We start from the raw sequence: 288,358 nt of genomic DNA on the forward strand, positions 1-288,358 counted from the left end.
ATGTTTCTTTCTTTCTATTTGATCTCTTTATGAATCCTCCCAAGGCAAGCAGCACGGTGCCCACACACTCACTGTATCAGTTAGGCTTACAACTTAGTAAAAACTAATAGCGCAATCTGAGCAATTGTAAAAAGAACCACTTAGAATGATCCCAAGCATAATAAAATCGAAGGGAAAGAAATCAGCCCCCAAAAGCAAAGGTAATGAGTCTTTAGTGAAGTTTGGCTCACGTGTGGATATTCCTGGAGAGCTGAATGTTTCCGGAGTCTTTCTCAGGGGGCGAATCAACATGCTACAGCTTTACAGCCTATGGGTGTGTTTAAAGGTCGTTTCTGTAAGTTACAGCTCCCTGTGTTTTCTTGCTGAACGAGATGAGAGATGTTCTTCCAGAGGAATGTGTTGCTAAGCAGATTTGTCGTTATCTTTGGTTGATTTGCTGTAGTTTATTGTGAGATACTACACAGCTGTTCTTATGAGAAATAAGAAGATATACAGCAGCGAGCACATTTTTTAGAACACCCCGTTGCTTATGTTGCTTTGATTTGTTGTGCTATGAAATCAAATGACTGGAACTGACAATCTTGGCAAATATTAGTGATTGTCTAGTTTAATTGATGACTTTACAGGCCACACCTGCAATTCATTTAAAATAGGAAGAGAAAAGAAACACAGAGCTACAAATAACCAAAAAATGCAATATGCAATCTGAAGCCTCAGTGGAATCTAATCTGAAGGTTGTCATGCCTGTCTTCCAGATAACATGTGTCTATAATAATGTAAAACAAAAGACACTGCCTAGCTAACCATAAACACAGAGTAGTACTCAAAGTTCAAAACAGGGCTGTGTGTTCCTTGTCCCATTTCAACCAATAACAGCTGCCAAACTTATCAGGAAGGTAACATATTTTGTGAGATAAAGCTGAACTGAGACACATTCCCTGTGAACTGAGCAGCAACATGACCAAGATATTCTCCAGCAGTTTGCGATGCCGGCTGCCAGTACTGGTGGCGATCTTTGAAGTTGTCCTCCTGGTGTTATATGCCGTGTTTGTGACTTATGATGACAGCACAAACGCTGCTCATCAAACCAACCAGACGGATCCTCTCCAGAACTCCGTGTACCACGTGTATCCTTTCTTTGTGGATGTGCAGGTCATGATTTTCATAGGATTCGGCTGCCTGCTTGCCTTCATGAAGCGATATGGCTTCGGAGGTATGGTCTTTAATTTCCTGACGGCCACGTTCGCCATCCAGTGGGCCATCGTCGTGCAAGGTTTCTTCCAATTCTATCACGATGGAAAGATCCACGTGGGTGTCTTCAACCTTCTCAATGCGGAATTTGCATGCGCCGTGGTTCTCATTTCATTTGGGGCCATCCTGGGTCGTACGAGTCCCATCCAGCTCCTGGTCATGGCTCTTCTAGAAGTTCCAATATTTGCAGTCACAGAATGGGCCATCCTGAAATACCTGAAGATCAATGATGCTGGTGGCACCATCATGATCCATATCTTCGCTTGCTACTTTGGGCTTGGGGTGAGCGCCGTCCTTTACCGACCATGTCTAAATGAAGGCCATTCCAAAGAAGGCACCACATATCAATCTGATATCTTGTCGGTCATGGGGACTCTCTTTCTGTGGGTCTTCTGGCCCTCCTTTAACTCTTCCTTGACCTTACCTGGAGATGACCAACACAGAGCCATCATCCACACCTTCATAGGACTCAGCTCTTCTACCCTGACAGCCTTCGCTCTTTCTGCACTGCTGAACAGAAAGGGCAAGCTAACCATGGCAGATATCCAGAATGTTACCCTAGCTGGTGGCGTCACAGTTGGAGCTTCTGTAGATATGATGATCAGTCCAGTAGGAGCTTTTGCATTAGGGATGATTGGATGTACAGCATGCATGCTGGGCTACAAATATCTGACACCCTTTATGGCCAAGAAGTTAAGAATCCAGGATCAATGCGGTATCCACAATCTGCATGGCTTGACTGGGTTAATTTCTACCACGGCTGGCATTATCTGCATCCTTATTGCAAGCGAAGATACTTACGGACCAAGTCTATACCAGACATTCGCTCACCGGGCGCCAGTGGAAGGGGATCCCAGACTGAAGGAGCTGCAGGAGCTCATTCCTGGTTTGAACCCTGGGGAAGGTCGCAGTGCGTCGGAGCAGGCCCTTTATCAAGTCGCAGCACTTGGGGTCTCGATTGGAGTGTCCATTGTGGGGGGGCTTCTGACCGGCCTGGTCCTGAGCTTGCCTGTCCTTGCCCAGCCGCCCGATGAGTTCTGCTTTGATGACACTCTTTACTTTGAGGTGCCAGAGGAGTTCGATAACAACATGCTGCCGACAAGGAATCGTGACATGGTGGCGATCAAAGACTGACGTGGAGACTTTAGGGGAGACAGCTGTATGACGAAGGTGTTATTTTAGTTTTTCTTACTTGTAATAAGTAACTTAGAAATGACGGTGTTGATTTGATAAACTTGTACCCCATCGGGATACAGCGTGGATTTTTTATAGCATTTTATAGCACTGGGGAAGCCACCCTGGATAACATCAACCAGCTATCCTGTTTTCCCTAAAAATAAGTGCGTGATGCAATCCAGGTGGATTCCCTGGTGCTGTAAAATGCTCTAATGAAACCCCACTGTGGCTTATTGTGTATACAGGTATGTGTTTATCATATTTAAGTATGGGTTTGTACCTTCAAGATTGATGTCTTGGTATAATGGTTAGAACTCTTTTGCACTTTGAATATTTTAAAATCTTTAATACTCCCTTTTATTAGTATTATTGATACTTTAAAGGAGTTGTAATCAATAAATCTATTTACTATATTAGCATAATTAATATTACATTAGTTCTATCAAATATTTTTGAATCGATATTAAGAAATGTAAAAAGAAACTTCATGAATTCAATGACAAACATCTATTTTAGTATTTCTAAATGTAGCACTATCAACTGTTTCATAGTTAAGGATGACTTACCTTTTATTTGCATTATTAATCGGAGTTCTAAACAATATTTTAAAATGTATTTTATTGCCTATTGGCATTATTGATATGCCGCACTGAGAATCATTCTGTTCTTAAAAGTATTATTGGGATATGCAGATATTTAAAAACACAGCTAGAGTAAGATTACAAGGATGTTGCAAATTCAATTTCAGTAATAAACTTAAAAAAGGAAAAAAAAATAAGGATGGCAAGTTTCACCATATTTTGACTGGTACTTTGCACCAAGTGTCATCAAAACTTTATTATACCAAGTTTATTGCTTTCATAGAATTGAATGACCCACACTCTGACTACCTTTGCTCCCTGAAATCGTAATATCATATACAAAGGTTGATTTACTAAAGTGTAGTAGGATCTTCACTCAGGCACCGCTTCAGTTGTTTTTAGCTTAGTTGTTTAAACAGTGTTGCTGCATTTTAAATTAAGACTACAGATTGTCCTTGCAGCCTTTTCAAACCCATTAGAAACTCTAAATGAATACTTTAAAAGAGCCATATTGTGGACGTCAATGAGCCATAAATGGGGCAAGAGCGATCTCTTAGACCATAACAGCAGAAGCAGCTGAAGTCATATCATGTTAAAAATGAGGATAATACTGTGGGCAGTTACAAGTTACTTTTAAAAAGTAATCCATTACAGTTACAAGTTACTAGAACAAAATTGTAACTAGCTACAGTTACAAATAGTTACTTCTCAGGCACAGTTTACATTGTACAGAGATATATTTATTTGGTGTGGACAGGCTGCAGCTTGAATTTTCTAGCTGTTGATCCAGCGCTTGAACCCCCTTGTTTCCTCTTCTGACTGCATTGTCTAGCAAGATGATATAAAAGGGTGATCCTGTAGGTTTGACTTGCACTGCTGAAACACTTTCTGCTTCTCATGTTATGCATTAGCCATAGTCCCTTGTGTATGTAACTAAAGTAACTATGAACCACTACAGTTACAGTTACAAATTCCTGCATAATGTAATTGGATTACAGTAATGGATTGCCTGCACTGCATTACTCCCCAACACCGATTGTGTATTACAAAGGGTCTTGTGAGTTACAATGCAATTGACACCTGCCTGTCAGATTAGTTTGGAATCGTCCTGATTTAGAGATTGATCATGTGATGTGACATGTGATCCCTGCAGCATATACATGTTGAATTACATATCGCTTTGCAGTTTTCCGTATACTTAACGAAAAACTGACAAAAATTCAAAAATGTGACATTTACAAACCTAACATGAAATCCTCTATTACTATTATGGCTTCCAGTAGACTTTTGCGATTTCATTTTGTAGTTTCATTGTTTACATGATGTTAAATAAAAGATCTAAATTTTATGTTCATATAGTTGGTATTTTTTTAATTATGTCTCAATCCTAAAATTCAAGGTGATGCTAAACCTTTGGCCAGAGCTGTAAAGATGCCTCAGCTTCCTTAAGCATTGCTGCGGATCAGACCCCCTTGTACCCTGGTGGAGAGGGCTGTTCCCATGATGATAGCGCACCCACCCACCTTGTCAGAGAGGCAGGCCAATGGGTTCAGGGTCCTGACAGAGACTTCAGACACAACCTCATCTCAAATAGTTAGCATGTTTGGGATGGACTTGAACTTGTCATCACAATCCTCTGCCTTCCTCTCTGCACCAGTGGTGTGTAACAGGAATGACTGAACGGATTAACACCCCTAAAGACTAGCACCTTGTGGAGTCTATGCCAAGTCAAGGCTTAAATTAGTGTTTTTATTGCATAATACTGACACCATGTGGTCAAATCTAGTTATGCAGTTTCTTGTACACTGGATACATTTATATTGCTAACAGGTTATGATCAGCACTCAGATATTATTTACTTGTTTTGAGGTGCACCAATCATATAGCAATATGAAGAGGTAAGAGGGTAAACACACCAGCTGCAGCAGAAACAGGCATGATATGATAGGAAACCGATTAGGTCTGTTTTTATGATATAAATCTGGACTCATATCTGATATTAGTTACTTATTACTGTGTTTGTACAAAATCAAATGAAAACACAAGTCTTCTGGCCAATGCAAACCTGATTATTTTGACCTTTCTTCAAACAGGTTGTTTTCCCTCCCAGCCCTACCTGATGGTCCCATATTCTAATATACCAGCAGCACATGGGTTGGTGTGTGTGTGTTTTATTTTTCACTTTATTCTTTCTAGTTTTACATTTATATACACATTATAACAGGAATCAGGATGTAGGATGCATCACAGTATAATGCTTTTACTGCTCTGTATCATCAAATATATAGTGTAATATACGAGACAATATAAAGAATTGTCACTTTTCATGTATTTATCAACATATTGAAATACATACTTTTGAAATATATTTTGCAACATACTATATATTGTTTCATACAGACGTGCTCAAATTTGTTGGTACCCCTCCACAAAAAACGAAGAATGCACAATTTTCTCTGAAATAACTTGAAACTGACAAAAGTAATTGGCATCCACCATTGTTTATTCCATATTTAATAGAAATCAGACTTTGCTTTTGATTTTTTATTCAACATAATATTGTAAATAATAAAACAAATGAAAATGGCATGGACAAAAATGATAATATTTTGTTGCACAACCTTCAGAGGCAATCACTGCAATCAAACGTTTTCTGTAGCTCTCAATGAGACTTCTGCACCTGTTAACAGGGAGTTTGGCCCACTCTTCCTGAGCAAACTGCTCCAGCTGTCTCAGATTTGATGGGTGCCTTCTCCAGACTGCAAGTTTCAGCTCTTTCCATAGATGTTCGATAGGATTCAGATCAGGACTCATAGAAGGCCACTTCAGAATAGTCCAATGTTTTGTTCTTATCCATTCTTGGGTGCTTTTAGCTGTGTGTTTTGGGTCATTATCCTGTTGGAGGACCCATGACCTGCGACTGAGACAGAGCTTTCTGACACTGGGCAGTACGTTTCGCTCCAGAATGCCTTGATAGTCTTGAGATTTCATTGTGCCCTGCACAGATTCAAGGCACCCTGTGCCAGGTGCAGCAAAGCAGCCCCAAAACATAACCGAGCCTCCTCCATGTTTCACTGTAGGTATGGTGTTCTTTTCTTTGAAAGCTTCATTTTTTTGTCTGTGAACATAGAGCTGATGTGACTTGCCAAAAAGCTCCAGTTTTGACTCATCTGTCCAAAGGACATTCTCCCAGAAGGATTGTGGCTTGTCAATATGCATTTTAGCAAATTCCAGTCTTTATGTTTTTCTTTCAAAAGTGGAGTCCTCCTGGGTCTTCTTCCATGGAGCCCACTTTCACTCAAAAAGCGACGGATGGTGCGATCAGATACTGACGTACCTTCACCTTGGAGTTCAGCTTGTTTCTCTTTGGCAGTTATCCTTGATTCTTTTTCTACCATTCGCACTATCCTTCTGTTCAATCTGGGGTCGATTTTCCTCTTGCGGCCGCGCCCAGGGAGGTTGGCTACAGTTCCATGGACCTTAAACTTCTTAATAATATTTGCAACTGTTGTCACAGGAACATCAAGCTGCTTGGAGATGGTCTTGTAGCCTTTACCTTTACCATGCTTGTCTATTATTTTCTTTCTGATCTCCTCAGACAACTCTCTCCTTTGCTTTCTCTGGTCCATGTTCAGTGTGGTGCACACAATGATACCAAACAGCACAGTGACTACTTTTCTCCATTTAAATAGGCTGAATGACTGATTACAAGATTTGAGACATGTGTGATACTAATTAAAGAAACTAATTAGTTTGAAATATCACTATAATCCAATTATTTATTATCTTTTCTAAGGGGTACCAACAAATGTGTCCAGGCCATTTTAGAATATCTTTGTAGAATAAGCAATAATTCATCTCTTTTCACAGCTTCTTTGCTTTATTCTATGACATACCAAAGGCATGCAAGTATACATGATAAAATAGCTTTTAATTTCATCACTTTTCAGGAGGAATGAAGCATTATTTCAATGAGCTGTAAGGGTACCAACAAATTTGAGCACGTCTGTATATCGTACAATATATCTGGCAATCTCTATATACCGGTATGGTGACATCATATCATTTTCAATCTACAGTATTCTTTTTTCCATATTAATTAATACTTCATTTTCTCAGGTTATAGTCAGATAACAGCTTTTCCTTTTTCACATTGAAATCAGGACGGGAGATTATGATTATCTGCTCTGTATGGTCCTCAATGTAAAATGAGCTGCAGTTTATTTGCTCAGGTAATATAAGACACCTCAGTCCCCCTCTGCAGTTGAAAGGGTTTTTAAATCAGTCCTGTTTGTTTCCATTCGCGGCAGACAGACCAAGATGAAATTGCTTTGAAGTCTGTCAGTCAGCTAGAAACTCATAACAGATAACTCTTCTCAGGTCAGTCAATATAAGAGTTGTGTGACTACAGTCAATCCAGCATATGTCTGGCTTCACCTCACATTCAGAGATTCATAATCATCATAGCCCCTCGTTCTAAGAAACAGCTTCACAGATTACAGTATATAATATAAAAGATGTATTGTGGCAGTTCATATCTACAGTATCAGCCCAGTTTAAAGAAATCCAGTTCAGGTATATAAACTGTGGTCTCAGACTACAAGATTGTAATATAAGGGAAGACTGGTTTAGTTCATATCTACAGTGTCTGAGTAGCTTTGATCCATATTCACCTGAGGTTGGTACAGTCCTCTTCTCAGACTCACTGATGAATGTAATCTAAGAGAAGACTGGCTGAGGTCAATATATACATTGTCTACCCTACTGTGGTCCATATTCAGGTGTATATGACCAGCTGTGGTCCATATTCAGATGTGTATGACCAGCTGTGATCCATATTCAGATGTGTATGACCAGCTGTGGTCCATATTCAGATGCGATTGGCGTAGTCCTTGTTCTCGGAGATGGCTTTGACCCTCTCGGACTCCACTGAGGCGTACAGGTCGGAGTGGAGGGAGGTAGTGTCTTCTGCTGGGTGGGCAGGCTCGTGGGTCTGGCTCCAGATGGACTCTGGGCCCAGTTTGACCCGTGGCAGAGTCACTACATCAGAGTACTGGATCTGAGGAGAGCTGCGGCCGGACTGCGGTTTTGGAGCCTTCAGCTGCAGGTTGGCATAACAGTCCTGTCTTTTTCTAGAGTCCACCTGAGCAGGGAGAGAAATACGCACATATTACAGTAAACTTGTTGTTAAAACTACACCTCTTGACAACCAAACGAAGAGTGTAGTCTGAGCTGGGAATTGAGTATAAAAGCTCTATAATAAATGAGAGGAGTGCTACAGGTGTCTAGTATTGGGGTTAAACAGCGTTCAGATGCTGAGGTCAGGCACAGGAAATTGAACAGTGCTGAGAGAGAGAGAGAGAGAGAGAGAGTTCTGAGAAACACACAACACCTGCAACGCTTCTTATTTCCGCAGCATGCCACAGACACACTTCAAATCCAGATCCTGAACAGCCCACAGGCACTCACGTCACACACACATATTTGTATCTAGGTCTTGAAACCCGCTTATCCAGTTGTGATTAAACTTTGTATGGGCCTCAGAATTTAATCTGGTCATTTTTTTTATACAAGAAAAATCAATTATTCAAAGCTCAAATAAATGTTTAAACCAGGTTTCCTAGCCAAGTTACAAGTGCAGTGTTAAAGAAAACAGATGTAGACACCCTTAGAAAAGCTAACAATTGTATAAGGGCAAAGTTTAATAAAGCATATTAAAAAGCATGGCAAACCAGAAATGAGTTTTCCAGAGATGTCATTATTCAAGGCATGGGGCAAAAAAATTAAAAAAAAACTGTAATGGGTGTGTATTCACTGTATATACAGACACCACCCCTCTCTCTCCCTCTCTGTCTCTCTCTCTCTTCCTCTCCCTCTCTGTCTCTCTCTCTCTGTGCACACCTCAAACCCCACCTCAAAGTCGTTTTATACTTTTTCAGCGCCGCCTGCTTCAAAAGGAAATGAGACCATTTCCTTCAGTGATACGAATTCAAACACAAACATCAGAAAGCCCTGAACATTCAAACGAAAACATCTTGTTGGAGAATGTGAATGAGACAGTCCTCACGTGTCTTCCCCGCACCTCCTCTAGCTCTGGGCTGCCTCTTAATTTACACCCCTGCTTCTCTCTTCTCGCTTTGAGAGGCCTCATTTATAATGGAAAAAAGATTTTACAAAGTTTTTGATATCTTCAGACTTTTAGTTGAAACATTTGTCAAAGATTTTTTTTAAAGATTATTTTAGTATTACATTTTCTCAGTGTCTTTCAATTGTAATGCAGTCCAGTGCTGCTGAATTATTAAGTTGTGTGTTACACTGTTTGAACTAGTGGTGTGTGTTTAGACACCAATGTAGAGGGAGGGAGTTAGAGAAAGAAGGCTGGCTTGAGGTAATATAACATCAACTCTTTCAACACGGTTTCATAACTCTTTCAGAAACCTTCTATAACTTGTATGGAAAATGTCTACAAAAATGATACAGGGACATGCCTGTCTGCTGTGTTGAGTGCAATTGCTTTTCCTAGACTACACTAACAGTTGAATTATTCCTAGACCTTGAAGCAGTTAGAGAGACAGGGGCAATGCTCTCACCTGTGGATTGGTTTTCTGCTGTTGTTGGCTATTAGTACTGGAGCTGTTCAGAGGGAATTCAGTCCCTGCAGATCAATAAGAAGCAGTTAATCAACACACACACACATTTGTTTATACAGATACCAGGACTGATGCAGTAGTGTACACATTTAAAAGAACACCTCAAGATGTGTCATTTCCATCCTTTATAAACCTACCGGCATGAAAACCTGTGTGAGAATTTCCATTTCGCTAAGTAATCAGTGATATAGAAACAGCACTCATGTGTGAAAATGTTAGACCACTTTGTGCTTTAATTAGGCATAATAAACCACTTCTAAAAAGTCTCTTGCATTTTACCATGTGAGGCTATGTGTTCATTTTATCTTACTATTTTAAATGAATTGCATGTGTGGCCTATAAAAGTCGTCAATTAAATCAGGCAATGACTCATTTGCCTATTTTGCCGATTTTCTAATATTTTCAGTTCCAGCGGTTTGATTTCATACACATAACAGAAGCAATGGGGTATTCTAATGCATTTGCACATGACTGTTCCTGAAAACTCAACACATCAGCAGTGTGGAGTAGTGGTTAGGGCTCTGGACTCTTGACCGGAGGGTTGTGGGTTCAATCCCTGGTAGGGGACACCGCTGCTGTACTCTTGAGCAAGGTACTTTACCTAGATTGCTCCAGTAAAAACCCAACTGTATAAATGGGTAACTGTATGTAAAAATAATGTGATATCTTGTAACAATTGTAAGTTGACCTGGATAAGGGCGTCTGCTAAGAAATAAATAATAATAACATATCTCTCTTTTTTCAACCCGGTTGGTTGCTAGCGATCTTACCTGCCTCAATCCACTGCCAGGCAGACATATCTCTAATGAGAGATCTACTGTTTAATAAACTATCCAAGCCTATTCAGGAATTGTCACCTTCCTGTATTTGAATGTAATCTTTCTGCAAACTTTTCAGTGTGCTGACTGAACCCAGGTGTAGATGTGACACGGTTATAGAGGTGTAAAGAGGAGCAGGCTGACACTCACGGCCCTGTGTGTAGTTGATGTTGCCGTAGATGGGGTTCTCTTCCATGTCCTTCAGCTTCAGACTGAAACTGCAACCACAGCAGCAACATTAAATAACAATTAGACAGGGTGGGTAATATTCGTTAACTTCACATGCCTCCACTACCGTACAGTTTCTTTTTTTTAAATATAGTCGTTGCCAATGATGTTACCCCATTTTTCTCCCCAATTTGGAATCACCAGTTGTGTTATTAATCCCGATTCACCATTGCAACCCTTTGGCGACCTGCCAAGCTGTCATTTTTCGCACTGCGGATCCACAGCGAAGCAATCAGACCTATAGTGCCAGAGGACAACACAGATCTGAATGGCTCCACTGCAGACCCGCAGGCGCCCTGTCAGCCACCGGGGTTGCTGGTGCGCGGTGAACCGTGGATTGCCCTGCCGACCTAAGCCCTCCCTACCCGGGCAGCGCTCGGCCAATTATGCGCCGCCCCCTGGGAACTCCCGGTCACGGCCGGAAATGACATAGCCTGGATTCAAACCTGCGATCTCCAGGCTATAGGGCGCATCCTGCACTCCACGCGGAACGCCTTTACTGGATGTGCCACTCGGGAGCCCCCAATCAGCAACCTTTTGATAGAGGCCAATACATCTGATACAATAACTCTGCACAGTCAGTTAGACTAAGAACAGTTGCTTAAAGAAGTTTTAGACAGTGACATGCTCTTCCTTAAAACAGTTAGTATTAGCATCTTCACAGAGCAGGGTCTCCAAATGACACAGCAATCGATTATTAGGTACTGACCTCCTACGAAACCGAGGTAGGAATGTGTTGCCGCCCCCTAAAATGACAGAGAAAGAGAAAGCAGGCTTTATCACAGTTTATTAGTAGTGCCGTGCAGTGGGAGGAATTCACAGTGCGTGGGTTCCTCAAATTGAGCAGTTTTAAAATAAACCCTGCTTTTTCTTTAAGAGATGTGAGCAGTCTGACAGCAAAATCTAGCTTACATGTGATTCCATATCTGACAATACTTTGTTATATGACTCCAATCACATTCTCTCTATCATGCAATGAATAGTCAAAGGCAGCACCATTACAATGAAAACAAGCAGCCCTGCTGCTTCCTGGTACCTCATCACTTCCTGTGCTATAAGGGCAGTAGAGCTCCTATGATAACAGCTGTAATAATGCCATTGGATCTCAGAGGATTAGGTACCAGGATGCAGCCGTTAATCTGCATGCATGTAGCGTTGTGTTTGAAAAATTTGAATAACCTGAATCAAAGTGGAAGTGCAAGAAATACCATATAGAACAGATAAACTGGTAGCAAATCAACCATGTATCTGATTATATAATGTTATCATTTGCCCCGAGTGTGACAGGCTGACAGTCAGGCATGATCAGTGCATAAGGGTCCACATCTTGAATGAGGATGCTAAAAAACAAGAAATGCAAGCTCTTCAGCACAAGGCCAGGGGGACTAGTGCTAATACTGCTAGTAATAGTGAAAACAGTGGGTTTTAAGCCTTCACTGTTCTTAAATACAAACACACTTGCTTGTGGATTCCTTTCGGTTGGATAATGAGATTGCTTTTCGTTACCTGTGGTGTACTGGGAGAGACAGCACAAGATGCTCAAACACAGAGACAGGATTAGAAGACAGCCAATCACAGCTACCACTACCCACAGCTGATAGGATCCCAGGAAAACTCCGTAACCTGGAGGACAAATCACAGAGAGTCAGGAATCGGAGAGAGAGCCAATCACATATTCGGGATCAGAAATGCAGGTTTGTATCTGGAGTAGCTCTGAATAGTCTACTAGAAAAGTGAGAATTGACCTCAGAAACTGGTAGTGGACTAATCACACATTTCCATTTCAAAGCAGCAGCAACTGCTTGAGTATTCTAACCTTGACTATTCGACTCGGTAAGATTTGTAGTGTGCTACCCCGAGTTTGTATGTTTTCTGTGTATTTGTTTCTGTGGTAACGGCTTACTACAACACTGTCATACATGAGGAGAGATCAAAGAAAGATAGACATGGCAAAGTGCCTTCATAGCACAGGCTTGTATTCAGAACCCTTTAAAGCAGTTATCTAATGAAATAATGTCCTAACTTCCATTCCCTATGGTGGTCTCACGTGTGCAGTTTTGAATAAAGCACATGTTATATCACACAGAGCTTCTGTAGAGATATATAAAAACGTACACACAGAGATACACCCCCACATTTGAATACTCTGAGTCATTTCTGCTATAGAATGTCTTTAGCAGGTTCCATCAGAATTTGACAAGGGGTTCTCAAGATAAATGTAAGTGTGATATTCAGTACAGACAGGGATTCAAACACAGACAGACAGACAGACCGACAGACAGACAGCTTCCACATACTCAGATGGTGATACCCTCACTAAAGCAAAAAGCAGGTTCTTGGCAAGTTCCATCGCAATTGGGCAAGCAGTTCTCTACACATATGCAAAACTTAAATGACACAGAATGGGAGTCAGACAGACTGGGTGACACACTGACACAATTATTACTATTGACAAAGAAGAACGTTCTAAAAGTACGCCAAACGGTGCACATTTTTCATGCAATTATTTTAATTGTATAATGGGGTCTGGTGATGAACACAGACTTTAGCGCAATCACAGTAGTCACACACTGTGCACACTCTCTGTCTGCAAGTCTTATGTGCACTGGAAAGACAAGGCATGTTAAAAACAAATATTTCTGGATAAGACAAAAAACCTGGACTTGTTGGCAGTACTTGAGGACCACAGCAATGCAAAACCAGAACTTCCCTAAAAGCAATCAAAACTAAATCTATGGAGTCCAAAACACTTTGAATAAATTAGAAACACCTCTGTTTAAAAGATGGAAGTATCATACTTCTATTTGCAGACCACTATATATTTTTGTATTATTCTTTTGTATGTATATGGTGATGTTAACAGCAATGGAATAGTCTGAGTTAAAGGAAGCTCCGTCCGCCACGACTGAAGCAGACAATGCGCTCCGTTCTGATCGGGTACTTTAGCATTTTAAATGTGCACGTTGTCATTGCAGCAAACCCTGTGTAGCTGCAGCAGTTTGGTGTTCTTGCGGCACAAACATCCGGCGTTCATTTGGTAAAACCCTGCTGCTTGCTTTTGTTTTTATTTAAAAACTTAAACAAAAACATGGTTATAAAACACCTCGCTGTAAAAGGAGCACAGGACGGGGCCCATACAAAACTATAGCAAACACTATACTGGGAAAATTCTCTATAAAGGCCAGTTGAGAGCCCAACCAAATGTGACCTCAATAGCTGGGTGACCTTCATACTGAAGGTACCGAGGATGTCTTGTAAAAAAAAACTTATACTACAATATTTTGATTATTTAAAAGCGTCTTAGTTTGACCATTTCTTGAACTGGTGAACACTTTCTTGCACTCCAGTGAAAATATTATACATTTGAGTTGGTCTGTAGGAAGTTTTTCCCTTGTTAAAATACATAAGCTTTTACAGGACTTTTTTGCTGATTCAGAATGGAATTTCCTCTGTTCTATGTATTGCATTTAAATTGCTTTGGTTAGCTCTTAACAGAAGCTGTTCTAATGTACTATTCCTATAGGGTCCTGCAGTACATACTCTACAATGGGTGGCTCTTGAACCTTATGTGTTGAACTGAGCTCCATGCAAGGCTCTCAATGGTTTGAAAAGACTATACGTGCAATCAGCACTCTGGTTAAAGCAAATACAGTGAAATACAGTGAAATACAGTACAAATACAGTGAAATACAGTACAAATACAGTGAAATACATTGAAATACAGTACAAATACAGTGAAATACAGTGAAATACAGTACAAATACAGTGAAATACAGCAAAACGGAAATGTTTAAGAATTACCTGTTTAATGAACACAAATGCACAGTCCTGAAGATGTGCAGCTGGGATAAAGATGATCTATTTTGTGTCTCTCTTTTTTAAATTGCTACTATCCAGTAAGCGATTGAGTTTTAGTGAATTTATTTTACGTTACAGTGAGTTTTTCCATATACGGTATGTTTGTATGGCTTTAAGAACTATCAGGTTACTAATATGGCAAGGTTGCTCTAGTATATTCAGAATGGGGGAAGTTACTTTCAAAAAGTAATCTCTTAATCTCATGTTACTTGAACAAAATTGTAACTAGTTCCAGCAACTTATTATTTTGAATGTTTTATTTCACTCGTTAGAGTAACAAATAGTTATTTCACAGGCACAGTTTTTAATTTACAGAGATGTTTATTTGACATCCTTCTCCAGCAGGATGATATGAAAAGAGCGTTCGTGTGACATGCAGGGTTTGACTTGAACTGTTGAGATGCTTTCTGGTTTTGTTATGCATTAGTCGCAGTCCTTCTTATAAAGGTGACTAAAAGTGACTACATCATTGTTTCACATAAAATGTAATCCGTTAGCACATGTTGTTTCCTGTCTGAAAAGGAACCACTACAGGTACAAGTTACTGAAAAATGTAATCAGATTACAGGTACAAATTACTGAAAAATGTAATCAGATTACAGGTACAAATTACTGAAAAATGTAATCAGATTACAGGTACAAGTTACTGAAAAATGTAATCAGATTACAGTAATGCGTTACTACCCGACAGTGAGTATATTTGAGGAAACAATAGTGTTTAATGTATTAAACCAGGGCCCTCCCTTTTACTGAAACAGACTCACTTAATGTTAGATGTTTGATTTGCAGAGCCCTGGTACACAAAGAACAGCCTACATTACAAGGATGGAAAGAAGACTCCTGTTGCATGTTAATATTGAAGGTGACTTTACTTTGCCATCAATAGGAGCAAATGTGGACTGTAAATATGCGGCCTCAATTGTGGTCTTATTACTTTGGTGGTCTTTGAGATTATATTCTATTTGATTTCTCTTTTATTGTTGTTGTTATATAATAGTTAGATTTGTTTTTGGTATCTGTTTATAATTTGCCTTACACGTTTCTTGTAAGGGATCAACCGCAGCAGATACAACACATACACAATACAGACTGTTTTAATAATCTACCTTTCAGTACCATAAGACTCCATGCTCCATTGCACACCCTTGTTGTATTTGGTGCTGAAAATGGTGTCAATATAAATCATCCATGGGGAGCAAACAAGCTGGATTCATCTAAAGTGCGACGGTACTTAGTTCTGCCACGGTTATGATTATTAAAATAGACCAACTTCGCCACAAGTAACGTTTTCATTAAATGTGTCCGCTGAAAGAAGATCGGTCGGTTGTTTGCGAACAGATTTCACGCATCACTTCCAGAAAACATTACATGAGCCCAGGATAAAATAGCAGAAGTTTCACACACTTACCTGAACAGCAAAACGTGCAGTTGTTATTGACACCAGTTGCCATTTCATATACTGGTCCCGAACGCTCTCCAAAAAGTTAGCCGTACCTTTTTGTATAGGAGGCTAGCCACTCATACCTTCCTTAATGAGTTGTTTTGAATATTTCAATACATATAGATATACATGTGTATATATAGATAGATATGTTATTTACTGGCTGAACCTCCGCTCTGCAGTGCTGAGACCCCAGAATGATGGTGTCTTGCAGGTGCACGTTTTTTTTTCTTGCTCGGTGCACAGATCTGCAGTTTGAAGACTGTGCAAAACCAACAAGCTGCAGCAAACCGCATCTCTTCCTGAGAGGGAGAGAGAGACAATGGGCTGCGGAAATGGATGGTTGTATTGTTTTTTTCTTTCATAATGCTGGTGAATATAGTTATCGTGACAGGGCAGCTATACTAGTTACAGACAGGCACACACCATGAGAACACCCCCTCACACTTCTGTGAGCACCTGACCTGAACAGCCCCTGCTAGCAACTCACTTCAGCCTACCTATCACGTGAGTCGGACTGTGTGATGTGGGTTTTGTAATGTCTGGTGGGCTAAGTTGAGACCACAACACTGTATAAGTTTCCAGAGGATCTCCGGAGTTAAAGGGTGTGCAAAATGAAATCATTCTGCTACCTACATTCATGTAATTAGTTTCCAGTTTTCCGTTTTTCACATCCTTGATAGTTTTGTTCATAAAGTTTCTGCTCAGCCTGGTTCATGATAATATTTTCTCTATTAAAGACCATCACAAGATGCTTCCAGTTAGTTCCCTACATGAGGCTTTTTGCATCATCACTGTGAGTCCCAAAGCACTGTTTAATAATCTAAGAGCATGTTTAGCAAACACGCTTTAAAAAAAAAAAAAAAAGTCCTTAAGAAAACATTCCTTAAATCAATCTTTAATGGTAGGGACCATCGTATATCTATCTACACAGGTAAAACTAAAGGGCTGATTTGTTCATCGTATAGCCTGATTCTATTGGAGCACTGTACAGCACTGGGGAATCCCCCCTGATTGCATCATCCACCTCTCTGTGGTGATTCCTTCGCTGATGTCCACGTGGTGAGTGTGTCAGTTATTCTGAACCAGCAGTTCTCAAAATTGGACTGTGCTGCTGGCGCAAGATGATCAGCATAAGCAATACATTTCAGGCTAGGCTCCTCGTGGTCAGATCCAGCTAACAATGATGTCACACAATAGCAGTGGAACTTCACTTGTCTGGTCTTGTTTGACCCCACGTAAACTACTCTAGCGTGAGAGGGGAAAGACCAATTACAAATACAAATCCCTAATTTTGTGTCCAGTCTCTGTGTCATAAAAAGTAGGACAATTAATTACGCATACATTTGTCCACCAGACCACACCTTTGACCAACACCGGCAAGTTTATAACTGAATTGAGTTAATTGAATCCAACCTCGCATTGCCAACCATACAGAAACAGTCAGCTCGCCAGGTGTGACAGAGTTGACCGATGGTGTGGTGCAAAATGACAGACTCCAGTCCTTTTCCAATTAAGCGCTTGGGTTTTATTTCCTTAAAAACCGGTTACCAAACGCACTCAAAAATAATAGGGACAAATAAACAATAGGGCCGCCGGGGTACACAACGATGTGTAACCCGACAACATAAAGAGAAACGGGGTTGCAGTCCCAAATAAACAAACAACAAAAACAGTCTGTCTTCCTTTTGTAATCCAGGAACGGGAAAACACGGGGGGTAACAAAACCAGCACTTCCGGGTAGTCGCTCCGCCGTCGTAATCCCGGAGCGTCCCGTTAGTGCTCTAAAATACAAAGAACAGATGGGTTAGCAAAAGTCCACACAGCAAAGACGACCCGTCTTCAAAAACCCTTCCTCTGTTTCCCTGCTCGTTTCTCTCTCTCTCTCTCTCTCTCTCTCTCTCTCTGTCTCACACGCACTGTACCTTGCCAGAAGGAACAGAACCCCGGGCCACGCCCCCTTTTGTACGCCCCGTCCCGTCCCCATTGGTCAGCGAGGGCAACCGCCGTCAGCCAATGCGTGATTGCCACTGCGCTTCCCGACCGGGTCTGTGACGTTGCGCACCGTGGCTCTGCCTGCTCCTCCTCCCCAGTGCCCTCACCGGTCGGAAGGGAGATCTAAAACAAGAATTCACTCTCTCTTTGTCACATATCCCACCGCTCAGAGTGGAGCCGAAGGAACACTCGGCCAAACCTACCAACCCCATTACTCCCCCCTCCCGGGAAAAATAATCCGCATTTTGGTGATCTTTCCCTGCACGATGTACCATACGATACATGTAAGGCTGCAATGCCAAATACCACCGAGTTATCCGGGCATTGCTATCCTTCATAGTGCTTAACCATCTGAGTGGGGCGTGGTCTGTGACTAGATCAAATGAATGTCCCAGTAAGTAATATCTGAGGGAGTGAGTCGCCCATTTAATGGCCAAGCACTCCTTCTCTACAACCGAGTAATTGCGCTCCCTAGGAAGCATTTTTTTGCTGATGTAAAGAATGGGATGCTCCACCCCGTTAACCCTCTGGGACAAGACCGCCCCCAAACCAACCTCTGACGCGTCAGTATGGAGGAGGAATCTCTTGCTAAAGTCTGGTAATATTAGCGCAGGAGCCTGGCACAGTTTGCGCTTAATGGTCTCAAACGCTCCCTGACACTCTTCTGACCACTTGACTAAATTTGGCGCACTTTTCTTAGTGAGGTTCACCAGAGGATCGACCACGGTGGCATACTCGGGGATAAAGCGGCGGTAATAACCGGCCAATCCTAACAGTGACCTCACCTGGGATTTAGTTTTGGGGACCGCCGCGTCCACCAAAGCCTGGACTTTGGTGGCTACGGGTTTCACCTGTCCGTTTCCCATGATAAATCCTAAGTACTGAGTTTCAGATTTCGCAAACGCACATTTTTTTAGGTTGGCTGTCAGCCGGGCAGCCCTCAGAGACTGAAGGACGGCTGTAAGTCGAATTACATGCTCTCTCCAGGTGGAGCTATATATCACCACATCGTCAATATAAGCTGCTGCATACTCACGATGGGGATGTAACACCTCGTCCATCAGTCTCTGAAAGGCGGCGGGCGCACCATGTAACCCAAACGGCATGGTTTTAAAATGGAACAGACCATCCGGAGTTGAAAATGCCGTTTTTTCACATGAATCGCGGGTTAAAGGGATCTGCCAATATCCCTTCGTCAGGTCCAAAGTTGAGATAAACCCGGCCGTCCCCAGTCGGTCGAGAAGTTCGTCGATCCGAGGCATGGGGTAGGCGTCGAACTTGGCGATAGCATTGACCTTTCGAAAATCGACACAGAAGCGATTAGTGCCGTCCTTCTTGGCCACTATAACAATAGGACTGCACCACTCGCTTCTGGAAGGCTCAATGACCCCAAGTTCAAGCATCGCCCTCACCTCGTTCTGGACGCCACTCCGCCGGCTTTCTGGGATCCGGTAGGGCCTCTCCCGAACAGTGACCCCTGGCGGAGTAATAACAGCATATTTGGTAAGGTTAGTTCTGCCGGGCACGTCAGAAAACACATCCCCAAATTTCCCAATCAACTTACGCAATTCTACTTGCTGATCTGGAAGTAACTGTTTCCCCATTGAAATCTGGCTGGGGCTAGGGGTCTCTATACAGGGTCCTAAGTCATCCTCCATCTCGCCTGGGGCTATGAATAAGACCTCCCTTGCCTTCCAGGGCTTTAACAAATTGACATGATAGATTTCTGTTTTATTTCGGCGATCGGGCTGTCTAATTTCATAATTCACTAATCCTATGGCCCGTATCACCTCATATGGCCCCTGCCATTTAGCACACAGTTTCGATTCCAATGATGGAAGAAGCAGCATTACTTTATCTCCTGGCCGAAAGGTTCGAATTCGTGCATTGGTATTGTAATGCCGCTGTTGCCGATGTTGAGCCGATCTGAGATTGTCCTGAGCCAGTCGACCAATTAAATCAAGGCGATCACGCAGTAGGAGCACATGCTGCACTACATTTTTAGAGGAGCCCTTGTGTTCTTCCCAACCTTCTCTCAACAGGTCGAGGATGCCCCGTGGCTGCCGGCCATATAATAGCTCGAAGGGGGAAAATCCCGTTGAGCTCTGAGGCACCTCTCTCACTGCGAAGAGCAGGTAAGGAAGAAGGGTAGCCCAATGTTTCTGCTCCCTCCTCCGTTCCTCAGCCTCCCTCCGGCTGTCCAACGCCTCCAGGATCGCCGACAAAGTGGTTGGGTCCATCCCACTTCTGACACCACGTGTGACAGAGTTGACCGATGGTGTGGTGCAAAATGACAGACTCCAGTCCTTTTCCAATTAAGCGCTTGGGTTTTATTTCCTTAAAAACCGGTTACCAAACGCACTCAAAAATAATAGGGACAAATAAACAATAGGGCCGCCGGGGTACACAACGATGTGTAACCCGACAACATAAAGAGAAACGGGGTTGCAGTCCCAAATAAACAAACAACAAAAACAGTCTGTCTTCCTTTTGTAATCCAGGAACGGGAAAACACGGGGGGTAACAAAACCAGCACTTCCGGGTAGTCGCTCCGCCGTCGTAATCCCGGAGCGTCCCGTTAGTGCTCTAAAATACAAAGAACAGATGGGTTAGCAAAAGTCCACACAGCAAAGACGACCCGTCTTCAAAAACCCTTCCTCTGTTTCCCTGCTCGTTTCTCTCTCTCTCTCTCTCTCTCTCTCTCTCTCTGTCTCACACGCACTGTACCTTGCCAGAAGGAACAGAACCCCGGGCCACGCCCCCTTTTGTACGCCCCGTCCCGTCCCCATTGGTCAGCGAGGGCAACCGCCGTCAGCCAATGCGTGATTGCCACTGCGCTTCCCGACCGGGTCTGTGACGTTGCGCACCGTGGCTCTGCCTGCTCCTCCTCCCCAGTGCCCTCACCGGTCGGAAGGGAGATCTAAAACAAGAATTCACTCTCTCTTTGTCACACCAGGTGAGAGACTTTTTTCAATTTCCTTTATTTTCAATTAATTATTAAAACAATACATTAATACATATACTGTATATATATATATATATATATATATATATATATATATATATATATATATATATATTTTTTTTTTTTTTTTTTTTTCAATGACAAAAAACAACCACAATTATTTTCCCCCCACCACCATGCAAAAATGAAAACACAGATCCTCTTTTCCATCCTTTATGTTAAAAATTAATATGTAAGTTTACTCCTTCTAATTCACACAGCACCTCATTTACACACCACAATTCCTCAAATTTTCCAAGATCTTTCAACACTTTATAAAACTCATAATCTACTTTCAGCCTACATTTCACCAGTATCTTAAACATGCTCAGCACATCATCACTCCCCTCCCGCTGCACTCTGTTCTTTCTAGTCTTATAAATAGCCAGCTTAGCCTGCCCCACCAGGGAATTCACAATCTGATCGATTCTTTTTGTTTTCTTCCTATACCCATTTCCAAAAATAAAAACTGTGATGTTAAAATTTAAATTGAAGGCAGTAAAAAACTGAGCTAAAAGACTAAAAATGGGTGCTAATCGGGAGCATGCGCTAAAACAATGAAACACGGTCTCTCTCTGAGCACAAAACGGACAGGAATCAGACACGCCGGGGTTAATAATGCTGATAAAAGCATTAACAGCAACAATCATGTGTAAAACCCTCCACTGCAGATCCCCAGCTCTCTTATTGAGGGGGGGTTTATACAAGCTGCTCCAGGCTGGCACTGTACTCTCCTCCTCTTCCAGCCTGGCTCTCCAGGGTGTGTCAGGGAGTGTGGTTAGCTGGGCCTGATGCTTAACAAGCACGCAAACTCTGTACAGGGCTTTGCCCTCCATGCTTGAGACAAGCCTCCCACTCAACCCCTCTGCTTCCAGTAGCGGCCCTGGAGGCCCCGCTTCTTCCATGAAAGCAGGAGACACTCGCAAGCCTGGGAACGGGGGCGGGATATCAGGGAGAGGGTGTCCCTGGAACAACTCTTTCAGAAGCAGCCGTCCCTCCGGAGACAAAGCGGATCTGAGCTGGCTCAAAAACCTCTCCACTCTTCGTACTGAGTGCACTCCCAGCTCAGCACTCAGCCTTTCCGCACTCAGCCAGCAGCCCTGCCGCAGGTCCAGCAGGTGGCGCAGCTTTGTGAGGCGAGCTCTGATTAGCTGGTGGTTCAATGCAGGGGCGTAAGTGCTTGGAGGAGCAAGGAGCGGGTTGTTTACAATTGACTCTTCCAGAAGCCAATGCAAAGTGGGGGCCTCCTCCCCTCTCTCAACCCTCAAAAGGCACCAGGCCCTCAGCATGCTCCTGTAGAAAATGGGGATCGATGACAGGTCCACCTGGCTGGAATCCACTAGGAACAGGTGCTTATCCAGCTGTAGCGCTCCTGCTCTCCTCAGCAGGGCGCAGGCCAGCAGTCTCCAGGACAGTGAGTCAGGTCCATATAGCAGCCGCTGGACTGACTGCAGTCGGAAAGCCGAGACCCGGCTGCTCACATCCATCACACCCTGACCTCCTTTCTCCCTTGGCAGGTACAGCACTCCTTTCCTTAGCCAGTGCAACCCGTCCCAGAAGAAATCCAGCATCACCTTCTGCACCTCTTCCAGCAGCCCCTGCGGTGGTTCCAAACACACCAGCCGGTGCCACAGTGTGGATGCCACCAGGTTGTTAATAATCAGAGCTCTGCCTCTGTAGGACAGCTGCGGGAGCAGCCAGCGCCACCTGCCCAGTCGCCCCTTCACTCCCTCCAGCACCCCCTCCCAGTTCTTTATCTCGCTGATGTCGTTCCCCAGGTGCACCCCCAAGTACTTGAATCCTCCCCTGCTCCATTGAAGCCCTCCAGGCAGCGCTGGGGGTCCGCAGTCCTCCCACTGCCCCAGCAGCAGTGCACAGCTTTTATTCCAGTTCACTTTGGCTGAGGACAATGTCTCAAAGTCTACAAGGGTGCTGTGCAGTATTTTGATGTCCTGCTCCCCCTTGACCATCACCACGAGGTCGTCAGCGTACGCTGACACTGTGACAGGGGGGCCGGGGCAGTGCGGTATAGACAGTCCACTGATCCCTCGACGCAGTTCTTGGAGTAGGGGTTCGATGGCCAGGGAGTACAACATGCCTGACAGTGCACAGCCCTGTCTAACCCCCCTCTGTACTCTGAAAGGAGCACTTAGCCCACCGTTTATCTTCAGTACACTGTGAATGTCACGATAGAGCACCTGAGTCATGGCTATGAAGACAGGGCCGAACCCGAAGGCCTGCATGGTCCTCCACAAATACTGGTGCTCAACCCGGTCAAAAGCCTTTTCCTGATCCAGTGAAATCAGACCAGTGTTTAAGCCAAATATCTTGGAGACTTCCAAAATGTCCCGAATCAAAAATATGTTGTCAAAGATTGACCTGCCGGGCACACAGTAGGTCTGGTCTGAGTGTATCACTGAGCCCAGGACATCCCTCAGCCGACTGGCCAGGGTCTTCGACAGCAACTTGTAGTCCACACATAACAGTGAGACAGGTCTCCATTTCTTTATCTCACACAGGTCCCCCTTTTTTGGCAGCAGCGTTACCACAGCCCTCCTGCAGCTAAGTGGCAGCTCTCCTTTGGCCAGGCTTTCATTGTAAACCGCCAGGAGGTCCTCCCCAAGTTCACTCCAGAACGTTTTATAGAACTCTGTGGGCAGGCCGTCTATGCCAGGGGCTTTCCCGTTGTTCAATCCACTGAGGGCAGCGGAGAGCTCCTGCAGAGAGAGTGCTCTCTCCAGCCCCTTCCTCTCCTCTTCAAGGACCTGTGGCAGACCTTGGTGGAAATTGTGTGTGTTAGCTGTGTCTTCTCCTCCTACCTGACTGGAGAACAGCTCTTTGTAAAACTGCACAGCTCTCCTGCGGATCTCTCCTGCGGATCTCTCCTGGCTCCTGCAGCTCCCTCCCATCCTCCGCACGTAGGCAGTGGATCAGCTTGCTCTGTCCCTGTTTTTTCTCCAGGCTGAAGAAATATTTGGTTGGGGCGTCCACCTGCGATACACTCTGGAACCTTGATCTTGTTAGCGCTCCCTGTGCTTTTGTGTCCAGCAGGTCAATGAGTAACACTTTTTTTCCTTTGAGATCCTCAACAAGCCTACTATTTGATGTGGACTCTAGAGCCTGCTGAAGCTCCAGAATGTCCTTCTCCAAAGATCTCATTGACTCATTGATGCCCCTTGTAACACTCACAGTGTACTGCTGACAGAGCTGGCGAATCTGCACCTTCCCCACATCCCACCACTGTGTCAGGGAACTAAAACTGGCCTTTTGCCTTCTCCACTGCTGCCAGAAAAAATTAAAACAGGTTTTAAAATGTGCATCATTGGTTGATAGGGTGTTAAAATGCCAGTAGGCGCTGCGCGTTCTAACTGCCGGAATTAAAACAGTTACTATTAAAACACAGTGATCGGACAAAGCAGTAGGGGTGATAAAACAAGACTTTACAGTGCTAAAATGGTGTTTAAAACAGTAAAAACGGTCTAATCTGGCCAGAGAGAGCTAATCTCCCCTCGCTTTTACCCAAGTGTACTGTCTTTTGTTAATATTCAAAGTTTTCCACAGATCTTTTAACTCACACTTTCCTGTTATACGGCGCATCTCTCTGGCTGATAATGTGTGGGGTTCTACGTGATTCCTGTCCTCTTTGTCATTTTCTGTACAATTAAAATCTCCACCCAGAAAAAGATACTCATCCGCTTCACATTTAAGAAAGGTTTCCTCTAAAACCTTTAAAAATAAAACTCTTTCTTTACCGTCCGTTGGTGCATAAATGTTAATAAAAACGAGTGAGGTCTTCACCATTACTGCACGCACTACAAGGAGACGTCCTTTAATAACCTCCTCAACATTAACAGAAATGGGTTTTACATTTCCAGCAAATAAAACAGCAACCCCGGCGCTCAGAGAGGACCCGTGACTTAAAACGATATCACCCTTCCATTCTTTCATCCATTCAGTACAATTTCACATTTAATGTGGTATTACGCTGTACTGATATAACAAACTATGGGTAATTACTTTATATAAATTATCATGTTATGCACGAATGTAAGAATTGGCTTTCTGTGGTGGTGTACTTTTTTCTTTCAAGTAGCATATATCTAAAATCGATTTGGTTTGCAGGTAACGTCCCAAATTCTGGGCCGCTTTGGTTTTTAGATAACGTCCCAAATTCTGGGCCGATTTGGTTTTTAGATAACGTCCCAAATTCTGGGCCGATTTGGTTTTTAGATAACGTGCCAAATTCTGGGCCGCTCTGATAACATCCCAATTTCTGGGCTGCTCTGGTTTTTAGATAACGTCCCGAATTCTGCATTTTCGAATTCAGGCCAGTTTTTGAGATATTCTGCTCAGATGACAGCCGAGTTTCTAAGTCATGGATGCACAGTTTACCATGAACTGGACCGTTAATTCATTTAAGAGTAACCCTTAGTACATGAATCATGTATTTTTACTCTCCCCAGAAAACATTTAGGAACATGGTATAGCAAAAAAAAAAAGACATCTCATTTGCTTATGTAATGTCCATCAATATATAGTGAGGCGTAGGGGTTTATCAGAACTTCGGGGTTTAAGAGACCAGTGCCCTTCAACAACTTCAAATAAATCCTATTGTATTGTATTAGTCAACATTTCCCTTATCTATTCCTGATAGTTTATACTGTAGGTCAGGGGTTTTCAACCTTTTTTGAAACTGTACCCCTTCTATCTGGAGGTTTCAGCTCGAGTACCCCTTTACAATTTTCGCTCAACTGAACGGTACCTCAGTTACAATAAAATGGAGAATAATCTGATGACCCCCCCCCCCCCCACCCTGTTTATTTAATAAATCTGGGTGACAAACTGCTGGTTTAGGACAGAACAACAAACAGTAATCTTAATTCTTAAAACTTTTAACTACAAGTATTTGGATGCACAGAATTAAAAAGACAAGTGTTGGGTTAGGAGCACACCTATTTTTTTGTAACTTTGACAGCCTTTTTTAAATTGACAGCCTTTTGTGAAAGTGAAGGCCTTTTGATACCCAGCATACACTGCAATACCCAGCAAAGTTATACACTGATATTCTGATAGCACAGCAATTCAAATGAAGTTTGTAATTGGTGTGTTCCTCAAATACACAATAAAAAGTGATATTTATAGGTTATACAGTTATACAGCGATACAGTGGTTTCGGACATCTAAGAACAGGTACTACTAGCATCTGGATTCATACCCAGAGGTACTCTGTAGCCTCCTTGGACATTCACAGCTTGTTTGACACACTCTTGTAGTTGCCCGTTTCTGCATATAAAGCAAAATGCTTTTTGTCAATCTCTGTTTTTTCTTATAAATCAGTCTTTGCAGGAATCATTCCAAAAACACTTGAATCAGTTAGGGACTACCAGTCTGACACTACAGGCCTTTAAATTGCAGTACCAATTTGCAAGTTGCTAAGTGGTTGCGTTCCTCAAATTTGCACTGCAAAGAGATATTTTAAAGAATAGGGTATATAGTGCTTTGTTTCGCCTCTGCTCGCTTTTGGTGCAAAACTATGCTCCGATACACTCAAGCTGATACTGTGATCACAAAACACTTGGAATGGACTTAAATTGGTGCTTCTGTTGCATAAATACACTACAAAATGTGCACACTTCAGGTCTTATATATAATGGACATTTTTTGTATGTATTTTGCTATAGGAAATCGCGGTCGGGGGGGAGGGGGGGGGGGGTACTCCTGTCGTACCCCATGAGTCCACAAATCCTGGGCCAACAAACTCGCTAGTACTCTCTTTAGATGCACAACAGTCTTAGCTAAAGAAAATTGGTTCCTTCGAGTTCGTGCGACCCACGACCGCCATTGGCCGAGCCTTACCCCGATGGTGTTTTTATAATGGGATTTGCCATAGGGAAGGGGGTGGTCTCTTATCGTACCCGTATCTCCACGACCCCTGGGCCAACAAACTCAGAAGGGCACTCTTTGTGTGCACAAGAGTCTTAGCTAAAGAAAAACATCGGCCACGGGTTCATACGCCACCCCACCGCCAGATGGTGGGCGTTGCCCCAAAGGGGTTTTATAATGGGATTTCCCATAGACATTTTTCAGGGTGCTATATCTCGGGTTCCGGGGGTCCCCGAGACTTGAAAATCGGTACGGAGGTCCACCTCGGGGCCCCTGTCGATCCCTCCAAGCGACGTGTCCCCAGCTAGAAAGGACACCAGTTTAGACTTTTTTTGCCAACCTGGAGCTCAAAAGCTATTGGAAATGCAACCTTGACATTCCATCATGCTGAAAATGTGTAAATTTGTTGAAAATGTAGCATTTGAAAACGGGTGGCTCCCTGTGAAAGAGGGCCCCCAGACATGACCCTAGGAAGTTCAACCCGGTTTCTAGGCCCCAGGGTCATGGAGATATGACCCCGAAAAGGGTAGTTTTTGGACATTTTTGACAGGGCGTATCTCGGGTTCTGTGGGGGTTAGGAACTTGATTTTTTTTTGTGGCGGGGCGCCATGGGGCCCCACACAAGGAGTCACCATTTTCATGGTTCAGATGCCAGGACGGCTTGGCAAAGTTAATTTTTTCGTCATGACATGAGTTTTTGGGTGAACCACCACACTGTTTTAGGGGGTGGTTTGGGGTGCTCCCCTGAGTCTATATCACTTTGAATGGTGGTTCTACGTGCTCGGGTTCGAGAGATATGCCTGAAATATGTTTTTCAACCCTGCTATAGACATGAATGAGGCTGAACACCCTGAACGCCCTGAAAGTATTTTCTGCAAAGAATTGCTACGAAACTGAGCATATTACATTCAGGCTGTTCTAGAACCCTTCGAACGGTGGTTATAGCTGCTCTGGTTCGAGAGATATGAATGAAAATGTGTTTTTTAACACTGGCATAGACATGAATGGGGCTGAATACCCGAAAATATATTTTGCAATGGTGGTGGTACACGTGTGTGGAGGGGAATTTGAGTGCAGGTTTTGCGCAAAAGAGGGGCGGGGAAAAGACTGGGAAGGGTAGGGTAAAAGAAAAATTACTACAATCATTTATTTTCACTATTTGTGTTTAATAAAGGAAAACGACTGCTTTAATTAATTTTCACGTATCTATTTCAGTGCAATGTAGTTTCTTCATGTAATAAGAAATACGTTTTTTTTAACATTTACATTTTATTTCTGTTTTTTCATAAAAAAAAAAAAAAAAGATTTCTGGAGAGAGTAAGAAATACGTTAACTTTGATTCATGTACTATGGGTTACTCTCAAATGAATTCACGATCCAGTTTATGGTAAACTCGGCTGTCAGCTGAGTCCCCAAAACTGAGCTGAATTCGAAAATGCAAAGCGGCCCAGAATTTGGGACGCTATCTAAAAACCAAGGCGGCCCAGAATTTGGGACATTATCTGAAAAGCAAAGCAGCCCAGAATTTGCGACGTAAATGAAAACAGGGGCAGTCTATATGTAAAACTGTGATTACATTAGAGATAAACTAATGTATCCTCTAACAAAACTGCAATAGAGTATACATTTTATATTAAAATATATCGCAAAAACGATTATAGATATATGCTACTTGAAAGAAAAAAGTACACCACCACAGAAAGCCAATTCTTACATTCGTGCATAACATGATAATTTATATAAAGTAATTACCCATAGTTTGTTATATCAGTACAGCGTAATACCACATTACATTTTAATAGTAAGGTTGTGGAAAGCAGATCGATCTCTCTCTCTCTCTCTCTCTCTCTCTCTGATCACAATGTTAAAAATGCCGGCAAGCTTTTCCACTCGTGTGACGACATATTCATGTGACAGACATGGACCAATCAAAACGCGAGACTGTTATGCGGTTACATCCCAAGAAACTGGCCTGTGTCATACTTCCGCCAGGTCTTCTAACCCCTTCGGGGGCGTGGCCTACAACTTTCCTCTTTAACTCGTCATCTAAACGCCTCCCTTCCTTCTTCAGCGGCAGAGTACGGTGTGAGTTGAATTTATTGCTCCACACAGCTGGGAAAATGTTTCAAATGGGCCCAAAAATCATCTTATTGCTTCTCCTTGCTTTCCCGGCTGCCCTCATCGGCTCAGTAGGTAAGACTATATAGATTTCTATTTCAGTGTGTTCATATTTGCAATACGTTGTTACTGTAACTTGTTGGAAGTTGATTGTAGATTTCTGTCTGAGATCTAAGTTACATAGACGTGGCACTAAAAGAGTTCAACATTCTTTAACATCAGGTACAGAAGACTTTAGAAATGTCAGTGGATGTTCTGAGGAGTTGCATTCACGAAGTGGTGCTTTGTTACTGAACGTTTTCTTTTCTTTTCTTTTTTTTTAAAGATAATGTTCGGTTACTACAAATCACTTGATCTCTAAAGGGTTACGTGGCGTTAAAAAAAAATGTACGTTCAATTCTGTTTAACACTGCAAAGCAAAAGAGATTGGACATACTTCTTTAAACGAGCATTGATCCCTATAAAATTCACGACATGTGGTTGTAGAATGTAAAAAAATAAATCTGCGCAAAAACCAATGTATTCTGTACGCGAGACAGACAGAACGCCATAGTGAGCTACTCACTGTACCCCTTTGTGCTTATAACTAATATCATAATAGTCAGATATATAGTACCTTTCTACTGCAACTATAAAACATTCATTATAATACATAAAAAATAACCTGTTCTAGACAGTTTTTTAAAAAGTCGCCTGTACCAGTATGATATCTAATCATGTGCAAATACTGTTTAGTATCAGAACACCCTACGTTAGTATACGTGGCATTAAAACAATCTCTTATTAATCATTCGTGCTAAGGTCTCTAAAAAAGAAAAAAAAAATTACATTACAAATACCGTGCGAGTTATGTATGAAAAACGTTTGGAAACTGTAATTAATAGAACCATTTGTTTGGAATTGGAATAGCACCCCAAAACCAATTTAGACTACATTAAGCGTTTTAGGTAAGTCCTGCATACATTTTTATTTTAAAATACTGTGTATGTTCATCCCGCTCTGTTCTCATTGAAATGCGTTGTAGACTCTCACAAAATCTGAGAGCAGTTTGGTGACGTGTCCTATCTGCTGCTTAATACTGCACTACTGACAGACAGAAGCAGCATATGAGTTTTTAATCACTATTGCAGCGCTTCAGCTAAACTTTTAAACAGTTGGAAGGGATTTTGGTGCATCAATTATAAATTGGCTACATACCACAGTTATGTTTTTAATTGCGTACATTTAAATCCGTGCTGTACACCCACATTTGAAATCCTTGATTTGTAAAAAAAAATGTAAATGTATTTCTAGTCCAATTAACACCGCTTGAATTGTTCAGCAAGGTCTGATCCCTACTTGGTGATTATCAGCTCGTGGTCATTTCAATCAGATCATTGGAAGTGGGTGACATTTACTGCAGTAATGTTTAGCAAAAGAAATACAGGTTCATTTTATTATGCTGTTTTATAGTATTTACATTCATGTTTGTATAGTGTATATTTACTAACTAATAAACACAAAATTAACATTTGTTAACATGACCCTATAGTTTTATAAGCACAAGCACAGTACGTTTTATATAGGTATTTTTATTACTATTGGTGTACAGTTGTATTGGAAACTACAGGGAGTTAGGAGAGTTTCTCAACTTTTTGGAGGTACAAGTTACCATCCCTCAACTACAGCCCAATTTCCACAGTGTATTTGATTCAGTGGAGCATGCAAACAGCTGACAGAGAATCCAGAGTTAAGAACTAATAATACAAAAAAAGTTTACAACCACATTTTAACCTTCCGTGTTACTGGATATCAAGTTGTAAAATGATTGAACATTTCTGTGTTTCTTTCAAAACTCCACATGTGAGGCCTGTGTAGCTAATGGAAGTGCGAGCCGATTTATGCAATCATGTTGTTAGCTGCAATCTCTTAAGTGTCTGACCTTAGCCTGACTGTGTGTGTGTCTGTGTTTCAGGGACAGTATCTGCTCAGGAGCAAGACGAGGATGTGGCCCCAGACTCTACTGTGGAGGAAGAAGATGAGGAGGAGGAGGATGAGGAGGCAGTGACTGATGAAGCCAGCGTCACAGAAACAGTAAGTGAAGCCAGTAGCACAGTAATGCTTTTAGAGATCATCTCCATCAGATAAATCAGTCCATATCCGTTCTCACATCAGTCGCTTTATACCTGGCAATGGACAGATAGTGGAAGCGGCCCAAAAATATCTATTTAAAAAGACAATTAGCTTAAATAGTTTTGGAGTAAAAGATTGATTTAAAAGTCAGCCCGGTTTGGACCCCTTGACCCGATCAGACTGAAAGTTTAAATTTTAGTTTTTTTTTTCACACAATCGTGAGCACGGAGTTTGGTATAAATCGGAGGGGGTCGGCTGCTACCGGTTCTGTGATTTGTCACAGAATGACCCTGCTCTGACTTGCAGTAAGTACCACAAATAAGGGTTTGTAAAGGGTTAAACATTTAAACTGTAGACGACAACTAAAAATACTAATCGATATCGAGTTTTACTTGCGCAGATCTGTCCTGATCTTGCATTGGTTTCACATTGTGTCAAGAAATTATTTCTCGTATATTGATGCATTGCAAACTATATTTGAAGACTATGTGTAAAACTGCAATATATACAAAACGCTTTAGAGGATTATTGTATTAAACGTAGAAGGTATAATCAGCGTGCCTGTGGTCTCATGCTATGTTCTACAGGAGAATGAGGACCTACAAGATGACTCGGCCGCAGCAGAAGCTACCTCCCATCCTGATGCTGACACAACCATCGTCTTTGTGACTGGGGAAGGTGAGCGGCTGGAGACCTCGTATGACTCTTAGTTTTCACAAGAGGACATTTCTGTCCTTGTAGCTTGTTATGATCTCTGCTCTCATTCGCTGCGGTTCCTGCAGTATTTTTTGATGTAATCTGTATTGAAGTGTTTGTCCCCGTTCAGGCGCTTCTCTTCACTTCTTGTTGCCTGCCATAGATATGTTAGGTCGACCAAAGCGTCTTTATATTAGTGTGCTGCAGCGCCTTCTAGTGCTGGGGTGTGTACTGCCAGCAAGACCATAGTAAACTGGATCTTCCTCCTACAAATACACTGGCTGATCTACCCTGTTATACTGAAGTCGGGTTAAAGCACTTTAACATAGACTTCATGAGAAAAAAAAGGACTTGGAATGATTGTAAACAGCATAAAGAGTGAGAAGATAATAATAAAAATAAGCAACTGTTAGGACTAGCAATATTTTCTACTATTTAAGATGCTTTGATACTCTGCTTGTATTTCGTTCGTCAATGTGGAATATCCATATATTTCAAAGAGCACGCTATAGATAAGATGCTGCTGCTGCTTCCTGGTATCTAATCGCTTCCTGGTATCTAATCACTTCCTGTGCTGCAGCCCTTTATTTGCAAGCCCCCTTAGCATATCTTGAGTTAACGGGAAGCATTTCATCTTGTGTGTGTCTGTTACTCGTGAACTTCCTGTTTTTTTTTTTTTTTTTTTTTTTTTAATATAACACTTAACTCCTTGTTTGTGTGACAGAGTTCCCAGCCAATCAGATTGTGAAGTTCCTGGTGGGCCTCACCAATAAGGGCAGCGAGGACTTCACTGTGCAGTCACTGGAAGCTTCCTTCCGCTACCCCCAGGATTTCCAGTTCTACATCCAGAATGTGAGTAACAACTCTTTCTGCACTGCATGTTTCAATCCATGTTTCTTTAGTGAATGTAATGCTCATGAAAGATGAGGGACAGTGGCACTGACTAGAGTCAGGCATCTTGAGATCTTCTCCTCACAGCTCTGAGACAGAGCGAGAAAGACCTCAATCCTGACCTGAACACCCCCTCCCACCAATCGGTCCTGAGCCTGTCTCAAATAGAGTGACAATTGTGCAGTGAGATGTCGATTACCCTAAGATTACCGAACTGAAACGCTAACAATTATAAATCGGCCAGTAATTCGGATCTTGTCCAAAACTGAACAAGATGACATCTCTTATATAAGAACAGATATTCTAAACACGGCTTATTAACTAATGTGGGTCATGCGTGTTCTAGTGTGATGCATTGGGGAGTTCAATTTATTTGTTATTTCATTAAATGTACAGGTAGTAGACAAAAAATGGAAACACCTGGGTAAATGAGGGACACCAAGTATATTGAAAACAAGGGCATCCACACAGGTGTGGCTCATGCTTTAATTAAGCAACTAACATCCCAGCATGCTTAGGGTCATGTATAAAAATGCTGGACAGGTCTGGTTGCCTATAATTATGGCTAGCATGGCTGCAAGAGGAGACCTCAGTGACTTTGAAAGAGGGGTGATTGTTGGGGCGCGTTTGGCAGGAGCTTCAGTGACCAAGACAGCTCAACTTGCTGATGTTTCACGAGCAACAGTGTCTAAAGTGATGTCGGCATGGAACTCCGAGAGCAAAGGGCAACAGTGGGCGGAAGCGCATACTCCAGGATTGTGATATCCGTGCATTAATTCGAAGTGCAAGGCAAAACAGACGAGCAACTGCAGATCAATTGACTGCAAATTTCAACCTGGGGCGCGAGCAGCCAGTTTCATCAAAAACGGTCCGCCGAGAACTTCACAGAGCAGGATACCATAGTGGCCCAACACCCTATTAAGTGACTTTACATTGGTGTTTCCATTTTTTTGTCCACTACCTGTACATTTGTAAATCTATAAAGTGCTCCTCTTTATAAGGCTGTAGTCTGAAGCTGTCGTAAGAAGACAATGCTGTTTGTGTTCTCTTTACAGCAAGAATGAAAGTGCTAGTCAAATGGCATTATGGGGCAAATGGGAGCCACGACCATGTAGGCTTATAACTGGTTCAGCAATATAGAGGGTCGTCTTTATAAAGGGGGGGGTGTTGTATTAATCTGGTGATAATGGGGTTGATTTCCAGTTGGCGGTAACAGATCGTGTCATTATCTCAACACTATTGAACTGACCGCAGTGGAAGTGTCTCTCCGGCCAGTATCCCAGCACCTTGTCCTCAGATCTTGTTGTGTGTAGCGTGTGTTCTGTGGTAGAATGAGCCGTGTTTGTGTGCTTCAGTTCACAGCCCTGCCTCTGAGCACCGTGGTGCAGCCAGAGAAACAAGCCACCTTTGAGTATTCCTTCATCCCTGCCGAGCCCATGGCTGGACGCCCCTTCGGACTGGTCATTGAGCTCCACTACCAGGACAGCAATGTGAGTGCTCGCTCCGAGCTCCGAGGCACCAGCCACATTCACAAAGCACAATGCTATTGAGGCGGTTTGCCACAACGCTGTATGTTTGATTTGAAGTGCTTGGTTTTTTTTCCGGTTCCAAAAATGTGCTTTTCTGAAACAAATGGTCTTTATCTCAATTCCAGGTCCAGTTCCTTGTACAGGACCATTTTGTTCACTTTGATGTTTCAGAAAAGCAGGTTTCTGGAACCGTTTCTTTATCCTGCCTAAATATGCGTCGTACACAAGCTATGCTGTGATTTATATAGCGCGTCTGCAGGGAATGAGCTACATCAGTATATAGAGGATACCCCGTGACCCTTTCTAGAGCTCTGTAGTATCCAGCGTGTAACATGCCTCCTGATCTGCTCCTCAGGGAAATGTGTACCAAGATGCCGTCTTCAATCAGACTGTCACTATCGTCGAGCTGGACCAGGGGCTGGACGGAGAAACGTAAGCATTATATACTTTTACATCCTGATTTAACCATTCATTATAACCGTGGTGAACCCGGATTTGAATGGGGTGCCATTGCCATGCTTGGGCTGTAGAGAACAATCCCTTTTTAAAGGTTTATCTGGGGCTGTCTGTCCATCTGTATGTCTGGAGAACGGCTTCTCCAGTTGCCATGGTATTTGATAGTAACAATATTAGAGTATGATTCTGGTTATGATTGAATGGAGCCTTTTCAAGAAAGCTTGATTCGGAGCAGACTCCCGCTGTGGTTGGATGCAGAAGGAGAAATGGAATGTGCGTTTGTGTAATCAGACTTCTCTTTGACAGCGTGTTCCTGTACGTGTTCCTCACTGGACTTGTGATGCTGGTTCTCGTTGGAATTTACCAGGTTCTGGAGTCACGAACGGTAAGACGTCTGGGTGTCTGAGGCTGCGGTGGGGGAGAGGGGGTGGGCTGACCTACCAAAAAGCTCTGTGGTTACAGAAAGAAAGGAATTGGTGGGCTGCAGTGTGAAAGATAGTGGGTGTTAGTGGTTAAAGAGTGCTGGGCTGCAGTGTGAAAGGTAGTGGGTGTTAGTGGTTAAAGAGTGCTGGGCTGCAGTGTGAAAGGTAGTGGGTGTTAGTGGTTTGACTGCTGGGCTGCAGTGTGAAAGGTAGTGGGTTTTAGTGGTTTGACTGCTGGGCTGCAGTGTGCTTGAGTAGCTCAGTGGTTAGTTAGAGGAGGTTCAGGTTGGAGTAGCTCATGAGAGAGGACCTGATTGTACACACATTGAAAGGAGGTGAGCGCAGTACAGGCTCTGTGTTCCGGGGCTGTAACCCTCTCTCGTCCCTCGCTGTGCAGAGGAAGAGGTCAGCGGTGAAGGTGGAGACGGGTACAGGGACCATGAATGACGTGGATATCAGCTGGATCCCACAGGAGACTCTCAATGTCATGAGTAAGTTGGCTTAGACCTTGATAACCTTTCCTTTTTCTTTCATTCACGTTGAGTGGTAAAGGAGCTGGGATGGTACAATACAAGACCGCAGTGCACGGCAGAAACTTGCCCACCTGTTTCTTTGTGTGGCCATTCTGGGCAACAAGACAACTTTGTGTACCCCAGTTTAAAATATTGATATGTATTGCTGGCAATCAAAGATGAGGATGATCTAAAAAAAAGTATTTGATTGTCCATAATGATAAATTAAAGGTTTCCAACTGTAAGATGTTCTATAGAAGTTGAAATACACCACCAAAGTGTTTACAAGGGGATCTATAGAAAATTTGTAGCCGCATATTGATATAAAATTAATTTAACTTAAAGTGGAGTTTGAGCAGTAAGTGCAGTCCAGAATATAGGAAGGATTAATCAAGCTGGTTGGATCATCCATTGCCATCACTGTTGTGGCTGCATGATTTTGAATTAAGATTTCATGCCACTATTTTGTGGAGCAGATTTCTGCTTTTAAGATATCTGAATTCTTGTATCCCGGTTTTGCAGAGTATCCCTCTTTCAACGCATCCGTTTTTGTCTGCAAGGATAAGAAATGTTTTTTGTGCTCGTCACTCATTTCTACACTGCATGGAAATGGCATTGATGCGTGAGCGCTATGGCAGCTCGGAATGCATCAGAGTCCCGAAACCGCACTAAACATTTTTCAAGTAATTCACACAAATTAGTTTACGTTAATTCGTATCATAAGAAGTAATTTACAATAAGCGATTGATACATTTTTCCGTCTCAGGATATTAGTTTCATCAGAGTTTGTCTTCATGAGAATTGACTGTGTCTGAAATGCGCGCTTGCCTTCACTCATTGTGACTGCTGCATGTACCCTGTGTGTTGTACCATTGAGCTCTCTCGTTGCATAGAAAAGTCCATGTTTTTACTGACATTCCTTGTTTTGTGTTGTGCAGACAGGGCGTCCCCGAAAGCTTCTCCCAGGAAACGCACCAAGAGAGCAGTCGGCACCGACCAGTAATCCCCCCTCCACCCCCTCCGCGGGACCCTGGATGTGGAGGCAGACGCCCCTGAAACCAGAGTCTATCCACACCCCCTCATGGGACTTCACCTCCAGAACTCTCTGGACAGAGTTGCAGCCCGCACAGCCCCAGCAGCTCTCTCGTGTTCTTATATTCAATTGAGACGCACAGTCTGTGCATACAAGGAGTATTGATTGATAGCTGGCAAACCCCTTGAGCTGTACTAAACAGGCACATACATTTAAAACTCTCATAACAATCCAAGAAACTAGAGACAAAGGTATTGTAAAACTCGTTGGTGGAAGCTGACAAGTTTATTCAAGTTTTTCCACTTTTTTTTTTGACTGGTATGAAACAACTTTGCTGCATTCAGAAACCATAAAATTAACATTGAGGTTTCTACTGTGAAACTAAAAGATTCACAAACAGAAGCACTGAAAACCAGTTTAGTAAATCTGGCCCATCTTGCTAAAGATCTGCTCTGGATTGAGATTGCCATGTGGTTGGTCCCTTTCAATTCTGACCTGAACATTTCACTGTACAATATGGACATTTGTGTATCTACATAAAATACACCTGCAGTGTATACACACACACACACACACACACACACACACACAGAGTTACACAACAATACAATGTGTCCCTTGTATTGGAAACCATTTGTACCCATCATTGTCCTGTGGGTTTGTTCTTTTCTTTTGGTTTGATATTTTAATTTTAGATCTGCAACAGCAGTTTTAAAAAAAGACTAAACCTGTATTGTATTAGACCTTTAGTCTATCTGTAGCACTGTTACAGAGGAGGCAGCTATACACACTGTAAATACTGCTGTTACACTAGGCTATAGAGTCCTGACCTTCACATTACAGCTGGCCTGGACTGGTCAGTCTAATTGACAGACTTGCCCAACAAAACCGAGTGAGATCTGTGTTTTATAAAGCACCTGAATCTGAAGCGAGTCTGGATCAATAAAGCTGTGATTTCACTGCCTGATTGTTAAGATCTTAATCTCCCGACCCCTCGGTGTGATGGTGTTAGCTGAGCAATGCAGTTCAGTTCATCACTATGTACAGTCCCATGCTGGAGTGTTGGTGCTCACTTGAGTGAATGTTTGCTTGTTAAGTGAGCACCAGTGCTCAAGGTTGTCTCTGAATATGGTTGTAAATGAATTCCAATTTAATGCAAGATAGAGTTTTTTTTTTGTCTGGTACGGTAATGGACACAATAAAATTTTATATAAAAAAAAATTGTGTTAATATTTTTTTTACAAAACAATAAACTCAGTATGTTTAGAACATATTGGGCCATATAAAAAAATATGAAGAGATTTTCACATAATAAACAGTAACTATCTAACTGCACATGCTGTGATGTCAACACAGTGATGTCATTTGACATCTTGATGGCTGCTGATGACATCATAATAACCATGTCCAGATACACACATGCTGTAATTGTATCATCCTTAACAATCAAACATGCATTAGTGCTGAAGTCTTTATAGATGTCATTGAATGTCTGTTTCTTTTAGCATTTCTATGCTCTACTTTTTCATTTGTATTCTATAATGGGTGCTATGACTTTTAATCATAAATTGTGTGCATGGGTATTTTTTCCTTTGTTCTGAAGATATTAAAAGTCTATCACTTTCTAATAAAACACTTTTAGTTGTGTAAATATTTTAAAAGAATCAAACCTGATAAACTAATTCATTAATTACCTTGAAATGCAGTTTTTCTATTTGCTATTCTCAAATTATTAGCTACGGCAGAACCTAGGTTGTTCTGTCACCTGTATTTGATTTTTGAAAGAACACACATGTACTGTTTTTAGCTTGTACTGTAAGATTTAATAGTAATTTCCTGATTGCTGGAGTCATTGACTCACAAGGGATAGATAAATGGTATAAAAAAGCTTTTGGAAGTCCATTCCAATTGCTGGGTCTCCCATCAGTCTCGTGATGACGTTAACGAATTAGAATGATGAACTACAATTACCCATAACTGCTTTAAATATCAAATCTAGGTTTCCATGAAGAAAGTTGTGATTTTATAAACAAAGAATTTGAAAATAGAATTGTAAAAAGTCCTGCATTTCAGGATAAGATTGATAAATCTAAGTATAATCTGAATCCTGGTATTTTCCTTTGCAAGGATGCTGTCTGTACATATTTAAAGTGTTTCCTGCCCCTCTGCTAATATGGTAAGTGGCAGTGATGACATTTAGCTGTTGTCACGTGTCGGTGTCTGTGACATCCTTATTACAGCGCTCATACTCCTATAGGGGGCGACGGGGAGTCAAAATTACTCAATCCCACAAAATCCTTCTCCCGTTCAGTCACGTTGTATAATGATAACCCGAAACAAAAGAAGTCTTAGAGTTAGGAGATCCATTAGGCAAAGAACTCAGTGGAAAGGTCATTTGGTAAGAGAAGGACATCATTTTATTTTTTTTATCTTTGAAAATGATGTGTACTAAGGTAGTTTTGGGTTTGTAGTTCTCATTTCCTGGCATTCATGTCAGTGATAGGAGACATAGTGATTGGAATGGATTTGCAAAGGCTGCTGGGAGATGGGAGTTCTTTGAAGCTGTCTCTTTTCTCACTTTGTTAAAATATGTAGCAAGGTCTTAAAATCTATTTACCGAAGCTTTATAGTTTACCATTGTCACTGCTCCCCTCATTATTGTGCAGCTGAAGTCTCATTTTATTTTGGTCTTCAGTGTATGCTTTCTGTGTGGTTTCCCAGTTAGAACTCAGCTTAACCTGTGATAAAATGTTGCTATGGTGTTTCATGGTAAAATGTTAAAACAAAATGGAGTTAAGAAATAAAGCATGGGGGTAAAAAACAACAGAATGATGATGAAATTTCAGAAGCTGCTGAACGGGGACAGGGGTTTGATACAGACTTAAAGAGTAAGTAGCGGTACACGTCCCCACATGTTGCTACAACTGTTTAAATAATGTACCTGGCATTTCTTTTCATTAACATCCTGACAACTTTTTACAATTATAACTTTAAAGTCTGTTTCAAAGCTCTTTGAATTATTGCCCACATTGTCAAACAGGTAACACAGCAATAACGATCTATGATGTGGTACGGAACCAGAGCACTTTGTTATGTTTTTTTAAATCGCTCTTCCTGCATTGATTTAGGGGACAGATCTCAAACCCCAGTGCACTGGAGCAGACATTTTGAAAAGAGCTTTGAAACAGACTTGAAAGTTATAAGTGTAAAGAGTTGTCGGGATGTTAGCAATGAAAAGAAAAATGACAGGTACGTTATTTAAACAGTAACACTTGGGGACGTATACTGCTATATTATTTGAACCCTTGCTACTTACTCTTTAAATATCGCTATCAAAGATGCACATTGTGTTCTGAGTGGTCCGATATTGAATTTGAATCAATATTCTGTATCAGAATCCACCTCGAATCACTTTCTGTTCCAGTCACCACTCCTGTTGACTTTTTAACACTCAAAAGTACCCCTGTGGCCTCAATAGAGCTCCAATACAGCCATTGCTCTGTCCCCCTGCAAACCCTCCCCCTAGTGGATATAAGAAGTATCACATGGAACAAATGGCACGGAACGCAAGCACCACCTAGCTCTCAGCCTTGTTGTTTTTTAAAATGGGTGCTTGATTCTCTCTGCAGACAAGAAGATTGTCTCTAATGAAAAATAATGAGAAACAGTATTCAGCATTTGTAAGTATCACAGTATCTAAGACGTCTCTGTTTCAGTCGTCACTAGTACTAGTACTACTAGTACACCAGCATGCAGCATTGGGAAAGTTACAGTACTTTAAAATGTAATCTGTTAGTTACAAGTTACAGTAACTCATTACTCTCAAAATGATTCCTTACAGTTACAAATAGTTACTTCTCAGCTCAAAGTATTCTTTGAAGATCCATCTATCGAACCAATGCTCTCCCTCTTCTGATGTCGTTTTCTAGCAAGATGCTATTAAAAGCTTGGTCATGTGACATGTAAAGTTTAACTTGCACTGTTGAAGCGCTTTCTGATTTCCGCATTAGGCATTAGCCATAGTCCTGTTCTGAAACGCAACGTTATTTTTTCACATAAAATGTAATCCGTCGCTGAACTCTTTTTAAAATGAGATTGCAGTAATGCGTTAAATAAAAACACAGTTAAGAAAAGCGTATTCCTTTGTATTCTTTCTAAAGACTAAGAATGAAGAAGTTTTTAAGGTAACCATCCCAAAGAAGACTGAGGAGAGTTTAATAGCGGTAAGTATTGATGTACAACACTGGACGCCATGAAATAACTGTACAGTTCAACACCAATTCCCTGTTTCAACCATAGGGGGCAGGACTCTTTCCAGCTCATCTCAGCCCATTGAATTGAACGGAAAAGCAAGGGCTGGACGTGAACAACAAACTGTAGAGTGTTATTAAACTATTATAGTGTTGTCACAGTGTTATTACCATGTTATTATCATGTAATTAACTCTTCCTATCCTGTAAACTAAAGGGCTGGCTAGTTCGTAAGACCTGCTATGATAATATTATTGATATCAGTGCCAGCTGTAAAGCCTAGGGTTCATTATCACAGTTTTGCTTCTGGTTGTTTCAAAAAGACTGTAGATGTTGAAGGAGCGAGGCGAAGGATTTCTGCCAGCACTCTTCATGCTGAACAGCTCTTAGCTGTAAGTACTGCTGATATCAATTCACTGGCTTCCTTCATCTTGTTATCTCTGGAGTACTGGGTTTGAATTCAGTACAAGCAGTAAATGTGCCAGGCAGCACTGCTCAGTTCCAGTATGCTCCCTTAGCTTTGTGCATCATTCAGTAGTATTTTCTTTCAATTATCCATTACAAGAGTAAGGGTCGACTAGTGTTAAGTATATTTTCTTTACATTTTTTAATGTTACGTGTGATTGTGAATGTAACAATGAAGACAACAATGACCCTAAATCTCAGGTTCTTTGGCAGTAGAAATAGAAAATAAGCTATAAATCCAACAACTATGTTTGTAATTTTTTCATTAAGTATATGGAAAACTACAAAGCGGTATGTAATTCAATATGTTAACGTATGAAGGAAAATGTGTTAATTCTATAGGCTGATGCAAAACGTTTGGCCATAGGTGTACAGGGCTCTAAAACAAGCCAAGCCACTGCTGGAGAGTGAAGTATGGAAACTCTATTGGAGTTAATATAGAGATGTAGGATATTGTGTGTTAGTTGTGTGTAAATCTCAGATGACCAATAGGGGAGCACTAGCTAACCTGACATGGAATTCCTTGGTATATTCATACAGTATATTCAACCATGCATGTCTTCAGAGACACCGATTCCATCCCTGTCTTTATTATGTCTTAAGGAAAAGGAGAATAAAGCCATGAAAACCATTTCCACAAAAACCCTTGAGGAGGAGCGCCATCATTTGAGAAGTGTAAGTATCACTGAAATGTGTCGTTCTCTTACACTTTGTAAATGACTTGAATGGAACGTGGGTGAGTATCGCTTTCATAGCAACAAGCATTTCTACTGAAGATAGAAATACTGAAAGAAACTTCAATTCAATGACACTCCATTTCAACTCACCTTGATCCTACGAGGGCTGTCTGCAGCATATCTGAACCTCTTGGATTGTATTTGTGTATATGAATTGAAGGAATATTTGAAATGCATCTTGTCACAACGTCATTGTCAGCAGGGAAGCTGAGACGAATGACACGCGGTTTAGAGAGGAATCCGTTATAAAACACTTTACTGGCTACCTTTGAAGGTGTTCTTTATGCAATGTACATTTTAAATATATTGTATTACCTGTTTAACATCCAGTGATGTGTGTTCTTACCATTCTGTATTATTCATTCTGCTTAGAACATGATTGATCGTGTGTACTAACAGTGACCTTAAAGGTGTTCTTTATTCTCTGTCTGTCTGTCTCTCTTTCTTTGTCTCTCTCTGTCTGTCTGTCTGTCTGTCTGTGTCTCTTGGTCTGTCTCTCTGTCTTTCTCTCTCTCTCTGCCTGTCTCTGTCTGCCTGTCTATCTTGCTCTCTTTCTGTCTCTGTCTCTCTGTGTCTGTCTGTCTCTGTCTGTCTCTCTCTCTTTCTGTCTCTCACTTTCTGTCTGTCTGTCTCTGTTTCTCTGTCTCTCTGTCTGTCTCTGTCTCTCTCTCTATCTCTGTTTCTCTCTCTCTCTCTCTCTCTCTCTCTCTCTCTCTCTCTCTCTCTCTCTCTCTCTCTCTCTCTCTCTCTGTCCGTTTGTCTGGCAGATCATTCAGAGGCTGAATCTGCTGAAAGTGCTCAGGGGCACCACCCGGAGGATCATGAGTTTACTGAATCTGGCCAAATCGTGCTATCGGACTCCTCAGTTAGGGCTGACATACACTCAGAGATCTATGATCAGACACAGGTGAGGGGAATCTGAACAACAAGACATACATTAGTTAGGTTTCCAGTTTCTTAAACTCTTAAAGGGCATCTTTAGGTAGTGTACTAAAAGAAGCTTCTTACAATTCTTGGATAAATGTTGCATGTCAAAGTCAATGCGTTTAAGTGCAGTACTCTCAAGTTGTTTATTACATGCTTTGATAACATTTAAAAGGCGTTGCTCTGGTGTAATAAACGGCAGTGGATAGCCTCTCCGTGCTGGCTCCCTCTGCTGGCTGCTTGTCTAACAACACCTTTAATAATCTCTGCAGGAGAGCAGGAAGAAGCCTCCCAGAGAGAGCAAAGCAACCGTGGATCACCCTCTGTCGGCGGTAAGAAGGATTGCATTTACAGGACCGGCATAAGAGCTGTAACCTAAGCGTGAACTGTGACCTTCGATATCAAGGTCACCCATTTACTCAATAGTACAATATCAGCCTCCAAAATATATTGTTCCAGCATCCCAATGTAACTCATTTCCATAATTCATTTAGGGGGAAAAAACAACAAATTTATTTCGTAGCAGACGCCCTTATCCAGGGCGACTGACAATTGTTACAAGATATCACATTATTTTTTACATTTATTTATTTACACATTATTTTTACATACAATTACCCGTTTATACAGTTGGGTTTTTATTGAAGCGATCTAGGTAAAGTACCTTGCTCAAGGATACAGCATCAGTGTCCCCCACCTAGGTTTGAACCCACAACCCTCCGGTCACGAGTCCAGAGCCCTAACCACTATTCTAATTTGTGCTGCCCACAAATTAGAATAATTAAATAAAATAAATAGTATTAACAAAATTGGTTAATCTGTTTAATAAAGTGTTAACCGGTTAAACAAATTGACAACAAAATAAATAGGATAGTGTGAAGCTTGAAAGTATACCATCGTAATTCATAGCAAAGTGACAGCATGGTAAAGCACAGATATGGTACCATGCAAATTGCCTGCAGTAATACAAGTCAATGCATTTGAATGGCAGCCCGGTGGTATTTGCGTTTCACTGCAGGTCACAGCAGCGCGTTAAAGCTGCTTCAGTCGAGGACCCCACGGGCCCTCCCTTCCCGGAGTTTCTCTGTGGCCGGTGGATCAGCGCTCTGCCCCAGTCGATACACCTGCCAGGCAGACGCGTCATGTGCCGTCCCTCAGCCAAACGAAGAGAGACGCGGTGCTGTACGCGCTCCTGCCATCGCATGCTCAAGTACTGACCCAGGTACGCGCCGCCAGTTTGTATTTTAAAATGTTACACACGCTATGAGAAACTTCTTTGAGGTCTGTAACACTATTAGGGATGGTATATCTGCGCATGTTGCTACGTTTCATTAACGACTGTCTGACCAGTCTTTCTGCTATAAAGACCTGACGGGTACCGAGCACAGAGAATCACGTTTTAAAGGTTTTGGGACAGTGCTGGATGACTGTGTAACATGGACGCTGTTTCTGTACAGATGTGTGTGTACGTTTTATATTGCATGGATGCCCGGTTCGTTTTAGACAGCGGTTCTTCTGACCCTCTGCTTTGTGTTTCAGATGCTTTCTATGTCACGAAGAGGAGTGACCGGTGCTGCCATTGTATCAAAGCTAGCTGCTAATCGCATCCTTTCAAATTGCAATAAAAGACCCTTTGTGGAAAGGAACCGTGTCCGAGCTCTGCTTTCACCAAAGATCCTTATAAATGACCACGTTGTGTGTCGCTGACTACACCACGTGTTAACTTATTATCCTCCCCTGTTTCACACCTACAGGTGTCAGTCTGTTCCTTCGTGCACCCGCCTCTATATCACGCCTTATATTTTTGCATGTGGAGAGTTGCTTATCAAATTGGGATGAAACATTCCATTGCTTATTCACCACACACTGAGCCTCCCATTGTGAATGTACAGCCGTGGGATGTCTGTTACTAACATGCTGGTGACAAACACAACATTCAGGATTCTGTGACGTAACTTTCAGGTGAGGGGTACAGGTATAGTCGCATGTACTAGCAGTTACGTGTTTGACTGCTAATCAGTCCATTTATTAATTGCGCGTCAGGCACTTCAGGTCTAATTTATTTTCACACGCACAGTTAAAAGTATTTTTTTTTTACAGTCTCGGCTCCTGTCGCTCCCACTCGGCAATTGAATGGTTTTCTCGGCTTTTTCCGGAGAAAAAACGACTAGAAACCCGTTTTTTGCGTTGCTATAATGATGTCGGACTGGACCTGAGAGGAATAATAGCACTGTCGGACCCAGTCTGACAATGGACCGCAAAGGGTTAAACTCAACTTTAAGGGTGCAGTTCTCAAAAATGTACGCCAGATGGCACCAAATCCAAATACTGTACTGTACAGTTCTTTGCTCTTGTGTTTTATGCATTCTTTGATAGTTCAGGCTTCAGTCGTTTCAGGATGGCAAGCGATGTCACTTTGTGGGGATTAATGATCTTGATAGAATACCAAGAATAGAAAGAGCTAACAAGTGTTCCAACCTGCACACGAGCACAGCTTGTGATCATTCAGAACCACTGTGCCTGATTTACTGGAAAACCCATTCACTTTGCGATGGGCAGTGCCGCTTCATTAGTGCAGTAACACTAACACACGCCAGGGCGTACACATATAGTCCAATCCGCAGGCTTGCACAACAAACACTTGAGATTCGTTATTTTTAGATGTGAGTTGCACAAAATGCATGTTTCGCTTTTGCCTCCCAGTTCTTTCCACTTCTCCTGTTAAGTTGCAGCTCGTGATTCCTTAATTAGTGCTTGTTAATTGGATGCGTACATTGATTTATTCAGCGCTAAACCACGGCTTTATAATTAGAAGTTCTGACACTCGGTGTCTACACCTCCACAAGAAAGCGCTCAGGGGGAACACGAAGCGCGGTTCATATTTTATCTTGGTATCAGAAAATGGTTGTCTGATTCTGACACTACCAGCAATACGGCCTGGTTGATAAATTGGTATGTCACTGCTGGATCATTTTACCAACTGCACCTCATTGGTAGAGAAACCGTTGACCCTTAGCAGCCTATATTTTAAATCAAAAGAATATTATTGCGAATGTGGGCGAGGAATCTTTGCTAATCTATCATCAACTGGATAAATGAAACCAAATGCTGCACTGCACTGCACTGACGCATCTGATGATGGGACAATTACATATCGGGATACTAATTTATACAATGCGTAAGAAAGTGGTCTGAGGTGGGTAAAACAGACAACATAAACAGATATTTAATCCGTATGTCCAAAACAATATCATTTTACTTGAATAGAACCGAAAAGCGTTTTAGGCATTACGTAAGACATTTATTTTTCTCATGGGAGTTGCTACAATATTATCACGTGGTAGGCCTGTTGTTAATATTTTACATTACGTGCACTCTGGCGTAGCTGGCGCTAAGCACTACTGGAGAAAGAGGAATCCTTCTGCTGCAGTTTTAACAGTGTTGTGAGATTTGAACTTCAGCCCCCAGAAACAGAAGTGATTTGAGCTGACACACGGTTATCTGAAACAGCGCCGCCTCTATCCTCACACCGACACAGGTGTCGGCCGGACAGGTCACAACTGGTCGGCAGGAGAGCGGGCGGCATGCGCTCCTATACGCACCCTCACGCAAAACTTGTAGGCACATAAAAGGGTTACTGCACGCCCCCCCAACGCTCACACCGCCCCCCTTACTCGTGATATGAAGAATGTAGGTAGACTGACAGTGCTTCTGCTGCATCTGCACTGTCGAAAAGACGGAATTAATTATTAAAAGCTAAGGGATCAATCTAGAATAGTGCATCAGGGAGGGGGAAGAGAGAAAGGGAAAGTGCAGCCCTGAGTTTCTATACACGCCTAAAAAGCATGCGAATCCATGACATAAAAGGATAACGCGCCTCCCGTGTCTCATTTGTAGGTAAAATGAGCTACTCCGCCGTCGAGAAAAGAAAAGAAGCGGAACACGGAGACCCTGCTGCATCTATAATACAATATTAACCTTGAAGCAGCACGTTGGGTTGATATCTCTGCTGCACTATTAGGTTTCTTGAAAAAGAGATTACTTATTTATAAACATTTTTTACAGTTTATTTTAAATATATAGCCTATGGACATACATGTATGTATGTGTATATTTATTTTCCTAAGACTGTGATGACATTGCAATGTTGATTGGGTATAAGAGAAACGACGAGTGAATTGCAAAGGGTAAACTTATTTCAAGGTGCTGTCTATAGGCCCCTACATGAAGGATAGTCGCGCGCCCTGACATTGAAACTCAGGAGAGCACACAGACGAGTTCACACTGCAAGAAAAGCAGCATTTAAAGAATCCGCTGCACCGCCTTTTACAAAAGCGCACTCGGGGATGTAAGAATTGAACTGCGTCGAAGATTTGATATAAAATGGAGCAAATATTTCGTTTTACCAGTGAGTGATATCGCCAGATCCCTGCATTAAACAGCGGTTGATGGTGTAACCAGCGTCTTCTAGTGATCTGAACAAACATGTTTGATTTTGCTGAAATTCTGGCGATGGAGCCGTGCAGCCCGCGTTGGATTTAAGGAGAGGCGGATATGGGAAAGAGGGTACCGGAGACACCCATTCACATTGCAGGCATCGCACTGGGTAAGAGAAGAAGCGTACCTGTCGCTTAGGGTCTTCAGAATATACTTTGATGAATTACTAACTTAATGTATTTATGAATACGTTATTTTATACGTTCAATATATCTATCTATTTTATTATATTAAATAAATAAAATACAACGATCAGGTTATTTCCACAGAGTAGTCATATGAATAAATAATACATTTATTTTCTTGTAAATGATGTTATTAATTATTTATGAATAGCGTTTAAAAACTACTTTAATCAACCGCCACGGGAAAAAAGCCCCACACACCGTTTTAAACTCGGGCTTTTTCAGCATTGTGTTCTGAAAAAGAACGTCGACTTCCTATACCACGGGGAATGCTTTCTTTGTTAGAAAACTACATGCGTGTTTGATTCGTATTATCCCTAAAGATTTGAAAAGGCCGTACTTCAATAATTGTGATATCTAATCCTGGCGTGTGTAATTCGAGGTATCCGAATAACGATCACAGATTCGCTTCCTCAATACCACTGGACTTTATTGCATTGTGAATAAGACCCTCTGCTCCCATCAGTTGAATTCGTTCGTACTTCTTAACAATAACACCTCAGTCGAGTTGGATCTGCAGACTGTAGGACTCATTTTAATAAATCCTCCACAAGACATACTGTCTGCACGGGCACGAAATAACATCAATACATATTGAGCATGGTTCTTAGAAATATTAAATATGAAATCAAATGACAAACCTATGCAGACGATAGTAATAGTAACCCCTGTATACTGTATTTGAAATAGCCCCCCCCCCCCCAAAAAAAATAAAAAAAATAATTAAAAACACTATACCACTACTACTACTACTATAATAATAATAATAATAATAATAATAATAATAATAATAATAATAATAATAATAATAATGTGATTAATGTTGGTGTTATGAGAAATCACTCGTTAATAAGACCACCTTTGGACATTCCTATTATTAAAAGATGTATAGGTGTGATGGGAGGATACGGAACGTTGCTTGCATCATTCAAATATGAGGTTTAAAATATACATTTTACTGTGTCCAATACTTACGCTTCGCACAAGTCGTGCACGTTGTTCTAGTACATGTATTTGTGCACACTGTTCCATTAGCAGTCGTGAAGGTTGTAAATCTGTCTGTGAAAGAAATACAATTATTTAAGCTACAGCTATGAACTGTAAAGAAGATGGTTTGTCATCGCGAAACAGCTTTTGTGAAATGTTATGGGTTCATGGGCAGCACAAAATGATTTTGATATATATATATATATATAAATATATGTAAATATATACAGTATATATATATATATATATATATATATATATATATATATATATATATACACTGTATGTGTGTGTGTGTATATATATATATATATATACAGTATATATATATATATATATATATATATATATATATAATATATATATATATATTATAATTCTGTTCTTCTTTTACTGTAACCTTAGTACAACCCACAAAGAAAGTAGCATAAGGAAAATTAAATGGCACAACACGAGTATGTGGAGTTTCAATAGACTAATCGTTTAATAATAATAATCGTTACATACAACTAGATAGACCAAAGCTATAGGCAAAATATTGAGAATATTCACAAAAAATGTGCGCAGTTTGAGTGGACTTTGCGCCAAGTCAAGTTCATCCTTCACTCTTTAATTTGCCTACCCTTGCACCTCATGCTTTTACTACAGTAAATATGTGTATTTATTATTATTATTATTATTATTATTATTATTATTATTATTATTATTATTATTATTATTATTATTAAAAAACAATAATTACAGTATTTAAGCAGAGCATATAAGCAATGGAAAACGACATACCTGGGCGATGAAAATCTATTATAAACGCACTATTGTTAATTTTAAATAAACAGAATATGCGCCAAATGTAAGGCTGGGGGTCCCGTCATGTTTTGTGCCCTGTTCAGGCCTAAATGTTTCAGTCACATCGGGGGGTGTCTGAAAGGCGTGTGTCCGTTTTAATCCCCATGGTTTCTGATCTCTTCCAAAGGGTTATACCCCAGCCACCTGTCACTTTTATAAAACACTGGAGATTGGAATGGGTTCTGCGTGCGCGTGTATCTGCAGCGCTATACCCTTTCATAGTGTAGTGCTGTTAATGTACTGCCCTATAATCACGGGTGTAGATCTGCCGTTTTAAATAGTGTTTGGGGTTGGTGGCATTCCGTTGATATGCAGGATAGAGCTCGCAAGCAGGCCGACCGGGTCAGGATTTGTACAGCTCTAATTTGGAAGATTGGTCGGCGAGAGGATTTTGAACATATGGCGTGTTTTTGATCGCTACGGGTTTCTCCACGCTGACTGCCCACGGCCCCCAGAGGACGTTTCCGTGTCAAATTAGACCAACACGAGCTTGTCCACAGCTGCTTGTGCATTGCTTAATTCAATGCGCCGGGCGGGCCTTGAGAACAGCATGTCATTTATACTGCTCTGCAGTTCAATACTGCATGTAATACGTGTAGACTTTAGCAATGTCTTAACGGTATGAAGCTTCTTATTCAAAGCGTTTCTTTAATACAGTGTTTTTAAAATGTTCCATTGTGTGTTTAAATGTGTTTATTAGGAATAATATCATAGTGTGGGGATAATAATAATAATAATAATAATAATAATAATAATAATAATAATAATAATAATAATAATAATAATGTCATCTATCAATATGAAATAGTATTTTTTTAAATAATAATTATTCAATAAATCGAATAGGTTTATATTCTGTATGCTATATTATTGTTTAATATCATAATATAATTATTGTTTAGCAGTAATAGAGCAAAATAAATGTATTTATTATTTGGAATCAAAACCAAAGTCTGTTTTTTTATATTATTACATTTTTTTTCTTTACTTCTCTATCTTCTATTTGTCGATTTATGTGTTTTACAGCCCAGAACATTAAACGTAACATTTATAACATATAAATACATTCAGTTAAATCTGGATTCATATTTTTTTTATTGTCTGAAATTAGTTATACACACTAAAGAGGAACAACGACTAAAATATAAAAATGTTAAAGGGGTATACTGCAGGGCTATATATATCGTAGCTATATTGTTACAAAATATGCTAGATGCAGCATTTTAAAAAAACGATTTTTAAAAAAAGTAACTGTGTTGCAGTGCACTTATAATGCATCTATGGCTGCTGCAAAAATACTTTTCTGAATCGCCACTGCAATGAACAAGCCTGCTACTGTATTTCAGTTAGACGTTCTGTGTATTTGTGTAAGTTATTATAATACAGATTTGTGCTGAACAGTTAGAGACATGTACATATTTGTATACTCGGCTAAATGGCCGATAATTTTGAACACATATTTTTGTAGCCTATTGCATGCATATTCCAAGGTCCGATTTTAAATGAAATTCAAATATTCCTATTAAAAAGCGGGAGCGGTTGGCAGGTGGTGTCTAACTGTAGGTGTGTGTCCCCAATTGTAATATCGGTTTAAACGCTATAGAGGCTAGAACTTCAATGAAAAACACAAGAAAGCGTGTAGAATAGCGAGGCACGTTTATCTCATGTTGGGTGTAGTAGCTCGTATGCCGGCTCGTATGTGTGCTTTTCGCAGCGCTGTGTTCCCCGGCACTGGGGCTCTCTCTGTGAGCCCGTTTGAGTCCGCGGCTCCGCGCTGGGGTTTTGAGCGCGGCTCGTGTGCGGTCTCCGGGGAGCGCAGGGTCACGCCTCCGCTGGTACCAGCTGCTGTAGAACAGGACTGATTAAGCCCCTGTGTGTTCACGCTGACAGCCAAGTCACAAATCACAGGATGATTTATTCATATCAGACAGAAGAAGAGCCTCCATCGGAAATATGTCAGCTAGATAAATCTTCATCTCGCTAATTGGTAAACTAAGATACGTGGCTGTGTCATACCAATTATATTAATACAGAACACATTGTGTCGATAAACTATATAGTACACTTAGAAGTGTGTTTGCATGTAAGGGGTATTAACCTTTTATTAATTATTCCAATTTAAAACGAAAATAATTGTAAAAAAAATCGTTTGGTTCATGATGTGATTTATCTAGTACCACAAAAATAATGGCACAGCTGCTTCACGATTCCTAATGACTTCCTGTGCTGCAGGTCACGTTGTCGAACTGCAGCTAGACCACAGGAGTGAAGAGGCTGCAGTTTTAACCCGTGGCATTATATTTGTCCAAAAATGCCCAATTTAAATGATACAAAACCAAGCAAAGAACCAAAACATCTTCAGCGCAGGAAACGGGGGACCAGTGATAAAGAACTGGTTAGCACTCCTTTAATGAAATGTGAAGACTGTGGTTTGCATGCCTTTTTATGGCTCAATTCACTGTGTTTTGATGATGCTAAGTATTGTTAGTGGGTCTGTAAATTCACTGGAGGACAACACTGGCAGGATTAATACAGAGTTAAAGAGTGGTGCAATTAAGATCCATTACAGTGTAGATCATTAAAATAGCTCCCACTGTCCGTGTTGATATGTTATAGATCTAAAGACAGGTCTTAGTCTAGCAGACAAACACTTCAGCATGTGAGACATTGAAAAAGACATGACATGCTTATCCAATAGCAAACGTCGACAAACTGACATAGTGGAAGGCAATGGCTGCAGAGGACATTTGAAATGCAGCAATCTGTGCGCACAATCACACTGAGTGCAGGTAGAGTGAGCACGCTGTATTGAGCAGGAAATTACACAGAAAGAACCCTGTCGATAACGACTACAAAAAACTAGGGGTGCCCACCATTTCATTTTAACCACCCTGTATCAATACACGGCAACAATGGGGGCACAAAATATTCCCAAAGTAACAATACGACACGGTAAGTATTTCTCAGTACTGAACTGCTTCCTTAATTAGTGTGGTTTAATTGAGCTGCACGAGCCCAGAGGCTACAAGACAGAGAGTGAGAGAAATGAAATGCAGGTTATTATTCAGCAGATATTAATCATGACCAGCACAAGTGACTGCAGCTCAGAGTCCTGCACACTGATAGAGTTGGGGGCCAGGAGAAGGAGGCGGGGCTAGAGAGGAGGCGGGACCTGGGAGAGAGGCGGGCGACAGAGGAGATGGGCGGGGTTAGAGAGGAGGTGGGGCCGGGAGAGAGGTGGGGCTAGAGAGGAGGGTGGGCCGGGCTAGAGAGGAGGTGGGGCCGGGAGAGAGGTAGGGCTAGAGAGGAGGTGGGGCTAGAGAGGAGGCTGGTCCAAGGAGAGAGGCGGGGTCAGGAGGGAGGTGGGGCTAGGGAGGAGTCTGGACTGGGGAGAGAGTCGGGGCTAGAGAGGAGGAGGGGCCGGGAGGGAGGCGGGGTCGGGGGGGAGGCGGGGCTAGAGAGGAGGCTGGGCTGGGCAGAGAGTCAGGGCTAGAGAGGAGGCGGGGTTGGGAGGGAGGTGGGGCCAGGAGAGTTTTTTCCCTTTGGAGTCGATTTGGAGTAAAAAGCTTTGTAATTGCAATGTCGGGATTGTAGTTGCAGTTGTTGTTCTTGTCGTAATTTACTGATTCACTGCTCTCTCCCCGCAGTGCTCCTTGCAGTGGCCGTGTCGGCGGAGGTGAAATGCGGGAATATTTACAAGGGCTTCTCGGACTGCGTTCTGAAACTGGGGGAGGACATGGCGGCCTACCAAGAGGAGCAGGAGTCAGAGCAGGGGTTGCAGGTGGTGTGCAGGTGAGGAGGGGAGAGAGGAGGGTTGCAGGTGGTGTGCAGGTGAGGAGGGGAGAGAAGAGGGTTGCAGGTGGTGTGCAGGTGAGGAGGGGAGAGAGGAGGGTTGCAGGTGGTGTGCAGGTGAGGAGGAGAGAGAGGAGGGTTGCAGGTGCTGTGCAGGTGAGGAGGGGCGAGAGGAGGGTTGCAGGTGGTGTGCAGGTGAGGAGGGGAGAGAGGAGGGTTGCAGGTGGTGTGCAGGTGAGGAGGGGAGAGAGGAGGGTTGCAGGTGGTGTGCAGGTGAGGAGGGTTGCAGGTGGTGTGCAGGTGAGGAGGGGAGAGAGGAGGGTTGCAGGTGGTGTGCAGGTGAGGAGGGTTGCAGGTGGTGTGCAGGTGAGGAGGAGAGAGAGGAGGGTTGCAGGTGGTGTGCAGGTGAGGAGGGTTGCAGGTGGTGTGCAGGTGAGGAGGGGAGAGAGGAGGGTTGCAGGTGGTGTGCAGGTGAGGAGGGGAGAGAGGAGGGTTGCAGGTGGTGTGCAGGTGAGGAGGGGAGAGAGGAGGGTTGCAGGTGGTGTGCAGGTGAGGAGGAGAGAGAGGAGGGTTGCAGGTGGTGTGCAGGTGAGGAGGAGAGAGAGGAGGGTTGCAGGTGGTGTGCAGGTGAGGAGGGGAGAGAGGAGGGTTGCAGGTGGTGTGCAGGTGAGGAGGGGAGAGAGGAGGGTTGCAGGTGGTGTGCAGGTGAGGAGGGGAGAGAGGAGGGTTGCAGGTGGTGTGCAGGTGAGGAGGGGAGAGAGGAGGGTTGCAGGTGGTGTGCAGGTGAGGAGGGGAGAGAGGAGGGTTGCAGGTGGTGTGCAGGTGAGGAGGGGAGAGAGGAGGGTTGCAGGTGGTGTGCAGGTGAGGAGGGGAGAGAAGAGGGTTGCAGGTGGTGTGCAGGTGAGGAGGGGAGAGAGGAGGGTTGTGACTCCAGGTTAATCCAGGCAAGATAGAGACTGCAGGCACTTCAGTACTATAAATCACTGTGAGAAAAAAAACATTTGTCAAAATTCAAGTGCATCTTTTCTTGTGCATAAAACATACGGCATCGTTCTAACGCTGACAAAGCACTCTTTCTGCTTCTTGGTATTTCATGAGTATAGTCTTTGTTCTCTTGTTATCAGAGATGTCCTCTCGTGCAGATTGGGGAGAGGAAGAAGTAAAGTTGAGTGGTTGTGTCTGTTCAAACTGTGCACAATGATTTGTGTTATAATAATAGAAAACCTGCACAAGAAGGATTCATTTAGCAACATTGTCCTTCTGCGTCATTACTATAGCAATACACGCTCCTACCACAAGGGGGAAACAGGCAAAAAGGGTGACTAGTTGCCACTTTAAAAAATATGAACGCATCATATTATTAATTGTTATTCTAATAATTGATAATGTCTGGTGCTGTATTTGTGAATGTACCGTTTGCTAACACTTTACAATGATTTCACAATCAGGTGATGTGCAGTTAGTAGACTAGCAGTTTATGAGGTCCACTGTCACCTTTCTGTTTGACTAGTTGACTATTTGGTGGTACCCCTAATTGTGAATCCTCTATATTCGTACCAATATGGACCCAATCACAAAACCGATTAGTTTGGATATTATCTCTATAACTAGTCAGTGTATAATTATTAATGCATGCTGTCTCTCTTATGGCAAAATAATGTCTTCTCATGAGCACTGCTTGCTTGTATTAATTCTAAATACCTGCTTAGTTTCCACTTTAGGATTCAATCAAATAAGTACAGCACATGCTCAATGCTATATTCTATAGTGAGATTCTAGCAATGTTTTCAGAGATAGACATGTTTTTTAAAGGAAGGGCTTATGGACTGTAAACTGGTTGTTTTGGAAATTTGACTGAAAAGCCCATTTACACAGAAAAGTGTGTGCTAGATATGTTTTGTTCAACTGTTGCTGCTTCACTCAGGTCAAGACCACTTCTGGAATGTACCAACTGTAAATAGAGGGGGGGGGGGTCACACAATACAGGCACACTGTATCAGTTCACAGGGCTGTACCAAGTCAGGGCGGGGGTGGCTCAAAGCCAGCCTCCGGCCATGTAGTGAGCAATAGCCTGGATATTTAATAGGTAATTACAGTGAGTGGGAATACTAAATAGGGTATTTGTGTAAGAGGCATGGCGAGGTTTGCTGCAGGGAGAGCAGGGGGAGCAGATTATGCTGAAATCCGAAGAGCTGCTGTAAATCCTAAGGGCAGGAACACAGGCACGGCAGAATAATTGATGTGTTTCTCGCTGCACGACGTAATGAAATTCATAGCATTCATACGTGTGTGCTTGTTCTTCATTGCAGTGGAATATTTCCCTGGAGTGCTGGAGAATAGCTCGTACCTGTAATTTAATCACAGATCGAATGGAGGCTGGCTTAGCATGTGTGTGTGAATAGAGTGAGTCGGGTGACTGCAAAATAATGGTCATGCAGCAAAGGACTTCACAAGAGGCACAGTGCACGTTACACCCAGACAGCCTCATGTGGAAAATCTCCGTGCTGCTAGCTCCTGTTAAATTAGGAGCTCTCAAACACATTCCACTAAATCTTACCTAATATGTATTGCCATGGCATGGGTTTCACAGATATACTAAATGTGTATTTCATTTTTTTAATGGTAATAAAAACAACAAAACATTCTAAAATGGTTTTTCCTCTTAACTACAACCCCCAGAAGCAACTCTGGTCTGTCAGTAACCAATCGCTGCTTTCCTTATTACTTTTCAATATTCACAGCATTCCCACATGATGGAAAGTTTGGCATTAGAAAATGTGTGTTGGCCACACATATAACTGCTAATATCTCAAACTATTTCAAGAAACTCCTGCAGACAAATCTAACGGCCCCCTTCACTTTGACCTCTGACCCAGGATGGAGTCATGTGACTTTTTGGTTTGCGGATGATAAAGACCTAACTCTTTAAGATACTGGCTTCATACTCTGCACACAGCTCACAGTCATGTTCAGTCTTGTGTTTCGCATAAGAAACACAAACCCCTTCTTGCTGATTATTTTATAAAGCTGCCCACGCCACAGTTACTGGTTTCAGAAACCCTTTCACTGCCACATGACCACATTAATGATGTACAGATCACACTGTTTGACATAGTGCCTTTATAGTTGATCCACAGCTGTATTTTATGATTCTCTCATTAATATCATTCTGTTTCAGGGATGGTGATATCATAATTTGAACCGCCAGTGTATAATTTACATAAGGGAAAGTCATGAGTTGATGCCGGTTGTTGCTGTTCTCTTTTCAGCCACTGGGAGGCGTTCCACGTATGTGCCACCACAGCCCTGTCGGAGTGCCAGGAGGAGGCGGGGCGTATCTGGGAGACCTTGAAGGAAGAGTCCAAGAAGATCCGCTTCCAAGGCAGCCTCTTCGACCTGTGCAGCCCTAACGGGGCTCCACAACTGGGGCCACTAACAAACTACCTGTCCCTCCCGCTGCTGGTGCTCCTCCCCACTGCAATCACCTGGCTCTCTCTATAGACACTGCAGCAGCCAGCCCACACCGACCTGGCCTTGAGAATGGAAGAACACCCCCAGATTCAAAGTGGAATCTTCCTTTCCCCCACAGGGGCTGGGCAGCACAGCTCACTCAACACAGCCCGGGAGGGGTCATTCGGATTCATTCCGCTGTAAACAGGTTCACTCCCAGACAATCAGTGTCCATTTGAGAAAATACTACTGTATACTATAGGACTGGTAAATACTGTAGCCCCACTCATTACAAAGATAAATATGCATTCTGTAGATGTTTGCTATTGCTGTAGCATACTCTAGTCTTTGACTGTTGGGGAATTTGGTTTAGAGAGGGTGGGGGGGGGGGGGGGGGGCGAGGGCATTTAGTCGCTCCCAAGTGTCATGAGCCTGCATGAGGTGGTGTTCTTAATGTGAGAGACTCAGAGATAGTGAGATTAACCCTTTGCCTGTGGTGGAATGGTTCGGATTAGTAGTTTAGGATGGAAAAAAAAATGTCTATATATTTATTTATAAATGTATTGCTGTGGAAATAATTGTTATATTTACATTGCCATTATAAGTCGCCAGAGCATATTTTTTATTTATTTTTTTATTTATGAAAAGCAAGCTGTGTTGCCTTTTTGGTCTCAAATGCTCTCCTTGTTGGCGTATGACCATGATAAAAAAACAAACAAACAAACAAAAAAAAAAACGCTTTGCTAAACATGATTACTATTGGTAAAAGTGACCTCTGTGAGAGTAGATGTATTTATGGAGCCCAGTCTTATGAGTTTTTCTATATTTAAAAAAGTGTGACTTGTCAAGTACTTGCACTTCCAGTGTGTTAGATGAGGAGGCTCATTGAGGCACATCATCATACACAATGTCACTGGCATTGAAGGGTTATGTTTGACAGAAAGGACATTTGAGTTCAGCTCGGAGTACAAAAAATAAATATTTCAGTCTTCGGCAGATTCAGACATCACACACTCTTCATTCTTCTAACACCAAACAAGACCATAATGTCAGCATTACGTTTTTGTAGCACTCCACACTAGGAATGCTGGGTCTTGTAGTCTCCATTGCACAAGACCATGCTTTATTAATTTGTAAATCAGCTGCTGCTACTTCAAAAGCTCATGTAGTTGCAGATAGGGACCTCCGACATATTTTCAGTGTTAAGGAAACTTAAAGCCGTACCCATCTCTTTGACCTGTGACCTCATTAGAGATGTAAGGATATGATACCTATCACGATGCATGCGATGGTCCTGATGGGTCACTTGTAAGATGCTTTAATAAGATCACATGATCATTCAATGACGGTTTTGTTAAAACACATCACTGGAGTGAGATGGGGAGAGTATGTATTCATATCACCTGTGAAACACACTCTTCATTCAAGAACCACGTGGTGAACTACAATGAGCTATGTTGTGCTTTTAGTCTTGTATCGTGATACAAGCGATACTGACCTCTATTACGATAAGATATATCATGTAAAGAAAGTAGTAGGATTCATCAATAAACGATAAATCTGTACACCTCTAGACCTAATATGGCTGCCATGTTGTCGTGACTTTTTGGTTTCCAGATTAAATACTGAATGAAAAAAGATGTGAGAGATTGGCTTTAGATTCTGTAAATAAGTGTACTACACGATTCTCCGAGTTCTATTAGGGGGGTTGTCCATTAAACATGACTGTCCGTAACGACATGGCATCACACAACACTTCACCTTTAACCTTTTCGATCCATGAGATTCGAGGCCCAATGTAAGAGGGTAGAGCTTGGGAGCAAACCCACGACCTCGCGTCTCAACCGCTATGCAAAACAGCCAGGCTGCTCTGCACTTGTGATCATAGAGCATTTAATCTCATCTCCCCAACAGGGGTCACAAACCTGAACCAGCTGTGCATCACACTACACTGCCCGTTACATAGGCACAGATGTGAATAGATGGAGCCCAGCAGCATGACGTTACTATGAGTGACTGCAGAGATCAAGATTACCTGCTAATCTCAATACCTGCCACTTCGTCAATGGAAAATTATTACAAGAACGTTACTGTTAACTTCTGTTTGCAGCACGTTAATAAAAAAACATGTCACAGATCTATGTATTCTCTGATCCTAGTGGCATCTCATTAGTGTTGTTAATTCACATAATCCATCGAATAAAGTGATCCGCTATGGCCACACTTGTATAACAAACTTTATAACAAATATCAAGTCTGAATCTCAAACCGTTTCTATGATATGTATTTTTATTAGACAGTGACGATTACGGTCAACATCATATTGGGATCCCATACAAATATCCTGAAGAAACCCTAGCAGAACCATTAGCAGACCACAGCATTACCAGCACGGCAACACCATGGATCTGGAGCCACTATACCAAGAGTCTTGATATGGTAGCACACTGTCTGGTATTGATGTGACCTGGAATGGGTTTGCAGTATTTATTTGTTCATACCATTGTCATGTCAAAATATGAAAATGTTACCACTGTGATACCACCCCTTAAAATGGAACCCATGCATTGCCATTGTAGTTTCACATTCATTGCTGTAAAAACACAGCCTGTTTCTTCATAGTCGCCCTGAATGTGATCAGAGAAGCAATCCACTGGACTCCCTCACCCTGATCCATTCTGTGGGGTGAAGATACACTTTGGGAGTCCATAATACTTCCATGATGCCAAGTACCCTGGTCTAATCCCATGCAGAATGTAAAAAAAAAAACAAAAAACAATAGAACCCAAAAATGTATTATTTCACTTTATTATTATTATTTGTTGAATCTGTGTTCCTTAAAAAACGTGGACTAATGCATGGATTGTCTTGAAAAGTATTAGATACATAGAGATCTTATGTTGTGGTATCCTTTCCAGAAATGCACTGGTATGGCAAACAGAGAAATCTGCAGACACTCTACAAGGACAGGTTTGTCCAGCCCGCCGAGACATCCAGTAAAGTACATTGATCCTGACTGTTTCAAACGTGCTGTAACACTGGCCTGACAAACTGAAAATTGAGCTGAACGCTCAGTCAGGATCCTAAGGTAAAAGTATAAGACACTAAGTGAAGTAGTGTGAGTGCACAAAGCCGAAACGTTTGTCTGTGTGCCTTTTACCTTCACATTACATTGTTGTCTGTTTTCTATCTTCACATTCAGCTTAGATAGGAAATGATGATGGCTGGGTCTATTTTAATGAGCTAAACCGGAGCTTGATACCGCCAATCTTGAACTCTATTTAACCTTCCAGAGCGGACATACAGTGTTAACACACTTTATAACATTGCTACATACAGTGCAGATACAGTGACGTCAAAGGGAAGGGGTTTCGATTCCGCCACTGTTTGGATTATTAAAATAGAACCACTGTGTCTCTGGAAAGGATGCGGCACCTTGCCAAGGAAAACAAACTTCTTCTGGTTACTATTGAAAAGAATATTACAAAACGAAATATTTATGGAAAAGTTCTAATGAATGTAATATAAAAGGTATATGTAATCCTAAACAAAATGTATTTATTAAATATTTCTATTACAAATGGGCTTGTGTATTTGTATTATTTGTATATAATCAATGACTTACTACCTGCTGGTTTTATAGTGAGGTTATTTCACATACCATAAACATTTTTTTTTTTTAATCAGGATACCATAAACACATTTTATTTGTCTGTGAAAAATAAAGTTATTAGAAAATGTAATATGAATCATTAAACTCAACTAGCAGGGAGGCAGTATGTTGTTGGTGTTTTTGTTTTTAATTATTTTTTTTGGGGGGGGGGGGGGGAGGGGGGGAGGCTGTAGCGGGTTTACACGTCCCCACGTGGTGCTACAACTGTTTAAAAAACGCACCTGTCATTTCTCTTTTCATAGTTAACATCCTGACAACTTTTTACACTTATAATTTGAAACTCGGTTTCAAAACTCTTTTCAAAGTGGCCGCTCTAGTGCACTGATAGTGTCAGGATTATCGCCCACATTGTCAAACAGGTAACACAGCAATAACAATCCATGATGTGGTACGGAACAGAAAAGCCAGAGCACATATTGTTATGTTTTTTTTTTTTTTAATCCTGCAGTAATTGAGGACAGATCTCAAACCCCAGTGGACTAGAGTGACCACTTTGAAAAGAGCTTTGAAAAAAACTCGATTTTTTTTTAACCATGCTCGATTTTTTTAACCCCGCTACTTACTTTTTAGTATAGTATTGAATCTCAATTCGTTCATATTAATCTGCACTATGTGGTTCAATATTTAAATACATAAAAAAAAAACAGAATCTTGTAAACGACGCATTTAACCTCGCTGTCTAACCCAGGGGTTTTCCAATCCCGGTCCTGGAGGTTCAATCCACGGCAGGTTTAACAGGTAAAATGAGATAATGAACGACTTCAGGGTCTGGATGGAGGTTTCATTGGTTCAATTGAACAAGCTAGACCAGGGTTGGAACCAGGACAGGTGTGCTGTGCACCTGCTGGTGCAATGATGAATCCTGCTAGATTCATGAATGTTATTAGGAGCGGTGTGTGTGCAGTGCAATGATGAATCCTGCTAGTTTGATGAATGTTATTAGGAGCTGTGTGTGTGCAGTGCAATGATGAATCCTGCTAGTTTGATGAATGTTATTAGGAGCTGTGTGTGTGCAGTGCAATGATGAATCCTGCTAGTCTGATGAATGTTATTAGGAGCTGTGTGTGTGCAGTGCAATGATGAATCCTGCTAGTCTGATGAATGTTATTAGGAGCTGTGTGTGTGCAGTGCAATGATGAATCCTGCTAGTCTGATGAATGTTATTAGGAGCTGTGTGTGTGCAGTGCAATGATGAATCCTGCTAGTTTCATGAATGTTATTAGGAGCTGTGTGTGTGCAGTGCAATGATGAATCCTGCTAGTCTGATGAATGTTATTAGGAGCTGTGTGTGTGCAGTGCACTGCATCCTTTTATAATAGACCGATCAGCACTGATTGTCACAACAGGGGCGGGATATTTTATAAATCGCATGGTTGCAATCTCACAAGAGTCGGTTAGCAGTGGGAACGCCTTCGAAGCTTGTATACAGCAGAACAGTTATTGAAAATGTCCCAAAAAAGAACATCAGATTTTTCTTGGTAAACTGTAACTGGGGTGCTGCTTTGTGGAGCAATGCTTCAAGCACATGACGTGACACGACACGACACACTGACATTCAGGACTCGCTAGAGGTCCATTCCCTCATGAAAATAATAATAATAATCAACATGACACGGGAGCGCAAGTCAATCTTTAGACCCTTCTGACTGTCCTTGTCAACGACGACTGTAAATACAGTACAACTGTTCAGCCTGTTCTTCCCAGTAAACATTTCTATACTGCAGTGTTTAAGTGGATCCTAACAGTATACGCTACTTTGCGATTTGTTTGCTACATCATATACAGGGGTTACAGTTTTTCTCAATGGCTTTCAGCGCCCTCACTATAAAAATTGTTCCAGCACCACTGGTTGGAACAAAGACCAGGAGCCAGTTTTGGACACCCCTCCTCTAACCTTTAACCTCGCATTGATGATGCAAAAAGCCCTTGTGGAAAACTGTACTAAAACTAGTTAAAAAGTTCTTCTGCAAATAGGCTTGTGGCTGTGAAGCTCGCTGAGATTAAACTTTCTATTCTGCCTCTGTGCCTACTGGAGTGGGACGAGATCAATGCTGTCCTGTTCTAAGGACTCGGTGAACCCCTCCGTTTCATAATGTTTCCGGCAATGCTTTGCTCTCCATTTCAATTTCACACGTCAACTTTTCAACAGGGATAGATTGCGCGACTCCTGGATTCATGCTTCAGGCAGCCCAACGGCAGCGTTTGATGTATGAATTTAGGGAATGGTCACAATCAGCAAGCTATTAATCTTCATTGCAGATCGAGCTTCAGCAAACAAACAGGTGCTGTCAGATAAATGTGTTGCTTGTCTGTGTGCAGCGATTATACAACTTTATACAACTTAGCCAGTCTCCCAAGGCCATATTCAGGGGTGGCTTGTTAACGGCGTTCACTTGCTCGCTGAACCCGCAGTCTCTTATTAATGAATTGCGCTTCCCTTCTGGGTGATGTGCAATTCAGTTCCCCCCTCTCGTGTGACACTGGCACATCAACAATGCCGTTCATCCCATCTGTTTAATGGGCTGAAGCCAGGCTGTGCTCGCTCAGAAATGAGAGCGTCCAAAACCGCCGTGCACATGCTGGGTAGCAGCCAGCCGTCAGCCAGGACTGGCTATGACTGGCATCAAAAAGTCTGGATGGAGCGCAGCTGGTTAATGCCAACAAAGACTGTAAATATGAGCAGCACAACTTCGGTTCTTCTCAGCAGTGCTGCCAGATCAGAGGTTTGCCCTCCAGATCTAGCGGCTCTATGTTTCTGCTTAGGGCAATCTGGAGGGATGAAATGGGTAGAGGTTTTTTAAAAAGGTACATTTTTAATTTTAGAGGATTTTCTAGAGGTTTTTTTTCCTGTCTGAAAGCATTTTGTTCCCTAAGATGTATTCATAATGTGCAAGTCCCTCCTTTACTAAGATGGCGGATGCACTGTGACATCATGCCGGTTGGCAGCTGCGAACACTGATTTCTATAGAATTTCTCCAGACGTTTGATGTACTTTGACTGCCCAGTATAAGATCACTTCATGTGCAGCAGGTATTAGGGCCCCTAGGCCCAGATAGAGTCTGTGCTGCATAGAATTTGAGTGCGAGACACAGGTGGGGTCCTGAAATTAATTTAGTTGTCAGAGCCGTGTTTAAGTGTTGTGCCAGTCAGTGAATATATGTTCTGGAAAATGATGGGAAAAAAATACATATATATACTTTAACAGATTTTTTTTTTACAATGTAGCCATGGTGTGCCAATATAATATTACTGGAGGTTTAAGAATTATACAAGGTCAGTGCATTCCAATGAATTGCATACATGATAAATTGTATAGTCCTGTTAACTTAAAAAAGTGAAGCACATTTCCTATGAAAATGCACATGCAGTAGATTCCTATGAATGCATATGCCATGTGCCTCACAGTTTTTGCATTTAACCAGAATAAGGAACATACATTTTCAAAATAAATGTACTTCACAATTGTATGCAATTATCAGGTAAATAATTAAGCATTACACTGTATATATGTTACTGATAATTGCATATGCTGGTGTAATTGCATAAAACTGTTAGTCAGCACCTGGGCTATGCAATTAACAAGAATCTACTGTAGTAGGACTTAATATGATGAGCTTCTGATATATTTCAAGTTGGATTTCAGTGCTACTTGCATTGTCTCTTCAGTGTAAATTGAACATTTCACCAGCCTAATTGTTTGTGTTGAGCCCTCATACTAAATTTTTTTTTTTCCTAGAGGTATTAGGGGCAAATCTAGAGTTTTTTTTGGGGAGGATCTGGCAACATTTCTCCTTACTCTTGCATGGTGTTACTTTGCAGAAAGACAAAAAATGTATAAGCTGTTTAAATATTAGTCAAATTATCTTTGTTTAACTTCGTCTAACTTTAAATTCATGTTTATGAATACTCTTTTTTGTTCAGCTTTGTTCTTTTCACAGTTTTAATCTGCTTTTATTCTGCGTCGTCTGTCCCTTTTTCTCCCGAGGCTGCTACTCTTCAGCAGTGCTTTAACCTAAGCTCAGTAATATCTTGCTGGTTTTTTTTGGTATTTTTTGTTAAATTTACCGACCACTACTGCCTGTTTGGGGTAATCAGTTGTTAAATATACTGTACAGTATATTAAAATAATAATAATAATAATCAACATGACACGGGAGCGCAAGTCAATCTTTAGACCCTTCTGACTGTCCTTGTCAACTACGACTGTAAATACAGTACAAATGTTCAGCCTGTTCTTCCCAGTAAACATTTCTATACTGCAGTGTTTAAGTGGATCCTAACAGTATACACTACTTTGTGATTTGTTTGCTACATCATATACAGGGGTTACAGTTATATAGTCCTGTTAACTTAAAAAAGTGAAGCACATTTCCTATGAAAATGCACTGTGGTCGTCACCATTGAGATGGGCCTTCAAGTGGTGGAACTGCGCGTGGGAGTAGTGCCCCGTCTTCCCCACCAAGTAATTCTCGGTAGAAACCTACCAGGTTTTTGGAACTTGGTACAATGTGACAGGCAATTAGTGAAGTCTGAGTCAAAATCTGAGGTAGAGATTGGACCTCCAGAGAGCCCTCATAGTATGTTTCCTTTTTCTGATCCGGACTTATTTATTGAAGCACAGTGTGTTAAAACCCGGAAAACACGCCGACAGCGACGCCTGGAACAGGAGACATTCAGGCAGGATTTACTAGGGTCTGTGGGAAAACGCAACCGTAAAGGCGTAGCTACGCAGTGTAGTCTGGAGGAGATATGTACCGACACAGGTGAAATTTCTATAGAGACAGGGGAAAGCCCTGAGGTCGGGACATGGAGTGAAAATATACAGGTTCCAAGTGAGGGTTTTGCCAGGGAACAAGAGCAAGATCCCACTTTAGTAAATATATGGGAAAGGGTGGTATCAGTAAATGGGACCAGAGTTGAGAATGCAGTATTAAATCCCTTTGAGTATTTTGTGGTTAAAAACGACTTGTTGTATCGGTGTACAAAGATTAATGAGGAACCCGTAGAGCAATTGTTAGTTCCCCGGTCTTATCAAAATCAAGTCCTGCATTTAGCCCACACACACTTGTTTGGGGGTCATTTGGGGTCGGAGAAGACATTACAGAGACAGTTTTATTGGGTAGGAGTTAGGAAAGCGGTTGAGCGCTATTGTCGGTCATGCCCAGATTGTCAATTAGCCAGTCCCAAGCCGGCCCTACGGGCCCCACTCCAGCCCTGCCAATCATAGAAATTCCCTTTGAGAGGATAGCAATGGACCTAGTAGGTCCCTTAAATAAATCAGCTCGAGGACATGAGTATATTTTAGTAGTCCTTGATTACGCCACGAGGTATCCTGAAGCTATTCCCCTACGTAACACGACTTCTAAAAGTATCATAAAGGAACTAATTCATCTGTTCTCTCGAGTAGGAATTCCGAAGGAGGTGTTGACGGATCAGGGAACGCCATTCGTAAGTCAATTAATGAAAGATTTCTGTGCAGAACGATTCAATAAGACCTTGAAGTCAATGTTAAGAAAGGTGGCTAGCAAAGATGGAAGAGATTGGGATCGTTTATTGCCCTATCTCTTGTTTGCTATCCGTGAGGTACCCCAATCGTCAACGGGATTTTCCCCGTTTGAATTATTATACGGGAGACAAACGCGGGGAATACTTGATATAGCCAAGGAGACCTGGGAGTCTCAAACATCGTCAGGACGAAACATAGTTGATTATACCGTACAACTCAGAGAGTGGATTGATAAATAGTGAAGGCCCATATGGCCCAGGCACAGGAACGTCAGGCAAGACAATACAATAAGACCGCTACGAGACGTAAATTTAGCCCAGGGGACAGGGTTATGGTTTTAGTGCCAACACCTGAGAGTAAACTGTTTACTAGATGGCAAGGGCCATATGAAATCATAGAGCCTGTGGGGGAGGTCAATTATAAAGTCCGACAGCCGGACAGATGAAAGAAGGAACAGATTTATCATATCAACCTTCTTAAACCGTGGGTAGAGCGAGAGGCATTGGTAGTGGTCGCTGCGCTCAGTAAAAAGGGAGCGGTGTCCCTAGAGATGCGATCTGTAAATATAGGGCCTACTCTTACACCCCAACAGCTTCAGGAAGTGAACCAATTAGTAATGAATAACAAGGACGTTTTCTCTCTAGTGCCTGGGAGAACCAATGCGATTCAACATCAGGTCCACACACCTCCAGGGGTGTGTGTCCGGGTAAGGACATATAGGATCCCGGAGGCCCAACGAGACGAAGTCGTCAACGAGGTCGAAGCAATGAAAAGGATGGACATAATCGAGGAGTCCTTGAGTCCCTGGAATAGTCCCATCGTGATGGTGGCCAAGCCCAATGGAACTTGGCGATTCTGTAATGACTTCCGTCACCTGAACCAGGTATCAAAGTTTGACTCATATCCAATGCCTCGGGTAGATGAGTTAATAGAAAGACTTGGTTCAGCTAATTACTTGACAACAATAGACCTCACGAAAGGGTATTGGCAAATCCCTCTTAGTCCAGTCACGGGAAAAGACGGCATTTGCCACACCTGTGGGATTGTTCCAGTACAAGGTGATGCCGTTTGGTCTGCATGGCGCTCCAGCCACTTTCCAATGACTCATGGATAAGATCCTAAGACCTCATACGCAATACGCCTCAGCGTATATTGACGACATTGTTGTCTTTACAGAGTCCTGGGAGGATCATCTCCAGAAGGTCATGGCGGTTCTACAATCCTTGAGAGAAGCGTCACTTACGGCAAACCCTGAAAAGTGTTTTATTGGTTTGCAAGAGGCGCAGTACCTCGGGTTCATGGTAGGGGGTGGTAGAGTGAAACCCCAGACTAGCAAAATAGAGGCCATTATGAACTGGCCCAGATTGAGAGATAAAAGGCAGGTTAGAGCCTTTTTAGGGCTAGCACGATACTATAGGAGGTTCGTGCCCGAGTTCTCTTCCATCGCCACCCCATTAACTGACTTAATAAAGAAATCAGCCCCAATACGAGTGAAGTGGACCTCAGAGACAGAGGAGGCGTTCAATACCATCAAGCAAGCTTTATGTGATAGTCCAGTTTTGAGAGTTCCTGACTTCTCACAACCATTTATTGTTCAAACTGACGCTTCAGAGGTAGGTTTGGGAGCGGTGCTCTCCCAAATTATCGATGCTGAGGAACATCCGATAAGTTATTTAAGTAGAAAGCTATTACCCCGAGAAAGAAAATACGCAGTGGTAGAAAAGGAATGTTTGGCCGTGAAATGGGCGGTTGAATCCCTCAAATACTATCTTTTAGGAAGAGAGTTTACCTTAGTAACGGACCATTCACCCTTGAAATTCATGAAAGAAAACAAAGAGAAAAATGCTCGGGTAACTCGGTGGTTTTTAGCTTTACAACCTTACAAGTTCACCATTGAAAATCGAAGCGGGATTAAAAACGCTAATGCAGATGGGCTTTCAAGGATGCATGAGGTTGCTTGGGTCGCTCAAACCGGTAGGTTAGAGCTGGGGGGGAGGATATGTGAAGATAGGGGTAGCGGCGCCTTTAAGGAATGGTGTCGCAGCGATAAAAACTACATGGCCCAGAGGGCCGAGGTTAAATTAGAAGGCGGGGTTAGAGGCCTTTAAAAAGAGTCCAGGCAGAACAATTAAGGTGATCGTGGGGAGCACCAGTTGAATTGTCCTGTTCGACCTTGGTGGATGCCGTTCGTATTTTCAACTGTGAGTTTAGTAAGTACGTGAAATTGATTGATTCGGTTTTGAAACTGGCTTGGAGTAGTAACCTGCTTGCAGGGCGATTTGTTTATTTTGTTGATAGAGTGTCGGGTGATCTGCTGTTATCTGGATGAGACGTTTTGTTTTTATTTCTCTTAGTTTGGATTTGTTATTTTTTTCTCCCCCATACGTGCTTCCTGAACTTTTAATGTGACTACGGGTGTATGTTTGGAACGATACTCTGAGTGCCGACAACAGCGCAAGAGAAAGATAATTTAAACGGTGTGCCAAACGGAATGTGAAACAAATGCGGATGCATGACTGACAGGGATTGGATGCACACCTGAACTGCAACATAGTGCAGGGCTTTTGGGACTAACAAAGGACACTGACACAGAATGCTGGACTTATAAAAAGTTTATGGGATTTATTCTGTTCAAACCTTGCTGTCTCAGGGTTTTAATATTGTGCTGCTTGGCAAAGGAGAGAGCTTCACTTTGCAGTCGTTCCTGGAATCTGCCAGGGGTGACAGTCCTTCCCTCACCATTTGTTCTCCTTATTATACCAGGACTAATCCAACAAGGAAGCTGTGGTTTTCTTGTGTGTGTTCCAGTTGTCCACAGCAGAGGGAACTCTTCAAATTACCTGCATTTCCAGTGTACTCCAGCGGAGGGAGTTTAAACGTGAAAGAAATAGTATAGTGAGGGCTGAAGAAGTGAGATAGCTAATGGCCCATACAGGGCATAAAAGTATTTACTGAAAATATATTGGTGATTATTGTAAATAAAGAGTATGCACCTGACTACAGAGTCTGTCCATTCACTGTGATTGAGAGGGAAACGCCAAAGACCGCAAGCACTACACTACCACTCGTTCACAATATATATTAGTGAGAGTGTAGTCCTAGGGGAAAAAAAAGGACTACATCTCCCAGAAGGTCACAGGCTGAAAAGCCTTCATTTTGTTTAATTGTTTTACTGTTTTGTTAATTGTTTTATGGTGATTATCCCCTGCACCTGGTGATTATTGTAAATCAGAGCCAGGTGCAGGGTATTTAAAGGAAGCAGCCAGTCTGTTCAGGGCTGCTGTGTGGTGTGTATAGGAGCCTGCTTGTTTGTATGCACAAGCGTAGCAAAAGAAACGGTAGAGTAAACCTGTTTTGTTTTATAGGTAAACAGCTTAGCTGTCCTGTTTATAGGTAGGTTCCAGTGTGGTGTTAGTGCTCAAAAAGAGCTAGGTGTTTGTTTTGTTTATTTTTGTTTTAGTTATTAAAAAAAATAGCGCAAAAGCGCTTAAAAACCTAAATTTCTGTGTCCTGGGTCTACTTTTAAAGGGGCAACGAACTGCGAGTGGTGAGGCTCATTTACAATAATATATATATATATATGACAACAGGGAGGGGGTTAATTTCCTCCCTGCAGGAAAACATGTGAAAATGCACTCCCAGGGCAATTGTTAATTGATTTATTGTTTAATTATCCCCTGCACCTGGGCAGCAATTGTAAATTAGTACCAGGTGCAGGGTATAAGAGAAGAACAGTTAGTTAGTTCGAGGCTGCTGAGCAGAAGGAGACAGAAGAGGTGCTCTGCTTCTGAGCAGTCGAGAAAAAAGGTGGATGCAGTTTAAACCGGTGAGGTTTTGTTTTGTGGTTCTGTGTTTGGTGGGGAAACGGCTTAGCCGTCCCACTTATAGTCGGGGTGTTCCGGAGAGTTTAATTAGTGTTCATAAAGAGCTAGGTGTTTGTTTTGTGTTTGTTTCATTTTTGTGAATTAAATAGTGCATCAGCGCATAAAAATCCATTCCTGTGTGTGTTGGGTCAGTTTTTAAAGGGGCAACGAACCCGAGTGGAAGCAGCTCTGTTACAATATATATATATATATATATAAATTTATTTCTTTAATTTTCTTGATCGCAGCATCAGGCTTTTTTTCTAGGTGGTTTTTAAATTACTTTTTTTTTTATTATTATTGATTTATTTATTTTCAACTGTGTTTGTAGCTGATCAGTCTTTTGTTTGGTCTATATAAATTATCTGCTGGTTCCTGAAAATAAAATAAAAATCTACTTCAATGTTAATGTTGTTTTAAGGTCTTATTTTTCCTGTTCTTGGTCTTTTGAACTTGGGATTGATTTAGATTCAGGGACAACTTCAATTTAAATAAATACACTTAAATGTCAGCGTACATTCAGTGTTTAATATATTTGTCTTATTTCAACATTTTATTTTTATTTTTTAATGTATGCAAACTGAATGATTAAATGCTTTAGCCATGTTATCAACTGAAAAAGACATGATGACTGATATTCCTGACTCTTTAATAATAAAGTAATCTCAAAATTAGCCATGATAAGACATCACAGAGCAAACTTTTTGTATCACTTCCAACAAGAAACAGATCCACTGGACAGTGCTTTTAACTCCGAGGTTAGCCCCCTGGACCCCCTCACCTGTATCTGAGGTGTGAACACTAGCCCGCACCGATAGTTATTGATGTATGGATAGATAGATAGATATATATCAAATGATATTCCTCGGGTTCCAAAGTGGCTCACCTGTAAAAGCATGATGATTGGTGTGCAGGGTGAGTCATACAGTCAGAGGAGTGCTGGTTCATGTCCTGGCTGTGCAAAGTTGCAGGTCTCCGCTGGGGATTCCAGCACTCCTGCAGGATACGAAGGCAAAGCTGGCATGGACTTTCTCCTTATCACGCTACAGTGAACTCTACAGGCCAGACGCCGAGTGAGCTCAGGTGGGCACCTGCAGGGCTGGCCTATGTCCTCCAGAGGCTGGTACCTGGCCGATATCTGCTTTGAGTTGCTGCAGTGCGGGGGGAAAAAATAATTGGACACCAAAAATGAAACAGCGGTCTAAAACCTCAAGTAAGACTTCTTTGTGATAAGTTCATGTGTAGAAACTCCGAGATAGATGTTCCCAGAACTTTTTCCACTGGGTGAACAGACAGCCTGCTTGTATTAATTGTTTCTTTTCTGTCTATACACAATCTGATTGATATCTGCTACTACACCTACAGAAGGGTGCAGGTAATTCATATAATAGAACCGGGGGCATTGCTATTATTTGAATAGACTTTCTTACCTGACAAATGTTTGAACTACACACACTGAATGATTCGGTAACATAATATTAATCAGCATATCCTAGATTTTCCTAAACACACAATCCCACCCCCCACACATAATGGAGAAGCCCTTGAAGTTCAGTAGCAATGCACGCAGAAAGACAGTCAGTGGCACTACAATTACAATGCGATGGTTAGTATAAACCTATACACCCTGCTAGTCAACCCTTACTGTGCCATTGTACTACCACAGACTGACCGTATCAGCAATGCACTGTACACTGGAATGTTATGTTGTTTAGGGCGATGCCTATTTATTTAGGGTGATACACTGGCCCTGGGATCTCTCAAACATTCCTCTCCCTTTCTCTCTTCCTGGCCCCCCACACCTGCCCCAGCATCTTCCAGTCCGCAGTAATTATCCCTGACCAGCGAGGCAGAAAACAAGATCCCTATCCCCTCACTAGGGGGTGGGAAATAACGAAAGACAACAGCTTAACAAGCCCCTGCCGGCTGGCTAACAAAGCGCGACTGTTTATGGGATGCGGGCGATTGCCTCCCTGTCTACTGGTCATCACTCCTCATTAGGGAGGCAGAGAGGAGAGGCAGGCACGGTGACTGCACTGAGAGCTTCCCAGGGAGGAAAGGCAGGTTGACTGCTCTGAGAGGTCCCAGGGAGGAGAGGCAGGTTGACTACACTGAGAGCTTCCCAGGGAGGAGAGGCAGGGTGACTGCACTGAGAGCTTCCCAGGGAGGAGAGGCAGGGTGACTGCACTGAGAGCTTCCCAGGGGGAGAGGCAGGCTCTGGTCTGCCAGCTTCCCAGAGAGGACTCTGCCCAGCATTGCTCCCACACCAGGACTGCAGCGGTTATTACAGTGATGACTTACCAGCGCTGCTATACCATTTGTGAAGTCTTTAAAATCATAAAAGGTAGAGGTAAAGTTAACCCAAGACACGACTTCAAATGTAGCACAGAGAGAAGAACAAGAGGATATACATGGAAGCTGAGTAAAAGTAAGTTTAGAACAGGAGGTAGGAAGCACTTTTTTATACAGGGAGTTATAAATGCATGGAATAGCCTGCCAGGTGAAGTAAATTACGTGCCTAGATTACTGAACTAGACAGATTTAACCTCCTTCCAGGTCTTAATAAGTAAACAATTTAATCAAAATCAATGAAAAGGAATGGATGGCTAAGGCAAGTGACGGAGGAAGTTAACATCAATGAAAATGAATGGATGGCTAAGGTAAGGAAACTGGACTGGGTTGGGTGTGGGATAGAGGGGAGTGGTGCTGGGGCACCAGCATCATTCTCAAGCCTTCCTGAGATGTTGTGGGCTAGTTAATGAAACACTGAAGACAGGAGGTCCCACCTGATGACCACTGCGAAGTGCCCCACCCAGCCATTCCACACGGCTGCCATGCTGAGGCGCTAGGGAGGCCACACTTTGGTTGATCCCTGGAGCCAGCATTACAGCCATCAACAATAGGAAATCCACATTACCTGGAGGAAAAGTGCTGAAGGCTCATATATTACAGCAAAGCTACATCTTGGGTCCCCACCACTGCTATCTAATTTTATCTGGGCAAAAGCCGAGTCCAATATTAGCATGAAGTAAATAACAGCTCCTCATGTAATGAAAATCATGATACCTATAAAACCTAGAGGACTCTGGACACAGAGCACACCCTTGTACTACGGTCTCTTCAAGGGGAGATTACAATAATTAATCCTGGAAAAAGGTCAAAATAGTTAAATCAGTGATTGCACAATTTAATTGAAGACACATGCAGTTAATTTAAAATAGTAAGAGAAAATGAACACATGGTAACATGCAAGACACTTTTTAGAAGTTGTTCAAGATGCCTAATTAAAGCACAAAGTGGTCTAACATTTCCACACGAGTGCCTATTGTTTCTATATCACTGATTAGAAATTGAAATTCTCACACCCTGAGATTTTAATGCAGGTAGGATATAAATGACAAATCTCAAGGTGTTCTCATAAATTTGAACACTACTGTATTTTGTGACCTTTTCTGTATGGGAGACTATATAAAGTCTGGTTTGCAATAATAATTCAGAGAGATGTGTTTTTACTGCTGCCTGCTAGCCAAGCGCACTGCAGCAGAGTGAAATCTAGTTAGAGAGCCATGAGTCGGGATTCTGGGAGATAAATAGCTTTATGAAATAAAGGAAATCTGGAAAGAAAAACCAATAAAAACTTGTGCAGCAAAATCACATTAGAGACAGACAGTAGCGAAGAGACCATGATATTCCACTCCTAACTGATTTAGCACGACTGTCTTTCTTTCTTTTCTTAATATCAAGCCTTCTTTCTTATTTCTTTCAAGGGAAACTTAGCCACATAGCCTAAAGCACCAGCCTCCACTCTGAACTCAAATAAAAGCTTCTCTCATCTTGTCATCCACTCTGCACCAATAGCACCCTCAACTATTACATCCATTACAATAGGCAAGCGATTGACAGGTGTCAATCATTCCTGACACTGTCCTATTGTTGACCTTGGATACCAGTATCTCCGCCCCTCTCAGTCACGGCATGACATCAGCTCAGCTGGTCTGACTCAAACTGAAAGTGTCTGATGTATAATTAACAGCTCTCATAGTGTTACAATGAAGAACCTCAGTCAAACATATAGTCTGAAAAGGCATTCATTACAGTATTTTATGAGCTGTGAAAATAAATACTGGAAAGGAGCAAGCCAATATATAAGACTAATTAAACAGTATAGTTCAGTTCAATGTGACGTCCTCTCCACCTGATACAAACTATATGACACAAAGACATCACAGATGGGTGTATCGCAAAACTGACCCTGTTTCAATCTCAAGCGTCCATCCTCAGCGTTTAACACATTGCACATTCCCAGGGATATTTATACCCAAACAATACAATTATTCCATTTTAACGACTAGAAGAATTCTTCAATGTCTAAGTAAAGAAACCGTGTAACCTATTAGCCATGCTCTCTGGTTACAATGATTTCACTGTGCATTTATTTTGCTTTTTAAGAGTAGGAATAAGCATGTTAATGTAGAAAGTGGATTAAACTGTTTGATGTAAAGAAAAAAAATTGTCATTATCAGCATATGATTGTACGTACACTCCATTCATGGCTAGGTTCTTCATTCAAGTTGCAAATTATATCATTTTAAATGAACCAATGTTGTTGTTTATATCTGTGATATCTGTGACCTTACGCTACGAATATATTCTGCACATTTCTTCAGACATGTTCAGGGTGATACTTTCAGGTCAGGTGGGAAATGGTTAACACATTCAAATGCTTGTGAAAAAAGAAGGGTCTATTTTATTAGGAGTAATGCAAAGCTGGAAGATGAATTGAAATCTCTCATAGCTCCCGGCAGGCTGCTAACAATCAGATTACAGAGGAGGGATTTATGAGAAGAGCTCAGGGCTGCTCCATTAAAGCAGGTCAGCCTGACAGCATGGCGAGCTCCCAGGCAGGGCAACACAAATATTACTTTCTTTTCTTGGAGTTTCGACAATTCAGAATCTGTTTGGTTTGTGTTTTGACCTCTGGAGACCTGAATTCAAACTCTGCCACACACACACACACACACACGCATGCACGCAACACACACACTCACACTAGCCATTCAGATCATAAATGCTTGTTCCTAGCTGATTGATCCTGAAATGTTATCAGGTTGGGTCTTAAAGAATCTCAATGATTCAATACCAACAACATGACTCAGTAACCCTTTCCATTCTCTCATCACTGTCTGTGTAAACAAGTGTCTCCTCAGTCTGTCTCATATTAATATCCAACCCTGTCCTATGCTCCTGGTTTCTTTGCTGAATTTAAACGTAGGATGAACAAAAATCTCAATTGAGGTTTAAAGAATTGAATTTATTTCTTTTAAAATAATCCTGAATTGTGCTGTATTTGCTGGTAGCTTTACCTTATGACTCAGAGATAATTCTAATCTTTTGTTTGTATAGCAATCTGAAATCATTGCGGTGACGCCTGCATCTAAAACAGAGGTAGGATGTTGTAATTAGCATAAATTTAAAGGGAAAGCACCACCTTCGTGAATAACCACGTATGCTCACACAAAAAAAGACACAACCAGCACTTGAAACCAGAATGAAATAGACAGAAGATAAGCTTTTGCACCTTTATGCAGACCACCCAAAGAACCTGCATTTCAGTTTTTCTACATCACTCAAACAGTGATCTTACATAGACGTTTTATTTTGCTGGTTGTCCAATGACTGTCGCAGGTCTGCAGGTTTGAATGTCAATTTGCAGGTTTGACCCACAAAATGTGGGTCACTTGGGTGGTAGATTTCCAGAACCTGTACTGACACATGCTAAAAATGACATCACAATGAAGAACAGCTTACAGAGTTATCAGAAACTTCCAATACTGATGGACAAAATACTTGGACTGTCACATAGCAATGGTATCATTTTCCAGCACAGAATACAGGTACCCATTAATGCTGGCGATTGTTGGTACCTGGTTCGAAACAAGCTTGTGTTTACATTGGAAATGGCTACAATGTTATTATGCATAGTTAGAATGCAGTGTGGAGTAGTGGTCAGGGCCCTGGACTCTTGACGGGAGGATCGTGGGTTCAATCCCAGGTAGGGGACACTGCTGCTGTACCCTTGAGCAAGGTACTTTACCTAGATTGCTCCAGTAAAAACCCAACTGTATAAATGGGTAATTGTATGTAAAAATAATGTGATATCTTGTAACAATTGTAAGTCGCCCTGGATAAGGGTGTCTGCTAAGAAATTAATAATAATAATAATAATAATAATAATAATAATAATAATAATAATAATAATAATAATAATAATAATACTTAATGTGTCCATTTCTTTGCAAAATAGAAGCCTAATCCTAACTCTAAAACTCTAAACCTAACCCTTTTCTGATACAATAATTTCTGTATAATCCCTGCATGTTGATTGGCCGATCTTTCATTATGATCAGAATTCATTTTATCCTGCGTCACAAATCTCAGCCCATTTCGCTTTGTGTCAGTGCTCATTGGTTGATCAACTACAGAAGACTTCGGCAGTGCGGCGTGAAAACAGCAGAATTGAGTAATATTATTTTCTTAAGTGCGGCGAAACTATCTGAAATATTCGAACGAACATTGCTGCACATGAATTTGAAGGCAAACATCCACGGCAGTGTCCGACATAAATTGTATAGTTGATAAATATTAAAAATAATGATCACAGCGCGTTTTGCCTTCCACGCAATTCACACTTACTTGAACTCTTGATTTAATATCGATTCATTTGTGGTTTTGAGGCGAGTTAAAAAAAACCTGACCTGTCTTAAAGTAGCCCAAATTTATCGGGCTAGCTGGCAACCCTAAGTGTAATAAGCGAAAAACAAAACCGAAACGGTGAGGTGTTTCTTCCTAAAATGCCTCCTTTTGTAATTTTTTTTCGAAGAGTTTATTTAAAGTTATTTTTGAGTTTCCACTTGTGTGTACATAGAAATAGGCAGAAGTAAACCACAATAATGCTATTACTTTATGAAAATGTGTCTTTTGCTACTTTGTTTATTGTGTAGGATCCACAATGCCAGGAATTTAACAAAAACAAAACAAAGCAAAGCAAATAACCGCAATGTCTATTTTTATACTTCTTATACTGGTGGAGGGTAATTATTTTGTACTATGAATTTTAGCGGTTTTCTTTTCGTTATTATAACTGTGTATTTGTTTTGACGGAATAAGTGCACTATGTTTGAAGAGATAACTTCAAGTTATTAAAACTGTCAAATGCAAATTGCTCCTTTCTGTAAATGTTACTTTATTTGTATGTTCTTTTCCTGTTTTTGTTTATTTATTTTCTTGCTTTCTCTACACCTGCCCATAGCTAAATCTGGGTGCAATACATCTTACCACATGTCAGAAATGTTAAAAAGTGTATGTTGTTGCTGTCAAATAAATACAGACATATATACTGTTTCTGCCTGAAATTGTTTGACTTGGACCCTTTTGTATTATTTTTCAAAGCACTTTTTTTTATACCATTTTTATTTATAACATCATCCCTTTTTTTAGGATAGCTTGAAACAAAACTCCCTCTCTACAGCATTTACTGCTAATATTTCTTAATACTTATTTAAGGTTTAACTTAAGTGTTAAAGCACATGTCTGAGTGATACATGCAGAGGGTACAAATCTATTCCTATTTTCAGATTCCTCGTTTATGGTGAATTGGTTATATTGTATCGGTTATCTTTCAAGGATTATTTTGTATTCATAAATGTTTTAAAAGTATGTATTCATTGTCACTCAAATTGTCTCCATTTTTGTTTCCGCCCGGCTGGGTTTGGGTCTGCCGTCACAGGTTTCTTAATACTACAAAGTTGGTGTTGAGCGCAGTGGTTAATATGTGGGGGCTTGACTGGGCTCAGCCCCGGCCACTCTGGGCTTGACGAGGCTTAGCCTTGGCACCTCTTCAGCTATGAAAGTTAAACATGTCATAAAATGTTTTGCTCTAAAATGCGTTTTCTTAAAATTCTCAGCACAGTTTTGAAACGACTGCGACTTTACTGTCGTATTTTTATACACATATAAGCTTGCCTGATTTGAAAAACGTACTGAACGATACATGCAAATTCCTACAATACTTGGATTGATTGAATGAGTAGCACACAACAAGCTTCAATATGCAAACTGAACATTAAATTAAACTAGGGATGCACCGAATCCAGGTTTTTGAGATTCGGCCGAATACCGAAACTACAAAAACTGTCAAGAAAAAGTGAAGGAAAGTGTTGAATCAAAAACAGACTGGCAGCTACTAACAAGGGTGGCGCACAATCTATTGTTTTGAGCCTTTTAGTTAATAGTATTTTTATTACCGAATGGAAATATATCCCTGAATAAGATTTTAGTTTGAAACTGACACAATTTACCGCTAGCCCCCTCCCCCTACAATAGAAAAGTCAGAATACAGAACCGTTTACTTTACCTTTCAGAAAGGCGAGCGGCAGCTTTGCCATAACCCACTATTTTCTTTATTGACGTTTAAACCTGTGTCACCTGATCTGAGAGTAGTGTTGCCAACAGGTTCCAGAATCTCGGGACACTTTAAGGCAGGTCAGGTTTTGTAACTCGCCTCTCTAAACTGCAATGTCTTTAGTAAAGTGAGTGTGAATTGTGCAAACTGACGCTAAATTAATTGAAGTGTTTTACTTAATTGTTACCAAAAGCACACACCTGCCTGCGAGAATCGTTTCCATCAATCAGACCTACACCGCAGCTGATTGGCTTTCTGAGTCTCTGACTGGGCGGGACTGTGAAGCAAGAAATATTAAACAAATATAAACTTTACCTGCTGCCACAAGGTTAAATGAAAGAGTGCAGGTGAGTGCAAAGGTATAATCATGGTGTTGCGCTATTCTGATAGATATTGTTTACCGTATAAAAAAATAAAGCAATACGGTTAATCGTTGTTACGAGGCTCTCCGGATAGAACCGCCACCACAATAACAATGAAATACATTTACTAAACTGCTGAAGCAATTCGCACTCACTTTACATGTTGAATACATTGCAGTTTAGACAGGCCAGTTAAAAAACCTGACCTGCCTTAAGTGTCCCAGATTGTGGAGCCTGTTGACAACCCTATGAGAGCTATGAGGAAAACATTACCGTGATGACTGACCTGAATCTCCCTGCGAAATAATTGATTTAATGTACCGTGTGTGTAACACATATCAAATAGGGTACGAAATAGTTTTTAAATTATTTAAATAAAACACAGCAGTTCTCAAATGGTTCAACTTGTATTGGCACATTACAGTAACGTAACATTTTATTTTAAAGCATATTGTTTTTTTTTTACTAAAGCATATTGTTATTTTGTTTTTTTTTCCTCAGTATGATCTTTAGAACACGTCTTAGACAAAGCAACAAAGCACACAACTCTGCAACAGTTTGCCACATACTTCATGAAAAGTGTGATGTGACTGTGCTGTTGTATACGGGGCTTATGTTTGCATTCAGCAGCTGCATGACGTGTTTAGTGCGTGCGCCACCAGTAGTAGGGAGTTGAGAGCTGCAATAGAGTTCATCAAACGTGTTCTTGTTATTAAATACAACAGTTACGTTCAATACCGGTTTAGTGTCTTTTATTTAAAGTAGAACCGCACACATTGGAGGGATATGTTAAAATGGATGTGCGTCTGGGCGGATATAGGATTTGGTTCACCGAATCCTAAGTATTTGGCCAAATCAGAGCCCTGTTCAAAAAGTAGGTGTTCAGGCCGAATCCGAAAGGTGCATCCCTAATTTCAATAAACACGTTTTTTTTAAAGAAAAAGTGAAAACTGGCTTCTGATATTTTTAAATACCGCTGCTTCTGATTATTACTACTGCTTAATAACAGGAAAAACATTTTATTTATGGGGGATGTTAAACTTCAACGCGTCCATGCCTGACTGTAGTCGTACCCCCACTCAGGAACATTACCCTGCTAACTTCCCCTGTTCAAAACATATATAAAACAATAATAACGGGCTGGTTCTCTTTTGCCTTTTTCAATAAATATAATGTAATTAATAGAGAATAAAAACAAACCAAGCTAACAACTATCTAGACTAAGTTGGGCATTACAGTATTTTTCAGTAGGCCTACTGGGGCAGGGTCATTTTAGTAAAAGTTAATACATGATATGTTTGAAGTAGACTTGAGGACTGGAGTGCTTTTGAAGTTGTGGATTCTATAAAATGATAGTCAAACAAACTGAAACAAGTATTCACAAACATTTTAATATCATTCATGTTATTTACAGATTCTTAATGTTAGTATGTGGTGCATATGATTACATGATGCACCTATGTGCTCACTTTAAGACGCGGTTGCTACTGTAGCATTCATTTGATGTTCTGGACCCCACACCTAATCATCATGGCCTAGGGCCCCACACAGCCTGAGGCCGGCCCTGCCCATGGTACAGCTAATCTTTTTTTAATATTTATAATCAGAAACTGCAGATATCTACACACTGCGCATACATACGTTGGTAGCAAAGCATTGGACCATGTTTTACCTATAAAATATAATTCATTTTCACTAAATCATAGTAATTTGATACAAAGCTGAGATTTTCCAGTGTAAATATTTGTGTCAAACCATTGCAGTCAGACTGTGAGGCCCCATATGCACAACAACTCCAGGATGTTCCAGTAATAAATGAAAAATAAAAACGAATTCTCTTTTTTTCTGGTGAATCTTTTGGAGTAAACCATTACTGCGCTGGCTTGCTGTCTCTACATCCCCAACCCCTTCACGCCCCGTGTTTACCAATCCTCTGGCTGTGCTCCGCACTGCACACAACACTCTAATTACATTAGTCCTCCCTGTCAGAGGCATTGCTTTGCTGGGCTGAGTAATTTGTGTTGTAATTTCTTCATTATTAACACATCCACCACATGCAATAGCAGCCTCGTCCCGAGAGGGTAGCTCTGCAGTAGCTGAGAGAGAAAGGCTATGATGGGAGAGGAGGGGAGGGGTTACCAGCCCTTAGGCTTAAAGGGATACATTTTGTCAGTTAAATTTCTATTATATTTCTTACCTGTTTAAGATACTATACGGTATTCGCGTTCTTTGTTATTCGGTACTGGTTTATCAGCGGAGAGCATCATGCAACATATTCCTTTAAAGTAGAATAAAAAGGGTGAAGAAAATTAAATAAATCTCTTGCCTAGGAATCCTCCCTGTTATTTTTCTTTTGTTTCGTTTGCAGTCATGCTTTTTAAGTTTGCGCATGGTGCAGGGGTGTCAAACTCCAGTCCTCGAGGGCCGCAGGGTCTTCTGGTTTTCATTCCAACTTAAGCTCTCAATTAACATAATTGATCTAATTATTTGTTCAATTTGACATATTTAATATTTTTCAAGGTCATTTACAGTTGATGGTTTTAAAAATGCACTTGATTCAAGGTACACTACCTGTGAAACATTCTGAGGCCTGAAGAGAAGTGTTAAATGTGTCCAGTTAATCAAATAATTAGACCAATTAAGTAATTGAGAGCTCGGGTGGAATGAAAGCCAGAAGACACTGCGGCCCTCCAGGAACTGAGTTTGACACCCCTGGTTTAGAGCAATGTGTTCTCTGCTAATTACGACATGCTTCTAGTTGGTTCCCCACAAGTGCTTTTTGCATTATCAATGTGAGACTAAAGGTAATTTTGATTATTCACTTTCAACACCTGTGCAAGACTCCCTGCAATAACAGAGATCACTCATTGCATCTCATCAGCAGCGGCAATTAACTTGCAATTAGCCCGACTCAATTAAAGCAGGGAAGCACACACAGGCTTATGAGGTGAGCCTAATAATCAAATTAGGCTCTCTCTCTTACCTTTAATCTCTCACGTTGAGGATGCAAAAAGCCCTTGTGGGGAAAACTAACTAGAAGAAAAACATATTGCTATAAACCTTGCTGAGCACAAACAAAAGTTTTAGGGATGTGATGGAAACGAATTGGATAATAGGTGGGTGAGAGAATGATTCAATCTTGTCCACCCTATTTGTTCTAACTTTAAGGCTGATTGATGGGCGTCAGTGCACAGCGCAACGCTAATACACTTCCCACCTCACTTCCCCCTGTATGGGGGCATGCAGAGGGCAGTGCTGGGGGGTGATTACTGAGCTGCGCAGAGCAGAGTGGGCCAGGCTTGATGAATCAAACCCTCTACTGCCTGGAGGGGAAGAGGTGAATTGATCACTGGCGTGCGTTTGCTTTGCTTCAGTGTGGGTGTAAAAGAGCACATGGAATTATAATAAATGTATTGCACACAAGTACAGAGCTTACTGTGGAATGTGCTATTGTAGTATTTAAAAGCGCAGAATCCTGTCGCTCTCTAAATGTTAAATGGTAGTAATTTCAAGAGAAAAAAGAATATAAAGCCGAGCTCTCTTTGCAGCCTGTGCCTGCTTGGAGTTTACCTCCACCTCATTTCAGCCTCACCAGATGGTGCTGCCGCTTGAAAATATATCGAAGCGTTGGCTGATCTAGCCTACACCACAGATGTCTGTGACTGGCTACTAGAACTGAAGAGCAGAGTGAACTCCCAGTCAAACACAGACTCGAGTCCAAACCATTAAGAACCATTTAGAAAAAAACAGAAGAAATATTAGCAGACCAAAGCAGAAAGAGAAATTGCAACACAATAGATTTGGAACAAATAGTGCACAGTGCAGTGGTCCAGACACTGCAACACACTGATAAGGTACCATGATACTGCAACACATTAAGTGTGTAATGCTTCCTTGTACCACTGTTATATCTATACTGTTCCCATTTTCCCAAAAGGAAATTGTGACATTTGTTAAAATGTTCTGTTTTTTTTTTTTTGGGGGGGGGGGGGGGGGGGTTGATCTCCCCCCCATTGAATTACCCCATGTTAGTGTCCCCTCCCCTGTGTCATTACAAACTGAATCCTGCTGCACTGAAGCACTGTCTGCAGCAGTCTCTCCCATGTTAGTGTCCCCTCCTGTGTCATTACAAACCGAATCCTGCTGCATTGAAGCACTGTCTGCAGCAGTCTCTCCCATGTTAGTGTCCCCACCCCTGTGTCATTATAAACCGAATCCTGCAGCATTGAAGCACTGTCTGCAGCAGTCTCTCCCATGTTAGTGTCCCCTCCCCTGTGTCATTACAAACCGAATCCTGCTGCATTGAAGCACTGTCTGCAGCAGTCTCTCCCATGTTAGTGTCCCCTCCCCTGTGTCATTACAAACTGAATCCTGCAGCATTGAAGCACTGTCTGCAGCAGTCTCTCCCATGTTAGTGTCCCCTCCCCTGTGTCATTACAAACCGAATCCTGCTGCATTGAAGCACTGTCTGCAGCAGTCTCTCGCTCCAGGGGTGGCGTGGTTTACACAGGTAGCCAGGAGGAGTATTCTCACTTTCTGACTGGAAAGTAAAACAGTGGTGCTCTCTAGTTGTTATGCTGGTGATATAGGGCCAGTCTGGGGGCTCTAAATTGATTCGCAGCAGATGACTCAAGTGCTGCTAACGCTCAATTACACCATGTCAAAACTTTATTGGGCCCTTTGGCCTATTTAGATACACTGTGAGTGCTACAGTGGCTGATTACAACTGTACACAGAACATATCTGATATTTGAGGCATTGAAATAGGGCTGCCACCTGGCTCCACAATCAAGAGAGGCCAGGTTTATTAACTCACCTCTAAACCACAAAGGAACAGATACACACAGTGCTTATAGTGACAGAGAGTAGGTAAGGTGGCAGAGTTCAAAGGTTACACTGCCATGTGATTTGAATGGAATGATTTTGGCATTTAGCTCAAAGCCAGCTAAAGGCAGATTTTGAGAAAGTAACACAGTGCCAGGGAAAGTAACAGAGGGTGTCAATTCTGTACCCACACTTGTTAATCACATCTTTGCTGCCTGGCACACGTTGCGCAGATTGGCACACACTCTTACGCACTGACTTGATTAACACATCATCATCACTGACAGCAGAAGACCTTGCATGTGCAGACGCACACAGGCCAGTGTGCTCACTCTCACACTTCATACCTCATGCCTGAGAGCTGCAGCACACAACAGACACAAGCTGAGGAACAGTCTAATATAGCCTGGCGCCAGCTGGGGCTTCTGTGGAGGAGTCCTCTTTCTGTCTCTCACCTCTGGGATACAGTCATCTTGTTTCAGATCAGTTAAAGGAGTTCTAAGATTATTGGCACATGCGATATTGCCACTGCTACACTTTAGTCTGTTGAAGATTATAGTTCAGTTTGGAGCACGCTGATATTCCATTGACATTGTCGTTTGCTACTTCCATGTGACATTACTTTTTTGCTTCTCTGTTTGATATAAACCCCAGACTTCTAAGGAGTGTCCGATAATTCAGTGGTTAAGTGACCCAATGCTTGTGTCCAGTGAACTTCCAAGTTCATTGGACGCCATCGTTAAATATGACTCGCCAAACTTATTACTGGACACTCCATAGAAGAGTCGGGTCTCAGTGAAGTGTTATTAGGAAAAGGAAAGAAAATGGATTGTATATCAAACAGAAGAAAAAGGCAATTGCAGATCCGATATAGTTTTAGTTCTGAAAAGCTGATCATTTTATCTTAGTTCACACTGCCAGAAGATGTTATCATATTATCATTGATTGTGTAGATTGCACATAATGGGAAAAGCATCATTTGTCACAGGTTTCTTTTTTTTATTAATACCTTTTGAGTTTAAATGGCAGTGGATTTGAAGTATTGTGCACTATAAGGTAGCAGTCTGGTACTGGTATGGTATCATGGTACTGCAATCCACCAGTATGTATGTAAAGTATGATACCAGTGTGGTACCATTCTCATACCACTATAGCTGAGCTAGCATTGCCTCTTAGTAAAGAACTATTGTGTTGTCATCGAAGATCATTTGGGAACAGGAATAAAGCATCACTCTTAAATAATTAAACAAAGTCTGTTCAATTTCTTTTTGCTCAAAGACTTAAAGACCTGGATTAGAGAAATGCTTCTGCTGATCAATTTCTTGTCTTCGCTTAATGAATTCGTCAGCGTTGAGTAAGCGCAATTATAGTGTTTATTCGAGCAGCGTTCACTCAAACCCAGAAGCTCCCAAGAGCCTTGCTACAGAGCTGTCCTTCACAAGCAGCAGGTAAGGGGTTAATCCGATTTCACAATACTTCCCTTCAGAGTTTGCCATAATATGTCAGCACTGTCATTTTGCGCTTCTTAAAATGTTGGAATAATATAATAATAGTTATGGATAATATTAAACATTGCAATAAGAAACACTTCGATCACTCGGGGTCTGCTGTGCTGTACTGTGCTTTCCACCATATTTTTACTATCCTTTTACTATAGTTTACTTCGGTAAAGGGTTACAGTTTGGTACTTATTCAGACACCCTCATTTTCAATATCCACAGTTTTCTATATCTGAAGTTTCACACGTGGCTTGGGGAAATAAAACCCCTTTTAAAGCTGTTCTAACTGCATCTGTTTGTGTTCCAGTTTTGTAATCGACATCAATACGCTTCTCCAAGTCTCTTAACATTCGCATTTCAAACCATCTGTTTAGAGTGGAATCTGCAGGCACACTTTTTGCCACACCTGTGACTTCTAACAACATCATAGCAGCTATCCAGTTACACTCCAGAGATTGAAATGTTTCTCAGGACAACATTCATCCATCTTTATTTAACAGAGTCAGCTGCAATTTCCACGTTCCCAAAGGCAATGTTAACTGTGTTTCGAAATGTTCCCCGGTACAACAGTACAAACTAAGTTCTTGGTGGTTGGATGTTTTCAGTTATGGTCTACGGCAAACCCAGCAGACACTAAAAGTGCCTTTTCATATTAGCTTACTGCTTCCATTCCTTCCCTGGCCAGCCTCTGTCTCCTCAAACTATACCAGAGAAACCAGCTTTCACTGATCTAGCGCAGCCTATTGTGGTTTTAATGAGAGCTAAATGAATCTGTTAGAAGGCTTGTTCCGAGAGACAGCTAATTAATTAATTTAAAAGGGGGAAAAAAGCAGCTAATACTGTGACTGCCAGCTAATTTACAGAGCTTGGTGTAATTTTCACAGAGAGACTTGCCACAATACTAATGCCAGCCTAAAAGACTATCCACTCGTCACTAGGCAACACTGCTTCCCTCTCACACAGTCCCCTTGGCTCTAACCACTAAGCCACACTGCTCCCCCCTGCCACTCTCTCATTTCTAACCACTGGAACCTTCCCTCCATCCCAGTCCCTCAGCTCTAAAAACTGGGCTACACTGCTCCCCCCTGCCAGTCCCTCAGCTATAACCACTGGGCTATACTGCTTTCCTCCCTCCCTTTTCCTCACCTCTCACTACTTCCCTTCCTCCCAGTCCCTCAGCTCTAACCACTGGCGGCACACTGCTTCCCTCCCTCCCAGTTCCTCACCTCTCACTGCTAGGCCTCAATGCTTCCCTCCCTCCCTCCCTCCCTCCCAGCCCCTCAACTCTCTGCCAGGTCTCTCTACCTCCTTCCCTGTCACTCGTTTGTAACACAGACTCCCTGGTTAACTCTCTCCCTACAGCCCTCAGCTCCAGTTCACTGGGCCCAGGTGTTTTTATAACAAGGACACACAATAAGGCCTCTAGCAGTAGCAGCACAATCAGGGTCTAATTAATCCAGCCCCATCTGCTGCAGCCAGCTCCACACCTCCCCCTCCCTCCCTGGCTCATGGAAAATGGATTTGAACTCACAGGGGGTCTCGGAGGAACCCACACTGTGTTTTATTTGTTCCGTCTGATTTAATCTGCATTGATTTATTTATTTATATTTGGCCGACGGTACAGCCCTGCATTCTTAATTTCTCTGCAAAATCAATGTTCTCTGAGCAGAAAAAAACATCTTTTTTCTGGGCTCTCTATAACAGGAACCAGAACAAGTCAGGTTAAGAGTGTTTTGTATGGTGTAACCCTTTTTTGTACAGTACAGGAATTAATGCACAGCAGTGTAGCTCTCCTTTCTTTAATTGGGAATGTGACAGGCTATCACGCGGATTTCACTCCTGAGAGATTGTTCTTTGTAAGTATACTTCTGTTTTCTAGTTCATTCAAAATTTTCCAGTGCTGAAGTAGAATTCGGGAGGGTTCTTGGTGCAGTGACTTTGAAGTGTTTCAATCGGAGCCCTTTAGAACGACTGCAAACATCAAAAAACAACATTGTATTTCATTTGAAGAGCTTTCCGATTCCATGTATTCTGTTCAGGAAATCTGTTATGCAAGCACTTCCTAGGGTGTTTCACCCCCAGCACTTCCCAGTCTTCTGAGTCGTGTTACTGGTGGAAAGCATGTCAGTCAATAAGGGAAGCAGCTGGCTGGTCAAAGCCATTGAAGGGGAGGGGAGAATTGTGAGCTCCAGGTGACCAAGGAAGAACATGTAAAAGCATGGCTTGCTAACTGAGATTACCTAACCCACTGTGGTATCATATGTTTTAAAATAAAAATACATCTGCTAAAGCAGATTTCTTTCACAATGACGTATGTGAGACCTGTATAGGGCTGTGCATGGCGTGGAATGGATGGAGTTGTTTTGTGAGCTATATCATTATAAAGCATGATCACTTTCCATCAAAGTTACACAGACCCGTTTCTTCTGATTCACAGCTCGGGGTTTGGAAAATTAAAATAAAAGCAATCAAGACTCCATCACAAATGCTCGACAGACGTGTCTCTCGGGTTCCTCAGCGGAACCACTATTTAATTTCTATCGATTTCTTTAAACAACTGTGAGGAATAAAAATGTAGCCATGAAGTCAGAAGGTCACGTCTTTGAGTTTGGGTTTTTAGAGAGATGAACTTCAAATGCCGGTGGCACTGCGGCACTGTAATGGATTTTCATCAAATTATTATTTTCTATCAAGTGACATAAAAATCGAGAAATTTCATTTTTCAAGCAGGCCTAGGGCTAAAGATTGAGGTTTTTCTATCCACGTCCTTTACCTTTAAATAAAATCTCATCACTCTGCGATAAAGTCGTTTGTTTATTAGAATAGATAGCAGCAGTCACCCACACAATCATCACACTCCCACGCTGTCGAGGGCAAATCGGGAGCAAGTTACATTCCTACTTTGTGGCATACGAAGCAAGACAACCCTTACAGAAAAGGTAGAACAATCTTGATCCCATTATAATCCTGGTGTCTCACCCTGAAAAAACCCTAGCAGAACCATTAGCAGACCACAGAAATACCAGCATGGCAACACCCATGGATCTGGAGCCAATATACTACAAGAGTCTTGATATGGTAGCGCAGTGTCTGGTATTGATATGACCTGGAATGGGTTTGCAGTATTTATTTGTTCATACCATTGTCATGTCAAAATATAAAAATGTTACCACTGTATCTTACACAGTATATTGCCTTATTATAAATCACAAGAATGATGACTGGATGAGGAACTGCTACTAATCAGAGTGTTGTTGTCTTTTAGACTTTAAAGCCATGTTTAGTTCACACACAAGATGTGCTGGAGTTTGAATCAAATCGTAGCAGCGCTGGGTTGATTTCTTGTGAGTTCTAATGCTGTGTACAATGGTCCTGATACGGTAGCACACTGTCGGGGTCCAACACCATGTGCCCATTCGTTCAAGCTTGGACTGTATTAGAGCGTTGCATCAGTGTCGCTGTGCTGCATTGCAAAGCTGTACCATTGCAGATCATTTGGTAAGCTGGTTTATGAAGGGGCTTCAAATCGTTCTGGAACTGGATGGACCCATCCCTCTGCTGTATAGCTGTGAGCCCTCCTTCTGCCAGCCACTAATCAGCAAGCAGCTCAGCAGAGCCCCACAGCCTTCAACCTGATAGCACAGTAATTAACAACTCACACTAACGAGCTAGTCAGAAACACCTTCCTTTACAAGCACTTATTAATACGTGACTTTTTACAGCAGCAAGGCTGTGGTAATCCACTTTCCTTGCACCCAGTCTTCTTACATAATCTTAAGTGGCAGACAGTTTTGGCCTTACAGGCAATGGGGCAGCTATAATGGGATCAGGCTGCCACTGATAGACTTGTACCCCATTGGGTATTTTGTGGGGCACCACGCAGTGTGTCAGAGTTGTCAGTCCCTGCTTGAGAGAGGCCCAGGACTAAATGGCGGGCAGCGGGTGTTCAGGTCAGGCTTGAGGTGTTATGGTGCTTGGCAGCAGCCAGCGCCATTATCTCTCACCTTTTGTGAGCACATAATTAAAAACAAATTCATTGATTTAATTTCCATTTATAACAGGACCAGCTACAAACTGTGCGAGGACATAGACACTCTGCTCTCTCTCTCTCACACACAACTCACCACCAAGCAACATTCCAGTCTTCTCATTGAGGAAGAGAGACCTCTGCTGGCAGAAGTGAAAAACTACAAGATTTACAATAAAATGTCACGCAGTCATTTTGCTACAAGATTCCCCCCCAAAAAACATCGAGCTTCAGTTTCATCTACCTATCAATTACTACCTGCTTTCTGTGCTACCCTGCAGAAATGAACAGTGAAGGGAGCAAATCGAACGGTAAGCAAGAGAAACTATTAATAAGCGGAGCACACTAAAAAGAATCGGGAGGGAACAATTGCTGTAACCACGGCAACAGAACTAGGGCAGCAGCGTCTGCAGAGTTTACTTTTCACACGTTAGTGCTGTGCGCAAAACTAAACAACATCAGCCATCAGAACTATCATTCAATAAGGCTCGTCTGCTTCCCTTCACAAATGATGTTCAAAGGAAACAGCAGTAGGCAGGAGACACTTCTCTACACAGAGAGTGGCTACGGTATGGGATGGGTTACCTAGCCATGTCGTTGATGCTGAATCATGGGGGTCCCTTTAAGAGCTGGCTTTGACAAAGAGACATCAACCAGCTACTAGGAACCGGACAGCACAGATGGACAGAATGGCTTCCTTTTGTTTGTTCATTTTTTAATGTTCAAAGTTCTTGTGGTCCAATTGTACTACAAAGGCAGCTGAAACGGTATCATTGCTTGAATTGTAGCACATTGGCCTCATATTTCAACACACCACATAATGGAAAAAAACAACAATACGCACTAGCTGGTAGTTCACTGTAGTACCATGGTTCCATATTAGTATGTAAGTGCCAATAACAGCAAGGGTACTGGCATTAGCACACCTCAAAGCATGCCCACTTCTGTAAACATCATGCTCGTCTCCCATACAAAACCTCTGTTGAATGAACATAAACATCTTATTGTGATCAGATTGCCACTCTGTATGTTTCTCTAAAGCACAACTTATGTTAGCAACTGAATATTAAAGTTTATTGACTTTAAAGGACACTAGCAATGGTAACTTCATCAACATGCAGTGTAAGTAAGTGTGACATAAGGACACAGTATCTCCATAGCCTCAAGACTGGTGCACTTCCATCACAAGTGGAGAAGCACTTGTCTGGATACATGTACAAATACAAGTATGACATGCAGACCAGTGGACTGGGTGCCTCCATGCATCCTCATATTCTGATATGCCAGTCAGTTTTGCTAAACAATGTCCTTAGCAAGTTTCAGCACATTATGAGAAGCGGTTCTTTGCACTGTAAATTTGTACACAGATATTAAAAGCACAGGGATAGTTTTGTATTAGGAGCTACAAGTTGTTAGGTCTATGCAAGTCAAAATCCTGACAGCTGCAGAATCTGGAATCTGCCTCTTCACTCTATGAAGATCAATGGACAGGGAGGTAACGGGGAGGGATTAACTGCCCGTTTGGGTTCGATTCTCTTGCATAATCTTATTATCCATTCCCAGTTCAATGCAGCATCCTGTGATCTAATTGTTTTACACAGACAAGGTGCTGATGCAGCAGTTTGCAAATTGTGTCGGCTTTCCAAAAACCACTTTCTCAGAGTACCACGGGAATCATACAGGCAGCTAACTGATCTGCAGTTGCAGTTTTCCTCCAAAGTCATATAGATATATATTTGAGTACTAGCAACACTAGATTCACCAGTGCTCTAAGTGCACTGAACATGAGCCCTATAGCACTGGAAGTGATCAGGAACAGCAAGAAGCAACTTCAATCTTAAACACTTCATTTATAACGTTGAACTTGAAAAATGTACAACACAACGTCTTCAACACAACAGAAATGGGTTTAAAGCCTTGATTAGCATGCCTTGCAATTACTAACAACTAAAAAGAACTACTAAACATTTCAATACAATGAGTCCCTTTGTCTAAACATGTCCACTGCCTGTCCTTTTCTGTGTGGTTTATTCAGATGCGAGGAGAGTTCCAGAAGGATCTAAAACAAAGCAGAGGCAGATAAAGAACTCTGAAATATATTTAATGTTTCTAAGAACTTATTTGTACAAAATGTTGTTCCCAAGAAAGAAAAATCTGCTCTGTGGGCATCTTTAAAAACCTGTTCATTAGCTGTAACCTGGCTCAGGTTTCTAACATTGGGTAGGTAGGAGATATGATTATATATATATATATATATATATATATATATATATATATATATATATATACACACACACACATACATATACACACTACTTTGTACTGAAAACTAAACTGTAAGGGTTAAAATATGAATAGACTCGAGTGCATGAAATGAAATGATGGGTAGGGCAGCCCTTATAATATTTTTCCAATATCATTTTGCAGTTTTATTTCCCATTCTTTTCTGTAGGTTATACAATGTATTTACCACAGTTAACCAAGCTTTAATACCTATGCTTTACCATATTTCACTGTGAAATATTACACTTGAACTGCTACACTTTCACTATGATAAACTTTTAAAAAGCGGGTGCAGCTAACCAACACATATCTGATCTCTCTCGCTGCCTGCTGTGTGAAATCCTGGGCAGGCAGAACTGTACAGCATGTTTTTGGCTCAGCAGATTTGGGGGGCACATGTTTCAACACTGCACTCCTTTGAGAGTTAACCCGTATCACATTAGTCCTTTAAGTGTAAAACCCAAGTCCCTTATTGTTGTGCTGTTGATGTTTTGGTCGTCCAGACTTGCGCCTCAAGCAACAGAACCCCACCTTGTGCTGCTAGCAATCTATACAGAGCAGGCTGGTCACCTTACTTGAACAAAGCGAGAGGAGGGCATGAAATCAAAGGATCACAGTTATAGGGCAGAGCAAAAAGTGAAGCACATTCCCTGCCAAGTTATTAATAACAAGGCAGGAAATCCCCATGAGCTAGACTAGTGTATACATGTGCATCCATATACCTCCACATTCTCATACTGTAAAAGAAGTTGTGCAACATTGTGCTTTTTTATGTCTGTGTCAAGGTGCTTTAACTAGAAGTTTAGTCTTGCTATTACTATACTGTGTATTTCCAGCAATACCAAAGGAAACTTTTCAAAACAGTTTGGCTGAGCTTGGTTATATCTGGCGGACAACTAGAACTAGAAATGTGAAGATAACTGAGGTCTCTGAAACCAGCCAGCACTTCTACAGTATTTATACAAAAATAACATGCTGCCGTCCGTTGTTAGAATTTACTTTCTCAAATATTGCACACACACTGTTCGTATTGCTCAGTTGTGGAGTTGCATACAAGGAAGGAGAGGAGGGTTCAGTCTTGTAGCTACCTTAGTTCAGAGAAGACCCTACCAGGTATCTCACCCACTTGCATTGGGGTAAACCGAAGTGCAGCTGTGGAAACGGCACAGAAATAGCCAAATACTTTGCTGGTAAAACACTTTTTATACAGAAAAGTCAACAGTTAATAAATACAGACTGGTATTGTCCCTGTGCAGGTGAATGTACCCTCTGTCTCTGTGTGTGTGTGTGTTTGTGTACGCTGACAAAACCATTTTAGAAAGCAATCTGCTCGCACCGTCTCCAACATTGTCTCGTGTGTTGCCTTGTGCCATAGGCGTGAGGAATCCTGTTTGAGGCTGCTAAAAACAGATGCCATCACATTCAGCTGGGAGAAACTAATTGGAGTGGGTAATGTTTAAATATTACATTTCTGAGTTTAAATGACAGCTTGGGAAATAAGGCAAACTCAATCCCCACCCTCCCGGTATAATAATTGTGTCCCTTGAGAAGAAAAGTTTAGAAAGCAGGGACCAACATGGAGGAAAGGGCTGCTCTATCGTGAATGAAAATGAGGGTAGTAGTGAAAATGCTCCATGATGATCAGAAAGGGAAGTGAATGGTAAAATCCCATGGCATGCACCTTTAAAATAACCTCTCTATAACCAGGGTGGGTAGAGAGTCATTTAACAGTTAGGATGAACAGCAGCAGCACAACCTAGACAAGTGATCTGATAACCCCAAAAGTCAGCTGTAATTAAGGGAAATTGATTTCTGAAGGTTAAAATACATTCAGAAATACATACAGTAGCAGTTCAAATTTAGAAGGGGGAATATAAACCAAGTTGAAATCCTGAGATAATTATCTTGGGATTTCGATAGAATATAGCAGATAGCTCAATCCAGATTGACGTCACATCCTGCTTGGGGGACAGATCAACTCTAACCATCCAAGCACAAGAGCAGCTGGGGTAAGGGAAAACACTTCCAGCTCCCTGTCTCCATCCTTCAGAAGCTGCTGAAAGTCTTGTGAGGAGTAATCCTACACAGCATGAAAAAAGGTCTGTATGAAGGACACATGAATTTAATCACCTCCAGCATCAGTAAACAAGGAGGTAACAAAAACGGAGATTGGCATTTCCAAAAAAGTGGTTCAGCCCACTTCCCCTCTCTCTGCCAGCCACAGCAATGTCTATAGAGGCCACGCCCTCACCCCCCACACACAGGGGCTCAGAGGGTGGATTTGGGTCCAGTGTTAACAGGAATGGCCCTCAGTTCAGTCCGCATGCACAGGTACTCCCCGATCACAGCCATCAGGGCCATGCACACCACGTTGACCAGCCACCAGGAGAGGGCGCCGGGGAAGCGAGCATTGTAGATCCAGCAGCCAATCAGGTGGAAGAAGTGGATCGTCACGGTGAAATCCAAGCACTTCTTCCCTCGACGCACAAAAAACCACAAGCCAAGAGCGCTGCGGTCAGGAGATCAAACAAAAAGACTGTTTAGAAACCAAGGTTTGAAGAAGCATTTGTCAAGGGGAAGCATCTGGTTTGAGGGCAGGGCATAGGTTCATTCAAGAAAGGCAACATTAAGTCATTTGAAAAACAAATAAAAGCAGGCACATATGGGCAGAAACATCCTTAACGTACTGGTCTGCAGTTCCCTAGACCTTAATACAGTTCTGCAGTGTTGAACAGCTTCTACAATCTGATGTAGAAACAAAATGCCCTGGATTTTCAGAGACACAGTCGCACTTACCATGTGAGCGAGTTCAGAATAAACGCCATCATTGACAGCCTGCCCTGGGGTGTGGAGAAGCCTAGAACCTGCAAACACATTGATCCGAGATCATTACTGTCACACCGTGGATAGAGACTTCAGCGCTGGGGAATGCCTGTAGCGTGGTCTGTATTTCACTTGACATTTTGCACTGTTGTGCCATAAATTAATTGGCTTAAATCCTGATTTTAGCTTTGTGCAGCAAGATTATTGCAGACATTTTTAGCATAGAAGCAATATTTTGTAAGACTGTATATAGTTATTAAACTATACAGTGCTAGGACTAGAATACTCCAACTCAAATCTGTAACTTTACATCAACCACAGGACTACCAAACTGCAAATATACAACACAAACCAGACCCCCTCTTGTTAGTTTACTGTGGTTCTGATGGTCAGTTTTTCCCTTTTTATGCAGAAGGTACTAGATCTCAAAAGATATTCACTGTGGTATTATGCTTGCTTCAGTTAGAAACATTTGTGTAATAACACAATTTGACAAAAATGAGAAAGGGGAAACAGAGGCTTATTTCTGACAGCTGTCAGGAACTGCTTCACAGATTCACTTCAAAAGCAATAGGAGCCAAGTTTGTACCCAACTCTACATCTACTGAATCATCGGTTCTGCTCCTATTGTGTGAACGTTGATTTACATTTTTATAAGCCATTATTATACAAATACTAAACACATGAGACGCTCTGCAGAACACTCTGCAGATATCTACTTAATTTACGCAGTTCTCTTGCATATTTTCCTGCAGATTTGGACTGCCTCTATCCGTGACCTACTTACATTGAATGCTGTGTGATAGACGGCAAGCATCATTTCTGTATTAATTGTTTTTCCATGGATGCAGATAAAACCATGTTTAAGTGAAAAACTAGCACACTGTGCCAAATTAATGTGGATATACTAAAATCAATACAACACGGTGCATATGCTTGCAAGTAAGAAATGTAAACTGCAACTTGCAATCTGTACTGTCTTGATTTCTATTAACATATTTACATTGTACGTTTAAATAGTAAAATAATGAGTCACTGTGCTGAAGTAATGAATTACTGTACAGACCAAAGCACTGCACAGCCCTGTGCGTTTAATACTTTGTCAGTAAAAAACGAATGAACCATAGGCTACGGTAGTCACGCCGCTAAACTGTTATTGATTATGCAAAAGTACGAAGATACATCAAGCCACTACAGTCCTGTGTGTTCATCTGATGGAGGAATAAGTGAAATCACTGCCAAACCCTGTGGAGCCGGAGCCCGGGAAGGTGGGCATGTACCAGATGACAGGCTCTCATTTGCTCCAACCGGCTTAAAATATCCAACCATTTTAAGAGATGCACATGATAGACCACACACATAACTAAATCCTGCCTTGTATAGTGAGAGTATATATAGCTTGGATATTGGATTTAAAAAAGGCACAGTCAATATGTTATTGTGTAATCGGTTTTCATCTTTGTCAAAGATCTGATTTGTACAGATATAAAGTTAGGTACAAACTTTGTCCCTCCTCACTTTCCAGGAAATCCATTGAAATGCAGTACTTAATGGAGATGTGCAGATGCTGTGATGGTGTTTCTGTAAAAGGTTATGGCTGCAAATCCCGGAGTACTTGGTTCTAGTTGGGATTTATTTAGTTGTAGACTCTCCTCACCTCGTAACTGAAGATCTGATCGAGCGATCGGCTGTTCTGCACAAGGCTGTCAATACCGGCCAGCCACAGCCCCAGGAAGCTGTAGTAGATACACTGCATCAGTATGATCTGGGACACAATCAGGACCGGGTCCCAAATATAGCTGCGAAAGTGGCCCACCATCCCCACACAAAGGGTGTGAGTTAACACACTCACTCCAGAAAGAGCAGAGCGCAAAGCAGCCAGGAGGGGGAGCTGTGGGGCCCTCTACTTCTCAGACCAGAATATCTAGACAGGCACTTCGCTGCCCAGAAGCTGAAAGGGAAACAGAAGAACATTATTATTTATTATTATTTGTTTATTTAGCAGACACCTTTAGCCAAGGCGACTTACAGAAACTAGGGTGTATGAACTATGCATCAGCTGCAGAGTCACTTACAACTACGTCTCACCTGAAAGACGCAGCACAAGGAGGTTAAGTGACTTGCTCAGGGTCACACAATGAGTCAGTGGCTGAGGTGGGATTTGAACCGGGGACCTCCTGGTTACAAGCCCTTTTCTTTAACCACTGGACCACACAGCCTCATTCATAGCTCTCTGATCTCGAGTTCAGTCTAGGGTTTCTCTTGGGCATCTCTCCATGTTTTGGAGCATTGGCTTAATAACTTTATACTGATTTACATGTGTGTGTGTGTATATATATATATATATATATATATATATATATATATATATATTCAATAATGAACATGGGCTAAGCACATGAATATGATGTCTCAACCTATTTCATATTAAGCACTTGAGAATAGCGATTCGGGTGTAGAGGGTTTTAAGTAAGCCACAGCTGAGTACTTAGAGATATTAGTGGACTAGATGAGGACAAATACTTACCAGTACCAGTTTTATTTAATTAAAATCTGTCATTTTTTAGAAAGCGACACTATGACCATATGTATGCCCCAAAATTGACAGTTTAATTTTCTTGTTTAAAAAAAAAAATCACTGAATCTTCCCTTTACTTGCAACAAGCTGGTTATAAAAGCAGGTGGAAACGCCTGAAATGTTTTAGGAGAGCAGGTTTCTAGATTTGTAAAATACAGTAGGGACAGTGCGACAACACGTGCTAAGAGTCACAGAAAACAATAAGCAGATGCAACAGTCTTGAACTTGATGAAGCGAGACGATTACGTCACGAACCGTCATACCATACGGACATTCCCCTGAAATAATTTTAAACGGTGTTTTAACGTTTATAACTACAAAACATGATTTCTTATTTCAATCTTGGTTTTAATAGTTGGCAACAGTGTATTGTTCACCGCTGTTGACCGCCCTCTGATCCACTTACACAACACTATGTGTGTAAGTCTAGATTATAATAAACTAAACGAAGGCCGTCTTTTCCCGGGGTTATTTACAATAAGCAAAAAAATCTATATAAGTATTTGAAACAAGAAAAGTGACTGCTCTACACAGGTACCCCCCGTTAATACATATGGTTGACACAGAAACAGTAGGTCTCTCCAGTCCAGGCCCCACGACCCGCTACCCCGGTTCCCACTTACCGTTTCTCTCTGGGCGAAAACACTCACATTAACGACAGCAATATCGACACGTCCGTATCTTCCAAACCAGGAGTTGGTCCATGTAATTAATTTTAGCAGATATATCACACGTATTACAATCAACACCCGTGATACACAACGTCAACATCCCCAATACACAACCAGACCGGAAACAGAAGCGTTAGGGCAAGAGTGGGCGTGCTACGGCGTCACGATACTGGCAGGATGTGATATGTGATTGGACAGTGAATACATCCGGACATTTAATACATCCGGATTTATATGAGTAGATAACGTTGGCTATCAAAGTTCAAGTGACATAGCAGAACTGTACAATGACGTTAGATGGTAGAGAGAAAAACACAGCCTAAGTGGGTAATGGCGCAAGGTCGAAATTGAGAAAATAATTAAATGTGACGCCAAATATTGGTAGGGAGGGGAAACTAAAACAATATAAGACTTGCTGGTGAGCGGGTGACCAGCTAGTTGGGATTAGACACATATTGAATGTATTGGCCAGTCAGCGGAATACTGCAAAGAAATTAGCTCTTCAATAAAAGTGATCAGGCTCAAAGATACTGTAACATGACACTAGCTCCCTCTCACAACAGAAAATACAGATTTCTACACCACCGCTGCACACTTCACTGTGTACATGAGAAATAATGCTGCTCAAGAACGGTATCTTTATTGCAGGTAGCCTTATTAACAAACAACTTGGATTTATTTGACCTAATACTGCCATCTACTGAGATTACAAACAATGTAAGTTTACCGGTGTGCATGTTCACGGTAAATTAAACGATGTTTGTCGGGTACCACTCACTACACAGCATTCAGATAACAAGCTCATTATTAGTAGTCGTGTAGTATTGTTGTTTCAAATTTTAAATAACCAGTAGACTATATATAATCTGCTTCATACCGGCAGTAGGCGTGTAAAACGGTAAACAAGTTTGTGTTTTGAGATTGACCACTCTCGTCATCATACTGAACCCGACAGCTGTATAACGCCACGATTGGAAGAAGTCGCCGATCTGTTAATGTATTGCGATTTTCGCATGCTAATATAATAAGCAGTAGCATTTATTTGCGCATGTGTGTTCTAAGTTTTACAGTTTTACCATCTGGATCGATAAGGGACAGCGTGACACAACCCTGCGTTGTGCGAGTCAACTGACCAAGGTGGACAGTACAGAAGAGTTTACATTATTGAAACGTGAGTAATGCTTTTATTTTGGAAGTGGCTGCGCGGTTGTCATAGTGTGATATGTGATGCACACTTCTTTACTGTACTAGTGTTTGATAGCTGTACTGATAGTATTTATATAACTTTAAAAAACCTATTATTGTTTGATTCAATGTGATTACTTTTCAATTACGTGCAGTGCACGCATGGGCAGGGTTGCTTTCCTTGTTGGTGAATTGTATTTTAGTTGAACAGGTACCGCTGTCTGCGGGGGTTGCCGTATGCTTTAGGTGTTTCTATTGGTTTTGAATTGAAAAGTGTTACTGCGAGTTTTTCACTGGATCTCAGAACAAACAGCTGTTGTGTAGGTATGGCGTGACGACACGGTTCATTATTTCAGTTGCTAAAAGTTTCTTGGTCTGTTCCTGCATTTAGTAACACAAAACTCGATTTTAATTTGCTCAAATAAAATGCAAATATGCTTTCTCTTGATTTCTTTCTCTTTGTGTGACCAAAGAGATTAGAACTTTAAAATTCACTGAACCAGAGGAGGCCATTCGGCCCATCTTAGCGCCTCTGGTTCTTAGTATCTGATTGATCTCAAAACTTTGGGAGAAAGGTTAAGTTTACAGACTGTTCTATATAATCCTTGTATGTCTTGTTAACCTGGGACATCCCCGCTGCTGTTCTGTGCTTCAGGACTGACACTGCATTGAGACTCTTCCAGCCAGCAGTGGTGCTGGAGCTCGGAGACACGCTGTGAAAGCTTCTCTGCCATGGAGCTGTGTGTGAATGGAGCCCCAGTGAGTGGGGTGCATTGAGAGGTCCATGGAGTACCCACTGCAGTTCCTGTGCAGAGGCCTGTGCACTGTGGGGCTGGTCCTCCTCTATTACTGCTTCTCCATTGGGATCACCTTCTACAACAAATGGCTTCTGAAGGTAGGGCCCTGTTTGCACTAACTCTTGTATGCACTTGGCATAGGAACATGAACCAGAGAAGAGGCTGTTCTGCACCACCAAGGTTCACCTCCTGTTGGCACACCATGTGCCTACTGAGTGGCAATCTTATTCAATAGAATCTCTTATTTATTTGAGTTGTTGTATGTTTCTGGTGTGGTAGGCTATTCCATGCATGTAGAACACTCTGCACAGTGCTTCTTACATTCTATACTAAACTTTTACTGCGTTTCCATGGATGAGGGGTCTAACAATAGTGTTATAGAGTCTAACATATTGCCACATTGTTAAAGATGAGTCCAGTAGGGTTTTTTTTATAGGTAGAACTGCAGCCACTGTCATCTTTGTCTGCTTGGGTTTACAGTGATGTAAGCACTCACATGATTGTGATAACCGATCTCTCAGGTTCCATTGAACAATAACGCTACCACACAGGAAGTGATTCCGTACCAGGAAGCAGCAACACTCTCTGGAGCTCTGATTTTGAAAGATGTGCAGATTCCAAATTGCTGTGTGAAATACAAGTGAAAAACAATCTCCGGGAAGAAATCGGTGCCAGAGTGGTAACATTGCCAGCGCTAGTGAGGGGCAGGCTGCTGTAAATCCCTCTTTTCATCTCCCTGCAGGAGTTCCACTTTCCTCTGTTCATGACGCTGGTCCACTTGATGATCATCTTCATCCTGGCTGCTGTCACTCGAACCCTGATGCAGTGCTGGACGGGAAAGCCCAGGGTTGTGCTTGGCTGGTCACAGTATCTCACCAAGGCTGCTCCTACAGGTCAGCAGTGTGCTATTACTGAGCGTGTTCAGAGGTAATCTAGCGACCGTGCTCTGAGTGGAGCGCTGTTAATCCAAGATGGATTGTTCAGAGGTAATCTAGCGACCGTGCTCTGAGTGGAGCGCTGTTAATACAAGCTGGATTGTTCAGAGGTAATCTAGCGACCGTGCTCTGAGTGGAGCGCTGTTAATACAAGATGGATTGTTCAGAGGTAATCTAGCGACCGTGCTCTGAGTGGAGCGCTGTTAATCCAAGATGGATTGTTCAGAGGTAATCTAGCGACCGTGCTCTGAGTGGAGCGCTGTTGATACAAGCTGGATTGTTCCTAGTTTTGGAACCAGCGAAGCTCAGTGTGTAACAAACCTGGCAAATTGCATTTCGAGGTACCTTGATCAATGTAAGTCCATGTTTGTTTTAGTATAGAAAAGGCTGATACAAACACATCCGAGAAGGTCCAGAGTTGGAAAATTGCGTCTCAAAGGTTACAGTAGTGACACATTGCAAAGATAAGCAAGGGATCTGCATTCCAGCTGGTGAAAGTCCAAAGACTTCTGTTAAATTGCCTAAAGCTAGTGCTCGTGTATTATTAACTTCTTTTACCAAACTCTGAGATTACATCATGCTCTACTGTATCATATCAGGAATTCATTTAGCAAACACCTGGGGATTCCCTGAACTCAAAGACAGACGGCCTTCAAATGGGTTAAATAGCCAGATCAACACCATTGACCCTCAGCTGCTAGTGTCTTCAGTGTAAGCCCTGCTGAAAATGCCCTGTCTTAAAACTGGAAGAGTTTTTTATGTAGGTTAAATAGAAAACAAGATTGGTTTTAGGGGTGTAAAATACCGTTTAGTTTCTTAATCTCAGTTATTCTTCATTCAAGAACCGTTCGATGAACTACAGTGTTGCGCTTTTGGTTTTGTATTGCGATTCAGACGATACATTCCTCTATCAAGATACGATATGTCATATAAAGAATGTGTCACGACTCATCGATATGAATCGTTAGACCCCTAACATTGATCATGAAGTGTATGATGCCTTTCCCTTAGCTGTGTACTCTGAATGTTGGGTCCTCCCCTCTCCCTCAGGCAGCTCAGTCTCTCTCTGTCTCTTACAGCCCTTGCTCTCCCCTCTCCCTCAGACAGCTCAGTCTCTCTCTGTCTCTTACAGCCCTGGCTCTCCCCTCTCCCTCAGGCAGCTCAGTCTGTCTCTGTCTCTTACAGCCCTTGCTCTCCCCTCTCCCTCAGACAGCTCAGTCTCTCTCTGTCTCTTACAGCCCTGGCTCTCCCCTCTCCCTCAGGCAGCTCAGTCTCTCTCTGTCTCTTACAGCCCTGTCTCTCCCCTCTCCCTCAGGCAGCTCAGTCTCTCTCTGTCTCTTACAGTCCTGGCTCTCCCCTCTCCCTCAGACAGCTCAGTCTCTCTCTGTCTCTTACAGCCCTGTCTCTCCCCTCTCCCTCAGACAGCTCAGTGTCTCTCTGTCTCTTACAGCCCTGGCTCTCCCCTCTCCCTCAGGCAGTTCAGTCTCTCTCTCTCTCTCTCTCTCTCTCTCTCTCTCTCTCTGTCTCTTACAGCCCTGGCTCTCCCCTCTCCCTCAGGCAGCTCAGTCTCTCTCTGTCTCTTACAGCCCTTGCTCGCCCCTCTCCCTCAGGCAGCTCAGTCTGTCTCTGTCTCTTACAGCCCTGGCTCTCCCCTCTCCCTCAGACAGCTCAGTCTCTCTCTGTCTCTTACAGCCCTGGCTCTCCCCTCTCCCCTCTCCCTCAGACAGCTCAGTCTCTCTCTATCTCTTACAGCCCTGGCTCTCCCCTCTCCCCTCTCCCTCAGGCAGCTCAGTCTGTCTCTGTCTCTTACAGCCCTGGCTCTCCCCTCTCTTTCAGACAGCTCAGTCTCTCTCTGTGTCTTACAGTCCTGGCTCTCCACTCTCCCTCAGACAGCTCAGTCTCTCTCTGTCTCTTACAGCCCTGGCCACTGCCCTGGATATCGGTCTGTCCAACTGGAGCTTCCTGTTCATCACCATCTCTCTGTAAGGACCAGCCGCCACGGCTCTTTACTTCACTGTGGAAGAATCCAGGAGCAGTGCCTAGTTACCGAGGGAATGTTTCACCAGGTCAGCACAGTAAACAAGTGCTGCTGGCCAAGTGCAATCATTCCTGAGGTTACCAGGCATTGCTACTGGATCGTTGCCTCTGCTGGGGATGCATGGAAGTGGAGCCTGTCCAAATCTGCGGCTAACGGAATTCCTCGGAAATCGCGGATTTGCAGGCTCCCTCGGAATTCACAGTCTTCCATAGGTTCACCGTATTCTGCAGCTACATAATCATCATAATTGCTGACTGCTAAAGTGACCTGAATATATAACTTATCTGTTTCGCTCTAGTTTAGTTAAATTAACAGATGTTTTGTCTCCTTCAAAAAGTAGGTAATTAAAGACTTGAGTGAAATCTTTGAAAATGTGGCCTGATTTGGACTGCCTCTACATATTAGTCTATATATATTATAACAGGAGTGTTATTATTTGAAAGTCTGATCATATTAGAAAGATCGATGATACTGTTTAACACAAATACTGTGTCATGCTTTTTTATTATTAAACAGATGACATGTCATTGAAGGCAGCTTGTATTTCATAATATTAATTCTTCTAAGATCAATATATCTATAAGCTATAGTGCAGTATCAGATTTTATATAGGAAAATGATACAATTGTAGATAGTTGTATAATCTAATTCAGGCTGTCCAGTCCCGGTCCTAGAGGGCTGTTCCAGTCCAGGTTTAACAGATGCAATGATATAATGAAGCACTTCTTCAGGGTCTGGATGGAAGGTTAACTGGTTCAATTAATCAGTTTAGAACAGGGTTGGAATAAAGACCAGGAGTGGAAGAGCCGTCTTTGGCCCCCCTGATGGGATTCTTTCACGAGTCGTGAGTTAACCCTTTGTCTGCTTGTTTCAGGTACACGATGACCAAATCGTCCGCGGTTTTATTTATTCTCTTCTTTTCATTGGTCTTCAAATTGGAGGAAAAAGTAAGTGTTTATCTGACCTGATATGCTCTTGTTTGTCATGATGTATAGAGAGTCTATAGATACAGCAGTGTGCACGTTCATTACTACACCCCATTGCAGGTCAGTGATCATCTGATTTAATTGACGACTTTAATAGGACACATAGGAACACATAGCCACACATGGTAGACTTTTTAGAAGTGGTTTAAGATGCCTAATTAAAGCACAAGGTGGTCTAACATTTTCACACATTAGTCTATTGTTTCTGTAGCACTGATTACTGAGTGATGTTTTCATGCAGGTAGTTATATAAAGGATATAAAAGTCTTGAGGTGTTCTGATACATTTGCTCACTGCTGTAATCATTGGTGCTTTACAGACAGAAAAAGTCATACCAGGCACTGTAAGTCTTTATAACCTTGCATTGATGGAAATAGGCTTGCATTGCACAGCAGTTTCATCTGTTACTGGTTTTACTGGGAGTTTAATAAAACACACCTGTGCTTGTTACTATACGCTTGGCCTAATCAAGCTCATAGCAAAACCTGGAATGGGTGACACTGCTATGCAACAGGAGTCTTATTTCCATCCCTGCCTTGGTATAGAAAGAGCCATGGCCTAATAATAGAGACAGTGGTGGTTACCAAGTGTAGTTACAATTTAACATTTCCATTTAATGCCTTTTTTTGTTGTAATGATCCTGATCATTGTTTAAGAGGTTTTAATGAACAAAATACTTCCATTTGCTGTAGTGGTCTGCAATGTGCAGTTTTGAAAGAAACACATGTTACTTTTCATGATATCTGGTTAACCCTTTGCGGTCCATTTATTCAGCGCGTGTCAGGCACGTCAGGTCCAATTTATTTTCACACGCGCAGTTTATTTTAGACACGCTGTTTAAAAGTATTTTTTTTCAGGCACTGCATATCAATAGGACACTCAGTACTGCATCTCCAGCACCGCCCCACCCCTCGTTCGCTATATTTTTCAAATAACTCATAATAATAGTACATACCGATAAATTTATTTCTTAGCAGACGCCCTTATCCAGGGCAACTTACAATTGTTACAATATATCACATTATACATTATTTCACATTATACAGATATCACATTATTTTTACATACAATTACCCATTTATACAGTTGGGTGTTTTATTAGAGCAATCTAGGTAAAGTACCTTGCTCAAGAGTACAACAGCAGTGTCCCCCACTGGGGATTGAACCAACGACCCTCCGGTCAAGAGTCCAGAGCCCTAACCACTACTCCACACTGCTGCCCTAAATATGAAGTACCATACTACTATTATGGCTTCCGGTAGACTTTCGAGATATAATTTTGTAGTTTGTTTGATTACATGATGTTAAATAAAACATCTAAGTTATGTTCATATAGTTTTTTTTTTTTTTAATTATGTCTCAATCCTAAATTTCTAGGTGATGCTAAACTTTTGGCCATAGCTGTACATATTTGTACTTGACTATAGAACCTTGCAATGATATTCAATAATTGTTAGTTAAAGCAATGACAGACTGACCTGATACAGAAATGCCTTTTTTGTTCTTAAAAATATATATATATTTTTAATTGATCACTCTTGGCTAAACGTTTCATTATGTGAGCTCTTTTACAGTGTCAGGCATTAGCTTCTGTAAGACTATACAGTTAATCTTTTAACTTACAGTGGACAGATTTAAGAGATACATTCAATTATTTTAATAAGCAGGTTTTATCTGAACTGGAGTAAGTCTAATTTGTACAATAAAGGGGGGTGGGTTAGCTGGGGTGAAGTGTTGAGCAGGCTAGGAAAAAAGTTTCCAGGCAGTTGATAAGTAATTGTAACAGCGTGCCCATTATACCAGATCCCCATGACTTGCAGATTTCGAGGCCCTGACCTGCTACTCTGCCGGTGGTTCAAATTGATATCGATGAATCTCATCTAAGTTAACATTTTCAGAGAATGAGGAAATCAAGAATACTTACAGCACCAATCAGCTTTCTGATTAAAGTACTACTGAAAGATAAGCACTACTCAATTGGATAGTGCTAAATTAGCTCTTTGGGAGATGTTGCCATTTCCTTCAACTATACCAAACAATATGACAGGCTGTTAATTCAAAACCACAGTACACAGCTGATTTTGAAATAAAACCTTTTAAAATAATTTATGCTCTCATCATTTTAATTTGAATTGCATATAATCATTTAAAAAACAAACCACAAATCCCCCCCCCCCCTCCCCCCATTATGTTCATATTTTTAGTTAATGGGAACTCACTGAGTAGTGGTTCACTGAAAAGCAGTTTCTCCCTGGATGCCTACATTGTTGGATGGTGTCTATTACGGAGGAGCTGTACATGTACTGTATAAGGAGCTTATCCTCTCCTAAACCTCCAACCATTCCAGGTGTCTGCCAAGAACCAAACCTGGTACTTAACTGCAGAATGGCAACATGCATTAGTTTTGATGGCTCTGAAGTAGCCAGCAGCTGTCAAAAACCTCCTTCAAGACTCCAAGAGGTAAAGGGATTCCAAGGGATTAATGTATGTGTGTACTTGGAATGAGGGTGGTGGTTTCGTAATCACCAAATCCATCTGTCATCAAGAACATTATTTTATTGCTTTTCAAATGAATGCCTCTAAATTGCATGGGTCAGATGGGTAAAATCCACAAAGTCACAATTTCCCCAACAATATGGTGGCTTGTGTCCACAGATTCCACCAGCACCTCTGTATCCTACTGTTGGCTATTCGCATCTCTCCCCTTTGGCTACTGCTGTCCACTATTTTCATTTTACCCCCACCCACTCCTAGTGCACACAGTTAGAGCACAGTCAGGTACTGTAAGTAGTTGCTTGTAATACATTGATCACATGTCTATTATTTGTGATCTTTGACATTATGTTAGTCCAATTTAATTTTTTCCAATTGACACAAAACATCTTAAAGGGAGAACATTTGCAAAGCTGAATAACAAATACTGTATCACAGAAAAAAAAAAAAAATCATTTTCTCAGATAAAACACTGCAGTTCTAGTACAGTAGCAAGTAAATGTTTCACCTTTACAAAAATACAGACAAGTTCTGACCATCATAAACTTTGATTACATCATAGCTCAGAAGCTACAAGACTTGGAAACAGCTATTAAACTCCAGCTGTTCTATCCTGTAACATTATTATATGTGTTTTAAGTTCTGGTATCTTGCAGTTGTGTAGAATTTCTGTACTGGTAACAAAGTAGTATGATATTGCAGTAATACCAAGGGAGAGAGAAGAGGTAAAACTGTTGTATTATCATATTACCACCACATGATATAAAAAGATAACACTGGGGATGTCTGTCGCTGTGCTGTTGAAGAAAAAAAAAGTGACTTTGAAACTAATATACCATACAGTAATGTGTTCCCAATGTAAATATGTGTTCCAATTATGCAGTCAACTGATGTGCTGTAAGCTCATAAAACTGCATGGAATGGAATCAACATGCCCCACAGCTTTAATGAGGTTTTTTTTTTTTTTTTTTTCAACCACTAATTTCTTACAGTGCACAGACAGCAAGTCTGCAGAATTTTCTCTGGTTGTCTGCTTTCTGTAGCTCCAGAGACTCGAACGCATTAGAATTACTACAGCTTTTCAACAAGGCCTGTGCCTTGGGGAGCCTTTGAACTTCAGGTGCAGTTTCAAACTGATTCTCTAAAGCACTACTTGCCATTGTTCTGTTAAATATTGTGTTTAAAATGTACTTTTGGTTCCTGTGATTTTCCATTTAAACTAGAACGACCAGGGTTTAGAACCGGCACATAACAGTTTACCTCTGACAACCTTTCCATATTATTACCTTTGTCCAGATTGTTGAGTTTCAAATAAACATTTTAAAAATATATATATAAATATACATATTTTTAAATACAGAATACATATATTTCTAATTTCTACTATTGTTTCTATGAGATCAAAGCTGGTCTAGCTGTAAGTATTATTTCTCTGACATTAACCCTTTTGTTCACCTTTCAAATTCTTCATTGTCAGTAGGCATTATTCATATCTACTCTCATTCAGCATGTACAATCTACAACAGGGAATAACTTTATTTTGTATATATTATTACAGCTGACACCTTCAACCTGAGCTTTTTTAAATATGGTAACAACTCTCTAAATACCCTAAAACTTTAATATAACTGGCCCATACAGCTTCTTCAGTTCACTAGAATAAATGAAAATAAATCATCTTTTGATCACTCGTTTTATCACCAAACTCCTCAATAATGCGAACCAAGTCGTTATTTTATTACTATAACATCTCAAAAAGCTCTGTAAATGTCTGTGTTGTTCTCTGAGCGCTGGATGCGGAAGCAGCTACCTTGTTTGTGTATGTCCGTGTTATCTATGTGGTGTCGGGTCTATCAGTATTCATGAGATACTGGCTTCTCTCGGCTCCTATCGATCTCACTCGGCCATTGAATGGTTTTCTCTGCTTTTTCCAGAGAAAAAACGACTAGAGACCTGTTTTTTGTATCTTTTTGATGATGTCGGACAGGGTCCGACATTGGACCAGAAAGGGAAAATTGCGATGTCGGACCAGGTCCGACATAGGACCGCAAAAGGTTAAAGGAGATACTGTTTTTTTTTCTCTGTCGGACGTTGACCTTGTGCTTCGTGTGTGTGTGTGTCGTTGTAACGAGCCCCTTTCCTTGTCTCCAGAACCCATGTCTGATCGTGGTGGTGGTTCTGATTGCCAGCGGGCTCTTCATGTTCACATTCGAGTCGACCCAGTTCAACGTGGAGGGCTTTGTGCTGGTGCTGCTGGCTTCCTTCATTGGGGGAATCCGCTGGACCCTCACCCAGATACTCCTGCAGAAGGCAGAGCTCGGTGAGAGACCAGGAGGCCACAGGGAGCTGTGCAGAGGCGCTTAGTGGGGTCAGTAGAAGACCCTTGGTGTAGGGATGCTCATTTCCGTTAAGAAACATGTTTAAACTATAACCCTATTAGCAATGTTTGTAACCAATCAGATAAGCCATCTTAAGAAGCCGCTGTCTCTTTCTGTACATTCATGTAAAATGACCAAAGGCTGGTTTCACGGCCCCTCGATTAGCACTAATCTCTTGACTACCTTACCTAAAGTAACATTGGACAGTCTGTGATTACTGTGAAACCAGCTGTAAATGTGTTCAATTTGTTTGACATTGTGTTGGAATAGTCTCTTAGTTGTGTATTGTATGTATATGCAGGGATGGAAATAAGACTCCCATTGCATAGCAGTTTAATCCACTCTTAATAAGACACACCCGAGCTTGTTACCTACACACTGAGGCTAATGAAGCTTGTATTAAAACCTGGAATGGGTGACACTGCTATGCAGCTGGAGTCTTATTCCTTTCCCCGAGTATGTGTGTGTGAACTGTGCTCCTGCTCCCTCCTGCAGGTCTACAGAACCCAGTGGACACCATGTACCACCTGCAGCCTCTGATGTTCGTGGGCCTCTTCCCACTCTTCCTCTACAACGAGGGTAACCGGCTGCCCGCCCAATAGCATGTTCCTATCCACACTGCTATTACTACACTTCATTGGGACTAATTCTGATTCATTTACTAACCATGCTGACAAAGTGAAGCGCTCGTTAAAATATTGATCATATTTTTAAAGAGGAGACGATTATCTATTCAGGGATACCGGGGTATTTAGTAAGGGGCCCGAGTGAAGTTATCCAGCAACAAACTCCCTAGTCTTGCTGTAAATCATGTGTTGTTTCCTTTTGAACACTACTGTACATATTGTAGAAATTACACATTATTTTAACCCCTTAAGGTGCATCAGGAATTGAGCGCTTGCTGTTCAAATGGTTCTTCTTGAAATACATTTGAGCGACTCGAGTATCACAAGGAAACTGACCATTTGGATGACCAGATCCAGCCTGTAAATTGTAAACCCTGTTTCGTGCTCCTCATTGCAAAACTGTACCTTCAAGAGTTAACACAAAAAGATTCTTATAGAGATACTGAAACCAGTGGTACGCCTTTAATTCAATAAGTAATAGAGAATGATGGACATAATGGGGTATTAAATATGTAAGTAGATGATGTGGTTTTTATGAGCTACGACTCCAAAACAATGGTTTAAGCAAGGTATAGGACATTCCAGTTCTGTTGAAATTCATGTGAATTTTGTATCCATTGTTTTAGTGTTGTGTTCTCTGCTAACTCAGAATTGGCTGTTCCCTCTACCTCTCCTACACCCCCCAGGTCTCAGCCTGTGTCTATCGGAGAAGCTGTTCCGTGTCAGTGAGCTGCCCTCCCTGCTGCACTCCCTGCTCACCTTGTCTGCAGGGGGCGCCCTTGCCTTTGGACTGGGGTTCTCTGAGTTTCTTCTTGTCTCCAAAACCTCCAGCCTCACTCTCTCCATCTCCGGCATCTTTAAGGTCAGATTCTCAAATAAATGAATTCAATTACTACACTGGAGTTACAAGTGGAATGGAAAGGGTTTCAATATTAATAAGATGCACTGGTGTTTTTAAAATGTATATATGGAGAAGAGAATTGAATCTCAAAGAACACTCTTGAAAACTGGTTTGTATTAATGTGCCCTTGGTGGTTCAGTATTTAATTGAACCTTTTAAGAAATACCAGGCAGGTCTCGTTAACAACAGCAATTACCTGAACCAGCTCGTCAACGCGATTGACAGCAGGAAAGCTTGCACGGAATTATGTGAGACTAATATTCAGATTAGTCTCACTCTCTAACCTGCAGTCCCACATCGCTGATGCAAACAGCCCTTGTGGGATTGTGAACTAGGCTAGCTGAAAAGGTTTTCAGCAACTAGGCTTGTGGCCACAAACCTTGCTCAGAAAATAAGCTTCAATGATGTGATGAAAACAAGACAAGAACTGGAAACTAAATAACATGAATTACACGCTAGGAAGAGAAATCTAGATTTAGATTTGTTAACCGTTCCCATTTTCTGTGTGATGTCATTCTTGGCAGAAACCTATTTTGCAGTAAAAAGAATAATTGCCCCACTCGGTTATTCTGCATTGGCAGTAAATTGATAATATCTGCGGTCTGGGGGACAGATTTTTAATTTAAGAGGAGATAATTATGTATTTGGGGATATCAAGATATTTAGTGAGCAGAGGGCTTGAATGGGAACAACTGGCGATAAGTCTAACCCCTAGCTGCTCTGCATTTGGGGTTACCACTGCACTGTGAGATGGTGCTGACAGTGTTTCTCATTGCAGGAAGTGTGCACCCTGCTCCTGGCTGCTCATTTGATGGGGGATGAGATGAGTGTGCTGAACTGGCTGGGCTTTGCTGTGTGTCTGTCAGGAATCTCTCTGCATGTGGGTCTCAAAGCCTGTCGCTCCAGAGGTAGGGGAGCACAGATACCAAACGTGTGATCTAGAACGTGAACAGGCTGGCTCCGCTGCCAGCATCTTCACAGTGCGGGCAGGCCGGAAGGCCACCTAGGAAACAGTGTGGGAGGTGTAGGGTTGTGGTTCAATTTCTTAATTACAACATTCATTCATTCATATTGTCATTCAGTGATTATCAATAAAGTATCATTAAGACTCATATTTGAAACTTAACTAGATTACATTTATTTGATTCCAAAGCTCAAACTTGCATGTATTAAACTTTCGTTCCATTTAGTTATGTCAGGAGGTCACTACATCAAACCACAGATTGTAAGGTAGAGGCCCATGTTACCTGTTTCTGCTGGGAGGCGTCGGTATGGGATCGGGTCGACAGGAGATTTGGAGGGGTTTGAATCGCCTCGGTATGGGACTCCTTCAGGGGTGGAGAGGAGATCTGGAGGGGTTTGAATCGTCTCGGTATGGGACTCCTTCAGGGGTGGAGAGGAGATCTGGAGGGGTTTGAATCGTCTCGGTATGGGACTCCAGGGGTGGAGAGGAGATCTGGAGGGGTTTGAATCGTCTCGGTATGGGACTCCTTCAGGAGTGGAGAGGAGATCTGGAGGGGTTTGAATCGTCTCGGTATGGGACTCCTTCAGGGGTGGAGAGGAGATCTGGAGGGGTTTGAATGGTCTTGGTATGGGTGTCTCAGAACTACACTTATATTTATACTGAAAGTCATTTAAAATAAGATGGGGCCCCTAAACTATTTCCTTTTATCTGTTCTTAAGAAACTGTCATAAACTAATTTCTGTCAAACGGGTCATTGTGCTTTTCTCCCAGCCATCACTGATCATACATGATGCATTTCTCTACAGAGGTTATGGTGAGGTTGTATATTGCTCAGGTGATCCATGTGCTTTGGATGCTGAGATCCATACCTGCGCCTGTTACCTGTACATGGGAGGCTGATTCAGCTCATAGTAAAAGTTTTGTGATTGGAAATTTAGACCACTCAGAATCTGGGGACATAAGTAGATGTCCATGCATGTGTATGCATGTCCATGCATCGGTATGTATGTCCGTGCGTCTGCACTTCACATTTCCATTTTATATCTAAAAGATCCAGCTGTGATTAGGGGTGTTCATTTCCGTTCAGTTTCCTGAGCGGTCAGCTTTAGGATTAAACACGTTTTTAGCTTTAACATCCAGTACTGGAAACAGAAAAGCCATCAGAAGAAGCCATCACTTTTTATTAAGTATTTGCAAGTTGTATTTGTGTAGAAGACTGTTTGCCATTTAGTTGTATGTAGAAAAGAAAAACTGAATGGGGAAATAGATTGGCTTGCTTAGTTTAGGCAGAATTCAAACACTTGGCGTTAAACTCTATCAGCGCCCCTCGTTGTGCTCAAATTAGATTCTGTCTTTCTGTAATTGTCATTTTGTACATGCAGTGTTGTTAACATGCTTGTTTGTTTGTTGTCTCTCAGGTAAAGCAGGCCAGGTACGGCTGCAGTCCTTGAAGAACTCCAGCTCAGACATTCTCCCTTTGCTGCGGAGAGATGGGTGTTCTGAGGAGGAGGAGGAGGATCACGACGAGGACCACTGAGATGAGAGTGTGCAGACACAGCCCCGCCCCCGAGCCACTGGGAGTGGACTGGACACCCCAGGGAGGGAGGGGTACTGCATTCGACTCTGCCTTTCTCTCTTTCTCTCTCCTTCTCGTTCTGCAAACGCTGATCACATGAACCTGTCTGCTGTGGCATTGCCTCCCTTCCTCAGCAGTGCTGAGCACAGTTGGATAAGGAGCAGCCTGGTTTAAGAATGGGGTGGGGCTCCTCATCCATAGCTTTTAAGGCTTGGTAACTTGTGTTCAGCAAGTCTCTGTTAATAATTCTCATACTAACAAGGCAGATCGTATTTTGTGCAATACAGAACGTTCTTTAACATTTGAAGATCGATCTTTATGTAATGACGTGCTCCTTGTAAAAACTGTCATTTATCACATGCAATCCATGAAAGACATTTCATACTGGAATTTGGATAAAGAAGTGAATACTGTGCATCCAGAAGACCAGTGTTTTAATAGTGTCTGCAATTGTCTGCTGTGCCTGGAGCCCCCTCCCCCCTTTATAATGAGCTTTGGATACAGTAATTAGTTAGCCTGGTACCTAATACTGGCTTTATTATAATTCAGGTGGGGAGGCTACTACTCTTGAAGTCGCTGTTGATAGCTCAGCCACACACAATCAGAAGTTACATAGAAGTACTAAAAGATTTAGACATACGTTTTGACAAAAAGGTTCTCAGTCTTCACCCGCATACCCACTTAATTTCAGCATTTGAAACTCGGCTTGTTCTGTGGATGTGTGAAGAAGTTTTGCTGGCCTGTGTTTCTCCCTGAAAACCAACCCTTTTAAGCCCCCAATATATCTTAAAACATTCCTTCACATTCCTGGGATTTGGGTTCAGGAAGAATAATAAACCATTACTTGTACAAGACAAAAAGCAAAGCTAAGCTTTGTTCCTCGGTTCCAAATGTGACATCCTTGAACGTTGAAATGTACTAAACTGAATTAACACATAAGCACATGATGTACTTCCACATCCAGAGTGCCCATAGGGGATCTATTTGATTTTGACTTGTATCTTTTGCATTCCTCTTCAGCCATGGGGGTGCTTAAATCTGTGACACTGAATCAATGGTCAATGCCAGGAATCTTTACGATGATTATAGCAGCTATAAAGAGTTAAATAGGAGGAGCTATGCTGTGCCTTTCTGTATCACTGGAACAGAACACCTGCTTAGAGTCTCGTGAAAGAAGGGACAAGCCTGTCGCACTTCAAGTGTTTGGTTTTTGTTTTTACAGACTTCATGTTTGTTTGTTTTGTTCGTTTCGAAAAAAATGGATTATGTTAATTTACCCTGTATAAAATGTACAGTACATGACAATAAAATATTAATTGGTCTAATGTTAACTGATGTTACAGCCACTTAAAAACACAATTTTCTCAACTATTTACTACATATTGTTGCTGGATTTTGCAACTCGGCAGTTTCTCATTACTATGGTGGCTCATTGAGGACATTATTATTATTATTATCCTGTAATCGTGACAGCTGTTTGAAACGTTGAGTTCCTGAGATAAATTATCTTCTGATCTCATCATAACACATTTCACATTGTTTTCTCCACTGTCTTTAATGAGCCACCGTACACGACAGATAACCAGTTAAATTGGCTCAATGAATTTGTTTAAAATGATTACAATCCTATATGCTGTGTTCTCCGTAGCTTCAGGAGTGAGGCTACACATTGTGGGTCCCTTTTCTGACTTTATGAGGTTTCACTGTATTTATTTCTTGTGTTTTAATTCTTCCTGATACATGTTAGGATTGTGTATATTTAACTGCATACAACGTCGTTGAGAAATGGTAGCTTTGACAGTTTTGTGTTTGTCCTTGCAGTACACGTTATAAAAATCTCCCTGCTCTGGATCTTCACTGCAGCTGCAGCTGCAGCACCAGGCTAAGTGATTACTCATTTTATTAAGACATCAACAACAACCTCTTTGAATTCATTCAATGGATTTCATGTGGTTTACAGGTTTAACAAACCCTGAAAGCAAACACAAAGAATTATCTTTAAGAGTTTTATTATAAAAATAACATCTTTGGTTACAAAATAGAATCAAGATAAATCAATTTTACAGCTTAGCAACATTCATGCAAACTCATTCAAAGCTTTTCTGACCACTTGTAAGTGGAAACGTGGTATAAAGAGTGGTATGTGGGTCAGCAGTACAGAAACATCACAGCCACAGCAACCACGTAGTGACCTGGCAAAACTGTCAGACACATTGAAAACAAACACCACAGTTTATACAGTATGTGTTAATAAATATTAACCAATATGAACATTGTTATATTTAGCATTTCCACACTGTTCAATATTAACAATTTAAAACTGCATCCTGATCACTACTGAAAGCTATTCAAGTACAAATTCAAGTTTTTTCCCCCCATTAAAATTTGTGTTGTGAGAATATTTCACTTATTTATATAACCCTGTACATTTTTTTGTATTATACAATTCCACACATTTTATTAACATTCTATACAATCATACAGTATACCACATAAACCTAAAACCTAATCCTAAACCAACATGGAAACAGTTTTTACATTGAAACAATAGTTATTTTATTTCATGCCCAACAATCAGCTCTCCACTGTGCCCAGTCCCTGATCCCTGTCCTCTTAATCCACCTCCTCAATGGTGGGCCCCTGGGAGGCAGACCCTGAGCCTGCCCGTGCCTGGGACCCACAGCTTCCTCCTGGCATCCCTCCTGGCGCCCCTCCCTGGTACAGCTTGCTGATGATGGGGTTACACACTTTCTCCAGCTCTTTCAGCTGGTGCTCATACTCCTCCTTGTCTGCCATCTGATTTTTGTCCAGCCAGGAGATGGCCTGGTTGCACTTGTCAATGATCTGCTTCTTGTCATCCTCGCTGATCTTGGCTTTTATGTTCTCCTCCTCCACGCTGCTCTTCATGTTGAAGGCGAAGGACTCCAGGGAATTCTTGGCCGCTATCTTCTCCCTCTGGGCCTCGTCCTGGGCTCTGTACTTGTCTGCGTCCTGCACCATCCTCTCGATCTCCTCTTTGCTCAGCCGGCCCTTGTCGTTGGTGATGGTGATCTTGTTCTCTTTGCCGGTGCTCTTGTCCACCGCAGACACGTTCAGGATGCCGTTGGCATCGATGTCAAAGGTCACCTCAATCTGTGGCACTCCTCGGGGGGCGGGAGGGATGCCCGACAGCTCAAACTTGCCCAGAAGGTTGTTGTCCTTCGTCATGGCCCGCTCTCCCTCGTACACCTGGATGAGGACGCCCGGCTGGTTGTCCGAGTAGGTGGTGAAGGTCTGGGTTTGCTTGGTGGGGATGGTGGTGTTGCGCTTGATCAGGGCGGTCATAACTCCTCCTGCGGTCTCGATGCCCAAAGACAACGGGGCCACGTCTAGCAGGAGCAAGTCCTGCACGTTTTCAGAGGTGTCGCCCATCAGGATGGCTGCCTGCACAGCTGCACCGTAGGCCACCGCTTCATCAGGGTTGATGCTCTTGTTCAGCTCCCTGCCGTGGAAGAAGTCCTGGAGGAGTTTCTGGATCTTGGGGATGCGAGTAGAGCCTCCCACCAGAACTATGTCTTGGATCTTAGACTTGTCCATCTTGGCATCCCTTAGTGCCTTCTCCACAGGCTCCAGGGTCCCTCTGAAAAGGTCAGAGTTCATCTCCTCAAAGCGAGCCCTCGTGATGGAGGTGTAGAAGTCAATGCCTTCATACAGCGAGTCGATCTCAATGCTGGCCTGAGTGCTGGAGGACAGGGTTCTCTTGGCTCTCTCACACGCTGTCCTCAGCCTCCTCACCGCCCTCTTGTTCTGGCTGAGGTCCTTCTTGTATTTCCTCTTGAACTCTTCAATGAAGTGGTTGACCATGCGGTTGTCAAAGTCCTCCCCGCCCAGGTGGGTGTCCCCTGCCGTGGCCTTCACCTCAAAGATCCCGTCCTCGATGGTCAGGATGGACACGTCAAAGGTGCCACCACCCAGGTCAAAGATCAGGACGTTGCGCTCTCCTCTGCTGCCCTTGTCCAGCCCGTAGGCGATGGCAGCTGCTGTGGGCTCGTTGATAATTCTCAGCACGTTCAGTCCAGCGATCACGCCAGCATCCTTGGTAGCCTGGCGCTGGGAGTCGTTGAAGTAGGCGGGCACAGTGATGACGGCGTTGGACACTTTCTGGCCCAGGTAAGCCTCGGCAATCTCTTTCATCTTGATCAGGACCATGGAGGAGATCTCCTCTGGATTGAAGGTCTTGTTCTCCCCTTTGTATTCCACTTGCACTTTGGGTTTCCCTGCTTCACTCACCACCATGAACGGCCAGTGCTTCATATCAGACTGCACAACAGAGTCGTCGTATTTCCTTCCGATCAGTCGCTTGGCATCGAAAACAGTGTTGCTGGGGTTCATGGCCACCTGGTTCTTGGCAGCATCTCCAATGAGCCTCTCTGTGTCCGTGAAGGCCACGTAGCTGGGGGTGGTCCTGTTGCCCTGGTCATTGGCAATGATCTCCACTTTGCCATGCTGGAACACCCCCACGCAGGAGTAGGTGGTGCCCAGGTCAATGCCAATAGACACTCCCTTGGGTGCAGACATCTTTACAGGGGCTCTGTGTTGTAGGCTCTGCAGCAAACAAGTGGAACAGCAGGTTTAGTACACAATACAAGTTGTAGGATCTTATAATCCAATTAATGTACAATAACAAGCAGAGCATTTGAAAAACAAGTTTTTAAAAAATGCTTTTTTCATTTACAGTCTAGCTCTTTGTATTAAAATACAGTTTTAAAAAAAAAAATCCAGTAAAAAACTCAGTTGACATACAAATGTAGTTACTGTACAGGTTATGATTAAGTACAAAGATCCATTAATAATGAATGCATGTATTCACATGTTTTAGACTGGACCCCTAAGGGTTTGGCTCATATTTAATACTGGCAAAAGCAAAATATCAAAAACAGTACAAATCTATAAGAATATGTATGAGTACAATATGATATTACTGTACTAACCGCACTTCAATCAATTCTTTGTAATTTCATGACTGAAAGGGGAACACAGCATTTCAGTGATTCTAGAAAATTCGATTGCTTCCACTCACTGTACTTTACACCCGTGGTTAATTTAATAAAACCTTTTTATTAGTTTTTTTTTTTCTTTTCTAATATGTATTTAATCATTTTTAACAGACATTGCGTGATATCTGAGAATAAACATTAAGAAATGCATGTCACTACCGGTAGCTCAAAAAAAGCGGGTAAGCAATCTTCCCTGCCCGGGCTGTCAGTACAATAGTATGATATAAAACGAGAGCTTACTTAAAGTCTTACAGTGACTTACGGTTTACTTGTTCGGGTTTGTGTCAGTGTGTCGAGACAGGTTGATCCCCTATAGCTCTCTCTTTCGTCCGGCTCCTTGCTGCTCGTGTCTTCTGTCTCTCTAGCTGCTGGTGCGGGATTTTTATACAGCACAGCTGTTCTTCTGGAACGCTCGAGTACAATCTAAGCCAATCAGTGCGCTGCTTTCTATTTACCACAGAAACGGTTTCTAGTGAGGCTCTGACGACACAGAGCGAAGCTTGGAGAAGTTTCTGGATCGGTACCTGACGTCTTGCACATTGGAATGCGCGGCGCTTCCTGGTGCTGTGGCACTTTTTCTATTATTTTGTATTTATGTATTTATTTGAAAGGCACAACGTACAATCTGTAACTTTTATGATACATAATATGTATTGCACTCAGATTGAGATCTGAGCTCATTTTCACTGGCAGTCCCGGGACAAACACACAAACGGAACAAGAAAATAATACAAATACACATTTACAGAAGGGAATATGATCGAGCATCAGATAGATAACACAAGACACCAGCAACCTCACATCCCCGAAAACAACATCACTCCAAAAAACAATCTCATCACACACCAATCCGGGATCAAAAGAATCCGCTGCAATTCTGCAATTCTATAATGACAATACTATATATATATATATATATATATATATATATATATATATATATATATATATATATATATATATATATGTATGTATGTATGTATGTATGTATGTATGTATGTATGTATGTATGTATGTATAACCTTTTAACAATAATTAATCCCAGGTTTATATGTAAAATGATTATTATCTTTCGTGTAACCTAATTTAAATGTCAGGAAATGGAAATAATCCCCTTCTCCAACATTACTGGACATTACTACACAAAATGCACATCCATGTAAGATTTCCCATGTAATACCCCGTGTGACCTGGTTCACAGGAAATATCAGGGACTGTTCAAGAAACTTCTCGAACCTTCGCTCTGATCTCTTGTCGGAACCCCGCCAGAAGGCGCGTCTGTGGTGATAAATACAAAGCAGCGCACTGATTGGCTTAGACTTTGCTCGAGAGTTCCAGAAGAGGAGCTTCACTGAATAAAAAAGCCGGCAGCTGCACGAGAGTCAGTCAGAAGCAACTGTCAGAGAAGAGACGAGCAGCAACTAGACATAGGAGACAGAGCGAGAGAGTAGGGGATCGTCTCGACACACCGACACAAACCCGAACAAGCAAACTGTAAGTCAGTATAAACCTTTATTGAAGCTCGCGTTTCATAACATGCAACTGTGCCGCTTTTCTGAGCTACCGGTATCATTTCTTAATATTTATCCTCAAATAGCACTAAACATTTAAACGTATGTTTATCTATGTCCATTATAAAATACATGTTAGAAAATCTAGAAAAAAAATAATAATAAAGGTGTGATTGAAATAACCGTCGGCGCAGCAGAGAACGAATTAAACACGTCTTGTAGTAAATTGAATGGATACATTCGACTGTTCAAGAGTCACAGCATTTCTTCTGTCCTTTTTAATCATGAAATTATAAAGAATTGGTTAGTACAGTAATGTCATATTCTACTTTCTCCATACATGTCCTTATACGTTTACTGTTTGTGATATTTCGCTTTTGCCAACCCTTAGGGGTTCAGTCTAAAACATTTGAATACATGCATTCATTATTAATGGATCTTTGTACTTGAGAATAACCTGTACTGTAACTACATTTGTATGTTAACTGAGTTTTTTACTGGATTTTTTTTTAAACTGGATTTTAATACAAAGAACTAGACTGTAAATGAATAAAAAGCATTTTTTTTAAACTTGTTTTTCAAGTGCTCTGCTTGTTATTGTACATTAATCGGATTATAAGATCCTACAACTTGTATTGTGTACTAAACTTGCTGTTCCACTTGTTTGCTGCAGAGACTACAACACAGAGCCCCTGTAAAGATGTCTGCACCCAAGGGAGTGTCTATTGGCATTGACCTGGGCACCACCTACTCCTGCGTGGGGGTGTTCCAGCATGGCAAAGTGGAGATCATTGCCAATGACCAGGGCAACAGGACCACCCCCAGCTACGTGGCCTTCACGGACACAGAGAGGCTCATTGGAGATGCTGCCAAGAACCAGGTGGCCATGAACCCCAGCAACACTGTTTTCGATGCCAAGCGACTGATCGGAAGGAAATACGACGACTCTGTTGTGCAGTCTGATATGAAGCACTGGCCGTTCATGGTGGTGAGTGAAGCAGGGAAACCCAAAGTGCAAGTGGAATACAAAGGGGAGAACAAGACCTTCAATCCAGAGGAGATCTCCTCCATGGTCCTGATCAAGATGAAAGAGATTGCCGAGGCTTACCTGGGCCAGAAAGTGTCCAACGCCGTCATCACTGTGCCCGCCTACTTCAACGACTCCCAGCGCCAGGCTACCAAGGATGCTGGCGTGATCGCTGGACTGAACGTGCTGAGAATTATCAACGAGCCCACAGCAGCTGCCATCGCCTACGGGCTGGACAAGGGCAGCAGAGGAGAGCGCAACGTCCTGATCTTTGACCTGGGTGGTGGCACCTTTGACGTGTCCATCCTGACCATCGAGGACGGGATCTTTGAGGTGAAGGCCACGGCAGGGGACACCCACCTGGGCGGGGAGGACTTTGACAACCGCATGGTCAACCACTTCATTGAAGAGTTCAAGAGGAAATACAAGAAGGACCTCAGCCAGAACAAGAGGGCGGTGAGGAGGCTGAGGACAGCGTGTGAGAGAGCCAAGAGAACCCTGTCCTCCAGCACTCAGGCCAGCATTGAGATCGACTCGCTGTATGAAGGCATTGACTTCTACACCTCCATCACGAGGGCTCGCTTTGAGGAGATGAACTCTGACCTTTTCAGAGGGACCCTGGAGCCTGTGGCGAAGGCACTAAGGGATGCCAAGATGGACAAGTCTAAGATCCAAGACATAGTTCTGGTGGGAGGCTCCACTCGCATCCCCAAGATCCAGAAACTCCTCCAGGACTTCTTCCACGGCAGGGAGCTGAACAAGAGCATCAACCCTGATGAAGCGGTGGCCTACGGTGCAGCTGTGCAGGCAGCCATCCTGATGGGCGACACCTCTGAAAACGTGCAGGACTTGCTCCTGCTAGACGTGGCCCCGTTGTCTTTGGGCATCGAGACCGCAGGAGGAGTTATGACCGCCCTGATCAAGCGCAACACCACCATCCCCACCAAGCAAACCCAGACCTTCACCACCTACTCGGACAACCAGCCGGGCGTCCTCATCCAGGTGTACGAGGGAGAGCGGGCCATGACGAAGGACAACAACCTTCTGGGCAAGTTTGAGCTGTCGGGCATCCCTCCCGCCCCCCGAGGAGTGCCACAGATTGAGGTGACCTTTGACATCGATGCCAACGGCATCCTGAACGTGTCTGCGGTGGACAAGAGCACCGGCAAAGAGAACAAGATCACCATCACCAACGACAAGGGCCGGCTGAGCAAAGAGGAGATCGAGAGGATGGTGCAGGACGCAGACAAGTACAGAGCCCAGGACGAGGCCCAGAGGGAGAAGATAGCGGCCAAGAATTCCCTGGAGTCCTTCGCCTTCAACATGAAGAGCAGCGTGGAGGAGGAGAACATGAAAGCCAAGATCAACAAGGATGACAAGAAGCAGATCATTGACAAGTGCAACCAGGCCATCTCCTGGCTGGACAAAAATCAGATGGCAGACAAGGAGGAGTATGAGCACCAGCTAAAAGAGCTGGAGAAAGTGTGTAACCACATCATAAGCAAGCTGTACCAGGGAGGGGCGCCAGGAGGGATGCCAGGAGGAAGCTGTGGGTCCCAGGCACGGGCAAGCTCAGGGTCTGCCTCCCAGGGGCCCACCATTGAGGAGGTGGATTAAGAGGACAGGATCTGGCCATAAAAGAAGACCTTGAACTGAATGCTAATAAAATGGCAAACATTAAGCACTTTTGAATGTAAATATTCTTTCCTAAAGATTTATTGTGTCATACTATATGTTTAGACTTATAATGAATGTTATTTAAAAAAAAAAAAAAAAGAATTCTATAATACTGACGATTATATTTTATTTAAAACATGTTGAACATTTTTTTTTCTAAATAAAAAGCATTAAAGAGAATTGTTTTGAATGGTCTGTTAAATGAAATTATTTCACTTTTACTGAGAATCTATTTTCTGGAAACAGAAAGGAATGTAATAACAGCAAGTACAAGGGAGTAACTTTCTAAAGATATTTTAATGTAATAAATAGTTTTTTATTCCACATTCATTCAGTTTATATAGGTACATTTTCCTATGTGTCTTGCAATACAGTGCTGTGCACTAGATGGTGCTGGTGCTGCATTACTTACAAGGCAGGCATTCTAGAACTGAAGAGCAGCTCCTGGGCTCAGTCTCCTTAACACCTATTCAAAAAAAAATACACTTTGGTGCAACTGTAATAAATAATCACTTTGAATTATTGCAAGCCTCATAAGCATATGATAGAATAGTAAAGAAAATGCAATTTGAAAATAATGACTGGGGTTTGTGGTGTAGTCACCTTTTCAAAATCCAATTCCATACCCTACAGTACCACTGCATCTTTTCCATGATAACCTTGCAGATACAGGCAATTCTTATGAAAACAAACTCGATTACACAAATGTCCCGACTACCAATTTAGCAGTCGTTTATTGTAAATTAAGTCTTAAAATATGAATTCACTTGACACATTTCTTGTTTGCGATATTTATTTATACTTATATAAGTATACGTTTTAAAAAGTTAACTTGCAACTGTATAGTCAATCAAATGCACAGTGCATTTACATGTATAATACTTTTGATTGTGCTGCAATTGAAAATGGATTTCATTGTTACTGTAACTTGAGTTAAAACTGACAGTATGTGCTGGCTTAGTGGCTTCCACTCCTGATAATAAGAATTACTGATGAGACGATTTTTTTCCCGCTGGTCCGTTGAAATTCGTATGAGTGGACTGTATCGTACAAGTTGAAGTTTCATTTTTAATAGTACCTTCACACAATGTCCTGCGGGTGGCGCACTTGTCTTTGCAACCTGTCTCAGTGCGGGGAGCATGGTTTATAAGCTATAAGTGATAGTAAAACTAATTTATTAGAAAAAACTAAATAATATTAATGGCATGCTCTGATGCTGAAATGTTTCAATATTAAATATACAACTCACAATGTAAGACTACAATGCCTCACGATTTAAGTTTATGGTTGCCAGGTCTCAGCACCTTTAAGCTTGGGTATGACGCAGCCTACTTTTTTGTTGGAATGAAAACATACCCAGTGGGCGGTAGTTCTTGGAAATCGACAGCCAAATGAGACAATCAGCAGCGTCTGAATCCATTAGCCCCCGCCCCCGGGGAGGGACAGTACTGGCCGGGCACTGCATCGCGAGCTGCACGCTACGGATAGATTGTTCCCCCAACCTCTGATCCAGGATCACTTTTAACTCAATCCATAAGCCCCGCCCCTCGACATTTTCAAGCCCTGACTTCATGACAGTGAAGAACACAGAACCAAACTGACGTCACGAATATATGTTATGGCAGCACACAGGAATATCTCCTAGAAAGTGTCCTGGGCATCAGATGATTCTTAATAGTTAGGTATTGGGTTTGAGGGTAGGTTTTAGGGCAGGGGTTGCTTAAGGTTAGGTTTGGGTTAGGGACAGGGTGGCTTGATTTCGTAGAGATGACGAGCTCTGGAAGTGAAAGGTGACAGGAAATGGCAAATGCACTAGAATCATCTGATGCCCTCAGGACGCTCCGTTAGATATTGCACGTAGCCAAAAAAACGTAGAATAAATGGTGTCGATTTTGTTTGGAAAGAAAGAGGAGAAATCATGGCAGGTAAGAGAGGAGGATGAATGGGAGGTGGATTTATCGCTGGCTGAATGCAGGATTTCATCAGTGGTTTTGAAGAGAATATTTGGTTTAACATTTCCCATGGATATGATTTTAGAGAAGTACTTCACCCTGGCAGCAGCGAGCGCACGCCTGTAGCTACTGAGGTGATCGGTCCAGATCTCTGTGTGAACTGTTAGTCCAGATGACTTCCATTTGTGCTCAGACTTGCGGCAGGCAGACTTAAGCAGTCGAAGTTCGAGGGTATACCATGGACAGTTGCGATGTTTCTTCACTGTTCTGGTTGTAAGCGGGGCAAGTGTGTCTCTGATCTGAGTAAGGGTGGCGTTGTAGAGGGACAGCATCGACCGAAGACAGGAGATTACCAGTCAGAGGGGAAAAAGAGACACATTGGGAGAGTATTGTAGGATTTAGCAGATTTTTGGGACGGAAAGAAATAACAGTATCAGTAGTAGCTGAAGGTACGGGAAGATTAATATTGGCAGTGATTAAAAAATGGTCAGAGAGAGAGATATCCGTGACTGAGAGATTGGAGATATCAAGACCCCTGGTGATGAGCAGATCCAGGGTGTGTCCACAGGTGTGAGATGGTTGCTAGATAGGCTTCAACAGCATGGTCTTATACCGAACAAACAAGCACTGCTAGATAGGCTTCAACAGCACGGTCTTACACCAAACAGACAAGCACTGCTAGATAGGCTTCAACAGCACGGTCTTACACCAAACAGTTGTACAGCTCTGACAAGCAATTTCACAAGGTTGACAGAAGGTAGGGCCAGACGTAGGGATTTCTGATTTTCTTTTCTTTTTTATTTCAACCTTGGTTGGACTGGAGACTACTTGTGGATATTGCGTGAAGTATCATACCATCTTATTTTAATTTAAAAGAATATAATGCTAGGAAGAAAAAATAGGAACATTGACTTTTTCTTTCAGTTTTTATAATTACTATGTTTTTCCATATAGACATTGACTGAGTAACCTTTTTATATGTTCTTTGGGCTAAAAATGGGAGCTTGTATTTCAGTTGCAGTAAATGTTACTTTAACATACATGCATACATATATTTAAATAATTCCATGACATTTGTCACATCTCCATCACTTAGTTGTAACAGCATGTACTGTAGTAAAAAAAAAAAAAAAAAAAAAAGTACTATGCCAACAAATGTGTTGTAGTTGTATGTATTTGCTTACATTCTAACTATGAATACACATCAAAGTGTATAAAATCCTGATGAGACATTTAGGGAGTTCTGGATTACTTTGTCTTTCAGTGTAGTTTCTGTTAAACAACAATTAGACTTTAAGGATGCAACAAGTTCCACGTAAATACCCTCAAAATAATGGTGGTTAGATAATATAATTTATGATGTCTGTTTCATTTGTAAACCATTTTTAAATGTGTACCTTTCTAATACTGTATTGCTAGGAGATGGTTCAGCCCTTTGTGAAGACCTGAGTGTCTTTGCTTCTCGTTTCAGACATTACGAAGACATCGCCATGGGGCTTAGAAATAGTGATGAACCAGCGCAGCAACTGGCAAAAATTGTTGGTACAAGGTTGGCTTTATTTGTCCATTTTTGTACAAAGCATTATCTTATGGTAACCCATGATAATATAAATATGGTATTAATCCAGTAGTTGTTCTCCATGCAAGTGTTCCACAGTAACTACTCAGCAGTCACTACTTCAGCTATTAGCTTTGGTTTAATTTCTTAAGTATTTTAGAGTTTCTGTTTTTTCAGGGATTAAATATTAAAATTGAACTGCAAATTGCTTTAAACTAATGGGCTGAAATTTGAATGGGTGTCTGTCACAGGCTGGCTTGTAGCGGCGATGTCAGACCCGGAAGAAACGCACATCACTCCGAGGTGAAATGGTGAAGGCGCTTGCTTGGGCAGGGTCAATGCAAATAAAAGGTTTAAACAGAAAACAAAACACTGAACAAAACAAACGGCGCAGTGGCCAAAACAAATAGACAGACAAACAAACAGTGAACGAACGATAGCAATTGTTATTTTTAATTACTTATTATTTTTCTCTCCTTCTCTCTTTCTCTCGTGTTCTCCACTCTCGAACACACAACCCTGAGTGAGTGAATTGTGCAACTATTTATACAGTTGTGCTGGGATCAATTACTAATTAATCATTCACTTGAGCCCCAGCACGTGAACTAATTTGTGCATTCCCCGTGCTCACATATTATTACATACTTTATCTGCACGTGGAGTGATTGTGCAATCCCTGTGCCTAAATACAACTATATATTTTAAATTACCCGTGCTACACAGACCACTTATATCCAGTGCACCACTATATCCACTTATAACTGACAACATAAAACACAAAATACACACAGGGGCGGGGCACAGCATTAACATAACTTCAAACCATTTTAAGTATCTTAAGTATTGAGCGGGAACTAATAAAAACTAGATTAGATCAAAAAATGTTTTGACTTTCAATTTCATCTGGTGCCTTATACAGTGGCTCAGGTAAGTAATTGTTTAACAGGTTATACATACAGTAGCTCCAATAAGTATTTGTAAAGTACATGTACAAATACACTTGAGAGCCACTGCATGCTGATCAGGGGAAATTATACATGTGATTTTATGCACTTTGTACCTGTTACTCATCAAGTGATTGTTAATTTACAAAAAACAATTCTGAAGCTAAATGCAAGTATATATTGTATCTCCAGAAGTCATTTGAAGGAAACACAAAAAGCCTTTCAAAGACCTTCATAGTACTTCAACGCAGCAACTCCTGGTATTGGAATGAAGGTGGTAGACACAGTTTTTGATATGATAAAGGATAACTATAATATGATAATGAAAACTATTTGATTGTATGAAAAGTACACATTTGTGTCTGCTTGTACATGGGGCAACCCAGTTGTTCATTAAATGCCATTTAGATTTCTGTAGAGAATGGCTTTTTTTATTTTGATTTAACTTGATGTCAGGCAACATCCACATGTTTTGGTTTATTGGCAGCAGCCAAATGTGTTATTGAAGTGCTGTACTGTACATAGGTATGTCACAGTTTACTTCAATGTTGCTCAAGTCTTGATAAAACTAGTTCATAGTAGAATGCTTACCCATTATTCAGTTCTCTCCTGTAAAGTTTGCAATCTGATACCAATAGCTGTAGTAATTAACAGTACTGGTGGAGGATTGTTCTTTCAAAGGTCTAGTTTTTAAGTATGAATATACAGCCTGTGTAGTTCTGGGGCTGGTTTCACAAAGCCTTTATATAGAAGGCTTCAAGTTAAAAGAACAATAATAATCTTTGGTAAGTCATCTATTTTAAACATATTTCAGGACAGTATTTTGTGTTAAATCAAGACTAAGCAAGACCTAGGGTCCTGTTCTGATTTGGTTTATGCACTACTTACACGCTGGACTTACCACTGTGTAAACCATAATCGGACCCTAAATGCTTTAAATAGAATTAGACTGGTGCTTAGAAATGGGTTTAAACGTGCCAGTTTGCTATGCTCATGGAAGGTACTGTGCTACCACTGCCCTGTATGTTTGTTCAACAGAAATATGGAATTATATTCAGAATGCCTTGATTGTCATCCATTGTGTTCATTTGATCTGCTTGATCTAAACTGACTCCAAACTTCTATTGGAGCTGTTTTAAAAATGAATTCAGTAAGTGACAAAAAAAAAAAACAACAAAAAAAGTATTGTTTTACTTTAAAACATTGTATGTACAGTATTTCAGGAAGTTATTAATTTGCATTACAAACAAATGAAATAGAAATGCTATCAGTCAAACATGCATTTTATTACATAGAACGAAGAAGGATCGGATCATTGTATATCAAATAAACAGCATAGTTAATTTAAAATCTTAAATACATTGACACTTAAGCTTTTTTAAAACAAATAATCCAACTAAAGATTACATAACCAATAGGGGTATGAAGTTTTTAATGCAATTTATACAAATACATTATTTAGTCATTTAGCTGACACTTTTAACCAAAGCGACTTTACAGAGACTATTTATTTAACCAGGAGATTTACCCATTGAGACTGAGGTTTCATTACAAGGGGATCCTGGGGAAGAGGGTGGGGGCAGAAACAGACTTCAACCCTAATTAAGGCAGGGAGACTTTAGGTACTGTTGGCCAGATTTTATAACCTGCATTTTATAGTTAGCAATGACACCAGGATTAACACCCCTGCTCCTGCAAAAAGTGCCATGGGATCTTTAATGTCCAAAATGTGGACAGAACCTCAGTTTAACGTCTCAAACATATTGTTTATAAATGTAATCAACAGAATATTCATTTAAATATTTTCTCATAATGGGACACTGCTGTAGATGGACCTAATATGGCCTGTCGTAATTATCTTTATTTGAACCAGTTTACCATATGTGGTTGCATGCACTTTTTTGGCCATACACTGGTTTGTGATTTTGACAATAAAGGTGCTGCATGAATAGATGCTTTGTATGAAGGCTGAAATAGCTCACATCTCAATCCTTGTCAAACACATAAAGGCGGGTAGTGGGCTCTGTCTGAGTAATGTGAACCCCAAGAATAATTAAAAAAGCATGTAAACTCAAGCCCTACACAACGATGTTATCCAAATACTTGTGAATTCTCCCTTTCTTTTTCCTAGATTTGCATTTAACTTTGAAATTGTGGTCAAGGTTCTTTGATTTTAATACCGTTGCAATGATTTTGGCACGATGATAATTGTGGTATTTCATTACGTTTGGCCTTTAGAAATTTTTTTTCTATACTGATGCAAAACACGAATGTTTCGTTTGTGAGATTTAAACTCAAGATTACTGAAAGCAACATGGTTAGCTTTCTCCAAGATATTTCTCTTGAGGTGTGTCTTTGAAATCAGGACTCTTGCACCATAAATCCAGTTTCTCCAGGAGTTGTTCCGAAGCAGTGGTGCAGTTAGGTTCAGGGGGATCAGCTGTGGGGACATTTGGCATTTCTAAATAGAGACTGTCTTCTGCATTGAGCTTGTTAAATACACACATCCAGTGTGCTCTTCAGTTCTAGAATGCCTGCCTTGTAGATAATGCAGCACCAGCACCATCTAGTGCACAGCACTGTATTGTAAGATAAAATGTACCTATATAAACTGAATGAATGTGGAATAAAAACTATTTTACATTAAAATATTTTTAGAAAGTACTTGCTGTTATTGCATTACTTTGTTTCCAGAAAATAGATTCTCAGTAAAAGTGAAATAATTTTACTTAACAGACCATTCAAAATATTTCTCTAATGCTTTTTATTTAGAAAAAAATAAAAAAAATAAAAATAAATAAATAAAAAGGCTTCCTTTGGCAGTATTATAGAATTATTTTTTTTTAAATAGCATTCATTATAAGTCTAAACATATAGTATGACACAATACACCTTTAGGAAACAGTATTTACATTCAACAGTTAAACAGTGCTTAATGTTTGCCATTTTATTTGCATTCAGTTCAAGGCCTTTATTTATGGCCAGATCCTGTCCTCTTAATCCACCTCCTCAATGGTGGGCCCCTGGGAGGCAGACCCTGAGCCTGCCTGTGCCTGGGACCCACAGCTTCCTCCTGGCATCCCTCCTGGCGCCCCTCCCTGGTACAGCTTGCTGATGATGGGGTTACACACTTTCTCCAGCTCTTTCAGCTGGTGCTCATACTCCTCTTTTTCTGCCATCTGATTTTTGTCCAGCCAGGAGATGGCCTGGTTGCACTTGTCAATGATCTGCTTCTTGTCATCCTCGCTGATCTTGGCTTTCATGTTCTCCTCCTCCACGCTGCTCTTCATGTTGAAGGCGAAGGACTCCAGGGAATTCTTGGCCGCTATCTTCTCCCTCTGGGCCTCGTCCTGGGCTCTGTACTTGTTTGCGTCCTGCACCATCCTCTCGATCTCCTCTTTGCTCAGCCGGCCCTTGTCGTTGGTGATGGTGATCTTGTTCTCTTTGCCGGTGCTCTTGTCCACCGCAGACACGTTCAGGATCCCGTTGGCGTCGATGTCAAAGGTCACCTCAATCTGTGGCACTCCTCGCGGGGCGGGGGGGATGCCCGACAGCTCAAACTTGCCCAGAAGGTTGTTGTCCTTCGTCATGGCCCGCTCTCCCTCGTACACCTGGATGAGGACGCCCGGCTGGTTGTCCGAGTAGGTGGTGAAGGTCTGGGTTTGCTTGGTGGGGATGGTGGTGTTGCGCTTGATCAGGGCGGTCATAACTCCTCCTGCGGTCTCGATGCCCAAAGACAACGGGGCCACGTCTAGCAGCAGCAAGTCCTGCACGTTTTCAGAGGTGTCGCCCATCAGGATGGCTGCCTGCACAGCTGCACCGTAGGCCACCGCTTCATCAGGGTTGATGCTCTTGTTCAGCTCCCTGCCGTGGAAGAAGTCCTGGAGGAGTTTCTGGATCTTGGGGATGCGAGTGGAGCCTCCCACCAGAACTATGTCTTGGATCTTAGACTTGTCCATCTTGGCATCCCTTAGTGCCTTCTCCACAGGCTCCAGGGTCCCTCTGAAAAGGTCAGAGTTCATCTCCTCAAAGCGAGCCCTCGTGATGGAGGTGTAGAAGTCAATGCCTTCATACAGCGAGTCGATCTCAATGCTGGCCTGAGTGCTGGAGGACAGGGTTCTCTTGGCTCTCTCACACGCTGTCCTCAGCCTCCTCACCGCCCTCTTGTTCTGGCTGAGGTCCTTCTTGTATTTCCTCTTGAACTCTTCAATGAAGTGGTTGACCATGCGGTTGTCAAAGTCCTCCCCGCCCAGGTGGGTGTCCCCTGCCGTGGCCTTCACCTCAAAGATCCCGTCCTCGATGGTCAGGATGGACACGTCAAAGGTGCCGCCACCCAGGTCAAAGATCAGGACGTTGCGCTCTCCTCTGCTGCCCTTGTCCAGCCCGTAGGCGATGGCAGCTGCTGTGGGCTCGTTGATAATTCTCAGCACGTTCAGTCCAGCGATCACGCCAGCATCCTTGGTAGCCTGGCGCTGGGAGTCGTTGAAGTAGGCGGGCACAGTGATGACGGCGTTGGACACTTTCTGGCCCAGGTAAGCCTCGGCAATCTCTTTCATCTTGATCAGGACCATGGAGGAGATCTCCTCTGGATTGAAGGTCTTGTTCTCCCCTTTGTATTCCACTTGCACTTTGGGTTTCCCTGCTTCACTCACCACCATGAATGGCCAGTGCTTCATATCAGACTGCACAACAGAGTCGTCGTATTTCCTTCCGATCAGTCGCTTGGCATCGAAAACAGTGTTGCTGGGGTTCATGGCCACCTGGTTCTTGGCAGCATCTCCAATGAGCCTCTCTGTGTCTGTGAAGGCCACGTAGCTGGGGGTGGTCCTGTTGCCCTGGTCATTGGCAATGATCTCCACTTTGCCATGCTGGAACACCCCCACGCAGGAGTAGGTGGTGCCCAGGTCAATGCCAATAGACACTCCCTTGGGTGCAGACATCTTTACAGGGGCTCTGTGTTGTAGGCTCTGCAGCAAACAAGTGGAACAGCAGGTTTAGTACACAATACAAGTTGTAGGATCTTATAATCTGATTAATGTACAATAACGAGCAGAGCATTTGAAAAACAAGTTTTAAAAAAATGCTTTTTTCATTTACAGTCTAGTTCTTTGTATTAAAATCCAGTTTAAAAAAAAAAAATCCAGTAAAAAACTCAGTTGACATACAAATGTAGTTACTGTACAGGTTATGATTAAGTACAAAGATCCATTAATAATGAATGCATGTATTCACATGTTTTAGACTGGACCCCTAAGGGTTTGGCTCATATTTAATACTGGCAAAAGCAAAATATCAAAAACAGTACAAATCTATAAGAATATGTATGAGTACAATATGATATTACTGTACTAACCGCACTTCAATCAATTCTTTGTAATTTCATGACTGAAAGGGGAACACAGCATTTCAGTGATTCTAGAAAATTCGATTGCTTCCACTCACTGTACTTTACACCCGTGGTTAATTTAATACAACCCTTTTATTAGTTTTTTTTTTCCTTTTCTAATATGTATTTAATCATTTTTAACAGACATTGCGTGATATCTGAGAATAAACATTAAGAAATGCATGTCACTACCGGTAGCTCAAAAAAAGCGGGTAAGCAATCTTCCCTGCCCGGGCTGTCAGTACAATAGTATGATATAAAACGAGAGCTTACTTAAAGTCTTACAGTGACTTACGGTTTACTTGTTCGGGTTTGTGTCAGTGTGTCGAGACAGGTTGATCCCCTATAGCTCTCTCTTTCGTCCGGCTCCTTGCTGCTCGTGTCTTCTGTCTCTCTAGCTGCTGGTGCGGGATTTTTATACAGCACAGCTGTTCTTCTGGAACGCTCGAGTACAATCTAAGCCAATCAGTGCGCTGCTTTCTATTTACCACAGAAACGGTTTCTAGTGAGGCTCTGACGACACAGAGCGAAGCTTGGAGAAGTTTCTGGATCGGTACCTGACGTCTTGCACATTGGAATGCGCGGCGCTTCCTGGTACTGTGGCACTTTTTCTATTATTTTTTTATTATTTATGTATTTATTTGAAAGGCACAACGTACAATCTGTAACTTTTATGATACATAATATGTATTGCACTCATATTGACATATGAGCTCATTTTCACTGGCAGTCCCGGGACAAACACACAAACGGAACAAGAAAATAATACAAATACACATTTACAGAAGGGAATATGATCGAGCATCAGATAGATAACACAAGACACCAGCAACCTCACATCCCTGAAAACAACATCACTCCAAAAAACAATCTCATCACACACCAATCCGGGATCAAAAGAATCCGCTGCAATTCTGCAATTCTATAATGACAATACTATATATATATATATATATATATATATATATATATATATATATATATATATATATATATAACCTTTTAACAATAATTAATCCCAGGCTTATATGTAAAATGATTATTATCTTTCGTGTAACCTAATTTAAATGTCAGGAAATGGAAATAATCCCCTTCTCCAACATTACTGGACATTACTACACAAAATGCACATCCATGTAAGATTTCCCATGTAATACCCCGTGTGACCTGGTTCACAGGAAATATCAGGGACTGTTCAAGAAACTTCTCGAACCTTCGCTCTGATCTCTTGTCGGAACCCCGCCAGAAGGCGCGTCTGTGGTGATAAATACAAAGCAGCGCACTGATTGGCTTAGACTTTGCTCGAGAGTTCCAGAAGAGGAGCTGCACTGAATAAAAAAGCCGGCAGCTGCACGAGAGTCAGTCAGAAGCAACTGTCAGAGAAGAGACGAGCAGCAACAAGACATAGGAGACAGAGCGAGAGAGTAGGGGATCGTCTCGACACACCGACACAAACCCGAACAAGCAAACTGTAAGTCAGTATAAACCTTTATTGAAGCTCGCGTTTCATAACACGCGACTGTGCCGCTTTTCTGAGCTACCGGTATCATTTCTTAATATTTATTCTCAAATAGCACTAAACATTTAAACGTATGTTTATCTATGTCCATTATAAAATACATGTTAGAAAATCTAGAAGAAAAATAATAAGGTGTGATTGAAATAACCGTCGGCGCAGCAGAGAACGAATTAAAGTCTTGTAGTAAATTGAATGGATACATTCGACTGTTCAAGAGTCACAGCATTTCTTCTGTCCTTTTTAATCATGAAATTATAAATAATTGGTTAGTACAGTAATGTCATATTCTACTTTCTCCATACATGTCCTTATACGTTTATTGTTTGTGATATTTCGCTTTTGCCAACCCTTAGGGGTTCAGTCTAAAACATTTGAATACATGCATTCATTATTAATGGATCTTTGTACTTGAGAATAACCTGTACTGTAACTACATTTGTATGTTAACTGAGTTTTTTACTGGATTTTTTTTTAAACTGTATTTTAATACAAAGAACTAGACTGTAAATGAATAAAAAGCATTTTTTTAAACTTGTTTTTCAAGTGCTCTGCTTGTTATTGTACATTAATCGGATTATAAGATCCTACAACTTGTATTGTGTACTAAACTTGCTGTTCCACTTGTTTGCTGCAGAGACTACAACACAGAGCCCCTGTAAAGATGTCTGCACCCAAGGGAGTGTCTATTGGCATTGACCTGGGCACCACCTACTCCTGCGTGGGGGTGTTCCAGCATGGCAAAGTGGAGATCATTGCCAATGACCAGGGCAACAGGACCACCCCCAGCTACGTGGCCTTCACGGACACAGAGAGGCTCATTGGAGATGCTGCCAAGAACCAGGTGGCCATGAACCCCAGCAACACTGTTTTCGATGCCAAGCGACTGATCGGAAGGAAATACGACGACTCTGTTGTGCAGTCTGATATGAAGCACTGGCCGTTCATGGTGGTGAGTGAAGCAGGGAAACCCAAAGCGCAAGTGGAATACAAAGGGGAGAACAAGACCTTCAATCCAGAGGAGATCTCCTCCATGGTCCTGATCAAGATGAAAGAGATTGCCGAGGCTTACCTGGGCCAGAAAGTGTCCAACGCCGTCATCACTGTGCCCGCCTACTTCAACGACTCACAGCGCCAGGCTACCAAGGATGCTGGCGTGATCGCTGGACTGAACGTGCTGAGAATTATCAACGAGCCCACAGCAGCTGCCATCGCCTACGGGCTGGACAAGGGCAGCAGAGGAGAGCGCAACGTCCTGATCTTTGACCTGGGTGGTGGCACCTTTGACGTGTCCATCCTGACCATCGAGGACGGGATCTTTGAGGTGAAGGCCACGGCAGGGGACACCCACCTGGGCGGGGAGGACTTTGACAACCGCATGGTCAACCACTTCATTGAAGAGTTCAAGAGGAAATACAAGAAGGACCTCAGCCAGAACAAGAGGGCGGTGAGGAGGCTGAGGACAGCGTGTGAGAGAGCCAAGAGAACCCTGTCCTCCAGCACTCAGGCCAGCATTGAGATCGACTCTCTGTATGAAGGCATTGACTTCTACACCTCCATCACGAGGGCTCGCTTTGAGGAGATGAACTCTGACCTTTTCAGAGGGACCCTGGAGCCTGTGGAGAAGGCACTAAGGGATGCCAAGATGGACAAGTCTAAGATCCAAGACATAGTTCTGGTGGGAGGCTCCACTCGCATCCCCAAGATCCAGAAACTCCTCCAGGACTTCTTCCACGGCAGGGAGCTGAACAAGAGCATCAACCCTGATGAAGCGGTGGCCTACGGTGCAGCTGTGCAGGCAGCCATCCTGATGGGCGACACCTCTGAAAACGTGCAGGACTTGCTGCTGCTAGATGTGGCCCCGTTGTCTTTGGGCATCGAGACCGCAGGAGGAGTTATGACCGCCCTGATCAAGCGCAACACCACCATCCCCACCAAGCAAACCCAGACCTTCACCACCTACTCGGACAACCAGCCGGGCGTCCTCATCCAGGTGTACGAGGGAGAGCGGGCCATGACGAAGGACAACAACCTTCTGGGCAAGTTTGAGCTGTCGGGCATCCCCCCCGCCCCGCGAGGAGTGCCACAGATTGAGGTGACCTTTGACATCGACGCCAACGGGATCCTGAACGTGTCTGCGGTGGACAAGAGCACCGGCAAAGAGAACAAGATCACCATCACCAACGACAAGGGCCGGCTGAGCAAAGAGGAGATCGAGAGGATGGTGCAGGACGCAGACAAGTACAGAGCCCAGGACGAGGCCCAGAGGGAGAAGATAGCGGCCAAGAATTCCCTGGAGTCCTTCGCCTTCAACATGAAGAGCAGCGTGGAGGAGGAGAACATGAAAGCCAAGATCAGCGAGGATGACAAGAAGCAGATCATTGACAAGTGCAACCAGGCCATCTCCTGGCTGGACAAAAATCAGATGGCAGAAAAGGAGGAGTATGATCACCAGCTGAAAGAGCTGGAGAAAGTGTGTAACCCCATCATCAGCAAGCTGTACCAGGGAGGGGCGCCAGGAGGGATGCCAGGAGGAAGCTGTGGGTCCCAGGCACGGGCAGGCTCAGGGTCTGCCTCCCAGGGGCCCACCATTGAGGAGGTGGATTAAGAGGACAGGATCTGGCCATAAAAGAAGACCTTGAACTGAATGCTAATAAAATGGCAAACATTAAGCACTGTTGAATGTAAATATTCTTTCCTAAAGATTTATTGTGTCATACTATATGTTTAGACTTATAATGAATGTTATTTAAAAAAAAAAAAAAGAATTCTATAATACTGACGATTATATTTTATTTAAAACATGTTGAACATTTTTTTTTCAAAATAAAAAGTATTAAGAGAATTGTTTTGAATGGTCTGTTAAATGAAATTATTTCACTTTTACTGAGAATCTATTTTCTGGAAACAGAAAGGAATGTAATAACAGCAAGTACAAGGGAGTAACTTTCTAAAGATATTTTAATGTAATAAATCGTTTTTTATTCCACATTCATTCAGTTTATATAGGTACATTTTCCTATGTATCTTGCAATACAGTGCTGTGCACTAGATGGTGCTGGCGCTGCATTACCTACAAGGCAGGCATTCTAGAACTGAAGAGCAGCTCCTGGGCTCAGTCTCCTTAACACCTATTCAAAAAAAAATACACTTTGGTGCAACTGTAATAAATAATCACTTTGAATTATTGCAAGCCTCATAAGCATATGATAGAATAGTAAAGAAAATGCAATTTGAAAATAATGACTGGGGTTTGTGGTGTAGTCACCTTTTCAAAATCCAATTCCATACCCTACAGTACCACTGCATCTTTTCCATGATAACCTTGCAGATACAGGCAATTCTTATGAAAACAAACTCGATTACACAAATGTCCTGACTACCAATTTAGCAGTCGTTTATTGTAAATTACGTCTTAAAATATGAATTCACTTGACACATTTCTTGTTTGCGATATTTATTTATACTTATATAAGTATACGTTTTAAAAAGTTAACTTGCAACTGTATAGTCAATCAAATGCACAGTGCATTTACATGTATAATACTTTTGATTGTGCTGCAATTGAAAATGGATTTCATTGTTACTGTAACTTGAGTTAAAACTGACAGTATGTGCTGGCTTAGTGGCTTCCACTCCTGATAATAAGAATTACTGATGAGACGATTTTTTTCCCGCTGGTCCGTTGAAATTCGTATGAGTGGACTGTATCGTACAAGTTGAAGTTTCATTTTTAATAGTACCTTCACACAATGTCCTGCGGGTGGCGCACTTGTCTTTGCAACCTGTCTCAGTGCGGGGAGCATGGTTTATAAGCTATAAGTGATAGTAAAACTAATTATTAGAAAAAACTAAATAATATTAATGGCATGCTCTGATGTTGAAATGTTTCAATATTAAATATACAACTCACAATGTAAGACTACAATGCCTCACGATTTAAGTTTAGGGTTGCCAGGTCTCAGCACCTTTAAGCTTGGGTATGACGCAGCCTACTTTTTTTGTTGGAATACCCAGTGGGTGGTAGTTCTTGGAAATCGACAGCCGAATGAGACAATCAGCAGCGTCTGAATCCATTAGCCCCGCCCCCGGGGAGGGACAGTCCTGGACTGTGGCACTGCATCGCGAGCTGCACAGCTCACTTAACACAGCAACAAGAATAAAGAAAACGGACAGGCTGTAATGGGGTAGGCATTCACTTAAACGTATCTGTTAATTGTGATTTTATAATGATGTACTGATTAAACTGTTTGTATTGAATTGCTTGTGCGCATAACATGAGTGTGAGCGAGCTACAACAGTCAACAATAGCTTTTTTTTTTTTTTTTTTTTTTTTTTATCTTATCGATGCATTAATATTAACCCGATGGTTTACTGTGCGCCTTCAGTGTGCTTTTTCTGCGTACTGTACCGGGTAACGCATTTCTACCGTGTTTGTTCATAATTTCTGGGTTTTAAATGCCTTGGCTGTGTATACATTAATTTATTTATAATGCGAGTGAGTCCAGGTGTTGCTGTTACTGAATCAAAGCAGGGTATATTTGTGTGTGTTGTCATCGCTGCTTTCAAAGCTGGTCGCTTTATCATCACATCTTTTCTCGACGTCTTAATATTAATGGCATGTTTTCCTATCAGATTGATCACGTCAGGGCAGTCAGGCTGTGAGTGATGGCTGTGTCTGTTTTGTGAATACATTATAGATCGTGTATGGAAGATTACATTGGGTAAGGCAAGACTCCCTTGCGCTCTGCAGTGAGACCAATCCAGGCTTTACTGTAGTTTTAAACGAATTAGTTGTAGCCTACGGCTTCAAATTACAAGTCTGAATTCTGTTAACATACACTAAAAACACGCACACGTCATTTGTTATAACTGAACCAGAAATTATGTTTCACTTCCAACCGATAATCCATCACATTTTATATTCAAGGGCTAAAAGAAACCTACACATATTGCATACCTAAAATCTCAAATTTCATATTGAAGATTATTAAGCGCAGCAAGTTATCAGCGTAGATTCTGTTTTGGTCATCCGTTTTTTATTATCCATATTTCGTTTGGACCATTTTATCATTTTACACATAGTATGCAATGGTAATGACGTTTTAAAATAAGGCCTCATGAGGTAAAAAGTTGTGCAGTGTGATGCATTCTTATTGTTACGTCACTAGGGGTCAATTGCAACATGCTCACAGCTGCGTTCTAACTGGAGATCATCTCCTAGTGAGTACAAAGGACAAGGCTCACAATAGTCTGCAAGATAGAACCACCTGCTATGAACTATACCTCTCCAGGTGGGGGTTACAGATAATCTCAACTGCAATGAATACCATGTAGCAGCCCTGCCCAGTAGAGTTGTGTAAACAGGTATAAAGTCCAGCAATTCTTTAGACCATAGGAGCAGCACCACGAAATGTATTTCTCAGTTGCAATGCAATCCTTCATACATTCAACAAAACACATGTTTTTGCTCCATTGTGTAATCCGGAACACATTTAGTTGTCATTATGAAATTAAAATCCAAGTATTACAAAATGTATCTTTGCCTTTTGAGAGCGTAACACAGGAGCAAGCATGTATCACATTGTGCTGCACCTGGGTATTCAATCACCTGCTTTCTGAATCCCATGAATGCAGCGAGCAGCTTCAGTGTTTCAATGCTGCTGGATTAGTGAGCTTGCTGGATTTATCGGCAGCTCGTTATCTGTCTCATAGTTTAGTCTACAGATCCTTACTATATTCAAAAGTACATTGCAATTGATACAGACCTAAACAAAAGCCAATGCAAACACAGCACTACAACACAATGTGAAACAACAATGTTCAGATACTTGAATCAGTTCAAAGGATCTCGAAGATGGGAATTTTGCCTACAAGTGAAATGAATCCGATATTTTTTACCGTAGTGGAATTACCACAGGGTACATTTGCAGAAATGAACTTGTCTATTGCCACTTTCTTATTTTTTCCATGTGTATAGAAACATTGGAAAGTCTTGTATGAAAATTGACATTCAGTATTAGTTAACATCACCTATTTCATGTGTTAACATCACCTATTTCATGTGTTCCTTTTCTGATTGTGTCTTATGTGATGTAGTTACTATAGTAACCCTGCAACAGCTTTGAGCTCAGAACTCTCTTCAGATTTAAGTGCAGAACGTGGGTGTAAGCAGCTATGATGGTGAAACCTGTGATACCGAGACAAAAACCAATTGAAATAAAACCGGAATGTTGTCGTCCTACAGTAAAAAATATCATGGTCTTTTTTTAATAATGTGGGCAGTTTCTATAAGGAAAAAAATCATCTGAAGAAATTAAACTAATACATTGAGTGCTGGGACAAATATTTGAATAATCAAACTAACACTGAACTGGATTCGGTGGCAGTTGCCGTTTTCATATTTGTTCAAAATAGATGACACACAGGCTACTGTAAGGAAGAGTCTTTGTCTCCTGTCTTTAACACTGTAATTTGATGGGATACTGGCTTTATGATAATACTTCTTGTCTAGCTAATTCAAAACGAAAGAGTATTTGACCCAGCGACCTTTTGTTACCACAAGTGAGTTACCACAGACATGTATACATCAAGACATAGTCATTTAATTTCAGGTTGGTATGAGGTTAGCATGAGGTTAATAGGCTGTTTCCTACAGTAGATAAGCTTAGGGTGGCATGCCAGTAATTAAGCATACATTTAAATGAGTGATATGTCATGACATCTGACCATCCATCCTTAATTCAAACTTCTATACGTGTGCTTTTTAAAATGGAAATCCTGTTTATTTTGACAGTACTGGTCCCTGAAGTGCCCCAAAATATCCACCACGCACAGTTCCAGCAGACACAGAGTTGAGTTGTGTGAACAGGCAGTTGGCTTGCTCATGGGATCGGAGGATTCCCATTCACCTTCAGGTCTCCTGAGCTGTGTGGGGAATTGCTGGGGTGAGGGAGCGTAATTAGACATTCTAAATTGGGGAGAAAAATCGGGGGTAAAATAATTAGGCACTCTCAATGGAGAATATCTTCAATCTCGGTTCAGAGTTCTGCCTTTTCCTCCATTGAGACAAGTCTGGTTGTCAAAAGCACTGAAAAGGTTGACCTAATAACCCCACTGCCAGCCTCATCTGGTTTATTTGGCTTTGCTTATGTTTGATAGACAGCTGGCCTGGTCTTGTACTTTGCTAAGGTTCTCACATTAAAGCCTTGTGATGCTTCAGTGAGTTCCAGAAAGAGCTGCTCCTTCTGCATCCCATTTAGTGCACTGTCACTCTGAAATGGAATGATTCCGGTGAAATGGTAGCTGTGTCAGTCCAGAGGTGATAGACACAGAGAAGGACAGGTGACACCTTTCAAATGAACAATAATTAAGCTTTCAAGACCTCGGGGGGAGTAGAAGAGAGATTGATGTTTACACATTCAAACAAAAAGAACCCATTTTTAATCACTACTAATACTGTAAGGGAAAATGCTGTATCGAAGGAAAATAAAAACCAGGATGACTCTTCCTGATTCACTCTGTACTGCAGTAATACTGGCTGTGCTTACATTGACGGTTCCAAAGTGAAACATATAACTGGCCCCCTTTCTTCAGTTTATTACTCAGTTGAAGATCTTGTACTTACATTTATATATATATATATATATTTTTTTTTTTTACTGTGCACAAAAGTCATCAATACAGTACCTAATCAGTTCATGTAGTCCAAAATCTCTCCAGCGGTCTCGCTGCCCCCTCACTTATGTGGCCACCTCCACTCTGCACACAGAAGGAATCCCACACTGAGACATATATCCATGGTGGGAGGCGAGACAAGAGAACCTCTAAAGAAATCAATACCTCACATCTGCACTCCTCCATGATTATCAAGCACCGAGGCTGGTCTCCCCCCCCCTCCTGAGGATCATTCCATTTCTCAACACTCAGCCAGCAGACACTATAACAGCGGCCTCCCCTCCTCACTGTCCCTCAGTGTACTGGCTCTGCTCTTCTCAGCATCTCCTCTGAGATTTCAGCTGGGGGCTGCCTGTAGCGGCACCATGATGGAGTACAGTAGGTTAATGTGTTACAGGACACCCTGCAGAGTTACAAGAAACGCATTACCTTACATTTACAGTGTCCCGTGGTGTCTGTATTTTTAAACATATTGACGACTCTTTTTTTAATTTGTTAATCACTTGTCATTGGTCATAACTCAACTTGGTAATGTATTTCTCAACATTGAAGGATTATGTTGTAACATTTCTCTTCTTGGGATCACAGTGTATCCATATCACTCGGTCATATGCAGACAGGCTAAAATAATTGAATCTATTCCGTCTTGAACAAAGAAGACTATGCGGCGATCTGATTCAAGCATTCAGAATTCTAAAAGGTGTTGACAATGTCGACCCAGGGTACTTTTTCGACCTGAAAAAAGAAATAAGGACCAGGGGTCACAAATGGAGATTAGATAAAGAACAGAAAATAGGAGGCACTTTTTTACACAGAGAATTGTGGGAGTCTGGAACCAACTCCTCAGTAACGTTGTTGAAGCTGACACCCTGGGATCCTTCAAGAAGCTGCTTGATGAGATTCTGGGATCAATAAGCCACTAACAACCAAACGAGCAAGATGGGCCGAATGGCCTCCTCTCGTTTGTAACCTTTCTTATGTTCCAATGTTCTTAATACAAAAATATCAAACCTAGTGGGAATATGTTGAAAACAATCACTGCAATTTGGACAACAGTAAATACAGCAAAAGAGAGTAATGTGTTGTCTGTAAACACTGCAGATGTCATTGTGTCAAGTGTTTTGCATTTTCAACTGTGAATATTATGAAGTCTAGTTGACGGCTGCGTTGCTAAGGCAATGTTGGCACCACTCGTAACCATGGAAATGGCTCTGTCCCAATGCCGATTTCTCCTTGTAAAAGTGTAGCGCTTTAAAAGGGCATTGTCTCTCAATTGCATAACTGCATTCACACAAATCTGTCTTGCTTTTCAGAGACACTATTTAAGCTTGGCACAAAATATCTGTTATCTTTCTCGTGTTGTTGTTGTTGTTGTTTCAGTCCTCACGTTCCTATGGCCTCTCTAGAGCTCTCAGACATGTCTTCTAAGTACAGCTGTCACACCACTGAGTGTGCCTCCTGCAACACGCCCCCTCCCCCTTGGAAGTGAAAGACAGCGCAGTTTATTTGTGGGATTTGTGGGATTTTCTCAGTCAGCAGAGTGATGACTGAAACAAAATGAAATCTAGCCTCAATCTAAACTACAAGAAGAATACATGAGTTAAGATAACTGTGACATCAGACCTGCATGAAGGTGCTTTTCAAAGGCTGGTTACTGTGGGTTTTTGAGGAATATTCAGTGAGGAATTATGGTGTAAAACTATAATTGAGCTTCACTTTCCTGGAAAGATGTGTCTTGTTATAATATCGTGACATTAGCCTGTCCTTCAACATCGGGCCTTTTTAAGTCATGTCCTGTGTTTCAGATACTAGGACCCCAGGAAGACTGGTGCTGAACGTAAGTTCCCCTCTCTAACATGTTTCTGTGTTCTCTCTCGCAGGCGCAGTATGGTTTGAGTGGAGAGTGGGACTATCCTTTGGCCCACTGTCTGACGCTCAGAGGTAAGATTCTTGCTTCGTTTCTACTGAATTTCCACAAAGAAAACAAACTGCAAATACTGGAAAACTAAGCAAGGCAATTGGAATTTGAGGTGACTAGAATGTAAAATGTACATATCCAGTATTGTTACTAAATTGCTGGCGGCAGTGTGTGACTAATAATATTTTCTCTTCTAAAGCCTTTTACAAGTAAGGCAAGAAAGAGAGCCTCATTTGATTATTTGTCTCTCCTTCAACTACTGTGCAGGAATTCCCTGTAATGAAAGAAACATACCAGACTCATTGCAAATCATTAGCAGCTGCAAATAACTCAGCTAGCCCATCACAATGCAGCAGAGAAGCTTGCACAGGTGCAGAAGACTAATAATCAGATTCCTCTCGCTCTGTTCTCTTTAGTCTCACATCGATGACGCAAAAAACCCTTGTGGGGGAACAAACGATCTGATAATGGTGTATTGATATGAAATATGCTGAACTCAAACTATCTAAAAATAAGTTTCAAGGATGTAAAACAGAAACAAAATAAGAATTGGAGACAGAATTCCTTGTTTTGGTGTAACATGCAATGCATTTTTTTGGTTGACTTTCTGAGCTCAAATGTTTCACGAATCTGATGTGTTTTTGAAGAAACAGCTTTTTGTTCTTGTTCTTATTGTATGACTTATATTGTAACACTTGAATGTATTTGTATTTGCTTGCGATTGTAAGTCGCCCTGGATAAGGGCGTCTGCTAAGAAATAAATAATAATAATAATAATTTTGTGGGCACTGTATGTAGGATTAACTGTACTTGAGTTATGCAACCCGGACGAAGGCGAGAGGGCACTATCGCTATTAGAAAACAATTTTTCTCATTAGTTTCTTTTAAAAAAAAAACATTTAAATCCTAGATTTTCCTTGAGTTTGTAATGATTCGCTGGGTTCCCTTCCGCTGAGAAAAGTTTTAGGAAAATAGTCCCCAAAATGTTCATAAAGCGAAAAAAAAAAAACACTTGTCGGAGCTGCTTATAGTTTATCTGAACAGTGCCATATATCTGAATGTAGCAATATTACTGCACTGTCTGTGTCTCGGTTTGTTTTTGTTGAAACGTGCTGTCTGCGCTCCAGTCGAGCCAACAGGTTGTGATTGGCTGACTTGGCAGTTGCAGGTACGGGATTGGTTGCTTTCATCGGTGCAAAGTATTGATTGGCTGGTTTTGGTGGATAATAAAATGAAAGAGCTGCGCGGCTTGATTTTGAGTTTGATTCACAGTTGATGCCATGATGTTCCAGTAGGCATTTACTGTCTGATAGAAACCTGCTAGAGCTGGAAGCCGATTGGCTGATGGCACTGAATCGTTTTCTAATTCAGTAATTTCTCAGCGAAACCAAAATGTAGTCTACTAAACCTGAATGCAGTTTTCCATGTAAGCTTGTGGTAACACAGTAATTGCAAGATAAATCTATATGCTAAAGCTAACCACGTAAAACTGTTCTTTCTATAATACTGTTGTGTGGGCCGTTCTGCAGCCCTATGGTTTACATTTTTTTCTAACTGGTATGGGCAGCATTATTAACCATGTAAACTGTCCTCAGTTATCAGTCAAGTTTAAGTACTGGTTAAATGAAACTTTACCCTGATCACAGCCTTGACACAACATGTCATAGACTCCAGGGTCTTAAGGTATGTTGTTCTATTCAGTTATTCATATTTAATGCTATCGGGACAGAGAGCTACTGTAGGCACTGCTGCCTCTTTGACAACGATGGTCTCTTCATTTTTAATGTATTCCTCTTTTCTAAAAAACAAGAACACCACAGAGCTTAATGGAGTTCAGTGCTTAACTTGCAGAAAAAACAAACAAACATTTCAGAGTAGGGCAAAATAACTTCCTCTAAAAAAGAATTTGAAACTCAGCTGCAAAGTTTGGTGGAGCAACTAAATATTGAAGCATGAGGTTAAAAAACGTGCCCTTCGGTTCGGAGAGCATTAGGACCGGAGCATTTCTAGAACAAGCAGCACATTACATTGCAGCGCTGTTCCTTTGAGAAGTGTTGCAGCACAATGCCTCAGGGTCAGCAGTAATGGTTTAATCTCTGGAAATGAGTCTCCGGCTGTTATATCAGATACAAGGCTCTGAGAGAGGTGCCAGCAAGATGGACTCAGCACAGCCTGACTTCACAGAGAGAGGTGCCAGCAAGATGGACTCAGCACAGCCTGACTTCACAGAGAGAGGTGCCAGCAAGATGGACTCAGCACAGCCTGACTTCACAGAGAGAGGTGCCAGCAAGATGGACTCAGCACAGCCTGACTTCACAGAGATTCTGGCACAAGCTGCAGCTCAAAAATGTGCAAGAATAAATCAAACCCATTCATTCCATTTCAGTTGTACCCAGTAGTTCATGTACAATAGCATTGGACTGTTGGATCCAGGAGTTGCTCAGCTGGTAAAGGCACACCTGCATGGTATGCAGGGTGAGTCACACAGTCAGGGGGGTGTAGGTTTGCATCCTTCCTGTGCAAATCTTCACTGGGGATTCCACAAGGAGCATTGGCTCTAGTCCTCCTGTTGGTTAGGGAGGAAAACCGAAAGGCACTGTTTCTCCTCATTGCGCTCCAGCGGACCCACCCGGCCAGGCTCCTGGAGAGCTCAGAGCAGACGCCTGCAGGACTGGCTTTTCAACAGGGACGTCGATGTCAAGCTCCTGAGTGTAAAGAGACAACTGGCTTGGGAATCAGAGGACACCCACTGACCTTCAGTTATCAGAAGCTGCTGTGGGGAATTGCATCATTGAAAGAACATAATTGGACACTCTTAATTGGGAGAGAAAATAGGGATACAATAATTTGTACAGGTTTTAATATCAAAATGAATCTTTTATCTTGACCGGCACTGTAAGTCGAAATAATACTGAACAGCTTGGTAGGCACGATTGATTGGTCATCAGTAGGGCTGTTTTTTTTTGTTCACAGTAAAAAATGGTTTATTTCACAGTCTAAAAATAGGTATTTCACGATTAAACATATTTATTAAAGCAGAAAATAAAAGTGTTGTCATTTTCAAAAAGGATAACTAGAGTTATTATACAACAAATGTTCCTAAATATTTAAATGCTTACCTGAAAACAGGAAATGCTAAATTATAGAATATTTCGTTTTTTTTATGTCCACCTTTTAAAGACATTCTATTTTCCCTATCAGTGAATTATCAAACCAAATAAATAAAAACTATAAACACATGAAAACAAACTGTCCCCTTCATGTGCTGGGCAGAGCGATCTTTATCAGAAATATTTGCTGTTTTTTTTATTTTTTACTGAAGATGTTTTAAAGATCTATGCAGTGTATTCAGTCATTTACCGGATGCTAAATGTACCGGCTGCCAGGTTACTAAATGGAGTGTAAAAGGTAGTGCGGAATAGCATTGTGTCTGCGTGTCGTGCACGGGAGGCATGGGATTGAAGGCTGCAGTACAGATAAAGCACGGCTGTGCTGTTCAGACGGATAGTGTTGGGAAGCAGCAGCTTGGCAGCACTGTGCAGTGAGTGAATACCCAGCCGATTATCACCTTCCACAGGCTAGTCTTCAAGGGCAGCGACAGCGTGGCAGGAGAGAGACAGAGCCTGGGGTGTGAGTACAGAACAGAGCTCAGCATGGCTGTGGTGAAGGTGCACTGCTACTAACCCGACAGACGCCGTCACTAGTTTTGTGTAGCTGTTGTAAATATCAGTACTACTTTCTTAAGGTTCAAGGTCTTTTTGTTGTGAAGTAAAAGGGTTTCATTTAAGGTGTGTTTTAAATGGAAGGATATTCAAAGCTTCTTCGTTTGTTAAGAGTTTGATAAAATTGAGTTTCACCCTGCGTGTATGTGACTCAGCTTCGAGTTCAGGACCAGTCATTCTTTATTTGTTTATTTAACAAATGTATTTCCCTGTTGTAAGTCACATCCCCATTGGAACCTGTTGGCAGCAACTACACTTGTAATATTGCTGTAGTGTAGATCTTCCACTCAGAATGTCAAGGCCACAGACTTCTCAATGTTTAAACCACAACAAGCAGGTTAAATACATCAGTGTCAGGTTTTTGTCTTTTTTATTTCGGTTCCGTGACTTGTTTTAAGTGTTCTCTGTCTCCCTCTAATTAAGGTGAGAGTTTACTTTCTCTTGCACTTTTCATTTGATAGACCTGACACAGGAAAGAGTGTGTGAGAAAAACCCTCTCAGCTTGATTCGAGGGAGACACCCCACACTTAGACACATGCTTTAAATGAGTGGGACAAACTATTTAGCTTGTGTCATGTTTTTGAGTACTTCCGCATTGCACATGTTGGAATGGACATTACACCGTGCTGGACCAGACAGTGTAGAAGCAGGACTTTGAATGAACAAAACTGAACCTTTTTAGGAAAACCAATTATTGCACTTAACTCAAGTTTGCATGGGTGTACCGCTATGGCCAAAGGTTTTGAATCAGCTAGAATTAAAAAATATATATGTATATCTATCAACATAATTTAGATTTTGTATTTAACACAGTGTAATCAAAGTAACTGCAAAATGATATTGCAAAAGTCTAACGGAAGCCATAATAGTAATACAGTATTTTTATGTTAGATTTCGAAATGTCACATTTTTATAATTTTCGTTAAGTATATGGAAAACTGCAAAGCGGCATGTAATTCAATATGTTAGCGTAACATTATTCAGCAGGTTTCATTCGACTTTATGAATCAAAATGAGTTAATTCTATAGGCTGATGCTAACCCTTTGTCCATAGCTATATTGCCACCAAAGGTAAAGGCTTGAAAAGCACAGTTACTGTATGTGCTTCTAAGGGGTACTATATAAACAGGACCCCTTAATCTTAAGGAAGGCACAGATATGTAGATATATATTGTACAGTGAAGAAATAGATTTCACAATTTCGAAATGTCACTAGTTTCATTCACGCTTATGCCACGTTGACAGGAAATTGCACAAGTATTTTACTGTCTAAGATCCCTTCATGAATTCAGTTTTCAGTTTCTTTTCAAATTTTTAAGACAGATAGCAAAACCAGGAGGGAGCGCTGCATTGATTAAGGATCAAAAGGAGGTTATTTTAAAGGTGTGTCTTGAGTTTCTGTAGTGTTCTGATTTCTTCATACTGAGATAGATACAGGCAGGCACAGAGGTGGAGAGGCTGGAGAGATGCAGATCTGTATCTGTGCTGCAGGAAGACAAGTGAGAAAGGTTGAGTTCATAATGAGCTTCTGAGAAACATTTCCTCCCCCAATTTGTTGCAGGCCAGGACCTTTTTAATTAAAAGGAGTGCTAGCCAGTGCTTTGAAATCCAGTAAGTAGCATCACATTTCATTTTGTAATCTATGTCTTGAATACATTTCCCGAACTTGTCGTGATGTTTACAGCTCCTGAATTCACAGTCAAAGCACCGTAATAACAAATCAAAGCATTTGCAGTTAGACTGCACACATCAGGATAAAGCAGTGGGACAGTAAAACCAAACGAGACATGTCATTTGAAACTCGGGAACGTTATTACTGGGGGCCCTTTTATTGTGCCGGGGATGGTTTAGTCAGTCTGGATAAACAGAGTGCCCCTAGGCATCAGGGGTTACTTTAAACCACATGCAGCGATGAGGAACCCGAGCAGAATCAGCCTTCCCTCTCTAGCGTTTTCACTGAATACACATTCCAAAGTGAAGTAGAAAACAGTGATAGCAGTGATAACACCGCTAATATGCTTTTACAAATGGAGTTTAAAAACTTGGCTAGCACTCCTTGTTTTATTCATTGTATAAAACTGGCATTGTGCAAGCTTGGCTGCCACAATTGTGCTGAATGCACTGTTTATAGCAGAAGCACAACATAACCACAAACACTGACTGTAGGTACTAGGGGGTCATTTAGTCTCATCGAGGAAGCTTGTGTCCTTATTGCTACCAATGAGGGTAACCCAAATGGACTGGCGACTGTTTTCTGATCAAGTAATGTGCAAGTAGGACTGTGAGGGAATGCAGTAAATGGACACCCAGGTATAATGTTTTGTGTTCATTTCACACTGACTCTTGGGGGTCTTCAAGCTGTGACTCTTGTAAGAGACCCAGTGAAATGTATTCAGGATGTGGTTTCTCTAAAATTGAGGTCATTTTCTTGATTCAGTGTGATAATTAGTCCAGCTTGAATAATTTAAAACAAGAGAAAACCAAATATGACTGAGAGAGAGAGAGAGAGTTTTCTTGAACTGCTGACCGGGGCTGAAGCCAAACCCAGGCCTTTAGGGACAGGCTAATCATGAGAACAAAACCCTTTGAATATATCTTGGGTAAATTCCAGAAATTGTTCAATTGCAGATGTGAGGACGCAGTTCCCCTTCTATGAAAGCCAGCAAAGGCGGTCCCAGCTCTCTCTCACACACACACACACACTTACTCTAGTTACTGCATACATTGTTTTTATACACTGACGGCTTCAACTGTTCGGTGTTTCATTTTTTTCAAGTAATGAATTGTTCACCATGAAAGCTGTTAATTGTTTAACACGTTTCAGAGGCATTCCCATTTCATGTGCTTTCTGTTTACTGTTGATCAGCTGCTTTAAACACGTCCAGACTGAGTGGGCGGAGACGTGCAAAGGCAGGATGTCAATCATAGGGTACGGCCTGCCTTATCGGCACAACTATCCAATAAGGACCTAGATATCATGCTTACCAGCAAATCAGAAAGACAAAGGATGTGATTACTATACGTTGAAACATGTTTAATAGTAAAGTTTTGGAAATGAAAGGGAAACTAACAACCTTAGACCCCCTGGTCATGTCATCTTCAAAGAACACATTTTACACATCCTTCAGTGCTACCCTAAATAATATTCATATTTACTAGCCATGCAGAATGACTGGCTGGGACGTTTGTGCCTCTACCCCACAGAACTGCGCCCCTTTTCATTTTTCTGCGGGACGTGCAGTATTCCATGTTTCTCACGGGTTTGATGTTTTATTTTCAGTGTTTTGTAGCAGCATTAAGGCATCGACCTGTCTTTCAAATATATGCTTGGGTTTGTGGTGCTCGCTGCTTTTCTTAGACAGTGTGGAGAACCACTGTACAAACCCAAGCAGCTGTTTCTTCACTTGTTTCATTTTGAATGGTACATCCTGATCATGCCCAATGCCCCTCACCTGTGGAGTGCTTGATTCTAATAATTGGTTTGTGCAGCTCTTGCGCTGGTCCCCATGTGGTGTCCATTGACTCGCAGGTATGAACAAGTATGAGGAAGGTTGTTCAATCCTGACAAGCAAGTTCAGAGCCAGGTAAAGGCAGAATCAGAGAAAGGAAAACTTAAAATTGGAACAACAGAGCTCCGAACCACTGGGAATGATTGCAAACACCATGCAATAGCCAGGCAGCATTACAATGCCAATCTAAACTACTTACTCTTTACATTATAAGACTCCTCCCCATTGAAACCTATTAGCAGAAGCTACACTGATCTCGCACGCCAAATCATTCGAAACGTTGAAATATATTGGAGCAGATTAAATATGTTCCAGCTTTTCATCTGGTTTTTATTCAGATTTAATCACTTATAATATGTTCGTGTGCGGTGGCTACCTCTAATTAAGTTGAGAGTGTATTTTCTCAAGACACTTCATTAGAGCCATCCTTAACAAGGCTGTACACTTTCAACACCAAGGACTTCTTTTCTGTGAACAAAGCTTTCTCAAAAAGCTGTGTCATTTGGCAGCGAGCAGGCATTCACGTGTGTAGCACACCCTGTGGTCTTGCAGCCCCAGGACACCCTGCCTAAGCAGTGCACACACTGCCGGTAGAGCTGTGTGCCAGTATATCAGTAATGCAAAAGAAAACTCAAAGAGGCTCCAGTCCAGTGGATGTGAGAGATGTCAGTGTCTGTTTCTCCTCAGCTTGAGTGCCTGAACGTTTTCCAGCAGTTACTTTTAACTATAATTATTTTATAAGAAAAATTGGCAAATGTTTCCGCTTCCTCCTCAATGTTAGTTATTAGAAACTATTAGGAGTGTTTTCATATGGAAGTAATAGAAATCTAACAGCACACATTAACCTGTGAAATGCCACATTGTAGGCTTGATGTTTTTTGCACACAGCTGTATTCTCTGAACCGCTTCACTGCTGCATTGTTTTAACCTTGTGCTCTGTCAATGGTACAGATCACCTGCTTACCGTTGGTACACAGCTCTATTCTAGGATTCTTTCACTCAAGTTCCATTACCAGTGTTGTCCTGTGAAAATAAATGCTTTCTCTGCCATGTACCATGAACCTCATGTCATAGCAATGATGCAGATCTCTTTCACATATCCATTTTACTTCATGTTAAGACATTCAGTTTGATATACTGCTTACATTGTGTCTTCTGAGCAGCATTTCCAGTATATTCCTATTGGTTAAGAAGAGGAACAAAATGTCACATGGTTTGTTTCTCATTTTGTAGCATAACATAAAGGATAGGCGTCAATTACAAACAGCAATAAACGTTTTGAAAAAACGTTTCTTCTAAAGCCTTCTTGGGCTTAGAAACTTAGAAACGAAGGCATAAATAGCCAGAAAAGTGTATGTGCTTGATCTGGCTCAGTTACTGCTTGTTAAGAGAAAGGCTGGGAGAGAACAGCCCGTCTGTTGCTGTGTGTATCCGGTTCAGCTGTGTCACACTGAGGGCATCTGCTCTGCATTACCGTCTCGGTCCAGAGTGTCTCAAACAGCACAGAGCAATCTGCTGGGGCCCCATAGACCCCATAGGCTGTCAATTGTGCTCTTAAACCCTGGCAGCTTTAAAATAACAAGCTTCTAAAATAGGACTGCACATTCCACACTGCAGCCCAGCGCTTTCCTTCTCTAATTGAGCTACTCAGACACACTGCACATTCTACACTGCAGCCCAGCGCTTTCCTTCTCTAACCACTGAGCTCCTCAAACACACTGCAGCCCAGCGCTTTCCTTCTCTAATTGAGCTACTCAAACACACTGCAGCCCAGCGCTTTCCTTCTCTAATTGAGCTACTCAAACACACTGCACATTTCACACTGCAGCCCAGCGCTTTCTCTAAGCTGGGAGCTCCTCAAACCCACTGCCCTCCACATTGCCGCCTCTCTCATTCTGTATCTGTAACAAGGACATTGGGATGTGTCTGATAGTGTGTCTTTGCCGCCCCCTACAGGTAGGCTGTGAGTGACTCCCCTGCCTGACGATCTCTGTGCAGCGATGCCCCCCCCATCGGACATCGTGAAGGTGGCTATTGAGTGGCCAGGAGCCAACGCCCAGCTCACTGAGATCGACCAGGTCAGTTAATGCTTTCTTAATGGGGTGTCTGTTGGGGAGTTTTTTCAGGCACTTTTTAGACTTTATTTTTCACAACACTGTACGTTTAACAGGTGTCCTTGGTTTCCTCATCCAGATCTTTTTGTGGGGTTTCCCTGAACCATCTTGAACACTGTTTGTGCTAGCAAGTACCAGAATTAGGGTTTGTGTGAGGGGCCGACTGCCTCCAACATGTTAGCAAGTTAATGCAGAAAATAGCATGGAGCTGAAATGTGTAGCAGACAGTAAATGTAAAGCAGTGCTAACCAATAGCAAAGAGTAAGACTCACATGGGCCCTTCATTTTAGTTTTTTATTTTATATATAAGTTCCTGGGAATTTGTCAGTGTTTGTTATAAAACAAAAACAAAACAAAAAAGGAGAACATCGTTAAAGAATTAGTAAAGTGATATTCAGGGCCGGTTGGAAAAGCAGCTCTTCTGCTTGTGTTCTTTGTGAATGCAAACCATATAAAGCTGTGAAGTGAACCTGCTTCAGTGCTTCAGTGTGTTAAACAGTCTAAAACAATGTGTTTCTTCACATAAATGCATCTACTGAATACAGGCACATAGCACACACGCACACACACATCTCTCTTTGCTGTTATACCCAGCTAGGGACAATGTGTTAAAGTAGATGTATTTATTTGTTTTGTTTACAGAAAAAGCCCCTCTCCTCGATCATCAGGGAGGTCTGCGATGGGTAAGGAACCTTATTAACAAACTGGAATGCAAACGAGGTCTGTCGTCTCATGAATTACTATGCACAGAAGGCAAATAAAAGTTTTTCATTTTGTGATTACCCATAAGTTATACCGGTACTGCATAACTAAATGAACTTCTGAAAAAAACCTAAGTTTAAATGAATAGTGAATTAGCTTGGTGGTCTAAACTAGACCTGCGTATAATCAACATGATAGAAGAAGCAGCACAGTCTCTGGTTGAGAGAGGCCCAGGTGGGGGTGTTCAGGACAGGATTGAAACAGCATGGCTGTGTGGTGTGCAGGGTGTGTCATACAGCCAGGTTTGTGTCCTGGCTGTGCCATTCCAGAGGAAGTGTCACATTGGTTCTGGCACACCTGTGGGTTAGGGAGGCAAATCCAGCAAGGACAGTTTCTCCTTATCGTGCCACAGCGCACCCTACTGGCCAGGTGCCTGGTGATCTTAAGTGGGCTTGCCTTTGTCCTTCAGAGGCCCGTAGCTCGCTGACATCCACTCTTGAGATCCTGAGTTGTAAAGAGGCAATTGGCTTGGTCGTGGGATCACTGACCTTCAGTTCTCCTGAGCTGCTGTGGGGAATTGCTGGGGTGAGGATACGTAATTGGACATTTTAACAGGGGAAAATATCAGAGGTAAAATAATTAGGCACTCTAAAGTATTAAAAAGCATGTAGTGTGACATGCAGACAGACACACTTCATACCGTCAGTGGAGATTTTCATCAGCCCTGATTACATTCCCTTTCAAGGCTCCCCGTTGCAACAGCACGGCTATCAAAAGCAGCTCTGCCCCCCCATTGTCTTCCAGTGAAAGCACGCTAATGGCTGCCAGATGGATGCTGTCCCTGGCACTGTGTGTGTTGGTTACATAAACACTCTGAGTGCAGAGGCTCTGCCTGCCTGCCTGCCTGCCTGCCTGCCAGACTCTGTTCCTTCTAGCCTCCGCTTTCTCACAGTGGCCTGGGGGTACTTTGCAGGAGTCCTAAAACTGTCCTTTTTAAAGTGAATTTCCCATGTATTGCTCTGGTTATTGAATAGGTTATTTTGGAACGAAGTTGTGCTGAACATGCCCTTCAGTTAAAGCGGAAGTCTCACTTGGACAGATATTTTAATATTCGAACAAACTTGAAATGGATAGGTGGCAAAAATGACCATGTTTGTATTCGTTCATGTAACAATAGAGTTTTTAAATAACTGAATCGACATGATATTACACGAAGAAACCAATGCATTCACTGTACAGAAGAGAGTCTCTTTCTTAACTGTAGTGTGTATGAATTCTACTTTTCAGGGATAGAAATAAGACTCGGACTGCATGGCACTTTTAACCCATTCCAGGTTTTAGTACGAGCTTCATTAGCCCCAGTGTATAAGTAACAAGCTCAGGTGTGTCTTATTAAACTCCTAGTAATACCAGGAGTGGATCAAACTGCTATGCAATGGGAGTCTTCTTTCTATCCCTGTTTTTAGGTTTTCCAGGTAATGAAAAACTAAGGGCTCGATTCTGATGAAACAAGTACAATCGCAGACGCAGTGGTTAAAGTCAAACGCGTCTGCCCCATAGGGCGTGGCTTCTCCAAAAAGTTAATTAAGTAATTGAGGACTCAGTTGGAATGAAAACCAGGAGACACATGGAGACCTAGACTACCTGAAAGCTGTCTTAACTTAGTGTAGTTTCAGGTGTCATTTAAAAAAAATAAAGAAATAGATGCTAGCTGTAACATTTCTGTAACATGTTAGTCCTAGCCTATAGACAATAGAAGGGAAGATGTATGGAAGTATTTAGCTAGAGCCCTTTTAGCTGTACTGAATCAAGTAGAAAGACTTCATTTGGTTTGACTGCACTATGAGAATACTCTTCCCTGGTTAGGTGAATACAAGGTAATAGTTTTAGACTGCCAGTACTTGTAATGGCCTTTTATTGCATCCAAATTCTATTTAGGGAACCAACAAACATTGAAAAAAGGAGCCATAAACAACTTTAAAATCACCTTAATATTGAGACAGATGCAGACTACAATCTCACCATATAAAGTAGTAGCTGTAAAACAATAAAAGAATGTCCCACAATTATGTTGAAGATTTCTACTAATATAATTTCCTGGTCTCGGTTTACTGTATTCCCAAAAGCAGACCTGGTTGACAAACCAGTTTGTTTACATCCCTTGAGGTCAATTGAGCACACATGCCCTGCAAACCGTCTTGCCACGCAGTGAACTAAACAGGCATTTTCCTGCCGGTGCCTTCAGCAGCTGGAGGTTATGAATGTTAACAGATGGTCTAACCTTTCATCTGTCATTCTAAAATACCTCAAATATCTCTCACTGTCACATATCCTCACCTCTCTGAATAATATTTGAAATTCTCCCTTTCTGGTTCTCTGTTCGTTGAGAGGACAAATGTACCGACGACGTCGCTTTTGATTTTTTTTAATCCTCTTGTATAGAGGTACAATCTCTGCACGTCTTCTTAAATGTAAACGTATCCAATTTCGTGAATGCAGTCTGTATTTAAAGTATGAACAACAGCTGTGACCGCTTTGTGCGTTCAAAAGGGCTACGACACGATGCGTCCCGTATAGCACACAGCGAAGATGCACAGCTTGTAGCTGTCTGATGTTTTGCATTCGTCTGCCACAGATGTGCTGTATGAACCAGAATTTAATAGTTTTCCAGGATTCTGAAACAAGCAGCATGTTGTAAAGAAAGCCTCTAAGTTGTTAAACTTCTGTTCAATGCATTTGTTTTTCTGTCTTTACAGAAACCAGCTCACTCACAATTTGTTTTGCATTTTAGCTATCACCGATTTGTTTGCTTCTCTTATTCGCTGACCTCCATAGCTACACGTAAATGTTGCGTGCATACACAACCAAACAGATGCTTGCAGATTTGTATACATGATACTCCTAATCACGATTTCCATGACCTCCGTGACAAAATCGTAGCCTTAGACATGCCCAATCATCACCACAATGCATCACAAATGCCTGTGTATTTCAATATATATGTACTGAACTGCACCATACTGGAAACACAGGGCAGAAGAACACTACATACAGTTATAAGGGTGCTGTTTGGTAAAGCCAGGGTTTATTTCAGTGTCATTCTGTTTGTGTTTTTTTGTAGTTGGTCCCTGTCAGGTTCGGAGCAGTTTGCCCTGCGCTATGCTGACGGCCCGCAGTTGTACATCACAGAGCTGGTAAGTTTTTTTTTTTTTTCCCCACAGTAGTAGGATGATTCATGCACTCAGGAGCTGGCTGGTCCAAATCCAGTTTCCTCAGAGTTGCTGCTCTTGGCTCGTTACCCACAGCGAGCGCTCCTGTAGGGTTGAGAGGGAAATAGACTGGGGGTAGTCTGCCTTACAGAGCTACACTTTTAGTGCAATGTGTCCTTTAAGGCCAGTTGTGGTGTCACAGTAATTGATTTTGCCTCTCCCAAGGGGAGAGAAACTGCTCTTCAGAAAGTCTCCTCCACTCCGTGACACTGCTGTGAATTTGTTTTTCAGAGTCGCAGCGAGATCAAGAATGGAACCATCCTACGCTTGGCAATATCTCCTGTGAGTCCACTTTCACGCTTAAAATTACCAAACGTTCAATAAACACCCTTTCTTACCTCTCCTTCGCATAATTCCTTGTTACGGTGGTGTTTTGTTTTCCAGACTTTACCTTGACTCCCATTTGTCCAACGCTATAAGTTTGAGCATAAACACCAATGTTCAAGTTCACTTCCTGTGCAGCAGACTTAACCCATCTGAACCACACCCACATTTAACGCTGGGGTTTCTAATATATGCTGCACAGGAAGTGAACTTGGACAGGAAACCAAGTGTGTTGTGACGGCTTAAATTCGCTTTACCTGCATAAAAAAATAGGAAAAATATCTACAGAAAAATAGGGAACTGGGAAAAACATGACAATCGTATATATTTTTACATGTGGGTACAATGGATATAGGTCAAGGTATATATGTTAGCAATGGCTCTAATTTTAAAGTTCCAGCCAACGGTGTAAATTTAAATGACAATAACATTCTTGTGTCACTGGTTTGACTACGAGCTAGTGAAATAGTCTTCTGTGCCCCTCTGAAATATAGTTCAAATCAGTGAACTGCCGTGTATCTGCTAAGTGCTTTATACAGCGTAGCAAACCCCTGCCCCTCCAGTTTAGTTACTGAGCTGAAATGCATATTTTCTAAGGCTGAGATGTAAGGCTTTTAATCTGTCTCACACAAGAGAGGAAGCTGCATCTTTTATGTTACCCTCGGTAGACTCGCAGCCTAAAAACACTACCCTGTTTTAATAATAAATGATGTTTTCGTTGGGTTTGTTATTTTAAAGCTGCTGTGATGCACAATATATTTGTTATACTTTGTTATACGTTGGGAAAGATCCAGGAAGTACCCTTCTAAAAGTGTACCCCTGCCTTTCCCTTGGTTATTTACAATATTTTAATGTGTGTTGCCATCTTTTTTAATATGCTTTACCATCCCTACTGGGCTTTGCAGTGCTTCTCTATGCTTTCACTATGCTCTAATACACTTTGATATGTGTTTACTATGGCAAACCTCTAAGTGTTTTTGCAAAGGCCTGATTTCAAAAGGTAGTTCTACAGAAAACTAGAACTCGAATGAAAAGGTTTCAGAAAGCAGGGCCAGTGATGATGTCACACTGTGTGCTGTGACACTGTGCTGTAACCAGCGCCCCAGAGAAGGTTTTGGGTCATTGAGTAATTTACCCTCTAATTCAGACAGGAAGTGATTAAAATGTGTTTTGGGTGAGCAGACTGCCACATGACCTTGAAGTCATGAGTACTTTCAATAAATACAAGACATACTTTAATGCTAATTTATGGGGTGTGCATTAATTACAGCCTTACGTTTGAACTGTAATGCTACTTTGAACTACTGTACAAAAATGTGGTTTTACAGAGAAAATAACAATTATTCTTATTTACTTCATTGACCACATACAATATGGCTGTGAAGCAAATAAACACAGACTCAGATATTTTTTTCATTCCAACGGTACAGATGGAATATACTAACAAAAGGCCTGCATGCACATACTATACATTTCTAAAGAAGGGAGGGGCTAAGGCAGCATTGAAAAATCCAGAATCCCAAATCCGAGTCCAGTCTCTTATTCACCAGTCGCAAACATGTATTGCAAGTGAGTTGATTCAACCATACGTTTTTTTTATTTTATTACATTATTGGTCTCATGCTTTTGACAATTCCCAGGCAGGCTACAATTAGCTGTCCAAACATTTCTATGATCTATTCCCTAGTTACTGCATGCAGTATATTCACAATTGACCATTGAGATGCCGGGAACCATGTAAGTGCAAGAGGCTTGACAACATGTGAACTCAAGCTGTGCAGCAAAACTGCTTTGTGTATTCATTATGCATTCAATTTAAATATCATGCATAATTCATACCAGGAGCGCTGCTTGCCACTGCTTATGCAATAGTCCTGAAGGTCTACCTTGATAAACAGGCAGAGCATGCATTCATACCCCTCGCTCTCCCCTGCAGGGTCGCGCTGCCCGCCAGCTCCTCGAGAGGGTGCAGTCACACGGGATCGATGCCCGCTTGGAGGCTCTGAAGGAACTGGCCAAGTTGTCGGCTGACATCACCTTCGCCACTGAGTTCATCAACATGGAGGGCATCACTGTGCTGGCAAGACTGGTGGAGAGTGGCACCAAGTGAGTGACGATTCATTGTGTGTCGGAGAATCTGCACCCGCTCATTGTGATAGAGGCATGTGTGCTTTGTGTTGTGATAGCACAGCATAGCTTTCTGCAGAATGAACAGTAAGTGTCTTTTAACAATACCCATTGTTAAGTGATCATATCGTATCGCGACCTGCATATCGCCATGTGGATCGTGACGTTTGGGTTGCATTACACCCCTAGTCAGCAATGTATTCACTGTTTACAGGGGGATTTCATTTCATCCCCTGAGCTGTAAGTAGCTTTCAGTTTTATTTGTATTGCTTTTTTACTGCTCCATCACTTTATTTTAGGGTTCTTGGAATTGGAATAGCTCTGGGATCTGTTGCTCCGTGTTTCTCTGTGTCTGTGCTTACCTGGCTGGTAAAATGAAATGGTCAGATTGACAACACATTTGAATGGAATGAGGGGGACAAGCTCAGAGAGAGAGATGATAGTAATTCAATAGTAATTCAGTTTGTGAATTACATTTACTACAAGAATCTTAATAAATTCAATGGCCAGTGTTAGAAGAAAAACCTTTCATGTCAAAATGTTTGTCACTGTATTTATTACATTTCCTTCGCTGTTTATAAATTTAGCACTATTCAGTGTGTTAATTATGATGTCATGAATTACTGTCCTTACTAAAAGTATTGCAATGTAAATATATATAAAAAAAACATACTTGATAATTTAGGTCAGGGAAGGGCTAAGTAACAAACTGAAGTTTAACACCTGTATTAACCTGTTCTAAGTCTTATTTAAGCAAAGGAGGATTTTATATGAATCCCCAGATGAAAAAGAATTCTTGAAACGGTTTTGCCCTGTCGTAGCTTCTACAAAAGCTCCCAGCTGTTCATTGTAGGTTCACATGAATGCCTGCGATTCTCAGCGGCGTGTTTTGATTGGCTTGTTGCAGTTTCGGGGAGATGCTGGCCTTCACTCTGACTGCCTTCCTGGAGCTGATGGATCATGGGATTGTGTCCTGGGAGCTGCTGTCTCTACCCTTCATCAAGCAGGTGAGTGGGGTTCATATGAGGCTCTGCCGCTGGGTGGGCAGGGTTCCAATCCCGTTCCTGCTGGGGGCCCACAGGGTGCGCTGCTCCTGGAGGTCAGGAAGGAAAATAAACTGGGCCCAGTTCACCTTCCAGCTCTACAGCAACCCCTGCTGGTTAGCTTTGTAAAAATCTGTTGCTGAGGTTCGGCGGTTTAGTTCAATTTATTCACTTTGTGCTCAGAGGGCAGCACTGGTACATCTCAGTAGTGCAAGCATTAATACAAAAGAGACCTCAATAGTCCACAATCAAAAACAGTACAATATTTCCTATAGATCAAAAGTCCTGTGACTTCAGAATTGGATATTCCAGATGTGATTACAAAACAGGTCAAATTGATTTAGAAATATAATATCTGAAATCAAATGCATGTGTACATGCAAGTGTGCAACATGTGAAGTGTTTCCAATGTATTTATTTTAAATCGAGCTCTGTGGGGAGGTCACTACCCTGCCCTGGACACCTAAAAAAAGAATGAGATAATATCTCAAATATGCTGTGAATCACCAAGCAAAACAAAAGATTTCAAATCAGCCATTCCAAGAAGTTAACACACACACACACACAAACCTCCTCTCTGTGTGAGTTCTCCAGTACGGTGGTCTGTCCATTTCATATCAATGCAGATCTGGGGAATGGGAAAGAAGGGCGCTCGCAATAAAACTCCAGAGTGGTTGAATAAAAAGAAAGAAAAGCAAACAAAACTACATTACAAACGTTTTTCTGTTAATTTCCTCTTCATTTTTCCCAAAGAAATGTCCTGAATTGTGACTGCCAGGACTGGTACAGCATTCAATGAAGCGTTTGCATGTTTTTAAAGAGGAGACGATGATCTATTCAGGGATCGCAAGAGATTTAGTGAGCAGATAGTCTGAAGTAATCCGGCAACAAACTCCTCATCCACGGTTGTGCTGCTTTCCTAGAAAAAGGAGAATATTTCAGGGCACCGTTCTACCTGTGAGATGTCTTGCTTATTAAAATATTTAGCATATTTGTAACCCTTTGCGGTCCATTTATTCTGCTTCTGTCAGGCTTGCCCAGTCCACTTTATTTTACACATGCTGTTTTAAAAGTCATTTTATTCACAGTAAAGCAGGTTTAAAAGGCACTGCATATCAACATGCCACTCAGTACTGCAGCCCTGACCCACCCCTTGCTCACTGTATTTATCACATACCTCTTCTGAGTTGTACGTACTGATCAATCATCTACTGATCACTCGATTTATCACCAAACTCCTCAGTAATGCGGTCCAAGTCATTATTTTATTCCTAGAGCATCTCAAAAAGCTTGGCAAATGTCCCTGATTTTCTTTGAGTGCTGGATGTGGCAGCAGCTGTCTTGGTTGTTTATGTCTCTGGTGAAGGAATGATGCGTTTTGCTCAGATCCGCTTCCATGTGGCCTGGGAGCACCTGTGAATCTCACTGTTCAGTCTTTTTCTCATTATGAAACAGATTCTTTCACAATGAAGGTAAAAGCGAGTAGCGATGTGACACTAACAAAAGACACTTTAAAGTTAGACAGAATTTAAGAACATTCCAGATTGAACAGTTTTAACCAACCAATGAAAATGAAGCAAAGTGATTCTGCTGAAAGCAAAGGAGCTGTGAATGACAAGCACTTCTGAGGACTGGTTTTAGGTAACTGTCAGTAATTCTTCTAATGAATTGAAGGCTCTCAAACAGAAAGTTATCAAATGGCCTCCAAAAACTGAACAGTGAGTGGATTTTGAGAAGGAACTAAAACAAAATGATATTGAAACCAAATAAATTCAGTGACAAACATTTAGACTGGAAGGCTTTCAAAGTTGACGACATTGAGAACGATTTCTAATCATAACGTTTGTCATTGAATGTATTAAGCTGATGGCTCTTGGTGAACTGTTAAGTGTCTAACTGTACAGCATCTCACCCGGTGTCTTTGTGGTGGACAGGAATCATTGATGGAGGGGCCTAGGTCTACTTTTGTGGGAAAATAACTATTAAAGAGAAATAAACCAGATGCAAGAGGAACACCCACATGGAATCAAAACCTGGCAAACCGCAGTCGAAGAAAACAAATCTTATAAAAGTGCTTTAGATCATCCCGGGCCTTTCCTGTAGACCTGCAGTTCCTCTCCTCCCAGTCTGTGCAGAGAGGCCAGCGTTCAGAAACTGTAACCCTCTCCCTGCTGCTGCTCTCCTCCCAGTCTGTGCAGAGAGGCCAGCGTTCAGAAACTGTAACCCTCTACCTGCTGCTGCTCTCCTCCCAGTCTGCAGAAAGGCCAGCGTTCAGAAACTGTAACCCTCTCCCTGCTGCTGCTCTCCTCCCAGTCCTGCAGAGAGGCCAGCATTCAGAAACTGTTACCCTCTCCCTGCTGCTGCTCTCCTCCCAGTCCTGCAGAGAGGCCAGCATTCAGAAACTGTAACCCTCTCCCTGCTGCTGCTCTCCTCCCAGTCTGTGCAGAGAGGCCAGCGTTCAGAAACTGTAACCCTCTCTGCTGCTGCAGAGTTGTATATGTTTTATTGTTGAAGTAATGCCGTAATTTGAATGCCCCACCTTGACATCAGTTCACAATCTGGAATTTAAAGTTTAGCTTTTAACATGCAAGGCTGTATAGGGCCCCTTCACACATTTGTGACCTCGTGGTACCCTACCAGTCCTCCCACGCTCTGGGGTCCACGAATCTGGGCTTGCTGTGTGCTGTGCTCCTGCTTATTAGGGTTTTGCAGACTGACAGTGTCAGCCCATGGCGTCAGTGCCTATCCTCACCCCTCTCTGTCTGTCAGATCGCTGGCTATGTGAACCAGCCCATGGTGGACGTGTCGATCCTGCAGCGTTCACTGGCTATCCTGGAGAGCATGGTGCTGAACAGTCAGAGCCTGTACCAGAGAGTGGCGCACGAGATCACGGTCGGCCAGCTCATCGGACACCTCCAAGTGTGAGTATTGCTCGGTTTCACTGAAAGGGGTATTGCCCCCAAACAGGGTAATAGCCCTTTATAAAAGGGTACCTAGTAAAAGCATAGCAACGTATAATAAAGCATGGGAAACCATAGGTAAGCATTGTAAAGAATAGCAAGGTATGGTCAAGCATATTAATAAACACGGCAAACCAGGGTTAACTATGGTAAATACATAGTATAACATGGGAAAACTGCAAAAATACTGGGCAAACGTTTAAGTGAACTGAAGCATTTCTAAATGTAGCACTGCTGAGTGTTAATGTAGTTATTGGTGGTAATTGTAGTTGTGTACACACTAGTAATATAATTCCCATGTCTTCTAAAGGGGTGCTAAGCAGTGCTTGCATTACCTTGTATTGAAAGTGTTACTGTTAGCAGCGGCTGTGTTTTGGTAACTGTGTGGAATCTGTGTGGAATTGCAGCTCAAACCAGGAGATTCAGACCTACGCCATCGCACTCATCAACGCACTCTTCCTCAAAGCACCGGAGGACAGGAGACAGGTCGGTGCACTAAAACAAACTATTATGAAGACATAAATAACAGACATCGCTTCAAATGTAATGCTCTTTTTTTACTGTCTCAGATGTACAATGAATCATTATACCACTGATTGTGTGTTGTTTTCATCACTATTAGTTTATGGACCAAAAACCTCCCCACATAGACGGTGCCCATAGTAAAGGAGTGCTAACCAGGGAACGATTGCAAACACCATTCAACAGCAAGGGGAATGCAAGAAAAGCAATCCGAACGGCATTGAAGCTACTTCCTCTTAGAATGGTTTTAAACCCATCCTGCACACATTGTATCTTGAGGTTCAGTTTCTGTGCTGCAGCAGTTCTTTTTTTTCCCAGGCCACTTGCTTCCCAGCTGGTATTAAATCCTGGCAGTGTAGTCTTGTTGTTACTGGCTCTGTCAGCTTCACATTGCATTGCAGGGTTTGTGTATCACTGTGCTTGTGTATAAGTGTGCATTCTCTGTTTCCATTGCTGTGCTGCTCTCCGGACTAACCCTGTCTCTGCACCGCACACCCAACACATGCAGGAGGAGCACACTAACCCCCTAGACCTGCCGCTGACTGTAAGTAGCCTTTCTCCATTCACCACTCTTCTTCTGTGCGTTCATTGAGCACCGTACGCTTTGAAAAGGAGCTGTTACCTGGTTCCTGGCTGTGCCAAGCTGCTGATTTTCACTGGGGAATGCATTGGCTCTGGTGCTGCCACAGGTTAGGGAGGCAAAACCAGCAGGGACTGTTTCTCCTCACTGCGCTACAGTGGACCCTACTGGCCAGCCACCAGTGTGGGCTTGTGTGGTCACCTGCCGGGCTGGCCTTTGTCCTCCAGGGGTCAGTAGCTCTCATCTGGAGCTGCTGGCTGTAAAGAGAGGCGATTGGCTTGGGGATCGGAGGACTACCCCCTGACCTTGAGTTCTACTGAGCTGTCGTGAACATAATTGAAAAACGGGGGTCAAATATTTGGGCACTTGGAAAATACAGCTTTTACACGTATAGCCTGAGGTATAAAGTCTTTTTATACTTTGTTATAAATGCTGTTATAGAAAGAAACACGCAGCGTACTGATCCGTATCCACTGGTTAAAGCCCGGTTCCCAGAGCATTTCTTCTTTCGCAGTGGGAGGAATGGTTATGACATGCAGTGAGCATTGGATCCTGTTGTCACATCCAGAGACTTCACTGTTGCTCAGAGATATCATTTGCCTCCTCTGGTGGCAGGAGGCAGCACTGCAACTCCCATGTCATTTTTTTGTACATATCTTTATACAACTGATTTTTTTTGTATATAGAAGAACAGTATTTTTTCTAAATGTACTTCAGTTTTAACTGTACTTTCACGATTTTTTATAGAGAAAAAAGCTCATAAACTATATAGCTATAGTAAAAACACAATCTCCAAATACTGTAGTCCACCTGTCTCTGTGAGGCAAACAGGAACAGTGACTGAACTACATCTCCCAGGATGCCATTCAGCAGCTGTCATGGTTGTCTCACTCCAGTGTTTGTGTTTTCTCTGCAGGAAATGGCCAGCACTCTTGCACAGAAACACCTGAGGTCCATCATATTGAATGTAAGTACGGCACACTGCGAATAACAGAAAGTGACTGAGCTGGAAAAATCACTTCTCTTTGAGCACAAAGACAGTTTTGCTTGCCCTTTGATTTCTGATTGTACTGGGAATAATTAAATACCTAATTACATTTACCTAGGCTATAAAGCCAAAGTATAAGCCAGCGCCATCTAGTGCACAGCATTGTATTATCAAAAAAAACCAAAAGAAAAAAAACGAGGGAAACTTGATCCAAAGGGGCAGATCATTAGATGGTGTCGGCTCTTACTTCTATAAAACACTGTCAAATCTGTCCTGTGTTGCATATATCTGATCTAGCAGCAACTGGACAACCATTTAGTGTATCTTTTGGTGTTTTGTATTTTATTTGTTACAGCTTCTAGACCACTTGCAATAGCGTTTTGCATATGTTTGGGAGAAATTTTTAGAATTCAACTTGAAGGCTGTTCTCTTTTCACCAGACTCAAGACTCGCAGCGTGCAAGTGCCGTTATCTCAATGACAGTGAAGCATTGCCAACACAGGGCAGCAGTGTGGAGTAGTGGTTAGGGCTCTGGACTCTTGACCGGAGGGTCGTGGGTTCAATCCCTTGAGCAAGGTACTTCACCTCGATTGCTCCAGTAAAAACCCAACTGTATAAATGGGTAATTGTATGTAAAAATAATGTGATATCTTGTAACAATTGTAAGTTGCCCTGGATAAGGGCGTCTGCTAAGAAATGTAATAATAATAATAATAATAATAACACCAAGGGCGTGCACAAGGGGGGCAGGCAGCGGCACTGGCCCCTCAAATAATCCTCTCCAAAATATTGATTTCTGCTGCTCGCTCTCTCTCTGTCTCTCTCTCTCTCCTCTGTCTCGCTCTCAATTTCAATTGCTTTATTGGCATGACTGATTTTTTACAAGTATTGCCAAAGCAATGTTGGGTAAATTCCATCTTTACAATGAACATTTAAAACATGTAAATAAAACAACACAGTACTTCAAACACATCACAACAACAATAATAATGAGAATAATGATATACATTTATATATGTATTCTATAACATTTATTTATTTATTTATTTATTTATTTATTTATCTATCTATCTATCTATCTTTTCCTCCCTGTGTGAGGAGCCTCAGTGTCACTCCCTGTTCCTCAGGCTGTGGCAGGCGCTTGTGTACTGGGCTGCCACTTCTATACAGCTTGTGTGCTCACCAAGGAGGATGGGGAGTTTTTCTGGGTCTGGCAAGTCTGAGAAATCTGTGCAGAGATTTTGTATTTTTGTGAAGAAGGCTTCCCTTATATTCTTATATTTTGTGCACTGCAGTAAAAAGTGTATCTCTGTCTCGACCTGATTGAGCTGACAATGATCACACAGCCTGTCCTCTTTGGGCAGCCATGTCTGCCTGTGTCGGCCCTTCTCCATGGCCAGGCTGTGCTCACTGAGCCTGTACTTTGTTAAGGTCTGTCTCTGTTTACTGTTTTTCACCCTGATCAGGTATTCAGCCAGGGTGTAGTGTCTTTTTAGGGCCCAATAGCATTCCAATTTGCTTTGTGTTTTAGTGTGTGTATCCTAATGAATAAGATATTTTTGTTTGTTTTGTGCTATAATTTGGGTTACTCTGATTATATGTGTTAGAGTGGAGCTGTCCTGAAGCTAGTTGGTGTTAGTGTGTGTTAGTGCAGTGAGCTTCAGGACCAGCTGGCTGAGGTGACTCCTCTCTGGGCTCTGCTCTTGGTATTGCAGGGCTTTATGGTGGTAAGAGTTTATGTTACTATTTTTTAGATGGAGCCAAAATGTAATTGCTCTCTCTCTCTCTCTTTCTCTCTCTCTCTCTCTCTCTCTCTCTCTCTCTCTCTCTCTCTCTCTCTCTCTCTCTCTCTCTCTCTCTCTCTCTCTCTCTCTCTCTCTCTCTAGCACATCATCCGTGGGAACCGTCCAATCAAGGCGGAGATGGCACACCAGCTGTATGTGCTGCAGGTGCTGACCTTTAACCTTCTGGAGGAGCGCATGATGACCAAGATGGACCCCAGTGACCAGGTAAGCCACACCCGGGCCGAACCGGACTAAAGCCGGCCAAATGAGTGACCGACAGGAGCTGAGCAAGCAATGATGTATGACACATGTTTGTGATGATTGAGCCTCTCTCTCTGTGGTTCCCTCAGACTCAGAGAGACATCATCTTTGAGCTGCGCAGGGTAGTCTTCGATGCAGAGTCTGATCCCAACAGCAGCAGCACAGAGAAGCGCAAGACCATGTACACAAAGGACTACAAGATGCTGGGCTTCACTGTGAGTGTGCTGAATACGAGGGCTCCATCCAGATTGAAGCTTACAAATATGTGCCCTGTCTGGGGCACTGGTAGTGTAGGAAAGAGAACTCCACTCAGCACTGCAGAGCGCTCTAGTAGTATAGGAAAGAGAACTCCACTCAGCACTGCAGTAATAAAGGAACGATCCCTCAAAACAGCTGTCCGTCTTGATTTTTTTTCAGTATAAGACCCTAAAACTTGTCCTAGTTTTTTTTTTCAGAACTGATCACATTTTTTTAAACGTCTACACGGCAGTAAACTAAATTCTTTAGAAATGATGTACACATTTATACTTTAAACAGTCAGTTGTAAACTAAAAATAAGCCACCAGAAAAAAGGTTTCATCAAACATTTGTTGGTACCAGATAATCTCAGGTGGCTGATGCAATCCATGTGACTCTTCGGGGCTGTAAAATCTCTAATAATACAGCTGTGGTTTATCAGGGTAGAAGGTGGTCAAAATCAAGCAGACAAATGTTGAGACAAAATGTCTCTCACAATGTCTTCTGGAGAGCCGCACGCTGTCCCTCACATTTAAGCTTAAATGTTTTTATGATCTAGTATTGTAGCTTATTATTAAACGACCGAGTTGTTTTTCAAATCGTTCCGTCTCTATAAATATATATCCTGTGTTATACATTCAGATGATTGAGCCTCTCTTTTTTAGCAGCTCAGATCTCATGTATATTTTTAGACACCTAATCCAATCGCTTGGCGTCAGCCCTTGCAGTCTGTGCCGTAGCTGCTCTGTAGAGTGAGTCTGTGATGAGTCTTCTCCCTCCTCAGAATCATGTGAACCCTGCTATGGATTTCACCCAGACTCCCCCGGGGATGCTGGCCCTGGACAACATGCTGTACCTGGCCAAGGGGCACCAGGACACCTACATCCGGGTAAGCAGCCAGGAAACCAGCTTGATAACCGGGGCTAAAATGTTTGTCTTTTAACAAAATGGTCAGTAAATGACATTTGATTGTATTACACGTCATACAATCAGCCACTCAGGACATCACATGTGTTGTGATACATATGGCGTCACAGCCTGCATATCGTGATAGGTATCGTATCATGAGGTAAGTGCATCGTTACACCCCTAGTGATATGTTTGTGAGCCGGGGGTAGCACTCCTTTCAGTGGCTCTTTCTGTTTTCTTCCCTCCCAGATCGTGCTGGAGAACAGCAGCCGGGAAGATAAACACGAGTGTCCGTTTGGACGCTGCGCCATCGAGCTGACGAGAATGCTGTGCGAGATCCTGCAGGTCGGAGAGCTGCGTGAGTGTCCTCAACCGAGAGAGAGAGAGGGGGGCGGGGTTACTGCAGGAAGGGCTTCTACCAATGGAATCATTCCATAAGTCACTCAATCAGTCAATCAAAACCTTTATTTATCCAGATGAGTCAATTGAGAACAAATTCTCATTTAAAATGACCAGCTGGCAAGAGGCTCACACCACCACAGCAAACATAAAACACAACAAGAAGTGAAAAACACATAATCATAAATCATGAATTTCAGCAACAACTTAGCAGGTACAGATGTCAGTCAGCAATTGTTGAGTCTCACGAGGGCTGCAATGACTATCACCCCATGTTCTCTCTCCCTAGCTAACGAGGGCTGCAATGACTATCACCCCATGTTCTCTCTCCCTAGCTAACGAGGGCTGCAGTGACTATCACCCCATGTTCTCTCTCCCTAGCTAACGAGGGCTGCAATGACTATCACCCCATGTTCTTCACTCACGATCGCGCCTGGGAGGAGTTCTTCTGTGTCTGCATCCAGCTGCTCAACAAAACCTGGAAAGAGATGAGAGCCACAGCCGAGGACTTCAACAAGGTGAGAGTGAAAGAGGAGGCTGAGGCTTCAGCACAGACTGACAGGCTACTGGAGTGCCCCTTTATTTACACATTGAAGTGGGTAATGTCGCTATCTCCTGCCACAGCACCATAGATTTGATGCCACCTGAAATACTCGAGACTGTGCAGCAAAGGAAACGATTGGTTGGGTACCTTTCTGATGAAAAATTAATAGTCTTGTCAAATAAAATGAAAAAAAAAACATTAATTTTGCAAAAAAAAAGCAACAGCTTTATTTCAAAATACAACTTTTTTTTTTTACTTGTCCCTTTTGCTTTTAGGTTATGTGGACAGAGAATTGAACTGAGTCAGTCAAGCCGATAGTACAGTGAGCAGTCTGGAATATGAACTGTCACTATTGTGGAAACTTGTGTTGAATTGATCTGTGTGTTGATCTGTGTTGAATGTGTGTGTTATCTTTGTGTGTGTGTGTGTGTGTGTGTATTGATCTGTGTATGTTGATCTGTGTGTGTTGATATGATCTGTTTGTTGAATTGCTCTGTGTGTGTGTGTGTGTGTGTGCTCTCTGTACAGGTGATGCAGGTGGTGCGGGAGCAGATCACTCGCGCTCTGGGGATGAAGCCCAACTCTCTGGACCAGTTCAAGGTTAAACTGCGTGGGCTGAGCTACTCTGAGATCCTGAGACTGAGGCAGTCAGAGAGAATGAGCCAGGATGACTTCCAGTCTCCTCCCATCATGTGAGTCACACGCTGACTTCAGAACCCCTCCGACGCTGTCATATTCAAACCGGGAGTGTTCGATTCGAAATGTTTAAACTTGAACCATCAAGAAAGCCATCAGGAGTGCTTTTAATTCTGGTAGACTACAACCAGCAATGTGGATGAGACTACATGTGCACAGTCTTGTTCATGAGATCTCTGTGATGCAGTGAGGCATCGCCCCAGTCTTGTTCATGAGATCTCTATGAAACAGTGAGGCATCACTCCAGACTTGTTCATGAGATCTCTATGATGCAGTGAGGCATCGCTCCAGTCATGTTCATGAGATCTCTATGATGCAGTGAGGCATCGCTCCAGTCTTGTTCATGAGATCTCTATGATGCAGTGAGGCATCGCTCCAGTCATGTTCATGAGATCTCTATGATGCAGTGAGGCATCGCTCCAGTCTTGTTCATGAGATCTCTATGATGCAGTGAGGCATCGCTCCAGTCTTGTTCATGAGATCTCTATGATGCTGTGAGGCATCGTCCCAGTCTTGTTCATGAGATCTCTGTGATGGTTATCCTCGTCTCCGCTGTGTCCCTCCAGTGAGCTGCGGGAACGCATCCAGCCTGAGATCCTGGAGCTGATCAAACAGCAGCGTTTCAACCGGCTGTGCGAGGGGAGCTGCTTCCGCAAGATTGGGAACCGCCGACGGCAAGGTAGGGCCCCAGAGGCTTCTCCAGCGGCACGCTGCAGAGCTGAGAGAGGGGAGCTGTAGCAAGGTAAAGGTGGAATGGAAAGGATTTAAAAAACATGGATTGCCTTACCCACGTGTCAGTCATGTTTCCATTTCTTATCTCTAGTCTTTATTATCTTATTACTGCTCCATCTTTATTTCCTTATAAATGTCTCCCATAGTAACTGCAAAGCTAAGTGCAGTAAAACATAGTGAAAGCATATGCAAGCACTGTACCGAATAGAAACTCTGTAGTCATGGATACAGACCACCTACACTAAAGTCAGTCCTGGCTGAGTGTCTCTCTCTCTCTCCCCCTCTCATGAAGGCAGCAGTAGAATAATAAATGAGAGAAAGCAGTGTGTCAGATAGGAGTGAAGTATAAGGGCTTCGGTCCCAGTCCTGTGGTTTATCCTCTTCTCTCTTCCTCCACCCCTCCCCCTCTCTTCACAGAGAAGTTCTGGTTCTGCCGCCTCTCTCTGAATCACAAGGTCCTTCACTATGGAGATCTGGAGGAGCTGCCGCAGGGGGAGGTGCCCTTCGAGTCCCTGACTGACAAGAGTGAGTGTGAGGCAGGGGCTTCACAGGCTGCCACTAGGGGGCGAGCCGCATCACCATTATTATTTACTTTCCTCAACCCGGCAGCTGCACACTGTTTAACAGTGCAGTATCTTAGTTTATTAAAAAGAAAAAGTACAGTACATGATTTATTCTTTGTCTGCTGGATACAGAAGCGAGTATTTCAGAGCTTACATGTGTTGTGTTGGGGAATTAATTTAACATGACCCTCTCTCTCTCCCTGCCCCCCCTCCCTCTCACTCTCTTCCTCTCTCTCACTCTCTTCCTCTCTCTCTCCCTGCCCCCTCTCCCTCCCACCCACCCACTCACTCTCCCTCCCACCCACCCACTCACTCTCCATCCCTCCCTCCCACCCACTCACTCTCCCTCCCTCCCTCCCACCCACTCACTCTCCCTCCCACCCACTCACTCTCCCTCTCTCCCTCCCACCCACTCACTCTCCCTCTCTCCCTCCCACCACTCACTCTCCCTCTCTCTCTGCCCCTCTCCCTCTCTCTGCCCCTCCCTCTCTCCCTCTCTCCCTGCCCTCCGTCCCTCCCTCTCTCTCTCACTCTCTTCCTCCCTCCCTCCCTCTCACTCACTCTCTCCCTGCCCCCTCTCTCTCCCTCTCCCTCTCTCCCTGCCCCTCTCCCTCTCCCTCTCCCTGCCCCTCTCCCTCTCCCTCTCCCTCTCTCTCCCTCCCTCCCTCTCACTCACTCTCTCCCTCTCTGCCCCTCTTTCTCACTCTCTCTCTGCCCCTCTCCCTCCCTCCCTCTCTCCCTCTCTCCCCCCAGTCCCAGTGGCTGATATCAAGTCTGTGGTGACTGGGAAGGACTGTCCTCACATGAAAGAGAAGAGCGCCCTCAAGCAGAACAAGGTCCTAACCCCCTCAATACAGTACAGCACGTCTTCTTGTCAAAGCACGTCCTTCATTCTTTAATTAACTCCTGTTTTTTTAAAGGGAAATAATCATGCTGATGTTACAACATGAGACACACAACACATTGAGAGTGCTTAAGAGAACTGGCAATACACAACTTCGTTGTTTGGTTTGGAATTAAAGACTGGAGGCAAAGCTTAGAAAATATGTATTTAATTCAAGACAAACTTGATACGGGGCTGAAATATCCCAGTTATCTGAACTAGTGTGTCCTGCTGACTTATAAAAACACCCCTTGTGGCTTCAGTAGAGCTCTCAGGATCAAGTCTAACAAATCATATGAAACTGAATAAATTCAGTGATAAAGGTCTTGAATGCCTTTACTGAGCTTTTTGATTCCTTGCTGTCTCACACAGGAGGTGCTGGAGCTCGCCTTTTCAATCCTTCATGATCCTGATGAGGCCCTGAACTTCGTGGCACCAAACAAATACGAGGTGAGAGAGCTGGCCTGAGCGTCTCGTGAAAACGTATTGCAAATGTCAGTTCAGTTCTCGTTCCCTCACTAGATATGTGTAACATCGGTAGATCAGCATTCGTCTTCCTAGAAGTAAGAGACAATCCCGGACGGAATGTGGATAATAATGATTGCACCCTTCCCTTTAATCATGCTTGCCCCCTGTCTCTGGCAGTACTGTATCTGGACAGACGGCCTGAGCGCTCTGATTGGACGGGAGATGGGCAGTGAGCTGACCCGCAGTGACCTGGACACGCTGCTCAGCATGGAGATGAAACTCCGCCTCCTCGACCTGGAGAACATCCAGATTCCAGAAGCCCCGCCCCCTATCCCCAAAGAGCCCAGCAGCTACAACTTCGTCTACCACTACGGCTGAGAGAGAGACAGCGCCCCGTAGGGCTGAGGATGGGACAGGCAGGGCTCACGCTGGAAAGAGCACCCTCTTGTGGTGGGAACACCTTTTAACAGGCTCATTTCGAAAAGGGAAACTCGCTATTAGGCTATTAAGGTGTTATAAAAGGTGTTCTCAGAGTTAGACTTCTGGGGTGCGAGGGGAGATTGTGTGGACCCTTTTTAGAAGTTCTTGTATGTATGTATACACTTTGAGGGAATTTCAGATCACTTGCCAGGGTCCCATTTCTTAAATTCAAATAAAAAGTAAAACCTTCAATTTTTTTTGAACTAGTTTTTCAACTGGTCCTGTTGTGTGCAGATCTCTCTTGCCCTGGCCTCGCCCTGTGCTTGGCAGTGTAGGTTGTGTGTATTTAAATTGGGTTGTATTGTTTTTCAGGAGGTGTCTTGATTGGAGACATTCCGTTTTTCATAACTTCACTCAATCATAGATTCTAAGGTAAAACTTCAAGACTAGATGAAATATGAAGGCACTTGACTCTTTACCTTGGGATATCAGGTTGACATGTTTACAGTAATAATGGGATTAATCTGAAGAAATCTATTGTACACACACCCTGATTACTTTAGTAGAGACCTATAATTACTAGAAATATGATTTCCCTTTCAAATTAATGATGTAAACCTTCTTTCCTAATATAATATTTTATTAATATGAACTGCCATTCATTTCAAAGTGCTTTAAAAAAAATGACATAATGAAGGTAACTTGTTTAAAAGACGTTGTTTATAACCTCCAACTGCTGCAGGTAGTACCAGCAGTGTGCCTGTCTGACTCGACGAGAAGATTTGGAGTGGACGTTTCCGTGCCTACACACAAAAAAACCTTTGGGGAATGTAAACAAACTGGACTGTAAAGTGTAATAAAATAAGAAGGCTGAACTTAGCCGGCACTGTTGTATTTTACTGTACGACTGGAAATGTGCTGTTTGACGTGTAAGAGTAGCTTGATTTAATGAAGGAACAACTCAACTGACAGAGCAAGGAGATCAGGTTGGCAGGACAGGACCAGTTGGCGCCCCCTATTGCACAAGCGATGAACTCGCATTGACAAATGGTGGATTTCTTGGATCCAAATTGAAATGCAGTATTCATTTCTTTCTTCTGTGTTTAGTTGCTGTTATAAGTGAGCTGGTACGACGGCTCCAGATTAGGTCTTGGTGTTGCTTTAATGTAGCTTGACTGCTGTTCTATACAATCACCTGAAGCTGCCATGCACTACAATGATGCTGTTTCAAAGGGGTTTAAGAGGTCTGAATAGCAGAATACAAAACCCTTTTCCTATTTCTTATACCAGCCAGACAGTTAATAACGCTAATTTTATATGTTTATTGTTCAAATCTGATTTAAAGGCGCGCTGAGGTTTTAAAATCTATTTTCGTACTACTTAACTTTGGCAGCATTGCCCCATGCTGGTGCTGAAGATCTCTGGGTACTTGCTTTGTTTTGCTATAATGTTGGTTAAATACAACACAATAGATTCAAAAGTTGCTGTTGCTCCCGGTTACCCAAGAACTTCCTGTTCTGTAGGTCAGGTTTACTGTGATTGTCAGTCTGCAATTAGACAGCACTGGATGTTATTAGTTACAATATCACAATGTATTTTAAAATCATGTACTGTAAGGAGGATAAAGACTTCTGTCCAATTGAATTGACCTGCAAGATCCCATTGTGTTTAACAATAACCATAGAAGTCTTCTAAGTCTCATAAAGGAATGTACTAAACTAAAAATACCTGATTTGAGTGTCTGTTTTCTCATTGACAATATGTGTCCTTAACCTGTAAACTACAGGTCCTGACCAAATACAGTACAAAAACACCTGCCATCTGTAGCACACACTTTAAATGGGCAGTGACAAGCAGACGCCACCCCGGAAGTATTCTGTAATGCAAAGCTGGCATCATGCGGTGGCTTATCTATAGAGAGCGGCCACATAACAAGCCAACGAGGTTCTGTGAAGTAGCCTGGGGGTTCTCATTTGAAACCACCTCTTTAACATTGTTTCTGAAGTACCCATGCCGTTGTAAAGCACTGCAAATAAGTCTCCGTTCTGTTGCTTTGTATGATGAAGTATTCATTGCATTGTTGCTAATGAGAATATATTTTTGTAAAGGACTGTACAGTTTGAATTTGGGGGCACAGGAGGTCTGTCTTTGTGGTACCAAGTCTTTAATGAACCATAATAAACATACAGGACAGGCTGGATTAAAATCAATTGGTTACTAAACAGCATCCTGCAGTTTTCACTTGTTTTTTTTCTCCTATTAATACAATCAATACATTACACTAATCTGCTGTAATTTGAGTTTAACCCCATAGGGATTGCATACATTACACCATTAAACAAATCTGATATTAACAGTTTTTCCATAATATAAATGTCCCTAAGGGATGAGGGTTTATAAGATGGAAATTTTGATGACCAAAAATGACCTGCCGTAGAGGTGTAGTTACAGAAATGAACATGTAGTTCATTTCTGTAACGTGTAGTTACAGAAATGAACACTCTTATTGTGACCAGGATGTGCAGAACAGGGTAATGATGGTTTGTTTGTCTTTGGGAGGGCAATGGTACGAAGTGTGGATATTGTTTTATTGGTAACTTTGAGTTCTTATTATAATTGTGTTACTGAGTAGACTCGAACATGTAACCCTAGTGATGATAGTGAGTGAACTATTGTAATACAAGTATATAACTATATGGAAATGATTCCTATCTGTTTACGTTGCTTTACTGAAACTATTAAGAATTGTCTGAATAAATGCAGGGTTGATGCTGTGATGTTCTGTCTTGTGTCTTTCATTGAAGTGTAACCTTCAGGGACTGCTCTTCAGTTCTAGCTGAATGTCATTGATATACAGACGTGCTCAAATTTGTTGATACCCCTCCACAAAAAACGAAGAATGCACAATTTTCTCTGAAATAACTTGAAACTGACAAAAGTAATTGGCATCCACCATTGTTTATTCCATATTTAATAGAAATCAGACTTTGCTTTTGATTTTTTATTCAACATAATATTATAAATAAGAAAACAAATGAAAATGGCATGGACAAAAATGATGGGACCACTAACCTAATATTTTGTTGCACAACCATTAGAGGCAATCACTGCAATCAAACGTTTTCTGTAGCTCTCAATGAGACTTCTGCACCTGTTAACAGGTAGTTTGGCCCACTCTTCCTGAGCAAACTGCTACCAGCTGTCTCAGGTTTGATGGGTGCCTTCTCCAGACTGCAAGTTTCAGCTCTTTCCATAGATGTTCGATAGGATTCAGATCAGGACTCATATAAGGCCACTTCAGAATAGTCCAATGTTTTGTGCTTATCCATTCTTGGGTGCTTTTAGCTGTGTGTTTTGGGTCATAATCCTGTTGGAGGACCCATGACCTGCGACTGAGACAGAGCTTTCTGACACTGGGCAGTACGTTTCGCTCCAGAATGCCTTGATAGTCTTGAGATTTCATTGTGCCCTGCACAGATTCAAGGCACCCTGTGCCAGGCGCAGCAAAGCAGCCCCAAGTGCTTTTGAAAAGTGCTTTTGTTTTTAACTACTGCAGATTGGATTAAATTAATCTGAGGGGTTATAATGGCGTGTGCAGTAGAAGGTGTCGAATTCAAATGGACAATGAGCCTCAGGGTGAACCGCAACAAAGACAAATCGCCTTGGGCTTGGTCTGTGAGTGTGGAGAGGGGGGTGTTGAGTTACTGTGTTGAATTCTGTTTTAGGACAATATTGACACCCATGCACATTACACTATGTAACACAATTTTTGTTCCTGGGTAGTAAGTGTTATTTCCTAATTGCTTATGCCTCAAAAGTATAGAAAATGGCTATTATTCCCCACAAACTTTGCTTTTGTGACCAGGACAGTGATATTTTGAAAATGATCTATTTCCAATGAGAAAATGGGCGAATTTGTGTCTTTTCGTTCACATAGTCAGAAAAAAACAACATATGAATCCAAATTAACATGTATTTATACTAAAGTAATACAAAAATGACTACAAGAGATTTAGAAGTGAGTAGTTTTTCGAGATTTACGATTATACTGTAAATCACTTTCACGAATCAGCCCCCAAATGTAGTCTCCCATCATGTTCTCGTTATACTGTCCTTGGTAGCGGCTTTCAAAGTCCAGTATATCCTGGTGGAAGCGCTCGCCTTGCTCCTCCGAGTACGCTCCCATGTTCTCCTTGAATTTATCAAGATGAGCATCAAGGATATGGACTTTGAGGGACATCCTACAGCCCATTGTGCCGTAGTTCTTCACCAGAGTCTCAACCAGCTCCACATAATTTTCGGCCTTGTGATTGCCCAGGAAGCCCCGAACCACTGCGACAAAGCTGTTCCAAGCTGCTTTCTCCTTACTAGTGAGCTTCTTGGGGAATTCATTGCACTCCAGAATCTTCTTTATCTGTGGTCCGACGAAGACACCGGCTTTGACCTTTGCCTCAGACAGCTTAGGGAAGAAGTCTTGAAGGTACTTGAAGGCTGCCGACTCCTTATCTAGAGCTCTGACAAATTGTTTCATAAGGCCCAATTTGATGTGCAGTGGTGGCATCAGCACCTTCCGGGGGTCCACCAGTGGCTCCCACTTGACGTTGTACCTCCCCACAGAGAACTCGGTCCGCTGTGGCCAGTCCCGCCTGTGGTAGTGCGCCTTGGTGTCCCAAAGGCAAAGATAGCAGGGAAACTTGGTAAAACCGCCTTGGAGACCCATCAGGAATGCCACCATTTTGAAGTCTATGACCTCCCAGCCGTACTCAATCATACTTCAAGGCGTCCAGCAAGGTCTTGATGCTGTTGTAATCCTCTTTGAGGTGCACCGAGTGAGCCAGGGGAAGAGACGGGTACTTGTTACCATCATGGAGCAGCACGGCTTTGAGGCTCCTGGATGAGCTGTCAATGAAGAGGCGCCACTCATTCTGGTTACAGGCGATTCTGATTGCCTCGAACAGACTGGTCACATTGTGGCAGAAGCAGAGCCCATCTTGACAGGTGAAGAAGCTGGAAAAAGGTTGGTGATGCTTCCTCTGATCTGCGACTTGCACACTTTCATCCAAGAAGTTCCACTGCTTGAGCCTAGACGTCAAAAGCTCGGCATTGGACTTGGTGAGACCAAGATCTCTAATCAAGTCGTTGAGGTCTTTTTGGTTGGGGTAGTATGGGTTTCTCTCCTCAGCTCCACCTCTGAAATTGTCATCTGGATCTACAACGTCTTCCTCGCTCTCTGACTTGCTGCTCTCTTCTAAAGACGGCTGCTCTCTCTCCAGAGGAGTGGGTACGGGGAGCTCATGGCAGTGTGGCACCGGGGCGATGGATGAAGGAAGGTCCGGATACGTGATAGCAGGTGCATTCTTGCCAGTCTGACGTTTGGAAGGGTCCGCCATGCAGAAGTAGCAGTTGCTTGAGTGGTCAGTGGGTTCCCGCCAAATTCTTGGGATAGCGAACTTCATGGCTGTCTTTTCCCCTCTGTACCATCCTACAAAAATACATTTATTTCACCCATGACTAATGTGTAAGAGATTCTCGCAACATTTTTCATATATGATTTATTTTTTCAATAACATTGAAAATTGTAAAACATTTTAAAATTAAAAACTTTTACAATTTTAAAAATGTTAACAAATTTTATAACATAAAATTCCGAGCAACAATTGTCCATCTTACCTTCCAGAGTTTTTTTGCAGTGCTCGCAGGTGAAATGAGGTGCCCAGGGTTTGTCTTGATCCCCGACAGGCATGCCGAAATATGCCTTGTAGGCCTCACACATCTTAGCAGATGCTTCCACGGAGTACTTTTTCGCTCTTGTCTTGATAAATTGGCGGCAGACATAGCAAAATGCGTCTGCCGGATGCTTGCAGCCTCTTGATGCCATCTCAGAAAAATGCAGATATGTATCCACTTAGGCAGCTGGAACTAAACTGAACTGGTGGGCTTAAGGCCCCTGTATTCATACTACTATTTATATTACTGGAAAGTTCTAGAAAGTTCTAGAAGTTACTCCAAGTTTACTCAGCACTGAATATAAACTATCTGGAATGTTCTGGAAAATAGGTAAATTTCAAAATATCACTGTCCTGGTCACAAAAGCAAAGTTTGTGGGGAATAATAGCCATTTCTATACTTTTGAGGCATAAGCAATTAGGAAATAACACTTACTACCCAGGAACCAAAAAAAATAAATAAATAAATTGTTACACGGTGAGAAGGACTAGTTGTTTTGCACAGCCTGGACACAGCATTTGAAAGTCCAATCCTTCCAGAGCTCTGTTTCACTATTAAGGGCAATGCAATGTGAAAGGTGTTTTGCAGAGTGCTGCAGTATATGGTTGTGAGTCGCATTGCCTTGCAGTTTGAAGCATACCAGCTTTACTGTGTGCTCAATTACACACCGCTTACAACCGTTAGGAAATACGAAAAGAAACTCAGTAAATACTCCATTGACAAACCCTTCTAACTGAAACATTTGTCATTGAATTTACTGAGTGTGTTTGAGTATTTCACAATGTACCACTATTGAGTGTTTTGGAGGCCCACAGGAAACCTGGCATGGCTCAAACTGCTACAGAATGGAAATTTGAAATGATTCCTTCTTTACAAATTCATAGCCACTGGTGTTTATATTGTGTCTCTTGGCCTCTAGTAATGCCAGCAGTGCCCTCCAAGTGGGATTATGTTGTTAAAATAACTATGAAATCCTCACCTATTTTTGCACTTCAACGGTCAATTATTGCATATGTTTTAAATAGATATGTTTTAACTCTGATCATTATTTTATTTGTTCCACGTTTTTGTTTCATCATACCATCAGATCCTTGTCTGCAGTAGATTTATACAGCAAAGGCACAGATTAGTCCAATAAGCAGGTTATTAACCCCCCCTGCCGGATGCATTTACTATTAACTCATAAACTGAACTCAGTTCTACTAAGTTATTGTACACAGACCCCGTATTGGAAGTAATAATATAAAGTAATCTGTATATCGTTTTAAATGATTGATATGTTGGTCTTTTCATCGCCTCTCAGAAAAAGTCAGCATTAACCTACATGCTTCACACGAGAAACCTCCCAAGTGTTTATATTCTCATTTCATTCTTATTTTGACTGTACTGGTAGACACTTGGCTGCAATGGGAGCTTGGTAACTAAGCCCGTTGAGCCTCTACGCGCAATACATATTTTTTTACTATCGCAGAGTGTTATGTTACATTCACCTAAAAACAAAACTTGTATTTTATTCAAACTTCGTTCTACTTTCAAACGTCATACATACAACTGCTCGGCAAACAACTTCCTGCTTCCCACCACAACAGTCCCTCCGGAAACATAGAAATTCTGTACACTTTCCACAAGTATAATAATAACAAATACAATAAAAAAAATGTTGTTAGTGTGGAATTGTATCTAATGATGCTAATAGTTTTGATATTATTTTTAAATACTCCTGAGAGTGTGGTTTTGTATTGTGTGAGTGGGAGGCGGGGCGGTAGAGTGCGCGCTTTGTTTCATGTGGGCACTCTTTCTCAGCACACCCACTTCCGCGGACTCTCCCGCTATAAGAAGGTCCAGGCGGCTCGTTAGTTCCGCGGATCAATTTTTTCGTTTGGCAGAATCCGTTCCGGATCGGCTACATCAAAACCGCAACCATGGTAAGACCAGCCGATATATATTCACTGAAGCCCGGGCTCCCGGCGCCGACGGCTATTTGAGACTCTCGGCCTAGATGGGCCCCGAATCCCGTTTGTAGGATTGTAGAAACTGGGTCCTGTGTGGACCGCGGTCTGGAGTAGCTAGAACAAGGCGGGGAATGGGATTATAACAAGGAACAATAGACAGCCGGGTACGAGGTCTAGGAGACTCCAGCCTAGATATAATAAGGCGTTGTCAGCGCGAAGTTTATATTTTATCCGGGGGCATACTTTGCACTGAGAGCTGTTGTGTTGAGGCGGTATTCATTCAAACGTTCGCGCTATGATTTTCCAAAACATGTATGCAGGCCTGGCGCATGTGAAAAGAGAATCTCTAGTTACCATAACAACGGCAGATGTTCCTACAAGAACTCCTATAAGAATTCTGTAATGTAAGCTCCGGTACTTAATTTCACTACAGCATGCATAGACCGCGTTTTTAAAATGCGCAGTGAATTCTCAAAGACCAGTGTCCCTGGAAGATAACTTGCCCTGTTTGTTTGCTTTTTTACATGCATTTTGTACTACATGTGATAACGTCCCTTTGCTAAACGTGTTGCGTACTGGTAGGTCGCCTTTTGTTTTGCCTTTCCGCCGACTGAAATACTCAGATTTATTCTAGTAGCTGTAGTGAAGTCTTGGCGCTTTGTTTAAACAGCCCCTGTCCAGCATTGAACAATGAGAATCCAACACGCAGTCGTGAAATTATCGGGCAGATATTGTTACGCAGCTAATGTTTGCCTATGAAAAGCCTCTCACAATGGCTTCTGTACAAAATACCACCTCCGGCCCAAACCTTGCGTTCCTACGCCTGTGTGCGCCGCTGTCTGAGCACATGTCCATTTTTGTGAGCAATTTCAGAATATCTGCATGTTTGCGACGAGCCAGTGTTAAATCATGGGTGCAGATGGCTTCTCTGGGGCCCACCTGGTGTTACTAGTGACCTTTCTGTGCGTGATGGCTTCACGTTTGTAACTCGGAACAGCAATGGAGGTGTTAAGGGTATTTCAATTGGAAAGCGAAGTCCTTGGTGCCCATCACAGCGAAGAAGCTTTCTACACAATCTTTTTAGCATATCTTTAAACTTGCAATAGACCCCATACATCTGGTCTTGTATTCCTGTCAGGTCACAATTGCAAGCCTGTAACATTTCTGTTGTGCACCCTAGTCTCTTTAACCATATGGTATTGTTACCTGTGTACTGGATCAATGATGATATCCAATAATGCTGATTCCTAATGCTGAACCTCATTATTAAGCAGGATTACTCTGAGATCCAGTCTTTTCTCTTGCTTGTGTGTAATTCATGGTCTTCCCAAGCAGTTGGAGACGGTAGAACAGGTATTCAGTCACTTGGTGTGTCTTTCTTTTGCTGGGCAGACTGTGGGGAAGAGCAGTAAGATGCTGCAGCACATCGACTTCAGGATGCGCTGCATTCTCCAGGATGGCAGAATCTTCATCGGCACCTTCAAAGCTTTTGACAAGCACATGAACCTCATCCTGTGTGACTGTGATGAGTTCAGGAAAATCAAGTAAGACCTTAAACCCACAACACAACAGGCTACACTTGAAATAATGATTGTAATGGTTAGCTCATCTCCTGTACAAATCTAGTTGCAGAAGTCTTGGATAACCCAGAGCTTATTCCTGTGCCAAAAACAAACCAATTTCAAACCTCAATTTAAATATCATTCTTTACAGTAAGTTCTCTGGTATTTAGTCCTGTGTGGGTCATTCCCTCCCAGTTAATTAATTAAATGGAGCTGAACCTGATGGGGAGTTCTGTTTGATGCAGGATTAATGCGAGATCCAGCTGGCCTCTTGCAACATGGCTCCTCACAGATTGATTGGAGTAGAAAATCCTCAAGATGGATCTGGGATTGTGAGACTGCTTGTTGTATTTTTATATTGACGCTGCTCCCCCTCATCCGCAGGCCCAAGAACTCGAAGCAGCCAGAGCGAGAGGAGAAGCGTGTGCTGGGCCTGGTGCTTCTGCGTGGCGAGAACCTGGTCTCCATGACTGTGGAGGGACCTCCCCCCAAAGATGTGAGCACACCTCTCTATAGATCAGTATACATTGACACACCACATTTTCCTGTGTCTGAATAAAACCCTTTTATATGTTTGGAGAACCTGGACTTCAATTACTGTCAAAGGATGGTACGACTCATTCAATGCAGCCTGTGCGAAACACACAGGAGTGGAGCTGGAGGGGCTTCTACCCTTCAGGTTGAAGTCCTGTAAATATGTAAGGTGGCTGGTATACTGTGTGGGTCAATGATCTTGAATACTGACTCATGTTTAACACCATTAAGCAGGGTTACTCTGGTTACCTGGGTATTTTAGTTTATCTAGTAAACTGGTACATTCTAGTTCCACATGCTTTGTCAAATCAGCTTTTCTGGTACATTGTGAAAGTCTTCTAATCCGTTCCTCTCTGTCCACAGACTGGCATTGCCAGAGTGCCCTTGGCTGGTGTTGCAGGAGGACCTGGTGTGGGCAGGGCTGCTGGCAGAGGAGTCCCGGCAGGAGCGCCTATGCCCCAGGCCCCAGCAGGACTGGCGGGCCCCGTTCGGGGAGTGGGTGGCCCTTCACAGCAGGTAAAGCGGTCTGAATTTGATGACACAATGTCTGATCCTGTACTATGATGTCTATCTGGCTCGTGTGGGACTGGAATGAGCGGTGTGGGTGTTTGATGTGAGTGAGCAGGCCCCCTTTCCCATGGGTGTGTCTGCAGCAATCGCTGCCTGAGTAAAGCAGGAGGATTCTGTCAAACTTCAAAGAGAAAGCAAAGTAACGTTATTGCTTGCCTCAATTTTAAATCTACAAATGGAGATCTCTTATGTTGAGGCTTCATGTTCATACCAGTGCTTGTACTCTGCAGTTAGTGTATATGCAACTGCAATCAAACAGTTACTACAAAATTTAAGGGGTTGTCTAAAAATTAAATTGCTCCCTTTTATTGAATGCCTTGGAGCCTGTGTAAGGAGGGTTGGCGGTGGTGCTTTGTGTAGCTTGGCTTGGTGTACTGACTCCTGGTTCTCAGGTCATGACCCCCCAGGGTCGGGGTGCAGCAGCGGCCGCAGCAGCAGGTGCCAGCATCGCCGGAGCCCCAACGCAGTACCCACCTGGAAGAGGGGGACCCCCACCCATGGGTAGAGGAGCGCCACCACCAGGTACGAGACAGTACGATCTTGGGATCGCCCTTCACTGACCGTTTAATTAGTTCATGTAGTCTAGGTATGGCGTGATTGTTTTAGTTGATCACTAAAGGCTCTGATCTGGGTAGTCCTGCACTCACAAATGTATTGGAATCTGCCTTTTCACAGGTAAGGGGCATTATTGTTGGAGGGGGGTGGGGACAGCAGATTTGAAAAGCTGTACCTGATGCAGGACTGTACCATGGTATCACTTGCCCAGTATGCTGTAATGCTTCAGGGATTCTGGATTAGTCGTGTTAAAATGTAGGCTGTTCAGTACAGTTTTTTAAACTAGTACTGTGGCTGCAATAAGGTGCCTGCACAGAGAAGGTGCTATATAAATCTGGACTGTTAAAGGATCCAGGGATCTACGCTACTCAAGGTTTTGTATCGGTCATGCATTCAATTGCACAGATTGCAGGATTACTCGTCCTCTTAGTATAATGCAGTAGTACACAAAGTCCAGGTCCATTTCCTCGTTGTCCTGCCTCTTGTTGTGCATACTAGCTGTTAATCGCACCTTGCTGTCCCTCAGGAATGATGGGTCCTCCCCCAGGAATGAGGCCGCCCATGGGCCCCCCGATGGGCATGCTTCCCGGCCGCGGTGCTCCCATGGGAATGCTCCCTCCCGGAATGAGACCCCCACCCCCTGGAATGAGAGGTAAGGAGCCATCGCGTGACTTGGCTGCACTGCATTTTAGTCACTAGACTGCCCCTCCAGATTGTGGAAAGCTGGTATGGGTCTGCCTTTGTGCAACTCTAGGATTGCTGACTTCCATTCTGGGGAATAGCAAATTCTGTATTGCCTGTTTTGGTGTGTAGTGACTACATCCTCAATAAAGCAATCAATTTCCTTTTTTAAAGAATTTATAGCTACAAAATGTTTTTTTTTTTTTCACTCCCATCGTTGGATAATTTTAAACAGTCACGGTTTAAAGTTGCAAATTTATAGCTTCTATTAAATGCAGGTAGAGTGGAAAGAAATAAACGATAATGAAATGTGCAATTTAGCAATAACTTGTACATGATCAATTGAACGACAGCAACATTTGCAGAATAGTAACCCACCATCCTCCAAGATAATCAGAATGTTTTAGCAGTCTTCTGCTGACGGTGTGGTCGCCATGTTTCAGCAGACATGCGAGTCAAGTCATGTGATGAATTAACTCAACTTGGCTGGGTGTAGTACAAACAAAAAACTGAAATTCCTTTCCCAAAATGCTTAATTCAAAGATACTTTAGCGATCGTGAAATAATTAGCCCTACAGTTCCTCTTGGGTGCCAGTCTGGGGCAAGGCTAAACTCTGCTTGAGTTCTGCTGTCTAGTTGGACTAAAGCCTATGAAAGTAACTTGGCAAAAATGTGTTTGTTTGGTCCCATTCAACGACACTGCACCAAACAATAAGAGAATCAGATTGCAAGTCTCCAAGCTAAACACTCTCCTGTGGAGTGTCCATCATTACTTCAGTACAGACTCTGGGGATATTCTAATGCTTTGATATACACTGGAATGTCCTTTTTAATTGTTTGTGTAGCTGCTTCAAGTTACCTGACAGTTGCTGAAGAGTTCAGACTATATGAACAATGGCATATTTGAAATTCTGCATGAAAAATAAATTGACTGCTGAGCTATGGAAACCACTGGTATTATTTTGATGACCCGACGCGTGGATGTCTGATCCTGCTGAGAATACATGTCGTGGTGAGGTGCTGTGATGTTTATCTGGCTCGTGTGGGATTCGAATGAGTGGTGTGGGTGGTTGATGTGAGTGAGCAGGCCCCCTTTCCCATGGGTGTGTCTGCAGCGATCACTGCCCGAGAGTAAAGCAGGAGGATTCTGTCCAACTTCAAAGAGAATGCAGAGGCTGGTTCGTTCCCCTCCTTACAACCGATTAGGAATATCCATTTTTACAGTTAATTACAAGTTGAATATCTGGAAAGGGAGATGTGGGGAAGTGTATCCGTCTCACATAGCTCTGAAGTTTATCTGATTTTGATGGAACTTGGTAAGGACATTCTTCAGCTCAAGTTGAAAGTGTCTATATGGAGATGCCTGTCTCTGTTGCGCAAAGTACCGTGATCCATCTGTAGTTGCTATGATGTGCATATCAATGTAAATTTTAAAATGGTTAATTACTGAAGGGCAGTTAGTTTGCTATCAACATGGCTGAACTGAATTGCCAAAGTCTTTGTGTTGAAATAGAGGTAGCACTGTACTGCATATATCTAGAGAACTGCCTCTCTACTTGTACTGCAGATTGCCACGCGCATTAAGTTATTAGACTGGTCTATGCATGTCTAAAGTTCCACTTCATTTCCACATGTATATTGAGGTAGATCTTGGTCTCTTATCTACCAAATGCTGATGGTTATAATCTTGTATCCACGGTCCTGGCTGCAGCTGCATGTTGCTGACGCTCATACCTGTATTCTTGTCTCAGGCCCCCCTCCTCCTGGAATGCGCCCCCCCAGACCCTGAACCCCAGCAGGCCTGTAGCGATGTGCTGTGAGCTGAACTGGGGGTGACGTCTCCCCTCAAAGACTCTGGACTCGTACTTCTGCCTCTGCCTGGAACTGGCTTCACAGCCCCTGGGCTACCCACATCCAGCTGTATAGTGACATTTTTATCTTGTACTTTTTTTGGTGTTGATATTTTGAATTTTTTTAAATAAACTTGTTTAACCATTTGTGATTGATTTGTAAATGTCCTGTCTTGCACTAAACTCTTGCCAGTTATATTGTCTCTTCACTGGTTTGTGTGGTCCACTGTACACATTAAACTGCAGGCTATATAGGGGAAAATATATTTACCAGCGGTTCCCCAGCCCCAGATTACTGAGTGTGCTCTGTTGGGCCCAGTCTCAACTATATGGGCACCTAGGTTAATAAGCACTCCATTTAATTATTTCAGTACCTTAATGTTACAAGTCACACTTTTCTTCTATACAATGAAATGAAGTAGATTTGTTTATTTAGTAAAATATTTTGCCATGGCGAATCGAGCCCGCTAGCAGCCTTTTATCTTTAGCGGTATGCCAGAAATGTTCATGTTTCAGCTTTGTGTTTTCATGGTGGAAGTAGCATGTGCTAGAGGGTTTGGGGAAAGAAGTCACCCCTGCTTTGTACATACACGGTCATCACAAAATACACAAATGTAAGCAAACTTATTTCTTGACATGATAACGTTTTCCAATCAACTGTCTTTTTTCCCCACACACACTTTGTTTGCAGCTCACAGACGAGCTTGTTCCAGTGTCTTTAATTTTACCTTTTATAAGTGTTTTGTGTTAACTGTGCAGTGAAATACATTTCGCTGGGCACCATATCATGTGTATACTGTAGCACTAATCCTGGGCTACCTCATTTTAGTTTAGGTACAGAATGTGAAACCAGCCTGTAATTGTTTATTTACTGTCATGTAAACATAAGGTAAAAGATGCCAAAAGAAAATGCAATGCTGAATAAACATGATATTATAAGTGCACTACTGAACACACCACAGGTATGCCTGCTTATTGATTCTATTAGAGCCCCTCCTGTGTGCTTTGCAGGGTAAACAAGACCCCAAGGGGAAGCAGTATAGCTGTACTGTCAACTCAAGGACGCACTTTAGAAAACCACTTATTGATCAAGGATATTTGGCAGGTGTCAGTAAGCTCAAGTAGAAACTGGTTCTACTTTTATAAATCTAATTGTTTTGGTTTGAAATTTTATCCTAACGTGGGGCTGTGATTTACATGCCACCTTATTTACAGCAAAGCTGGATTAGCAGCTTTAGCAGACTCTAGAACATTAACGATTTTCATGCTACTCTTGTGTTGTTTCATGCAGATTGTCAGTTTTAGTTTCTGGTAATCAATAGAAGGAAGTCCAGATGAGTAAGCAAGGTGTGGTGCTGCATACACACATGAACTCTGCTGTGCAGAGTCTTGTAATCTGTTGTAATTGTGATGAAACTTGCAGAGGGTGTCAGAATCGGGCTGTTGGAGGCATATTGCCAGACAAACATTTTGGCATTAAGCCACAGATGGTAAGACACTTATTTTTCATTTGTACATCAATTAAACAAACCAATTTTAAATTGTACCTTTTTTAATGTAGTTAAACACATTCTTTTTTTTAAATACAGTTTATTTCACAATGTTTGAAGTCTGAAGAATGAGTCTCCCAAGAACTGAGCTGGACCTCGAGGTTGTCCTTGCTGAACAATGAGCATCTCATACAGCTGTTAATACTCATCTAAACGTTTGGTATAAAACACTAACAGCCTGGTTTCGATCCGAGTTCAGAATTTTCTTTAAGGTGTGGTTCAACATGTTGCCAGTAGTCCATGTGTGTCTGTTGCTTTAAAATGTCTTCTGTTGATTTCTTCATTTCCTCTTGAACCTTGAACCAAAAATGAGTAGGAATTTAAAACGAGTGGCAGAAGCATAAACAGCATTGAAGGCAAAATTCACGAAACGCAAACAAGCTGAAGATCAGACAACATTTCAGCTACACTAAAGTGAAGTTAAACAGTAAAGTTTTCCATCACGAGAAAGACAATGGATTTAGAGAAGGAGTGGGGCGGTGCAGGACCAGTAGAATGAGAGTGCGGCCGGTGCAGGACCAGTAGAATGAGAGTGCGGCCGGTGCAGGACCAGTAGAATGAGAGTGGGGTCGGTGCAGGACCAGTAGAATGAGAGTGGGAGCGGTGCAGGACCAGTAGAATGAGAGTGCGGCCGGTGCATGACCAGTAGAATGAGAGTGGGGGCGGTGCAGGACCAGTAGAATGAGAGTGGGGGCAGTGCAGGACCAGTAGAATGAGAGTGGGGCGGTGCAGGACCAGTAGAATGAGAGTGGGGGCGGTGCAGGACCAGTAGAATGAGAGTGCGGCCGGTGCATTTTTCCATGCATGAGCCCTGGTGGCTAGTGGATGGAAAAGTTTGTTTCAAGGCCTGTAACAGTAACACAGCAATGCAGTCTCCAGCATTTCCTTGGTGAAGCCCGTTGACTTACTTGGCTTGGGATTTGAAACGGCCTCCCTTCTTGTGCGCTGGCAGCCCCAGTCTCTTCTTATCCTCAAATGAGGGGCTGTGGAGAATGGGGGGAGACATTGAGAACAGAGCGTGGGTATGAACAGGCTTACTGTACTGTAACTATTAAACACTCAATCGTGCAGAACGTAGAACTACAAAATAAACACTTCATCAGTTCAATGAGAACCGTTTCCACTGGAAGCAGGTTTCAACATCTTCAAATGGGAGGGCCATACTCCTGACTGATAGAAGCAGTGAATCCAAAACTACAACATCTGAAGACATCAACAGACTCCTAATCAAAACAGTTTATAGTGTTTACCAGTGTGACTACAAAATATTCAGTTACTGTAAATGTCAAAAGTCAGGTTCTATGCATTTATAGAAGTTCCCAGTCAAGGTAATTAAGCTGCCTAAACAACTCTTTAAAAAAATATTCAGACAATACTGAAGACCAAAAAGTGCACAGTATTCTACTTGCACTAGCTGAATGAATTGCCTGCCTGTAAGGCAGATTCTTGGGCAAGAAAAACAAACCATATATACTCAATGACCTTTACTTTTAGCAGAGAAATTACCAACTTTTATAAAAGTTACAGGTATTTATTTTTTTCACCCGAAATCCGTTCCACTCAAGTAAATAATATTTACACAGAAAACTGGGAAATAAAAAACTAAAACCACCAACCTGGGTGAAAACCATTGCAGATAATTAAATCCAGGTAAATTCCTGGGATACTTTATATATTGTAACTGCTTCTTAACACTACTGGCATGTGTGCTCCTGGTGTACATACCCTGCACGATACTGCTTGAGGGCCCGCTTGCTGGTGTTGGTCAGCTCCTTATCAAACACAGACTTCTTCATCCCAGACTGGCCTTTCTTCGGTTTACCTGCGAGAGCAAAACAGCAGCATGTTCCATGAGCAGCGCCCCCCTGAGCAGTGTACAGGGAGTGCGAGTGACGGGGCTGAGCGATGAGCAGGGTTATCTGAAATCCTGCTTTAACTCCCATTCATTGGAACCTTCTTTCTGGTTAGTAGTTCATATACTCACACATACTTTTTTCTGTCGCTTGTTGACTTTTAAACAGCCATACCCCCGTTCTAGGGATGCAATGATTTACCCAAACCGAACCGAAACTTGCCTAAAGTTCCAGAGAACCGAAACCGAAGTGGAATGTTTTAGTCCGATGAAAAAATGCGGTCAATATTTTCAGGAGCTCGTCACACACTGCTGCATGTAGACCATGCAGCCGCTGGAGCTCATAAATGTTGTCTCAGAATTTAAACATTACAGCAATTATACTGCCTTGAAACTGCATTATTTTCTATTGTCTGGCCCATTCTGTTAAGAGATGATGTTTTAAACCCATAATCTGCATTATTGGTCTAAAACATTGATCTGAACCGATCGGTTGATACCAGAGGTCCATTGGCTAATAGAGGGTATTGGATCGGTTCTACTGTACTTCTGTGTTTTCTGATTGGGTATTTAAAGCTGTGGTGTTTAATGATGGGTACCCCTCAACATCACCCATCCCAGGATGCCCCCTCGATACCCACCCTTGGCCACTGGTTCGTCCTCGGGCATGGCGCGGGCTCGCTTGGGTTTGCGCCCCCTCTTAGCTGCTCGCTCGGCGTACATCTGAGACTTGAGCATCTCAAACTGGGCCCGGTCTTCCGCCTGGGAGAGGAAGACAACATTGACATGACTTCTTATACAGCCAGCATCTCATTTCCAATGCATTCTTCCCTGCTTTACATGGGGCTGGGAAGTAAGCAGTGAGGCCCAGTGACAGTAGCTGAAGAACTGGGAGGGAGGGAGAGCAGTGTTGTCTCACGGTTAAAGCCGTCATTAGTCTGCCCGGCCTGTAGGGGGCATACTCACACTCAGCTCTTTCTTCTTACGGTCCTGTAGGAACTTCTGTCTCTTCTTTTTCCCTCTCAGAGCCAGATCAAAGTCCTGCAGAGCCTTGGCCACTGGAAGAGAGGAAGCAAAAAAAAAACCAGTCACTTCTGCTGAACGACAAAAACAGCGACAGCAAGTTCCAGCACAACTGGGCAAGCCCTTCTTTTAAACATGAGACAATATGATGCTTTTCTAATCATTTGGAATTCACACATTAAGGTCCAATCAACGAGAATAATAATAATAATAATAATAATAATAATCTTTATTTATAGAGCGCCTTTCATACAACAAGGTTCAAGGCACTGCACAAAAAACAAAAAAGAAGGTAACAGAACACAAAGATTAAAATCAAAGTTAATAAAACGGCATAAATTGATGAATAAGTTAAACAGTTACAGTTAAAAAAAAAAAAAAAAACATCATATATCGCAAAAAGAGAAAAGACACAGTTTAAAACAACTAAAAACAACAATATATAAAATCAAAAAGCTAAATTATAAAAATAGGTCTTAAGCCTAGATTTAAAAGTAGCTACTGTAGGTGAGCCTCTGACATGGTCGGGGAGAGAGTTCCACAGCTGCGGAGCACGAACATAAAAAGCAACCTCTCCTTTCCTCCTGAGCCTCACCCTCGGAATACAGAGGAGGCCACTATTAGTCGACCTCAATGCACGCCAAGGCTGATAAAGAGACAACAACTCTGAGAGGTAATCTGGTGCCATTCCATTTAGTGCTTTAAATGTAAGCAATAGAATTTTAAAATCAATTCGATATTTCACTGGAAGCCAGTGCAGCGAAGCAAGTACAGGAGTTATACGTGCTCTCCTTTTGGTTTTGGTAAGGACCCTTGCAGCTGCATTTTGTACAAGCTGCAACCTTAATAAAGCTTGGCTAGTAAGTCCAGAAAAAAGAGCATTACAGTAGTCCAGTCTACATGAAATAAAAGCATGGATTACTTTTTCAGCATCAGATAAAGACAGAAATGATCTAATTTTGGCAATGTTTCTTAGATGATAAAAACATACTTTTGTAATCATTTTAATACGCGACTCGAAACTTAAAGTAGAATAAAAAATAACACCCAAATTTCTCACTTCAGACTTCAAATTAGGAGTTAAGTCCCCCAAATGTATTTTTGATAAATCAATTTGTTGCTGAGAGCCTACTATCAACACTTCTGTCTTATCAGAGTTTAATTGCAGAAAGTTTAAGGACATCCAAGTTTTGATGTCAGTGATACACTCAAATAAGGCTGATGTTGTGCTAATGTCACCAGGTTTCACAGAGATGTATAACTAAGTAAGACCATCTTCTTTGACAGGTTTCTTTCTGTTTTAAATAAGGGGATTGCTGGGACCCTCAGTGTGTGCACAGCCCAGTCTCTACCCCCCTCAGTGTGTGCACATCCCAGTCTCTACCCCCCTCAGTGTGTGCACAGCCCAGTCACTAACCCCCATCAGTGTGTGCACAGCCCAGTCTCTACCCCCTCAGTGTGTGCACAGCCCAGTCTCTACCCCCCTCAGTGTGTGCACAGCCCAGTCTCTACCCCCCTCAGTGTGTGCACAGCCCAGTCTCTACCCCCCTCAGTGTGTGCACAGCCCAGTCTCTACCCCCCTCAGTGTGTGCACAGCCCAGTTTCTACCTCCCTCAGTGTGTGCACAGCCCAGTCTCTATCTCCCTCAGTGTGTGCACAGCCCAATCTCTAACCCCCTCGAACTCACTCTTGTCCCTCTTGCGCTCCTCATTGCTCTGAAACCAGGTCCTCTCCATCCTGCTCTCCTCCTCCCGCGGTCCCAGCCTCTTCTGAGCAGAGCTGATCTGAAACCCAAAGCAGAGACCAATTAGAAACACACACAGCTGGAGCTGGGAACTGCTAATCAGTGAGGGAGTCGTGTGAAGGGCGTCTCTTATCGTGCAGTTTGAGTGAGAGGACTCAAATTGTTTGACTGCACAACTTATGAACTTGTAAACGGAGACATTATTAAATAAGGAAGACTCTGATCACGGTGACTCTCAAAGACTTCTCTCCACACCTGGGCCTCTGATCGAGTCATCTCTCTCTCCTCCCTCTCCAATCGCATCACTGCGTAAATATCCTGCTCCAGCTTCTCAATCCGGTCCCTGAACTTCAGGATCACCTCTAAGAGAGGGGGGTGAGGGGGAGAGGGGGGGTGAGGGGGAGAGAGAGAGAGGGGGGATGAGAGAGAGAGAGAGAGAGAGAGAAGGATAAATCACAGGACTGGAACTGCAGCCCTTATACTTCATTCCTATCTGACACACTGCTTTCTCTCATTCATTATTCTACTGCTGCCTTCATCGGGGTAGCATCTCTGATAAAATACGGAAGAGAGATACTTTGTTTTGAGCCATTCTAGGTTTCCTTAATTGGTACCGGTACAGAATGAGTATGGTGTGTCTAACTAGGCACATATTCTAATCTGGACTGACTGATTTCAGGAATGGGAAGTCTTAAATTGGACCCCAAAACTGCAGAGTGCCTTGTTTCAGCCTCCTTTAACCTTTATCTTAGTGTAGTGCCTGTGTCTCTGTGCAGCATAGGGCCCCTCTCCCCCCAGTGTCGTGCCTGCACATCTGTCTTACCCTGAGGGAGGACACGGGCCTTGACGGGGGTCTTGGCTTGCTTGACGATATCTTTCAGCATCTTCCTCTCTTGCTCCCCGACCAGCGAGACGGATCGGCCGACCTTCCCTGCGCGGGCTGTGCGTCCCACCCTGTGCACGTAGTGCTTCACTGTATTGGGCATCGTGAAGTTAATCACCTGGTGCCGAGACAGAACAATATTATACATACAGGTCGCAGACACAGGAGGGGCTCCAATAGAATCAATAAGCAGCAATACCTGTGGTGTGTTCATTAGCGCACTCACAATATCATTTGTTCAGCATGGCGTGTTCTTTTGGCATCTATTCTTACAGTACAAACTATATATATATAGCAGTAATTTAAGGGTTTAGCTAATTAAATCACCCTATACATTTCATATTTGCAGTTTTGAAAGACATTTCTTTTTCATGAAGACTGTTCTGTTTGTCTTATTTCAGTCTTGCACAGTAACAAACTACCTGAAAGACACTGAGCTAAGTTAAGCTAGCATGGTATATTATTTTTAAACAGAATACACGACTGACACGACTAGAGAGCAGTCAGCAAGGACCTAACCCTGCTCCCTGCCTCTCACCGTTTTCACACCGTCGATATCCAGACCTCTGGCTGCCACGTCGGTGGCCACGAGAATGTCGATCTGTTCATCTTTGAATCGCCTGGGGAAGAAACAATCTACTTACAATATGAAGTACAATATTTCTTTACAATGATCTTTCTACAGTGCAAGGCTGGCTAGTCTACCATTGCTCCCTATCAGCACTGAAGCCTGGCTGTGTGGAGGGAGGAGGGGGGGCTGGGGTACCTGAGTGACTCGAGTCGCTGGGTCTGGGACAGGTTGCCATGGAGCTCCCCCACCTTCAATCCCATCAGCCCCAGCAGGATGTGCATGCGGTGGGCTTGCTTCTTGGTTTGAGTGAAGAGCATCACATGATCAGGGAAGGTGCGGGTCAGCAAAGCTGGGGAGGAACAGAGACATTAGTGAATGCCAAATGGGGTCCCTTCCACCCCTTACATCAACGACTTCTCAATCACATTTCTTTAATGCATCCTCACCAACCACAAACAAGGGAATGCAGAAGCAGTGTTCATCTGGACTAACCCTGCTGCTGCTTAGCTTACTGAGAGCTGAGCAGATCACAAATCCAATGAAGTAGCACGAACTGTGAAAGAGGCTGCAGCCATGCCCCTTACCTGAGACAATGGCCTCGCGATCCCCCTCTCGGGCCGGCCTGACCCGCACAAACTCCTGCCGGAGGTACGGCGCCACGTCGGTGTTACTGTTCACAAAGATCCGGACCGGCTGCTTCAGAGACACTGAGGCCAGGTCTTTAACCTGCAGCGGTGAGGAGAGAGTGAGAGAGTGAGAGACAGCAGCACAGGGCTTTACTTCCAAACCATTTAATAGCAGCAGCTAACTTTACAGGGCTGTTTAAAGTAATCTGCAGTAAAACAGATAAAACAGGCTGGGATTAAATGTGAATCTTGCAGCAGCTTTAATAAATAAATAAATATACAGAGGATATACCCTGAGCATTCCTGGTGTGCTGTAGTTATTCCACAAAGGAGGCGAGCCAAATAACCCGGATCTATGGCCATCCCCACGAGTTAATGATCGATGGACATTCATGGAGTATTCTGTTTATATAGCAATGTACAATGTCTGTTTAAGACTAAATTACGAGAAGCAAAACAGATTCCAAAATGTGAGCCAGTACAACAAAAATATTCACTCAGCAGAAATGATATTAAACACCAGATCTCTCGACACAACGGTTACTGCAAACGTTGAGCTGAAACGGCTTTTACTTTCTTGGTACTTATGTTCTCTCATGGCATGTCTTTCAGCTACAGTTGCAGAGAAGTGCAAAAAGAGGTGGCAAATCTCCACAGAGACGTATCTGCAACCAGGGGACTGAAACGGGCTGGTATCATCAGAGGAAGAGGCAGGCGCATCAGAAAAGAGGCAGGTGCAGGGTTCAGAAAACAGCAGACACATCATTTATTTGTTTTGGGGCTGGGGGTAAAGCAAGGTTCTGGTGAATGGCACAGTATCTCAGAGTACTGAGCCCCCCTCACCTCTTCACTCATGGTGGCGGAGTACAGCATGGTCTGTCTCTGGTGGGCACAGAGTCGGATGATCTCTTTCATCTGCTCCTCGAAATACTCATCCAGCATCCTGCAAAACGACAGAACAAGAAACCCAGCTCAGAGGGGACACAGCAGCAAGGACACTACTCGCTCTCAGTTGAATAATATATCTTTCTATTCAGGGACACATCACCACTGCTGTAGGTTAGTGTTTGTCAAAAGATATTACATCTGCACACAAGATTGGATGGACTGACATTTTTACAAAGCCATAACTGTGGTTGATTTTTAATAAGGGAATTTGAATAGTTTTTCAAAATACACACCCACTCGATATCGCGGGTGTCGGGATCCAATATAAATCCACTATATATCGAGGGCCGCGATATAGTGAGAGACCCACAGAAAAACAAATAGGCTAACAAATACTGTTCAACCACTCGCTCGTTTTATCAGGGGCGTCAGGGTCCAGTACAAATCCTCTACGCAACCTGCTTTTTCTTATTATTCATAAAAACACAGCACACCCTTTTAATTCACACTGTGGAAGGTAATTGCTTCTCATCAACTTAAGTCTCCAATTAATTTCATGAGTCTTCCTCTCCTTTCTTAAATGCACAAACCCGCTGCATTGAAATAATCCATTCCCAACACAGGAGGCTTGTTGCTAGGGAGCTGACGTCACTGCCTTGTGTCTTTTGCTAGTGCATTGCTGCCACACGTGAACACCTCGTTGGCTAAAATAAAAACTGCTTCAGCAAGTAGATATTTAATTTGCTTTGTGTTATTGTGCAGTTCGTGTGTATATGATAACAATACGATATTAATGCTTTGTTTTTAATTGTTTTGTATATTTTTGTTTGTGATGTGCAGTACGAAATAAAACGAACAGTAATTCTAAGTGAATTTGCCAATGTATATTGCAGCAAAGGCATTCACAGTTAGACTGTAAAAATGGGGAGCCAACTCCAGGACCGCGATACATCCGAATCCGCAGTATAGCGAGGGGCAATATAACGAGGGGTGGGTGTAATTGAAATAGCAGATGCATCTAGAAAGCTGTGATTAAAGTCAAAGTCTGCAAGTGGCTGCAAAGAATGTCAGTCAACAGGAAGCAGCTGGTTGGTAAAGACAGGAAAGAATGCGTTGAACGGGTGGGGATATCACTTTCTAGGTTACCAAGACTAACTGAAAACAAGCTTGCAAACCAGAGAATTCTTCAATCTATTGTAGTACCAGAAAGCATGTTGACAAATGGAAATGCTTCCTATGACAAGCGTTTGAGAAGTATCCAGAGAATGGAACAGCACGGCCGGTAAGATGACGCGCTCTGACCTGTCAGCCTCGTCCAGAATGAGGATCTCGATGCTGCTCAGTTCGAAGGAGGGTGTGTTGTGGAGATGGTCGATCAGCCGGCCCGGGGTAGCAATCAACACATCAGGGCCAGCACGCAGGGCAGCCTCCTGGGACTTGAGATCCAGACCACCTGGGGGGGGGAGGGGGGAGAGAGAGAGAGCGAGAGAGAGAGAGGGGGGGTGAGGGGGAGAGAGAGAGAGAGAGAGAGAGAGAGAGAAGGGGGGGTGAGGGGGAGAGAGAGAGAGAGAGAGAGAGAGGGGGGGGGGGGAGAGAGAGAGAGAGGGGGGGAGGGGGAGAGAGAGAGAGAGAGAGGGGGGGGGGAGGGGGAGAGAGAGAGAGAGAGAGGGGGGGAGGGGGAGAGGGAGAGAGAGAGAGAGAGAGAGGGGGGGAGGGGGGGAGGGAGAGAGAGAGGGAGAGGCATTTAAAAAGTTTGTAAAGTTCAATTATGCATTATTTAACAATCATTTTAGCTGAATTCAGAGATGCAAGGTAGATTTCAAAGTGTGTTAAGACCATTCTTACTGCATGCCCCAGGTGTCATTAGTTTGTATTTAGAGTAGCTTCCTGTATTTCATCCCAGCATAATTACCAAATACAAGCAATAATCAAGTACTCAGAATCTGTAGTGATAGACAACTCCAATGAACCGCTTCATTGGTACTGAACTCACCCACAGTCAAGCAGGTTGTGATGCTGGTGAACTGGGCTAGCTGTCTGGCCACAGAGTGTACTTGGATCCCCAGTTCACGGGTCGGAACCAGAACCAGCACCCGGGTCACTGGAGCCTGCCGAGGCTTGTAGATCAGACGCTCCAGGACAGGGAGCATGAAGGCAGCGGTCTTACCTGAGAGAGAGACAGAGAGACTTTAACATAACATTTACTAGCGAGAGGAGGTCATTGAAAAGACACTGAGCATACAATTAGAACTGAAGAGCAGCTCTGGCATTCAGACGAAAACACCTGAACACACACAGAATTGGAGTAACTGCAAAAAGAACCCCTCAGAATAACATGCTTTGAACCCAAAGACACTAATGAAATCAAATGACCAATGAAGTGACACAGCAACATGGTACACAATACTTGTTCCAGTGAAAACACTTGGTTGCCAGAACATGCACTTGCTTAAAAACAGCACAGCCCCGGTGAAAATGCATGGAATTCAGCGTGGTCTGAACCGATTATTCAGACTGAGCTCTGCACAGAAATCAGGTGCGGGCAATCGGGCGAGGGTCATTGATGTTGATTTACCATTCACAATGAAACAAGTCAAGAAACAGCTGCTTGGATGTGTGATGATGGCTGCTTTTCTTACAGCAATCCACAAACAAACAAGCAGCTGTTTCACTTGGAATGGGAAATTAGCCCCATCAACACCAATGACTCTCACCTGATTTCTGTGGAGAGTTTGATCTGAATAATCGGCTTGAGCAGCTCTAATGGAATTATTTCATAAGATCCACATTATTGGTTTGGAAGTGGGGGGGATGCAGGTGGATTATTTGGGGGACATTCCAGGCACCGCCAGTTTGTGCCCCTCTGCTAAGGGCAAACTGTCCCAGACTGAAGCAGTTCTATCGTCCTCACTCACCTGTCCCAGTGGCAGCACAGGCACAGATATCCTTCCCCATGAGCCCCACAGGGATGCAGGCTTTCTGGATGGGCGTGGGCTGCTTGAATCCCAGCGTTGTGATTGCCTGGGAACACAACACAGAGATCAGAACTTCATACCTCAGGCCTTCAAAGAGAAAACAGTGTCTAGAAGCGTGCACACTGTCCATTGCAATGCTATTACCCTGAGGAGCATGAAACACACTGTCCATTGCAATGCTATTACCCTGAGGAGCATGAAACACACTGTCCATTGCAATGCTATTACCCTGAGGAGCATGAAACACACTGTCCATTGCAATGCTATTACCCTGAGGAGCATGAAACACACTGTCCATTGCAATGCTATTACCCAGAGGAGCATGAAACACATTGTCCACTGCAATGCTATTACCCAGAGGAACATGAAACACACTGTCCACTGCAATGCTATTACCCTAGATTTCAGATTCGGCACAATCTATTTTATTTTAATGCGCGTGTGCCCGGGTCAGTGTGTGTGCCTGTATGTTTGTTCCCAGTACCTTTAGCAATGGGCGAGACAGGTTCATATCCTGGAAGTTCAGACTGTCATCATACTGTGATGCGTCTTCAAAAAACACTTCTGGCACCTAGAGAGAAAGACAAAAAACACTCAATACTTTTCAGTGGATCGTTCAGATATCCAGAGTTCACTGGATTCACTTCCTGTGCAACAGGTAATAGGACCCCACCTGAAGCTTTGCACTCCTCTTGCTGCACATACTGTCTACAGTGAATCTGCAATGTGACAGCAAGAATACATTCTGGGAAAACGAGCTATAGAAAATGGGCTGCCAGACAGTTGTTAATGGGAGGCAGGGCAGGACAATGATGACAGTCTCACTTACTAGCTGCTAAAAAGCGTCACAATAACCTGAAATCTATTTTTTATTTTTTTATTTAATAGTTGCCAATTATTTTTATTATTTTCTCCCAATTCAGAATATCCAATTATTTTTTGGCTCAGCTCACCGCTACCACCCCCACGCTGACTCGGGAGCGGTGAAGACGAACACACGCTGTCCTCCGAAGCGTGTGCCGTCAGCTGACCGCTTCTTTTTCACACTGCAGACTCACCATGTAGCCACCTCAGAGCTACAGCGTCGGAGGACAACGCAGCTCAGGGCAGCTTACAGGCAAGCCCGCAGGTGCCCGGCCAGACTACAGGGGTCGCTGGTGCGCGGTGAGCCGAGAACACCCTGGCCGACCTAACCCCCCCCCCCCCTCCCCCTCCCCCCACCACAGTATTCAACATGCACACTGGCCATTTTCTTTGCCTAACATCAGACTGAACAGCACTCACCTCCTCTTTTTTCTTCTTTCTTTTCCTATCCTTCACCTTCAACGTGTCTGCAGAGTAGGAAAAAACGACGGTTCACAACCAGCATAGGAGCTCCACAGTCACCTTACATGAGACAATTCTACAACACCTTACAATGTAATTCTAATTGTGATCCTTCTTTTCAGATGGGAAACACTACCTGCTTTGGTCAGGACTTCTTCATCGGCTGAGGAGAATTCATCCAGCTCTTCATCATCGTCTTGGTCATTGTCACTGCCCTCCTCCCCCTCCTCCTCTTCCTCCCCATCCTCCTCCTCCTCCCCATCCTCCTCCTCCCCCTCTTCCTCCCCATCCTCCTCCTCCTCTTCCTTCACCTCCTCCTCCGAGTCTGTCTTTGTTTTCTTTCCCTCTTTGCTTGCCTTCTGCTGCAGGGACCCAAGAGAAAGGGGGTGAAACACAGACTTATGGCAATTATTTATTTCTTTATTTTAATCCACTTGTATCGTTGATCTGTGATTAGAAATCCACAAGAGAACAGATCTCGACTAACCTCTATTTTGCGTTTCTTCCGGATCTTGTCGATTTTGTCATCCAGTGTTGTCGGAGCTTTCTGTGGAGAAAAGGAAAGATTTTTTATGTACTTTATTATTTTTTTGGAGTATACTGTAACTAGGTAAGTGCTGGAGAGAAATTTTAAACAAAACACATATTAGTTTTAATCTGGTAAATACTTTAAAATCACGCTAAGTACTTTAACGCTAAACATCACAAACTTTAAAGCCAAGCACAAACATGAAAAAAAAATCTACATTTTATAAACAAATCATTAGTCTATTTTCTTTCAATCCTTCCTAATTTTATTGTTTCTTATTTCACTTCATAATTTCTAATTCAGATGTTTTAAACAGTTTTTTGTGTAAACTACAAGTGCTGAGCATTTTCACATACTTCAACAACAGACAATCCTAACGTGAGCCAGGAAGTGCAAGTGTAAGAGATATCCTGAGAATAAGTCATAGAAACAGAGCTTTCTTTAACCACCAGACATGCTTTTAAATGAAAATATGTTTGATAGAATGTGTTTCTTTCAAAACTGCTATGTAGTCAGGTGCAAAACAGTTAAGATGTATGGGATTACTTTGTTAGCTACAAACGCTTCAACTATAGATTTTTGATCCTCGATTGTTGCCGGGACCTCTATGAAATGCCTTATAGGGAAGCAGGGTTTCCAGGTTGAAAAGCGAACCTCCATCACTTACTAGAGCAGCACCAAGAGATTATGCAGATTGAGCTCTCCCCAGAAATCAGGTGTGGGTCATTGGTGTTGACTGAGCTCCTTTTCAAAGTGAAACAACTGGAGAAACAGCTGCGTGGATTTGTGTGGATTGCTGTTCTCCAGAGTCAAAGAAAAGCAGCCGTCCTCACAAATCCATGCAGCCGTTTCTTCATTTGTCTCTTTTCATGGTACAATCAGCCCGATGGACACCAGTGCCCCTCACCTGATTGTCAGCACTTGATTTCTGTAAAGCGCTTGATCCCAATAATTGGTTTGTGCAGCACTATCCCTTACCCTCTTTTTGAGCTGCGACAGGACGTCTGCCATGGCCCAGTCCTCACTGTACAGCCCGTCCCGCTCCCCGAACTCAAAATCTGCGTTGAACTCGGCACTGCGGCTTTTCAGCGCCCGTCGCTTCTTACCCAGAATGATCGGCTGCTCCTGGATTGAGAAGAAAACAAAGTTATCTTGGGCATTCGTGTCATAGCTTTCACTTTCAAGCATGCAGAATCAGGTATTTCAAAGACAGGCGCAGTTAACCCTTTAAATTAAAAAGTTGCAGATTTCCTGGTTCCTGATCACTTCCTGTATGTGTTTTATTGTTGTGATGCTGGAATAATAAACAGAATGTATTTAATATGTTTTACTTTAATGAGGGACAGACAGATTTTCCAACTACACTGCAGATTTAGAAAGCTGCTTTTGTACTTTATATGTGAAGGCTATATTATGCCACACAAAGTGCCTGTCCTGTTTTAATGAAGCTATGGCAAGATACTTTTCTACAAGGATGTAGGTCATAGCTTCCTTTTTTATGGTCATGATACTTGTGGAATTTCTTTGTGTATCAGCATTAAACATTTATAAGAAATAAACATACATATATATACATATATATATATATATATATATATACATATATATATATAATGAAGGTGTCACTACTGTTCACAAATTATGAGATTTTTGTCATTCAGTTTCATGCATGTTCTATGGTGATCATGTTTTTAATCAGTGTCGTTAAAAACATAATACATCTTTTAACGTTACTTGCCTATCTTAATGTTTTGGTCCTAACTACACACCTATTTTTCCACCACATCATTACCAGAAAAACAAACATGTATTTTGTTTGGACGTATACACAAAGCAGCCATTGCCCTTACATTTTGAATTGTTAATAGTTTTAACAAATGTTTATTTAATTATCATTTTGAAAAAAAACGGTGCAAACTTAAAACTGAAGCGAAGCCTAATAATTCTGCAATATAAGCAATAGTCCCGTGAAAAATAAAAACGCGGAGCAAACCTACCGCCTCGTCATCCGACTCTGAATCGGGCTCCTCCGGAACCGCGTCCTCATCCCGGATGGTTCCAATAAGATCCAAATCAGAAAACATGATGTTTCTGGTCTGTGATACCACCGCGAGCTTTTAGGACTTTCCTCCCCGCTTTTCAGCGCTTCTCTCTGGCTGAGCACCGCTCTCGTCCAGGTCTCAGATTCCACTCGATTCAGTCTACAGACTTGCAGATTCTCTGCGGGAGATAAAAGTAGCCGGTTCTCTACTTTTCCGCAATGCTCGGGTTTCTGAAGCTCACTGACCCGGTTCTGTAACTGATCTCGCTTCAGTTCCACGTATTTGGAATCCTCTGACGGACAACTGCTTCTTACTACACACGTGGGTCCGTCATACCGGAAATCGGTACTACTCCCCATTATCCCGTCCAACTATATGGAAACACACGCATCGAACAAAAGGTTCCGCTCGTCAAAATGGGTCACAACAACCCCCAAATTTCTAGTGCAGCGATGCCAATGTTTGTAAGTATGAAATAATTATAATGCATAATATTAATAACGTTGACATATCTGATGAAAGTACTATGTAACACATTCTTACAATACTGGATAATAAACTCATCTATGTAAGACTCAAACCATGTTATACAACTTTGTGCTCATTACTGCGGTAATGCCGGTGGGTATATATATAAAAATTACACATAAATATGACCCAAGCACACACAATCTTAAGAAAACAAACATTGCCGCTATCCTGACAAGAACGTGAAATAAATCCCAATTTGCTGAGGTTACAACAACGACAACAACAACAACTACTACTATTAATAGTTTATCTCACAAACGATGTATTGTTCAGTTAGTTGAGAATTTTAAACCGCAGGCCGGCTCGTGTTTTTAACGCTGGATTCGTACCGAAGCCGCTGCGCTGCAGTGCCGCTTGAGCGGGTCAGCACCTCAGACAGCTCCGCAAGGCTTGTTGGGGCTCGCGGAGTTTAAAGTGTTAACTCTCCAGGTTGTAAAATATGAAATAGCGAACGGAATGATAAGCGATTCTAAAAATCAACGTATCCGTCTATTTAGCACCAGCAACATCTACAGCTCCAGCTGCAATGAAGATCTCTCGTTTGATCGCTTTTTTGTTTTAAAATATGTCGATTTTCCAAATACAAGTCTGTACAGAAAGCTTATACCGCAGCCCGTCCACATTGGTACAGTACCTCACTGTGATGCAGCCTTTTGGACAGATTGTAGTTTTTTTTTTTTTTTTTTGTGAATCAGACCTACAGCACAGGAAGTGATTAGCAGGAAACAACATCAACCTTTAACATTTGTTGAACTTATTTTATTATTATTTTTTTTTAATCACCAAACTATGTGCAGGTGCTGTTACAGTGGAGAAGTACGAAATCGATTTTAAACCACGCCACTGTGTGTGTGTGTGTGTGTGTGTGTGTGTGTGTGTGTGTGTGTGTGTGTGTGTGTGTGTCTGTCTGTCTGTCTGTCTGTCTGTCTGTCTGTCTGTGTGGCTCAATGCGTTCCAGTGGACTACGACAGAAACTTCTGAAATATCCACGGGGGACACTGGGATTTTCCTGGAGCGCACTTGAGTCAGAGCGATCACAATATCTGATCGCGCTCCCCATGGGTTTTTAAAAAAAATCCAAAACATGAAACTCCACAAATAACTATAATCTAAAATATTATTATTATTATTATTATTATTATTATTATTATTATTATTATTATTATTATGCTAGAACAAATAGGTTGTAAATAAAAACGATACATTAATTACAGACAGCTACAGGAAGGCAGGCATACAATATAATGTTTTTCAGAATTTTTCAGTTTATCGAGGGGGTTAGTTTACGAGGTATTAGCCGTATTTACCTTGTGATTTAGTAAGGTTTTTATTTTTATTGTGACCGCACTATGTGTTCGAATTCCAGTTAAATTTCACAAAAGAGCGTGAAGTCTGTTTTAAAAACATGTATGTTTTTGACAGGTATAGCACAATAAAAAGTGACGGTAGTAATATTAAGACACCATGCAAATAAAAACGAAAAAAAAGACAAACAAAAAAAACACAACATACAATTAATTCGGCAATTCGAAATAGAAAGCAACGGTATAGCTTAGTCTGACGTAATTCTTGAGAAAGAAAACTGAAACTGACGAACAGACAGAGCGACCGGAGATAAGGGGCAGGACTACCAGCTATTAAAACTCTGGTATGGTACTAGGGAAAAGAAACTCAGTGATTTGGGAGAATACACTGACCGGACACACAGATACAGAGTATTTCAAAAATATAATACATAATATATACAGCGCCGTAAGTTGTATTGTGTAGTTCTAAATATATATAGCACAATACTTGATTATATTCCTCGGACGCTGGAGACAGATTGTGGTACCTGAACTTCCAGAAATCAAACTAAAAACGCGTGGAATGTCAACAGGACTATGAGTTACTGTTAAATCACGTAAGTACGGTTTGTGGATTGTCAAGTTCTACTGCACTTCCGCCTTCTTCGGCTGCTGAAATCGTCTACGCTTCTCACGAAGCCGATTCACTCGTAATGTACAGTTTATTAAACGGGGTAAGATCGTGTTTTTATTTTAATTGTATTTTTGTAGTGGACGGGGGTCCATGGGGTGTTTGTCGTGTGTCACAGGTGCACTGTCAGGCAGTATTATTATTGTGGGTTAATGGAACATTCTGCGGAAGTGATCTGTATATGACAATGGCACCATCTGCTAAAGTTCATAGAAATGCTAGCCAATAATTCTCATTCAGTTTGTATAGCAACGCAGCGAAGGAGGTTTAGCTTGTAGTAACATGTCACCTTTGCAAACGAGAAGCGGCAAATTAATACAAAACGTTAAAATGGGGATAATAAATACACCGATAGAACCTTTTTCATTCAATGACATGCTTTCTATATTGTTCATGTATGTAAATAGTAGGCCGGATATGTTACAGTTTGCAATACATGCACAGTACTGGTGCAACGTCAATTTTTGCTACTTTGTCCAAATTTGCTACCTTAGCAAAATATGACACGCATAAGCGTCAAATATTACTACCTGTACCAAAATGTCATCTGTAGCAATAAACTTTATTTATTTATTTTTGGTCAAGTTAAAACAATCCGACAATTCATCTTGATGGTTATATAGAGAGTAGTTTGAAAAAAATATATAAAAAATATATAGCGGAACTAAAATAATGTAATATAATTAACAAGACTTATTTTCAAAATAATATCAACAACATGATCGGAATTCACATCAGAAAAGATCCCAAATAATAATAATAATAATAATAATAATAATAATAATAATAATAATAATAATAATAATAACGTTATTGTGTCTGTGTGCTTTTTATTATTCTGTTGCAGTTTCTAATACAGAACAAGTTAAGGCACCAAAAGGCGACACGCCTGGCAACAGTTGCCTAGTAGGCTCCATTATTTACTGTAACTCATGTTTTTAGTCATGTTTGCGTCGGGCTGTTATTACTTTCAGGGTGTTAAATATGTTTATAGGCCCTACCACTCATTTGGCAAAATTTCAATTTCGTTATTTTTTATTTGATGTCATGAAAAGTTAGTGTATCTAACATTATCCATTTTTAAAATTTTATTTCTAGTATTACACAAATGTAAAGTAAGCGAAACTTTTGTGAGTGCTTTATTTGCTGTTTCGTTATTGAGTAATAGCAGAGACTGAACCGCCATAGAAAACAATAGCAGACTGCGGTTGTTACAAATACGTGTAACAGAAAGCACGGTTCTGTTGTGCAGTGCCGCTGTAGGGTTAGTACCTCGGACAGTTCGATTGGGTTCTTGAAGTCCGGGGTCAGGGGTTTTTAACATTGTTCCTGAAGGTGGTACTACCACAATGCTATCATTTAATATGCATTAAACGGTACATGATCGACCTTAATATTTCATAATTAACAACGTAACCTTTTCTTAACGGGAAAAGCCACTCATACGAATACATCAGCTATGACTAGTGAATTGTATATTGGATGTGTAGACTGTAGGAGCGGTTTGAGATTTTCTATCATGCAGAATACATGCACCTTGGTTCTGTGGCATTACCTGATGTGATTGTGCAGCCTAACAGAGCCCAGTTTGTATAACACAAGGTATACTGTATGAAGCCGATTTGCAAAAGCATAGTATTTATTAGAACTGATACTTTGTTCTAAAGGGATGTCGTCTATGAAACTTTGCTTCTTCTTTCCCATGGCGAATGTCTTTATATGCTTTTAATTGTATATATTACACAACTTTTAAATATTTAAAAACTGTGAGGAAAGCATGGTGACTTGTGGTTGAGCTGGTGGGCTGGAAGCTGTGTTGGTTTACTAGTTAGAGCTTAAGGGCCTGTGCCCAGTTTCATTACACAATGTGAAAATTATATTTGTGACTTCTTCATTAAATTTGGGCAAATGGACCTGCAGTCATAGCCTACATTACCCAACTAATCAAATACTAAAGCTCTTTAAAAGTAAGTCACCATGAATTCATATCCACCAATAAAAAAATATGTTTATTAACGGAGTGACTATGAATACACTACGAATGGTGCATATTAACACCAGCAACAATATGCATGGACATTTTGTAGATGTTGCTGAATGAATACCCGTTTCATGAATATCAAACTGATATAATAATAATATTGTATCAGATTGAAATGACGTCATATTCAAATCTATAATCCAGGCTTGTGTCAGATACAAGCTGATTCTTGCTCCACTCAGTGGGTAGATTTTGCTTCTTTCTATATGATATTGTAAACGGAATACATCAAAGCAAACACAAGAAAAAAAAATCTGTTACTAACTTTTGTGCATTGCAACGATATGTGGACACAAAATAGTGAATATTGTCTCAGTAATAGCACAGCGCAGAGGCATTTCCAATAGTGAATTCTTTCAGGTCAAATTATCTTCAAAAAAACAACACAATTGCAATGGTTATCCCTGTGTCTCTTCCGTTTTAAAACACATGGAAGTGGTTTGAGTACAGAAGTGATGCAAAGTCTTGTATGTGGAAAGTGAAACTAATGTCTTAGTTACAGGAAACGTAGGGGGTGCTTGGAAGACAAGTTGAAGTGAATATGTTGCCACATATAAAAATGTATTTGTAACCCATTTTTGAAGATAAAACCCCTTGCTTTATATTTCCTTTGAACATTTGTAATCTCCAAATATAAGTATTCTCAAAGTATTGTTTTCAGTAGAACTTTAATTTTCTAGTGTTTTTTTTTACTGGCCAGCTATCTTTTTATGATGTTTGCTGTCATTCTAAGTGGTTCTGTACTCAAATGCTGTGTTTTTTATACTATTGTGTTAATGTGCTCTCCAGTTCCAGTTGCCTGCCATAGACATACAGTATATGTAGGCTAGGTCTGCTGAAGTGTCTATAGAAGTAAGAGCCAGCGCCATCTAGTGATCTGCCATCTAGGATCAAGTTTCCTTTTGTTTTGCTGGCAAAACTGTCTGTCTGGTGCTTCAAACATTTCAAACTGACTGAAAGGTCCAAGTGGAAATACATTAAAAAAACATAAACCAATTCTGTTGCATATGTCTAGCTGTGCACTACAGCTACCTTTGAGTCATCTCTCTCTCTCTCTCTCTCTCTCTCTCTCTCTCTCTCTCTCTCTCTCTCTCTCTCTATAGTGACTGTCTGGGGTGACCTGCACTTAGGGAGCATCTCCAAGTGGATTTATCTGTGGTGAACAACCTAAGGGACCGTCTTGAAATGGACGGAAACGATCCTAACAGGAGAGGTGGGGCGAGGGGGAGAGGCAGAGGAAATGCAGACCACCGGAGAGGTATGTCACAATTCAACAGAATGTTACCAACTGGAAAACTGGAGGCACTTTAATAATAATAATAATAATAATAATAATAATAATAATAATAATAATAATAATAATAATAAATACACACACACGAATAAGTTTTTTAAAAGGTCATTTTAAGTCCTGTCTGTCGCATATGAGTTTTCTACTTAGGGCTAGGTGAGGAGAGTTTTTCCACAAAGCTATATTTTTTCAAAGAGGACAGTCTACTGACCATATTATCAACATATTATAAATCAGGGCGTTCACAGTGGCTTACCTGGTGAAGGCAGTAGCCTGTAGAATGCAGGGGGGAGTCATGTATTTGGAAGCTTTGTAGTTTAAATCCTGTCTACCAGTCATGGCTGGGGACTGCATTGGTCGTACAGTTTATGGAGAGATGCAGTTTGCGTGTTTTATAGGTATTAGAAACCCAACTGGTTCCTGTTTTGATTGGCACACTTCTCTGGATTTTGTCAGGTGCGGGGGCCCCACAGAGGGATGGAGACCACAACAACCCAAGAGGAGGAGGAGGTAGAAGAGGAGGAGGAGGAGGAGGAGGAGGAGGAAGAGGAGGAAGAGGAGGAGGCGGAGGAGGAGGCGGAGGAGGAGGAGGAGGAAGAGGAGGCGGAGGAGGAGGAGGAGGGGGTCCGCAGCCTGAGCACCAGGGCAGGGGGGGAGGAAACCGAGGGAACCGAGGAAACAGGGGGAACGCTGAAGGAAGAAACCCAGGTGCGGGAGGCGGGTTTGAGGGGAGGAATGAAGACGGAGCCTGGAGGAGAGGGAGAGGAGGCAGGGCCCAGGCTGGAGGGCGGGAGGGTCCTAGAGGAGGCGGTGCTGCTGGTGGTGAAGGAGCCCCGCGCGTCTGGAAACTGGGGTACCGCGAACTGGAAGAACTGGCTGGGAAGGAGCCCTCAGAAGTGGCCATCACTCTGTCCTCCAGCGCGAGGTTACGGGAGCTCCTAGAGGAGCCAGAGATGAGGCAGAATATGGTCCAGCTGCTCTGCAAGGTTCTCAGCAAGGCAGTGGGGTCCCGTCTCGACAGGCAGATCGTGCAGCACCTGGTGAGGGCTCTGAAGGATTCTGGGTTCCTCAAGACGGTCCTACCTCAATACATTATGGGCATGATGATGGATCCTGTCCCGGCTCGGAGACACCAATACCCTGAACACCTGGACAACATCATCACACTCTTATCGGACCTGGTCAGCATCTTCCCAGCCAGCTCTATCCAGGTGGTATCCATGCTAGTGACGATCTTGCAGCCTGCAGTCAATGCACTTCGAGCTTTGGGAGTGGCCATCACAGATCAGACCCAACAGGACCTGGAGAAGATCAATGAGCTTGTGACCCACCTACAGGAGAAGCGGAGAGAGGGGACCCTGCGCACCGACACCTACACTTTCCTGGGACCTGAGGAAGATGCACCTGCTGGGGAAGCAGGCTACAAGACCATGCCCATCTACCCCAAATGGGAAGAGATCCATCTAAACGACAAGCCCTTTCTGAGGCCCAACATCGTCGCTCGCAGCTACCCCAGCACACAAGTCTACCTGGACACACACTTCCGCCTGCTCAGAGAGGATTTCGTCAGGCCACTGCGGGAAGGAATCCGGGAGATCCTGCAGACCTACCTCTCTCCGGCAGAAGGACCGGAAGGAAACCTTCGGAAGAAGCGCTTTGATGATATCCGGGTGTATTTTGATACCCGCTTGCTGACCCCAACCTGCACCCACTCGGGCACGGCCTACAAGGTGCATTTTGACACCCGGCCCCTCAAGTTCGTCCGCTGGGAGAATTCGAAGCGTCTTATTTACGGTTCTCTGGTCTGTTTGTCCCGGGATAACTTTGAGACGTTCCTTTTTGCCACGGTGGCGGACAGAGACCCAGCGGAGCTCAAAAAAGGGATTGTGCTGCTCACCTTCACCCAGGAGAGTCGCCCTGCCCTTGCCGAGGTGCAGGCCTCGCACGCCTTCCTCATGGTGGAGACCACGGCCTACTTTGAGGCCTATCGGCACGTGCTGGAGGGTCTGCAAGAGGAAGAAGAAGAGGACCTGCCCTTCCAGAGGTAGAGATACCAGATACCAGATACACACTCCTATCCTAGAGACACCAGATACACACTCCTATACTACAGATACCAGATACACACTCCTATACTAGAGATACCAGATACACACTCCTATACTAGAGATACCAGATACACACTCCTATACTAGAGATACCAGATACACACTATATACAGTCATAACAGTTTGATAGCACTACTGTGGGTGTTTTAATGCTTATCATCAACATGCTGAAATGTCCCGAATGTCAGAATGTAACGGGCATCCACAGGGATTCTCATAGTATCACTTTGCAAGTGATCTCCCCCACATTTAATGAAGGCTGAAGATTAGATAGTTAACATGGCAGTTCCTGGACAGCATTGAGATTTGGCATACAAGTAGCACAATATACAGCATACAGAACAGTGCAGTGAGTGTTTTTAACTATAATTTTGTATACAGTAATGCTTGAAAACCAGTTTCATTAAGGATCCCTATTATAATCAATATAGTACCTTTATCAATGATACACCTGTGCAATGTTTTCACATTGTTTAAGCACTAAAGAACATACAGATCTAAGGGTACAAAGAGGGCAAGACCAGGATAAATAATTATTCAGTGGGAGCTGGCTGCACTGGTGTCCTTGTTACTGACGCAGCGTTTTACAATGGTCAGCTACAGAAGGGGGTAAAATGAAGTCATTGTGCACGATACCCTTAATGTTCGACTGTGAGGATTTCGAAGGTGATTTTTCTATCAGCATTGCGTCAGGTAACAAAGAGCCGATCAGTGGAAAAAGAAGTTTAAAATGTTAAATGAGGTGGGGAAAGCAATGAGTATTTTCAGAGTATATTTCAGAGGAATGTAATTTCCTGTTGTGTGTCTCATTCTCTGGTGTTGTTTCTGCTAAGATACTTGCCAGGCTTACTAACTTCCAACAAAAATGTCCTCCGTCTTGACCTCTGGGTCTGCTTCTCAAAAGACTCCTAATGGCTGAATTGCTGAAGTTAGACGATTTCCTTTAAACTTTAAAATGTTTAACACCCTGTGGCAAAGTGCCCCGCCCCTGTGTGCATTTGTGTGTTTTGTGTATGTATGCGTGCGTATGTTAATGTTGGTGTATAGATTGGTACACGGGATATAAACAGGTCTGTGTTTCACGTGTGTTTAAATTGTATATTTGTATTTAGGCACGGGATTGCACATCACGCACGTGCATTTAAAATATAATATGCGAGCACGGGGTTGCACAGAATTAATTCACGTGCTGGGATTCAAGTGAATAATTAATTAGTAATTGAATCCCAGCACAACAGTATATATAGATGCACTGTAACAGGGGGAGACCTGTGCTGACTCTGCTGGCGTGTTCACAGTGCTGCAGGAAGAGGGCAGCAGTCGTCCAACAACCGCCTGTCAGTCATGGCCGTGACACGGGGAGGTGGGAGAGTGTGTGTGTGGACTCTCCCTCTCTCTGAATGGCTGGGAGGCGGGTCTTGGGGTGATTGTTGGCCCTATAAGATAATGCTCTACTGTTTCCTCAGGGCTGCCAGATTTTAATGAATGGGCCAGCAGAGACCCTACGGACGGACAGAGCGGGGCTGGAAGAGAGCCGCGCGCGACTTGAAAAGAAAAACAAAGACGCCGCGCACAGAAAGAATAAGTGTAGCGGGGAAAATAAATGGGCAGAACCCCAAAGTGTATAGCGTAGCGAGGGAACAGTGGGAGTGTAGGACGGAGTCCCGGGCCGTGCGGCTAGCGACGGTTGGGGTTTGTTTTGCTGCTGAGTGCAGTACTTTATTTTGTAGATTTTGTGTATTTGTTTTTGTTTTCTTTTGCCTTCTGTTTCTTATGATTTATTGCAATGGCGTGTGCGCCATAGGTGAGCACTGAGACACCTTTACCATCGTTGGTAACAACGGTGTCTCAGTGCCACCTGGTGGCGAGAAATAAATAGTGCACCCAAGGGGTGTTTGGAAACCAAACTTTCTGTCTCCGGTGTCAGTGATTTCCCCCACCCTTCCACATGCACATTTTCATTCAGTCGAGGTTAGGTGTTCGGTGAGTGGAGAACGAGTGTGGAGAAGGAGGTAAAAAGAATAATAATAATAATAATAATAATAATAATAATAAGGAAAGAACTGTCTCACTCACCGTGTTTCGTTTGTCTGTCTGTCTGTTTACTGTCTAGTCCGTTTTGTTTGTCTTTTTATTTTGGTGTGTAGTGCTGTGTCCTGTGTTTTTGTTGTTGCAAACCTTTTATTTGTTAATAAACGCTGAGTGCAGCCATTGCACTCAGCTCATCACAACCACTGTCTGTGTCTGTGAATTCCTGCTTCTGGTCTGACGCCACCCACTCCGGCCGTCTTTGTGACACGTGGTGTCATCGTGGGATAACAGCGCCTCCAAGCGTCAGACCAGGAGAGGGGGTTTTGTGTTGAAAAAAAAAAAAAAAAAAAAAACCCACAGGACTGGTTTAAAAAAAAAAAGTGAAAATGGAAGGCTGGAGAGACGGCTGCCGGGACCTGGAGGACCTCCTCGGGGGCCTCGAGGACCAAGGCTGGTGCATGGCCTGTGGAGTCTACGGACACACGGTGGCGATCTGCCCCTTCCAAGGGGAGGAGGAGGAGGAACCGGCCCAGGAGAGGAAGGTGGGGAGGAGGAGTAAGAAGAGAAGGGGGAAAGGAAAGCTGCAGCAGCAACAGCAACCACAACACCAGCCGGAGGAACAGCAGCCCGGGTGTTACTGCTGTGCTGAGCCTGGGCATTCCAGCACCAACTGCCCCTGGTACCCCCTCGGACAGCTACCCCAACTATGCCCCATCTGCAGAGGTGAGCACTTCGTGGCCCACTGCCCTGTCCATCAGGAGAGGGAGGAGCAGGGGTCGCCTCAGTCTCCACGACCAGCAGGGGGGGGTAGACTGCTGCTCCCACCGCCCCAACCACAACTGCAACAGCGGCCAGAGGAGCCAGAGAACCTGTTCCCCTGGTGCACCTGGTGCGGAGAGGTGGATCACCGCTGGAGGGACTGCTCCGAGGTGCCACCGAGCTGGTGCGGGCGATGTGAGGAAGGGGGACATGACTGGTCAGGATGCCCCTATGCCAGCTCGCCAGTGCCCAAGCTGCCTCTGCCTCCACCACCTCCAGGAGCAGAGGAGCAGGAGCTGCCTCTGCCTCCACCACCGCCAGGAGCAGAGGAGCTGGAGCTGCCTCTGCCTCCACCACCGCCAGGAGCAGAGGAGCTGGAGCTGCCTCTGCCTCCGCCACTGCCCGGAGCAGAGGAGCAGGAGCTGCCTCTGCTGCCCGTACCTCCGCAGGGAGTACGGTGGCTGGAGCCCCAGAAAGGTGAGCTGCCGGCCACGAAGAAGGGGGACGAGGTCTGGAGACCACTTTCCCCAGCAGCAGTTTCGCTGCAGGAGTTCTTGTGGCCGGAGCCCCACAGGAGGGAGCTGCCGGCTACGAAGAAGGGGGAGGTCGGGGGACCACCTGCCCCCGCAGCTTTTTCGCTGCAGGACGGGACCAGCATGCTGTCAGCCGTGCCACTACCGGCAGGGGAGCTGACAGCATTTCCAGCCATGGGCCCACTGAAGCCTCCCTTCCCAGCCCGAGACTTTGTCCTGGACTGCTGGGTTTTTAAGGGGGGAGGTGGCCGTTGAGGCCATGTGTGCTGCGCACAAGGGGGGGTATATGTGGCAAAGTGCCCCGCCCCTGTGTGCATTTGTGTGTTCTGTGTTGTATGTATGCGTGCGTATGTTAATGTTGGTGTATAGATTGGTACACAGGATATAAACAGGTCTGTGTTTCACGTGTGTTTAAATTGTATATTTGTATTTAGGCACGGGATTGCACATCACGCACGTGCATTTAAAATATAATATGTGAGCACGGGGTTGCACAGAATTAATTCACGTGCTGGGATTCAAGTGAATAATTAATTAGTAATTGAATCCCAGCACAACAGTATATATAGATGCACATTTTCATTCAGTCGAGGTTAGGTGTTCGGTGAGTGGAGAACGAGTGTGGAGAAGGAGGTAAAAATAATAATAATAATAATAATAATAATAATAATAATAATAAGGAAAGAACTGTCTCACTCACCGTGTTTCGTTTGTCTGTCTGTCTGTTTACTGTCTAGTCCGTTTTGTTTGTCTTTTTATTTTGGCGTGTAGTGCCGTGTCCTGTGTTTTTGTTGTTGCAAACCTTTTATTTGTTAATAAACGCTGAGTGCAGCCATTGCACTCAGCTCATCACAACCACTGTCTGTGTCTGTGAATTCCTGCTTCTGGTCTGACGCCACCCACTCCGGCCGTCTTTGTGACACACCCCTAATGTCCAAAACGTAGATGATACAAACACTATTTTTGTATAAAATTGTTGAATATTTATCGTGAATTCTCTTGTTGAAGTCACTCTGATGCGTAAATAAAATCCATTTTTATAAGTGGTTTATTAGGGGTTGTATTTTATAAATGCTTTATTAGGTGTTGTATTTTATAAATGGTTTATTAGGGGTTGTATTTTATAAATGCTTTATTAGGGGTTGTATTTTATAAATGGTTTATTAGGTGTTGTATTTTATAAGTGGTTTATTAGGTGTTGTATTTTATAAATGCTTTATTAGGGGTTGTATTTTATAAGTGGTTTATTAGGTGTTGTATTTTATAAGTGGTTTATTAGGTGTTGTATTTTATAAGTGCTTTATTAGGTGTTGTATTTTATAAATGCTTTATTAGGGGTTGTATTTTATAAGTGGTTTATTAGGTGTTGTATTTTATAAGTGGTTTATTAGGTGTTGTGTTTTATAAATGGTTTATTAGGTGTTGTATTTTATAAATGGTTTATTAGGGGTTGTATTTTATAAATGCTTTATTAGGGGTTGTATTTTATAAATGGTTTATTAGGGGTTGTATTTTATAAATGCTTTATTAGGGGTTGTATTTTATAAGTGGTTTATTAGGTGTTGTGTTTTATAAATGGTTTATTAGGGGTTGTATTTTATAAATGGTTTATTAGGTGTTGTATTTTATAAATGGTTTATTAGAGGTTGTATTTGCTCTCCTGCCGCAGGTACATTGTGCAGTGCCAGAAGAACGTGGCAGAGCCAGCCTACCTGCGCGCTGGGCCTGGTGCCTATGACCTGTCTTCCATTGCAGTTCCCCCCGGCGGACTGCAGGTGCCCTGCAATGTGCTGGACCCCGACGCCTGGCCCAGCATGGAGGAGCTGGGTCTGGATGAGTCTCAGCTGAGGGCCCTGAAGCTGGCACTCACCAAGGAGCTGGCTATCATCCAGGGCCCACCCGGCACGGGTAAGACAGGGCCACCCAGCACACATACTGACACACTTCACACACTGACACACACATATATACACACACTGACACACACACACATATAAACACTGACACACACATACACACACATACACTGACACATCACACACACACACACACATATATACACACACTGACACACACAGACACACATATAACACTGACACACACACACATATATTTACACACTGACACACACACATATATACACACACACTGACACACACAGACACACATATAAACACTGACACACACACACACACACACACACACACACACTGACACACACACAGATACACACACTGACACACATATATACACACACTGACACACACAGACACACATATAAACACTGACACACACACACACGCACATTGACACACACACACACTGACACACACACACACTGACACACACACAGATACACACACTGACACACACACATATATACACACACTGACAGACACAGACACACATATAAACACTGACACACACACTGACACACACACATATCTACACACACTGACACACACACACATCTATTTACACACTGACACGCACACATATATACACACACACTGACACACACAGACACACATATAAACACTGACACACACACACACACACACACACACACACACTGACACACACACAGATACACACACTGACACACATATATACACACACTGACACACACAGACACACATATAAACACTGACACACACACACACGCACATTGACACACACACACACTGACACACACACACACTGACACACACACAGATACACACACTGACACACACACATATATACACACACTGACAGACACAGACACACATATAAACACTGACACACACACTGACACACACACATATCTACACACACTGACACACACACACTGACACACACACAGATACACACACTGACACACACACACAGATACACACACTGACACACACACACATATACACACACAGATACACACACTGACACACACACACAGATACACACACTGACACACACACACAGATACACACACTGACACACACACACAGATACACACACTGACACACACACACATATACACACACAGATACACACACTGACACACACACATATATACACACACTGACACAAACAGACACACATATAAACACTGACACACATACACACACACTGACAGACACATACACACACACTGACACACACACACATACACACAGAGATACAAACACTGACGTACACAGACACACATATAAACACTGACACCCACACACCCACACACACACATACACACACACTGATACACACACATATATACACACACTGACACACACACATACACACACACACACTGACACACACACACAGACACACATACACACACTGACACACACACACACACACACACACACACTGACACACACACACACACATACACACAGAGATACAAACACTGACACGCACATATATACACACACTGACACACACACACATACACACACACACACTGACACACACACAGACACACATACACACACTGACACACACATACACACACACACACACACACTGACACACACACACACATACACACAGAGATACAAACACTGACACACAGACACACATATAAACACTGACACACACACACACATATATACACTGACACACATATACATACACAGATACACACACTGACACACACACATATACACACACACACACACACACTGACACACACACACACATACACACAGAGATACAAACACTGACACACAGACACACATATAAACACTGACACACACACACACACATATATACACTGACACACATATACATACACAGATACACACACTGACACACACACATATACACACACAGATACACACACTGACACACACTTTTTCCTTAAGTATCTTATTTATTTTTCAACCTTACCAGTTTAACTAATCTTCTAATTATCTTTTATTGGCAAAATAAATATAAATATATACTGACCCAGACACAAAAACACAAACTGTGCACACACACTGGCAGTGAGGCACAGAAATGCACACTGATGTACTCAGTTATTAGGGGAAGCAGCTGGTTGGTTACCAACATGAAAGGAGGCCCTGAAGGGTGGGGATAATGTCACTGTCCAGGGGAAGTGACCAGGAAAGTGCAATGCCATCTGAAAGCATTTAACTAAAATGTATTTAACTTTAAAGGCAGTTGTATGTGGAACGTTGCACTGTCCTGCGGGCTGGAATATAATCGCTGATTGGAGAATGTTCTGTGCCTTGTTGTTCCGACAGGAAAGACGTACGTGGGGTTGAAGATTGCCCAGGCCCTCTTGATGAATGAGAGTGTGTGGCAGCCTGGTCTTGCCAGGGTTCCAGTGCTGGTAGTCTGCTACACCAACCACGCTCTTGACCAGTTCCTGGAGGGTAAGTGCCTCTGGTGGTCAATAGCAGTCAGTGCGGTGAAGATGTAATACCAGCACAATTCAAACCAATGTTCTGGTTAGAGCATATTGCATTGGTTATTGAACTTTGGTTACTGTATGTTTTGTTTCCAAGTGCCATAAATACAGGTCTGGGGATTTTAGTCCCTCTGATTAAACTCAACAAACAAACACATATCCCATTATACAACCCCGGTAGATAATTGAGTCAGATTGCCACTGATTGGTACACAGTTGTACAGATTAGGACAATGGTGAGAAAGGCAGTTTTTCTTCTGTGTGAAATTAACACATTTTGAAAAGGTTTTCTTCGGTTTCATTTAATGCCTGCCCACAAAAAAAACATGTTAAAGGGAATGACAATGATAACGGTGATAATCGCTGTCGTTAATGTTGTTTTTGTGGTTTTGTTTCCGTGCCTCAGGTATCCACACTTTCCTGGACTCTGGGATTGTGCGAGTGGGCGGTCGCAGCAACAGTGAGATCCTCAAACGCTTCACTCTGAGAGAGCTGAGGGGGGGCAATAACTTCCGCAAGAACCTTCCGAACCACCTCCGCCGAGCCTACTACGAGGTGAGCACACACCCCACCCTGCACCCACACACACCCCACCCTGCACCCCACACACACCCCACCCTGCCACCCCCACACACACCCCACCCTGCCCCCCACACAGAGCATTACCAAGAGTACCACACAACCCACCCTGCCACCCCCACACACACCCCACCCTGCCAATCATACATACACACCCCACCCTGCCACCCCCCACACACACCCCACCCAGTCACCCACACGAAGCATTACCCAAAGTAACACACACCCCACCCTGCCACCCCCACACACACCCCACCCTACTAATCATACATACACACCCCACCCTGCCACCCACACGAAGCATTACCCAGAGTAACACACACACCCCACCCTGCCACCCCCACACACACCCCACCCTGTCACCCACATGAAGCATTACCAAGAGTAACACACACACCCCACCCTGACACCCGCACACACACCCCACCCTGCCACCCCCACACACACCCCACCCTGTCACCCACATGAAGCATTACCCAGAGTAACACACACACCCCACCCTGCCACCCCCACACACACCCCACCCTGTCACCCACATGAAGCATTACCAAGAGTAACACACACACCCCACCCTGCCACCCGCACACACACCCCACCCTGCCACCCACACACACACCCCACCCTGTCACCCACATGAAGCATTACCAAGAGTAACACACACACCCCACCCTGCCACCCGCACACACACTCCACCCTGCCACCCCCACACACACCCCACCCTGTCACCCACATGAAGCATTACCAAGAGTAACACACACACCCCACCCTGCCACCCCCACACACACCCCACCCTGTCACCCACATGAAGCATTACCAAGAGTAACACACACACCCCACCCTGCCACCCGCACACACACCCCACCCTGCCACCCACACACACACTCCACCCTGCCACCCCCACACACACCCCACCCTGTCACCCACATGAAGCATTACCAAGAGTAACACACACACCCCACCCTGCCACCCCCACACACACCCCACCCTGTCACCCACATGAAGCATTACCAAAAGTAACACACACACCCCACCCTGCCACCCGCACACACACCCCACCCTGCCACACCCCCTCTCTTCTCCCCCCTCTTACTCTACCATCCTCTCCTTCTCACTCTCCTACCTTCTCCATCTCTCCCCCTCTCTCACTCCCTCTCTCCCGGTCTCCCTCTCTCCCCGTCTCTCTCCCTCTCACCATCTCTGTCCCTTTCACTCTCACTCACTCTCTCTCTCTCTCTCTCTCTCTCTCTCTCTCTCCCCCCCGTCTCTCCCTCTCTTTCCCCTCACTCTCTCTCTCACTCTCTCTCTCTCTGCAACGTCTCTCTCCCTCTCTTTCCCCTCACTCTCTCCCTCTCTCACCCTCAGATAACGAGTGAGCTGGCCCAGGCAGGGCAACGCATTGAAGAGGAAGCGGGGCACTTGGAGTGCACGCTGCGAGGGGTCCTGCACGAGCAGTACCTGGAGCGCTTCATCCACGAGGAACACTGGAGCGGCCTCTGCCATCAGCCTGTGAGTGTGGGAGCCTGCCTGCCTGTGTGTCGGTGTCACTGGAACCCAAAGAGCATATTACAGCACTGGAGAATCACCCTGGATTGCATTGACCACCAATCCAGGTTATCCTGGGATCAGCCCTAAATGCAAATACAATTCCCTTTAAAAGATCCAGCTGTGGCTTATCTCGAAACCTTTCTATATTTTGAAAATGTTTGTTTTAAAATAGCATCACTAACACAGGAGTATTTAAACCCCAGCTTTCATTATTGTGGCGATCCATGTCCCTCTAAGAGTTTAGAGTAGGAAGTCTGCATTTGGCATAAACACTATAAGCAAGTGCGTGTGTATATGTGTCTGTCAACGTATCTGCGTATCTATGTGTGTGTGTGCCTGTCTGTCTGTTTCATCATCCATCTGCAACATCGGACCCTCTTTGCTGCTGACTTTTCTATCCTAACATATTTTAAAATCAATAAACATTTTGGCTTAAACTTCTGCAGTCATTCAGTTAGTAGTAATACAGTATTGAATAAAATACAAGCCCATATGTTTCCAATTATTTGGAAAGACGTTTGACGTTTACCTTGCTGTCATCTGTCTGTCTGCAGTTTTCAGATGGCTTCCTGATGTACGGACAGAAGCAATCCCTGATTCTAGAGTGGCTGGGACTGGGGAATTCAGAATTCCAGAGGAGAGGAGGAGTCCCCCTACAGGCAAGGGGAGGAAATGCAGGTATGCAAAAGACAGAAGCCCCAATTCTGAATCCCTGACAAACTACTGAGGAATATTCAGTCAGTTGGTATGAAAACTAGCAGCACAAACTTGCTCAGTCCAGTATACAACTCAATAAAAAGCACAGGCAAAGCAGTTCATATGATTGTTATTTATGATTAAAGAAAGCAAAACCCTCTGTATGTGCGTCCACTGGTTCAAAATCCATCTGACGTTTGAAATGTCTGCAGTATTTTCACTGTGCGGGTGGTTTTCCACTGGCTACTTGTCGAGAACCAAACCGTGAAACTCTGGCTCACAACACAGTGCGGCCGGGCTAATGATTTTCTGCATTACTTTGCATCGGTCAGTACACTCATGGAAGACGAACACCAATGGTGTGGTGAGTGGGAGGAGAGAAAAGCACATCCTTGGGATGCTGACAAGGATTACTCCTCAACATTTCATATTGCCTGCATGAGCAAGCATGAGAAATCGATAACGTTACCTTTTTTAACAAATGTCGTCTAAGGCCCAATATCTTGCTCATCAGATCCAGATCGCTGCTCTCTGAGAAGCATTCTTCTCCTCTTTGTGCAATCAGCCCGTCATTGCATTTCAGTTATATACCTCTGGATCCGCTATTCTCAATTAAAATACAGAGCCTCTTAATACCGCATCATCTACATGGCAACATTGTCATAGCGTGTCACCTCAGTTTCGGGCTCTGCATTGAAAAAGGTATAAGTAAACCCTCTCCCTCTCTCTCGCTGTCTCTCTCTCAGAGTGGGAGAACGAGGCTGAAGAAGAGGAGGACGAGGAAGAGGAGGAGGAACTGGTGGAGGTGGAGGAGGAGGCGGCTCTGATGGAGGCTGAGCGTGTTATTGAGGGGGTGGAGCCTCGGGGTCACGACTTCAGGAAGAGGAAGGCGGACAGAGCCGTCAGGGACCTTGAGGGGCTACTGCTCGCTATGAGTATCAACAGCAAGGAAGAGAGAGCTGGACAGAGCGAGGAGGGCTGGCAGGTACTGCGGGGGAGGCGAGGGGAGAGGGGAGAGGGAAGAGGCAGGGAAAGGAGCTGGAGCTTGAGAGGGAAAGGGAGAGGGGAGAGGCAGGGAAAGGAGTTTGAGCTTGAGCTTGAGAGGGAGAGGGAGAGGGGAGAGGCAGGGAAAGGAGCTTGAGAGGGAGAGGGGGAGGGGAGAGGCAGGGAAAGGAGCTTGAGAGGGAGAGGGGGAGGGGAGAGGCAGGGAAAGGAGCTTGAGAGGGAGAGGGGGAGGGGAGAGGCAGGGAAAGGAACTTGAGCTTGAGATGGAGAGGGAGAGGGGAGAGGCAGGGAAAGGAACTTGAGAGGGACGGAGAGTGAGAGGCATGTAGAGGAGGACTGGGAGGAACTGAGGAGAGAGAAAGGGAGAGGGAGAGGAGACAGGCAGGGTGAGGATGACTGGGAGGTACTGAGGAGAGAGAGAGGGAGAGAGAGAGAGAGAGAGAGAGAGAGAGAGAGAGAGAGAAAGGGAGAGAGAGAAGAGGGAGGCAGGGAGAGGAGGGTTAGGCTGTACAGACAGAGGAGAGAAACAGTGGAGGCATAGGATGTGGGGGGAGAAAGTGAGGGGAGAGAGAGGAGATGGAAAGGAGTCTGGGCAGTGTATTTTCTGGGGTATTGTGTCTGTACCCCCCTCACATGGGTTTGTCTTGTGATGGATTCACAGATGCAGAAAAAGCAGAAGCAGAAGATGAAGAAGCGTGTGAAGAAGGAGCTGGAGAAAAGCTCAGTGATGAGCGAGGAGGAGGAGAAGGACACTCGGGACATCTGGAGACTGGAGCTGAGTGACCGCTGGAGACTGTACAGGTCAGACTGCGGGGGGTGCTATAGGGGGAGCTCAGAGAGCTCAGTGTATATCTGCTCCTGCATTTCACCATGCTCTTCACATGCTTATCTTGTGTGCCCTCCATTCCCACCATTAAGACAGTAGCCTCCTTTCTCAGTGTTCACGCTTGTAAGACTCGCCCTGTGCCAGACTGTGTGCTGTTCTGTCCCCGGCAGGCTGTGGCTCCTGCGGTACCAGATTGAGATGCGCCGCAAGGCCCTGCAGTCGGAGCAGGCCTATCAGAACGCAGCGGATCGGCTGGCAGAGATCCGGCTTCGGGAGGACCTGTGCATCCTCAAGGAGGCCCGCGTCATCGGCATGACAACCACCGGGGCTGCCAAGTTCCGCCGTGTGCTGCAGGAGGTGCGGCCACGCCTCGTCATCGTGGAGGAGGCAGCCGAGGTGCTGGAGGCACACACCATCACCACCCTGAGCAGAGCCTGCCAGCACCTCATACTCATAGGAGACCACCAGCAGGTGAGATGCACTGACACACAGTGATATGCACTGAGATACGCTGAGATACACTGAGATACACTGAGATATACCATCACCACCCTGAGCAGAGCCTGCCAGCACCTCATACTCATAGGAGACCACCAGCAGGTGAGATGCACTGACACACAGTGATATGCACTGAGATAGGCTGAGATACACTGAGATACACTGACACACACCGTCACCACCCTGAGCAGAGCCTGCCAGCACCTCATACTCATAGGAGATCACCAGCAGGTGAGATGCACTGACACACAGTGATATGCACTGAGATAGGCTGAGATACACTGAGATACACTGAGATGCACTGACACACACCATCACCACCCTGAGCAGAGCCTGCCAGCACCTCATACTCATAGGAGACCACCAGCAGGTGAGATGCACTGAGATGACTGAGGCTGAGACACACTGAGACACACTGAGATACACTGAGATACGCTGAGACACACTCAGATACACTGAGACACACTGACACACACTGAAATACACTCACACACACTGAGACACTGACACACTGAAATGTACTGTGAGACACTGAAACACACATTGAGACACTGACACACAATGACTCCCATCCACACCTATGTTGATATCCAGACACACACACACACACACACACTGACCAGTCCAGTAATTGCAGTAGATGATATGCAGTGCAGAAGATATGTTCTGCTACTCCTGGTAAGCTCTGAATAGATGACTGGGATGAATGGGAGGCATCGTTCCTGGTTAATTTATTGAAATACGTTTCTAAGAAAATGCACAGCCTCGTATAAAGCAGATAGGCACACAAACGCAGCGCATTGATTACAGCAAATGAATACAATTACAACAGAGTGCCTTCTGGATGCAATGCAGTGCATCAGCAGGGAAATCAATGCTGGAGATTCACAGCTGCAGTAGCCGGAGATGTGGGTTTGTTTACTCTGAATTTGGGTACGGATGTTTATCCCATTGTTATTCACATAACTCTATAATAAAATGGGAAATCGTTAGACGATTTAACAGAACCTGTAGCAGCAAATTGCAGTAGTTTTTATTGAGCTAATTCCTCATCAAAAGAATTGATTTGGTACACAGATTTGGTTCTAAGATCCTCTGACTTTTGCTTTAAAGGGATTATTTATCTTCTAAGAAATGTATTTCTTACCGGATTATAATTCGGTTTTGTATATTATGCATAGTTTCCCCTAACGATTAAATCAGCATTTGCCATGCTTACTAGCTGTTTCATCTGATTTTCTCAAGTGGGGAAACATATTAGTGTTGCGGTGTGCACTGAAGCCCGAAGCTTAAACATTGTACTCTGAAGCCTGTGCAACACCTATATGCTTCCCTACCGCACCTCGGAAGCAGCCCAGTTTGCTGGAGTAGTTAGTAAGCCTGGTAAACAGGGGTCTACACAGAAACATGAGAGAACATTATAACTTGCCTTGAATGCTCATTTCGTCCAAACTTTTACCATAAACTTCTAGCCTTTTATAGACCTTGCAATGGATTATAATCTGATACATTTTTACATAGACTCCTAGCCTCTTGTAGACCTTTCACATTGCAGTGGATTATAATCTGATAAATTTTTGATTTTATGAAGCTCCGTCCCAGCGCCACAGTCTACGAGCTGGCCAAGAACTTTAACCTGGAAGTGTCCCTGTTTGAGAGGCTGGTCAATGTGGACTTCCCCTACGTCAGGCTCAACTACCAGGTGAGTCCGAGCAAGTCCTTCCTGCTTAAAATACCAGCGAAAAGGTGAAAATAAAAAGACATCTTTCTTTTGAAGCTTATGCTAAAGCAAAAAAAAAACAACACCATCTATTCGGAAGCTATTTTCTGCATTTGAATTGATTGTGAGTATCTTGCTGGTGGAGGAGTGAGGGAGCCTGCCATGCACGTTTGCTTGGCTTGGTGAATTGACCGATGTTGGACAGTGGCAGTATGTATATTTGTGCACATCAGTTGTTATTAGCATTACTGTTCACCTTTTAAAAGTTTACCATGGTAAAAATATACCATGGTTATACTATGCATTTGCCAAGGTTTACCATGGCTTGCAATGTTTTTTAATATGCTTTACCATACCTCTCTGTGCTTTACAGTGCTTGCCTGTGCTGTACCACACTTTCACTGTGCTTTATTACAGTTTGCTGTGCTTTTACTATGGGAAATGTTTATAATGGTGACCTGACGCTGTTCTCCCTCAGCACCGCATGCGCCCCGAGATCGCCTGTCTCCTGACACCCCACATCTACTCCGAGCTGGAGAACCACCCCTCTGTCCTGGAGTATGAGAACATCAAGGTGAGTCACATATTAACTGGTTTGAAATCCTTCTTAACAAGAGATGCAGATTTTATTGACAACTGAGTTCCGAGTCGCCTCATTCTGCTATATTCAGTGGATCTTAAAAAAATTGGTGGAGAATGTGTTTCTCGTGAACAATACTATTGCTCTACCAGCGAGAGAGCGCACACCTTAATCCTGACATCTGGTTCCTGAAACAAACTCAAATTTAAGAATGGTGGGAATTTCTCACCTAGTGCCAAGTGATTGAGGAGGATTTCTGGTCTAATTATTTGTAATTAATTATTTGTTTTAAATTAACAAACAAATAGTGAAACTATATTGCTATATTTTGGGGTAATCAGAGTTATTTTCAGAAGTTGAAACTGTTATTAGCATGCACACAGAAGCTACCACGACCCCAGGGTCAAATCAGTGTGTGTTCCTGTCCACCATGAGGTGAGGATTACTGATTGTTTTATGATTTTATTCTACAGGGGGTTTCATCCAACCTCTTCTTTGTTGAGCATGACGTCCTTGAACAGGAGATCCAGGATGGTCGAAGCCACCAGAACAAACACGAGGCCCAGTTTGTGGTGGCCCTGTGCCTCTACCTCATCTGCCAGGGCTACAAACCCTCCCAGATCACCATCCTCACCACCTACACTGGGCAGCTGTACTGCCTGCGCAAGCTCCTGCCCCAGAAGCAGTTCCAGGGGGTGAAGGTACACGTAGTCGATAAGTACCAAGGCGAGGAGAACGACATTATCCTGCTCTCCCTGGTCCGCAGCAACAGCTACGGCAAAGTGGGCTTCCTTCAGATCGCCAACCGGGTCTGTGTAGCTCTGTCCCGTGCCAAGAAGGGCCTCTACTGCATAGGCAACATGGCTTTGTTTGGGAAAGTCCAGCTGTGGAGCAACATTCTGCACACTTTAAGGGAGAAGGGCCAGGTGGGACGTGCCTTGATGTTGAGCTGTCAGAACCACCCGAACACACGGGCCTTGGTCTCCCAAGCCCAGGACTTCCAGCAGGCCCCTGAAGGAGGCTGCAGCCGGCCCTGCGAGTTCCGCTTGGGCTGTGGCCACGTCTGCACCCGAGCCTGTCACCCCTACGACGCCGACCACAAGGCCTTCCAGTGCCAGAAGCCCTGCCAGAAAGTGCTGTGCAATCAGGGCCACCGTTGCCCGGGGCTCTGCTTCAAGAAGTGCCAGGACTGCAAGGTGCTGGTGGAGAAAGAGGTCCCCTATTGTGGGCACAAGCAGATGGTTCCCTGCCACGTAGACCCCCTGGATTTCATCTGCAAGGAGCCATGCCTGAAAACACTGGGCTGTGGGCATCCATGTGGCAATGTCTGCGGAGAGGCCTGTACAGATCGCTGCCCAGTTCGGGTCAGGATGACTTTACAGTGTGGGCATGTGCAAGAGGAGGAGTGCCACTATAAGAACAAGGCATCAGGCTTGGGTGAACAACAGCCGGCGTGCAAGTTGAAGTGTGACACTCGGCTCCTGTGCAGTCACCCCTGCCCCGGCACCTGCCACAGCTGCAGCCAGGGTCGCTTCCACAAGGGCTGCCGCCAGGCCTGCGGACGTTCGCTCATCTGCTCCCACGAGTGCAAGGAGCCTTGCACCAGTGAGTGCCCGCCTTGCAGCCTGCCATGCCAGAACCGCTGCATGCACAGCGCCTGCAAGAAAACCTGCGGCGAGCTCTGCCCACCCTGCGTGGAGCCCTGTGAGTGGCGCTGTCGCCACCTGCGCTGTGGGAAGCTGTGCCACGAGCCCTGCGACAGACCTCCATGCAACCAGCCCTGCGACAAGCCCTTGAAGTGCGGGCACGCCTGCATCGGATTGTGTGGCGAGCCTTGTCCGTCTAGGTGTCGCGTCTGCCACCAAGAGGAAGTCACTGAGATCTTCTTTGGCACAGAAGACGAGCCAGATGCCCGCTATGTGCAGCTGGAGGAATGCGGGCACCTGCTGGAGGTCACGGCCATGGACCACTACATGAGCCTGGGGGGCAACGAGGATGAAGATGCGGTGATCAAGCTCAAGGTCTGCCCCAAGTGCCGGACGCCCATCCGCAAAAACCAGCGATACGGGACCTCCATCAACCGCAGCCTGGAAGAGATCGAGAAGGTGAAAGCCCAGATCTTGGGCTCCCCTCTGGAGATTGAAAAGAAGCAGAAGATGCTTAAACGGCAGTTGAAGGAGAAGGTGGCCATCCACCTCCACCTGCCCAAGGAGAACGAGAGCCTGAAGTCAGGGCTGGAGCACTCTGGGCTCTCACTCGGGGCATTAGGGATCCTTGAGAACAAGATGGTCTTCTATGAGCGCCTGGCAAAGCTGATAGGGGGTGAGAGAGACATGGAGGAGGAGGCATGCAGGCGCTTCAGGGTTCGGGTAGGGGAAGTCCTGGAGTGGCTTGACCGGCCTCACCTGAGGTTCTCTGAGCAGCAGCTGTCTGATCTTAAGAGCGAGATCCAGCGGTTGACCTTCCTGGCCGATTTCAACATGCGGTGCAAGCAAGCATCCTCCAGGCGGCTGGGCCCCGAGGTGAGGTCAGAGCTGGCAGGACTCAGGGGCGTCCTGGAGGGCACAGAGAGATTCACAGAGCAGGATGAGCAGCGGGTCGGGGAGAAGCTGAAGGAGCTAGAGTCTGCACTGCCTCGCAATGGGCTGGGAATTTCAGAAGCCGAAAGAGTGATGATCGTCAAAGCAATGAACTTCCCGAAGGGGCACTGGTACAAATGCCCCAACAATCATGTGTATGCCATAGGAGACTGTGGAGGTGCCACGGAGAGACGGCACTGCCCAGAATGCAATGAAGCCATAGGAGGTACCAACCATACGCTGGTCAGCGGAAATCAGGTGGCATCAGAAATGGACGGGGCACAACATGCAGCCTGGTCTGAAGCCAACAACCTCCTGAACTTCGGAGGCTTGGGATTCGCCTAGGATGTGTAGCTCAGGGACATAATACAAATATTAAAGTACAGAGCTAGAGAAATAATTCCACTAGATCTGACCTAACAGGAAGAACCGCATTTTCTGTAATTTTCTGCAATTACTAAAAAAAATGAAATACTGAAAGGAATTATAATTCAGTAACAAAAGCTTTTGCATTTTAGTTTCTGTTTGTATAGTCAGTACTACTGAGTGTTTAATAGTTATGGATGAAAAAAATAACAAACACTCTGATATAAGTGATTCATTGAGAACACTTTATTATTAAAAAGCAAGAAGTCAACAAAAACTTCTTCATGAAAGCCTTCAAATACATAGTCTATAATATAATATAATATAATTTAATATTATATAATATAATATAAGCAGGGTAAGCATTGTAAACCCCACAGAGGTCTGGTAAAGCACGTAAACTATAGTAAAGTAAGTTTATCATAATGTGGCTTTATGTAGAAACACTTGAGATCTAACAATTGATGGTAATTGATATTAGGTAAGATTTAGTGGAATATTTCTGTAAGCAGTGTGTCCTTCAATAAAAATAAATGATACTGGTTATATTAGATCTCTCGGCCCAACCACTAATGAAGAAATAACAAGAACATTTATACAAACTCATTTTAATATATTTATAGAAAGATTACTTTCTTGTTTTAACTTGTGCGTATTTGTCAAAAGAAGATACAATAATTGCATTATTTAAACACACGATTTTAGATAATAATGATTGTGCTTTCATTTGAAATTAAACAGAACTTTTTATTTGTGAATGAACTTGTGTGTTTCAGTTAATAACCAATGACACTTTCCTCCAATCGGATCACACTGTTGGGCTGCCTTGCCTACTTCTTATCTACAGAAAGCCAATCAGATGGCCCCTGTCTGAAAATTCTAAAATACTGTACACATGTGCAGTGGTTTTTACAAGTGTAATATGGATATCAATCGATTTCTCATTGTCAGTGCCTGAACTGTGAGATTAATATTAGGGCTCAATTTCAATGATCTATGCAGCAGTGGATTGAAATATCACTGCTCTTTAAATAGCAATCCTGCTGGTTTCCTCATTGCTAGTCTGATTCAAGCATGTTAGCAAATAATGATGTGTAGACAACAATACAGAATCACACAAAACACACCTAACAGGATAATGAGCAGATCATGCATTCAATATTAAAGAATATACTGCTTCAAATTGCTGTGCCCTTACATCTGTGTGATGTCTGCAGTTACTTACATATTTAGTTGACTTTGACTATCAGTTTAGGAGCTGCTTTTCAGTTCTAATTGCCTGCCATAGACATGTGTAACATAGGCTAGTGCAAATTGTTATTAATTGTTCTTAACAGAAGTTAATAGCCAGCACATCTAGAGCACTGCAGTGTGCTGCCAGCAAAACAAAATGAAACTTGAGCCAGAGTCAGATCACTAGATGGCACTGGCTCTGTGGCATGCATCTATAGCAGGCAAGGAGAACTGAGGAGCAGCTGCTGAGCTAATCGTGAAAGCACCACAGGCTTAATAGCACAAGCACAGCATGGGAGTCATTTTAATAAAACCACTCAGACCGATTGCAAACATAAAGGGGGACATTAAAAACATATGACATTTCAATCTCTTCAGCAGTAATGCAATGGAAGAAGAGCTCAATGGTATTAAGATCTGTAGGTAACATTCTGAGATGCTGCTCTCTAGATAAGCAGGCTCCTAATAGGGTTTATAGTGTTAGTGTTTCTGGAGTACTGTAGTGTGGTATTGGAATGCCTGCAGCCCTTGAAAATGATATGGCTTCACCTCAGCGAGCACAATATTTTAATTTATTTTAGATACATATTTATGGATATAGCACTATTGATTCAAACAGTACACATGCTGAATTGTGTTGCTGTACAAAACTGTGCAATCTAAGGTTATAGACAACATAGATGTAATTTGTACCTGAAAATAGTCATTTATTAAACCAACTGCCTTTATCTATAGCCAAAGCAGTACAAGTTTAAACTCTTTTTTCTTTTCTTTTTTTTACCAAACAATGTGTCAATTTTTACATTATTGAATATGTTTCCCCATGCACAGTACAGTGATATATTCTACGGTGCACTTAACTACTGTATGTGGAGAGAAATGTAACAATTTCAATAAAAATAAAAGTAAAAAAAATTCTTTACTGAACGTTTATTTATAGAGCAACTTGATGTGGAGGTGAAATATCAGTAACCAAAGTATTCCTTTTCCTTAGTATCATTTTCTTATTCAGTCAAACATAGAGCTCTCAGAATCATGTCTAATCTCCAAGTACATCTAAGCAGGATGTATTATAAAGAAAAACAGGAAGTGTTTAAACTTGGCACCCTGCGGTCTCCAAAAACATGGCACTAAAACATGTCTACTCTCTAAATTCAGCTGCTACACCAGAGTGCAACCTATAATCTGTCCCCCTGCAACACTGGCCCCAGTGGATGTAAGAAGTACCATGCTGAACAAATGGGCTGTTTACACTATGGGGGAGGGCAGATTAATGGTTACACCCTGGTGTACCAGATGTACTGGGAGGTTAGACATGATTCTGAGAGCACTACTGAAGTCAAAGGCTTGCTGTAAAAAAGTCACCAGGGTATGAAGATTGAAACAGAAGGTGAATCTATCAAAAAGAATAATACATGAGCATAGCTGACCCTGTTCCCCTAGTGCTAATCTTGCAATGTCTGCTTAATGACTGCTAATTGCATTGTACTGTTAACTACACAGTACTAGCTATGCATACCGCTGCTTGCTTCCTTGATAAAATTAAACTTTGACATCCTTCAAAACAGAGCCTGCAGATAAAATGGGCTTTGCAGTTTTTAAACATTTCAATATCTGACCTGTTTAATATCCTGTTGTGTGTGCTCTGTGTGATTGTCTGCTGATATTGCTGCTTCATTTGCCATGCTTACAAACTATTCCTGCAAAACATGCTTCTGCAAAGACTCCTCACGGCTGATTGGGAGGAAGTGAGGCTCACTCTTATCCTGACACTTGGCTGATCTATCTTGCATATATCTATGGTAGGCAACTACAGTTGAAAAGCAGCTCCTGAACTCCCTGTCAAAGCACCTTAAACATTGCAATAAGAAGCACTTGGAAGGATTGCAAACGTCAAAAAAATGTCTTTTGCATTTGGGAAAGGTGTATTAAATGGTCGAATTCAAAGGTAAAGCTTCTGGTGCTTAAACGTTAAGAGTAAAACAGAACCCAGTTTTACCACATTAAAAACTTTTTAAAAAAATAAATAAAATGTTACATTATTTTAATCCTAAAATACTGAACCCCACAATTACAAGTAATTTCGAGTTTTGTGCATTTGTTAATATCCTTACATGTGTCTTGGCTGCTATTCTCATAATTTAACACTAGATGGCACCATTGGACAAAGAGAATGTAAAAACACTAGCCCTTGTAGAGGTGGCAGCAATCCTCCGAACAGCTAATCTCAGGACAGAGGATCCAATGGCATTTTATGGGCACATGTATGTTTTAATACTGTGTTCATAAACAATGCATTATGTAAAAAAACAGGAACATTACCAAATTACTGGACATAATTTAGACAGAATGCATTACTCAATTGATGTCGAAGTGCAAAGTGCTTCAAATGCAATTTTAATTTCTTTTAACATTTCCAGTATTTGATTGTGTTTGCAATTGTCGTGAGTGGTTGGTTTCCGTCTGTCTGCTTTGAGCTTGTCTTCATTCCATTCTGATCATGTGACCATGTCTAGAGAGTAGTTGGGGCTAGATGGGTTGAAAGGTCATTAGATGTAAGAACATACCAAATGTGCTCACTGTGATATCTGATGTGTATTCTTATACCCACTAGGGGCAGAGTGTTGCAGGGGGATAGGTGAATAACCACAGTGGTGTAGCAGCTGCACTTAGAGGAATATATAGATGTTATATATTACATTCTCTTTACATGTTTTACTTTTGATTCTGTATATATTTAATTTAATGGTAAGACGTCCGACAATCAGTCATGGGGTTTGTGGTTCGCATCCAGCCCTTGCCTCTCCATGCAATTCAATAGGCTGAGATGGGAATATGTTTTCAAGATACTTGTGTATTTGAGAAATGTATAATCAATATTTAAATATATTCAAATCCATGCGCTGTCAATAGGGATTGATCGAATAGATTTTCCACCAGTCTTAATGATGAACCTGGAAATTCTACCAATTGAAAGTCCTTACTTTTACGAGGCAAAGCTGCTGAGGGAATTCCATGAGGAATGAGGGTGTTGTGAAGTGATAAAGGAATATTTGTCGGGTGCATTGATCACATTAGTAAACCCTGATGAATGTGTGAAGGGACTCCGACAGGCAGCGATGCTAGCTCACAGGAGGTATTCTCATTCCAGTGTAAAGGCTTTGTTTCTTGTTTTGTATTTCCCTTACTATTGTGTGGTGCTTGCACTCTGAATGAACCTTGCTTCTTTTACTCCAATGTTGAGTTCTTGCTATTTTTCTCTTTACCTGATGTTGAGCTGCTTTGAGCTTGCATACAAATTCCAAAGTGCCGAAGTGCATTCAAATCATGTGGCAATGTGACGTCTCACCTCTGCCATCCCCACCTGCTCTACATGTATATATAGTGTGAGGCTGGGTTGAAAGGTTACATTGTCACACATTTGAACTGAATGTGGAAGGCTGTTAGTCCCAGCACTTAGGATTCTCCAGATGAGCACAAAGCCAGGTCGATTTAGAGAAAAATGGTAATAACTCAATACTGGACCAACAGAACCCAGAACCACGCGGGGAAATATCGGACCACCATCAGCACAAGATCGAGTTCTGCCAGACCACCTAACTGGGTCCCAGTTGAAATGGATTTGATCTCAGTCTGCTGCTGATGGAAATGAACAAACCTGATTTCAAATCGTTTTTAAGTCAATCCCAGTGGCAGATGGAGCCCCATCTACTCTCTATCTCTATACAGTATGTGTAGAGTAGTGAAGCTAGCAGAGTTAAAAAGTCACATCATTTGACATCTTACTGATGTATTCTTACATCCACTAGGTGCAGAGTGTTGCATGGAGACTGGTTAATAGTTTATTTGCAGTTGTGATTTACAACTATCACTATGCTAATAATTCCGAAGCAGTCACTGCTTATGCACTGCGGGTGATTTAGGGATTGCTTGCGTATTCAAATGAAACGAGCACATGTTGTAGGATGCTAGGCTATGGGACTCCAGGGAGTGTTCCAGCCTGACCCCCCTGCAGAGGCTCAGGGGATCTCAGTATCTGGACTGGTTCTCTGTATAATTTTTAGCACAGATCTTCTGGTTATTTGCTTGTATGTTACACTTCCGTTTGGAATATGCAGACAGATAAACAAGTAAAAGCACGTTTAGAGAAAATGATAAGAACTCAATATTGGAACAACAGAATGCAAGCCCAGGGAAGAGCAAGGTAAAGAAGCCATTGAAACCAGTGCACGAGAATGAGAGGTCCCTCATAGCCATGTCATGATTGCACAGAACCTGGTAGGTTAGAAATACTTGTATAAAATCAAGTTTATCAGATTATAGCCAAATACAACCCAAAATGTGTGCAGGAGGCTAGGCTTGTGTGATAAAGTTGGGTTAAGATCAATGCAACATCATCGTGTTCTCCATGTAGAGTGTCACAGACAGGTGGACAGACAGGCACAATCAGCTTATAAGTTTTCAATTTTTAGTGCTCTTGTTTAAAAAATGGGGACCCTCATGCACCGATGGTGTCCGTCTGTCTGTCCAAAAGCATTACGTCATCACTTTAACTTACTGAGAGGACTAGAGCAAACCTTTTTCTTTATTATATACAGCCAATGCACATAACAGACTACTTCCCAAAGTAAAAGGCCAGGGAAAGCTAGTTAGGGGCCATTTGATTGTCATTTCAAACAGGTAAAACCAAGACAACATGCACGGATCAGCTGAGCCGGTGTCGTCAACGTTAGCTTTCCGTTCTCGTGAATGCACAACATGATTGCAATGCTGTAATAGAACTGGGGAGTGTGAAAAATCATATATCCATATAGCCTAATGCTAGATAGAGAACAATGAGATATGATAATTAATGCACAACAAAGGGGCAGGATGCTACATAAATTTATCCAAGCATCCCACCCCAAGCGTGGGCATTCAATTCTCATTCATCATGCACTACCCCATGCAGTATTTTGATAATCTCTGGTAAGCAATGTTTTTCCTGACAGAGTTCTAAAGTTCAGTCTGTACTAGGAGTAATAATGTGACTGTAACCAAAGTGAACAGTTTAAACTTGTAACTTTAAAACAGCGAGTTGCCTGTGGTTTTCAGGGATCCAGGTATGGAGCTGAATTTTTCTTCTTTACCAGTTCTTTTCTTTTTTTTTTGGCGGTCATGTTTCTTTCACTTTTCGTTTCAGATTTCATTGACTATCTTTTACTCTTCGTTTCAGATTGCAGTGACTATCTTTCACTCTTATAGATGTTTCAGATTGCAGTGACTATCTTTCACTCTTCGTTTCAGATTGCAGTGACTATCTTTCACTCTTATAGATGTTTCAGATTGCATTGACTATCTTTCATTCTTTGTTTCAGATTGCATTGACTATCTTTCACTCTTATAGATGTTTCAGATTGCAGTGACTATCTTTCACTCTTATAGATGTTTCAGATTGCAGTGACTATCTTTCACTCTTATAGATGTTTCAGATTGCAGTGACTATCTTTCACTCTTATAGATGTTTCAGATTGCAGTGACTATCTTTCACTCTTTGTTTCAGATTGCATTGACTATCTTTCACTCTTCGTTTCAGATTGCAGTGACTATCTTTCACTCTTATAGATGTTTCAGATTGCAGTGACTATCTTTCACTCTTATAGATGTTTTCGATTGCAGTGACTATCTTTCACTCTTATAGATGTTTCAGATTGCAGTGACTATCTTTCACTCTTCGTTTCAGATTGCAGTGACTATCTTTCACTCTTCGTTTCAGACTGCAGTGACTATCTTTCACGTACTGTGCTCTTATTACACGATTATGAGGACTCTCTGGATGTGCCTAATGACCTTTGAAGATACTTCCCAATTAAGAGTTTAAGAAAAGTTACCAGAGGAGACCATGTGGCTCATCAGTGCTGGTCTGGTCTGTTGGGTTGCATAGCAGATGTATGACCGAAAATTGTTGAGAATTACTCTTCTATAGTAGAGTATTATTGAATCAATTTCTATAATTCAACAATGACCTAATATAACCTTCGATTGAAGATATTGTTTAATTTCCAGAGAAGTGTTCAAGCGAGGCGATGAAGATGGGGTATTAATCTTACTCAGATTTAAAAATCAATCACCACAGTCTGACTGCACATATTATTACCTGTTATTAGCTTTATTAATATTGTTACCAACTGTAGTTTTTGAGTGCAGAGAACCTTGATATGCACATAATTGATATATAATGCTATAAATGGCCGCGTCCTGGTATATTTGCTACTCTGAATGCATCCATTGGATTGAGTTTGTGATTAGGTACCAGGAGGCAAAGGGTTACTAGATTTCCAGAATTAGGATTTTTTTTTTCTTCAATTCACTGTTGCCGTAGCAACTTTGAAGCAGTTAAAATAACAGTATATCATAACAGAATCATATTAAAAAAATTAAACTTCGGGTGCATTTACTGCAGATCATAAAAACTCATTGGTTTCTTTCTACTGTCATCTGATCAAAACATGTTAAATGTAGACAAAGCCAGGTTAGAAAAAATAGATTATTTACCATTATTACCATTTATTACCATTTAAACATGATGCACACATAATCAGAATGTTTAAACAAACAATCCATGAGGATAACCGGTAATCCTAAGGAAGCAGGAAGCAGCAACAATTTATTTCCATGTTCATTACACAACAGTACAGTAGAAGCTAATCTTTTTTATATCTTGAATTTAATTAATACAAATATAACATTTGAACCCAAATTGAATAAAACAACCCCCAAAAAACAGAACCCATTTTAAAACCCCTTTAAACTGATTATTTTAACTGTGGGGTTTTGCTCCCCCTACAGCCCCACACTTCAGACACCTCCATACGAGGCCCTGTGTATATACTGTAGATGAGCCAGACAATCACTCTCTCCACCCAGGCAGAATGCGATCTCTGAGCCGTCAGGCAGCCAGTATCAATGTGTGTGTAAATCAGATTATAAATACAAGTTAATCTATCAGGTGACACCGGGCCTCTCGATGTAAGATTCAATCAATACTGCCTTGAAAGCATTATGAATGGCACTGTGTGTGCCATTGAAAACCACTGAGACCCCTATAATGAGCAACAATCGCAATGTATTTATAACTATGAATCAACTCTGCATTGCAAGTATGACAATATTCACTGCAGGACGGCATTGCTTACTTTTTTCAAGTGTTTAAGTGATGTACTGCAAAACATTCCAGCCTGTACAATCAAGCATGCGGTCTTTGCTATGTGTTCATTTATCCACTGACACATTGTTATTACTGTTGTGTTAAAGTCTTAATAGTTTATGCAATAGTGCCATACATCTTACCAGGAGTGCATTACTTTCCTGAGTGATCTTCAATGGCAATGCAATGGTTTCTGTGCTAAGAGGCAATGGCAGCACGTGCACTGCTATTAGTATCACAATGATATGAACAAGCTAATGGCTCTGTGGGGGGGGGGGGGGGGGGGGTAATACACTGGGATTATTATGGGATCCTGTGACAAAGTGGCTGAGTGGGAGCAGGTGCAGGATGATGCAGTGCGTGAAAGAAGCAGACAGAGATAATTGTAATCCGGTTTGGAAATGTTTTATTTTGGAGATTTCAGGTCTGGCGACCAAACAATAATTCCCCGGCAATACACACCAATGTGTACAGCACAGGGTATATAACAAGAACAGACAGCCCCAAATAATAAACGATATCCACCCCACAATAATACAAACACGGTCACCAGTCCTGGGTGCGTGCAGTAGTGCTCGTGGTGGGTCATACAGGTTTATATTTGTGGCAATGGTGCAGTGTTGTCCGGTTTAGTGCTTGCCCTTGGCGACAGCTCCGGATCTGTGTTAGCCGTCTAGTAATGCACAAGACAAGACAATTACAAACAAACAAATCACAACACTCACGATTTCAGTTTCAGAATTATTTTCACTGTCCTTCTCGGTTCTACTCACATTTAAACCAAAGCGGAGGAACAGATTACGATTCTCCGTCCCCTTTTATACCGTCACACATGACCCCTTGGTAAATGAGTGCAACCGCCTCTCCAATCTGCGGCTGCCACGTCGTTTCCCTTCCAGGTCAATGTGTTATTGCAACGGAGTCTCACCCCCTTCCAGGCTTGCTGACTTCCCTTGAACCCTGGGAAAGAACTGTCAGACCAGCCCGTCCAAGGAACTCTGGTTCTCGCTGCTTAGCGCCCTCACAAGTTGGGAGGGAGATTTACAACCAAGAATCATTGTATTTCTGTCACAGATCCCAGTCATTTTCCCCCTCAATTTGAAATGCCCAATTTCACCCCACCGCCTTAAGTTAAAGAATTGAAGATCAAAGGGCGAATAATAGTGCCAAAAGGCTTCTTGACTGGTCTCCATGCCTGCCCAGTAGGGGTAGCTGTAGCACAGTGAGATGAACCAGCCCCTTTGCCTGTGTGAGAGACCAGTACATCACTCCATTACATTTGAAGATCAGAGTTCTGCAAGACAAAGAGGCTTTATTCTTCCCTACTGTAAGTCTACCCTTCTGAATGTTTTCCATCATAAAAGCATTATAAAGTGTAATAACACATGATAAAGCATAGGTAAGCACTGTAAACCCCAGAGAGGTATGGTAAAGCATATAAAAATTTAACCTCCACCTCACATCAGTAGGCTCAGTAGACTTCAAATTTGGTTTCTAATCTATCTTCAAGGGGTTTCGATGGGTGTAGCCGGGGGGTTAATCCCAGATAGAGTACCTTTTTGTCTGACAGGCAAGAATAATACAGTTTGTAAATGATGAGCCGTGTGAAGAAAAAACATGTTGCAAAAAAGAACTCTCTCTGTATAACATGGAGAATACAAAACGCTTTCCTGTTCCATGTATTGGATGACAAAAGATTATGTTAAAACTAGGCAAGGATCCATTATGGAAAACGCTACACATTTTACATCATCTCAGACTAGGACGAGGTTCATCTGCAGTGCCAACAAAGGGAAATACAATTTCCAAGTAACTTTCTTGATATTTCCTAACTTTGTTTTTTAGATGATGATGCACCTGCACCATTGCTTTTTTTTCCCACACCACAAACCGATCATTTTATGTACTGATTCTGAACAAGAGCAGGGCCTACGTTTGACCCACCCACTGTAGCACAACCTTTGATATTGCTGGCTCAATGTTAAAATAAGAGAGTCTTAGAAAATGAGAATATTGAGGGGTTTGGGGAAACATATGTTAAGACAGATGGGAAGACTAGAAAGAATAATCTTGAAGTGCTATCGGGAAATTGCTCCTCGTAGGACCAACAAATTACCAAGCTATTGTAGAGATGTGGTTCAATTACTTAATTACAACATTAATCCTGTTATTGTCAGTGCCAATGATTATCAATAAAGTGTAATTAAGACTCGAATGACGTCGGTATAGGACTCCTTCCAGTGGCGCTGGAACAATTTTTATAGTTGAGGTGCTGAAAGCCATTGAGCAAAACTGTAACCCCTGTGTATTGTGGAAGCCGTGCATTCGGTTGCTATTATGTTAAACATGTTAATAAAACGAAGCAGTATCAACACCTGTATCTATTTAAGTACAAAAACCACAGTCCTTGCTAGAATGTTTACAACGTGCTTACCATAAAACGTGTAGAGCAAACAAATCACTAAGTAATGCATACTGTTAGGATCCACGTAAATACTGCAATTTAGAAAGGGTTACTTGTAAAAACAGGCTGAACAGTTCTACTTTATTTACAGTAGTCGTTGAAGACAAGGACGGTCAGAGAACTTCAAAGTGTCATGCTGATGAGTTTTTCATTAGAGAATGGACATCTGCACATCCAGAATGCCACTGTGTCGGTTTTTAATATTGCTCCACACAGCAGCACCCGGGAGGGGCGTTCGTTCTTTTCCACCGGGGTGGGATCGGTCAGGAAGAATACCAGAAGGAAATAAATAAAGACTACCACAATATGCAGGGCAATGAACATCGTTTTATTAAATAGAGGTGCTTAACTATATTGTACAAATAGGACAATTCTAGAATACACAGTCACGGCATGGGGTTTGCACTGTTCAATAAAAACAATACATGGTCAATTATAATTAAAAACAAAGTGCAGTGCTGCTCAATAAAATCACGGAGACGGGGCTTACTAAAAACAACAATAAAAACCAATACTTTAAAAACTCCCCATCTCCAGCACTCCTCTAAAACCCCCAATGCCTTTTAAAAATACTATATATAAAACAGTTAAAAACACACACACGCACACAGAGGAAGACAGGAAGCACAGCAGGAGCCTCGTTCTAAATGTCGGTGGATGTTGCTTTCATTTTTCTCCGCAATCCACCACCGAACATAAACAAATCAGATTCCTTCTTTGCTCCTGCTGGCTGCGCGTCCAACCTCCACTCCAGACAAACCCGGATTCACATCACGACAAAATCCAATCTCTCGAACAGATGAAAGCAGGAACTTTTATACCAGGTGCTCAGCTTCTTCAAATTATTCAATTAGCACATATGGGGGCTGAGAACAGGAGAGCATCAACGTGCCAGTGAGATCTGTGCAAATCTACAAGAAGTAATGTGCCAAAATTAAACGTGCTTTATAAACGTGTTAAAATATAACTAACTAACTAACATTAAATCAAATGTGACAAATCAAAATGTGAATATACTACAATAACAAAATCAAACGTGCCTAAATAAAGTGACGTGGGTCACGCCGTTACACCCAGTTACCAGCATTTGTGACGAGCTGATTTTAGTAGGTGGTGCCGGTGAAGAATTCACAAAAAAATCTGATATTGTTTTTTGGGGACATTTTCAATAAGCATTCTACTGGACGCACTTGCTTATAATGCGTTCCAACTACTAATCAACTCTAACAAGATTGCCACAGCATAATTTATAAAGTATCCCGCCCCTGTTGTGACAGTCAGCACTGATTGGTCTATTCGTTTGTGTTCCAAAGCAATGTGAAAAGGATGCAGTGCACGGCGCACACACGGCTCCTAATAACATTCATGAAACTAGCAGGATTCATCATTGCACTGCACACACACACAGCTCTTAATAACATTCATCAAACTAGCAGGATTCATCACTGCACTGCACACACACAGCTCCTAATAACATTCATGAAACTAGCAGGATTCATCACTGCACTGCACACACACAGCTCCTAATAACATTCATCAGACTAGCAGGATTCATCATTGCACTGCACACACACAGCTCCTTAAAACATTCATCAAACTAGCAGGATTCAAAAGCAGGTGCACAGCATCCGTGTACTTCAAGCACCCCCAGCACCCCTAGTTCCCACACCCTGACTCCTTCAGGGGTGGAGCGGAGATCTGGAGGAGTTCGAATCGTCTTGGTATGGGACTCCTTCAGGGGTGGATAGGAGATTAGGAGATCTGAAGGGGTTTGAATTGTCTCGATATGGGACTCCAGGGGTGGAGAGGAGATCTGGAGGGGTTTGAATCATCTCGGTATGGGACTCCTTCAGGGGTGGAGAGGAGATCTGGAGGGGTTTGAATCGTCTCGGTATGGGACTCCAAGGGTGGATAGGAGATCTGGAGGGGTTCGAATTGTCTCGGTATAGGACTCCTTCAGGGGTGGAGAGGAGATCTGGAGGGGTTTGAATCGTCTCGGTATGGGACTCCTTCAGGGGTGGAGAGGAGATCTGGAGGGGTTTGAATCGTCTCGGTATGGGACTCCTTCAGGGGTGGAGAGGAGATCTGGAGGGGTTTGAATCGTCTCGGTATGGGACTCCTTCAGGGGTGGAGAGGAGATCTGGAGGGGTTTGAATCGTCTCGGTATGGGACTCCTTCAGGGGTGGAGAGGAGATCTGGAGGGGTTTGAATTGTCTCGGTATGGGACTCCAAGGGTGGATAGGAGATCTGGAGGGGTTCGAATTGTCTCGGTATAGGACTCCTTCAGGGGTGGAGAGGAGATCTGGAGGGGTTTGAATCGTCTCGGTATGGGACTCCTTCAGGGGTGGAGAGGAGATCTGGAGGGGTTTGAATCGTCTCGGTATGGGACTCCAGGGGTGGATAGGAGATCTGGGGGGGTTCGAATCATCTCGGTATGGGACTCCTTCAGGGGTGGAGAGGAGATCTCGAGGGGTTTGAATCATCTCGGTATGGGACTCCAGGGGTGGATAGGAAATCTGGAGGGGTTTGAATTGTCTCAGTATGCGACTCCTTCAGGGGTGCAGTGTTGCAGTGTTCAAGAGAAGGATAAACAACAAAGTTGCTGGTGAAATGATAGAGTTAATTGAAATTCAAAGTCACTCGATGTGTATTGCTCAGTTAAATCCACGGGGTTCAGTCCCGAAACAATAAACTCAGTTTTAAACACACACAAGACACACACACGATCACAAGTCCAGAGTAAGTGCTAAAGTGTGAGTGGTGAAATACAATTTATTCGTGAACAGTTGTGCAGTGTTGTCCGGGTTTGGTGCTGGCCTTAAGTGACAGCTCCGGATCGTGTTAGCCGTCTAACAAGAACAAACAAGTATTATTAGACACGACAAATAAACAAAACATTTATGGTTAGTTTACAGCTTTTCCTTTCACAGTTCGCTCTCAACCATAACAAAAAGAACAGATCACCTAGCCACATCCTCTTTTGTACCCTCAGTCACGCCCCCTTGGTTAGCGAGTGCAACTGTTTCTCCTCCATTCCGTGGTTGCCACATCGCTTCCCTTCTGGGACGATAACTTGGTGTACCATAGCTCCGCCCCCTTTCTAGATGGCCGACTTCCACCTTCCAGTCCGGGGCACTCTGTTCCCTTTACACAGCGCCCTCACAGGTCTGGAAGGAGATTTATAACCAAGATTCATTCTTTCTCTGTCATAGGCCCCTAAACTATTTCCTTTTATCTGTTCTTAAGAAACTGTCATAAACCAATTTCTGTCAAACGGGTCATTGTGCTTCTCTCCCAGCCATCAACTTACGTACCATAGATTAGATATAGGACATGTATATTCTCTTGCCAAAGCTTGATATAATGCATCTGTCGAAACCATGTCTTTGAACCTATCTTTCAATAATAATAATAATAATAATTTCTTTCTTAGCAGACGCCCTTATCCAGGGCGACTTACAAGATATCACATTATTTTTACATACAATTACCCATTTATACAGTTGGGTTTTTACTGGAGCAATCTAGGTAAAGTACCTTGCTCAAGGGTACAGCAGCAGTGTCCCCACCGGGGATTGAACCCACAACCCTCCGGTCAAGAGTCCAGAGCCCTAACCACTACTCCACACTCAGTCATTTCCATTGGACACTTTTACTTTCTATGTATAATTTACTGAGCACATAATTCAAACTGCCACTTGCTCTTAATTATTCTCCACTCAGACCTAAAACACTCTCTCACTGCAGTGGCTGGTCCACTTGGTTTACATGATCATCACATTTCTCTATGCTATTAAACCCTGGACGTCCAGCCTGGGAAATACCAACTGGTGGCTGACCAGTAGGGGTATCTGAAATGAAAAATCCCATTAAAATCCCAGTGCATTACCCTGAAGAATCCCTAGCAGAACCATTAATAGACCACAGCATTACCAGCATGGCAACACCATGGATCAGGAGCCAATATTCCACAGTTCAGTGGTCCTGATACGCTAGTACTGCAATGGATTACAGCAGTGTGTCTTCTTTGACACTGAAAATAAAAGAGTTGCCTGGAAGGAGAAGACAGTAAGCCTTCAGCAGTAGAGAATCTGAGAGGCTGTGTAATTGTGCAGCAGGTCAGAAAAGGTAGCATGCGGTTCCCTGCACTGTCTTGTAGGCTGAGGGAAGAATATGAAAATCAATTGAAAAGGTTGTATAAATCACAGAGGACAGGTAGACAGGGAGAGAATATTACACACAGCCTCAGATCCTAGCTGCCAGCTGCTATCATTTACAAACAGACGTTTAGTATATTGTATATGACCAGGTGAAGGTGTCAGCTGTATAAGGAGGACATGCAGTGGTTAAACTCTGGTCTAGCAGCTGTATATAAGGGGCTTGGTTTTCCACTGTCCACTTCAAACATTTGCTGTGGTGCGTGCAATTTACCTATAATGGAAAAATAGACCACAGGGGTAACTTCTGAGTTTTAAAAAGTCCCCAGGATGTGATGAAACTGAAACAGAAACAGATCTACAAAGTGAATCTTAACAAGACGAAGAGTGTATCAAGTAACTGGGATGTTCCAGACGTGCATCAAGTTGCTCTTTAAGTTTGGTAATACTGTAAAAGATCAAGATGTAATGGGAGTTCTTAGCCTTACATGGTGCCCAGTGTCCTTTCAAATCATAAAACAATTTTCTAATGATTTGTGATGTTAGCTCATCCCGACTGCGAGTGCCAGGTTCCATTTCAGCACTCTGCTATTTTTTAAAGGTAATCTGCTGCAGCTCTTCTGCTTATTCAGCCCCATCTTCCTGCAAACGTATTAATGTCCAACACTTCTCATGATCTACACCGTCAGCACACCACAGTAAAATAACATTCATTTCTAGTTTCCCCTGTTTAACATTCAATACTCCTCCCTCAGGCGCTTACGAGAGCAGAAGTGGACCCGCTTTATAGCCCTGCGTTACAGCCCTGCATTAGCCATACATCACAGCCCTGCATTATAGCTCTGCATACAGCACTGTATTACAGCAGGGCAGCAGTGTGGAGTAGTGGTTAGGGCTCTGGACTCTTGACTGGAGGGTCGTGGGTTCAATCCCTGGTGGGTGACACTGCTGCTGTACTCTTGAGCAAGGTACTTTACCTAGATCGAATAAATGGGTAATTGTATGTAAAAATAATGTGATATCTTGTAACAATTGTAAGTCCCCCTGGATAAGGGCGTCTGCTAAGAAAATAATAATAATTACAGCCCTGCAGGACAATGGCAGCTTTCTTGTTCTCCCTGAATTGATAAGTGTCACTGCTTAACATAATTTTTAATGAGCAATCTGTCTTACACGTGCAGAGGGTCCACCCCAAATTAGATCTATTTTGAGTGACTGGTTAAAATAGACCCCAGTTGCTGTGCTGCATTATATGAGGGAAAGCAGGTGTGTCGTGTCCAGTGCTGAAGGGTTCTGTGATTTGCTCCACTGAATTGCTATCTGTTGTCTGTCACATTATGTTGTCTGCAGGGTGTGCTGTAGACATGTGGTTTATTACCAGCATCACGGTACATCATCTAGGAGGCAGTTTCCCTTAGAAAAGTTTCCCAAGGTAAATGTGCAGTTTTCCCCTGCTTTTCCCATGGTTAAACTATTTATTATGCTTTTTAATATGCTTTATGTCACGTTTTCACTTTTCACGTTCTCTTTTATTATATTATTTGCTCTGCACACACTCTTAACTCAGGGGAGACGTTAAGGAGGACAGAGGTGTTTAAAACTCCTAGTGGTTTATGTTCAAGCACTGGACGAGCGGTGTGTCCTTAAAACCTTTTATTTAATCAAGAAAATCACGCAGACTCATTCATTTGAAGTTTTACGAATCAGAGCAACATCAGCGCTCCTTTGTTTTATTAAAATGCCTTTAATATTGGTTCAGTAGTTTGCTCATACCACCAAAACCCAGAAACATGTAATAATAACTAGCAATCCTAAGTTTATTACAAGCTCAGCATTAATACTTCAATAACATAATACAATTATATGTATTTAGTGCAGCCCTCGGGCTGTCTAAGCACAAAGGCTACAAGCACCCACTGCTATATTTTAGCACATTCAATATAACACTCTCAATACTAAAACATAGTTTCAAAACCTCATAGCAATATAACCAATACATGCAAGATACAATATTACCATTAATATGCTTACCTCCTATTATAAGGAAGAGTAGCGTGAACAAAAGAGAAGGACAGCCTTGTGAAGATCTGCAAAGGATGGACCACGTGGCTCTGCCAAGCTGAGTCTTGATTGTGGTGGTCTCAGTGTGATCAGCCCAGGGTTTTTATACAATTTTCATCCCATTGAAAGCAATGGGAAGCCCCAATTAGATCCAGTCATCAATCTATATGGACACTCCTTATCTCTTGGCAAACAGTAATCTCTAAAGAATTCAACCAACTCTTCAGACTCAGTTGGAGTCATATGCCAACAAATCAACACTAGCCCATGTTCTCATCCACTCATTCTTGGCCCCCCTCCTTCATCTGAAAAGTTACCTTGCTACCTTGATTCACTACTTAATATGTGTGCATTATAAAAAGGAGTGGTGTTTAAATATATGCAACACCAACAGTTGTATTAGAATATAACAGTTATAGTTATAATTGATTACATGAACTTGGTTTTCAAAAATATATTCCCTCATGTCATCTCACTTTCAAATTAGTTTCCTTCTTTCCTTACAGGTGTGTGTTTAGCAGGTATTATAGGGAACTTCCATCTTATATCTTTTTAGTGTAGAGTTTTCTCCTTATGGAAAACCTAACTATTTTACTGAGCTGTAAAGCTGTAATGTTTTTCTCCTATGGGCCCCTGGTAGCTTGAACTTCATTGACATCCAGATGACCCTGTATTTTTCAGCTATACACATACTGGCTAAAACCAGCTTGCTGGAGACACCTCTTTTCTTGCCAAGTTTAATAGTGATTAATGTTCCCTAGAACTTTCCTTACACCTGTATCTTACGTGCTTGTTCCGCCCGGCAACTAACTATCTTAATATATTTTGGAATAAGACCATTTCTATTCTGTCCTTCCTTCTTCTAAATTGAAGAATACTTCTAGCCTTGACACCGTAAATTCCTGATACGAGAATCCCCGCTTCTCTTCTATGAAGACCTCTTGGCCTCAAGCACTGATCCCTCCAAGGGCAGGCTTGTAGAAAGTTCGATAAAGCAGGTTACACAGAGTTTACTTTTCCAAAGCCTATCTTTTGCTTATAAAGTTATTCTTCAATATTTTTTCAATCTTTTTATTTTGTATTTTAAACACAACATCTTTTTATGCTGCATTATCTTTTTAACAGAGCCAAACTAAGTATTTTACTCCTTATAGAATATGGTTGTTAACTATTCTCCTCTTTACTAGCAGCAGCATAGCAGCAATATCGCAATAACAATTTATTTAACTTTTCTGTTCCCTTTCTGTGGTGTAGCTTCTAAAATACTTATTTTTCTTAAGTTAGAGTCTGCTTTTTACTCTAGGTTGTTCTTACTCACCTACTTATTTTAAAACTGAATCACAAGCAGAAACCGACTCAAAGCGAGGTTTTTTAATCCCTTTCTGTTTTTCTCTTTCCCTTAAGAATACTCCTAACTCCTTTTTCCTTTATATTCAGAAGTTATAATTCTTGAATGTAAGCACACAGTAATTATTTTCATTGAATTAGGACTCAGTTTTTAACTATGCTCATATTGATAGAAAACAGCTTCAGGTATGCTATCATATTAAGCAAAGTGAATCATATGATCTTATACATAAAAATTGTTCATAGTACACTATTATTTAAACTAACTATAATTACCACTACCTATGATTACATGTTACCACAACAACCTATACCATTTAAAACAAGCATATTAACATACATCTATTAGTACAGCATTATTCTGTATTCAAGCTGAAAAGTGTTAACAGAGATTTTAGCACTAAATTCTGGGAATCGTGCCAATTTTAATAAGAGACTGCTCAAGGCCGGCCAGTGTATCAAGTTGTACCAGATTCTGTTATACGGTCTTACAGAGAGAGAGCACTTTACAGTATTCGTTACAGACTAAAGATTATTCAAACATTACAAATGGTTACAACACATATCATCTCATTAATACATTTCATTTTTAAATCATCCAGTCCATGTCCAATGTTTCAGCTCGTTCCCAGCAGGACTCCACTTCTGTCTTGGGTTCAGCTCGGGTCGGCTCTGCAAACACCACAATACCTATTTTGCTCTACATTATTAGTGGGCAGACTTAATACAACTGAATCTGAATCCATCGAGGAGCCGTGAACTCTAGCCACTGAAATTCTCCATGCAAAGGAATCCAATTTCTTACTACACATAATAACTGGTTCGGGGTCACCCGTGACATTTACCACACGTCTGCTTGCCTATGCTCAAGCTCCTTTATTCTCATTCTCTTTTTTTTTAATGGTTTTACAAAAGCTGCAGGTCACAATTTACAGATTATTTTATTTTAGTAACCAGCAGAATATAGGACCATGCTTTCACTAGTCTTTGTTATACCTGGCTGTGCTTTTACTATGGGAGACATATACGGGGGAAATGGTAGTAAAAGACATTTAAACCCTCCTCCACATTACCTGTGAAATCAGAATGACTGCAGTTTGTAAACATACAACCTGTTATTCCACGACATCAAATTAGCAAAAGAACACACACCAGATATTACCATGGAAGCTGTTAGCTTTTAAAGCCCCATGAATCATTAATGAGGGAAATAAATACACACTGAAGTCAGGAGACAAACAGGATGTCAAGCAATTACATGCAGGCTAATATATATTTCATATTAATTGGAATTTAATTAGCATTCAATTATCTCTTAATTAGCAACCAGTAGTTACAGGTAGTTCTACATGCAAATGTAAACAATACGGGCCTTTTTAAAAATCATTTGAATTAATACATAAATGAGTGAAAAGAAGATGGATGGAATACATTCAAACTGTCTGTGGCTTTATCACAATAAAATGCGATTAATAGAAACATGTCGCTCTCTCTGAAGATGCAGAACATAGTTTGGGTCTCTTAAATCTCCAGTGCATTATAATCATGTTCAGTTTTACACTGGAATAGGATTTGTGGCTGTTTATCTGTGTTTTTACATTGTTCACCCTTCTCTTTAATTATATTAGAGAAATATTGAAGCAATTGCAGGGGGAGAACAAGAAGCAATTCAAATTGATATAATTCACTGAAGAGCAAGATTACCAAATTCCAGGTTTTATTTGTATGGTGAAGTATAATTCAGTTATTAGATGTTTTACATATACATATATACATGCAGACATGTGCAATTTCATTACAACACCTCAAGATGTGTCATTTATATAATTGTTATACCTACCTGCATGAAAACCTCTGGGTGTGAGAATTTCAATTTTCGGTCAGTAATCAGTGATGTAGAAACAATAGGCACTGTACAGTGCTTTGCGATACTTTTGTATAAAAAGCGCAATATAAATGCAATAAATAAATAAATATTTGTGAATATATTGGACTACTTTGTGTTTTAATTAGGCACCTTAGAATATGTGTTCCTTTTCTCTGACTATTTTAAATGAATTGCATGTGTGGCCTATTAAAGACATTAATTAAATTAGACAATTACTGATTTGCCTATTTTGACAATTTTCCAAGATTTTCAGTTCCAGTGGTTTGATTTCATATGCACAACAAATCCACACTACAAAAGCAATGGGGGTGTTCTAATACATTTACTGACTACTGTACATACAGTATTTATAAATACTGAAAGAAAACTAAATTCAGTGACAAACATTTTGACTGGAAAGGCAATGTCACAAAGAAACTGCTTTTAAAAATCAAATTCCAATAGGGTCCCACACCTGTACCCCCGGCCAAACCCCTCCTTTAGCATGCATGATTCCTTGTCTTCTTCTCTTTCAGGTTCTGATGCCTCTATTTATGTGAGCGCCCCCAAGCGGTGGAACCCCTCTTGTTTGTCGGGTCTCCTCAGCAACGGAACCCCCCTACTGCATATGTTGGGCCATTGAAGAGTCGGAACCTCTCTTATGTGTTAATATTACTAATCAATGTTTTTCTTTCTGGTTCGCGAGCCTCTCCGTATGTCGGGTCATCTCAGAGACGGTGACCCCTCTTCTGTTTGTCGGGTCTTCTCAATGACGGAACCCCTCTTCTATACATTGGGTCTTCGAAGAGGCGGAGCCCCTCTCTTCATGTGTTTCATCTGTTACTAACTCCACGTACTAAAACATCACTTCGAGGGCCTTGCTCACGCCCTGTTAATTATTTGATTGACAAAACATATACATTTCTAGATAGATATACAATTAACAGGATAAAGCGCATCAGTGCTCAAGCAAAATACACGGAGTGCAAAACAGACTCGTGTAACCACCAGCAGTCCCTTTCATACAAAGGGAATGGTTAGTTCTATTGAAGGCATCCCATGATCTGAGGGGCGAGGCTGCAGTCTCCCTTCGGTACCATCATTGGTTAAACCACTGTTACAGTGCCTGTCTGCTCCCATAATGCCCTGCAGTTCCTTTTCCCCTCCTCCTCTTTGCAGCAGCATCTCCCTTCCAGCAGCAGGGCTTGGTTGACCCCTGACAGCGTCCATCTCACACCTCAATTGAGGGCGGAAAGTGAGATCCTGGGCCAAAGCTAAACCACACCTCCAGCTCAAACTGTCAATTATTCCCACATTCAGTCCACGAATGTTGCCTCATGATTTGAATGAACAATTCAGAACATTAGGTTAAGGAAATATTTCAACAGAAGATATTGCAATTGTTTTGCTTAAAGGGAAAAACAGGACTAGAGGAAATACTGTTGAGTTTGTGCATACAGTAGAATTATTGTAGATGTACTTGGCTTATATGAAGACTCTTCTGGAGTCAAATTGACAACCTGCATCTTCATTGTCCAAACATGTTATTTGGGGGTAAAATGAGGAACAAATACCCCCTACCCTACATGTGTGTGGTATTGTAGATTATATGCTTTCATGCTGTCTTTAACATGCTGTTAAACCCATAGACTACCACAGGCACTCACATCGTCTCAGTTTATTGAGCTTGGTTGTGTCACTGGCACAGATTCTTAATGAATTCCCTGAAAATCCCTTGGACTATGAAGAGCTTTTTATTTTGTGATTGAAAGAGCAAAGGCTTAGGGGTCTAAATAAAGTGAATGGAGTGTGTAGAGAAAATGCATAACAGGTTTCAGGTACAGCCAGAGCGAATTCATTCCTACTTTCTCAGGCATAGCCACTCCAACACTCACTATCAGAGGCTATTAAAAATATCCTTGCTTCTGTATTTTTTATAGTTTGTGGCAGTTTTTTTATCCCTCCCTTACAGTTTTCTGATGTTTGCAATCTTGAGATTTGTAAGAAATTTGTGTCATAGTTAACATGTATTTTAATTTGAAAACATGATATCTGATACTTAAGTAGGTTAAAAACAGTTCTGTGCTTTATTCTCAGGAAATCAGATTCACTCACATTTCCTAGGTTATTTCTCCTTTGGTTGTTTAAATCATGTTACTGGCTGACAGAATGTCACTCCATAAGGGAAGCAGCTTGTTTGGTTATAACAGAAAAAAAAGCTGTTGAAGGGGTGGGGACAATTTCACTCTCCAGGTGAAATGACCAAGGAAGAGCACCACTATCTTAAAGCATGGCTTGCAAACAGAGATTTCATTAACAGTCGACAGTGTGGTGGCAGTGGAAATGAAACCCACTTCACAGTGAAAGACTGGGAATTAATGAAATACAAGAAATGAGCTAGTGAAAAGAAAATGGCTTCCTAAGCCCATATGGTATAAACACCGGACATAGAGGAAACACAGACAGAGAAGCCACTAATAGCTCCAGGATCATCGTGGATCATCGGTCAATCAGTCTGAAGGCTCTCTCCAGGGATTCAGGTAATTTGATCAATTGCCTCTCTCTGTGAATACTAGTGGCAGGTACTGTATCTAAACAATAGCGTTCAATGTAGAATGTAACGTGGGTATTTGGAACTAATAAACAGTAAGCACTGTTACATTTTTAAACATGGTCTGGTCTCATCCTTATGGTGTAACAAAGTAGTTAATTCCATGTTTATCACAATTCATAAACCTTAGACTATGTGGAAAAAAATATTTTCATAAATATATGCATATATCTTACTAATTAGTAGTGTTTTCTATCAAGAGGATATAAAAAGCACATCACTGGCAAAAGTCTCATCTTTTTGTCACGCTATTTTGGTACAGCCAGCACTCGGATATCTGTTACCCAGATACATTGCAGTCGCGTTTTACCGCCCTTGTATTAACAATAAAATCAGTCCCCATTACATATATGTAACAAATTAATGCACTTACACGTCACACGCAATTTCCAATGCCATCACCAGTTTTCTGACACAAAGCCCATCTCTTCAGTTTATCTGAATATCCATCACAGCCCGTGTTTTTCTTTTAATTCTCTCTAATGCCAAATCAGTCTGTCTTATATTGTGCAGTTACACAGCGCTTCCTCCAGTTTCACCTGACGAAAATGCAGCCAAAACAAAGTGAACAAGACAAGCTAGGGTAATGTAACAGTTAATCATTAAACACTTTTAGATACTGTGATGCATTTTATTTATATGTGATCTTTAGTTGCTTTTGTGCATTTTTATTTGCAAGTGAACTGTGACATTGGGGCCTTATCGAGCACTATATTCTGCAATTTTGACTGACTTGGGATACTGTTTGATTAATATTTAGATTTCATTAATAGCCCAAAACCAACTGCAAGATTTATTTTACCGCAACATCTATATAATAATTCTAATTACTTCTTTCATATTCATGGCTAGCCACATAAATTACAACTTGATGACTCAGCAGTTCTCCGGAGCTGAAAAAGTCAGAAAGAATTACAGCCCATTACGCCTGGGAGACTGTCTGCTTTAATGATTTACACCAACGCCTTTTCGACTCTCTTGTTATTTATGTTTTGTAATGAGCTGCTTCATATTCATTTCATTTCAGCACAAACATAATCATTTGATACCAACACAGACAATCAGACAGTCCAGGTCCTTTGTAAAGCTTTGCTTCTTTGTTCTTGTTTCGCTGGATGAGAACTCATTGAGATGTCATGTTCAGAGTGGTCCTGGAAGACAGCAGCAAGAGACACACACACTCATAATATCTTACATGACCTGGTTATTTCCATTCAATAGCAGGCACTACCGATACCAATGGTAACCATCTACCACCTTGTCCATGCTAACTACTGACTGCTTTTTGCACAATTATGTTAACGAACGAACAGTGTAGTAACTTTTTCTAACTCTGCTCATTCTTGCATTATATTCGTGACTGTAACAAGGCAAGGAGCCCTGTACATGGATTCTGTTTATTTTTAGAACGGGGTTTCCCCCTCCGCCCCTGTGCAGTTTATTTTGTATTTGTGGTTTATATTATTATTATTATTATTATTATTATTATTATTATTATTGTATTTGTTATTTAAAAGTATACATGACGGCGAAGCGCCGGGGGTTGTGTTATTGTTTTGTTTAGTGATGGCGTAGCCGAATGTTTGTTTTTGTTTCATACTGTTTGGTAGTGTGGATGCAAAGCCCCATCCACTATTATAAAAACCTTATGCAGAAGGTGGCCATCTCCCGATTTAATTAAGTGATTAATCTGTCGCTAAATCGTGAGATGGTCACCTGCATAAAAGCCTGCAGCTCTCTGCACTCAAGGTGGGTGTGTTAGGAGCGAGAGAAAAACTAAACTAAAAATTAAATCTATCAGGGAAGGCGTTTGCTCAGCCTGACCTGGGTTTTGTTTATATTTTGTGTTCGTGATTTTGTTTTTGTTAAAACCTTTTATTTATTTTTGTATTATTTAAATAAAACAGCGCCACCGCGTCTTTTTCTGTTTGAATCTGCAGTACTTGCCTGGTGTCAGTATTTCCCTTCCTGCTTCTGACCTGACGTCACGTCTCGACCACCCTATCTAGTGAACCAATCAGTGGAGGACGAAGTCCAGCCCTGCAGGAGTCCGCTTGAGCTCTCCGGACGCCTGGTCAGTAGGGTGCGCTGCAGCGCGATGAGGAGAAACATTCCCTTATTATAAAGTCTTACAGAGGCTTCATATGCCATTGTAATTGGTTGCTTTACATTGCTTTTTTGGATGCTTAGTTCTGGGTTGGCATTGAGCTTGCTTCCTGGAGAACCGAAATTGAAATACAGCTGCACATGGTAACTGCTATGGCTCATTTGAGGATTATTATCCAGCAATCTATTGAAGAAAACACCTAAAACAGTACGTTTAACCCTTATCAATGTCTACCACGCGCAGTCACATTTTCGTTCTTGCTATGAGATTTGTTATAGGTGCAAGCGCTCAGGATTAGAGTACCTGCTGTCATCTTATTTGCTCCAGATTTCTGATTTTTCACTCTCTATTTTACCACTGCAGTGTTTCCTCTTAGATTAGATTAACAATGAGATGTTTGTAAAAGGCTTTTATAAAGGTTTTAATAGAAGGATGTAAATGTGCCACATTAGGGACCCAAACGCTCAATTTGCCTGGCAGTCAGAAGGTTAATTGTACTTGAACCTTCAAGGCTTGAACTTCAAACGCAAGATGATGGTTAAACTTGTACAACTCCCTGCAGGATTGATCGCTCTCCGTTTCTTCTCGGTAGCTCCCTCTGCGAGGAGCAACATCCATCACTGTGCTCTAGGGACTGGAGAACAAGCTAAACAGACTATCAGAGTGATAAAAGACTCACAAATAAATACAAAAATGATAAAGTAGCGGAGAGGAAACAGGGGCATGGACTCTGAGCTTAGTGTAGCCGCTGTCACAGAGGGAGAAGGAGCTTTGAGCAGGGAGCTGTGAGGAGAAGGTCCATTGACTCTAATCTCATGCTTGTTTAAACTGTACACCATGATGTCTGTAAGTAAATGGTGTTTTGTTCAGGTTGAGCGCCCTACAGGCTGCAGAGGGAGAGATCTCAAACAGGCCTCACCCAGCAGCTCCCAGCACCCGTTACTGGAAAGCTTCTCAAAACCACCATGGCATAGCCTTCATTAATCACATTAAGAAGACTATTTATCTTCCAAAATAAACTGAACGCTTTGCCTGCTGGGGTGCCACAATAAAATAATGCAGTCATTTACATTGTTTAATTAAAATCTTTTCTGAAAACCAAATAACTTATTGATATAATATATATACAAAAACAACTCTTCGGACCAGTGAAGAAATATGCTTTCAAACAAGTATTGGGACATACTGTCTAAAAATAAGTACTGACCAGCCCTTTGACTTAAGCAATCAACCATTAATACTGCCATTATAAAAGCACAGCAGAAATGTAATAAAGCATGGTAAAAACAAAGGTAAGCATCATAAAGAATAGCGAGGTATGGTAAAGCATATAAATAAACATGGCAAACCAGGGGAAACTGGTAAATGTGCCTTATAACCATGGAAAAAGCATGATAAAACTGCAGAAATACTGCGGTAAACTTTTAGAAGGGTGACCAGGCCTGACCCTGCTGCTTAGCTTTCTTAGATCTGTCCAGCTCACAATCCAGAAAGTCCTGACCCAACTTTGCTTAGAACCTGCTGCTTATATTTCTGAGATCTGAGAAGAAGTACTGACCAGGCCAGATTAGGAATTCTGGCCACTTTCTATTTCCAGAGCTGCGTTTTTAAAAGCAGTTTGGATGACATCACTCAGGCAGTGAATCAACTCACAAGGAGACTGACAGAGTGCAGAAGCTCCAGGTACTCTACTCCTTAGTGCAGTGTTCCCCCTGCATTCTCACTCCAAGAGAGAGGGAGAGAGCCCTGGGAGATTGATCGCTGGTTGTCTGCTGGCCTCCCCACTGGACCCCTGATGAATAACCAGCTGGGAAAACAAATAGTCAAACACAATTATAGTTTCACCGCTTTGTCTCTGGGAATAAATTGCACTCCTGGTGAGGTGGGAAGGAGAGCCCAAGCACCACAGCCTTGAAGCTGCTAAACAGTTATCAACAGCCCTTGTCAGAGCTCATGGTCTATCCCAGTCTAGTCTCGCAGAAAAGGTCCAGAAGATCATTGTTTCTGGGTTCTGCTGCTGTGATATTGAGTTTTATTCTCTATAGACACCTGGCTACAGACTTGTTTATTAGAATTTTAACTGTCTAACATTGAGCGGGCTTCTTCATTACATTCAAACCATGGGACAAGGCGACCTTTCAACTCTGCTGGCCCAATCTACTCTACTGCCTGGCGCTCCCGGCTCAGTTTCCACGGCTCACTAAGTGGCTGAATGCAGCTATCTAGTCAGGTTTTGAGTCTCATTGCCTATCTAACCTGCAGGTGCGTCTCAGCCAGTGCGACGCTCCCTCCAGAATCCCCTGGAAGACCAGCGACTTCAACAGCCAGAACGCGAACCTGCGCTCCCCTGACTCACTTAACTTATACATTTTACCTTGCAGTGCAGCAAATAAAGAGGGATCTGGATACTGAATCAACTACTGAGTTACCGATGTCGCCGGAAATTGGCATATTGTGAAAAAAGTGGATATAGTCTTTACTGTGCATATGCGAATTTCTGAATTTAAAAAGGTCCCTAAAAAGTATACCAAAGTCGTAAACCTTTAAACGTTTTAGTAGCACCATCTAGTGATTGTCAGATTTATTGCAGGCAATCACCCCAGTCATCCAATCATCCTTTTGACCCTGTGTATTTTTGGTTTATTTTGTATAGTTTGGGTTATGTATCACGGGGGAATTAATGTGTATTGGTATATGAGCATGGGGATGTGGGTTTGTGTGTGTGTGGAATAGTGGTGACAGGGAGGCAGTTAAAATCCTCCCTGTAAAAACATGTGGGAATGTGGCTGGAGCCGTGAATTGAATACATGATTAAATGATTAATTAAGGCTCCAGGCACAGGTGTATAAATAGGGTTATCACGGGTGAGAAAGGAGTTAGTGTGTTCGGAGGCAGAACGAGGGTCGGGAGGTAAAGCAAAGCTTAAACAATTTGTACACATGCTGGTAATATACCAGCACGATACTTGTTTGGTTTTGTGTCTGTTTTGTTTGTCTATTTGCTTTGGCCACTGTGCTGTTTGTTTGTGCAAGTGTTTTGTTTTGTTTAAAACTTTGATTTAATAAAGAAACTAGCGCATTTGTGTCTCGCCCCGCAGTACTTGCCTTTGTTGTGGGTAACTTCTTCCGGGACTGACGTCACAACACAAGCCATCGTGTGACACCCTGTTTCTGACATTGCTCATTAAACATGCTATATGTATTAGTAAAAAACAATTGACGCAAAATCGTTTTTGTTAAAGATGCATAAACTAACTAATTCCACAACTGAACCCAGAGGTCCCATAAAGCATACTCTGTTAGGGGCTCCCGAGTGGCGCATCCAGTAAAAGCACTCGCTAGAGTGCAGGATGCGCTCTATAGCCTGGATGTTGCGAGTTCGAATCCAGGCTATTCCACAGCCGACCGTGGACGGGAGCTACCAGGGGCCGGGCGCCTGCGGGCTTGCCTATAAGCTGCCCAGAGCTGCGTTGTCCTCCGACACTGTAGCTCTAAGGTGGCTACATGGTGAGTCTGCAGTGTGAAAAAGAAGCGGTCGGCTGATGGCACACGCTTCAGAGGACCGCGTGTGTTCATCTTCGCCCCTCTCGAGTCAGCGCAGGGGTGGTAGTGGGGAGCTGAGCCTAAAAATAATTGTGCATTTCAAATTGGGGAGAAAATAATAAAAAATAACGACTAAATTTATATATATATAAAAAAAAAATCATACTCTGTTGTTCAGAATTGTTTACTATACTTCTGAAAGTTTTCACCATGCTTTTTTCATTGTGACATTAAACTGTGGTGCAAGTGCTTACCACTTCTGTTCTTTGTGGTAAGGTAACTATTATGATTAAATGAGCACAATAGATAAAAAACGATTTATTCAATGTATGTTATAGGCATTAATGTAATAATGTGTCCTAAAACCCATCTTCCCTTGTACAAGGTGTGAGCACCTTTTTTGAGTGGAAGGTATATGCGGCAGATATGTCTTTGATAGAAACAGCTTAATTTATTTGAGGTTTGCCCACTGACGATGGGAATGAGAATGTAGAGATGGGAGCTAACAAGATTGAAGTTCTTGCAGGCATCAAGTAAAGACCCTGGTCGCCCACGCCTCTGTTGTAAAACGAGATTGTTATATTGAAGTATCTGAATTAGAACTACATGTTATAAAATCATTTAAAGTATAAACTGTAACTTTACATATACAGTGAAGCGATTTGTAACCTTATTCTTACCTGCTTGTAGTAAAAACAGTGTTGGAGATGACTCATTGGTTTTGGCTGATGAAGCAGGAATTTTTTGCTGGTCAGCAATTTAAAAGCCAAGATGCTCTCTATAATGAGTGATCTCGTTAATATTAACGAATGAAATACCTTTCAGATAACAGAAGATAGGAGTTTATATTAAAATAAACATTTTCTATATATAACAGAAATTAATTAGAACCTGGCAAGAAGGCGGCTGGGATGTCTTAAAACCTGCTTCAACTGGATTTTGTATGAACAGAGAAAAAGGTCAGACTTAGTTCAGTCACTATAAAACTGTTACATTCTAATATGTTAACAGTGGCTTGAATTTAGATGAAAATAACTGGACCTGCCATTAAAAGCTTAAATGACTTCACAACAGATCAATGGAGTAAAACAAAATTATTGAAGTATCTGAATTGGAAATATATGTTACGAAGTCGTTTAAAGTTAAACTGTTGAAAGAACATATTAAAAGTTTATTATAACAGATGCCTGACATTGAAAATGTTGTAAACATATTGTTAAGACACATTTGAGATAATGCTCATTTAATTTAATCAATTTAAGAATTAGTTCAGTTTCTGTCTCCAGACATTACAATATCAATTAAACTAAAGAATATACATGTTTAGTTTATGTAAAGGTTTTACTGCAACAAAAAACAGAGGAACTGTTAAGTTAGAATGTAAGACAATAGAGTGTAAACTGTATTGGATAACTTTAGCATACAGTAAACTTACTGAAGGAATAGAACTAATTATCTGCTTACAAGCAAAAGCGGTGCTAGACCTGGAAAGTTCTTTTTGGCAGTCAAAGCGAGATTTACTTGTCGTCAGCAGTTTGGAATCCAAGGACTTTATATCATAGAAATTAATGAAAACTTGGCAGCTGAAGCGAGCATTTCATTTAAATTAGAAAAGCTGTCTACAGTATCAGTTCTTATCAGGCAGGTAGCGACTTTAATTGGTGATGTTTGAGAGCCAAAAAATGACTTTATGCGGTGAATTTGGAAAAGTGCTTACAGTGAATCCTGTGAACTTTGGTTCACCTGACTTTTAGAAAGGAGGGGTTGAAAAAGAGAACTATGAGATCATGTTCCAATATTTTTGGAAAGAAGTTATATCCAATTAATTCTTAAGGTTGTTATGTAACTCCAATTAGTTTAAAAAAAAGAGTTGACCAGATCCTTCTAGAATATATCATTAACTCAAAGATAAGAACTGTGAAGACAGATTGATGATCAGATTTAATTGGGACTTCTGATGTATTCAATGGAGTGAAACTCCTATATAAGCCCAGAGCAAGACACCATTCATTACCATTGATCTTGATCTTGCAAGCTGACGTGATCCATGCTCTGAGGGTCTATGAAAAACGGCTTGCTGTTTGGTCCGATGTTAGAAGTATCTGCCTTTTGAAGACAGCTCTTATTTTTCAATATATCCTACACTCACTTCCATATACTGGAAGGTAAGCTTATATTTGAATTTATATCTTGTTTATATTGGATGCATTGCTATAAGGTATAGAAATTATATTCTAGTCTTAAGAGAGTGATATATTGTATGTTGTAGGATTTAGCGGTGGGCGCTTTAGCTTTTTGCATTTTATAGCCTAAGGGCTAAGCATGTGATAACCATATTTGTATTACTGTATTGAAGTACTAATGCTGTTAAACCTGTAAAAGCACTGGATAGCCCAGATTGCTTATTACTTGGGATTTAAGGTGGTCTGCGCAACCAACCAATCCAATTTTTAAAGCATTTAATAAACCAAAAAGAGCACTACTACTGCTCTGATTCATTAAAACTTCAAATTAAATGAGTCTGTGTGATTTTCTTGATTATTAAAAAGTTGTCTGGACATATAGTACACCCAGTGCACGAACAAAACCACAGGAGTTTAAAACATCTCTGCCCTCCATAAAACGTCTCCCCTGGGTTTAAGAGTGTGCTCAGAGCATATATATATATATATATATATATATATATATATATATATATATATATATATATATAGTACGTGCAATTCTGACAAGTGTTTTAATTATAATGAAAACTAACTTTGTGAAGCTTCTCAATATTATACAGTGCCAACAAATATATAGTTTTTTCACATAAAAAGCTTAAACCTCTGTTCATCCTGCCAACATTCTGCTGTTGAATATTTTTTTTATGATTTTATCTAAGTAATATTAAAACAAAACCAGTGATTATCCACAACTGGATACAGGCTGTTCGATAATAAATCCCTTTAAATTCAGAGATTCACGCATGCATGGTAAAGGTGATGTGTACTTTTTTCCCTTTTTTTACATTTCAATATTTTTCAAATGTATTATTCCAATGATGATACTGACTGTATTTTATTTATAAAACACAGTGAAAGCATGGTAAAGGATAGGTGATCATTGTAAAAGCACAGATAGGTGTAGTAAAGCAAATACAAAAGAAACTTGGCAAGCCATTGGAAACTGCTGTATAGTATAACCATGGGGAAAACTTTAACATGCAAATTTCTTGCGGTAATTTTATAAGGGCTGTGTGTGGATTCCCGCAAGGTGAAAGAAGCTGTTTTTTAAAAGGCTGAATAAACATTCCAGCAACAACAACTCCCCCCTTTCTTTTCTCCTTTCACCCTTGATTTTCTTTTCATTTCTAGACCCTGTCAACACCAGTGATCTTGAATGGAGTATCTGGCTGCTGTAATCATCATTATTATTATTACTGCTTGGCCTGTATAAACCGCGCGAGTCAAGCCGCGCTTGGGGGGGGGGATCTGCTCTGACAGAATTTTCATTGCTATTTAAATAGAAATGAGGCAGCCGGCTACCCTCTAATCCCCAGCACGCAAACAAGTGCCGATCCAGGGGAGCATGTCCTTTCCAGAGCCAGCCGGCAGCTCTGATTGACTCATTTTCTTTTGTCCTGCATAACCCCGGCCTGGGCTGCCTTCCTTCAGTTTCCAACGCTTTTCTCCACTTGAAGTCACCTTTTTCATTTGCATTTCTGTGTGTGGAATAAAGTGGCTGTGCATTTGGTCTATATACTGGACATGGCAAGTGTATTTTCATCTAAAACAAAGCACACTGTACTAATGGTATGAGGCTGTGTGACAAAGAGAGAGTGAACTCTTGTTTTAGATCTCCCTTCCGACCGGTGAGGGCACTGGGGAGGAGAAGCAGGCAGAGCCGCGGTGCGCAACGTCACAGACCCGGTCGGGAAGCGCGCTGGCAATCACGCATTGGCTGATGGCGGTTGCCCTCGCTGACCAATGGGGACGGGACGGGGCGTACAAAAGGGGGCATGGCCCGGGGTTCTGTTCCTTCTGGCAAGGTACAGTGCATGAGAGAGAGAGAGAGAGAGAGAGAGAGAGAGAGCGAGAGAGAGAGAGAGAGAGAGAGAGAAAAACCAGCAGGGAATTGAAAGACGGGTCGTTTTGTGGTTTAACTTTCCTGCTAACCCCTTTTTACTCTTTGTGTATTTTTAGAGCACTAAACGGGACGCTCCGGGAATACGTTTGGAGGAGCGACAACCCGGAAGTGCTGAGTAATTATCGCGTGTGTTTCCCGTTCTTGGATTTATACAAAGACGATGGACTATTTTTGTTGTTTGTTTATTTTGGGACTGCAACCCCTTTCTCTTTATTTGGTCGGGTTACACATTGTTGTGTACCCCGGCTTTCCCCTTCCCCCCCCCCTTGTTTATTGAATTATTATTATTATTTTGGAGTGTTTAATTGGTTACTGTGAAAATAAAGACCAAACACTTGATCAGAAGACTGGACTGGGGTCTGTTATTGTTACACTACGTACATCCTGTCACACGTGGTGTCAGAAGTGGGATGGATCCAGCTATGTTGGCAGCGGTCCTGGAGGCTTTGGACAACCAAAAAGAGGCTGAGGAACAGAGGAGGGAGGAGCGCTACACAGCCCTCATCAAGAGGGTTGGGATGGGGATGACGTCGGCAGCACCAGCGTCACCCGTGATGGTGGCCCCGAAGGCTTGGGCTCAGAAAATGACGGCGGAGGATGTCCCGGGAGTACTGGGCGAGCCAACTTGGCCCCTGCTTAATTGGAGAAGCGCAAGCGGCGTACCTGGCCATGACGGACGTCGACGCCGCCCAGTACGACTTGGTGAAACAGGCTATCCTCCACCATCTTAACATAACGGGGGAGACCCACCGGGTCAGGTTCCGGGAGTTCCGGCTGCCACCGAACACCCGGCCCAGGGTGGTGGCGCAGCGGTTGTGCGACCACATGGGGCAATGGCTGAACCCCAGCCAGAAAACCGGGGTCCAGATGGGGGAGGCCATTGTTATGGAGCAGTTCTGCCATGTGGTCGGGGCTGAAACGCAGGCCTGGATTCGCCGGCACAACCCCGCTACCCTGGACCAGGCCGTGGCGTTGGCTGCTAGACCTCCGACCCCATTGGGCCCTCCGGCCCCCTTACCATGGCGGCAGAGGTTGGCCCCCAGCTGGGGTAAAATGTTTTCCCCCGCCCCGCTGTCATACCAACAGCAGGACAGATATGTACCACCCTTGCCTTCTGCCCCACCCGTTTGTTTTAGGTGCCAGCAGCCGGGACACATCGCCAGGTACTGCCCGGCAGCCATGGAGTGCGACGTGGCTGCGTGTCACCTGGCATCGGAGACAGGTAGGAAATGGGGAAATGGTCGGGAGGGCCCGTGTATGGTTGATATTATGCTGGGGAAGGTGAAAACCCACGCGTTAGTGGACACCAGGTGCGATCAAACTTTGATTTGGACAGTTCTCCTCGGCGGTGTGTCGTGGCAGCCACAGGACAGGTGGCGATCTCCTGTATCCATGGGGACATGGCAACATACCCCACCCTAAAAGTATATTTATTGGTAGGTCCGATAAAGCGCCACCTGGTAGTGGGGGTGGCCAAAAAGTTACCACACCCGATCATTCTGGGTCGAGACTGGCCGCAATATAAGGATTTAATAAAAATATCAGCAGCCTCGACCACACGTGTAAACACGGCAGACCCCCGGGGAAAGGAAGTAATTGGCACCATTTTTCCTTTCCATGCAGAACTGTTTTCTCCACTTTTTTGTCCTAGGAAAACACACAAGGAGAGACAGAGGGAAAAGTGGGAAGGCACATTGATCAGACACGGTTGGGGCCTGGCGGGAGAAGGGTCTGATGGTCCGAAACGGCAATCGAAGGGGGTGGGAACGCAGTGTGACCGGGCGGGCGAGGTTACTGGACCCTTGAGGGCGGAGACTGCTCCAGCCCCTGTCAATATCTCGGACGTGTGGGCCTCAAGCGCGGACCTAGTGTGGGAGCAGAACAACGACTCCACACTGGTGCATGCTTGGGAACAGGTTCGGTCTATTGAGGGTAAGGATGTTGACGGCATCGGGACGCTGGTATATCCCCACTTTGTTGTAGAGGGGCACTTGCTATATAGGGTAAATCTAGCCCAGGGCATAGGACAGCCTGTCAAACAGTTGATGGTTCCCCCGTCCTGTCGACCAGAGGTCATGAGGCTGGCGCATGACGTTCCCTTTGCAGGACACCTTGGTGTTGACAAGACGAGGGACCGAATACTGGCTCGATTTTATTGGGTAGGACTCTATACTGAGGTGGCGAAATATGTAGTCACCTGCCCGGAATGCCAGAGAGTAGCGCCGGGTCGAGTGCACCCCTCCCCTTTGGTCCCACTGCCTATTGTCTCCACTCCCTTCGAACGCGTTGCAATGGACATAGTTGGGCCAGTGCTGCCTTCTGATTCCAGGTACACACACATATTAGTGATGGTGGATTATGCAATGCGGTACCCGGAAGCAGTTCCTTTGCAGTCCACTAGTGCCACTGCAATTGCGAAAGAGTTGAGTCAGATTATGGCTAGAGTAGGGATTCCCAAAGAAATACTAACTGATCACGGAACGAACTTTTTATCAAAAACGCTACAGCAGGTATATAAAATTCTAAAGATACGCCCCATCAGGACGTCTGTTTATCATCCCCAAACGGACGGTCTGGTGGAGCGTTTTAACGAAACATTGAAGCAAATTTTGAGACGGTTTGTGAGTCAAGAGCAGAAACATAGGGCTACTCTTCTTCCTTACCTACTCTTCGTGTGTAAAAGAGGTGCCTCAGAGCTCAACGGGATTTTCCCCCTTTGAGTTGTTATATGGTCGGCAGCCATGGGGCATCCTCGACCTGTTGAGAGAAGGTTGGGAAGAACACAAAAGCTCCTCTAAAAATGTAGTGCAGCATGTGCTCCTACTACGGGATCGGCTTGATTTAATTGGTCGCTTGGCTCAAGACAATCTTAGATCGGCTCAACATCGGCATCAGCAGCATTACGATACTAATGCACGAATTCGAACCTTTCGACCAGGAGATAAAGTAATGCTGCTTCTTCCGTCATTGGAATCAAAACTGTGTGCTAAGTGGCAGGGGCCATACGAGGTGATACGGGCTGTAGGACTAGTAAATTATGAAATTAGGCAACCTGATTGCCGAAACAAAACAGAAATTTACCATGTCAACTTATTAAAGCCCTGGAAGGCAAGGGAGGTCTTATTCATAGCCCCAGGCGAGATGGAGGATGACCTAGGACCCTGCATAGAGGCCCCTAGCCCCAGTCAGATTTCAATGGGGGAACAGTTACTTCCGGATCAGCAGGAGGAATTGATCGGGAAATTTGGGGATGTGTTTTCTGACGGTCCCGGCAGAACTAACCTTACCGAATATGCTGTTATTACTCCGCCAGGGATCACTGTTCGGGAGAGGCCCTACCGGATCCCAGAAAGCCGTCGGAGTGGCGTCCAGAACGAGGTGATGGTGATGCTCGAACTTGGGGTCATTGAGCCTTCCAGAAGCGAGTGGTGCAGTCCCATTGTTATAGTGGCTAAGAAGGACGGCACTAATCGCTTCTGTGTGGACTTTCGAAAGTTCAATGCTATTGCCAAGTTCGACGCCTACCCCATGCCTCGGATCGACGAACTCCTCGACCGACTGGGGACGGCCAGGTTTATCTCAACTTTGGACCTGACGAAGGGATATTGCCAGATCCCGTTGACTCGCAATTCATGTGAGAAAACATCATTTTCAGCTCCGGGTGGACTGTTCCATTTTAAAACCATGCCATTTGGGCTACATGGTGCGCCTGCTGCCTTTCAGAGACTGATGGACGAGGTGTTACATCCCCATCGTGAGTATGCAGCAGAGTATATTGACGATGTGGTTATATATAGCTCCACCTGGAGAGAGCATGTAATTCGACTCACAGTCGTCCTTCAGTCTCTAAGGGCTGCCTGGCTGACAGCCAACCTGAGGAAATGTGCGTTTGCTAAATTAGAGACCCAGTACCTAGGATTTATCATGGGAAACGGACGGGTGAAACCCGTGGCCACCAAGGTCCAGGCTTTGGTGGACGCGGTCCCCAGAACCAAGTCCCAGGTGAGGTCACTACTGGGATTGGCTAGTTATTACCGCTGCTTTATCCCCGAGTATGCCACCGTAATCAATCCCCTGGTAGACCTCACTAAGAAGTGTGCGCCAAATTTAGTTAAGTGGTCAGCGGAGTGTCAGGGAGCGTTTGAGACCATTAAACAAAAATTGTGCCAGGCTCCTGCGCTAATATCACCAGATTTTAGCAAGAGATTCCTCCTCCATACTGACGCGTCAGAGGTTGGTTTGGGGGCGGTCTTGTCCCAGAAAGTTAATGGGGTGGAGCACCCCATTCTCTACATCAGCAAGAAAATGCTTCCTCGGGAGAGCAATTACTCGGTTGTGGAGAAGGAGTGCCTGGCCATTAAATGGGCAACTCACTCCCTCATATATTACTTACTTTGACATTCATTTGATCTGGTCACGGACCACACCCCACTCAGATGGTTAAGCACCATGAAGGATAGCAATGCTCGAATAACTCGGTGGTATTTCACATTTCAGCCATACACGTGTATTATATGGTACATCGTGCAGGGAAAGATCACCAAAATGCGGATTATTTTTCCCGGGAGGGGGGAGTAATGGGAATGGTAGATTTGGCCGAGTGTTCCTTCAGCTCCACTCTGAGCGGTGGGATATGTGACAAAGAAAGAGTGAACTCTTGTTTTAGATCTCCCTTCCGACCGGTGAGGGCACTGGGGAGGAGGAGCAGGCAGAGCCGCGGTGCGCAACGTCACAGACCCGGTCGGGAAGCGCAGTGGCAATCACGCATTGGCTGATGGTGGTTGCCCTCGCTGACCAATGGGGACGGGACGGGGCATACAAAAGGGGGCATGGCCCGGGGTTCTGTTCCTTCTGGCAAGGTACAGTGCATGAGAGAGAGAGAGAGAGAGAGAGAGAGAGAGAGAGAGAGAGAGAGAGAGAGAAACCAGCAGGGAATTGAAAGACGGGTCGTTTTAACTTTCCTGCTAACCCCTTTTTACTCTTTGTGTATTTTTAGAGCACTAAACGGGACGCTCCGGGAATACGTTTGGAGGAGTGACAACCCGGAAGTGCTGAGTAATTATACAAAGACAACGGACTATTTTTGTTGTTTGTTTATTTTGGGACTGCAACCCCGTTTCTCTTTATTTGGTCGGGTTACACATTGTTGTGTACCCCGGCTTTCCCCTCCCCCCCCCTTGTTTATTGAATTATTATTATTATTTTGGAGTGTTTAATTGGTTACTGTGAAAATAAAGACCAAGCACTTGATCAGAAGACTGGACTGGGGTCTGTTATTGTTACACTACGTACATCCTGTCACAGGCTGGTATAAGAATCATCTGAACACATCAGTATTCACTTGCTGGTACTCAATGGCAGTATCATGGGACCAGACCAGAACCAGCTTGTGTGTTCTTTTATCTGGACCACTGTACTGTGCAGTATCTGTTCCAAATGCATTGCGGTGCCATTGATGTGGTCTGCTAAAGGTTCACCTAGGGTTCCTTCCGGGTGGTAAACATGATTCAATGCTATCTCAATGTCATTTTGTGTCAGGGGTTTGTGAGATATCCACAGTGCTGATGTCTTTACAGCTATGGCTAAATGTTTTGCATCACTAAGAACTTTAGGATCGAGACATCATTAAAAAAAAAAAAAACTATATGAACATAATTTTTTATTATCTTCATATAGTTATTTGACATCATGTAATTAAAGAAACAATAAAATCTTATCGTAAAAGTCTACTGGAAGCCATGTTAGATTTTGAAATGTCAAATTCTTCAAGTTTTTCGTTAAGTATATGGAAAACTACAAAGCGTTGTGTAATTCAATATGTTAACGTAACATTCTTCAGCAGGTTTCATTCGACTTTGTGTAGCAAAGTTAATCCTATAGAGTGATGCAACCCTATTGGCCATAGCTGCAGACTCAAGCAGCAGCTGCACAGCCCAGTTAAATTGCAATTAGCAGCAGCTTTGCATTCTGTTCCATACACTGAAGAGCGTGCTGGAGCATGGGCGGGGGAGTTTTCTATCATTTTGGCTGCGAATTTCCTATAAAATGTCTTTCCAATGATAGTTACTTCTTACAAGCATACCATGTAGTGACCATACTGTGTTCCCTCAAGTTGGGCATGGAGAGATCTGTTTTAACTGCTGTGGTTACGGAGGTATCAGAACTTGAGAGAAAGCAGGTGAATAGAAGTACTTCACAAAAACAACCCATTTGATTTTGGGTTTATTGTTTGTGTATCCCTTATGTAACGAGCGCTACCATTATGGATTTGGTCCTTTTGGTGAGATGAAATGTGGTGTGAAACTACATACTTGGGTCGTACCCGGGTCGGCAGCGACCCACCTGAGGATGTGGGTCAACACTCTTTGACCCGGGTTGAGCAAGACAAAATGCATGACGGCCATTCGTAAGCCGACGCTGTAGCAAACAGCACACCTGCGTGAAGGTTTCCACATTTATGTTGACTGAGACACACCATGAGCCAGATTGCAGCAGGGATGAAGAAACATTCGCTCTTATCAACATTTGGGTCAACGATTCGATCCAGAGAAGCTTGGATGGAAGCGTCTGTAACAAGCTGCTTCCGGGGCATTGTGTATGCGCATTGTGGATTTGCACCTGTCACCCAAGTCTACCCTGTTTCTTCAAAAAGCACTGTGAAATTGCATCGCCCACCCGCATGAAAATGAATAGTCTAGAAAATTAAACAATTTACAGGAAAATATTTGCTTTTTACATGCTTTATAAAGTCTAAAAGCTATTTTACAGTTGTAAAGCGTATTATTGCTTCTGTTTAACTCAGCTGTCAAGGCTGCATTACAAAGCCCCAGACCACAGCTAAGTCTTGTGCTTTGCATGGGTGGAGGTGTAAGGGTAGGTCTGATTGTAGATCCCCAGGTTGCAAGCACATTTCATGTAACATTTATTTCCCTGATTACGAACTATAGTCCAGCATATTTTCAGATTCCAGCAAGATACTCAAGTCCGCTGTTCTCTATCGGGACTTCCGTCGCGCAATGCGTGGGACTTAAAGAGAGCTGGGAAGTAGTTTTTCTACTTAGAGTCAATGGAGTGGTGTCGGATCAGACTGCTTTTGAGTTGATTTTTTCCATGTTTAAAAATAGAAGAACTTATTAAGTCTGTTTTACTCTTGACGTCAGTTTTTATATATTTTAATTTTTTATTTCACGTAGATCTTTTACTGCTGTAACTTCTCTGTCAGTATATATAAAAAATTAATTAATAAGAAATAGACTCTTAGTTATTTCATTTAACTGATTTTAGAGAATTTTTTAATATAATTAAATTAGATAATTGTGAATTCTGGAATCAATCAAGCTACTTATTTAATGTAATAATATTCATATTAGAAATAACGACTGCTGTAGACTAAGTACATTTGCATCAGTAAAGCAAAATATAATGCTTATTACCATACTGCTGCAGTAAATAAAGTATGTAAACATTATACTGCAATCACCAAACATTTTTACACAGCACTAGAAAACCTGTGATCTTAACTGTGCATGCGTGGATGAAGGATTATGTTCAGAAGGTTCATTTTTCTTATTAATTACGTCATGTCATCATTCACCAGGTTAATCTATTTCTTCCATGGACTCTGGGCAACAGTGAAACAGACTTAAAAAGTTTTAAAAAATTTTAAACTGAGAAAATCAGCCCAATCCGACCCCTTTTCCAAATACACAGTACTTAGAGAGACTTGATGTGAAGTGTTCTGTAGGTTTTGCATGTAAAGTGTTTGAAAGCTATTCCAGACAGAGCAGGCCTGTGTGGGCTCGCACACCAGAGAGACCTGCAGCAGAACTGAGTGAGTGAGTACCAGGCTCACCGCTGCTTCCACTTCTCTGCCTCAGTGACTGATTGCATCATTTGATTAATGTTATTCACTAAAATATTGTTTTATTCTACCCAAAAACCGAAGTCAGCAATGAGACTGATTAAAAAATGTAAATTCTGATGGCTTGCGCAGGTTTGTTGTGCAAATACAGTGTCTCCCGGGGGGCTGAAGAGAGAGGTGGGGGGGGGGTGATCCGATATCAAAGCCATTTCCAAATTTACAAAAGAAAGCTTGTGAAAGGCAGCAAGAATGGGCCTCCTGCTGTGGAGTGTGGAATATTAAACTTCTCTAATTAAAAAAATCTGTCTTTCTTACTTGAGGTGTTCACAGTGTTTATCTTGGTAGGAGGGGGGGTGTGGGGGGGGGGGGGGTGTGGGGTGGGTGATGCTGGCAACACAATACTGCTAAAACCCACCCCAATATTAATCAACTATGTTTACTAGAACGCCTTGTCTGTCAAGCACTCCCAGCTATGAAGCCAACCTGTGAGACAGGGTTTTCATAAACTAAACTAGATTTTGATGCACACCGTACTCCCAGCCCCACAACAAATACAATGAAAAAAAGAAGATTCTATGAGTAAATAGCTTTGAATTACATTTTCAGTTGTTTTATTTTTTACTTGAGTACAGGAATTGCACCTGTTCTAGTTACACCTATAGTCATCTTGTACAGAATGTAACCAAGGAAATATCAACTAAAGTGTATCTAAAGACATGAGTCTGCAGGTACCCGCCTCCTTTACGCATGCAGGGTTTGTCAGGACTCTCAGGGTTGCTGTTGCCTGCGTCCCCGGGATGCACGTCTGTCAGCCTGATGCGTCCAGCCTCACCCCACACAGCGTGTCAGCCTACACCCTGAGGTGGGTCCCTGGGATTGTGACCCGGGTAGTCAGGCGTGCCAGTGTGAAAGGGGGTTATGAGTTGCGACTGTTCACTTGACCTCTTGTGTACGGTTACGTGTTTTGCTGAAATCCATTTCAGGCTTTCTTGTTGACTGCTTCCCAAGCATAAGCAACTGTGTTTGAAAGACGTTAGTGGCTGCTGACAGAAAGAAATGGCTCTGAAGTTTAATGCATTTTTTTCGCTGTCTGTTTGGATGCACTGTAGTTTCAATACTGCTAAGTTTAAGGGTTGCTTGTAATTCTTGACAGGATTAATGGTCGTAGTTCTGATGTTGTGTACTGGTATTTCTTTTTCAAATTAGCTAGAGAAAAATAAAGAAATGCGGTCATTTAAATCTCCATATGAGACGAACGTATTAAACATGTAAAAACAATGAGCCCCACTCGAGTTAAGCTTGATAATTGTGTTGATGCAGTTTTATGAAATGTAACAAAAGTAGGATTTCACTTCCCACTTTCCTAGAACTCAGTGTTCTGGCACGGAGAGCAGAGCACTCATAGTTTGTAATCAGCAAGTTAGTTCAGGAAACTCAGTAGAAAAAATGGACTTTCAGTTTTTTTTAAAATTGAGAGTCCTGGACCCTCAATGGGAAAAGGTTTTGGAGGGCTTTCTTATTATATATTTGTCTTTAAATCTGCTAGCCCCGCTTTCTCAATAAGCTACTAACAACCAAACGTGCAAGATGGGCCGAATGGCCTCCTCTCGTTTGTAACCTTTCTTATGTTGTTATGTTCTTTTTGTATATATACACAGAGAGAGTAGGTGGGGCTAGCCAAGGTCACATTGTCACAAGACTTAGGTTTCACCGGACAAGCTCAATGTGTGCTCAAAACCAGGCACCATTTAGAGAAAAATAATACTGGAGTCACAGAACCACTCAGAGTGACTGCAACCTGAGAACTCAACTCAGGAGTTAAAGATTTATCCCAGGTGCTTTTAAACTTATTTTAGAGGATTTCAGTGATCCAGGCCTGATGAATGAAACATGAAAAGCTGCCTGACTAGTACTTGAGCCCGGGGGACTCTTTTTTAGATTTGACTTAATTTCCATATTAATTCGTGCAAATGCTTCTAGCACCATGAACACTTACCAAAGGTGTTGGAGATCAAACAACAGCACAGTGAATTCTGACAGCACTGCTGATAAATGAATGCACAGACTGGCACAGTTATTAGAATATATTCCTTTACAGAATTACATATACTGGAACTCTCTGTGATATTCAAACATGGGCTGTCCTTAACATGGAGGCTGTATTCTGTGATATGTAAAAGATACGCTGTGGGACACTTTATTAGGACGTGTTCCTAATATCATGTTGGACCACTGTTTGCCCTGATCACAGCCTTGACACAACTAATTCAACATATGAGAGCTACTACATGCTCTCTTGGTCCTATTCCTACAAAAATATTGAAATATGTTCTTGGTGTTATTATTACCTGCATTTTAAAAATGATAAATGGTTCGCGTTCCTCTGGTATAGTTCCCTCAGCACTTAAGGTAGCTGTGGTAAAGCCTATGCTTAAGAAACACAATTTGGACCCTAAAGTCCTCAATAACTCGGCCAATCTCCAACCTATCATACTTAAATAATGTTCTAGAGAGAGTTGTTGCAATTCAATTACAAAAAATTCTAACTCTTAACGGTATATTCGAGAAGTTTAAGTCTGGTTTTCGTGCTGCACAAAGCACCGAGACGGCCCTTGTCAGAGTTCTGAACGATCTGCTGATAAGCTCTGACTCGGGCTTTCTATCAGTATTAATTCTTCTAGATCTAAGTGCTGCCTTTGATACTGTAGACCACTCTATTCTACTGAATCGTCTTGAAAGCACAGTAGGACTGTCTGGTCTTGTCCTATCCTGGTTCAGATCTTATCTGTCTGATAGGTTTCTGTTCATCTCTATTGGGGAGGTAAAATCGGCATTATCGGAAGTTGCCTGTGGTGTTCCACAGAGCTCCATACTAGGTCCCTTGCTGTTTTCATTATATATGCTACCTTTAGGTGACATTATCCGCAGACACGGAGTGAACTTCTATTATTATGCTGATGATACCCAGCTATATTTGTCCCTAAAGCCTGGAATTTCTTCTGCCTGGGTGTTATTAGCTACTTGTCTTACAGACGTCAAGCATTGGATGTCACAGAATTTTCTAATGTTGAATTCAGATAAAACAGAGGTTATGCTAGTGGGCTCTGTGAGGGTGACCCAAGCAGTTGTGGTTTGCAGAACAGAATAAAATAACTCCAAAATACCAAGCTCCTCCCATAGCTACACCATTCACCAAGGAGAGGAATAATAAATAACATAGAAATAACTTGTATAAAACATTAACATAAGTTATATTAAACCCACATATTAATTTACACAATGCGCATCCATTTTTGGAAATAAATCAAATTATAAACAATATAAACTCATATTGAATTATAAAAATAGCCTTTCCCCCCTACTAGAGAAAAGTGAGTGCGCTCCCATTCTGAATCCTAATATTAGGTACGCGCATACCGCGCGCACCTTCTCTAGAGACAGCCATGCTTGCAGACAGACAAGACCGCATCACCCAGCCCCACCTAGCACTCAGACAAGCCACAGATTATCAAACAAACCCGGTAAGCTTTCTTTATTTTACCCATTATACTAAACACATACAACCTTTATCTTCAATAAAAGTGTGCACCCTTCTAAAGAAAGTAAAACTGTTGCATTTTGTTTTTATAACTTTTACGGTATCTGCAGGTCCCAAACAAACACAGAATACATAGCATATTGTTTGATATATTTTACATAGGCAACTGTTAGTATACCAGATTTAATATTCAATGTCCATTTTTATTAATAACTTGTTGCTTTATACAGTCCCACCAGCAGCACACCATCGTTTAGTATTATTATTTTTTAGACAGTGAGGGAGAAAGATAATGTTTCCCTCACAGGCTCACAAACCAACTAAAAGGAAATGTGGGATTACAGGAGCTCGACCCTTGCAGTCTCTCATCAAAACTAGAAATTAAGGTCATCTTTGATTCTGATCTATCATTTGAGACTCATATTAGGGAAGTATCTTTTTACCATTTGAAAAATATAGCCAAACTTAGATCAATTATTTCCGTATCTGATGCTGCAAGACTAATGCATGCCTTTATTTAATCTAGAATTCATTATTGTAATGCACTTTTTTTCTGGTGTCCCAAAACATGTAGTATCCCGCTTGCAGCTTGTTCAGATTACCGCTGCTAGAATTCTGACTAAAACCAGGAAAAGTGAACATATTACCCCTGTTTTGGCCTCTTTACACTGGCTCCCTGTGCAGTATAGAATTGATTTTAAGATTTAGCTGTTAACTTACAAGGCCCTGAATGGATTAGTACCTAGTTATTTGCAGGAGTTAATGACCCTGTATCTTCCAAACCGCACTCTGAGATCACAAGATGCGGGGCTGGTGGTTATTCCTAGGGTCAACAAAACAAGAGCTCTGAAATTATGGAATGCTCTGCTTTTCGTTTCTAAAAATGCATTTTTATAAAATGGCTTTCTTATCTTAGTGGGTTTTAATGTAACTTTAAAATTGCTGCTTTTGTATTATTATGAGTATACTGTTATTTAAACCTGTTATTTAAATGGTCGGGTTGTGGCAGTTGTATGTGTGACATGCTATACAAATGTATTGTGGTGTGTTCTTTTTATCTGATATGTACTGTACAGTGCTTTGCGATACGTTTGTATAAAAAGCGCTACATAAATGCAATAAATAAATAAAGAAATAAATAAATAAACATGGCAGAGACTCCACAAGGTGCTGGAAGGTGTTTTGAAGGATGTTAATATTTCATACAATTCATACAGAGAGGTAGGCAAAGGAGTGTGATGCTGAATGCTCTTTCTCAACTGGATTGAGATCAGGGGACTGTGGAGGCTGTGGAAGAAGTGTCTGTCATGCTCCTGATGCCTTTGCTGTAGGTTACATGGTCAGATCGCAGATCGCAGATGGATTGGAGTGAAACTACAGCGCGTGATCAGGCACCAGGAAGAAACAGCAACTTTCCATCTACAGCTCTGTGTTTAGGAATGTCTAAATACTTCAAATTGAAATTACAAGAAGCAAAAGCTCTACAACAGAAGAAAAAAAGAGAACCAGTGCTAACCAAGTATTGCTAGCAATAATATCTGATTAGCACTGCTTTAAATAGACCCTTTCAAAATGTCCAACAGATCTCTGATTTATGTCATAATTTTTTTTTTAATGTACATAGTAAAACAATCCTGAATTTCATATTTTACTTCAAAGAAGTTTCGCACCCCCAATCTGCCCCTAAGCACCTGCAGCAATAACAACATTAATCTCTAGAAATTGAATGCTGCTGCCACCATTGATTGCGTTCTGCCGCTGGCTATCCGCAGTTCAGTTAATCAAGTCTGAGCACCATACCTCAAAACAAGTAGCACAGGAGGATCGCTGTCTCTTCATCACGCGCAGGGGAATGACACACACACACACACACACAGACACAGACCCCTCGAGACATGCACTAGCAAATCCTCAGCCTTCTCTTCTAGCTCCTAATCAGCTTCTCGTTATTTAGTTAAAGGAAATTCATACCGAGGTTACACGCTATCTAAATCCGGGCCTAGTTTGCATTCCCTGCCTCTGTCTGCCTCATTTTGTTCTGGAAATTGGATTTGCCACCAGTGTGATTGAAGATTAGCTTTTTATTAGAACAACTACTTTGTTCTGCTTTGTGGTGATCCTTCCCCACTGTTTCAGGGATGCGTGACTGAGCTAAGCTGTGAGGCTCTACTAGGCCCACAAGACACGGGAGTCTTAGCATTGTGGTATGTGTTGCCATCTGCACTCGTTTTGTCAGGAGGGGCACAGGTAAATTTAAGCATATCCGCTCGTCAATTTAGTTTACTACATCCCAATGTGTAGCCATTCACTAAAGGTAATTGTCTTCAAATTTAATTTCCTTATATTTATGACTGTCCCCCTGTGGCAGAGGTTCATCTGTATCAGTACCTAAACTAAAGGTGTAATATGTCTTCTGCAATGTTTTCTTACAGACGTTTTAGCCAGTTTGACTTTAGTTTACTTTTATCAGTAAATACTCCTCACATACAGTGTGCAGGGTGAGTCACACATTCACTCCCTTACCTGGCAAAAGCACGGTCGCACAGTGTGCAGGGTGAATGACACATTCAGGGGGTCCTGTCTGTGTGAAGTCTAAGGATTCCCGAGGGAGCGTCCCATTGGCTCTGGCACTCCCGCGGGTTAGGGAGGCAAAACCGTCAGGGAGTGTTTCTCCTCCTGACGCTACAGCAGACCTTACTGGCCAGGTGCCTGGTGACCTCAAGTGGATACTTGCAGGGCTGGCCTTTGTCATCCAGAGGCCGGTAGCTTGCTGACATCCGCTCTCGACACTATCAATTGTGCATTTTTTTAATGAAGGTTCAGGTTAAGCAGGCTGTATGTTTGCGTATTCCTAGAGGCTGGCCTGCTTTTATCAAGCATTGTTCATTAAAATCATTTGCATGTTTTTGAAGATGGGACGATTATCTATTCAGGGATAGCAAGAGATTTATTAAGCAATTGTTCAGAGTGGGGTGAAACAGGCAACAAACACCCCAATAACAACTCCAAGCACCCCAAACCAATACAGATTTCAAATGTTTTGGCCCTCATGCGTATTTTGTCCTATCTATGCTTTAAAAATATCAATGAATGAAGTGACAGCAGCCTCTGTGTTCATGAGCCCATAGTGTGTCACTGGCCCACATCTCCTAACCACTGTATAATAACCACGATGCAATAAAAGCTCATCATCTTTTATATTCTGAAGGGAATTTGTCATCATTTGTATTGATTAACCCATTCGATTTTCAGAGCAGATCTCGTCGGAAGCTAGAATAGATTCTTTGGTATATCGCTTACAAAAAAACTGGAATACAACTGGATAACATTATAATTCCAGTATGTTGAAGAAACCCAAGCAGAACAGTTAGCCGCACACAGCAGTACCTGTGGTTCTGATACACGGGATGTCTGTATGGTGCTGGTATCATGATAATGCATTGCCATGGTGGGGGTCTCATAAAGTGCATAGGGTGAGAAAAATTATTCCAGTAAATACTGCCTAATATGCATTACCAGCTTTTTGTAGATTCTGCATTAAAACTGATTTCACACACATAATGGTAATTGTAATTGATTGTTTTATAGGTTTTTTTTTTAATAGCAATTATGTGAATATATTTCAGTAACCCAGTTGACACTGAAAGCATGAATGAAAAAGTAAAAACTATTCAGAAGTGTTCGTGTTTCTAAAAACTATGGGCTAGATGCTATTTACTCCAAGTCCATCACTAACCCGCTTCATTCAGAAAGGAAGAAGGCACACAATAAAATGAACAAACCAGAAATAAACACACACACACACACACACACACACACACACACACACACATCCTTCACCCCCAAATAAAAAATGTGTTTCTATCAAAAAGCTTTTCATAATCACACAGTAGTCCCTCGCTAAACCGGACATGTTTGACATCAAAGTGTCGGGTTTAAAAAACTACATCGCACATATGCATCTACAGTGCTCAATGTATTTTAAATGTAAATCATTGCATTGAAATAACACTAATGTGTTTTGGGTAGGCTACACATTACATTATGTAAAAAATATAACTCTGTACAGTAAGCCTATACAGTATACAGTACAGTAGTAAAATCAAATGAATACCTAGCGCACTTCCTTTTTACTTTAGCCTGTAGGCTACCGGGAACACAAAATAAATCATGCTGCTGCATTGTACACATTGGTGTACAATGAGAATAAAATATTATTTTAAATTGAAACTGAATGATTTTAGCTTTTTTTTAATTATTATTATTATTAGGCTAGAAAAATAACACAAAATAGACCATGGTGCCACTTTGACAAGTTATGATACAGGAGGACAATCAATTCTCATTAATACAAATTTCAAGGGACCAGCAACACATTTCGCATTATACCACTAATTCATATTATCATGAGTAGCCTATCAGTCAAATGCATACTGTCAGTTTGTATTTAAGTTAGTCAGTGGTGCAGTGCTAAATTGTGCACAATCACAATCCACCTGCACATTAATAGAATAGGTGTGTTTCCTATTCCTATACAGACACTCAGAATGAGCTCGAGGGGTTAGCGGCACTTGTGTGCAGTCTATTGCTCTCAACACATTAAGGAAACCAGAAATGTCATAACAATGTGTTTTAAAGACTTGTAAGTGTACGCTGCTTTTAGGGAAAAATAGGTATTTGGGTATTCGCCTCAAAAAGGCATTGAGTACAGCTGGCAATGCACGAGAAAAAGCTGACTGGGAAATGCCAGCAACAGCTGCCACAGTCCCTGAAAGGACCCAGAGGCATGATAATGCAAGGTGGACAATAGTTTGATCACTGCAGAGATAGCATGGCTTCTCTGGTTTCAGGTCATCTTTTAAATCAGACAGCAGCTCAAGAATGATATGGCTGCTGGGCCTGTACCTGTGCTTAACATGGTCTTCATTTAAATCAAAGAGGGTAATGCAGGTAAGAAATACCCTTTCTCTTCTCATCTTACAAATCACTTGTTCTTGCTGCAACTGTAAGTGTCGCAATTGCCGACAGCTTTAAAGCATCTCATTATAATATTTGAGAACTCCATCCGCTTAATGCAAATTTATGCAGGAACGCCCATAATTACATATGCATCTAAGGTTGAACCGCAAAGACAAACTGCTGCCGCAAAGCATTCCTTAAAAAGTGACTAACAGCATTGCGCTTGTTTAGTACCTTTCACCCTAGACTTCTCGTTTGCAACTGGTCTGCGACTATTGAGACAGGCACAACACTTTAATACATCTACCCCTTAATGTTTAGTGTTACCCTAATTTGAATACAATTTTGAACAAATACACAAATTAATAATCTTTGAATAATTTATAATGAAAGCCACTGAAATGAAGTATAGGTCGTGCATAATGCCTGGAGATCCCAGAATACATGATTCTAGTTTAAAAACTGAAAATGGATTTGTGCTACTGTGGCTAAAACCTATGATTTGATAAGTGGTACTGAAGTTTTGAGTGCACAGCCTTTGTGAAGCAAAGCTGATTGAAATAAGACATGATCAATGGTCATTGATTGGAGTAAGGGCTTTTAAACAGGGTGACGGAGATTGGGCACACAAAGTGCAGTCTTTGCAGTTCACCTCCTCCTCCCTGAGCTCCACCAGGGGGGTTGGCATTCAGACTGCCTCAGTCTGTCAATCAGAATGCAGCAATCAAGACAGTTAAAATGCTGGGTCAACTTCAGTCAGCTGTTTGATTTCAAATGAAAATGTTGTTTTTAAATACATTGTTTTCATGTTAATTGATTTGAATGCTCTTTTATGTAGGAAATCCATGCAAGATTTGAATGACAATTTTGTATCCGTAATTCCACTGCAGTTAAGAAGTGGAATTCGATGTTCAATGTTAAAGACCTCTGTTTATCACCACAGTCTCTTCTAACCATGTAAAGGCTTGCTCATCACAAGGCAGTGCAGTTTCTTCAGGTTGATTGTGGCCAGTTGTGAAAGAGCTGCAATGCCTCGCAACTTTCTGTTTCGTTACATTGCTGTGTTTACACAGTGTGTATGACAAAGTCTATAACTGCTACATACCACTGTTAATCCACTTCACTTATCTACTTTGGAAGAATAAATGACTAAAGCGTGTTAATCTAATGCACTCCAAAAGGCTGTGTGGAGGATCAGCCTTGTGTTAATCAAGGTAATTCAATGTGTTCTGAAGAGGGATTAGATTGTGTCAGACAAAGACTCCTAGAAGCAGGCATAGTAGCAGTGAATGAGATGTAGGCAGGCATACATGTACATTGACAACGCTTCATCTGAAACTCCACATGACACAAGTATTCAACAAGTTGTCATATAAATGAGCATAACTATAATGGCCTTCCAGATCCTTGCATTAACTAATTTACGACTTGAGTAGCTTATTCCAATAAAAATATATAATAAAAACTGTGAATGCAAACAATACTAATAGTGCTGTAAAGTTTATTTAATTGCTACTGCAGCTTCTAAAGGGTTTAAAACATACCTCCTGGTGGAATTCAACAACATTACTGGGGAGTTGGTTCAAGACCCTCACAATTCTCTGTGTAAAAAAGTGCCTCCTATTTTCTGTTCTGAATGCCCCTTTATCTAATCTCCATTTGTGACCCCTGGTCCTTGTTTCTTTTTTCAGGTCAAAGAAGTCCCCTGGGTCGACATTGTCTATACCTTTTAGGATTTTGAATGTTTGAATCAGATCGCCTCGTAGTCTTCTTTGTTCAATAATAATAATAATAATAATAATTTATTTCTTAGCAGACGCCCTTATCCAGGGCGACTTACAAGATATCACATTATTTTTACATACAATTACCCATTTATACAGTTGGGTTTTTACTGGAGCAATCTAGGTAAAGTACCTTGCTCAAGGGTACAGCAGCAGTGTCCCCACCGGGGATTGAACCCATGACCCTCCGGTCAAGAGTCCAGAGCCCTAACCACTACTCCACACTGCTGCCAAGACTGAATAGATTCAATTCTTTTAGCATGTCTGCATACGACATGCCTTTTAAACCCGGGATAATTCTGGTTGCTCTTTGCAATCTTTCTAGAGCAGAAATCTCCTTTTTGTAACGAGGTGACCAGAACTGAACACAGTAGTCTAGGTGAGGTCTTACTAATGCATTGTAAAGTTTTAACATTACTTCCCTTGATTTAAATTCAACACTTCTCACAATATATCCGAGCATATTGTTAGCCTTTTTTATAGCTTCCCCACATTGTCTAGATGAAGACATTTCTGAGTCAACATAAACTCATAGGTCTTTTTCATAGTTCCCTTCTTCAATTTCAGTATCTCCCATATGATATTTATAATGCACATTTTTATTTCCTGCATGCAATACTTTACACTTTTCTCTATTAAATTGCATTTGCCATGTGTCTGCCCAGTTCTGAATGCTGTCTAGATCATTTTGAATGACCTTTGTTGCTGCAACAGTGTTTGCCACTCCTCCTATTTTTGTGCCGTCTGCAAATTTAACGAGTTTGCTTAATATACCAGAATCTTCTAAATCATTAATGTCGATTAGGAATAGCAGAGGACCTAATACTGATCCCTGTGGTACACCACTGGTTACCTCACTCCATTTTGAGGTTTCTCCTCTAATCAATACTTTCTGTTTTCTACATGTTAACCACTCCCTAATCCATGTGCATGCATTTCCTTGAATCCCTACTGCGTTCAGTTTGAGAATTAATCTTTTATGCGGGACTTCGTCAAAAGCTTTCTGGAAATCTAAATAAACCATGTCGTATGCTTTGCTAATATCCATTGTCAATGTTGCATCCTCAAAAAAGTACAGCAGGTTAGTTAGACACGATCTCCCTTTCCTAAAACCATGCTGACTGTCTCCCAGGATATTGTTACCATATAGGTAATTTTCCATTTTGGATCTTATTATAGTTTCCATAAGTTTACATATAATAGAAGTCATGCTTATTGGTCTGTAGTTACCTGGTTCGGTTTTGTCTCCCTTTTTGTGGATCGGTATTACGTTTGCTATTTTCCAGTCTGTGGGTACAACCCCTGTGTCAAGAGACTGTTGCATGATCTTGGTTAGCGGTTTGTAAATAACTTCTTTCATTTCTTTGAGTACTATTGGGAGGATCTCATCCGGCCCAGGGGATTTGTTTATTTTAAGAGCTCCTAGTCCCTTTAACACTTCTGCCTCTGTTATGCTAAAGTTATTTAAAACTGGATAGGAACAGGTTGACATGTGGGGCATGTTGTCCGTGTCCTCCTTTGTAAAAACCTGTGAAAAGTAATCATTTAATATATTTGCTATTTTTTTTTCTTCATCTATGATTTTGCCATTTGTATCTCTTAGACATTTAACCTCCTCTTTGAATGTTCTCTTGCTGTTATAATATTGGAAAAACATTTTAGAATTGGTTTTAGCCCCCTTAGCAATATTGATTTCTGTCTCTCTCTTGGCCTTTCTAACTTCCTTTTTGACTTGTGTTTGCAGTTCCAAGTATCTTTCTGTGTACTTTGTTTTTGGTCCCTTTTAAACGCTCTGTAAAGTGCCTTTTTTTCCCTGAATATTTTTTTTAATTGATCTATTAAACCATTTTGGCCATTTTGTTTTAGATTTAGATTTGTCTACTTTTGGGATGTAATTGTTTTGCGCCTCTAATACTACATTTTTAAAAAACAGCCATCCTTTTTCTGTGGATGTTTTCTCAATTTTACTCCAATCTACTTCTGTTAGTCTCTGTTTCATACCTTCATAGTTTGCTTTTCTAAAATTGTAAACCTTAGCTTTATCATTACTTTTGGGGTTTTAAAAATACTTCAAATGAGACCATGTTGTGGTCTGAGTTTGCCAATGGCTCTCTGACCTCTGTTTTAGTTATTCTGTCTTCATTATTTGAAAAGACTCAATCAAGTCATGCCTCCCCTCTAGTCGGTGCCTTGACAAATTGCGTTAGGAAGCAGTCATTTGTCATTTCCACCATTTCAATTTCGTCCGTCGTGCCCCCCATCAGGTTTTCCCATTTTATATGAGGGAAGTTGAAATCCCCCATTAGTATGGCTTCTCCTTTTCTACACGCATTTCGAATGTCATTGTATAACAGATTATTTTGCTCAGCGTCTGAATTTGGCGGTCTATAGCATGCTTCTATTATTATGCTCTTTGAATTTGTGTCCATTATTCTGACCCATATTGATTCTGCATTGTTTTCTTTGTCCTGATTTAACACCTGGGCTTCAAGACTATTTCTTATGTATAGCGCTACCCCTCCGCCTCTTCTGTCCTGCCTGTCTTTCCTATATAGTGTGTACCCACTAATATTATATTTGTCTCCATCACTCTCAGACAACCAAGTTTCTGTAACACCTATCACATCGTAGTTACTTGTTAGTGCAGTAGCTTCAAGTTCTAACATTTTGTTTCTGAGACTTCTAGCATTAAGATAAATACATTTAATAGTTGTCTTACCTGAGTTGTTGCCCTTGTTTTGATGTGGTCTCCCTTCTGTTTTTTTGTTTTCTCCCCCCTTCCTTTCTAGTTTAAATGCTTCTGGACCTCCTGAAGGATCCTTTCTCCAAGTAGATTGGTTCCCTTTCTGTTTAAGTGCAGTCCGTCCCACCTATATAGATAGTCCTTGTTGTAGAATGTGCTCCAATGTTCAAGAAAGGTGAAGCCTTCCTGTGTGCACCACGATTTCAGCCATGCATTTTGATTTTGTATTTCCAGCTGTCCATATGGTCCTTTGCAAGGCGCCGCAGTATCCCAGAAAATACCACAGTTTTGGTCTTGTCTTTTAATTTCCTTCCTAGCTCTCTGAATTTGTTTTGCAGGGATCTTGGTCTGTCTCTTCCAATCTTGTTTGTACCGATGTGGATGACTACTACCAGGTCGTCTCCTGTTTGTTCTAGGAGCCTGTCCACGTTCTCAGTGATCTGTGTGACAGAGGTTCCAGGAAGGCAGCACACTGTTGTTGTAAGAGGGTCCAGACTGCGCACTGAACTTGTTGTGTTTCTCAATATGGAGTCCCCAACAATCATGACCTCCCTTCTTTTTGCTGTCTGGCCAGCACTGTTTATAGGGTCCTGGATGTTTTTTCTTTCATTCTCTTGATTTTGATTTTGGTCATCTAAATGTTGAAGTGGCTCAAATTTGTTGGATGTCTGTATTTCTGGTGGCTGTGTTTGACGAAGTTTCTTTTTTTCCCTGCTTCTGTCTATCTGAACCCAGCTTTTTCGACTCTCTTCCATCTCCCTGGTGGCTTTCAGTCTGCTAGGGGTGCAGACTTCCATGAATTGTGGGTGGGTCAGCTCCTCAAGCTCCTGTTGCTGTCTCATTTCCTCCAGCTCCTTTTCTAGCAGGCTTAATCGCTGAAGCAAGTCCTGGATCGTGCGGCACTTTACACAAACTTGGTTGAGCTCTGTTGGGTTTTCTCGGATTTCCCACATCATGCAGTTGTCACAGATTACTGGCTTGAAGACCATTTTTTTTTTGGAAGTTTAGTTTAGCTTCTGCAGCTGTCAACCTGCTTTCAAGCTGCTTCTAACTGCGTTGTACTTTTCCACTCGTACTTTACCCACGATGTCGCTTCCACACGCTGTCGCTGGGAAGACTGCCTGCTTTTGTTTGTTTGTGTTTGTGCTGCGGGCTCTGCCCCTCCCCCGTGTCTCAGAACGCTGCGGAATTTGAATCAGCTGCTCCGAGTTTCAGCTTGTTATGAGAAATTCACTCTGTCACATCATCTTCATATTCTACAATGAGATATTCACTCTGTCACATCATCTTCATATTCTGCAATGAGATATTCACTCTGTCACATCATCTTCATATTCTACAATGAGATATTCACTCTGTCACATCATCTTCATATTCTACAATGAGATATTTACTCTGTCACATCATCTTCATATTCTACAATGATATATTCACTCTGTCACATCATCTTCATATTTTGCAATGAGATATTCACTCTGTCACATCATCTTCATATTCTGCAATGAGATATTCACTCTGTCACATCATCTTCATATTCTACAATGAGATATTTACTCTGTCACATCATCTTCATATTCTACAATGAGATATTTACTCTGTCACATCATCTTCATATTCTACAATCAGATATTCACTCTGTCACATCATCTTCATATTCTACAATGAGATATTCACTCTGTCACATCATCTTCATATTCTGCAATGAGATATTCACTCTGTCACATCATTATTATTATTATTATTATTTATTTCTTAGCAGACGCCCTTATCCAGGGCGACTTACAATCGTAAGCAAAAACATCTTCATATTCTACAATGAGATATGCACTGCTGTTACAGATTGTCCTGTTGCTGAGATGGGATGCGGTTAAAAGCTCTATAACCATGAAAGTAGAGGAGTCTGCCTCTTTTGCATAGCAGTTAAGGTGTTCACATGCGGTCTCCAGTTTGTGCCCAGCCTCCCCCCGTTACATAAGTAACTTAGGTTGTTTATTTATTTTACCTTTTGAAAAAAAAAATGAGCACACTTTGGAGTAAAAAGCTTTAAAAATAAGCCCTGCCACAAATGACCGATTTGAAAATGCACTCTTCTTGTTTTAGTGGAAAGGATGAAAAAGTGTTGAACAGAAGAGGTCAGTGTGTACAAGCATCACAGCAGGTCTTAAAGTATTAGTTAGGGTTATAATATGCTAAACTGTCTGAAGGGTCAGGGCTAAAGGGCTTGTCACTCTGAAACCAAGCCCTCCAGTGGCTTAATTATACACACTATACAGTAATACATGGGAAAAATACCCATAGTTTCAGCCTAGCCTATGCAAAAAAGTCATATTTTACCTCTGTGGACAACTGTGCACGATCTGTTCCAAATGCATTGTGTTGTCATTGGTGTGGTCTGCTAATGGTTTTGCTAGAGTTCCTCCAGGGTAGTACACTGGGTATAAAATGGGATCCCAGTGCATATTTTTTAAACTTTTCCATAAGGGGAACTTTAAATTTGACTGCTTCTGACTGTCTGTCATTATATTATATTACAAGTAATTTCCCCATTTATGATTTTGCCAAGAGTAAAAAAGCCCCCTTTCAACACTCAACACTGCCCCTGGTGGATATAAGAAACACCACCTTTGTTTTAAGTGGTATTTCATGCTGAAGTGTATGGATTGTTGCAGGTTAGTGCTCACACTCTGGTGTACCAGCTGTACTTGGAGGTAGGCATGGTTCTGACAGGCGGAGGGGTTAGTGCTCACACTGTGGTGTACCAGCTGTACTTGGAGGTAGGCATGGTTCTGACAGGGGGAGGGGTTAGTGCTCACACTCTGGTGTACCAGCTGTACTTGGAGGTAGGCATGGTTCTGACAGGCGGAGGGGTTAGTGCTCACACTCTGGTGTACCAGCTGTACTTGGAGGTAGGCATGGTTCTGACAGGCGGAGGGGTTAGTGCTCACACTCTGGTGTACCAGCTGTACTTGGAGGTAGGCATGGTTCTGACAGGGGGAGGGGTTAGTGCTCACACTCTGGTGTACCAGCTGTACTTGGAGGTAGGCATGGTTCTGACAGGCGGAGGGGTTAGTGCTCACACTGTGGTGTACCAGCTGTACTTGGAGGTAGGCATGGTTCTGACAGGGGGAGGGGTTAGTGCTCACACTCTGGTGTACCAGCTGTACTTGGAGGTAGGCATGGTTCTGACAGGGGGAGGGGTTAGTGCTCACACTCTGGTGTACCAGCTGTACTTGGAGGTAGGCATGGTTCTGACAGGGGGAGGGGTTAGTGCTCACACTCTGGTGTACCAGCTGTACTTGGAGGTAGGCATGGTTCTGACAGGGGGAGGGGTTAGTGCTCACACTCTGGTGTACCAGCTGTACTAAGAAAATAGTTCCAAACATTTTTTAAATAAAAAAACAAGGATGACATACATATAAAGAGAAAAACAATGAGTTTTTATTTCGTAAATTGATTTTTATTTTTATTAACCTGTTAGGGTTTTAATACCCTATTTATAATATGGACATTGCCTGAAAAATGAACGGAGCAATTACTGAACAGTCCGTGTACGATGGAGTCTGAACTGCTTGTTATTGGAGCGTCATTTGAGCTGACAGGGAGTGGATTGGCTGGTGCGGTAGTGACAGGAACAGGATTCACTGCTTGATTGGTTGGTTTTGAGTCTTGTTTGGCGGATCCAGCTGAGGATGGTATTGTAGACCAATTTTGTTTTTGCTGACCATTTGCTGTCCAATAACTGCGAATTGGGCTTTTATTACGGTGTCCTGTTACAGATGATTTCTCTTGCCTCCAGACCAGCATCAGATAGAGACTGAACAGCTGTTGCTCTCACAGTAATTTGTGTACCTTTTGAAGGTAGAAATATGGTGCGTTAGGAGGCATTATAGAGTGGTATTTAATGATAGATTGTATTGGGCACATTGGGCTATTAAACATACAGCCTCTAAGCATAGATTTATTTCTTTTGGTTGCATCGGAGTGTTTTTTTGTGGGTTCGTTATAGGTCAGGGTAACATATCTTAAGCCATTTTCATCAGTATTGGTTTTGAAGGCGTTTGCAGGCCACTCTTGCAGACCTTCTATGACGGGCAAAACGTAACTGTATATCGAACCAGACTTTATACAGATGTTCATTGATGTTCAAGATGCCAGATGATTTAAGTTTCTCTAGATCAGATTTGGAGATACATTCATGCTTTCCCTTCTGATAAAAAACATTGTTTGCTGAAGTAAAATCAGTATTGTGCAAGATATGTATGTTTCTACTGTGAAGAGGATTATTAAGATGCCTATTTATGCCAGCTCTGATAGAGATGCAACTTTGCACATTATACTTGTTTCCTTTTGCATTCCTTACAGAGGCATAAAACTGTCGCTCGTTCGGTACAGACGCACTAGCATTTTCAAATTCAGTATAATGGTCTTTAGTAGAGACTATATAGTTAAGAACCATGCTAAAATTTTAACTGAATACCATTTATGATACGTCGGTGCATTAGCAGTTTTATGCAATTGCATGGGGCCCAGAGGCAACAAAGGGGCCCCTGTTGTCGTGGCTCAGTTACTATAAAGAAGCTTATATTCACCTTAAGTCTGCACCAGAATGAATGACTTATTAGCCATTTTACCATTCTTTTTTCTAAAACCACGTGCAGGAATGAAGGTCAAAGTTTGCACATGTGCAGTACGCTATCGGAATAAGTTTTCCGAAAAGTGTGTTTACATGATCTACATTTTGTTAGTTTTCGGAATTTAACTGGAAATTTCTAGGTGCTGTTTTCCGAAAACTGACTTTCGGAATATTCTGATACATTTTCCGAAAACTGTGTTTACATGACTTTTGATATCAGAATCAGTTTTCCAAAAAACACTACAAACAAAGTTTTCTTGCGCTTGCCGTAAACTTGAAGGCTATATATGTGTAGGTGTATGTCACAAAGACGGCCGGAGTGGGTGGCGTCAGACCAGAAGCAGGGAGTAAACAGACAGAGATTTGGGGTTTTGGTTACGCTGAGCGCGTGATCGCGCTCACCATTTAATAAACAGAACAGAAAATAAAAGGTTTGAACAGACAAAAACAGGACACGGCACTGGTAGCCAAAAGAAACATATAAACAAAACGGACTAAACACTTAACAAACGGTGCACGGAGACAAACAAACACGGTGAGTACAAACAACTATTATATTTACTATCTTTTCGCATTTTAACTCTCCTTCTCCACCCGTTCTCCACTCACCGAACACCTAACCCTGAGTGAAAGAAACGTGCATCTATATATACTGTTGTGCTGGGATTCAATTACTAATTAATTATTCACTTGAATCCCAGCACGTGAATTAATTCTGTGCAACCCCGTGCTCACATATTACATTTAACCAGCACGTGAAGTGATTTGTGCTCTCCTCGTGCCTAAATACAAATCTACACTTTTTAAATACACGTGAAACACAGACCCGTTTATATCCCGTGTACCAATCTATACACCGACATTTACACACGCAACACGCAACACATACACATAACACAAATGCACACAGGGGCGGGGCGCTTTGCCACATATACCCCCCCTTGTGCGCAGCACACATGGCCTCAACGGCCACCTCCCCCCTTAAAAATCCAGCAGTCCAGGACAAAGTCTCGGGCTGGGAAGGGAGGCTTCAGTGGGCCCATGGCTGGCCATGCTGTCAGCACCCCTGCCGGTAGTGGCACGGCTGACAGCCTGTTGGTCCCGTCCTGCAGCGAAAAAGCTGCGGGGGCAGGTGGTCCCCCGACCTCCCCCTTCTTCGTAGCCGGCAGCTCCCTCCTGTGGGGCTCCGGCCACAAGAACTCCTGCAGCGAAACTGCTGCTGGGGAAAGTGGTCTCCAGACCTCGTCCCCCTTCTTTGTAGTCGGTAGCTCCCTTTGGTGGGGCTCCGACCACAGTACTGCCGGCAGCGAAGAAGCTGCAGTGGGAGCAGGTCTCCGGACCTCCCCCACGATCTCCGGCAGCGAAACTGCTGCAGTGGGAGCAGGTCTCCGGACCTCCCCCACGATCTCCGGCAGCGAAACTGCTGCAGTGGGAGCAGGTCTCCGGACCTCCCCCACGATCTCCGGCAGCGAAACTGCTGCAGTGGGAGCAGGTCTCCAGACCTCCTCCCCCTTCTTCGTGGCCGACAGCTCCCCTTTCTGGGGCTCCGGCCACCGTACTCCCTGCGGAGGTATGGGAAGCAGAGACAGCTCCTGCTGTTCTGCTTCTGGCAGTGGCAGAGGCAGAGGCAGCTCCTCTGCTCCTGGAAGTGGCAGAGGCAGCTCCTTCTCCTCTGCTCCTGGAAGTGGCAGAGGCAGCTCCTGCTCCTTTGCTCCTGCCGGTGTAGGTGGCGGAGGCAGAGGCAGCTCCGGCTGCTCTGCTCCTGCCGGTGAAGGGGGGAGCAGCGTGTAGTCTCCTGCCGATGGAGGTGGGAGCAGCGTGTAGTCTCCCCCTTTTTCAGGGGACTGGTGCTGCTCTGCCTCTCTTGCAGCGGACTGGTGCGGCTCTGCTTCTGAAGGGGAAACCAGCAGGCATTCTTCCTCTGCTGGTTGTGCTGGGGAAACCAGCAGGCATTCTTCCTCTGCTGGTTGTGCTGGGGAAACCAGCAGGCATTCTTCCTCTGCTGGTTGTGCTGGGGAAACCAGCAGGCATTCTTCCTCTGCTGGTTGGGCTGGGGAAACCAGCAGGCATTCTTCCTCTGCTGGTTGTGCTGGGGAAACCAGCAGGCATTCTACCTCTGCTGGTTGTGATGGGGAAACCAGCAGGCATTCTTGCTCTGCTGGTGAAGGTGGGAACAGCTGCCTCTCAGGCTTCGGATTCCCGCGGTCCCCCCGTCTGGGCGCTGGACGCTCGCGGTCCCCCCGTCTGGGCGCTGGACGCTCGCGGTCCCCCCGTCTGGGCGCTGGTTCCTCCTCTTCATACTGGGTGGGGCATATGGCTAACGTGTGCCCATAAGCCCCACAGCCAGGGCATAACTCTGCTGCGAGGTTCTTTAAAAAAACCTCCCAGCCATCATCCTCGACCTCCTCCCTTTTGGGCTGTGGACGCCCCGACTCCTCCCTT

At 42.5% G+C, this 288,358-nt stretch overlaps 14 protein-coding genes and 2 long non-coding RNA genes across 24 annotated transcripts; 10 read left to right on the plus strand and 6 right to left on the minus strand.

Annotated features, from left to right (window-relative positions):
* Window positions 1–951: 951 nt before the first annotated feature.
* LOC117425931 (ammonium transporter Rh type B-like) lies at window positions 952–4,356 on the plus strand. The gene has a single exon (XM_034043256.3). The coding sequence runs from the start codon at window positions 958–960 to the stop codon at window positions 2,383–2,385; it is 1,428 nt and encodes a 475-aa protein (XP_033899147.3). The 5' UTR covers window positions 952–957; the 3' UTR covers window positions 2,386–4,356.
* Window positions 4,357–6,873: 2,517 nt separating this feature from the next.
* On the minus strand, window positions 6,874–16,281 carry LOC117417750 (uncharacterized). Its single transcript, XM_034030043.3, has 6 exons — window positions 15,971–16,281; window positions 12,211–12,327; window positions 11,414–11,450; window positions 10,627–10,694; window positions 9,599–9,663; window positions 6,874–8,151 (listed from the first exon to the last, which is right to left on the minus strand). Exons 1-6 carry the CDS (start codon window positions 16,011–16,013, stop codon window positions 7,879–7,881), a joined length of 603 nt encoding a protein of 200 aa, XP_033885934.1. The 5' UTR covers window positions 16,014–16,281; the 3' UTR covers window positions 6,874–7,878.
* A 12,648-nt stretch (window positions 16,282–28,929) lies between these two features.
* Window positions 28,930–38,287, plus strand: LOC117417389 (translocon-associated protein subunit alpha-like). The gene is made up of 9 exons (XM_034029528.3): window positions 28,930–29,078; window positions 30,958–31,076; window positions 31,703–31,793; window positions 32,536–32,663; window positions 34,058–34,192; window positions 34,587–34,663; window positions 34,994–35,072; window positions 35,507–35,600; window positions 36,560–38,287. Exons 1-9 carry the CDS (start codon window positions 29,006–29,008, stop codon window positions 36,622–36,624), a joined length of 861 nt encoding a protein of 286 aa, XP_033885419.3. The 5' UTR covers window positions 28,930–29,005; the 3' UTR covers window positions 36,625–38,287.
* Window positions 38,288–46,674: 8,387 nt separating this feature from the next.
* LOC117424942 (neuritin-like) lies at window positions 46,675–57,159 on the plus strand. Its single transcript, XM_058991190.1, has 3 exons — window positions 46,675–47,636; window positions 53,193–53,337; window positions 56,607–57,159. Exons 1-3 carry the CDS (start codon window positions 47,585–47,587, stop codon window positions 56,836–56,838), a joined length of 429 nt encoding a protein of 142 aa, XP_058847173.1. The 5' UTR covers window positions 46,675–47,584; the 3' UTR covers window positions 56,839–57,159.
* A 5,942-nt stretch (window positions 57,160–63,101) lies between these two features.
* LOC131698530 (uncharacterized) lies at window positions 63,102–78,327 on the minus strand. The gene is made up of 3 exons (XR_009307615.1): window positions 78,243–78,327; window positions 70,716–70,980; window positions 63,102–63,229 (listed from the first exon to the last, which is right to left on the minus strand). It is a non-coding gene; the product is annotated as an uncharacterized LOC131698530 (long non-coding RNA).
* Window positions 78,328–90,832: 12,505 nt separating this feature from the next.
* LOC117419892 (protein SYS1 homolog) lies at window positions 90,833–97,533 on the minus strand. 2 transcript variants are annotated; one of them, XM_034033256.3, is made up of 4 exons: window positions 97,337–97,533; window positions 95,766–96,059; window positions 94,082–94,149; window positions 90,833–93,794 (listed from the first exon to the last, which is right to left on the minus strand). In XM_034033256.3, the coding sequence occupies exons 2-4, from the start codon at window positions 95,925–95,927 to the stop codon at window positions 93,554–93,556; spliced, it is 471 nt and encodes a 156-aa protein (XP_033889147.3). In that variant the 5' UTR covers window positions 95,928–96,059; window positions 97,337–97,533; the 3' UTR covers window positions 90,833–93,553. The 2 variants fall into 2 exon arrangements, with proteins under 2 accessions (XP_033889147.3, XP_033889141.3); XM_034033250.3 differs by having other exon boundaries at window positions 97,310–97,533.
* A 706-nt stretch (window positions 97,534–98,239) lies between these two features.
* On the plus strand, window positions 98,240–113,567 carry LOC117419884 (solute carrier family 35 member C2-like). 3 transcript variants are annotated; one of them, XM_034905358.2, is made up of 10 exons: window positions 98,240–98,528; window positions 99,198–99,437; window positions 100,082–100,232; window positions 102,193–102,256; window positions 103,187–103,259; window positions 107,943–108,111; window positions 108,665–108,748; window positions 109,482–109,657; window positions 110,475–110,604; window positions 112,079–113,567. In XM_034905358.2, exons 2-10 carry the CDS (start codon window positions 99,327–99,329, stop codon window positions 112,195–112,197), a joined length of 1,077 nt encoding a protein of 358 aa, XP_034761249.1. In that variant the 5' UTR covers window positions 98,240–98,528; window positions 99,198–99,326; the 3' UTR covers window positions 112,198–113,567. The 3 variants fall into 3 exon arrangements, with proteins under 3 accessions (XP_034761249.1, XP_058847177.1, XP_058847176.1); XM_058991194.1 differs by lacking the exon at window positions 98,240–98,528 and adding an exon at window positions 98,774–98,866; XM_058991193.1 differs by lacking the exon at window positions 98,240–98,528 and adding an exon at window positions 98,774–98,862.
* A 661-nt stretch (window positions 113,568–114,228) lies between these two features.
* On the minus strand, window positions 114,229–117,664 carry LOC131698617 (heat shock 70 kDa protein-like). Its single transcript, XM_058991192.1, has 2 exons — window positions 117,535–117,664; window positions 114,229–116,820 (listed from the first exon to the last, which is right to left on the minus strand). The coding sequence occupies exon 2, from the start codon at window positions 116,791–116,793 to the stop codon at window positions 114,850–114,852; it is 1,944 nt and encodes a 647-aa protein (XP_058847175.1). The 5' UTR covers window positions 116,794–116,820; window positions 117,535–117,664; the 3' UTR covers window positions 114,229–114,849.
* Window positions 117,665–118,635: 971 nt separating this feature from the next.
* On the plus strand, window positions 118,636–121,667 carry LOC117430501 (heat shock 70 kDa protein). The gene is made up of 2 exons (XM_034050575.3): window positions 118,636–118,766; window positions 119,457–121,667. The coding sequence occupies exon 2, from the start codon at window positions 119,484–119,486 to the stop codon at window positions 121,425–121,427; it is 1,944 nt and encodes a 647-aa protein (XP_033906466.3). The 5' UTR covers window positions 118,636–118,766; window positions 119,457–119,483; the 3' UTR covers window positions 121,428–121,667.
* A 7,014-nt stretch (window positions 121,668–128,681) lies between these two features.
* On the minus strand, window positions 128,682–131,753 carry LOC117419854 (heat shock 70 kDa protein-like). Its single transcript, XM_034033153.3, has 2 exons — window positions 131,623–131,753; window positions 128,682–130,908 (listed from the first exon to the last, which is right to left on the minus strand). Exon 2 carries the CDS (start codon window positions 130,879–130,881, stop codon window positions 128,938–128,940), a length of 1,944 nt encoding a protein of 647 aa, XP_033889044.1. The 5' UTR covers window positions 130,882–130,908; window positions 131,623–131,753; the 3' UTR covers window positions 128,682–128,937.
* A 912-nt stretch (window positions 131,754–132,665) lies between these two features.
* Window positions 132,666–135,688, plus strand: LOC117420428 (heat shock 70 kDa protein-like). The gene is made up of 2 exons (XM_058991196.1): window positions 132,666–132,798; window positions 133,481–135,688. The coding sequence occupies exon 2, from the start codon at window positions 133,508–133,510 to the stop codon at window positions 135,449–135,451; it is 1,944 nt and encodes a 647-aa protein (XP_058847179.1). The 5' UTR covers window positions 132,666–132,798; window positions 133,481–133,507; the 3' UTR covers window positions 135,452–135,688.
* Window positions 135,689–136,917: 1,229 nt separating this feature from the next.
* Window positions 136,918–174,971, plus strand: LOC117420410 (engulfment and cell motility protein 2). 4 transcript variants are annotated; one of them, XM_034033861.3, is made up of 23 exons: window positions 136,918–137,030; window positions 142,401–142,461; window positions 151,626–151,747; window positions 152,426–152,466; window positions 155,607–155,679; window positions 155,986–156,036; window positions 158,015–158,184; window positions 159,113–159,212; window positions 162,018–162,169; window positions 162,616–162,694; window positions 163,239–163,274; window positions 164,227–164,277; window positions 166,185–166,307; window positions 166,433–166,558; window positions 167,365–167,469; window positions 167,739–167,847; window positions 168,270–168,406; window positions 168,961–169,124; window positions 169,695–169,807; window positions 170,278–170,385; window positions 171,177–171,259; window positions 171,679–171,756; window positions 171,952–174,971. In XM_034033861.3, exons 3-23 carry the CDS (start codon window positions 151,670–151,672, stop codon window positions 172,150–172,152), a joined length of 2,178 nt encoding a protein of 725 aa, XP_033889752.1. In that variant the 5' UTR covers window positions 136,918–137,030; window positions 142,401–142,461; window positions 151,626–151,669; the 3' UTR covers window positions 172,153–174,971. The 4 variants fall into 4 exon arrangements, with proteins under 4 accessions (XP_033889752.1, XP_033889765.1, XP_033889761.1 ...); XM_034033874.3 differs by having other exon boundaries at window positions 171,177–171,302; window positions 171,952–172,089; XM_034033870.3 differs by lacking the exon at window positions 163,239–163,274.
* A 4,727-nt stretch (window positions 174,972–179,698) lies between these two features.
* Window positions 179,699–185,772, plus strand: LOC117419847 (small nuclear ribonucleoprotein-associated protein B'). Its single transcript, XM_034033125.3, has 7 exons — window positions 179,699–179,846; window positions 181,266–181,417; window positions 181,820–181,931; window positions 182,333–182,485; window positions 182,932–183,061; window positions 183,621–183,746; window positions 185,527–185,772. Exons 1-7 carry the CDS (start codon window positions 179,844–179,846, stop codon window positions 185,562–185,564), a joined length of 714 nt encoding a protein of 237 aa, XP_033889016.1. The 5' UTR covers window positions 179,699–179,843; the 3' UTR covers window positions 185,565–185,772.
* A 1,387-nt stretch (window positions 185,773–187,159) lies between these two features.
* LOC117419841 (probable ATP-dependent RNA helicase DDX27) lies at window positions 187,160–201,944 on the minus strand. The gene is made up of 21 exons (XM_058991198.1): window positions 201,590–201,944; window positions 200,571–200,717; window positions 199,551–199,610; window positions 199,200–199,425; window positions 199,022–199,068; window positions 198,222–198,308; window positions 197,678–197,783; window positions 196,756–196,929; window positions 196,065–196,215; window positions 194,718–194,817; window positions 193,833–193,974; window positions 193,444–193,597; window positions 193,216–193,297; window positions 192,618–192,795; window positions 192,050–192,156; window positions 191,738–191,834; window positions 189,994–190,085; window positions 189,669–189,789; window positions 188,901–188,997; window positions 188,084–188,158; window positions 187,160–187,471 (listed from the first exon to the last, which is right to left on the minus strand). Exons 1-21 carry the CDS (start codon window positions 201,674–201,676, stop codon window positions 187,456–187,458), a joined length of 2,346 nt encoding a protein of 781 aa, XP_058847181.1. The 5' UTR covers window positions 201,677–201,944; the 3' UTR covers window positions 187,160–187,455.
* A 37-nt stretch (window positions 201,945–201,981) lies between these two features.
* Window positions 201,982–207,998, plus strand: LOC131698618 (uncharacterized). 3 transcript variants are annotated; one of them, XR_009307659.1, is made up of 3 exons: window positions 201,982–202,098; window positions 207,287–207,441; window positions 207,931–207,998. It is a non-coding gene; the product is annotated as an uncharacterized LOC131698618 (long non-coding RNA). The 3 variants fall into 3 exon arrangements; XR_009307658.1 differs by lacking the exon at window positions 201,982–202,098 and adding an exon at window positions 203,781–204,185; XR_009307657.1 differs by lacking the exon at window positions 201,982–202,098 and adding an exon at window positions 203,781–204,068.
* Window positions 207,999–208,100: 102 nt separating this feature from the next.
* On the plus strand, window positions 208,101–228,453 carry LOC117422257 (NFX1-type zinc finger-containing protein 1-like; the record flags this gene model as incomplete). The annotated part of the gene is made up of 12 exons (XM_058992166.1): window positions 208,101–209,518; window positions 214,575–214,813; window positions 217,135–217,266; window positions 217,708–217,856; window positions 219,243–219,386; window positions 219,980–220,103; window positions 220,868–221,106; window positions 221,788–221,927; window positions 222,123–222,423; window positions 224,042–224,152; window positions 224,649–224,744; window positions 225,224–228,453. Coding segments are annotated over 12 exons (5,544 nt in total), but the record flags the coding sequence as incomplete, so codon positions are not given.
* Between the last annotated feature and the right edge of the window lie 59,905 nt (window positions 228,454–288,358).

The sequence above is a fragment of the Acipenser ruthenus genome, chromosome 18 (genome assembly GCF_902713425.1).
Source record: "Acipenser ruthenus chromosome 18, fAciRut3.2 maternal haplotype, whole genome shotgun sequence".
NCBI classification, from domain to species: Eukaryota; Metazoa; Chordata; class Actinopteri; order Acipenseriformes; family Acipenseridae; genus Acipenser; species Acipenser ruthenus.

What these genes read in the sequence shown, in the direction of transcription:
- LOC117425931 (XM_034043256.3), top strand. Translation starts at nt 958, where the DNA reads ATGACCAAGATATTCTCCAGCAGTTTGCGATGCCGGCTGCCAGTACTG.
- LOC117417750 (XM_034030043.3), bottom strand. Translation starts at nt 16,013, where the DNA reads ATGGCAACTGGTGTCAATAACAACTGCACGTTTTGCTGTTCAG. An exon ending in TCTCTCCCAGTACACCACAG is followed by an intron (nt 11,451 to 12,210) that starts GTAACGAAAAGC and finishes CTGTCATTTTAG; the next exon opens with GGGGCGGCAACACATTCCTA. An exon ending in AGCAGAAAACCAATCCACAG is followed by an intron (nt 8,152 to 9,598) that starts GTGAGAGCATTG and finishes CTCCCTGCTCAG; the next exon opens with GTGGACTCTAGAAAAAGACA.
- LOC117417389 (XM_034029528.3), top strand. Translation starts at nt 29,006, where the DNA reads ATGTTTCAAATGGGCCCAAAAATCATCTTATTGCTTCTCCTTGCTTTC. An exon ending in AAGCCAGCGTCACAGAAACA is followed by an intron (nt 31,077 to 31,702) that starts GTAAGTGAAGCC and finishes TATGTTCTACAG; the next exon opens with GAGAATGAGGACCTACAAGA. An exon ending in CGTCTTTGTGACTGGGGAAG is followed by an intron (nt 31,794 to 32,535) that starts GTGAGCGGCTGG and finishes TTTGTGTGACAG; the next exon opens with AGTTCCCAGCCAATCAGATT.
- LOC117424942 (XM_058991190.1), top strand. Translation starts at nt 47,585, where the DNA reads ATGGGAAAGAGGGTACCGGAGACACCCATTCACATTGCAGGCATCGCA. An exon ending in CATTGCAGGCATCGCACTGG is followed by an intron (nt 47,637 to 53,192) that starts GTAAGAGAAGAA and finishes CTCTCCCCGCAG; the next exon opens with TGCTCCTTGCAGTGGCCGTG. An exon ending in GGGTTGCAGGTGGTGTGCAG is followed by an intron (nt 53,338 to 56,606) that starts GTGAGGAGGGGA and finishes TTCTCTTTTCAG; the next exon opens with CCACTGGGAGGCGTTCCACG.
- LOC117419892 (XM_034033256.3), bottom strand. Translation starts at nt 95,927, where the DNA reads ATGGTGGGCCACTTTCGCAGCTATATTTGGGACCCGGTCCTGATTGTG. An exon ending in ATCAGATCTTCAGTTACGAG is followed by an intron (nt 94,150 to 95,765) that starts GTGAGGAGAGTC and finishes ATGTGTTTGCAG; the next exon opens with GTTCTAGGCTTCTCCACACC. An exon ending in ATTCTGAACTCGCTCACATG is followed by an intron (nt 93,795 to 94,081) that starts GTAAGTGCGACT and finishes TCCTGACCGCAG; the next exon opens with CGCTCTTGGCTTGTGGTTTT.
- LOC117419884 (XM_034905358.2), top strand. Translation starts at nt 99,327, where the DNA reads ATGGAGTACCCACTGCAGTTCCTGTGCAGAGGCCTGTGCACTGTGGGG. An exon ending in CTGTTCATCACCATCTCTCT is followed by an intron (nt 102,257 to 103,186) that starts GTAAGGACCAGC and finishes TGCTTGTTTCAG; the next exon opens with GTACACGATGACCAAATCGT. An exon ending in CAAAGCCTGTCGCTCCAGAG is followed by an intron (nt 110,605 to 112,078) that starts GTAGGGGAGCAC and finishes GTTGTCTCTCAG; the next exon opens with GTAAAGCAGGCCAGGTACGG.
- LOC131698617 (XM_058991192.1), bottom strand. Translation starts at nt 116,793, where the DNA reads ATGTCTGCACCCAAGGGAGTGTCTATTGGCATTGACCTGGGCACCACC.
- LOC117430501 (XM_034050575.3), top strand. Translation starts at nt 119,484, where the DNA reads ATGTCTGCACCCAAGGGAGTGTCTATTGGCATTGACCTGGGCACCACC.
- LOC117419854 (XM_034033153.3), bottom strand. Translation starts at nt 130,881, where the DNA reads ATGTCTGCACCCAAGGGAGTGTCTATTGGCATTGACCTGGGCACCACC.
- LOC117420428 (XM_058991196.1), top strand. Translation starts at nt 133,508, where the DNA reads ATGTCTGCACCCAAGGGAGTGTCTATTGGCATTGACCTGGGCACCACC.
- LOC117420410 (XM_034033861.3), top strand. Translation starts at nt 151,670, where the DNA reads ATGCCCCCCCCATCGGACATCGTGAAGGTGGCTATTGAGTGGCCAGGA. An exon ending in AGTTGTACATCACAGAGCTG is followed by an intron (nt 155,680 to 155,985) that starts GTAAGTTTTTTT and finishes TTTGTTTTTCAG; the next exon opens with AGTCGCAGCGAGATCAAGAA. An exon ending in TACGCTTGGCAATATCTCCT is followed by an intron (nt 156,037 to 158,014) that starts GTGAGTCCACTT and finishes TCTCCCCTGCAG; the next exon opens with GGTCGCGCTGCCCGCCAGCT.
- LOC117419847 (XM_034033125.3), top strand. An exon ending in GATGAGTTCAGGAAAATCAA is followed by an intron (nt 181,418 to 181,819) that starts GTAAGACCTTAA and finishes CCTCATCCGCAG; the next exon opens with GCCCAAGAACTCGAAGCAGC. An exon ending in TGGGTGGCCCTTCACAGCAG is followed by an intron (nt 182,486 to 182,931) that starts GTAAAGCGGTCT and finishes CCTGGTTCTCAG; the next exon opens with GTCATGACCCCCCAGGGTCG.
- LOC117419841 (XM_058991198.1), bottom strand. Translation starts at nt 201,676, where the DNA reads ATGTTTTCTGATTTGGATCTTATTGGAACCATCCGGGATGAGGACGCG. An exon ending in GAAAGAAGAAAAAAGAGGAG is followed by an intron (nt 198,309 to 199,021) that starts GTGAGTGCTGTT and finishes CTTTCTCTCTAG; the next exon opens with GTGCCAGAAGTGTTTTTTGA. An exon ending in TGTCTCGCCCATTGCTAAAG is followed by an intron (nt 197,784 to 198,221) that starts GTACTGGGAACA and finishes TTGTGTTCCCAG; the next exon opens with GCAATCACAACGCTGGGATT.